Source organism: Bubalus bubalis, chromosome 21 (genome assembly GCF_019923935.1).
Source record: "Bubalus bubalis isolate 160015118507 breed Murrah chromosome 21, NDDB_SH_1, whole genome shotgun sequence".
Classification (NCBI taxonomy): Eukaryota; Metazoa; Chordata; class Mammalia; order Artiodactyla; family Bovidae; genus Bubalus; species Bubalus bubalis.
In genome coordinates, this window is record NC_059177.1 from 8,696,590 (window position 1) to 8,984,947 (window position 288,358).

At 40.1% G+C, this 288,358-nt stretch overlaps 1 long non-coding RNA gene across 3 annotated transcripts; it reads left to right on the forward strand.

Annotated features, from left to right (window-relative positions):
- Nucleotides 1-7,447: 7,447 nt before the first annotated feature.
- On the forward strand, nt 7,448-144,384 carry LOC123330980. 3 transcript variants are annotated; one of them, XR_006547347.2, is made up of 4 exons: nt 7,448-8,947; nt 75,069-75,198; nt 115,003-115,179; nt 141,755-144,384. It is a non-coding gene; the product is annotated as an uncharacterized LOC123330980 (long non-coding RNA). The 3 variants fall into 3 exon arrangements; XR_006547348.2 differs by lacking the exon at nt 75,069-75,198 and having other exon boundaries at nt 7,456-8,947; XR_006547349.2 differs by lacking the exons at nt 7,448-8,947; nt 75,069-75,198 and adding an exon at nt 109,037-109,148.
- Nucleotides 144,385-288,358: the final 143,974 nt, after the last annotated feature.

Consider the following 288,358-nt stretch of genomic DNA (forward strand, 5'->3'; position numbering starts at 1 on the left):
TCTTTTATGTACCCTTTCATTTGAAGGTTATAGCTCATTTAAATCATACTCACAGGCACATTACCCCCACATGTAGGTCAGAACAGGTTCCAATGTCTGCTCCATTCTGTATCCTTTCTCATGCTGATTGACTTGGTGAAGGAATGAGATCATTGATCTTTCAGCTCTCCTCGTAGTAAGTAATTATGTTGATCTTTTAAGGAATCAAGATAGTTTGACATAAGAGAAAAGGTATATAAATAAAATAGAAATTGAATAAACACCCTGTGACATAAACCTTGAAGCAGAACTATATATTATTTCATGATTGTTTTGTCTTAATAATACCAACTTATTAGTCTGTCCACTAATCTATCTAGACTTATAAAGTTCTAGAATCAAAGACAGCAAAATAGTAATAGACACCTTGAGAGCACACCTGTGGTATTTATTCCCCACTAATGGAACCAGAACTCCCTAGACATAGTTGATTCTTGGTTCAGAGAGAAAATATACTAAATGAAGCTTAGCATTTTGTTGTAATAGAAAGCTAGAAATGATAAACCAATTGTCTATAATTGTCTATAATTCCATTGTCTATAATTCTGAGTTAATTTTCACATGTGTTATGAAGTAGGGGAATGACAACTTTTTTGGGGGGAGGGCATGAAGAAATCTAATTGTTGTAGCACCATTTGTTTAAAAAGCATTTTACCTCATTGAATTATCTTTGAAAATTAATTGGTTATTAATGTCAAGGTTTATTTCTGGACTCTCAGTTCTATTCAGTTAGTCTGATGTCTATCCTTCTATCAGTACCATTCAGTCTTGATTTTTTTTTTTTGCCATTTTTTTTTTAATTGAAGGATAATTGCTTTACAGAACTTTGTAGTTTTCTGTCAGACATCAACCAGAATCAGCCATAGGTACACCCATGTCCCCTCCCTCCTGCAACTCTGTCCCATCTCTCTCTCCATCCCATCTCTCTCTCCATCCCACCCTTCTAGATTATTACAGAGCCCTTGTTTGAGTTCTCTGAGTCATACAGCAAACTCCCATTGGCTATCTATATTACATGTGGTATTGTATGTTTCCATGGTATTCTCTCCATACATCTTACCCTCTCTCTCTCCCTCTTCCTCTCCCCCCATGTCCATAGGTCTATTCTCTATGCCTGCTTCTGTTTTGCTGCCCTGAAAATAAATTCATCAGTACCATCTTTCTAGTAGCCACATACATGTGTCAGTATACGATATTTATATTTCTCTTTCTGACTCACTTCACTCTGTATAATAGGCTCTAGGTTCATCCACCTCATTAGAACTGACTCAAATGAGTTCCTTTTTTATGGCAGAGTAGTATTCCATTGTATATATGTACCACAGCCTCTTTATCCATTCATCTGTCCATGGACATCTAGGTTGCTTCTATGTTCTAGCTATTGTAAACAGTGCTGCAATGAACATTGAGGTACACGTGTCTTTTTCAATTTTCGTTTCCTCAGGGTATATACCTACTAGTGGGATTGGTAGGTCATATGGTGGTTTTATTCCTGGTTTTTGTAAGGAATCTCCATACCATCTTACATGGTGGCTGTATTAATTTACATTCCCGCCAGCAGTGCAAGAGTGTTCCCTTTTCTCCACACCCTCTCCAGCATTTATTTTTTGCAGACTTTTTGATGATGGCTATTCTGACTGGTGTGAGTTGGTATCTCATCGTACTTTTGATTTGCGTCTCTAATAATGAATGATGTTGAGCATCTTTTCATGTGTTTGGTAGCCATCTGTATGTCTTCTTTGGAGAAATGTCTGTTTAGGTCTTTTTCCCAATTCTTGACTGTGTTGATAAGTTTTGAAATCAGAAAGTGTGAGTCCTACAGCTTATTTTTCTTTACCAATACTGTTTTGTTATTCTGCTTTTTTCATATGAAATATCCATATGCACTACTTGAACCAATTTATTACATTATTTAAAACATTATAAGTTACATTATACACATATTTGCTGACTTTGAATTCATCTAAATTGACTTTTAAATAAAAAAAGAAAAGAGAAAGAAGAGAGATTCCCTCCACTCCATTTAGTGCCACCATGTGCTGAGTGCTGGGATGAGAGACAAGGACTTGGGATCCTAGCCGCTGTTCTCAAAGTTTGAACATTTTGCCAAGATAGGTGTCTCTAATGTTTAAGGTTGTATGATATATTTTCAGGATTAATTCTGAAGATGTAAAATTTGTACTACTTACTTTAGAACCTAACTCGTACTATCTAGCAGATCTTCCATAAACTTCTTAAGGATAAAGACTGTATCATCAATGCCACATATAGTTTCTGATAGTATCTTAGAGAGTTGTGGGTACCTGATTAGTCTTCTGCTTCTGCTCTACTGCTATTTATACAAGGTTACTGCTTTGAGATGAGTCCATTGCTGGAGCCCACTGTTCCATAGAGATATCTTAACTGGCCAAGAAGAATCTCAGTTGAAGTCCATGAAGTCAACAAAAGAAATAATGAGAAAAAGAGTGGATTAAATTATCAGTTACACCAGTGGGAATCCTCAGGACAATACTGGAGACATAGGAAGGGATAGGTGTTGGTTCTCTGACAGCCTAGGAGCTGGTTTCATAGGTACTTAGTTTAATGCATATTCCAGGACACATAATTTTGCTCCAAGCCATGAAGGCACCTGGAATTATATTATTTCTTAGTAAAAGCACAAAGTAGATTTAAAAATAATTTTTTGAAACTTTTTTATACTATAACTGATTTTCTGAAAGATTTTTAATATGGGCCATTTTAAAAGTCTTTATTGAATTTGTTATAATATTGCTTCTGTTTTATGGTGTTTTTTTTTTTGGTCTGGGAGGCTTGTGGGTTCTTAGATCCCTGACCAGGGATTGAACCTGCACCCCCTGCATTGAGGTGAAGTCTCTCAGCCACTGGACCTCCAGGGAAGACTTCCATGGCTGATTTTTATCTGAAGACAGATACAGTGGTGTATCTGCCCCCTCTCAACAGTAGCCTTATGCTTGTTGCCCATACTTGGAATCCTGGAATGGTAACTGTAGAACGATCTTGGACAAACCTCCTCAACATTAAAAATCTCTTGCAAGATGGTATCCAGCCTGTGCTTGACTACTTTTGTTAATGAGGAACTCATTAACTACCCAAACCATTTCACTTTTGAAGGGCTCTAAACAATGAGCAAAAATATACCTCAATGCAACTTTAAATCACTGGATTATTTCTACCCTCTAGACACATCTTCCAGATATTTAAGATAGCCATCATCTTCTTCCAGGGTCTCACTTCTATCCTAACTAAATGTCACTATTTTATCCAAGTGTTTGTTAAATTTTTTGAAACAAAATTTAGCCCCTTTTAAAGTGAAGTCCCTCAGTCGTGTCCGACTCTTTGCGACCCCATGGACGGTAGCCGACCAGGCTCCGGGTCCATGGGATTTTCCAGGCAAGAATACTGGAGTGGGCTGCCATTTCCTTCTCGAGGGGATCTTCCCAACCCAGGGATCGAACCGGGGTCTCCTGCATTGCAGACAGACGCTTTACCATCTGAGCCACTAGCGAAGTCCTTTTAACTGAAACCAAATTACATCTATTCTCATTAAAAATAGGAACACCCTAGTCACACAATTAATGATGCTAAAATTTTTTATCTAGTAAGGAAGAGTCAGATCTTTGGACAAATTCAAGCAAGTCATCCTCATTCCTTGTTCATACATTGCATAAGTGCCTTATTGATTTCATTTTCTGATGTGACAAAATATAATCTGCTCACTTAAACTTCACAGAATGGGAAGAACTGATTGTGCACTCAGAGTTGCAGAACCAGGAAGAGGGAATCCTGGCTTCTAGAACTTCAATCCTCACAAGGAGCAGAAAGCTATACTTTCACTTAAACTATGTTCCCAAATGTGGGGTGATTCCTCCAGTCCCACCCCAACCTTGGACAGAAAAGTGATGGATCTCAGAGATACACAATCCTGCACTTATCATCTAGGTAGATTAGGAGAAAGGCTGGGCCCATAAACTCTATTCTTCATTAACCACTTCTTTTGTTATGTTTCAGCCCATTTAACCTTCTAGTGTGTATGAACCTTGTCGTCAAATGATTGCAAGAACTAAAGCAACATAACAATTACAGAGCTAAATCTTGGCAAAGCAGCTCAAGAGCTCAGCAATTCCATTAAAATTTTAAAGGAGTTAATCCTCTGGGAAGTGTTCCTATTAATTAAACAAAGGTGAAAGAAAACAGGTTTTACATTTATTCTTTGCAAGGAGAAGGTGGGCCATGGTCTGAATGCAAAGGAGCTGTGTGTCAAAGGTCAGTGCACCTCCTCAAGCACTCGAAGGGTGATGATTTCAGGTCATTTGTCTGCAAAGCAATGGGGGCTGATTTTTGTTCGGAAGAGATTTTCAGGTCAGAAAAAGTTTCCAAAAGTCCGTAGGGATTGAATTCATACAGATCCACAATGTAGCTTAGGAGACAAGAGGCCAAGCCTCATTTGGTATTGAGCTCAGTATCATTGGATTAGAAACTGGAAACTTGTCTGGTGGAGTAGATCAATGGCCACAGCAAAATGAGAGACTCTGGGTCTCCTACTCTCTTCCCCCACTACATCGATCCCATCTGAGAATACGACTGCGGTGCATTTGACTTGGGCATGTATAGAGTAATGGAGGGTATACACAATGGAGGGATCTGGCTACACAGCTTCCTATAAATACCTGAAAACAGAATGCATTTGCCAAGGTGCCCCAGGCACAGATCAGATCCTGCATGGACCTCAGAGAGGTGCAAAGCAGAGCTACCAGGTAACAGTGGATCAGAGACTTGAGACAGTGAAGTCTGGGGGTTATCTATGCTGGAAGGAACAAAGATGATAGAGTCCTACACAGGCAGATTGTCTTTCCTCTAGGGCTCTTCTGAGTCGAGTTGGCGGTGGGAGGGGAGGGAGCAGGGCATGTGGATTTCCAGTATAAGGTTGGTGAGCACAAATCTGAAAAGCAATTTTGGAACTTAAATTAGTTCTATCAACTATATTGAGAGTTAAATTTTCTGTTTCTGGATTTGCTGGTCAAGTAGGGCTTAACTAGCTCTGTCAAGCCAATGCATTTTATTTGTTTTCTTTATATATTTATTAAAATATAGTTGACTTCCGATGTTTCAGGGGCACAGCAAGATGATTCAGTTATACATATACACATATATTATTTTGAGATTATTTTCCATTATAGGTTATTATAAGATATTGACTATAGTTCCCTGTGCTATACATTAAATATTTGTTGCTTGTTGCATATCCATTTTTTAAAATTAGAGGTCTAGCAATCTATTCATACTAAGTCACACAAGTGGAAACAAAATGTCATAAATTTTTTGGTTAGCAAAAATTCATGAGTTTTCTAAAATATATATATTATATACACTATATATGTATATAAAGCTTTTCTACTATGCTTGATAAAGGTTTGAGAAAGAACATCAAAAGGAAAGAAGATATGGAGAAATTGGAAAGCATAAACTAAATGAAATGGGAGCACTGAATATGAAATAGAAAAAGTTAAACAAACTACCTAAAAGTAAAAGATCATCATAGTAGTTCAGTTGTTTTTAAATATGGCTGCTCATTAGAAACATATCTGGAGCTCTGGAGAAAAAGCAATACTTGGGCATTTGTATTTTTCAAAAAATTCCAAGATAATTCTGATATGCATCTGTTTTAAAAACCAATACAATATTGTAAAGTTAAAAAATAAAATAAAATAAAAAATAAATAAAAAAAATGATTAGAGGTTTTTCTATTAAATGGTAGTTTTGGTGATCTAGATTTATTTTTCTGTTAACTGATTATGATACAGTGGTATTAAGTGAGTAATAGTTACAGTTGGGAAGATACCCTTGAGAGGGAATGGCAACCCACTGCAGTATTCTTGCCTGGAGAATTCCATGGACAGAGGAGCTTGGTCAGACATGACTGAGTGACTAACACTTTCACTTTCGATCACATAGTAAAAGATGCTTATCAGTTTTCACAATCAACAGCCTGGGGGATTGGGGGGGAAAAATAATTACAATTGCAAGCCATAATGGGAACATGATTAATCTAACAATATAAGATAATTACATACAATTTAGAGGGGTCAAGCAGAGTGAAGTGGTAAGTAGAAGTGCCTTCATGCACATGTTTTCATCCACCTAGCCAGTCTATGTCTTTTGGTTGGTGCATTTAATTCATTTACATTTAAGGTGATTATTGATATGCATGACCCTATTACCATTTTCTTAACTGTTTTGTGTTTATTTTGTGTAGGTCTTTTCTTTCTTTTGTGTTTCCTGACTAGGGAAGTTCCTTTAGCACTTGTTTTAAAGCTGGTTTGATGGTGTTAAATTCTCTTAACTTTTGCTTGTCTGGAAAGCTTTTGATTTCTCCAATAAATCTGAATGAGAGTCTTGCTGGGTAGAGTAGTCTTGGTTGTAGTTTTTTCCCTTTCATCACTTTAAATATATCATGCCATTCCCTTCTGGCTCGTAGAGTTTCTGTTGGGAAATCAGCTGATAACCTGATGGGAGTTCCCTTGCATGTTTTTGTCATTTTCCCCTTGTTGCTTTTAATATTTTATCTCTCTCTTTAATTTTTTGTCAGCTTGATTACTGTGTGTCTTGGTGTGTTCCTCCTTGGGTTTATCCTGCCTGGGACTCTCTGGGCTTCCTGGATTTGACTGAATATTTTCCTTTTCCATGTTCAGGAAATATTTGCATTATCTCTGCAAATATTTTCTCAGGTCCTTTTTCTCTTTCTTCTTCTTCTGCTGCTGCTGCTAAGTCACTTCAGTCGTGTCCGACTCTGTGCGACCCCATAGGCAGCAGCCCACCAGGCTCCCCCGTCCCTGGGATTCTCCAGACAAGAACACTGGAGTGGGTTGCCATTTCCTTCTCCAATGCAGGAAAGTGAAAAGTGAAAGTGAAGTCGCTCAGTCATCTCCGACTCTTCGTGACCCCATGGACTGCAGCCTACCAGGCTCCTCTGTCCATGGGATTTTCCAAGCAAGAGTACTGGAGTGGGGTGCCATTGCCTTCTCCACCTCTCCTTCTACGACCCCTATAATGTGAATGTTGGTGTGTTTGATGTTGTCCCAGAGGTCTCTTTGGAGAAGGAAATGGCAACCCACTCCAGTATTCTTGCCTGGAAAATTCCATGGACAGAGGAGTCTGGCAGGCTATGGTCCATGGGGTCCCAAAAAGACATGGCTGAGCGTCTGAGCATCAGTGGTCTCTTAGGCTGTCGTCATTTTCTCTTCATTCTTTTTTTGTATATTCTGTTCTGCAACAGTGATTTCCACCATTCTGTCCTCCAGGTCATTTATCCATTCTTCCCCCTTAGTTATTGTGCTATTGATTCCTTCTAGTGTATTATTCATCTCTGTTTGTTCTTTAGTTCTTCGGTAAACATTTCTTGCATCTTCTCCATTGTTTTCCCAAGGCACTGGATCGTCTTCACTAGCATTATTCTGAATTCTTTTTCTGGAAGGTTGCCCATCTCCACTTCATTTAATTGTTTTTCTAGGGTTTTATCTCATCCCTTCATCTGTGACATTTTGCTTCTTCATCCTGATTAACTTTCTGTAATATGCTTTTGTTCTAGCTACTGTGGTATTGTGGCTCTTCTTGCTTCTTCTGTCTACACTCTGTTGGAAGAGGCTAAGAGGCTTGTGTAAGCTTCCTGATGAGAGGGACTGGTGGTGGGAAAAACTGGGTCTTTCTCTAACGGGCAGGGCCTTGCTCAGTAAAGCTTTAATCCAATTATCTCTGATAGGTGGGGTTGCTGCTCCCTCCATTTTAGTTTTTTGGCTTGAGGTGACCCAGCCCTGGGCTGCAGGGTTAATGGTGAGCTCAAAGAGCGCTTACGCCAAGATGGACCTTTCAAGACCAGCTGCTGCCAGTGCCCTGATCTCTGTGGTGAGCCCTTCCTGACCCACGCCTCCGCAGGAGACCCTCCAACACTAGCAGGTCATTTTGGTTCAGTCTGCTGTGGGCTCATTGCTCCTTTCTTCTGGGTCTTTGTGTGCACAAGATTTTGTTTGTGTCCTCCAAGACTGGAGTCTCTGTTTCCCCCAGTCCTGTGGAAGTCCTATCATCAAATCCTGCTGGCTTCAAGGTCAGGTTCCCAGTTCCTTTGTCAGATCCCCAGGCTGGGAAGCCTGACATGGGGTTCAGAATCTTCACAACAGTGGGAGAACTACTTTGGTATTATTGTTCTCCAGTTTGTAGGTAACCCACCCGGCAGGTATGGGATTTGATTTTATTGTGGTTGTGGCCCTCCTACCATCTCACTGTGGCTTCTTATTTGCCTTTGGAGATGGGATATCTTATTTTGTAGGGTTCCTGCATCGTCCTGTTCATGGTTAGTCAACAGTTAGTTGCAATTTTGGTGCTGTTGCAGGAGGAGATGAGCATACAACCTTTTATTCCACAATCTTGAACCAGAACGACTCCAAAACTGGTATGTTTTAGAGCATCTTGAAATTGTAGAAAGATTTCAAGAGGCAAAGCTTCAGAAGAGATATAGTCTATTTCTCTATTTACCACTGGTGTCTAGAGAGAGAAAATGTGTGTTCTACCAGTTGCAAGATCAACAATAGAGGACCAAATGAAGAGGAATGGTTAATAAAAGACAAACATTGATGGAAATTGTTTCAGTTTAGGTTCCCTAAAAATAGCCTGAAGTGGGGATTCTTATAAAATTAGTTTAGTGAGGTAGTGATTTCAGGTGAAACTCATAAGCAAATGAGGGAAACAGGATGTGGTCAGGAGGAAGCTGGGCAAAGATGCAGGTATGACTGACGTGTAGCCCAACCCATCACAGAGTGTAGCCCATCACAGAGCTGGTTCACACTGAGGCAAGGATGCTGGCTTTGTGTTCCTCTGCATTACCCATCACTGACTGGTAAGACATAAAAGCTTTGGGAGAAAGTTCAGTACTTGCATGGTCATAAGGAGAGAAGGCAGAATGGTATTTTGGAAAATAAGTGTGTGTATAGTGGAGAGAAGAGAATTCTAGATTGAACTAACATTAAGAAAGAAACAACTACCTGCCAATTGCTTTCTGCTGCCATTACCACATTTTAGGGGAGGGAAAATTGAGGCTGGGGTAAGTTGCATAATATTGGTAAAGAATCCGCCTGCAATGTAGGAGACCCCGGGTTGATTCCTGAGTTGGGAAGATCCACTGGAGAAGGGAAAGGCTCCCCACTCCAGTATTCTGGCCTAGAAAATTCCATGGACTGTGTAGTCTATGGGGTCACAGAGTCGGACACGACTGAGCGACTTTCACTTTCACTTCAATTTCATACTGAAAAGAGTGGTGGAGTCAGAAAATGATGCTGGGTGCTTGCCCTGGCCCTTCCCACTCCCCCTTCCCCAAGCTCCTTGCTCTCCGCCCCATCAAAGGAACAGTAAGAACACCTGAGCAGTTAGAGGGCAACCTGTGTGAATTAAAGGTAAAGGATCTATAGGGAGAAGGGAGACCTAAGGACAATTGGCAGAAATGAGTGCAGAGTTGAAAGAGGCTGCAGGAGAGGGACTGTGTGGCCTCTAACAGAGGTGGAACTCACTTGTGAACTTCTGAATTATCATGTTGATATTTGTACTTTTGTAAACAAAGAGCTTTGTGTAACCTAAACTCTGGAAGATTGACCAGAATCCCCAAACCCATTCTTCTTTAAAAATAACAAAGCAATAACAGTAAAAATATAAAATATGGCCTAGCAAATTTTTTGTGTGTGGCTGACTTAGAGATATCCTTTAATCCTCATAATTACTCTGCAGACTGATATTATGCCTCCACTGAGAGCCACCCTCAAAGCTCTGTCTTTGACGTTCTCAAGCTCTCAAGTGCAGAGTAAATGATTCTCCACGTGGCCCGGGGAGATGTGCCTGAGAGAAGTGCTTTCCTCATGGACTATCTAAAACTGGACCCTTAACCTTTCAAGCAGTGCATTCTACACAAGAGAGATTACCTGTGACATTTATTAGTGTTCTGGTAGGGCAGGGGAGGGACAAGATAATCATGTGGTTCAGTAAGTTTGGGAGAAAAATAATTAAACAAATTTAACTGGTTTCTCTGACATGGTTACTAAGTGGGATTTAACTGTACACCCAGATGTGCTCTATGCATGAATATCCAGCAGAGAAACCTGGAGTTCAGGGTTTCCCAAATATACTTGCAAACAGAACTGTTTTGTAAAGATTTTTGATAGGGTTAATATTCTGCTAAACCAGAACTCTGAGACCTCTCTTCAGAGGTGACTGCTATGCTCCCTGCTCTTGGATTTAGAATTCTGATACTCTATTAAGTGAACATTTCACTGGGTAAGGGCAGCACCTTCAGCTGTTATTATTCATGTATGCCATTACACAAATATATTGAATTGAGTCCTTGAGAGGAAGTTTTGTTCAGGGTAGTAGGCAGCCCAAGGGCCAAGGGATGGGAGGCCCTAAGATGGCCAGTGAAGAAGACTGCATATACCTGTTCTCATTGCTCAGGGCTCTGAGAACAGAAAAAAAAAACCTTTGAGATTTTTTGCAACCATCTCAATTCCATTTTTCGACATGATGAAAAATCACAAAACACTGAATCGACACTCTTTCTTTCAGCTTTAAAAATCAAATGAAAACAAAGACATTAGAGTGGGTCATCAGACTAGTCCTCTGTTTCAGTCTCTGCCCCGTGGTATTAGGAGGTGGGTTGATTCCATACATTTGAATGAAGCAGAAGATCTTACTGGTTCCTATCAGGCAGCAGGGAAACCCAAACACTGTTTCTAGGGAAAAGATCTAATGGCTGAAATCAAATGATGGGATTGCAAAGCAATGACTGGTTGCTAATACTCCTGGGAAGCATTATGGGATAGAGAGTGGTCTATATAGTGGGAAGATTCAGGCACAAAAGGTCTTCAGCAAAAGTAGGTTATAGAAGCTCTATCTAAAATCTCTTGCTATCTGGAGTACATAAGCATAGCAAAGCCTTTCTAATATATGTTTAATGTACAGATTGAGAAGGATGCCTTCATTCAGGCTGTATGTGAGATGCCCAGTGAGGGGAGGGTGAGCCCTGTGCATTCCTTTGCTGTCAGTATTGTGCAGTTCTGTGTGGATTCTTAGCCGCTGCTTAGTTTCAACCAAACCAACACTCATGAAATAGACAACTGACTTTACAAGACTTCTACAAAGAAAAGTGTAGGTTAGAGAAGATTCTTATTTCAGAGATTTTTTTTTTCCCTTTCATATCCCCTTTTATTTTTTCAATCACTCAGTCATGTTCAACTCTTTCAACCCCATGGACTGAAGCATGCCAGGCTTCCCTGTCCTTCACCATCTCCCAGAGCTTGCTCAAACTCATGTCCATTTAGTCAGTGATCCCGTCTAACCATCTCATCCTCTGTTGTACCATTCTCTTCCTGCCTTCAATCTTTCCAAGTGTCAGGGTCTTATCTAATATCAGCTCTTTGCATCAGGTGGCCAAAGTATTGGAGCTTCAGTTTTAGCATCAGGCCTTCCAATGAATATTCAGGATTGATTTCCTTTAGGATTGACTGGTTTCATCTCCTTGCTTGCTCCAAGGGACTCGCAAGAGTCTTCTCCAACAGCACAGTTCAAAAGCATCAATTCTTCGGTGCTCAGCCTCTGTAAGGTCCAACTCTCACATCCATACGTGACTACTGCACACCCCTCATCCACTTATTTTTCAACTGGAAATTTGAACTTCTTAATCTCCTTCATCTATTTATTTCCTCCCCACCCTCCTCCCCTCTAGCAACCACCTGTTTGCTCTCTGGATCTATAACCCTGTTTTGTTATGTTTAACAAAACATTTGTTTTGTTTTTAAGTTCCACATACAAGTGAAATCATAGTGTTTGTTTTCTGTCTGACTTATTTTACTTAGCACATTACCCTCTAGATACAACCATGTTGTCATAAATGGCAATATATCATTTCCTTTTTATGGCTGAGTAATATGGTATTGTATTCAAATACCACATCTTCTTTATTCATTCATCTGTTGATAGGCATTTAGTTTGCTCCCATGTGAATAATGCTGCAATGAACATAGTGGGGCATGCATTTTTTCCAGTGAGTGTTTTCATTTTCTTTGGATGAATGCCAAAGAAGTAGAATTGATGGATCATATGGTAGGTCTATTTTTAATTTTTTGAGGACTCTCCATACTGTTATCCATAGTGTCTGCATCAATTTACATTCCCGCCAACAGTGCATATGCTGTGCTGGATTTAGTCGCTCAGTCGTGTCCGACTCTTTGAGATCCCATGGACTGTAGCCCACCAGGTTCCTCTGTCCATGGGGATTCTCCAGGTAAGAATACTGGAGTGGGTTGCCATGACCTCCTTCAGGGGATCTTCCCAACCCAGGGATTGGCCCCAGGTTTCCTGCATTGCAGGTGGATTCTTTACCATGTGAGCCACGAGGGAAGCCCAACAGTGCATGCTATGCTATGCTATGCTAAGTCACTTCAGTCATGTCTGACTCTGTATGACCCCATAGACAGCAGCCACCAGGCTCCCCCATCCCTGGGATTCTCCAGGCAAGAACACTGGCATGGGTTGCCATTTCCTTCTCCAATGCATGAAAGTGAAAAGTGAAAGCGAAGTCGCTCAGTCGTGTCCAACTCTTAGTGACCCCATGGACTGCAGCCTACCAGGCTCCTCCATCCATGGGATTTTCCAGGCAAGAGTACTGGAGTGGGGTGCCATTGCCTTCTCCGCAACAGTGCATGAGGGTTCCTTTTTTTCTACATCCTTGCCAACGCTTGTTTTCTTTCTGATCATAGCCGTATAGGTGTGAGGTTCTACTTCATTGTGGTTTTGATTTACATTTCTCTGATGATTAGTGATGTTGAGCATCTTTTCATGTGTCTGACGATCATCTGTATGTTTCTTGGAAAAATGTTCATTCAGAAGCTCTGCCCATGTTTTAAATCTGTTGTTTGTTTCTTTTGGTATTGAGTTGTATGAGTTCCTTGTACATTTTGGATATTAACCCCTTATTGGATATATCATTTGCAATTATTTTCTTTCATTCTGCAGGTGGCCTTTTCATTTTGTTGAAATAGTTTCCCTTGCTGTGCAAAGCTTTCCAGTTTGATGTAGTCCCAGTTTTTTATTTTTGGTTTTGTTTCCCTTGGCCGAGGAGACATATCCAAAAAAATACTGTTAAGACCATTGTCAGAGAGCGTATGTTTTCTTCTAGCAGTTTTATGGTTTCAGGTCTTACATTTAAGTCTTTAATTCATTTTGAATTTATTTTTGTGCATGATGTGAGAGAATAGTTCAGTTTAATTGTTTTGCATGTAACTGCCCTATTTTCTCATCACCATTTATCGAAGAGACTGTTTCTTCCCCATTGTGCATTCTTGCCTCCTTTGTTGGAGACTAATTGCTCTTGTAAGGGTGGGTTTATTTCTGGCCTCACTATTTCCATTGGTCTCTGTGTCTGGTTTTGTGCCAGTATTATACTGTTTAGATTACAATAGCTTTGTAGTATAGTTTGAAATCAGGGAATGTGATACCTCCAGCTTCATTCTTCTTTTTCAAGATTGTTTTAGCTATTTGGGGTCTTTTGTTTCCACACACATTTTAGAATTATTTATTCTAGTTCTGCAAAGAATGCTGCTGGCATTTTGACAGTAATTTTATTGAATCTGTAGCTTGCCTTTGATCGTATGGTCATTTTAACAATATTAATTCTTCCAACCCATGAACATGGTATACATTTTGGTCTAATTTCTTTCATCAATGTCTTATAATTTTCTAAGAATAGGTCTTTTACTTCCTAAGGTAGATTTATTCTTTGATATTTTATTCTTTTTGATGTGATGGTAAAGATTAGACTGTAAAGATTAGATTAAAGAGGATTCTAACCACATAAGCAGAGTAAACAAGGACAAAATGACACGATGATATGGCTTTTACTCATACTCTTTCACCAATATTATGATATTGAAAAAAATCTATTCGTATTCTAAAAATGTCCTAAAATAATTGGAATTTCATATATTAAGTATGGAGATTATTTATTAGAAATGATTTGACCTAAAACAAATAGACTGCCAATTTTTCTCCAGCAAAAGTAGGTTTACTTGGGATCAACCAAGAATTGCACTTCAGGGTCTGCAACAGGCAAACCACCTTGCAAGTCTTCTGCAAAAATGAAAAGGAGAACTCTTTTATAGAGGGAAAAAGGAAGTTGTGAGGGCTATAGTAAACAGAAGCCATGGTTTTTTTTATTGGCTGATTTGTGGCAGTGTCTCATTGGCTGAGTGCTTGCTAGGAAAGAAAAAGACATCTTTCTTCTTCCTTTTGGGATCTTTACTGGTTGTCAGGCTTCTGGTCTCCCAACTCTATTTAGTTGAGGCTTCTGTTTAATACTTTTTTACTGGGTGAACACTATGAAAAAATTCAAAATTACTGGTAGAGCAGAGAAACCATTCATTTTAGAGTTAGATTTGTGTTTGTACTAGGCCTGTATCTTTGTTGGATGGATGAACAGAACAAGTTACAGAGCATTGTTGCAACTCAGTTTTCTCATCTGTAAAATAGGGACAGTAGTCTCAGAGATTAAAGGAGATAGTTTTAAGGCATCTAGCTTCATTTGTGGCATAATTTGCGTGCAAAGAATGTATTCTCCTAAGTTGCTTCAGTCGTGTCCAACTCCGTGTGACCCCATAGATGGGGGCCCACCAGGCTCCCCCATCCCTGGGATTCTCCAGGCAAGAACACTGGAGTGGGTTGCCATTTCCTTCTCCAATGCAGGAAAGTGACAATTGAAATGGAAGTCACTCAGTTGTGTCCGACTCTTTGCGACCCCATGGACTGCAGCCTACCAGGCTCCTCTGTCCATGGGATTTTCCAGGCAAGAGTACTGGAGTGGGGTGCCATTGCCTTCTCCAAAAGAATGTATTAGCTTTCATAATTTTCCTGTTTAGTCAGTCCTGTTTTGAATTTATAATAGGTTTGTTTCTCTAATCCAGTATTAGGAAGGTGATTTTAAAATAAATCCCAGAAAGGTATTTGTAATTTTCTTTAATTTTTTCTTATTTCATTTGAAACCAGAATGGAGGCTGGCAGTCATCATGAAATGTATCTTTCATACTGGAGTTAGGCATAGAAAAAAGGGTTTTTGTCCTTGAAGCTATTTGTAGTTGCTAGTAGACAGTTGGGCTTCCCTTGTGGCTCAGCTGGTAAAGAATCTGCCTGCAATGCGGAAGGCCTGGTTTTGATCCCTGGGTTGGGAAGATCTCCTGGAGAAGGGAAAGGCTACCCCCTCCAGTATTCTGACCTGGAGAATTCCATACACTGTACAGTCCATGGGGTCACAAGAAGCCGGACACAACTGAGTGACTTTCACTTCCACTTTTTACTTTCAGTAGACAGTTGCTATCCCTGCCACATTGTTATTGGTACTAATACATGCATAACATTTACAGAATGTTAGAAACCTGTAGAAATACATTGTTTAAAAAATTGGGTCCTTGGTCACTGTTTTTTATGTGATTTATATATTTCTGATATATATTTGGTTTTCTTCCAAAGTTCCTGGTTCACAGGTCCCTAAACTCTGAGAATTTCCTGAGATAAGAGTGGTAAATATTTCTTTTGTTATGTTAATGAGCAACTTTGGGAAAGCCTTTAGGTAACCCATGGATGTGGCACTGTTAACCAGAAACAAACAAGTGATTAGAGGGATGCAACTTTCAGTCCTCCCATGGCCTCTGGGGAGGGGAGTGGTGCTGGAGGTTGAGTTCAATCACTAATGGCCAGAGTTTTAATCAGTTGTGCCTATGTATTGGAGCCTGCATAAAAAGCAATTACAGAGAACTTTCAACCTGGTAAACATGTGGAGGTGCTGGGAGAGTGGGTCACCTGGAGCAGACTTGGAAATTCTGCACCCCTGCCCCATACCCTGCCCTGCTACCCTGGACGTCTCTTCCATCTGACTGTTCCTAAGTTATATTCCTTTATAATAAACTGGCAATCTAGTAAGTAAAATATTTCTCTGAGTTCTGTGAGCCTAGGAAATTAATCAAACCCTAGGAGGGGGTCTTGGAAACATCTGATTGATAGCCAGTTGATCGGAAGCGCAGCTGACAACCTGCTCTTGTGATTGGCTGTGTTTTGACCCTTAAATCTAGCATGGGTCATTGGCTGCTCCTGTGTGGGTAGGGAGGTAAGGGAGATTTGTGGCTTCCCTGGCCAGGTGTCCCCTATCAGCCAGGGAGAATTTTCCAGAGAAAGGAGGTGCTGTGAACCTACCCACCATGAGGTGGATGAATTAACTTTTTGGAAAATGCGATGTCTTATGACATGTGCCAGCCACGCCATACTATGTCAGATGTTTTTCTGCCAGTGGCAAGCATTCTATTGATAGCCCAGTACAGCGCTGTCCATTAGAAACGTAAAATGGACCATGTATGTAATTTAAAATTTTCTAATAGCTTCATTAAAAAAGTCAAGCATCAGGATTTCCTGAGTTATCTATTGATTAAGATTTCACCTTCCACTACAGCGGGTGTAGGCTCGATCCCTGGTCTGGGAGCTAGGATCCCATATGCCTCTTGGCCAAAAAACCAAAACATAAAACAGAAACAATATTTGTAACAAATTCACTAAAGACTTTAAAAATGGTCCACATTAAAAAAAAATCTTATAAAAATCAAGTGAGGCAAAACAGGTAAAGTTAGGGTTATTAATATATTTCATTTTTCCTCAATATAGCCAAACATTGCCATGTTGACATGTAATTGATATAAAATTATTTATGATATTTTATATTCTTATTTTTGAAGTAGGCCTTTGAAATCTAAGGTGATTTTTCATGTGGATCAATTCAGTTCAGTTGCTCAGTTGTGTCTGACTCTTTGTGACCCCATGAATTGCAGCATGCCAGGCCTCCCTGTCCATCACAAACTCCCAGAGTTCACTCAAAGTCATGTCCATCGAGTCGGTGATGCCATCCAGCCATCTCATCCTCTGTCGTCCCCTTCTCCTCCTGCCCCCAGTCCCTCCCAGCATCAGGGTCTTTTCCAATGAGTCAACTCTTCGCATGAGTGGCTACCATATTGGACAGCACTGGACGTCAGAGTCTAAATGGGTGGTTGACTTCAAAGGCACCACCTTGTTGTCAGATCCTAATCAAACAACAAATCTTGCTTATATTTTTTCTGTATGGTATACACTTGAGGAATTAGCAAGAAGACATGGGTATATCTTTTAGGAGAAGTGGGGAAATAGTGGATGTTGTAGTGGGTAGACCTGGATTTAAATTCTCATTCTTCCACTTTAATGATCTTGGCTAATGTATTTAACCCCAATTTATTTGAATCTGTTTCCTCAAATGGGAAATGAGATAATGTTTACATGGTGTGGTTGAGGATTAAAGACTTGCCTGGACTGGAAGAGGCGTCAGTAAGCCAGTGGTTGGTGTAACATCATTGTGGTGGTTGAGTGTGACCTGACATGGAGAAGATACAGATGCCCATTTTCTCCATCTTCTGCATCTCCCCCACATCTCCCCCTCTCTCTTCTCTCCTTACTGAATTCTCAACTTTTTTCACTTTCTTTCCTATAGTACATCTTTTCACTCACAAATTTGAGTAAAACACTCTTGAAAGGATTGTTTTGAGGCTAATTTCCTTAAAAACAAAGAGTCCAAAGATTAAAGCTACCTTAGAGGTCCCGTTCAAGTCTCAACTATCTTTAACATGAACACACTGGTTTGACTGTTTCTTCCCTTCCTTCCTCCCTTTCTTCCTTCCTTCCTTCTTTCCTTCATCTGCTAGTTCCTCTCCATAAGCTCACAGTTCTCACACTGAAATTCTTCTTGGGTTTGGGGATTTGTTATTTTTATTTATCAAAACCCTTAAATTCATAGGTTAACCAAAAATAAGTTCAGCTCTGCTTATGCGTTTTACCAAAATAAGCCTTGTAAGCATTGGGAAAAAACAAACAGAAAAGATCAGTCCTATGACTAATGCAGTAGGAAGATTTTTTTTTTTTCTGTAGTGTGTTCCACATTGTCATTACTTAACAGATGGCATTGTGATTGTGTAATTGCTATAATGAATATTATTAATCATGCAACTGGCTATGATCTCAGCCTTCTTTCCTTTACCAACATTGAAAGGGTCCTGTGAAATGTTTCCAGTTGAGTTCACAGACTTCTTTTTAAATTAGTTTATCCACCACATGACTAAACACCCTTGGGAAGAGTAGCAGCTGAAGCTCTGAGTGGTGTACAGCCAGTAGCTGTCCTATATAAACAGAAGCCTTTATGTACTTTGCAAATGTGCCCACAGTTCACAGATCCTCTAAAATAATTATTCTCTCGATAGCCCAGAGAAGTGCTATCTCATAGAAATGTAATGTGAACCACATATGTAATTAAAATTTTTTTAGTAGCCACATTAAAAAGTACAAAGAAACAGGCAAAATTAATTTTAATAGTATATTTGATTTAATACAATAAAAACACCTTTTCTCAATACATCTCTAGCCATCTATAACCACCCTAAGTTTCCTCATGAACAAAATGAAAATCTCGTGCTGAATGAATTGCAAAAGTCCAGTCCCATGACACCTGATAGACAGTGTCTCAAGCTCTGAACACTAGATGATCACAGCCAGATTTGGCCTATGCTAATTAAGGTAGTCAGGTTCAGATAGGTCTCAGATCTGGAATTTGTGTAGGAGGGCAGAAAGTCATGCTTGGACAAGGAAAGAGCTACTTAATGATCATACTTAAAGGTCATTCATTTACTTTTCCAATAACCTAGTGACATATATCCTAAGTCACTTAAGAAATGTTATAAAATGTCACAGATTTATGGAGCATTGCCACACAGAGGGTTTAGATCCTAAGATTGGTCTGTACAGAACTGTGACTCTGTATTGTTATTGATAATATAATTAGAGGAAACTGTTTGGGCTAGAACAGGAGGTTGATATCAATATTTTGACAGCTCTGTTTTAGTCAAGTCACTAATCTTCAGGAGAGCCTATGGATCTCCACACTGATTCATTAGTAGAATCAGAAAATATTGATGTGGTCCATTAAAATACAGTGTAAGCTAGGATAGCCCAGAGTTGCCCTCTATGAGTCTTACACTAGAGAATGACATAGATACAAGTCAAGGGATGAATGTAGGGGACAAATTATTGGTGAATTCACCATCTTAATGTCTGCATTACTATAAAATAAAAAGTCAAGCTTGCCAATGTAGTAAATGAATTATATTACTTAATAGATAGGAGTACGTCAAGGCTGTATATTGTCACCCTGCTTATTTAACTTATATGCAGAGTACATCATGAGAAACGCTGGACTGGAAGAAACACAAGCTGGAATCAAGATTGCCAGGAGAAATATCAATAACCTCAGATATGCAGATGACACCACCCTTATGGCAGAAAGTGAAGAGGAACTCAAAAGCCTCTTGATAAAAGTGAAAATGGAGAGTGAAAAAGTTGGCTTAAAGCTCAACATTCAGAAAATAAAGATCATGGCATCTGGTCCCATCACTTCATGGCAAATAGATGGGGAAACAGTGGAAACAGTGTCAGACTTTATTTTTTGGGGCTCCAAAATCACTGCAGATGGTGACTGCAGCCATGAAATTAAAAGACGCTTACTCCTTGGAAGGAAAGTTATGACCAACCTAGATAGCATCTTGAAAAGCAGAGACATTACTTTGCCAACAAAGGTTCGTCTAGTCAAGGCTATGGTTTTTCCAGTGGTCATGTATGGATGTGAGAGTTGGATTGTGAAGAAGGCTGAGCGCTGAAGAATTGATGCTTTTGAACTGTGGTGTTGGAGAAGCTTCTTGAGAGTCCCTTGGACTGCAAGGAGATCCAACCAGTCCATTCTGAAGGAGATCAGCCCTGGGATTTCTTTGGAAGGAATGATGCTAAAGCTGAAACCCCAGTACTTTGGCCACCTCATGTGAAGAGTTGACTCATTGGAATAGACTCTGATGCTGGGAGGGATTGGGGGCAGGAGGAGAAGGGGACGACAGAGGATGAGATGGCTGGATGGCATCACTGACTTGATGGACATGAGTCTGGGTGAACTCCGGGAGTTGGTGATGGACAGGGAGGCCTGGCGTGCTGTGATTCATGGGGTCGCAAAGAGTCGAACATGACTGAGCGACTGAACTGAACTGAATAGATAAACTTCCTTAAGTACTAGTGAAAATGTTAAGGAAATTAAATAATAGGTTAAACTTGAGAAGGAAAAAATTAATGACCACACGGCCAGTTGTAAAACACAGCTATTAAGGTGGAACCAACAAAATATGGGAGATGAGCAAAACTGCAGACCAGTAAATGTGGTGGGCATTGTTTTGTGTGTTGGCCATTCATTATTCACTTTTTTTTTTTTTTTTTTTTTTTGCAGTATCACTCTGATTTCCATAGGGGAAATATTTCTTCCTCCATGGCATGTGATCTGTTGGGATTATCAGTCTAGGGTTGTTGCACTGCTCTTCCCTAGGTAAAAAGACCCATGACCCAAGCCATGATGATTGGTCTCTTCATCCTAGTTCTCTGAATCCTGAGTAAAAAGATTCAATGATAGAAAAATCAGTTGGAACAGATTAGTTCTAGTGGCATGCCCTGAAGAGACCATCCATCATTTTCTGCTTCCTAGAGCTTCATTCTTGCACCTTTATAATCCTACTTTTCTAAGTTCTCCATTGATTAAGAGTTGTAAAGTACCTTTCCAATTAATTCCTTTTTGTATATGTTACCTAGAGTTATTTTATTAGCCTGTTATCACAGGAGTAAGGCCAAGTTTGACCTACCACTTATTTTTTTTGAAATGAACATTTATTAGAAAGCATCAATGTTCATTCATTAAAATATTGCCTACAACTGCTTTAATGATACAACTGCAGAGTTGAGAAGTTGTGACAGAAACCATATGACCCTTAAGTCTAAAATATTTCTTATTTGGCCTTTTAAGAAAAAGTTTGCTGACTTTAAGCTTATCAAATATCTTAGATTGAGTCCTTTTGCAGGCGGCCTCTAAGACAAGGACTTTATTATAAGTAGCTTATTTGTGAGGTGATTCTGAAGAAAAAAGTGAGGAAGTGAGATAGGAGAGGGAAGGAAGCAATAGAGTTTCCCTTTGTGGGTGATGAGCTCAGTTCTAGTGGAGTACATGAGGAGACAGTGTAGAATATACTGCATTTTCCCCATCTATAGGTTGAGGAAGCCAGAGTACTTACATACCTGTAACCTACTTACAGGGTCAGTGACTCTTCTGTACTTCTGGTCTACCTGGTATCTAGCAACATGAGCTCCAACAGATAAGGAAAAATATCTGAGTTGCCATTTAATTTTGTTGTTAGTTTCTTTTGCTACTCGGGAGCTTTTGGTTTAATGTAGTCTTTAGTAATTTTTGCTTTGTTGCTTGTGCTTTGAGTGTCATATCCAAGAAATTTTAGCCATGACCCATGTTAAGGAGGTTTCTCTGTGTTTTCTTCTAGGAGTTTTTAGCTTCAGGTCTTACATTTAAGTCTTTAATCCACTGTGAGTTTATTTTTGCAAGTGGAAATATCATTCCCATTTCTTTATTCTGCATGTGTCTATCCGGTTTTCCCATTGCAATTTATTGGAGAGACTGTCCTTTCCCCATTGAGTATTCTTGGTTCCCTTGTCAAATATTAACTGAACCATAGGTGTGAGGGTCTATTTCTGGGCTTTCCATTCTGTTTCATTGGTCTATATGACTGCTTCCATGCCAATATTGTACTGTTGGGTTAATGTAGCTTTGTAGTATAGTTTGAAGTCAATAAGTGTGATGCCTCCAGCTTTGTTCTTTCTCAGGATTGCTCTGGTTATTTGAAACTTCACCTAGTGTTACGTGAAAACTATACTGAAGATGGAGATAAGACTCTGAGCAGAAGACAAGGTAAAAAGTTTCTGAAACTTTCCAAGTAGGGCATGGACTACACAGAGGTTTTTTTTTTCTTTTTTTTTTTTTTTGAAATGGGTAGAGGGGAAGAGACAGATTTGACAGATGTCCAATAGGAAGACTCAACAGGACTTATGTGTGTAGTGGCCAAGCTGGAGAAGGGAAATCCATCTCAGGCTTCCTGGCCCCCAAGTTGTTCACCAAGTTGGGAGTGTAAGAATGGGTGCCACTTTGGTAATGCTCAGTGTGGCACAGGGGTCCTGTGCATTCCTCAAAGCTCTTTATTTTTCTACATGGGCACAGCAAGACCATTTCTCATTTTCTCCTGCATTGGGAAGGATTATGGTGCTAATTTATGTCAGTGGAATTCTGTTAGAAGTGAAGTATGCCACTTCCAGATATGACTCCCCCAAGTACGACCTTCCATGCAGTTTGTCTTCTTCGTCAGCTCACCATATGCATCAGATTCAGCAGAAGACTTTGAGCCCAGGGCATAGTAAAGCCACAAAATGGAAGGACTTTGTCCTTAAATGAGAAGAGACTTCTCTTCCTTACCATCCCTGCATTGGACAATTGGACTGTGACATGAGTGAGGAAAAACAAAATAAAACAAAACTCATAATCTTAAGCTACTAAGGTTTGTAGGTTATTTGCTTTAGCAGTTAGCAGAACATGACTAATAAGCTTGGACTGAAGGATTCATGGAAGAACCAAGCAGCTGTAAAGTGTGGTTCTGGAGCTAAGACCCAAAGGTCATGAGATAAGAATGGGAATCAATAGCTGTCTTTCCTCTTCCCACCTCCCACCACCTGCAGGTCTGGTCTGCACCTCTGCTTGAATTACTTTTCTTGGAGAATTATACAACTTTCTTCTTCATCACTCAGGTCAGAGACCTGACTGTACTTCTGTACTTCTCCTTTATCATCCACATTCATGGTGATGGACTGTGCCAGTTTCTACTTTGCCTGTCTTTTCATTTCCATGCTCCTTCACCCACCAGTTCTTAGCTTGTCTTATGTGTACGAGGCTATTTAGCAGTATCACTTGCTTTGCTAGATGGCTGTAGTACATCCTCAGGAGTTGTGACAACCAAAAATGTCTCCAGATAATGCTTGACATCTTCTGGGGGGGCAAAATTGCTCCCTCAGTTAAGACTTCAAGGACTTAGAACTCTCAAGGACTTAAGGCTTATCTGGAGGATGAGAATGGAAGATTTTCATCTTTGATGGCATTCAATAGAATTCTCAGGCTCTAGAAGGAAACACCTTTCAACAACAAAATAAAAGACAAAGTTAGCACATTTGATCATGCAAACACCATTGGAGTAAGTAAGTGTATTCTTTTTGTAGCTCTCATGGAAATTATTTCCTTGGAGATAAAACTCATTAGGATCCCTGGATTCAGTTTTGTCAAAAATATTTCTCCTCTATACACATGCATTTCACATACCCACTCAGATTTGCTGGCAGTCTCAGCTATAGGAATCCCAGAGAGACTCCAATACTGGAATAATTACCTAGTTCAGACTAGGACAGTAGTGGCTGAGGCCTGAAATAGGGAACTGTGGTATCACAAGGTTTGCCTACATGCCTAATGCAAGTTGTCCTAGGTCTATTATGCCTCTGAGAAATCTCATTTTCTTGTGTTTCTGTTGACTAGTGGGGAGGTGATTACATTTAGACAAAGAAAGAAGCCACAACTCTATGGAGTTAATTAACTGACCCTGAATCCAAGGCTCAGTCTAGAGAAGTAATCCTACCCACCTTACTTCACCCAGGCTGCCCTCTAATTGTGTTGTCTGTGCTTACAATTTCCTCATTTAATTGAAGCTTGAGTCAGTTATTTGAGGCGCTCCAGTAAGGAAGTATTGCCAGGTGGAGCTGAAAGGGATCATTGATTGAACTGGACAAAGTAACTTCTGGAATAGAATCCCAGCAAGTTGAGGGCTCTAACTATCTTATGTTGTTTTTTTTAAAATTTTATTTTATTTTTAAACTTTACAATATTGTATTGGTTTTGCCAAATATCGAAATGAATCTGCCACAGGTATACATGTGTTCCCCATCCTGAACCCTCCTCCCTCCTCCTCCCTCCCCAAACATAGCTGTTGGTTGTCAGGCTTGTGAGTTGAGCACATGGGCCATGCCTTAAATGATGCCCTCACTAGGTGATGTAGATGTGCCTAGACCCACAGCAGTGTCTTCTGGCATCACCCTGCACCTTAGACACATCAGATTCCTTATATACCTTGGAATACACTGAACTATTTTTGTCCTGTGCCTTTTCTCTTGTGTGTTGTGGTTGTCTTCCCAGGGCATGCTTCTTCCTTGTCTGCCTGGTGAATTCCACTGATTATTAAGAAAACTTCCTGTGCTTCCTTCTTACTGAAGCACCACTGAGCACCCTAGGTGATTACTTCCTACCATAGTTTCTTATGCGCTTCCCAAGTAGCTCAAATGGTAAAGAATCTTCCTGCAATGACAGAGACCTAGGTTCGATCCCTGGGTTGGGAAGATCCCCTGGAGAAGGGCATGGCAACCCACTCCAGTATTCTTGCCTGGAGAATCCCATGGGCAGAGGAGCCTGGCAGGTCATAGTCCATGGGGCCACAAAGAGTCAGACATGACTGAGTGACTAACACACACACACACACACACACACACACACACACACACACAGTTTCTCATGTCACACAATCTGAAAACTCACTGTCTTGGGATTGCTGATTATCTATCTTTTTCCCAACACAATTGAAACTCTGAAGATGGACTTTGTTCTCCTTGATACTTCTGTCTAGCATTGTATCCTCATGTGGTACATTCACAGTGATAAACTGTATTTCTCCAGAGAGGACAGGTTTAAATGACCCAGTAGCAAAGACCAGGCAAGAGTCTATGCCCATCTTGAATTATAAAGAAGAAAGTTGTAGCCTATACCTGTACCAATACAACCATCATGCAGTGCAATTTTTGGCCCGTTTAACTAGTAATTTCCACCTGTTGAGCATCAAAACCAAACCAGTTCTACCACTGACCTCATCCAGCAGGTTAAATTTGCCCTTGGGGCTCTGTCAGTAACTCCCCCTGTGCAGAGTTGCTGGGGAACACGGAAGTACATAGGAAAAATGAGACACGGGCTTATACCTACTAGAAAAGAATGTTTAAGGAGAAATTTTGTTTCATCACTTTCTTTTGCTAAGAGAATCGTTCTGAGGCTGGCTGGTGAAAAAGGCATGCCACCCTGATGGTTGTGCTTGTGTGTGACTCTGTTCATACCGCCCAAGGTCCCCTTGACTCATTCCAGTAGCTGTTTTCCTCCCCCAGACTCAGGAGGACTTCTTCCAGTTATGAAGGAAAACTGATGCTAATAAATGCTACCCTGGGCCAGCAACCTTTAACCAGGAATCGTCTGTGACTAGGACATGAACCAGGACATGTGCAAAAGCCTGCACAGAAATGTGTCAGGGAGGATGGGACAGAGAGCTGACCAATCAGGAATGCAGTTGCGGTGGGATGTTGCTCCATGGATCTGGAATGTTTTCAGGCATGGATTTTCTGGAACAGGTGGAGGGGGAAAAAAGGGTCAGAAGGACCACATAGTCCTCCCCACTGGCTGGTCCATCAGTGGCCAGCCCAGTGTTCCCAGCACACGCCTTGGCTCTTTGTTGTAAACAAACTCTAAATCATCTGCTACTCAAGGCAGGAAGAGCAAAAAAAAAAAAAAAAAAAACAAAACAATTTAGTCTTCACTATTGTTAAAGAGTTTACCTCTCTGAGCTCACAGGTTTTGATTTTGTTGGACTGAATGCTTATATAAATAGTCTGTGTGTATGTATATGCACACGTGTGCAGGTCTCTCAAAGTGAATAACCTTTTAAATCCAAAATTAGGTATAGAAATAAATATTTCCTTTTATTAGGAAAGTAAGTTATACAGATGATAGCATTAAAATGCTGAAAAACATCACAAACACATAAAACCCAGAAAATATCAATTTTACTGACTACCTGCCAATTTTTATTTTTAATAATTTTAAGTGCAATTGCATATTTATATATGCATATTTTAAGATAATTCTATAAAATATACAAACTTTTCAGAAATTAAGGCATAAATGGATACAAATAAGTACATTAAAATTTTTGCCACATTTTACTGAGATCCATAATTAGGTTATCAAATAACTCATATTATATCTCTTGGCATATGGTTAGAGATGTGTAGGCGGTTTGTCATTGGAACACTATTTCTTCAGGTAGACTTGTGGTATCAGAGACCTTCTTGTGTGCCTGTTTGTCTGAGATCAGCAGACTTTGTTTGATGTATAAATATGCTAAGATCTGAATTGATTCATTGGGATATATACAACGTGCAACTGGACACAGTGCTATATCCATTGTTGTACAGCTTTAAGTTTGTACATACATACCAAGGGATCTGGTTTGCTCTATTTAATTTTGCATAAAGAATACATTTGTAATTGTTTAAGATACATTAGCAAGTATATCCCTGACAGGAGAACATTTTCATTTTGACATGGGTTTCATTAGAATGAAATCTTTTGCTTACAAATTTGCATGTCCACTAGCTGGAAGAAGTTTCCACTGACTAGTTTCTGACTTAGCACATTTTACATCCGTTTTTCTTTTCTCCATTGCCTACATACTTCTGGTGCCCAGAGCTTTGAGACATGAGAGTATTACATTTCCATCTTGAGCCCCATGTCTTGATTTCAGGTGGTTCAACACAGCAAAAGTATTCCTGGAAGTTCTTCCCACTTTGTTACAGCAATAACTTTACATGAAAAGGACTGAGAGCCACATAAATTGTGTCCTACTGAACCCAAACAAACTGTGTGCCTTTCCTTACTGGATTTAAAAATAAAGATGACCACCTTAAGGTCACTCTGCCTGAGAGAGCAGAGACTGAAGTTTTAAGCAATTGTGGGTGGGGGGGGAAGTTATCATTATCATATATTTATGTATTTATTTAAATTGTTTTTTACTGGATTATAGTTGATTGACAGTGTTGTGTTAGTTTCAGGTGTACAACAAAGTGAATCAGTTTTGCACACACATATTTCTACTTCTTTAGGTTCTTTTCCCATATAGGTCGCTACAGAAGTGTTGAGTTCCCTGTATTCTACAGTAGGTCCTTATCAGCTATCTGTTCTATGTATAGCAGTGTATATATGTCAATCCCAATCTCCCAATTTATCTCTCCCCTGCTTTCCCCATTGGTAACCATAGTGTGTTTTCTACATCTGTGACTCTATTTCTATTTTGTAAATAAGTTCATTTGTACCATTTTTTTTTTAGATTCCACATAGAAGCGATATCATATGATATTTGTCTCTGTCTGACTTAACTTCACTTAGTTTGATAATTTCTAAGTCCAGCCATGTTGCTGCAAATGGCATTATTTCATTCTTTATGGCTGAGTAACCTTTCGTTGTGTATGTGTACCACATCGTCTTTATTCAGCACTTGTGGTTTAACCATCTTTTGCAAATTTTGCAAAAGCTTAAGGTCTTGTGAACAAATTTCTGTAGGGCCTCCTAGGGCCTTGAAAGAGCCCTGTGCAAGTGAAGATTTCTGAAATTTAAGTTTCATTACCGTCATTATAGACCTTCCCTGGTTTTAGCTAAAAGTCTATGGATTATCTGACTTGCTGGTTATAGCTTTGGGCAAGTTTTCATTCATTCATTCACTTTTTGCATGAACTTTTTCATTCATATTTCAATCATTTGATTATCTAAGATTTATATACTGTTATAGTATACTGCCCACTGTGTGTTGGGACAGAGACCGACAGTCAAAAGCCTAAACCAAAGTCCAGAATCTCAGTCCCTTTCTCCAGGTCCTATCTCCATGGTTACTTTTGTAAGAAACAAAAACAGTATTTGCTGTTTTCTCTCTGGTTTGACAACTGATTTCAAAGAGGGTCACGGGGTGCAGGATACTGCCCAGCTCTCCTTGCTGTAGGGTCCAGAGAGCTTTCACTCAGTCTTTTTTCCTGCTGGTGACTCTGCTGAACCAGCCCATCCTTCTCCTCCAACCACCAAGAGAATCAGAAAATCTGATATCCTGGGCTGACACAAATACATTGCTTGAAAGAGAAATAGAACCCTGCATACATTGAGGATCTCCAAGTAAGCATTCTTAATCCCAAATGGTACTTCTAACCCTCCACTTCATGTCATGGGTGTATGAGTCTTCCCATGAGCGATTCAGTCTATACTTGAAGGCCTATCATCTCAGAAACAGAAGTAGGTTTTTTTTGTTGTTGTTTGTTTGTTTTAATCTCTTCTCCTGTGATCTTAGGCCAGTTCCTTATCTCAGTGAACCTCAGGCTCTGCATCTGTAAATCTGGGTATAATGAGGGGAAAATTATAGTGCATTTGTGGGATGCTTGGCAAGCAGAAAGTTGTGAACAAAGGTAATTTCCTTTCCATTAGGAACTGAGTGTTTGGGGCAGGTGTATTTTGGAAGAAGATGCAGAGCAAGCTTCCTCGTTGCACAGCTGTGTCTTCACGTGAGGGCATAGAAGCTGCATGTAGAAACCCCCATCCAGCTGGTGTCTCAGCATGTGACAAATCTTTTAATGACTCTGTTTATTTAAAATATATTACTGGATTGCCCAAAGGTATATATGGTGCAAATATATATGTATATACACATACACACACACACACACACATATATATATATTTGCTGGAAATTAAAAATTATTTGAAGAAATGAAAACTTGGGCAAATTAATAAAATTCTTTAGTTCATGTCCTTGCTCTTGGAACCAATACAGGCATATGAGATTGTCTACATCTTAGAAGCATAGAAAGGGCGTACAGCCATGTCCCATTATATATATATTTTTTGCAGTATACCCAGCCACCTATCATGCTGATATTAGAGCAGATAATATTTGGCCCATATTGTACCAAAGGGAGGGATATTAATTTTCATTTGGATTGAATCTGTAAACTGCAATGCTTACCCTGAGTGACATCTCATTTTTCCTGATAATGATGTTGATATGTCTCTGGAATACCCATATGTTCAGCATTTGCTGCTACAAACTTGTTCTTCATTAATTATGGCTCTACAGAAGCTGCCAAAAGTTAAGCTCTATGGAAGATTTAAATTTGGGCTCAGAAGTGGGTAAAATTCATATGTAGAGGGAGGAACAGACTCAAAGAGGTGAAGTTTGTACAAGAAGTAGTGGTGTTCGGAAATTAACCCTATTGATCTAAAGTTTGTTTGGAATTCCCATGACACCCATGTGGCTTCCAGTCCCAGAAAAACTGGTGAGGAGAGACAGGTTTCTTGGACTTTGCATGAAGAGAAACATGAATTTTGGAAGTTGCTACTTCACAATCAAAAGTGTGATTTCAGCTGCTCTAGAGTTTTGCATGGTCATGTAGCATGCATTTGCTTTTTAAAAAATTCATAGATAACCACGTATTTGCATTTCTGTCTGAATTGCCTAACATGTTGAGAAGGGCAAACAGGAAGGATTTAGGTGATACCTGTTCAGAGACATTACACTACCTTTCTTTGTAAGTATCATGCGCATTATCTTAGTGGTTGGCACACATTTTTTGTAAAAAGTCACATAGTAAGTATATTGTGTCAGAGTTCTTTTCACAGTGCTCTGACATAGATGAAAATCTCTTGAAATATTTTAACCCCCAGAAATGTCTAAGTTTAACTCCCCCTCCATTTCTTCCTCTTCCTTCTTCTTTTTCTCTTTACAGATAATGGTTAAGAGCGTTGGCTTTAGAGTTAAAGGCTGAATTCAGCCTTTTTACCTGAACTGTACTTCATGTGCAGTTCTAATTTTTCCCCCTAAACCAGAGGCCTTTGCCTCCTCAGGGAGGGTTGCAGGGTTACCCTGTTACAAGAATTACAGGGTTACTGCAATTCTTTCTCAAAGGGTAAATTTTCTCAATATCATTTTTGACGTACATGCTTATGGCCCATCTGTGCATAATGTCATATGGCTAAGTGCTCATTCATGGGTAGAAACCCCTGAAGGCTATATCTTGTAGGGCCCTGACACAATGATCTGCATAGAAGGTGCTTGGATGTTACCACTCAAACCTCTTTTGATTTATGAGCCAGGCCTTCTGATCATCCTCTGACCATACATACTGTCACCCTGGTTCAGTAAGGCTACACAAACAAACACACGTAAGATTACTCTATCTCTTTAAGATTGAAGACAGAATTCCTTAGGAGTTTTGCTTGGTGGTGGTGTGTTAGTGGTACAGCGAACAAGCCTGAGATGACAGTCCCAGTAAACCTCGAGTAGTCAGGAGTGCTTGTGAAAGACTCCCCATGAGCTTCCCAGGGGAAGACTTCAAGCTACTGGTCCTCTCAGGACCAGCCATGTCTCATCTCCATCAATGACACATGAAGACAGAAGGGCAAGCAGACGGGAATATTCACACACAAATAAGGGCACTGGGGAAGCTGGCAAGCTCATCCTTCCCCTCCTGCAGCTCCTGCTTCTGTCTTTAACACATCGATTGGATCAAGCTCGAGTCTTTCTTTGATTCTCCTGACATCCTGCTTACTATTGTTTATTTAGCTTATGATTCTTCTACCCCCAAGGCAAATCTTCATACTGCATGAATCAATAGGCTACAGGGACCTTAATTAAAGCTGCAGGATAAAATTGATACTGGAAACTAAATTCCTTCAGTGTCTGGAAGGAAAGGAAATGCTGTTTCTCTTAGAGACTTTTTCATTGTCTCACATTGTAACTTCTAAAATTTGTTGAAACATTTTGCAACCCGTGGTAGATTTCTGAGACACATATCAGAGAGATGGATAGACATGTGAAGAAAGGTAAAGTCCTTTGACAAGGCTTTTGGATATGTAAGTGTCTCACTAGAGAATCAATATCTGGTGTATTGCAGTAAAGTGAAGTGAAAGTCGCTTAGTCATGTCCAACTCTTTGCGACCCCTTGGACTGTATAGTCCATGAAATTCTCCAGGCCAGACTACTGGAGTGGGTAGCCTTTGCTTTCTCCAGGGGATCTTCCCAACCCAGGGATAGAATCCAGGTCTCCCACATTGCAGGCGGTTTCTTTATCAGCTGAGCCCACAAGGGAAGCCCATCTGGTGTATTGCCGCTGCTGCTGCTAAGTCACGTCAGTTGTGTCCGACTCTGTGCGACCCCATAGATGGCAGCCCACCAGGCTCCGCTGTCCCTGGGGTTCTCCAGGCAAGAACACTGGAGTGGATTGCCATTTCCTTCTCCAATGCATGAAAGTGAAAAGTGAAAGTGTAGTTGCTCAGTTTTGTCCGACTCTTTGTGACCCCGTGGACTGTAGCCCACCAGGCTCCTCCGTCCATGGGATTCTTCAGGCAAAAATACCGGAGTGGGTTGCCATTTCCTTTTCCAGGGGATCTTCCCGACCAGGGATCGAACCCCAGTCTCCTGCATTGCAGGCAGATGCTTTAACCTCTGAGCCACCAGGGAAGCTCATCATAGATTATATGAATCATTATTAAATTTGGTCAATATGGGTATCAAATGAATTTGTATGTGAGAATTCCTAGCACAGTATTTGTAATGTGTTTCATTTTTATGAGTCACAAGTTCCATTCCCAGACCTTTGGCTGTCTGATCCTGATATTTCCAGGAGCTGTTGCTTTTGCTGATGCTGATGAGGAATCAACCTTGATTTTGACTATACAAGAATGTCCAGTTCTTTCTGCCATTTTCATATACCTGTGGTATTCAGCATCATAGGGGGAAGGTACTATCCGTGGATGTTCTTTAGACATAATACACAAAGTAGGAGAGAATAATGGTATTACTCCATGAACCTGATGATATTTTTATTCTAGGCTCCAAAGATTGGGAACTAGAGATGTCAGAAGGGAAATGATAAAACCAGGAGACACACAAGCAGGGGAGTAGGAATTTACGTATCAGAAACTGAGAGGTTTTTTTGCACCTTGAAGTCTTTTTTTCTTTTAGGTTTATTTAAATATTTAAGTTTGCAATCAAGTTATTGGAGATAAGAGAATGTAAAAATGCTCTATGGAGCACATTTTAAATCCAGATATAAACCCAAGTCCTTGGGGGTATCAAGTAGGATCACATTGAAACATTTTGACCTCTGTTCTCTGCTGTATAGGATAGTTGATATACCCTTCTGAAAAGGCAAAATAAACATTATTTGTGAAAGAATACATAGTCTCTTGGTATGAGTTTCAATTTCAAAAAAGAGAAATGTCAGGCCCTATCAGAAATGGTTAGGGTATAAACATTAATTGCAGAATTTAAAGGCACTTAAGCTCTCATACAGATGTGAGTCTTGCACAGCTCACTGTATTGTCTGGCTCTCTGAAGGTACAGGAGGAGAAATCCTTCCAAAAGTAGGCCCCTCTATGACTGAACGACAGCTATTGTTTGATGTCCGACTTTTAATTTCCACTTTACCTTTGGCAGAAATAATACTTATTTCTTGTGACATTCAAACAAAATGAATGTGCTAACATTTACAATAATGTGATGTATATGTTGTAGTTATGGATGCAGGCTAATTGTTTCTCTGATGTGTGTGTGTGTGTGTGTGTGTGTGAAAATACAACAACATGAACACCAAACTAAAAAGCAGAATCCTGGGACGTCTCATCCTAACTTTTACCTATGAGCTATGTGACTTTGTGTAAGTTCTTTAATCTTTCTGACTTTCAGGCTCTTATCTATAAAATTGCTGTTAACCTATATACATATACATATAAATTGACCTACAAACTGTTTATCTTGAAGGGTTAATGTAAAGATAAAAAAGAATGGACACAAAAGAAAATTCTTTATAGACTATCAGTACCATACAAAATGAAAGTAGTTTAGGTAATGGATATATTTGTGCATATAAAAAATGTAAAACCACGTTAATCTTTGAACACAATACCTGACAATGTTCCTTAAACTTTGCAGCTCAGGGAGAGCATTTCGCTGACATTTTCCCATCCTCTAGTCTGGCTGTGATTCTCAGATCAAGGAATACCACTAGCCATAGTAATTGAGCAGAAATTTGGGAAGAACCAAGGCTAGTGTCATTCATAACTCATATTTACATGCAGATGCCTGCATCTCCATGCATCTCTCCTTACCCTGAACTGCACACATGGCATCACCTCAGTTTGTAATGGGGGCATCCAGGGAGGAGTGAAACCCCCAGATACAGTCAGGTCAAGACCGCAAGCCACTCAGAAGAAGAGCAGGCGAATGCTCACGTAGTCCCTTCCTCCCTCTTCTGAATTTGTTCATTGGTTTGGTCCATCTGCTCTTGGCTCATGAGGGTGCCTGGTTAATGAAGCTTTAAATAAACACAAACTGGGGGGAAGTAAATGAATCACACACCAGAAGAAAGCACTGAGGTATGACCTTATTTGCTGACTTCCAAATTAAAATGAGAAAATGATGCTTCTTTCTGTTAAGGAAGAAAAATATGATTACCAGTTAATTAGAATAGAATAGAATAGAATAAATGTAGATGCATAGGAGAACGTGTGCCTAGCTGTGACCCTTCTGGGGCCATAAAAAGTCATCTGTGCATTCTCGAGCCTCAGTCTCCTCACCTATAAACAGGGATATAAATTCCTGCCACATGGCAGACGCTGAACATAATGATGTATCTTTTAATTGTAGTGAAGTATGCATAACTTAAAATTCACCACTTAAGCATCCTTAACTGTCCAATTCAGTGGCTTTAAGTATATTCACATTGTTAGACAATCATAACCAGCATTCAACTCCGGAACTCTTTTTGTCTCCCCAAACTGAAACTCTGTACCCATTAAACAACAATTACTGATTCCTTCCTTCCTCCAGCCCCTGCCCACTACCAGTCCACTTTCCGTTTCTATGAATTTCACTTCATTAAGTGAAATCATATAGTATTTGTCCTTTGGTAGTTGATCTTTTTTAGCTTAGCATAATGTTTTCAAGGTTCACCCATTTGGAGCGTGTGTCAGAATTTCCTTTCTTTTAATATTCCATTGTGTGTACAACATGTTTGTCAACATTTTATTTTAATGCTTAGATATAGGCTTCATGGCTGGATGACTCATCAAAAATATCTTTTGCCCTCTGTTTCATGTTCCTTAAAAAAAGTTGTTAGGCATGGACATTTCTACGGTCCCTTCACACTTTAGTTTTGTGTGAGTATATGAGCAGTATCGGAGAAGGCAATGGCATCCCACTCCAGTACCCTTGCTTGGAAAATCCCATGGACGGAGGAGCCTGTTAGGCTGCAATCCATGGTGTTGCTAAGAGTCGGACACGACTGAGCAACTTCACTTTCACTTTTCACTTTCATGCATTGGAGAAGGAAATGGCAACCCACTCCAGTGTTCTTGCCTGGAGAATCCCAGGGACGGGGGAGCCTGGTGGGCTGCCGTCTGTGGGGTCACACAGAGTCGGACACAACTGAAGTGACTTAGCATGCCATAGCATAGCATGAGCAGTATAGAATTGCCAGGTCTCAGAGGTTACCAGGTCCATCATTCTCCCTTGGCAGATGAGGGACAAGTTATCAGTGCATCCCTTGATTAGTTTTTCCATCTTTGTCACTTGATGTTTCCTACAGTAGGGGGAGGAGTGAGGTCAATGAGAAGTAGAAGACTTTGCTGGAATCTAAGGAACATGGCCTGGCTTTTCAGGGAAGCAGTGATGAGCAGCTGCTCTTGAACTGTGTGAATTGTTTAAATATTCAGCCTGTGCATTCCATGCAGTGCTACAGGGAAAGGTTCACAGGGTTCCAGCCCCACTGACTGAGAGGAAGCTGAACTGGACAAAAAGTTATGAACCTTTTGTCTCATCAGGCACTTTCAATAGAGTTCGCAGAGTCAATAGGTGATGGGGACTTTAAAAATAAAAGGAGAAGTTGAAACTTGACTATAGAATCTGAAAGGAAAGCTGATTGTTTAGGGATCAAGAGAAATATTGTCAGAATCCAAGAAATATTGTCACAATCCCAGAAATATTGTCAACTCTCAGAAAGAGTTGTTTCTGTGGAAGTCAAGTATGTTAAATAAATAGGGCACAACAGCACCTGGGAGAAAAGTTCATATGTATGCTGACATACCCCCATGCAACTATCCTCTTCCTTCCATCTGGAAGAGATGGCTGGTATGTAAAGACACAGTGAGTGGGGAGATCACTGGTGTTTGATCACGGGGTGAGGTGTCCATGCCACAGCATGGACATCTAGAATTGAGTGAAAACAGGGTGTCTTCCCTCTAGGAGGCTACTCTTTAGTGGGGAAGGATGAAGGTAGGGGACTAATTAGGATGCAAGATAAAAGGAAATAAGCAGAGGCACACACATTATGCTGTAGAAATAGAGCAAAGGGCTATGGAGAAATAAACATCCTTTGAGCATTTGCTCTGTGCCTTGAACCATATCAGACACTTTATTTATAGCTTTCACAGTCATGGGCGATTCTGAACGGGAGATAAAATAGTTCTTATTTTACTGTTGAGTTGATCAAGGCTCAGGAGTTTAAGGAAGTTGCTCAAGGTCACACAAAGGAATTTAAAGCTGGGGTTGTAAGCTTTAAAGCTTATATAGCCTTGTGTTCTCTGTACCATTCCCCAGGGACCACATTGAAGCTAAGGTTGATCTGAGAGTTGATTTCAGTGAAGAGTGTTGCAAAAAGTGTGTATTGATTTCAGTTACAGTAGACTAGTAGCCTTGAGTGGATTTGAATCCCAAACTCTTTGAAATCCTAACTATCTACATCTTCCAAATGTTTGCTATCTTCCACATGATGATAAAGCGTCTGCCTACAATGTGGGAGACCCGGGTTCGATCCCTGGGTTGGGATGATCCCCTGGAGAAGGAAATGGCAACCCACTTTACTACTCTTGCCTGGAAAATCCCATGGACGGAGAAGCCTGGTAGGCTACAGTCTACAGGGTCGCAAAGAGTCAGACACGACTGAGCAACTTCACTTTCACATGATCCTGGAGGTGCTGTGCAGCAGAAAGCATGTGTGGCTGCAAAAGATAATTGGTATGCTGGCTTTGGATTCGTGGCCTCCCAAAATAGCCTGTCATCTGTACCTGTCAGTCATGGTCTGAAAAGTTTGGGAGGACAGGTGTTGGGGATCAGGTTAACACTTCTTTTCTAGGATGATCTGAACTCAGTGATCTAGATAACAACCCTTTTCTCAGTCAGCATTGGGGATCTGCATTGACATTCTTCCCTTATCCTCTCCTTGGTGCAAACACTGAATGTGCATTAAGGAGAATCTTTACCTTCTGTTTTCACAGCAATTTAGAAATGCATCTCTTTGGCTGCTTCTTTATTCTTATTACATCCTCCCTGAAACCTCTCTCTGGTGAAACACACAGATTTGTCTTCAACCTTGAGTTTCTATTAGTTTTATTCTTTGACAATAAGAATTGTCTTAAATAATTATTTTGGAATTGAAATTATCAATTTAAAATAATTTCAAGAACTCCCTGAAGTTAGCATACAGCAGAGCTCTCCACCCATCCCCTTCACTTCAGTAAAAGATGTCTTCACTTATCTACTTACTCTGATAAAAAAAATCTCAGGGTCATCCTAGACCCTGTTTTTCCCCCCTCATACCCCACATTCGATCTATCAGAAAATCTTGTCAACTTTACCTTCAAAATACATCCCTGGCTATACCCTTATGACACTTTCTAGCACATCCCATAAAAATTCAAAACACCATTATCTCTTAACAGTATTTTTACTAAAGCCTGCTAAAACTATATTGAAAAGCAATACAAGGTGTATTGCTTTCATCCTTGCCACTCTGAAATTCACTGGTTGCTAAAGAGATCTCTTACACTTCCCACCATTTATTAGGAAAGGACTAAAAAGTTGGCTTAAAGCTCAACATTCAGAAAATGAAGATCATGGCATCTGGTCTCATCACTTCGTGGGAAATAGATGGGAAACTGTGGAAACAGTGTCAGACTTTATTTTTGGGGTGCTCTAAAATCACTGCAGATGGTGACTTCAGCCATAAAATTAAAAGATGCTTACTCCTTGGAAGGAAAGTTATGACCCACCTAGAGAGCATATTCAAAAGCAGAGACATTACTTTGCCAACAAAGGTCTGCCTAGTCGAGGGTATGGTTTTTCCAGTGGTCATGTATGGATGTAAGAGTTGGACTGTGAAGAAGGCTGAGCGCTGAAGAATTGATGCTTTTGAACTGTGGTGTTGGAGAAGACTCTTGAGAGTCCCTTGGACTGCAAGGAGATCCAACCAGTCCATTCTAAAGGAGATCAGCCCTGGGATTTCTTTGGAAGGAATGATGCTAAAGCTGAAACTCCAGTACTTTGGCCACCTCATGCGATGAGTTGACTCATTGGAAAAGACTCTGATGCTGGGAGGGATTGAGGGCAGGAGGAGAAGGGGACGACAGAGGATGAGATGGCTGGATGGCATCACTGACTCGATGGAGGTGAGTCTGAGTGAACTCCGGGAGTTGGTGATGGACAGGGAGGCCTGGCGTGCTGCAGTTCATGGGGTCACAAAGAGTCAGACACGACTGAGCAACTGAACTGAACTGAAAAGTCTTTAACATAACAAACCCCTACTTGATCTGACTTCTGACTTCTTAAACATCATGTCCTCTGTCCTTTTTATGCAACCTTTGCGCCACACTGGACTTCCTTCTGAACATCCAACACTGAACTTATTCTTGACCCAGGTTCTTTGCAGTTTTGTTTGGAAAGGTCCTCCTCTGTTTTGTAACGGCTACCATTTAGTCTTTGATCTTAAGTGCTTCCTCTAAAAGTTCTTCCACAACCATCCAAACTAGAATGTCTTTCTCCTGTCCTCATCACACTCCTGTTTCTTTACAGCCTCAGATTATCTTCCTTATGTATTTGTTTGCATGGTTGTTTTGTATTTCTTCTGTTAGAATGTAGATTTCTTGAGAAAAGAGACAGTAACATACCAGGTTATCACTGAATTCCCTTACATAGGTCCAGCTTGTATATAATTGGTGGTCAGCAAACAGTCTGCTGGTAAGCTGTATGACTTTTATACCTTATATAATTTAAATATAACAGAGATCACTTTGATTAAGCATCTTGGATATGCTAGGCACTGTGCTAAGATCATTTCATTATCCTATTTAACTCTCAAAAATATATACAAGAGAGTTTTTATTACTTACACGTAATGGATTAGGTTTGTGGTGCTGAGAGTTTGCCTACCTTGTTTTAGGTGTAATCTAGATACTGCAAAGGTCTAGGGTGTGCCCAGAGGGCTAAATACAGAAGTAGGATGAAGAATAAGTTTACTGGGAGACAGGAGGTCAAGAAACTGAATTTATCTCTGAAAAATAAATGGCTCACCAAGAATTATGAGCTGTAGTGGAGCTAACAACTAAAAAGGTGGAAGAATGACACAAATCTGTAGGTGACTGTAGCCAGGAGGAACAGTTGCTTATAGTATGATGGCATGAACATCTTTTTTCAAAGTTGAATGTAAACTTAGCTCTGTCTCTGGACTTGGTTATCCTATAGATAACTCTGTTTTATGGTCTGGCAACTTACAATAGAAGTTTACTTTGCTCTGTCAACCTAATATGCCTCCCTAAGGGAAAAATAGTAGTTGTAACAAAATCTCCCATTTTGAAAAGAAAGAGGATGGAGAACAAAATCAGTGGAAAGTGGTGAGCAACAGATATGTCATGCTGGCGGGAATAACCAGGACTCACTGCCTTGGTTATGGAATGAGATCCCTGATCTTCCTTTCCTTTTCCCCACTTCTGTTCTCTTGCAGGTTCTTCCTCATCATTTGTTTTGTGTGGCCACACATGGGAAGGAATTAGAAGGATTGCCCTTCTGTGGGTATTATGTCTCTGAAGTTTAGGTATCTAGGGACTCCCTTCCATTTTGAGCAATACAAACTGTATTTTTTGGAAATTAAAAACTCTGAAAATAATGGTTGAAGTTTCATTTAATTCTATGAGTTTAGCTTCAAGAGCGGGTAACCAGAGATAGAGATCCCATTCATCTACCATCTTTGAGTCTGGAGTGGACCTGTGGTCTGCCCACTCCTCTTGCCTTCAGCTTAATGTCCTGCATCTCGGCCACTGTTTTGGAAAAAACTCAAAACAAAAGGATGCATTGGGAAGGCACTGTTCTGCTCCCAGGATGTAGAAGTTACCTGTTTTTTACAGTGGGGTTATATTTTCCTTTTCTTAGACTGCACCAACATACAGGATAAGGGGGAGGGCTCTGACGTGTGACCTCTCTGAGGTCTATTCTTGTGTTCACCTCCTATAGGCGACCCTAGACTTGGGCAGAGAATCCATCTTTTCCAATTTTACTAGACTCCAAATTATTAGAAGCATACCTATCTTGAATTGCGTTCACCTAGCCTAAAGATTCCTCATAGAAAAGCACTACTTACATACCCTGTCACCCCCGGCACCCTTCTGGCCCTTATTCTTTTAGAGAAGTCTGTTTCAACTCAAAACCTCACGATGTGAAGCCAACTTTTCAGGCTAGATCATGCTGTCTCACTGCCGTCATCCCCTCTCAGACTCAGTTCACGTCTCACCCCTCTCACAGTAGTGAGTCTGAACCCTAATTTAAATGTTCAAGACCTACAATCCCATAATAGCCTTCTCAGCACCTGAAAGCCCATCAGGACCTCACCAGTCTTGAGGGTCATTTTTACTCTTCTCTGCTTCTCTCTCTGGACACCTCTGTTGAGCAGAAATGAACTCTCATCCTCCACAGGACAAGTCTTGACATGACCTTCAGATGCTTCTTCTCTCTGCTGAAGTTCATGGTCTGTCTCCATCAGAGATTTCCTCCCTTACAAATCGTATCTGGACCCTTGCTCTGCTTAGCCTGCCTCAGAGCATGACAGAGGCCCCCAAGCACCCTTCCCTTCAGCCTTCCCCTTTGGTCTGTTCTGGACTTGCCCTTCAGAGCCAAGTTCATCATTTTGGTTTTTGTTCATTTCTTTGTTTTGGTTTTTGGCCACACTGCAGAGGATCTGGGACCATAGTTCCCCAACCAGGGGTTGAACTTGCTCCCCCTGCAGTGAAAACATGGAGTCTTAACCACTGGACTGCCAGGGAAATCCGTAGGTTGAAGCAAAGTTTATTTTATGAATCCTCTCTTTTGAAGGGTTGACACCTGTTTTTCAGCATCTGATTTGATCTGACTCCATTTCTTTCTATATATTAGGTACGAATAGATTAGGTCCAAATCCATTCCCCACAATTCTGTTTTTCATGGGAGGGTTTCTTCTTTCCCTCTGTAACCATGAAAGTTTCCATGTGTTTGTGCTTTCTTATGTATTCCATCTCATGCCCCCATTTTTTGCCTGCCAGAATTATACTTATCCAGACCTTTCCAAAATTTCTTATTTTTCAGAGCCTCTTAAAAGCCCTTCTTATCTAGGGTTATTCCCATTTATGCAAGTTCCTTTCTCCTTTAACCTTGGATTACTTCCCCTTTTCACGTCTGATTTCAATGATAAACAATATTATTTTAAGTAGAATTGGATTTAAAAAGTCTGTATTTTAAAAAATTCTTCATGGATCCAAGAGTTACCATTGTATTTGTGCATCCTTCTCTTTGCCAGATAAAAAGAAGCTTAATCTTTATACCATTCCTGCAAATAGTGTTCAGAACCACTTAAATCTGATCTTCAGTTTTTATGCACGTTATCTAATATGTATTCATCTCATGCCCAGGTACCTAAGTGTCTTCTTTCTTTGGTAGCTCCCCAATAAAAAAAAATTCTAATCAAATATTTAGCTGGAAAAGTGAAATTAGGGAATAAAGTTGGACAAGGAAATCTATTGCATCATTACTTAAAATAGCTCATGAGACCGAGCTTACTCAGATAGAAGCAGGACCCTTTCTTTGCCACAAATGCAAGAAGACATGCTGACAGTGTAATAACTATTCCCCCCTTATTTCTGTTTTATATATATCAGCAGAATTCCAAAAGTCACACATAGGAAGCAACCCCCAGAGTGGAGTTTGATTTCAGCAAATGCTCGTGAAGACCTTACTGGTTCCAGATCAATACAGCAATAAAATACCAGCAGGAGTATATTAGTGGTGTATTTAGAAGCCTTACTGAAGCTGGATAATGAGATCTTGAACTTATACCTGCCCCCTTAGTTTCACTAGGAAAGCAACATTGCAGCCTTGCTTGTAATTAGGTATAATTGTCTCCTTGTGAAAAAATATCAAAGTAATTTAACCAGTGACCTGCTTTAGTTTTTGATAATTCAATTGGCTACCGTGCTCACCTAGTGAGTCTGGCCAGGGTAGGGCTGAAAAGTTGATGCTGTGAGTTTCTTGAATGCCTAACTCCAAGTTTCTAGGGATCTCAGGCTTGTTTGCTCTTCTAGTTATATAACAACACCTGTACTGCAATTACTGGCAGCATAAGCACAAAGAAATTGCAAGGAGATTTTTCTTCTTCAGAAAAAAGCATATCTGGTTTATGGCTTAGCAGGGTTCAGCAGAGATGAGTGAGTCTAGTGGAGTTCAAGCAATCATTCTTTGACTGGGTGAACTCCACCTAGCATGGCAGTAACAGATGCTGATGCTGAAGAAGTGGTAGAACATTCTAGAAATGGACTGCATGCAAAAATAAGCTAATAGCCAGCTTTGAAATTGTCATATACTTAGGTATAATAGTAACTAATGCATGAACACGGCAGGTTACAGGAGGAGCAGGTTCTAGGACTAGGAGCCAAGAGACCTCGAATTCTATCTGAGCTCTGACCCTTTCAAGTTGTGGGATCCTAAAGAAATGTTTTAACCTCTCTGAGCCTCAGATTTTTCACTATTAATAAAGGGGTATGTAATTCTTAATGGAATTAAATAATTTGCTGACTATACAGCTAGGTGTGCAAATGCAAGTAAGCATTATTAATCAGTGAACTCCTGCACCGAGTGGAGTTATGCCAGGGCAGACAGCATAAAGGAGTATTTTCTCTTAGGGTGACCCAGTTCATACCGTGTGGACTTAGGATTATTTGTCAAATCCTTCACCCTGAAACATGGCTCCAAAAGGACATTCCGAAGTTTTATAAAATAGATCTCATAACAGCTCTTTCATTAATCAATTGAGATATGCTGAAGGAGAATTCAAATGTGGAAGGGAGAAAAAAAAAAGCTCATGTTTAGTGATAAGGATTCTAGGCACAGGGATAGATGTTTTACATATATTATCTTATATAATCCTTATAACTACCCAGAAAGTAATGTTAAAAATCTCCTTTAATTTCTTTGTGGATCAGAGAGATAAATCACTTTGCCCAAAGCCACACAGCTAAAACGGGACATAGGCATTCATTTACCCAGTTCTGTTGGATTTAAAACATTTTCTTTTCTTTTCACTAAACTATACTGCTATTACCTTCCAGAAATTTAGTATCTTACAAGTAGTCAAGTACATACCATAAATATTTAGTCAATAATAATGGGCAAGAATAATTCTATCTTAAATGGTAAATTGTCTATAATATATGTTATCATTATCAGAGATAAGAGAAAAATGAGACAGAATCAAAGTTTATATCAACAAGGTGAAGAAATATTTGATTTCAGTGTGGGCCAACAGTGGCTCTAACAGATTGTTTTGGAAACATGTAGGTATAGAAATTATTTTATTAGGCAGGATATTGTCAGACATAGCCAAGTTACCAGAGGATGCCAAGAAAGCATAAAGTATCTACCTACATTTTAAAGGTTTCCAACACAAAATCTGATTTAACTTAATGACCGACTCAGCAATTACACAGACCAAGTTGAGTGCTTTGAAACAAAATTTCAATTTAAGAACTGAGCTGTGCATCGATTTTTGTTAATGTGTTCTAGGCTTTCTTTGTTTTAATCAAAACACAATGGGAGAGATGATTGGGCTGTGAGTCAAAACAGTGATGTAACCTGTTGCTTGGATTTTGCTCCCCCTAGTCTAGTCAAGGCTATGGTTTTTCCTGTGGTCATGTATGGGTGTGAGAGTTGGACTGTGAAGAAAACTGAGCGCCAAAGAATTGATGCTTTTGAAACTGTGGTGTTGGAGAAGACTCTTGAGAGTCCCTTGGGCTGCAAGGAGATCCAACCAGTCCATTCTAAAGGAGATCAGCCCTGGGTGTTCTTTAGAAGGAATGATGCTAAAGCTGAAACTCCAGTGCTTTGGCCACCTCATGCGATGAGTTGACTCATTGGAAAAGACTCTGATGCTGGCAGGGATTGGGGACAGGAGGAGAAGGGGACGGCAGAGGATGAGATGGCTGGATGGCATCAGTGACTCAATGGACGTGAGTCTGAGTGAACTCTGGGAGTTGGTGATGGACAGGGAGGCCTGGTGTGCTGTGATTCATGGGGTCGCAAAGAGTCGGACACGACTGAGTGACTGAACTGAACTGAGGACAAAGTCATGAGAAAGAAAAACAATGTTGCCAGCATCATACAGAAGCTGGATGATAAATTAGGGAGAGACTGAGTCTGTATAAATGATCTCCTGTCTTCTTTATGGCAAAACTAATTCAGATCAGTCGAGCACAGAGTTACGTCTGAAAATAATGGCTTTAAACAGAGTATTCAATCTGTATGCCACTGTCAAAAATAATATTACTTGGAAAAGATAATGCATAATGTAAACATAATAATAATCTATATTCCCAAATTAAATAATGAAACTTGGGAAGCTAGGAAAAGCAGTTAGGAAAGAAATTGTGTGTTAAAATCTTCTTTTTGCATGGGTGAGTTCAATAGCTACCAGTTGATTCTTCATACAGTTATTAGAGAATTGTAGGTTCAATTACATTTTATAAACCTTAAAGGTAGTGAGGTGCTGAAGCTTGTGCTGGCTTTTGAGAGCCAATTGTGTGTATCTCTTCACACAATGACATTGTGCTGGTAGCTTAAAGTTGGCCACAGTGTTCATATTTATACCAATAAACTCACAGATGCTACAAGTCAGGGAGCCCGTTTTAATTCCCGAGAGCCTGTTAATGCACTGCTACTTAAGGGTACCATTAGGAGAAGCCTACCTTCCTAATCTCTAGACAAAATAATTAAAACTGTGCAAGCCTATGGCAAAAGGTGTAAACCAATGAAAAGTAAGGACACGAGAACAGAGAATAATAGGATAATAGAAGCAGCGAACCATATTAATACAACATGAATAGAAATAAGGAGAGAGGAGCGTTCCAGATGGAGGAGATGGCTTCCAAAAAGATCTGGAGGCAGAGACAGAGGCGGGTTGGAGACCCTGAAAGCAGCCTGGCGTTGACAGGGGTGAGAATTTGGACAGAGGCTGATTGGGTGAGTGGCCAGGTGAGAGATGGTCTTTTACGTCACATTGAGGAATTCAGACTTCTTCTTAAGGGTGAATGGAGGTCCCCGAATGCTTCAGGTAAGAGAGAAATGATCAGACTTGGGTCGAATGATGCTTTTCTTGCCTAGTGGTTGGAAAATAGAATGAAGGCAGATGTGGAAGAGTGGAGGGAGAGGCTGTTGTGTTCTTGAAGAGGCACGGTGAGGCAGGCTGGGGCCTGGGATCCTTTACTGCAGTGCTTGGACAAATGTCTCCTGGGGCAACAGAATACAAAGAGCCATAAGGGACTAGAGATAACTACATACATGTGCAGTTGGGACAGTAATGAACAGGAAGGACATGGCAGCCCACTCCAGTATTCTTGCCTGGGAAATCCCATGGGCAGAGGAGCCTGGCGGGCTGCAGACCACGGGACCCCAAAGAATCGGACATGACTGAGCAACAACAAACAACAGCAGCAAGGTACAAAGAGGCCACAGACCAACTTCTATTTCTGCGGTGCTGGGAGGAAAAGCAGGGTCCTGCACATGATACCTGCTCACAGCAGCCCTGAGGGGGTGGACAGACCACAAAGCTATTCCTCCTGTCCCACCCACAGGCCCACTGCTGTTGTTCCCCTTTTAAGGATCCAAGAAGGTCCTCTTGGCGGGCAAGCAAGAACACCTATTTCTTTTTTTTTAATTTAAATTTATTTATTTTAATTGGAGGCTAATTACTTTACAATCACACCGAGAACACCTATTTCTTGTTTTCACATCCTTGCGCTGCAACACAAGCCTTGCCTGACAGTCTCATCTGACCCCTTACTGCTTTCTGTTGATTAAAGGGAGGCCAAGAACCCAGGGCACTAACAGTGGTCGTCAGCTGAAGAGGAGGGTAGATTTTTGCGGCTGACTTGGTGATCTTACGTGGGCGACCATGGCACAGAGGAAGTTGGAAATGATGCCAAGGTTTAGGTTTGGCAAGTGGATGATGATGATTAAAAAAAAAGAGAGAGAGAGAAGTGAATTGCAACAGGCTTCAGATATGTTGACTATGACCTATCTGTGATAGACCAGTGGATATGTCCAGACAAGAGTAGACTATTGTGAGTCTCAAACTCAATTGGGAGAATCTGGATGGGATCTAGCAATTTGACAATCATTAGCAGAGAGATGGTATGTAGATTTGGACCAGAGACAAAGATTTGGAAGCCATCAGTGTAGAGTATATGGATAGTTTTGAATCAAATGAGATTTTGACCAAAACTGTAGAGTGTGGATAGAATACATGTAGGACAGAATCCTGAAGAACACCAAGGTTCAAAGGTTAAGTAGAGGGAAGGACTCCTTCAAAAAGGTCTTAGCACACTTAACACCAAGGAAAGTGCACGGCTCAGGGTAGGCACGCCATTAAGTATCTGATATTAGGTTGACTGTGTACATCACAACAAACTGTGGAAAATTCTTAAAGAGATGGGAATACCAGACCACCTTACCTGCCTCCTGAGAAACATCTATGCAGGTCAAAAAGCAACAGTTAGAACCGGACATGTAACAATGGGCTGGTTCCAAATTGGGGAAGGAGTACATCAAGGCTGTATATTGTCACCCTGCTTCTTTAACTTATATGCAGAGTACATCATGAGAAACGCTGGGCTGGAGGAAGCACAAGCTGGAATCAAGATTGCCAGGAGAAATGTCAGTAACCTCAGATATGCAGATGACACCACAACTAAAGAGCCCCTTGATGAAGGTGAAAGAGGAGAATGAAAAAGCTGGCTTAAAGCTCAACATTCAGAAAACGAAGATCATGGCATCTGGTCCCATCACTTCATGGCAAATAGATGGAGAAACAATGGGAACAGTGACATATTTTATTTTCTTGGGCTCCAAAATCACTATGGATGGTGACTGAAGCCATGAAATTAAAAGATGCTTGCTCTTTGGAAGGAAAGCTATGATAAATCTATATAGTGCATTAAAAAGCAGAGACATTACTTTGCCAACAAAGGTCCATATATTCAAAGCTATGTTTTTTCCAGTAGTCATGTATGAATGTGAGAGCTGGATGATAAAGAAGGCTGAGTGTTGAAGAATTGATGCTTTCAAACTGGTGTTGGAGAAGACTCTTCAGACTCCCTTGGACAGCAGGGTGATCAAACCAGTTATTCCTAAAGGAAATCAACCCTGAATATTCATTGGAAAGACTGATGCTGAAGTTCCAATATTTTGACCACTGGATGGGAAGAGCTGACTCATTGGAAAAGACCCTGATGCTGGAAAGATTGAAGGCAGGAGAAGGGGATGACAGGGACGGCTGGATGGCATCTCTGACTCAATGGACATGAGTGAGCAAGCTCCAGGACATGGTTAAAGACAGGGAGGCCTGGCATGCTGTAGTTCATGGGGTTGGAAAGAGGTGGACATGACTGAACAACTGAACGACAACAAAATTAGGTTGGTGCAAAAGTAATTTCAGTTTTGCATTGTTGAACTTTGCTATTTGATATTGGAATACATTCTTAAATAAATGTGGTGATGTGATACATGATTTTAATGCATTTCTTGCTTTATGGATTTTGCTAATGAGTTATTCCTTGCTGCTTGTTTTACATGTACTTTAGACTATGGAAATAATGTTAGACAAAAAGCAAATTTGAGCGATTTTCTTATTTGAGTTCAAAATAGCTCATAAAGCAGTGGAGATAACTCACAACATCAACAATGCATTGGCCCAGAAACTGCTAATGAACATTCAGTGCAGTGGTGGTTCAAGAAGTTTTGTAAGGAGATGAGAGCCTTAAAGGTGAGGAGCGTGGCGGCCGGCCATCAGAAGGTCACAATGACCAACTGAGAGCAATCATCGAAGCTGGTCCTCTTACAACTACATGAGAAGTTGCCCCAAAACCACCGTCAACCATTCAACAGTCACTTGGCATTTGAAGCAAATTAAAAAGGCGAAAAAGCTCGATAAGTGGGTACCTTGTGAGCCAACCACAAATCAAAAAAATCATCATTTTAAAGCATCATTTTCTCTTATTCTTTGAAATAACCATAAACTGTTTCTTGATTGTGGTTTGAATTGTGACATGGGATGAAAAGTGGGTTTTATACTACAACCAGCAGTGACTAGCTCAGTGGTGGGACCAAGGGGAAGCTTGAAAACACTTCCCAGAGCCAAAGTTGAATCAAAAAAAGAGTCATGGTCACTGTTTGGTGGTCTGCTGCCAGTCTGATCCACTGAAGCTTTCTGAGTCCCAGTGAAACCACTGCATTCTGAGAAGCATGCTCAGCAAATGAGATGCACCAAAAATTGCAGTGTCCACAGCTGGCTTTGGTCAACAGAAAGGACCCGATTTTTTTCCGTGACAATGCCCGACTGCACTTGGCACAACCAACACTTCAAAAGTTGAGTGAATTGGGCGACAAAGTTTTGCTTCATCTGCCATATTCACCTGACCTCTCACAAACAGACTATCACTTCTTCAAGCATCTTGACAACATTTTGAAGGGAAAATGCTTCCACAACCAGGAGAACACAGAAAATGCTTTCCAAGAGTTCATTGAATCCTGAAGCGTGGATTTTTATGCTGCAGGAATAAACAAACTTATTTCTCATTGGTAAATAATTACCGGGTCCGAAGCTGTAATTACTTTTGCACCAAGCTAATAAATGAAGGGGTAAAGAAGGAAGAATGGGGGAAATAAATTAGAAAACAAAAAAAGAGATTCAGAATATCCACATGACATTAAGCTGAAATTTCAGGGCCCCTCACTTCATAGGACTCTTCTAAGAATCTGTAATTAAACTTTTACTCAAAATTGAGTACATCAAAGAATATATATAAGAAAGAATGTATATATGTATATAACTGAATCACTTTGCTGTACAGCAGAAATTAACATTGTATTTCAACTATACTTCAATTAAAAACAAACAAAACATTACTTAGGTTTAAAGAACAATAAAAAATTTTTAAGTGCTTTTAAACATTTCCTAAGAAGGGTTCACAAAATAGCAAAAGCCTCAGGTCCTTCTAGACCTAGTTCCAACTCTGTATGGAATTCAAGGGGAAAAAATGTATAAAATGTATAAATGATAGGTGTTTTCAGAATATAGTCTCATGAATCTTCATGCACTGAGTTATTGAGCTTCAACAACCTAAAGTGTAATCTCTAGGAAATAGAGAAGAAACTGACAAAAACCCCATGGTGGGAGGAGAGTTCAGCAATTAGACCAGGACTAATAAAATACAGGGAAACAAAAGTAGAAAAGCTATAGAGGATCTGAGTAACATAATTAATAAGGTTGATCTAATAGAAACGTAATTTATCTAACAGAAACATAATCCCAATAAACACCATAATTGGGAATAGTTCAAACTCTTCTCTTTGACTGCAAGGCAAAAACAACTTGAAATTAGTTTGGAAACAAAAATAATTAAAACTATTATTTCAAAAAAATTTTAAATTCCTTCAAATAATTTTCACTGCAAAGGTAATAAAAGTGGGCATTTTAGACATGTAACCATAATAATAAAAAATAACAATAGTTGTAATAGTCATGATACTATGCATTAAAAGCCATGTAGAACAGCTAGAAGCTGCTATTAGGAAACAAGAATGAATGAAAACAAACGCACAAACATATCTATCAAAAAGTTAGCAAAAAGAAGACCAAATAACTTTGAGAAAACACGAGTAAGGAAATAATCAAATTAAAACACAGAAATTGGTTTCTTAAAAAATAGGCAAACAGCAGAATTAGTAAGTAAACCCTAGAGCTTATTTGGAAAACCAAGTGAAACAAAGTAGGTAACCCCAAGCTTGCCTAATCAAGTAAAGAGAGAAGTATACATACATAGACTTAGAAATTACCATCAATACAGAAGAGATTATGAGAATGCCATAGGAATATTTTACAAAACTCTCTTGAAATAAACTTGAATAGCTAGATGAAATGGATAATTTTCTAGGAAAATACAACTTACTAAAATTAAACCTGAGATATGCAGAAGACTCTGTATGGGCCAACATACAAGATATTGAGAAAGTTTTAAAGACTTCTTTCTCCCTCAAAACAGTGCCAGGCACAGATGGTTTCCTGGGTGAATTCTTTCAACCTTCAAGGAACAGAAACTTCAATACTGTTTAAATTGTTCCCAAGCAGAGAGGAAAAAGGAAAGTTTCCAAATTATTTTCAAAAGCCAACACAACCTTCATTCCAAGACCTTAGAATGGGAGCACAAGGAAAAAAACCAACTTGAGACAGATTATGAGCAGAAGAATTAAAGTTCCACAGGCAGGAAAGGGTCCTGAGACATTTCAGTTCAGTTTCTTCCAAAGGCTAGGGGAATTGCCCACATGTAATCACCACTGACATGTTCTTATATCCAAGTATTCTTGCCTGGAGACACCCATGAACAGAGGAACCTGGAGGGCTGCAGTCCATAGGGTTGCAAAGAGTTGGACACGACTGAATACAGCACACAGCACAGCACATAGATATTTATTTTAATTATTTGTTTTATTACTAAATATAATTTAATTTTTAAAGACTTTCCATGATAACAACAGCAACAATAGTAAAATAATAAAGTTCATTTAGTATTCATTTGTTGCTAGACCCTATGTTGGGCTCCTTACCAAGAGTTATTTTATTTGAATACTGCCATTTGCAGCAACATGGATGGACCTGGAGATGATCATACTAAGTGACATGTCAGACAGAGAAAGCCAAATACCATATGATAGCACTCATAGGTGAAATATTAAGAAAAAATACAAATGAACTTACTATTTTTTTTTTTGGCAAAACCAATACCATATTGTAAAGTAATTAACCTCCAATTAAATAAATTTATAAAAAAAAAAGAAAAAATACAAATGAACTTATTTACAAAACAGAAGTAGACTCAGACACAGAAAACAAACTTGTGGTTACCCAAAGGGAAAGGTCTCAAGCAGAGAGAGATAAATTAGAAGGTTGGGATAAACATATACACACTAATATATATGAAATAGATGATCAACGAGAACCTACTATAGAGCACAGGGAACTTGACTCAATATTTTGTCATAACCTATAAGGAAAAAGAATCTGAAAAAGGATATATGTATATATGTATAACTTAATCACTTTGCTATATACTTGAAACATTGTAAATCAACAATACTTCACTTTTTAACATTATTTCATTTAATCACAAAAATACAAGGTGAGAGCTATTGTTTATATAATGTGCATTTATAAATATAAATGCTGATATATTATTTATATATTTATATACATTTATATATACAGTATACATATATTCCCCCCCTTAAATATAAGGAATCTGAGCCATAGTGGGTATATATCCTAGCTGGAGAGTGGTAGTGCAAGATTTTAGACCAAGGCAGTCTGTCTCTAGAGACTCTTCTCATGTTTGAAATGAATTTCAGTTTGTAAAATCTCCATCATTTGGCACCCTGAAGGGAGTCTTGTGCTGTGCAGATCCCAAGTTCTGGAGAAAGCCCTTTTCCATAGGCTCTAGGGTGATGACATCCATGGCATTCATTGAACGATGACTGTGTGCTGTTCTTGGGCCAGAAGGTGCTTTTTTGTGCCATTGATTCATGGGATAACTGAAGTAGCAGGAAGACTTTTGGTGTCATATACTGTGTGTCTTCAGATCATGTCTATGACTTTCCAGAGAGTCTCCAAGAGTGTCGTGTGTTCATGACAGGTTGCAGTCCCCGCTGCAGATGGGAGTGAAGTGATGGAAGAGTATGGTGGGTTCAGGAAGCAAAGGAAGTGGCCTGGACAGCTGTCTGCTCCCAGGCCATGCTCACCTGGGAGAAGGCAGCCTCATGCTCCGTGTGCTTCTCTCTCCTCCCAAGCAGGGCCCTACTTCGGGTCTTTGCCTTCCTGCTCTCTCCCATCTATTCTGTGGATTTAGCAGAGGGGGTACCCTTCCCTATCAGTGTTTCAGGGCACGTGCACACGTGTGTTTGTGATGTTTGCCAAGGACCTGGGTTACAGCAGTATTCTGGTAGCTCTCATTCTGGTCTGGAGTCCCTATCAGTTAGATTAAGAACAAGTTAACAGCAGCAGGAGACAGATGCAGGGAAAGAGGTGGGATAGAAGATTGGTATGCATTTCTTCTTTCTACAGTTTTAAAATCACAGAGTTTTTCACAGTGACCTGTGTTTTACCAGGACTAATTATTCACTTAGTGCTTCCATGCTCTGACTCCGTGCCTTCACACAGAGGCAGCATCATTTGGGACTAAAAAAATCAATAAATAAATTGGAAAACTCATATTTCCAATTCTAATTTTAGGGAAAAAAAATTGAAAAAAAATTATGGCTGGATGCTCACAAGAGTCACCATGTAGGGGGAGTTATAAGGTAGAAAATTATCTCTCACCGAGGAAATTTTCTTTTCAAACCTCCTCAGTATGAACCCTAATAGGCACAGCCAGAAGAGATGGGCCACATTGCTAATACAGCTTGAATGAACTATTGGAGGTGGTGTGTGTTGTCTTTATTTTAACCAAAACCATATTCTACTTGGAAATAATGGAGCTGAGAGTGGAGAAAAGGTGGGGCCAAAATGACAGGAGGAAAGAATCCAAGAGAAAAAAACTAAATTGTCTTCAGCAAGAGAAGAAATAAAAAATGGCAGGGATTACTTATTGCTGGAGTCTCAAAGCCCTCATAAAAAGTAACTCTTTGATTTACCTTCCTTGTTTCCTGTAGTGGCTGCCAGACAAAATTAAAAGTGGGCCCATGAAACTACGGAGATTGAGACAGATGTAAAGCTTGCTTTAGAGGCTCAGCTCTTAAGTGTCTTTCCCCTGAATTGTTGCCAGCTATGGAGGGGAAGAGAAGGGGAAGAGGCAGGGCTGGCTGGAAATACCTGCAGAAGGTCTCAAGCCAGCATCGTGCTCTGTGCATGCTGGCGGCTGCCCTCCTGCAGCTGAGCTCTGCCCCAGCTCTGCACCCTCCTTCTGGTCAGGCTCAGGTCAATGCTCAGATATCATGGATTGCTAGAGCAGGGGATATTTGAGGGAATTCTATCAGTTAACTCTCTCCAGAAGTATCATTCAGTATCTCCCAGCCTTTTTGAGAGGCTTCAGTTGGGCATAGTTTTGGGGGTGGGAAGAGGAAATAAAAATCTCTCCTCTCTGCCTCAGCCCAGCTCTTCCATGATGGTGTAACATACTGATCCATATGCAATGAATGTTTATTGCCACCTACTGTGACCGTCAGCTCTTAATACAGTGATGTTTAGAAATAAGCGCAGATCGCAGTAGTATAGCAGAATAAGTGTCTGCTGTGTCTGGAGGACAGTTCAGGGACTGCTGATCTTGGCTGGGCTCACTCATGAGTCTTCAGGTTAGCTGGCTGACTCTTGACTGTTGGCTGATCTAGAATGGCACCAGCTGGGCCAGCTGGGTTGAGTTGACTTTCCTCCACATGTCTTTCATCCTGCACTGGTCTAGCCTGGCTATGTTGGTTCATCATTATGGTAGAGCTCAAGAGGGCAGGCAGAAACACACAGAGCCTCCTGAGATGCAGGTCTAGAACCAGAACACTGGTGCTTCTGTCACCTTTTTGCGGCCAGTGGGAGACACAGACTAGTCCACATTCAAAGGAGAGGAGAGGAAAGTAGACTTTCTCTTTTTAGTGAGAAGAACACATGGAATCTAACAAGGGCACAGGAAAGGAGTAAAAAGTTAGCATCATCATTGCAATCCACCACACTTACTCTATGCCGATTCTGCATACATGTTTGTAGAAACCCAAAGTTTCTTTAAGCTTAAGCCTCCTCTTCTACCATGTGATACACACGAATCTCTTCCTTTCACAGTCCTGGACTTGTCACTGTGTATGCCATTCTCAAGTGTTTCTTGGCCCCATAGCTCTGTGCAGAAAGAAGCAGTGGTCTAATGTATACAGGAAGTATGTGTTTGTGTGTTAGTTGCTCAGGCATGTTGCTCAGGCATGTCTGACTCTTTGTGACTCCATGGACTGTAGCCCATCAGGCTCCTTTGTCCATGGAATTCTCCAGGCAAGAATTCTGGGTTGGTTTGCCATTTCCTTCTCCTGGGGTTCTTCCTGAACCAGGGATTGAACCTGAGTCTCCTGTATTGCATTCCTTATACGAAGTATAAGTTTTTTCCTTAAATTGTGTTACCTGACTGCAAGCAGCATGGCACCAAAGCCCAGAGAGTGAAGACGCTGTTGGTGCCCCACTCAGATCCCAGTCCCCACATACGGTGAGTGTGGACTACTAGTGGCTTTGTGGCAGGCCTCTTCTCCAGAGGATCTTAGCCAAGCCAAGGCTGTCTTGCTTCAAGAGTTAGGCACGTACATGCACCTCCCACTTCAGCAGACTTTCGCCAAGGCTGGATGGATGAAATGAGAATATAAAAGACTGCCCTCTTTCCTGGAGGGGAAGTCAACTCTGTCATGTAACTGGAGATCCAGAACTCCCCATGGGATCAGCCTGAGTTTAGCCTTTGGCTGAAACTACATCCTTGGTCCTCATTTTCTCCTGCTGACCTCACTCGTGACCTCCTGAGAGCACACCATCAATAAATCATGTGCAATTAAACTGTCTCAGGCTCCGCTTCTAGCCCCAACTAAGATAGCCCTGTGGCTGAAGCAGAGTGAAAGTGGGGAAGGCATTCTCTTCTTCATCAAAGGCCCTGGCTGGAGGGTGGGTCCAGGGTAATAGATGGAGTTTCTAGCTGAGGGGCAGCAGCACCCACAGGCCATGGAAGGATGGCTGGCTGAGTAGTGGTGAGGCTGGAAATGTTTAGAATCATTAACCTTCCCTGTGAGGGGCACCCCAAAGACTCTCAGACATTACTGGCTGAGACTTGGAGAAAAGACAGGGGGAAGAAGGCTATGTGTAAGTAGGAGAAGAAGGAAACCAGCAACATTGGGATTATTTATTTATTTGGCTGCTCCAAGTCTTAATTGCAACATGTGGGACCTAGTTCCCTAACCAGGGATCCAACCTAGGCCCCCTTCACTGGGAGCTCAGAGTCTTAGCTACTGGACCTCCAGGGAAGTTCCTACATTGGGGTTATTAATGTTGATGTGAGCCCATCTGGACCAAAGATCTAATCCAGTGAGACCCCCTGAAACTTGGATGATGTTTACATCCTAGTAAGTCCAGGAATTTTTTTTGTCTGTGTGTGTGTGTGTACAATTGCTGTGCCAAAATATGTTTCTTTCTGTGAGATGTAATGATGAAGGCATATTGTAGGACCCATTGTTTCAAAAGAGCTGCTGCCTACCTCCATGTCTCCACTGGAGCCTCAGTAACCTTGGTGAAATGGAGGTCTGCTGTTAATGAGCATATAAACGTTCACATTCCCCATCAAACTCCTCACCAGCATCCTGCCTAAGTCTTTGCCCTCTAATCCAGGGGTGTCCAACCTCTGGGTCACAGATCCAACCTACTCTCAGATCAGTGGCAGCATTAGGTTAGAATTAAGGGGCACAAGAAGTGTGATGAGCTTGAGTCATCCCGGAACCACCCCTTTGGTGCTGTTCTTGGAAAAATTGTCTTCCACAAAGCCAGTCCCTGATGCCAAAATGTTTGGGGACCGCTGTTCTAATCCATTCTCCACATGATGGTCAGATTGACTTTGTAAAAGTTAATTCTTATCTTGTTACTGCTCTGATTAAATTCTTCCCTCCCCTATGATGACAAGTTAGAATTCAGACTACCTAGCTAGTCGCTCAGTCATGTCTGACTCTTTGCGACCCCATGGACAGTAGCCCAGCAGGCTCCTCTGTCCATGGGGATTCTCCAGGCAAGAATACTGGAGTGGGTTGCCATGCCCTCCTACAGGGGATTTTTCCAACCCAGGGATTGAATCCAGGTGGATTGCAGGTGGATTTTTTACCATCTGAGCCACCAGGGAAGCCCAAGAATATTGGAGGGAGTAGCCTATCCCTTCTCCAGGGAATCTTCCAGACCCAGGAATTGAACCAGGGTCTCCTGCATTGCAGGTGGATTCTTTACCAGCTGAACTACCAGGGAAGCCCTAGCATGACATAAAAGGCATCTTTTGGTACGGTCTCCAATGCCTTTCCAGCATGGTTCTTCCTCTGCTTTTTGCTGGGTCTGGACTGAGCTACAGGCTGTTTGCTGAGCAAGCCAGGAGTCTTGCCCTGATGGTCCTGAATACATGATTTTTCGCCACTTGGTGTGTCCTGTTTTATATTCTGTCACTGGTAAACTTCTAATCATCTTTCATGATTCACCTTCATCCTCACCTCTTTATGGAGTGAATCTTGACCATATTAATATCATTTCTACCTCAGGATATATTACATACTGATTGTATTCCTTCTGAGCAACCAGAACACTTTGAACCTACATCTATCATAGAAATTGTTTGATGGATGAATGAATTAGAATGCATAACTCTTCTAGAAAACCTGCCTAAACTCTGAAAGCACAGCAAACAAACAAACAAAAAATATACAAAATGGTTCAAAGGTAGTGGGCAAAACAGAATTTCCGTGAACTTGAGGTCACATTCACTTTTTTATTCAAGTCCACCTAGTATGACTCCTTGATGTTACTTATAAAGTCTGAATTGCAGAATTTGGGAATGTTTTCTTGCCTTTTGATAATAAGAACACTATAAGGGCAGACAAGGTATCATATCAAATCCAGCTCAAAGGAATAAGCCAGGCCCCTTTTCTTTGTTAATGTATATATTTTGTTCTGTTCTCTTTCCAATTTAGGTCAAATGTCTTTAGAACAACTCATATGTATTAAAAAGAAAAGTTAAAGACATTTTCACGAGAGATAAGATGTGGGATGCTTTAGTGGGGTTTTTTTAGGTTCTAGAATGGTTTGTGGTGGAGGAGGAGTGGAAGATGGAAGGGGAAAGCTCTTGTGAGATGCAGCCTATTTCCATCAATGCTGTATTATAATCCTCAAGTGGATCTGAAGCTTGGGTGTCTTAAAGCAAAGGATACTGCCCATGTGTGTCCTCCTTGATATCCAGCATCTAATCACCAAGTTGGATCATTACCAAAGAAACACAAAAACTCACTAAAAAGTAGAGAAAGGAGAAGGACCACAAATGAATCACATGGGGAACTTGATACAAATTCCTAAGCTTCACCCCTCAGAAAATTCTGATTGAGACTGTTGTTGTTTCGTGTCCGACTCTTTGCGACCCCATGGACTGCAGCACACCAGGCTTCCCTGTCCTCCACCATCTCCTGGAGCTTGCTCAAACTCATGTCCATTGAGTCAGTGATGCCATCCAACCGTCTCATCCTCTGTCGTCCCCTTCTCCTGCCTTCAATCTTTCCCAGCATCAGGGTCTTTTCCAATGAGTCAGTTCTTCGCATCAGGTGGCCAGAGTATTGGAGCTTCAGCTTTAGCATCAGTCCTTCCACTGAATATTCAGGGTTTATTTCTTTTAGGATTGACTGGTTTCATCTCCTTGCTATCCAAGGAACTCTCAAGAGTCTTCTTTAACACTACAGTTCAAAAGCATCAATTCTTCAGTGCTCAGCCTTCTTTATGGTCCAACTCTCACATCTGTACATGACTACTGGAAAAACCATAGTGTGGTAAAAAAAAATCTGCTTTTTACATAAATGCTGCAGATGATTCTCTTACAGGAGGAATGTTTACTACACTTTGAGCACTCATGACTCTATTCCCTGATTACAAAAGCTATTTTTGTCCTGAGGACAAAGATAATATAAAATATCTTTGTTACATAAGAGCTGGCCAGTTGCATGGTCTATAATTTTAGTCTCTCTCTTTAGATCTTCTCCTCACTTGTCCTCTGACTTGGTTATACTCAACTCACTTGGAAAAACCACAGCCTTGGTCAAACTCAATTCTGTGGTCACTTCACAACTGAATTCATGCAACAGAATGTGGCAGAGAAAGACAGACTGACAACCATGCTGACTGATCTCCCTTCTGGCTCTGATGATGACCATGGCTTTCACTGAACTAAGACTCCCCCTGAGAACAGTTCAGAAAGATGGATAACATAAATGAAAGGGACTGATACATAGTATGGTTTGAAAGCATTTGACTATAACCAACCCAGGCAGGACTTGAGGGACTACACTCACTGAGAGAGAGGAAGCAGATGAGATGAGGTTCTCACTCACTGCAGCTTTTTTTTTTCTTTTTTACTAAACATTTTCCAGTTTGCTATGGGGAGAAACAGAGCCCAGGAGAAAAAGAGGCAGCCGTATTGGGCTGATGAAGCATATGTTGGAGCTCAGAGCTTTCGACACTGTGGGAACTTGAACAGCAAAATCCCAGGGAGAAGTTTGTTGTTTTTCTTCTCAAAAAATCCCCTTGACTTGGAGGCGTGCTTCTTGGAACTTCCTTCAAGACAGAACTTGATGAGGAGTTCGTTTGGTTTACAACTTTCAGGGGCAGCACCGTCGGGGACATTCCTCGCTTTCGAGCCAAAGTTTTGTTCTTCCTATGCACAGCCCAGGCAGTGACTCAGCACGCTGGGCTCCTAAGGCTTCACACCACAGGCTTCCTGGATGGCAGTCATTGTACCACATCCCTAGGGTGGGCTCGCTGTGACTTTCTGAGAGCTGCGCTCTAGCCCAAGGCTCTTACTACCCAACCCTCTTTTCTTCCCCAATCTTTCATAGGTCTCAGACTTGCATCGTGAGCTGAGAGTTCTTTCTACTTCTACTAACTCTCCCCTTTGAATTTCATAGTTTCACTTTATTTTTTAAGTATTTATTTATTTGCTTGTTTCTTTATTTGTCTGTATTGGGTCTTAGTTGGGGCACACAGGATCTTCGACTTCATTGTGTCCCCTGAACTCTGAGTTGCGCCATGCAGGATCTAGTTCCCCAACCAGGGATTGAGCCCAGACCCCCTGCATTGGGAGTGCAGAGTCTTAGCCACTGGACCATCAGGGAAGTCGTCATAGTTTTGCTTTAAATTCTATCTTTGTATCTGTTTTATAGAGGCTCAACTGGCATGTTTCACCAAATACCACCTCAATTCTTTGCTCCTTTTAAGCAAAACTTCCTCAAGCAATTGTTAAACTCACTTTCTATAATTCCTCTCTTCTCATTGGCTTTTAACTCACTTCTATCACATCTCAGCAACCCCACCCTCACCACTTGACACACACATGCACGTATTCACATACTCCTCAGAAAGTTCTCTTATCAATATCACTAGTGACCATTTCCACATCCCTAAACCCATGGCTCAGTCTCAGCCATCCCTGATTTGTTACAATACATCACTCCTGCCTTGATGGTATACATTTTTCACTTGTTTTACAAGACACAGCTCTCCCTCTCCCCTCCCTCCTTTTTTTATTCACACATCTTAGTTGCAGTACTTTCTAAGACTTCACTGTGGTTCCTTCTCTTAGGTTCACAGTGCCCCAGAACTCAAGCCTTGGACAGCCTTTCTTCTCTACCTAATGATGTTGTCTAGGTAGTATCCCTGAGTCTAATACATTTAAATGCTGTTTAAATCTGACTACCTTCAAACAAAGTGTAAGTCAGCTTTCTCTCTCCTCACCTCCTGCCCTCGAACTCTGTCTGATCGTTCATTCACTTCCTCAGCTCTCCTGCTTGCAGTGTATGACGATTCCATCCTTCAGTCTGCGCCCGCTCCTTGAAACCACTTCCTCTGTCACTCTGCATCCAGTCCTGTTGGCACTAGCTTCAGAATATCTAGAATGGGATGAGTCTTCCCCTCCCCGACTATCAGTTTGCTGACCATTTCTCCCTGGATAATGACATCCACAGAGTCCTAGGTCCTCCTCTTGCCCCTGTCTGTGGTCTCTTCCCAACACAACAGCCAGTGAGAACTTGTAAAGTATAAATTAAATCATGTTACTTCTCTTCTCAGATTTTCCCAGTGGTACCCAGTTGTTCTCAGAGGTAAAGTCAGAGTCCTTGCGAAGACAACTGCCTTTCCCTCACCTCCCGCCCCTTCTCTGACCTCCTCCCCTGTCAGTCTCTCTCAGCCCACCAGCTTCCTTGCCTTTTTCTGGATGCACCAAGCACATTTCAGCCCTAGGACTTGTCCTTACCTGCTCTCTCTGACGCCATTGCTTTCCCCTGAGAACAATCCTGATCACCCTCTTCAATCATGCTGCCTAATGCTCCTCCACAGTCTTTTCTCATAACACTTACCCCTGTTTAGCCTGCTATAAAATTATCTCATTCATTGTGTTCACTCTTTATTATCTGTTTATTGTGTCTTGGTATGCATTGTGTATCCATGAATCAGATGGAATGACTTTTCTAGACATTCTGCTGAAAAATCTGAAAACAAGTTCCCCAGGTGAAATAATGCACAAAATGGTTCAATTGCAGGGAGGAGGAAGCGGCATGAGAGCCAAGGTGTCTGGCCCTCTTGTTCCCTTCTGTGCCTGGTGTTCAGCGTCCGGGGTACAGCAGACACTATGTGAATACTAAGGTGGCCAAAGAGTCGATGAACATTCACGGAAGTCTGACCAAGGACTCTCCCAAATACTGAGGTCCTGATCTTGTTTATTCCATTTAGCATCCAAGCACCCTGTTGAACCTCCTCTGCAGGCTGTATCTGTTTTTTTTTTTTTTTTTCCTAAAACTTTTTAAAGTACAGTTTCTGGGCATGTTCCCATCTGGCACTAAAACTACCTGAAGCTTCTCAATTGAGTCATATGAGATTTTTAGCCATAAGTATGCAAGAAATAATAACTTCCCCCCATTCCTGCCAGATACATGAAGCTTGCCAAGAGTAAAGATGTCACAAATGACAGGGAAGTAGATGCCTTTCTTCCATTGTTGAAATTTCACATCTTTTGAAATTCAGGGGACTGTAGCACAGTTTTGAAGGAATGTGTGTTTTTTTTAAAAAAACACAATTTTAAATGTTTTTCTTTTAATGTTTAAAAATTTAAAAAATAATTTATTTAAACTAATTTGTTTTTAAATTTATTTAAAAACTTTATTTTATTGAAGTAGAGTTGATTTACTATGTTGTATTATTTTCTGCTGCGTAGCAAAGTCATGCAGTTATACCTATATATACATTCTTTTCCATATTGGTTTATCACAGGATAGTGAATATAGCTCCCTGTGCTATGAAGTACCACCTTGTTTTTTTATCCATTCGATATGTTTGCATCCATTCTATATATAATCCCCACCTCCCAATCTATCCTGTCCCTTCCTCCCACTTGACAATCCCAAGTCTGTTCTCTATGTCTGTTAGTCTATTTCTGCTTTGTAAATAAGTTCAGTTGTCTTATATTTTAGATCCACATACAATTGATAGCATATGGTATTTGCCTTTCTTTCCAGTTTACTTCACTGAGTATGATAATCTCTAGGTCCATCCCTGTTGCTGGAAATGACATTATTTCATTCTTTTTTTTTCTGGCTGAGCAATAGTCAGTTGAATGCATGCTTCTTTATCCAGTCATCTCATGATGGACATTTAGGTGGTTTCCATGTCTTGGCTATTGTGAATAGTGCTGCTATAAACATAAGGGTGTGCGTATCTTTCTGAATTATCTACTCTGTGTTTTAATTGTGACCCTCCTCTGTGTCTGGCTCTTTGCTAACCTTCGGGATAAAAGAGGCACAGACGTGGTTCATGTCTTATAAGTTCTATAGGACTTTCTAGTCTAGGGAAGAAAAAAAGACCTGTGAACAGATATATGAACCATTAAAAGCATCATAACAGAATTTCAAAATGCAGTAGTATCTCAGAGGGTTTAAAACCAAGAAACCAAATCCCAGTTCTGTCTAGGGCAGTTCAGGAGTATTCACAGAGAAAGCTCAATCTGAACCACAACTTGAAGGACCAGCAGTAATCTGGCACATCGCTTAAGGATAAGAGTGTCAGAGGGAGGAGAGAGGAAAATGAGGACAAAGGTATGTTGCTATGAACAGATTGGTACAGGAGGAAAACTGCAAGTGAAGTCAGTATGGCAATAATTTATGGAACATGCAGGGTGACCAAGACCAGTCATGAGGCTCTGGAATGCCAGCTAGCACTTTGGCTTTTACCTCTTGGACACTCATTCTTGATTATTTCTATATGAAGATCTATGTATCTTTCAAAACATGTTTTAAAAATACAAATATCTCTATGAGGTATATAGTAAGGATGACGGTCAAAGGCTCATAAAGACAGGGAGGGAAAGGCAGTCATAATAAAGCTGCAGAAAATAACACAAGCACAGGCTGCACTCTCTGTTTCCTGGAGACACAGATGAGGGGCCAACGCCCAGCCAGATGGGTTACTTCTTTCTAACAAAGGACAGTTTGTCTCAACTTCGTGGAAGATGCATGCTTTCTCGGTTGTGGATATAGAAAGATTCCTCTCTTATGGGTCTTTGCATAAAGAGTCATTGAGTCATGGTAAGAGGTGTTGCCTTTGAACATGTGCTATAGAGGTTTGCACTTTGAACTACTTGTTTCTGTTCAGCTTCTCAAGTGAAAGATGAAGACCGTCAGACTGACAATTACTAATGGAGAAGCTCAGAGCTGTGAGGCGTGTTGAGAAGACAGGGGTTTGTGTCTTCCTGCTGTGCTTCTCATGGAGGGGGCACTGAGTTAGGGACACAGTAGACTCGTTAGGATGAGCATTCTTATGTGATTTTACTGCAACTAAACCAACTTTGAATGTGGCTTTGGTTTTCAGAGTGATTTGCATGGTAAAATGTTTCTTTGGTTGGCTCTTCGAGCATACTCAGAGATGAGAAATATAAACTGAAGCCGAAAATAGGAAAGACCAAATAACTGCCCAGGGTCCTACACAGACCTCTTAGTAGGGGTGGGTTTGGCAGCCTGTTAAGTTGTCTCACCACAGATTCAGGATTCACATGCCCCACATAGAATCGTGTTCCATGCTTAGTCACAGAATCAGAGTAGGACCACAGACAGAACGTTTATGGGGGACAATAGCTATTTTTAAATGATTGAGAGAATCCCTGTTGATTTCCTTGGATTTATATTGCAAAGATGAAGTACAGTGAGAGAAAAGCAGGAGCCCTCATCTTTGGCATTGGCAAAGCATATTTCACAGAGGTTATATAGTCTCCTTTATCATGTGTGACCCCCAATGCAGAGTTGTTGTTATTTCTCCTTCGCAGATGAGAAAAACCGAGGTGCAGAGAGATGAAGTGAGTGTGCCTCTTTTCACAGAACCCAAGACTTCTGAATCTAGTTCTCTGTATGTTTTACTAGGCCATCACTATTTTTTTTAAGTTGCCTCTCTACAGGAAATCTCCACTAGGGGTCTTCAAAATCGGGATTATGGCTTTCTGAAATGAGATTCTGTGTGGGCCAGAAGCCAGACTATGTTATTTCTTAATGTGTTTTTCTTCCCTGAAGTCACTTGGCTCTTCAGTATGACTTATGGGAGGCATTGGGTTAACTTCGGCAGGTTAGGAGATGGTGGATGGGTGGGAGGAGCGTGCAGCTTTGTTGCATATGGTCTCCAGCAGCTGCCTGGCTGCCTACCTTTTTCTTGTGTTTCCCAGGAGGATGTGAACATTTCATTTTCGAGAAACTGGACTCTCACCCAAAGTGACCCTGAAGTCTGAGCTGCATATTAATCTCTATCAATGAGAGAAAAGCACTTTGTTCTTAAAAATTCACTTGCTCCTTCTTCTTGTCCTTGAAGACTTCATATTTGAAGCAGCAGGGAACAGAGGAAAGCTAACAGTTTGTTCTTTGGATTTCTACCAGTCCAATTTTCTAACTGTTACTTGCCTAGAATAAGCGTTACCATAAAGGACCACAAAAGACCTCTGATTTTGTCATTCCATCAAAAAATGCAGGAGGGGTACACGTCCATAACGGCCAAACCACTTAAGGTGTGCTGACCACGAGTCTCTCACTTTGCTGTCATTTGAAAGTCACTGCAATCAGCAGCCACAAATCTTTAGTAAACTACACTCTGATTAGGAATTTTTTCTTAACAGTTCGGGGCTGTGAATCCTTTTTTTCTCCTTTCTGGTTTCTCTCTCGGGTCTGTCTCTTCCTTTGTGTTTCATTTCTCTTTTTTCTGACACATACCTTTTTTCCATCTCTGTATCTTCGTCTTCCATTAGTCTTCCACGAGCGTATTTGCTTGATGGAAAGAGCAAACAGATGTTGACTTCCTTATTGTGAAACACAGACACAAAAGGAACAATTAATTTATATCTATGAGAAGTCTGCTCTAACAATGGCAGCCCTTGAAAATGTATATTCCACTTGAGACCTGAGCCATATTTTGTTTTCATGTAGCTGCTCAACAGAATTTAACTTCAAGTTAGGTTCACATTCCCCCAAGTGAGAGTCTTTAATTATTCTCAGGAATACAACCAGTGAATATTTCCATTTTAAATATTTGAAAGGCCTTTTTTTCCCCTTAATATGCTCATATCTTTTGCTTGCATTTAAAAAATTGACTTAACCCTTGTCTATCCTCATTTTGCTTCATCAGAAAATGCAATTACAAATAGTTTCTGGTTACAGTTACTGAAAACGATTCCTAATCTAGGAATTAGGCAGGTATATGCAAGAGATAAGATCCCCATGAGGAGGGCATGGCAACCTACTCTAGTGTTCTTGCCTGGAGAATTCCCATGGACAGAGGAGCCTAGTGGGCTACAGTCCATGAAGTTGCAAAGAGTTGGACACGACTAAGTGACTAAGCATAGCACAGCACATATAGGAGCAAATGTGTTTTAGGATGTTCCTGTTGGATAAAGTTGCCTTTAATGAGAAACAGATTTCATGACTTATTTGCCCTTGGAACTGTCTGAGAATGGACATATAAATATACCACATACATACAACACTTTTCACACATCTGCTTCTCCTTTACAAATTCTAGTTCATCCTGTCCCATGTCTTGAGCTTATCCGGACCCAGCAGAAGGGCTTAGCAGTCTTCTAGTCATCAGACTTGAATTCCTTGTGCAGCTGTAGGTCTGCTGCCGGGTAGATTGAAAGTTAGCATCTGGTATCCAGCCAGCAACAATGTGATTCATCCTTTTTGGTCAATACAAAGGCTTAGTTTTAGCCTCATCTTTCTCTATGGCACTCCAATTTCCTCACTAGGTCTAGAGCCCTTCCCTGAGCAATAAGTCATTTGTTTTCTGCTGATATTCTGACTAGCTCATTCTAGAAGCTTCTGTCTTGAAACCAGAATCTGTCCTATGCTCTCTTCACTGAGGTTTTCTCCATGATTTAGACCTTTTGGTTAAAGATCTGCTTAGTCTTTCCTTCCCATAGCCAGTGTTGATCAGCTCCATCATTCCATCCTTATCTATATCACATTTCTTATCTTCAACGCACACCCATCTTCATCTCCATCTTTGCCTCCATCCATACTACCATCCTCAGCTCCATCTGCTAATACTGGTTGTGGGTTCCTGTACCCTACCTCCCCCAGGTGCTAACCTGTCCTGAAATTCCCAACCAAGCTCCTTGGCATTCAGTATTGTATATGCTGTGGAATCTGTCACCTGGTAGATCCAAGGTTAAGCTAGTTGAGCAGCAGATAATCAGAAAGCTGCTTTGGTGCTGCTCTGGCTTCCCAATATCCCTCCTCTGCTTACCACCCTGCCCCCATCCCTTTCTATTTCTTCTGTTTCCTGCCACTTGTGACTCTCAGCTCTGTCTCTGTTCACACATTTTTTAAACATAACTTTTCCATGCTTTTCTTTCACCTAAGACCTAAACCACTTTCCCTAGCTTGTGTTTCCATTATTCTTTTCCCAGGCATGAGGTTTCCCAAGAAACACAACTCCTATTGATGACCCTGTTCCAGGAATTTGACTCATTGAGCCTGAAAAAAAAAATTTAGAGATGATACTGAGAGCTCTTTCTGAAACCATGGGCTTGGGGACTTGTGAAGATTCAAAAGGTTCTTACATATATTCATCCCCAAGTGAGTACTTTATGCATCTTTCCTTACCATGTTGCAATGTGCTAGTTAGGGTTTACTATTAATAATAAAGTATCTGAGAGCAAAGTAGAAGATTGAAAAAAAAGTAATAAATTTTCACATAATAGAATCTGCTCATGATAGAACATTGAGATTAGCTGCCAGACATGGAGACAAAGAGATCCACTAAGAAAGTCATTTAGTAGATAATAAATCTAACCCAAACAAGGCCTCTGGGTCCCATGTCAATGCATCAGATACCCTAATTTCAGAAATGCAAATGTTACAGGATTAAAGCAAAATGAAATATTGAGAGAAGATTAAGCATAACCTGATGCACTATTAATCTCAGCCCTCCTCTGAGAGTCGTGTTTCAGGAAGAAGTGGGGAAGAATGCCCCAAAGGAAGAGTTTTTATCTGGGAGCCTATTCAGCAGGAGCAAACAAGCCTTGCTTAATGTGTAGACATTGTGGAAGGGAGACTTCCATCTTCCCTCTCTCTGGCTTTCTAGAAGAAACATTGACCTGTGCTGTGGTCAGAATATTCATGATCACACATTCGTGTTCGTAATCACAGCTCTTATCACACTACAGACAGTGCAGCACCAGTAAATTCAGCTTAGAAACAGAAGACAAAGTATATAGTTTGTGAGTGCACAGAGAACAGCTACCATGGAAGTTTCCACTTATAACAGCTTCATTATAAGTTTAGCTCCTTCTAAGTTACACAGAATCTTGACTTCCTTACCAATGTATTCTATCTTCTATTCTGAAGATTATTTTGAGTTAGTAGAAAAAGGGGCTTTTTTGGTAGCAGAAACATCAAAGCAAAAGGCAAAAAGAATGGTACTTTATAGAATCCCATGATTTGTCCAAATGCTTTATGCCAATAAAGAATCATCAATACTTGTCAAATTGACACTGAAATTTCCAATGACTGAAAATATAAATTCCAGCTGTCCAATTTCAAGTCAACACAAGCTTGTCTAAATTCAACCCTTTGACATAAAAACAACTTGAAATTTATTGAATGCCTTTAAGCAGGCAGTTTAGACTTGTCAGATACCCAGAGAGCACAATTGGACAGAGAAAATCCAACTTCCGTCATATACAAGGATTACAATCAAGCAAATTTTCGTTTTTAGCCTTTCCAATCAGGTTCCTATTCAATGCACTGTTTGATTTCTGACATTACTAAGATCCATAGGGCTCCATTTTCTTGCCACAGTGGGGTCTTTCTTTTCTTTTCTAGCACAACTTAGAATGGACTTTATTTGTAGACTTAATAAGGCCCCCTCAGAGTCAGAAAATAAGATTGTTTCAATCATTATTTGCTTCTTTGAGTATGAAAATATTCTATGTAGGTTAAAATACTTCTGGCAATGAGTTATTAAAAGAAGTCTGAATTTTCCTTTGTTTATCTGAAGTTCAAGACTTGCTATGTAAGGACACATACTCTCTAATTGTTTTGACTTTATTGATTCCTGTGTTCCTCCTGACTTCTGTCTCATCATCCACTGGAATAGGAACCTTTAGAAACAGCAATTTTATATTGTGATCATCTCCACAAACATATTCTAAGCACCTCCTCTGGATCAGACCTTGAATTAGGTCTTGACATTACAGAAATGGAGCAGTCCCTGCTATCACAGACCTCAAAGTCTGGCAAAAGAGCTGGAATAACAGCATCTAGCAACACAGAGTTCCTAGGAGAGACAAGAGAAGCTGCTAGACATGGGATCTGCTGCCTCCTGGCATAAGATTGCCTTAACCCCTTTATTTACTTGGGGCATGAAAACACCAGTCTTCCCTGAGGGATTTGAGGTGGGATGGGAGGCAGAATGGCTCCATCTTCTTCTGATGAGTAAGTGTTCCCAGGTCTCATCCTGCCTCCTTTCTTTCCATCTGCTTTGGTCAAGCCCCTGACATATATACACATATGACATACACTGCCTGTTAGCATGTCACTGATCTTCAGTGGCCATAACTATTCCCTGAATATGAACCATGAGCTGTGTGTCATGGCCTGTGTGTCATGGGCTGAGCACAGGCATGGTGCTTGCTCTCATAAAGCCAAACCTGTGGTAACAAAGACAAAAAATGAGCAAGTATAAGAAGGACAAATTAAATAGTCCCATGAAGAAAAGGGTCAAGGCACGGCAGTGGAGAAAAAAATGTATGAGTCCTGTTCCTTTGGGTGGTAACGTATGGTCTCTCTGAGATGGTGACATTTAATGTGAGATGACAGATGAGAAACAAGCCACACGAAGCTGTGCAGGGGAGAGAGTTTCTGATGATGGAAAGGAAGGCAGAGTGGGTGGAGGGGGCAAATGTGGCAGAGAGGGGTAAGAAATGAGGTTTGGTGTTTACTAGGAATAAGGACAGGTTTTAGATGAAATCATCACAAGGAGTTAGGATCTTATTCAAGTCCAGTGTGAAAGCATCAAAGTTTTAAGTGTTTTTAAACTTATCACATGGTCAAGTTTATGATTTGCATTTTTTTTTTAATTTGGGTGTGCCAGGTTGCAGCATGTGGTATCTAGTTCCCTAACCAGGGATCAGCCCGGCTCCTTGCATTAAGAGTGCATAGTCTTAACCACTGGGCCACCAGAAAAATCCCTGATTTGCATTTTGAAAAGAGGCTCTTGTGGCCACTCTGTGGAGAACGTGTGTGCCAGTGGGCTGGCAGAAGTAGTTGCGGCTGCGGCAGCAATCCGGGTAAAAGATATTGGCAACTTGATGTAGCAGAAGAGGCATCCAAATGCCAACACTAGGAAGCAAGAATTTGGAAGCTTGTTATCTATACTGTTCTTCACATGTCATACTGTATCCCAACTTTTCCAGCAAAATGGATCTCCACGAACCCATTGGTTCATTCAGCCAAATGGGAATGTATGCTTGGTCCTTTACTACCTATGGTAGCACAGAAGCCAAAGGGTCCCAGTCATTGTCCTGTGAAAAGGTGATAGTTCACTAACAAGCACAGCCATGGAAGCTCATGAAGAGTTAACCAGTTGCGAGAAGAAGGGGTATTCTGCCACCAAGAAATCATACTCTACATAGTGTGAGTAATCTCAATGTTTACTGCATGCCACATTCAAGGTCTAGTGGTTTTCCCTACTTTCTTCAATTTAAGTCTGAATTTGGCAATAGGAGTTCATGATCTGAGCCACAGTCAGCTCCCAATCTTGTTTTTGCTGATTGTATAGTGCTTCTCCATCTTTGGCTGCAAAAAATATAATCAATCTGATTTCGGTGTTGACCATCTGGTGACATCCATGTGTAGAGTCTTCTCTTGTGTTGTTGGAAGAGGGTGTTTGCTATGACCAGTGTGTTCTTTTGGCAAAACTCTATTAGCCTTTGCCCTGCTTCGTTCTGTACTCCAAGGCCAAATTTGCCTGTTACTCCAGGTGTTTCTTGACTTCCTACTTTTGCATTCCAGTCCCCTATAATGTAAAGGACATCTTTTTTGGGTGTTAGTTCTAACATGTCTTGTAGGACTTCATAGAACCGTTCAACTTCAGCTTCTTCAATGTTACTGGTTGGGGCATAGGCTTGGATTACCGTGATATTGAATGGTTTGCCTTGGAAATGAACAGAAATCATTCTGTCATTTTTGAGATTGCATCCAAGTACTGCATTTCGGACTCTTTTGTTGACCATGATGGCTACTCCATTTCTTCTGAGGGATTCCTGCCCACAGTACTAGATATAATGGTCATGAGTTAAATTCAACCATTCCAGTCCATTTTACTTCACTGATTCCTAGAATGTCGCTTATGGCAGAAAGTGAAGAGGAAATAAAAAGCCTCTTGATGAAAGTGAAAGAGGAGAGTGAAAAAGTTGGCTTAAAGCTCAACATTCAGAAAACGAAGATCATGGCATCTGGTCCCATCACTTCATGGGAAATAGATGGGGAAAAAGTGGAAACAGTGTCAGACTTTAGTTTTTGGGGGCTCAAAAATCACTGAAGATGGTGATTGCAGCCATGAAGTTAAAAGACACTTACTCCTTGGAAGGAAAGTTACGGTCAACCTAGATAGCATAGTAAAAAGCAGAGATACTACTTTGCCAACAAAGGTCCGTCTAGTCAAGGCTATGGTTTTTCCAGTGGTCATGTATGGATGTGAGAGTTGAACTGTGAAGAAAGCTGAGCACCGAAGAATTGATCTTTTGAACTGTGGTGTTGGAGAAGACTCTTGAGAGTCCCTTGGACTGCAAGGAGGCCCAACCAGTCCATCCTAAAGGAGATCAGTCCTGGGTGTTCATTGGAAGGACAGATGCTGAAGCTGAAACTCCAGTACTTTGGCCACCTCATGCGAAGAGTTGACTCATTGGAAAAGACTCTGATGCTGAGAGGGATTGGGGGCAGGAGGAGAAGGGGACGACAGAGGATGAGATGGCTGGATGGCATCACCCACTCAATGGACATGAGTTTGAGTCAACTCTGGGAGTTGGTGATGGACAGGGAGGCCTGGTGTGCTGTGATTCATGGGGTCACAAAGAGTAAGACATGACTGAGCGACTGAACTGAACTGAAGTACAAGGTTGTGTCTATTGGGAAGCTATTTATTAATGGAAATCCAAAAGATCACTTTGTGCAGGGTTGCACATTGATTAGAAACCTCAGAAGTCTCAAAGTGTTTACATTCCAAGAATATTAGGACTTGTTGGTATATGAACATTCTCATCGATCATCTCCTTCACTTCTTGTGCTTGGAATGCAAGTTGACATATGTGCTGATAAGATTATAAAATTGTGCCTTACTATAGTTATAGAAACTAAACAGTGCATAAAAGGTATTTATGGCAAAGGCTCAATGAAAATGTTTAGAATTTAAGAGGTTCTTGGCCAAATTATCCCATTAAAAGTTTTATCTTAAGAACAAATCAGAGACTTCCCTAGTGGTCCAGTGGTGAAAAATCCACCTTCCAATGCAGAGGATGCAGATTCAATTCCTGGTCAGGGAACTGAGATCCTACATGCTTTGGGGAAACTAAGCCCACATGCCACAACTGGAGAGCCTACATGTATAACAAAGACCCAGCAGAGCCAAAAATAAACAAAACAATAAATAAAATAAAATTTCAGTTCAGTTCAGTTGCTCAGTCGTGTCTGACTCTTTGCGACCCCATGAATTGCAGCACACCAGGCCTCCCTGTCCATCATCAACTCCTGGAGTTCACTCAAACTCACATCCATCGAGTCAGTGATGCCATCCAGCCATCTCATTCTCTGTCATCCCCTTCTCCTCCTGACCCCAATCCCTCCCAGCATCAGAGTCTTTTCCAATGAGTCAACTCTTCGCATGAGGTGGCCAAAGTACTGGAGTTTCAGCTTTAGCATCATTCCTTCCAAAGAACACCCAGGACTTATCTCCTTTAGAATGGACAAGTTGGATCTCCTTGCAGTCCAAGGGACTCTAAAGAGTCTTCTCCAACACCACAGTTCAAAAGCATCAATTCTTCGGCGCTCAGCTTTCTTCCCAGTCCAACTCTCACATCCATACATGACCACTGGAAAAACCATAGCCTTGACTAGACGGACCTTTGTTGGCAAAGTAATGTCTCTGCTTTTTAATATGCTGTCTAGGTTGGTCGTAACTTTCCTTCCAAGGAGTAAGTGTCTTTTAACTTCATGGCTGCAATCACCATCTGCAATGATTTTGGAGTCCAAAAACTAAAGTCTGACACAGTTTCCACTGTTTCCTCATCTATTTCCCATGAAGTGACGGGACCAGATGCCATGATCTTCGTTTTCTGAATGTTGAGCTTTAAGCCAACTTTTTCACTCTCCTCTTTCACTTTCATCAAGAGGCTTTTTAGTTCCTCTTCACTTTCTGCCATAAGGGTGGTGTCATCTGCATATCTGAGGTTATTGATATTTCTCCCAGCAATCTTGATTCCAGCTTGTGCTCTTTCCAGCCCAGCGTTTCTCATGATGCACTCTGCATATAAGTTAAATAAGCAAGGTGACAATATACAGCCTTGACGCACTCCTTTACTTATTTGGAACCAGTCTGTTTTTCCATGTCCAGTTCTAATTGTCGCTTCCTGACCTGCATACAGGTTTCTCAAGAGGCAGGTCAGGTGGTCTGGTATTCCCATCTCTTTCAGAATTTTCCATTTCCAAGCCTTCATATTTAAAAGAAAAATGGAAAGAGCAGCATTCAGTGATAAGGGATATATCTCAAGAAGTTGCTCGCTTGTCAGAGAAAGAGAAAAAGGTCTCAAGAGAATGTGTAGCTGTTAGTAAATTGGAGCTGCGCCTGGCATAGAGGCAATAACCTGACTCATTTCTAGAGTAGAAAGGGGAAGAGCTGATTTTGGCAACCCCCACTTTAGACTTCTAAAATACCATGGACAGTCTCAATCCATGGGGCACCCAGGTGCTTGATAAAGAGTACTAGAGCTTCAATATGCATTGAGAACCTATCGCTTTCCCCATAAAATGCCAAGGACCAGAATCTGGAATATTTACTGAAACCCTGGTAGCCAGAATCAATTATCTCCCCTACTCTCTCCATCTGTCTCTATCTCTTATATAATTAAGACTTAATTCATTCTCTTTCACTACTGAATCTAATGGAGAAGAGTTACTATTGATGTTAAATTAACAAGAAGCAATTAGCATGGGATTGAGAACTGGACAGATTTTAATTTGCATCCTACCTCAGCCTCTTCATGGTTGTGTAAGTTTGGTCGAGGTACTAAAATTCTACCAGCCTCAGTTTTTTTGTCTATCAGCAAAATATGGATAATGATTCTTTTGGGAAGAATCATGAAGATTGAGTTAAATAATGTACATGGAGTGCCTAGTTTGGCACATGGTAATATCCAACAAATACTCAGTAGAATAATGCAATTGGATTTGGCTTATTTCTGGATCAGGTTATGGCATCTGTTACTCTATATACTCCATCTTTCTAGATTTGTGATCCTCTTTGGACACTTTCTTGCTTAGACCTTGACTCCTATGAAAGTCATTCTTATTCTTCCACAACTCAGACTTTTATGCTGAATATTTTCTGACATTGAGAAAAGTTGCAAAATAAAACTATGGCCATTTTTATACCACCTATGGTCAACAATTAATATTTTGCCATATTTGTTCTAATTCTCCATATTTATAGCTTTTAAAAATATAAGCATCTAAACATTTAAGAGTTGTAGAAGCATAAGATCTCTGCATAAATTTTTTTTGGCATGCATTTTCTAAAAATAAGGACACTTTCCTTTATCAGCCTAAGGACATTATCACTTCTGAGAATATTAACATTAATGCCACATCCTAACTTAAAATCCAATCCATAATCAACATTTCTCAACTGGCTTTTTATAGTTATGTTTCTTTAGTCTTTGAACCAGTCTTCCAATCAAGGTATAAATGTTATATTCAGTTATGTCTTTTCAAAAAAATGTCTTTAACCTAAAACAATTGTCCCAATTTTCCCATGAGACTGACTTTTTTAAAGAGCACAAACCACTTTTCTTGTAGAATGATTTGACTCCTGAATCCACATCTTTTACTCACTGGCCCGGTGGTCTTTGAAGTGGCCACCTTGCTGATAAATTGCCTACTAAGACCCTGAATCCTTCTTCCAGCCTCCAGGAAAATTATGAATGAGTCTTTAATGCTGGCATTTTGATATCACATTGGAAGAATATCCAGAGGAAAGTTAACATTGGAAGTGATAACAAGGAGCTCTGTCCTCCTTCCATCAAGAGTACTGAAACCCAGGAGGGAGTCCCACCTGCCGAGCATAATGGAAATATCATCCAGGAAAGGAAAGGTGTTCAAAGTGTTCTCTGCAGATTCCCTTGCAAATTAAAGAATTGATTGAAAAATGGCTCCTTTATCAATGGCTCTCCATCTGGCAGCCCAGAGTCCTCCTTCGTGTTGTCTTGACTAAGGGCTGCAGAGTTTGTCACAAGTCAAGAGGATTTTACTTGCCAAGAATTCTGATTGAATTCTTTGTAGGCTTCTCATAGTTCCCAGACCACATGAGAACCAAGATTCTTGCAGAAGAAGTCAAGAAAATTTGCTTGGCTAGATATATTTAATAGTTTCTTTTGGTCTCTTCCCTATAGGTCAGCAAAGACCAATAACATTTTATGCAATGATGAAAATATTACTTTTCTTTTGCTGTGCTATCCAGCATGGTAGCCAGTAGCTACACGTAGCCATTGAACATTTGAAATGGGCTAGTATAATTGAGGAATGGATTTTTAAATTTAATTTAATATTAAGAAATTTAAATGCAGACATAAGTAGCCACATTGGCTAGTGTTGAACAGTACAGATACAGACTATGTTGTCACTTGAATCTAATTTCCAGATTTGGAGACCAAGGTCTTTTCTCATGAATTCCATTCTCCCCTCCTCCTCTTCCCTTCATTATAGTGGAGGAACATAACATCATTTTCAGCTCTTCAGATTCTCATTTCCCCTTTCTTAGACCAGCCACAGAATGTCTAGGAGCCAGCAGAGGGGTCAGCCACACTGCAGCTGATCTGCTAAGAAAGGAAGCCTGCTATCCTGAGTGGTACCCACCCGTGATTTTCCATCTGAGCCTTTCATCTTCCCATGTGACAACCTGCTCTGAATCTTCACCCCCTGGGTAGGTGAGCTGACTCCTGGGAAGTCAGGTCATAGGAACTCTGCCCTAGAGCTGACAGAGACTTGATTTTCAGGGTCACAGGTCTTTCAGAGGAGTTTACCAACACTGGCTTTGTCCAAGAGGCTGTGCTTTGTGATTCAGTTGCTGGATAGACAAGAAGAAAGTGGCGGTGACATTGGCGGTTACATTTCATTGTATGAAGAGCTTGGCCCTTGTATTAAGTACTATACATGCATTTAATCTTTATAACAACTCATATAATATATATTACAGGTTTTTATTTTACAGTTGAATAAACGATATTCAGAAAAGTATAAGATGTGCCCAAGTGCATATAACTAGGCAGGGAGGGGCTAGGAATTAAAATATAATTTGCCTATTTCTAGAGCTTCTGAGTATGACAGTAATTTTCTGCCTTGAATCTCTCGTCTCTGTGTCTTTCTGTCTTTTTCTCTGTACGCACACACACACACACACATTTGTGAATTTTCCAGGCATCTGAATTATACACTTTCCATTTCCAGACTCCTAAATGAAAAATAATTTGACCTGATCAAATTACTGGTATATTGTACTTGTCCTGCCCTACTAAACTGTTAATGCTTTCTGAATACACATACATTATAGAAACTGCACTGTGATATATCTAAGTTCTAGTGAGGCAAGTAGAATGATTTGCCTACACGAACCAGCTTCAAGTCACCAAGCTTCACTGTTGTTCTTGTTATAATCTACACAAAACACAGGAGTTGCCATTTTAACCATTTTTAAGTTTACAGTTTTGTGGCATTAAGTATATTCACATTGTTTTGTGTGGTTTGCTTTTTCACTTAGGATGGATAAATCCCTTTGTTTCAGTTTTACTGAGTTATAATTGACAAAATTTTAAGATATTTAAAGTACATTCACGTTGTTGCACAGCCATAGCCACTATGCGTCTCCAGAACGTTTTCATCATCCCAAGCTGAAATTCTGTACTCATTAAATAAAGACTCCCAATCCCCACTTCTCCCCAGCACCTGGTAAACACTAGTCTACTTTCAGTCTCTATTGTTGTCCAGTTGCTCATTCATGTCTGACTCTTTGTGACCCCATGGACAGCAGCACGCCAGGCTTCCCTGTCCTTCACCATCTCCCGGACCTTGCTCAAACTTATGTTCATTGAGTCGGAGATGCCAGCCAACCATCTCATTCCATTCTCCTGCCTTCAGTCTTTTCCAGCTGGATATGACTCTTCCAGGCACTAGAACTTGGAGCTTCATGGTCACTATTTTGCTGACATCACTGTTCAAGTCACTTACCTTTTCAGGCCAACATGCTTCTTGTCCACAAGCAGTGGAGGTGAGAGATTAGTTGGTGTGGGGGAGGGGGGAGGTGTATGTGTGGGGAGGAAACAAGCATGCAAGGTACAAGGTTAGGGGCAGAGTGATATTCAAGAGCCTTCATGCATTTAGTTCCCATTTTTCCAAGAAGCAAGTAGGGAACAGTTGGCAGCGACATATTTATCACCTCTCCATCTTTCCCTCCCTCAAAGAAAGACACATTTATTCCTAAATCTGGTGGCCTCATAGAAAAATACATTTATTTCTAAATTCTGGTAGCCCCAAGGAGTAGAAGCCCAGATAATTCAAGAGCCAGATGATTTTTATTAATGGGGGAAATCAATATTTGATCATCAGATTCATGAAATTCATTTCTACTTTAATGCCAGTGGGGAACTAGATTTTGGAGTCATCTGAGCACACTCAAAACCAACTAGGAGAACCAATTGAGTTCTGTTTCAACCGGAGACTCACTGTCCACTTCAGCATTGTCTGAATTCTGTTTCTTCCCTCTTCTCCTAAAAGATATAGAAGGTTAAGAACAGGGTCTCCCCTCTGAAGTAAGAAGTCAAATTTATGTATTTTTGACTTGGTATATTGTTGAATATTTCAAGATTTGATGTACTTTTAGTGAAAACAAGTCTTTTTTAAAGTAATAGAGAGATATATGAAATTCTCATTATCACAAGAGAAATGTTGATCCCTTTGAATTATGCATGGAAGAATAAATATCTAATTATTTTCACCTAATCATCATTATTCCTTTTCATCTCCCAATACTTTAGTCATTTCTTATTGTTTTTATTCTCTCTACCCCATCAGCTCTTTTAAAAAGAGATCTTTTTGCGTTCAGCTGAGATAAAAGAGGCTTAAAGATAAGAAATAACAGAAGTCCCTGCACTTCATGGGGATTACAAGTGGAATTAACGTGGCTGTATAAAATGATGCCACAGCTTGGGGCTTGGAAATGACAAGGTTATTTATTCTCCAAAATCCTAGACACTGGTTAGATTGTTATTAATCACAGGGACTCCAAGGCTGGGGTGGGGAAACTCCATTTGCAGATGGAGCACTGTTGGGTTATGAGCCTATCACAGTCCTCTTTTTAAAAACAATGCCTGAATTTGGGTGGGGGGAAGTCTAATTTTTGAAAACTGTCTAAAGTCAAGTATAAAAGAATTAATCTCTACTTGCTCCTTCCCCACCCCCCACACTCTAATGGCAAATATCTTTTAACCATTATCCTTTTTAGTACATTTGGAGGTTCCCATTAGAATTTTAGGTCTTCCCTTGTAGCTCAGCTGATAAAGAATCCACCTGCAATGCAGGAGACCCCAGTTCAATTCCTGGGTGTGGAAGATCCCCTGGAGAAGGGATAAGCTACCCACTCCAGTATTCTTGGGCTTCCCTGGTAACTCAGCTGGTAAAGAATTCGCCTGCAATGTGGAAGACCTGGGTTTGATCCCTGGGTTGGGAAAATCCCCCAGAGGAGGACATGGCAACCCACTCCATTACTCATGCCTGGAAAATCCCCATGGAAAGAGGAGCCTGGTGGGCTACAGTCTGGGATCACAAAGAGTGGGACACAACTAAGTGACTAAGCACATTAGAATTTTAAATGCTTTTTCTGCTTCTATTGCTTGAGATACCATCTTTAGATAACACCCACCTACTGTGTACAATGAATCAAGAGTTTGGAAACATTTTTACTATTCTGTACCTCATCTTCTTGATCCATAACTAAATTTTGTCATTTTATAATTATTTGAGTTCTTCTAATAATTCCCTCTGTAACTGAAAGTGATAAATATTCATCTTTGCATTTGTTGATTTATCAACTTTAGATAATACTTTTTGGGGTGTGTATATTTTGGTGTTCTATATTGTGGCTGTGCTGGGTCCTAGTTGTGGGACACAGGATCTTCATTGCTGCATGTGGGATCTTTGTTGCAGAATGTAGGATCCTTTTTTTTTTTTTTTTTTTTAGCTGCATCATGTGGGATCTAGTTCCCTGACCAGGGGTCAAACCTGAGCTCCCTGCATTGGGAGAGAAGAGTCTTAACCATGCGACCACCATGAAGTTCCAAAAATACTTTTGAAGGGAGAATAAATTCATACATTTATAATTGTTTTGGTTTCTTCTCTTCCCTTCACTTACTTTCATTGTTGTTGGTGATGGCAATTTAACTTGTATAATGTCAAAGTTCATAGCACTTATACTTATATTTTTCTTCAATATCTGTAAATTATTTTCTGCTATTTGTCTATAGGTTAATTGTCACAATTAAAATTCTCCCCAGATAGAAGATTAGTGAGTTAAAGATGTAAATATAAGACGTGAATCCATAAAATTTCTAGAAGAAAACATTGGTAGTACACTCTTCAACATTGGTCTTATATTTGGGGGCGGGGGCATATCTCTTCAGGCTAGGGAGAAAAAAGCAAAAATAAAGACATAGGACTACATCACGCTTTTGCACAGCAAAGAAAACTATCAACAAATTGAAAAGGCTACCTACTGAATGGCAGAAGATATTTGCAAATGACATATATGATAAGGGGTTAATATCCAGTATAAACAAAGAACTCAAACAACTCAGCATCAAAAAAAAAAAACAAAAAAAAAACCCAACCCAAACAACCTGATTGAAAAATGGACAGAGTACCTGAATAGACACTTTTACAAAGAAGGTGTCAGATAACTGATGGGCACATGAAAAGATGCTCAACATCACTACTCATCAGGGAAATGTAAATCAAAACCACAATGAGATTGTCTTTTGCTTGTTAGAATGACTGTCATTAAAAAGGAAACAAATAATACAAGTGTTGGCAAGGATGTGGAATAAAGGGAACCCTAGTGCATTGTTGGTGGGAATGTAAATTGGTGCAGACACTGTGGAAAACAGTATGGAAATTCCTCAAGAAATTAAAAATAGAATGACCATATGATTCAGCAATTCTACTCCTGGGTATTTATTCAAAGAAAATGAAACACCAACTAGAAAAGATATATGTGCCATTATGTACACTGCAGCATTATTTACAGTAGCCAAGATATGGATGCAACCTATGTGCCCATCAGTAGACGGAAGGATAAGGAAGATGTGGTATATATGCACAGTGGAGTCCTATTCAGCCATCAAAAAGAATGAAATTTTGTCATTGGTGAAAACATGGATGGATCTAGAGGGAATCGTGCTAAGTGAAATAAGTCAGACAAGAGAAAGGCAGACACTTTCACTTATATGTGGAATCTAAAAAGCAAACAAACAAGCATAACTAAACAGAAACAGAGAATAAATAGGTGGTTGCTGGAGGGGAGGATGTAGGAGGAAAGAAATAAGTGAGGGAGATTAGGAGGTACAGACTTTCAGTTACAGAAGAAATACGTTGATGGTATGGAATGTGCAGCCTAGGGAACAGAGTCAGTAATTACATCATCTTAGTTCGGTGACGGTCACCAGGCTTATCATTACTACTTACATGTTAGTCATTCTAGTGAAAAGATAAAAAGTTCTAGGGATGTAGTGTACAACCTAAATACAATTTACACTGTTATACATTATATGTGAAAGTTATTGAGAATAAATCCTGAGTTCTCATCAAATGGGAAAAAATGCCTTTTTTTTTCTACTTCTTTAATGTTTGTCTATATGACTTGATGGATGGTCACTAAACTTATAATGGTGATCATTTAGGATGTGTGTAAGTTAAATCATTGTGCTATGCGCCACAAACATTCCTAAAATGTCAAGATCTAGTAGATTCTGATTTTTTGTTTGTTTTTATTCATGTTTTCTAGGTACTACACAGTGCTGCTATTTCTGTATCTCACATTCTCCTCTTCCTTTTACATTTTCCCCTCCTAGAGTACCTCTTTGAGGATTTTCTATTTATTCATGTATATTTTGGCTGCATTGGGTCTTTGCTGCGGTTTGCCGGTTTCTCTAGTTGCAAAGCATGGGCTTGGTTGCCCCACAACACGTTGGATCTTAGTTTCTCAATCAGAGGTCAAACCCGTATCCCCTACATTAAAAGGCAGATTCTCAACCACTGGACCACCAGGGAAGTCCCGATGGGTTTCTTTTTAAAGACGAATTATCTGATTTTTATGTTTTATGAGATCAGGAAGGTCTGAAAAGCATTTTGTTCAATACTCGTTTAATGATTTGGTTGGATATAGATGTCAGGGTTTAAAAATTAGAAATTTGGAAAAAGTTGTAATGTTTTTCAGCATCCATTGCTGATGAGAGATTTGATGTTAGTTTGATTTTTTTTCCCCTCTGATTCTAGAAGTGTTGCAGGAAGGGGGACCATGTCCAGGGCCCGAAACTGGGCTCTTGTCTAACACTCAGAAATGAATTGTCTGAGGAGACACATGTGCTGACAAAGCAAGAGATTTTATTGGGAAAGGGCACCCGGGTGGAGAGCAGTAGGCTAAGGGAACCCAAGAGAACTGCTCTGCCACGTGGCTCGCAGTCTTGGGTTTTATGGTGATGGGATTAGTGTCCAGGTTGTCTTTGGCCAATCATTCTGACTCAGAGTCCTTCCTGGTGGTGCGCGCCTTGTTCAGCCAAGATGGATGCCAGAGAGGAGGATTCTGGGAGGTGGTCAGACAGGTGGTGTCTCCTTTTGACCTTTCCCGAACTCTTCTGGTTGGTGGAGGCTTATTAGTTCCCTGTTCCTCACCAGGACCTCCTACAACTCATGCAAATGGTTACTATGGTGCCTGGCCAGGGTGGGCGTTTTCAGTCAGTGTGCTTCACCTAACAGAAGCTTTTATGATTCCTCTTTGTTCTAGGAAATTTGAAGTTCCCCGAGTGGTTTCAGTGTGCGGATTTTCCCTCCACAGATTTTGATGGTCATTTGAATCAATTTGAAACTGTCTTTTTTTTTTTTTTTTTCCCCAGTTCAAGGAAATGTTCTTCTAGCTTCATCTTGGCATCTAGTCCTAGCTAGTCTATTATTCAGTCTAATTGCTGAATTTTTTTTCCCACTAATATGTTTACTTTCATAAAATTATTTTTTTCTTTGCTTCCTTTCCCCAGATCAGATGCCTATTTTTGTTTTTGGAAGACACAACTTTTGTTCTGTCTGAAGATACTTATTAGAATAATTTCAAAGTGCTCTTCCTTGATCAGCTCTAATTTCTGTGGAGTCAAATACTGTTTTTATTTTCCATTTGGGGCTTGCTTTCTTTGTGCTATAATTTTCCCCCAAATATCTCAGGATCCTTAGTTTTTGGTTCAATTTCATGAATGAACAGATACTTTTCTGGGCCCCCTACCACATCCTTTGCCTCCTGTAGATTTTAGCTTCTGCCCTGGTGGACAAGACCTTCACCCTGCCAATGGCTTGACAATTTTTTTAATCTTTATTGAATTTGTTACAGTATTGCTTCTGTTGTTTTCTGTTTCCTTTCTTTCTTTCTTTCTTTTTCTTTTCTGGCCAAGAGGCATGTGGGATCTTAGCTCTTTGACCAGGGATGGAACCCACACCCGCTGCATTGGAAGACAAAGTCTTAATCACTGGGCCACCAAGAAGTCCTGAAGGCCTGCCTCTTCTCTCCATAGTTCTGCCTCGGGGCTTTTGAAACCTGCTGGATAGCATGGAAACGTGGGTTGGGTATTGCCTCCAGGAGCATTCCTTATCAGTTGTATCAGTGGAGGGGGCAGAGGATAAATGCTTCAGCTTCTTCTTCAGGGGTGCAATTCTGTTCCCAAGAGGATCCTGGCAGGATGGATTCCCAATCACCTGCAGTAGCAACCCTCAAATTATACACTCTTTTTGAGTCTTCTCATTCCTGACTTATTCTGTCTGTTCATGCCTGCTGCCTAAAATCATCTCCTACATACATTCCTGCACCTATGTTCTTGTATCAAGTTCCACTTTGTGAGCATCTAAAGAAAGACAGTAATTAGTACACCCAGGAGGCTGGACATTTCCCTGGGGCTGTGTAGATCTCCCTCTCCCATACCCTCCTCTTCCTTGGTTGAGAGGACTGCCTTTGAGTTCTGTTATACCATGGGATGCGGTATCTTTGTAGGGTGCCTAGACAGAGAACAATTTGCTGGGGTACCACAGTGGCCTAATAGAAAGCTTTCCACTGGGGAGTAGGGGGCACATGTCCAATGCTATAAAGAACAATATTGCATAGGAACCTGGAATGTTAGGTCCATGAATCAAGATAAATTAGAAGTAGTCAAACAGGAGATGGCAAGAGTGAACATTGACATTTTAGGAATCAGTGAGATAAAATGGACTGGAATGGGCGAATTTAATTCAGATGACCATTATATCTACTACTGTGGACAAGAATCCCTTAAAAGAAATGGAGTACCCCTCACAGTCAACAAGAGAGTCCGAAAAACAGTACTTGGATACAATCTCGAAAATGACAGAATGACCTCTGTTTGTTTTCAAGGCAAACCATTCAATATCACAGTAATCCAAGTCTATGCCCCAACCACTAATGCCAAAGAAGCTAAACAGTTCTATGAAGACCTAAAAGACCTTCTAGAACTAACACCCCAAAAAGATGTCCTTTTCATCATGTGGGACTGAAATGCAAAAGTAGTAAGTCAAGAGGTAACTGGAGTAACTGGCAAATTTGGCCTTGGAGTACAAAATGAAGCAGGGAAAAGGCTAACCAAGATTTGCCAAGAGAACTCACTGGTCATAGCAAACACCCTCTTCCAACAGCACAAGAGAAGACTGTACACATGGACATCACCAGATGGTCAACACCGAAATCATATTGATTATATTCTTTGCAGCCAAAGATGGAGAAGCTCTATATAGTCAGCAAAAACAAGATCAGGCTCTGCCTGTGGCTCAGATCATGAACTCCTTATTGCCAAATTTAGACTTAAATTGAAGAAAGTAGGGAAAACCACTAGACCATTCAGGTATGACTTAAATCCCTTACGATTATACAATGAAAGTGACAAATGGATTCTAGGGATTAGATCTGATAGAGTTCCCGAAGAACTATGAATGGAGGCTCATGACATTGTGCAGGAGGCACTGATGAAGACCATCCCCAAGAAATGCAAAAAGGCAAAATGTTTGTTGAGGAGGCCTTACAAATAGCTGAGAAAAGAAGAGAAGCAAAAGACAAAGGAGAAAAGGAAAGATATACCCATTCAAAGGTAGAGTTCCAAAGAATAGCAAGAAGAGATTAAAAAAAACAAAAAAGCCTTCCTCAATGATCAATGCAAAGAAATAGAGGAAAGCAGTAGAATGAGAAAGACTAGAGATCTCTTCAAGAAAAAAAGAGATACCAAGAGAACATTTCATGGAAAAAATGGCACAATAAAGGACAGAAATGGTAGGGACCTAACAGAAGCAGAAAATATTTAGAAAAGGTGGCAAGAATATACAGAAGTACTATACAAAAAAGATCTTCATGACCTGGATAACCATGATGGTGTGATCACTCACCTAGAGCCAGACATCCTGGAATATGATATCAAGTGGGCCTTAGGAAGCATCACTATGAACAAAGCTAGTGGAGGTGATGGAATTCCAGTTGAGCTATTTCAAATCCTAAAAGATGATGCTGTGAAAGTGCTGCACTCAATATGCCAGCAAATTTGGAAAACCGAGCAGTGGACACAGGACTGGAAAAGGTCAGTTTTCATTCCAGTCCCAAAGAAAGGCAATGCCAAAGAATGCTCAAACTACTGCACAATTGCCCTCATCTTATACACTAGTAAAGTAATGCTCAAAATTCTCCAAGCGAGCTTCAACAGTATGTGAACTATGAAATTCCAGATGTTCAAGCTGGATTTAGAAAAGGCAGAGGAACCAAAGATCAAATTGCCAACATCTGCTGGATCATTGAAAAAGCAAGAGAGTTCCAGAAAAACATCTACTTCTGCTTCATTAACTATGCCAAAGCCTTTGACTCTGTAGATCACAACAAACTGTGGAAACTTCTTAAAGAGATGGGAATGTCAGACCACCTTACCCACCTCTGAGAAATCTGTATGTAGGTCAAGAAGCAACAGTTAGAACTGGACATGGAACAACAGACTGGCTCCAAATCGGGAAAGGAGTACATCAAGGCTGTATATCGTCACTCTACTTATTTAACTTACATGCAGAGTACATCATGAGAAATGCTGGGCTGGATGAAGCACAAGTTGGAATCAAGGTTGCTGGGAGAAATATCAATAACCTCATATATGCAGATGACACCACCCTTATGGCAGAAAGTGAAGAAGAACTAAAGAGCCTCTTGATGAAAGTGAAAGAGGAGAGTGAAAATTTTGGCTTAAAACTCAATGTTCAGAAAACTAAGATCATGGCATCTGGTCCCATCAATCAGTTCATGGCAGATAGATGGGGAAACAATGGAAACAGTGAGAGATTTCACTGGGGCCCAAAATCACTGTAGATGGTGACTGCAGCCATGAAATTAAAAGATGCTTGCTCCTTAGAAGAAAAGCTATGACCAACCTAGACAGCATATTAAAAGCAGATACATTACATTACCGACAAAGGTCCATCTAGTCAAAGGTATGGTTTTTCCTGTAGTCGTGTATGGATGTGAGAGTTGGACTATAAAGAAAGCAGAGTGCCAAAGAATTGATGCTTTTGAACTGTGGTGTTGGAGAAGACTTTTGAAAGGCTCTTGGACCACAACGAGATCAAACCAGTCCATCCTAAAGGAAATCAGTCCTGAATATTCATTGAAATGACTGATGCCGAAGCTGAAGCTCCAATACTTTGGCTGCCTGATGTGAAGAAAAGACCCTGATGCTGGGAAAGATTGAAGGCAGGAGGAGAAGGGGATGACAGAGCATGAGATGGTTGGATGGTATCACCGACTTGATGGACGTGAGTTTGATCAAGCTGTGGGTGTTGGTGATGGACAGGGAAGCCTAGCATGCTGCAGTCCATGGGGTTGCAAAGAGTCTGACAACTGATTGACTAAACTGAACTGAACTAGTGGGCATGTCCGTGCTTTTGCCTTTAGGAGGAGTTATTTATTTATTCATTTATGTAGTTTTCTCTTCATTGTTTGAAGTGTAAGTCCAGAGTTATCTCAGTCTCACCCTGCTTCTTTCAGGCTCCAGGATCCACGCACATTGCCTTCTTTTTTAGAGAGAAATCCACCCTGACATTCTAAATTACTGTTTGCTATACGTGCTCCTTAAACATGGAGAGGAGGAGGGACAGGAAGACAATTGTTTTTCTGACCAAGCACCTAATTATTTACCATGCTGAGTAGCCCAGGGCATAAGCCCTCCTCAGCATAAGTTGATAATGTTTGAAGCTTCTCTGAGACTCCATTTTGAAATAGATCTCTTGCTCCCAAAGCTGTGATGATACTTTAAGTTGTGATTTTCTGTTTCATTTATCCTGTCGATATCTTGTATTTGTTTTCTGTCTTCTAGACATTTCTCCAATTTTCTGGTCCATTGATGGCTCCCCTTCTTGTTTCCGGCATGAGTATGTATGTGCATCCTATTTAAATAGATCAGGTAGTGGGTACACATGTATTTATATGTTGGATCCATCATTCGGAATAATTTCTATCATTTAGATGATGCCGCAGACATAGAGCCTCAGAATCTAGACTTGAGCTCATTTCTTATTCTGTACGTTGTACCCTTCTGTTTCATCATTTCACTCAGCTCTGAGTGCAGTTGAGGCAAACTTCATATGGAAAGGGGGTCATATGTGGAAAGAAACCACAGGGAATCAAAGGGAACTCAAAGAGGAGAAATTATAGGAAAAACAAAACAAGATCTCTCATATCAGTGGTTTGATAGTAGTGGATAGCTTGCTTCCTATCCTTGCCACTTCTTTAAAATGAAATCTCTATTTAAAGGAAACACGCTTAATATGTCTGGCCTCACTGGTAGTTGAAATTCAAGAACCTTGAGTTGTGACAATTGACTGAGATAACGTTGTGGTACTGGAAGGGAATTATGAAATCAGAAATACTTCACCTTCTCCTAGTTGAATTGACTCTGGAGATTTAGGCAAATCATTCTGTCCTTGAACTGGCTTCAATTTCCTTATATATAAAATGAGTATAGAACCAATGGTTTTTAAAATTCTCTGGTTCAAAATCTAAGCCAACAGAGGGAGGCAAGTGCAGCTTAATTAACTGACAAGGTTACTGATAAATATGAGTATGACCCTTAATAAATGACGAAGATGAGAGTGTATCCCGGTCCAGTAATTGTTACAAGTTATCCTGAGTGCCAGACTGGATTTCAACTAAGGTTTGGTCTTCAGTAGTGTTAACCTGGGAAGGGCACATGCACACACAAACAGTTACTCCAAGACAGACTCTCCCACTTGAAGGTCGCCAGACGTTGTTCCTGAGTATAGATCTGTCTAATGTAGCAGTAGCTGATTTGTTGCTCATATGCTTATACTTCTACAGGGCTGTGTCTTTATAGAGAAGCTGTTAGCCTAATGTACCTAACTAGAACAGATAGAGCCTGAAAGTTTCATTCTTTATTATTATTATTTTCAAATATTTATTTTTTTGGCTGCATTGGGTCTTAGTTGTGACAGGTGGGATCCTTACTTGTGGCAGGCAGCGTTCTTAGTTTTGGCATGCAAACTCTTAGTTGTGCATGTGGGACCTAGTTCTCTAATCAGGCATTGAACCCAGCCACCTGCATTGGGAATGTGGTGTCTTTGCCACTGGACCACCAGGGATATCCTTATCCTTTATTATTTGCTGAAGACCCTGATCTAAGATTCTCAGGGCAGAGCATGGTGTTTGGGTTTAAGTTATTAAATCCCATCCTGATGGTTGGCTTAGATCTGGCTTCTGTCTCAGTTTTCTTGCACAGAGATCTTGCTTTTTATTCATCTGGAGAGTCCTGAGAAATCCATTCTGGAGGGCCTAGTGTTGGCTGTATGTTTAAAACGGGGAGCTGTGGGTCTTACTTTGAACCTGCATATGTATACCAAGTACCCTATTTCAATTTGCTAAAGCAGTTCAGCTACTTTGTCTTGCCCTTGTTGGCTTCATCCTCAGGAGACTGGATATGCATCTTCTCTGTGTTGAGTTCTTCTGAGACAGTGAGCTTCCAGGCTTCCAGGCTGTGATCAGCATCATGTACTCACTTATGTAGGGCCTGGTACATTTAATCTGGATACCTCTAAGCCTATTAATGCCAATGTATATCCTACTCACAGGCCACAACTGGCATGCCCAGCCTTTGTTCCACTCATTAATGGCTTCTGTTCAGTCCCCCTGACTTCACTGCAGTGTTTTGTATAACACCTGCCCATGTTCACCAGAGGGATCCTTGCCTTTGCAGACTATTTTGGGATGTATCACTTTGCACCCAGATAATGAACATCTCATGGGTTCTAGAAACTGGCAGGGCCATGTTTCTCTCATATTCAGAAGAGCCTTATTGGTATCGATCGGCAGTTCCAATTGGTTCTCAAGCAGAAACTTCCATCAGAGAAAGAAGCCGTCTCTGCCTCTCATGAATCATTGAGAGAAGGAAAGCAGAAGAGATGAAAGGTTGGCATCACAAAGACAGTAGGCTATTACAGACAGGTGAAGAGCCTTTTCTTGTTTTCTACCCCCAACTGCTGTTCAAGTAATCAAAAAGGGACCCTCCCTGAAACTGATTTAATTCTCAGGAGGAATGAAGAGACATTTAAAGGGCAAGCCAACTTCATAAAATGACATTAAAAAGTTTTAAAATAGTGTTTTGTTCTAAAGGGTGTTTGCAAATGTCAAAGGTAACATATTGATTACAGCCCTAGCTGTTCTTGCTCAGGGGCGCCTAGCTGCTTTTGGTTGAACTAATGTTATTGAACCGCACTCTTTATATGAATTATCTCAACTACCTCACTTTGTTTGCCTAAACTTCCCTGGCCCACTGAAATGTATCCACAAATGAACAAAGTGAAGTAAAGTGAAAGTTGCTCAGTCATGTCTGACTCTTTGCAACCCCATGGACTATACAGTCCATGGAATTCTCCAGGCCAGAATATTGGAGTGGGTAGCCTTTCCCTTCTCCAGGGGATCATCCCAATCCAGGGATTGAACTCAGGTCTCCCACTAGCAGGCAGATTCTTTACCAGCTTTTCCTGAGCCACAGGGAAGCTTAAGTCTACTGGAGCGGGTATCCTATCCCTTCTCTAGCGGATCTTCCTGACCTAGGAATTGAACTGGGGTCTCCTGCCATTGCAAGTGGATTCTTTACCAACTGAGCTATCAGGTAAACCCCACAAATGAACAAAAGATGGTATTAAATCTGTGATGTTTATACTTTTTGTACTACTTATCTTCTCTTGTAAACTGCATAAAGTCTTGAAAGTGGCAGTGGAAGTTAGTTGCCCTACACGTACCTGACATGTATTACAGGCTCCTGGACAATGTTGAAAGTTAGTTGCTTCATCTGAGGATGTGATTATGAGTACCTAAAAAATGAAAAAGCCACTTTGAAAGGAGACACATATTCCCCTTTAAGTTAAGCTGAGGACCAAACCTCTCTCATATTTCTTGGGCTCTGGCTTCCATGGTAAAAATATCTCTGATACTCTTGATGATACTTACCAACCATTAGTGGGAGCCAAGAATATTGTGGAGGAAGTTGATATCATCTTAACAAACACTGTCTTGAATAATTCTTGAATCTCTCTGAACTCATGTTCTCCATTTCCAAACAAGGGAGACCATAATAACTGCTTTGACTTCAGGGTCACACTAAAGCCCCAAGGAAATGAGAGCAGTGCATGTGTGGTATAATTTACAGTTTAAAGGGCTTTGCAATACCTGGGGAGGCTGAAGCTGACCACTTCCCTTCTTATTTTTAGGACCATTCAGAATCTAGACATGAGATGTGTTCACAGCCTTTAATTTAGCCAGGCAGCGCGTATGAGCACTAAATTATGTGTGTTTACTTATAGCAGTACATGCCAACTGTTTCTGTAGCTGTGGGCTGAACTCCCAGTGTGGCCAGAGACCAAAGACTGCCTAATTCATCAACAGAGCAAAACCACTAGCAAGTAAGAGAGAAGGTTTTGGTCACTATTTTAAAGATTTTATATAGAGTAATAAGATCTTGTTCATTTCAGGGGAAGGAGTAGCTACTTCTTTTTGTTATAAAAGTGATAATATGCTCATGGTAAACAAATTTATAATACTGATGAAGTGAGTAATGTGAAAATTAAAAATCCTTTCCCTGACCCTGATCTCACTCTCCAGGGAAAGTTGCTGTTAATGGGTTCATGTATATCCCACTAGATATTGTCTATTGTAATAGGGATGAACAGCTATTCACACTCTTCTGCACCTTTCCTTCCCCCCTTAAATATATATAAAAATATATATTTCATATATATATGGGATTGTACATACATGCAGATACAGAATCTACTTTATATTTTAATGGCTATATATCTTATCACATGCATATCATGTAATGTATTCAACTACTTTTCTGTTGAGGTACAGTAGGTTTTTAAAATTTTTTATTTATTGATTTATTGGCCATACAGTACAGCATGTGGGATCTTAGTTCCCTGATCAGGGATCAAATCTGTGCCCCCTGCAGCGGAAGCATGGAGTCTTAACCACTGGACCAGCAGGGAAATCCCTTTAAATTTTTTTATTTGTTACTAAATCTGTAAATACCCTTGAACACATAATTGACATTATTTTGTAAATTGAGTAAAAGCCATACTTTTTTTGCTGCTGATTTTTTATTTATAAATTTTCAAAGCTATAGTAGAGTTGAAAGAAAAGCATAATTTCCAGATTTCCTTTACCTAGAGTACCAAAGGTAAGCACTTTACCATTTTTGCTTCCTTTCTTTCTCTCTAACTATGTGTTGGTATTTATACATCCTGCAGAACTGTTTGAATGTAAGTTTAACACATTATGTCATGTCACTGCTCAATACTTCACCATGGCCTAAGAACTAGGCCACTCTCCTATATAACCATAATGCCATAGACATATCCAAGGAATTCAACATGAAATTATCAATATGATAATATTACCTAGTGTATGGCTCATATTCAGATTTTCTCATTATTTTAAAAAATGTTCTTTATAGCAATTATTATTGCTCTTCACATCAGATCCAGGCATTGCATTCAATTGGCATGTTTCTTAGTCTGTGTGTGTCAGTCACTCAGTCGTGTCCGACTCTCTGCAACCCCATGGACTGTAGCCCACCAGGCTCCTCTGTCCAGAATTCTCCAGGCAGGAATACTGGAGAGGGTAGTCTTTCCCTTTTCCAGCAGATCTTCCTGACCCAGAGATCCAACCCAGGACTCCTGCACTGCAGGCAGATTCTTTGCCATCTGAGCCACCAGGGAAGCCTCCTTCAATCTAGGACAGTTCTCTGGATATTTCATGTTGTTGCTATCATGATCATAACTTGCTTGAAATGTTTAGGCCAGTTATTTATAGAACATCCCACTGTCTGGACTTTTCTCTTTTTGTCCCCTCAGGGTTAGATTCAAGTTAAAAGTTTCTTGCAAGAATATCGCATAGACGATGTTGTTACTTCTCATTGCATCCCATCAGGAGGCAATGGGATTTCAGGTTCTAGGATTATTGAGGATGACTCACTTAAGAGGGTTTTCCCAGCTCACTTCATCATAGTTTATATCCTTTGTAATTGATGAGATATGTGTGTGATCATTTTGAGATATGTGACTGTCTTACTCCTCTACAACCTTTACTCATTTGTTTTCTGTTGATGATCACTACCAGAATTAATCATCATGTTCTAGCCACAAAATGGTGATTTTATTCTTCTGTCATAACTGTTTTGGTGCCTCTCATGGATGCTTATATTGTAATTCATTCACATGCTTAAGTTATACTAATTTTGCCAGTGGAAGCATTGTCTCTCTTTTTAAAATTTATTTATTTGTTTTTGGTTGCACTGGGTTTTTGTTGTTTTTGTTTTGCTCCATGAGGGCTTTCTCTAGTTGCAGTGAGCAGAAGGTACTCTCCACTGTGGTTCATGGGCTTCTCAGTGCAGTGGCCTTTCTTGTTGCAGAGCACAGGCTCTCGGGCACTTAGGCTTCAGTGGTTGAAGCACGGGGGCTCAGTTGTTGCAGCTCACAGGCTTTTAATTTCTTGATGGCATGTGGAATTTTTCCAGGCCAGGGATCGAACCTGTGTCCCCACATTGGCAGGTGGATTCTTATCCATTGGACCACCTGGTAAGTCCTGGAAGCACTGTCTCTTGTTTCCTATGTCCTGGCTATTTTTCCTTGCTATCTAGCACAAGCTGTCCCAGGATTACCTTGCCGTTTCCTGGTTCTAAACCTGGAACCTCTGGCTGCTCCACAGGGTCGTGGATCTCTTTACATGGGAACCATTTTTTGGAATCAATATCTGACTGCTTATGGTATGCTCATTGCCACTGTGGTATTCTTGTTTTTTGGCCCTGATTCAGAGAACTATAGCTTGTAAGCTATATCCTGCCTATGGCCTATTTTTGTGCAGCCTGTGAGCTAAGAATGATTTTAACATTCTTAAAGGGTTGCAAAAGCAAAGCAAAATGTAACAAAAACAAGCAAACATACAAAGAAATATTTTTTAAAAAAGAAGAGTGTGCAACAGATATTGTATATTGCCCTTGAAGCCTCAAGAATTCATTAAGTGTCTCTTTATATAAAAAAATAAAATGTTTTCCAATCAATGTTTCTCAGCATATAGAGCTAAGGAAATATATTTTGAAAGTAATATTGAGCATACTATTACCACCAATTCAATTTCAGCACCGTAAGTTTTTCATGACTTTCCCTCATTATGCATTTTTAACTCCCTTTTTGCAAAGAAAACCAGTTTTCCAACAAAAATTATATATTTACTCATTTGTTCTTTCCTGTAATACATACCAAGCGATTTCAAAAATACATCAATACTGTAGACTGGGTACTGAGTTCAAGTTATTTAATTAATTCCTTTTCCCCTGTAGTTATTTGATCAATGTGGCATATGCCAGGTTCCTTTGTTTTTGTTTATATTTGCTACGTCAACAAAGTGAGTCCCACAGATTCTTTTGGTTTCCCAGTTTTTCATGCTGTACTTCAGTCTATTAATGTGAAATAACATTATGTCTAAAAAATGTATTTATCTTCATTAAAAAAAATGCCTTATTGCTAAAAAATGCTACCCATCATCTGAGCCTTCAGTGAGTCGTTATCTTTTTGCTGGTGGAGGGTCTTGCTTGAATGTGGGTGGCTGCTGACTGAGCAGGGTAGTGGTTGCTGAAGTTTCGGGTGGCTGTCTTATTCTTAAAATAGGACAGCAATAAAGTTTGCTCCATTGATTGACTCTTCCTTTCATGAATAATTTCTCTAGAGCATTCAATGCTATTTGATAACATTTTACTCACAGTAGAACTTCTTTCAAATTGGAGTCAACTTTCTCAAACCCTAGCTCAGCTTTATCAACTAAGTTTACATAATATTCTAATCCTCTGTTGTCATTTCAACAAGCTTCACAGCAGCCTCACCATCTTGAATTTACATTTCAAGAAATCACTTGCATTTGTTCATGCATAAGAAGCCACTCCTCATCTGTTCAAGTTTTATCTTGAGATTGCAACAATTCAGTCACATCTTCAGGCTCCACTTCTAATTCTAGTTATCTTGCTATTTCCACCACATCTGCAGTTACTTCCCCCACTGAAGTCTTGAAACCTCTCAAAGTCATCTATGAGGGTTCTCCTAAACTCCTGTTAATGATGATATTTTGACCTTTGCCTGTGAATTACAGGTGTTCTTAACGCCGTCTAGAATGATGAATGCTTTCCAGAAGGTTTGTAGTTGACTTTGCTCAGACCCTTTAGAGGAATCACTATCTATGGCAGCTGTAGCTTCATGAAATGTATTTCTTAAGTAACAACTCTTGAATGTCAAAATGACTCCTTGATTCATGGGCTGCAGAATGGATATTATATTAGCAATCTCTTTGTACATCTCCATCAGAAGTCTTGTCAATAAGCAATTGACAATACATTGTCAATAAGCAGTCATATTTTGAACAGCTATAGGGGAAGGAGTGAGATGGAGGAATGGCTTGGTCCGTAGAGCAGCTGGAACACATACAAATCCTAGAGTAAGTTCACTGTTTTACATAGGCGTGGTTCACCTAGCCCTCAAACAATTATAATAGTATCATCAAAAATCACTGATCACAGATCACCATAACCAACATAGAAATAATGAAAAAGCTTGAAATATTGCAAGAATTACCAAAATGTGACACAGAGACACCACATAAAAAAAAAATGCTGTTAGAAAATGGTGCAAATAGACTTGCTGGACACAGGGTTGCCACAAATCTTCCTTTGTAAAAAAATGCAATATGTGCATGGTATATTAAAGCAAAGTGTGATAACACAGGTATGCCTGTATTATTTCTCACTGCGGAGGTGAAACTTGAAGGTACATTTCCAGAAGTGGGATAGCTCAAAGACTAAGTAATGAATATGCACTTTGGGCAAACATTGCCAATTCTCACCCCCATGGGTTTTTTCCCATTTCTTACTGCATCAGCAATCTGTGAATATGCCTTTCTCATCAGAGACTCATCAACAGAGTGAGTTGTGCTAGTCAATCTTTTGAATTTTTGCCAATTTGGTAGGTGAAAATGATGTCTCAGTTTAGTTTTAATTTGCGTTCCTTTTAATTATAAGTTGCACAAATTTTCATATGTTAAAGGACAATTTATCTCTTTTTCATGTAATGACTATTTCTGTGTTTTACTCATTTTTTAAAATCAGCTTTTAGGTAAAAGACCTTAGTTCTTAATTAATAGCACGTATAAAAGGAATCTTAATTGAATCTGGCTCCATGCACTAAAGTAAATAAAAGTTTTAATTTCTCTCGGGCACTGTGACTCAGATGAAGAACAAATATTTTTCCTAAAATAAACAAATAATTCCTCCAGCAGATAGAGCTTTGACCTTGAGTCCTTCTTTTAAGGCTCTTGCACAAGCAAATAAAAGATAATGCATTGACAATGACCATGAGTTGAGTGCACAGGTGCTGACTGGAGGCTTTATGACAATCTAGAGTGAGAAAATGTGGATCACCTCATGAAATGCAGAAAGTGAGAGAATAGAAATTACCTTTAAGGAACATTGAAGACTCAACACAGGTCCCTTGTAGACTCGAGCCAAAGCCGCCAAGTCCCTTGATGTTTGTTAATGTCCCAGTCCTATCAGAGATGCCAAAAGACCAGAGGCAAATGGCTGTAATTCATTCTAGAAAGGCCTTCCCTTCATTTCACAATGCAGTGGAGGAAATACACTTATCAGGCAAAGAATTCAAATCGAGGTGATAATAAGAAGACCTACAAGCTATGATGAAACAGACAAAAAATACAGTTAAAAAAATGGGAAAAAAATCGTAAGCTAACATTTCAACAGGATGGCTCCCAGGTCCCTGAGAGAGACATTTTGTTTTGGGGTTGTAAAATGAGAAGAGGCTGCGAGAAGAAATTCCATCTCAAAGGAATAGAAATTCTCTCAGGAAATGGAGGGAACGACCCTGTAGTCAGGAAGAAACCTATAAAGACTAGTCAAATTGAGATGAAGTTAAAGTCAACTTGGTCAGACATCAGAAAAATGAAAAGCTAAAACCATAGTGAGATTTAACTACAACGCCACTAGAAGGGTTAGCATTTTTATTTTTAAATAAGTAAAGTACAGGAAACGTTGTTTTGTTGGGAACGTGAAACAACTGGAATGTCCCTAAATTGTTGGTCAGAGTGTAGCACTTCAGGAAGGTGCTTGGATATATCTGCTAAAGCTGAATATTCATGTGTACCAAACCCAGCAATTCAGCCCCTAGGTATATATTCAAGAAACACATCATGTATGTGTGTACACGGAACATCGTGGAATATGTTCATAGTGAGTTTATTCATAGTAGTTGTTTACTTGAAAAACAACCCCAGTAGGAAAATGGAAAAACTGATGGTGTTATAGTCCTATAATACAGTAATGTAAGTGAATGAACACAAACATAATATCAAATGAAACAGAGCAAATCATGGATGAGTGTATACCATACGGTTGCAACCATATGAAATTCATAAACAGTCAGAACTAATATATAGGCATAGAAGTTGGGATTGTGGTTTGCTTTAATGAAGATAAAGCATATTTAAAAGCAGACACATTACCAACAAAGGTCTGTCTAGTCAAAGCTATGGTTTTTCTAGTAGTCCTGTATGGAGCAAGAGTTGGACCATAAAGATGAGCACTGAAGAATTGAAGCTTTTGAACTGTGGTGTTGGAGAAGACTCTTGAGAGTCCCTTGGACTTCAAGGAGAACAAACCAGTGCATCCTAAAGGAAATCAGTCCTGAATATTCATTGGAAGGACTGATGCTGAAGCTGAAACTCCAATACTTTGGCCACCTGATGCGAAGAACCGACTCATTTGAAAAGACTCTGATGCTGGAAAAGATTGAAGGTGGAAGGAGAAGGGGATGACAGAGGATGAGACAGTTGGATGGCATCACTGATTCAATGGACATGAGTTTGATCAAGCTGTGGAAGTTGGTGATGGAGAGGGAAGCCTGGCATGCTGCAGTCCATGGGGTCACAAAGAGTTGGACACCGCTGAGCAATTGAACTCAACTGAACTTAATGAAGATGATGAGTCATGATGGGAGTGAGCCTGAGGGAGGGCTTCGGGTGTTTTCCAATATTCTCTCCTTGATCTGACTGGTATTTATAATTGATATAAGTGGTTACCATTTGTGAAAATGTATCCTTAGGACTTGTCCATTTTTCTGTATGTATGTGATAGCCCAAAAATGAACTTGCTGAGTCTAATAATTCTTATTCCTACATTGGAAAAAAAAAAAATCACATGGCCTAAAAGTTAACTGTTGTTAACTCAGGACAATCTAGACCCAGATTTTAAGTGAAAAACAGCCAAAGACTGTCGGCTCATTTTTATCACAATCAGGCAGGCTACTTGTGTATAAAAAAAGTCCTGTTCTTGAGTAATCATCACTTTAACTTGTTTTACAAACAGGGAGCCGTCACTCCACCAGGGAAGGTGATGATCACTGTCACTTCTGTTGTTACTGTTGTTTTATTGTAGGCATTCTAAAATTAGAGGCAAAAAACTTCTGGAGCTTGGAGTTTATTGCATTTCCTCACTTTGCTTATTTTAAGCTATAACATTACAGTGGAAATAGAGCACTTCCTAGTTTTCCTTTCAGATGCTCCCAGTAAAACAACACTGAAATTCCCCCCATTCCCTGCCCCCTTTTTTTTCTTTTACTATCTTTAGAGAAAGAACATTGGCTCACATCAGAAAAGTACGGTTGAAATCCCACAACTTTAACTTTGTTACATGCGCTTTGTAAATAATAATAACATTTTGACTAATGGTTTCCTTACTAATATGTAGATAAAACAATCTCTGTTCAAGATGAATGTGAATTTTAAAATAATATTGTTTTAACCTTCCTGGCTGTGACTCCTTCTATACCTTAGAAGTAACGGTGTGGTTTGGGATGGTGAGAAGGGACGGGATTAAATATTTGTCTTTTAAAGGCAAGCTGTCAATTCCTGGTTGTCTTTTTTACGTGTGCCTTTCCAATACCCCAGTTAGTATTTACAATCCAGATGAAAATGCATCCTATGGCTTGAAGGAGGCAGTCCCAACTAGATCATCATCTTCCTCCAATTTTCCACTCTTTGATTAACTTTTATGTGGAGCACATTATTTCACGAATATTTAAGAAGTTGACTAACACATATTTATGTTACCTTATTCCCCCAAGTTAAATTCTGCTAATAACGTGTGTGTAAAAACTTACTAGTAACCCAATTATAATCCAATCATTCATTTGTTTTATTCAACATACATGCCTTAAGCTAGATACTGTGGTGGGCACTCAGATTTCTACCACCAACCTCAGAACTTCAACAGCAGCTTTGAGGTAAAACCAGACAAGTAAATTAAAAAAAAAAGTAAATAAGCCAAAGATTACTTATCAAGGTGGCCTTCAAGTTCCCTTCAGCTTGGCTAAACTTTACTGAGGTTTCTTCTTGACCATAACCCCTTTCCCTATGTTCTAGGTCCTTTAAGATGTAAACCTTCTTCCAATCTCCTCCAGTTTCACAGCCAGGAATGTCTCAATGACCTTTGAAATGTAATTAGGAAGATAGGGTCCCTGTTTCCTGGAATCCATGGGAAGGTACAAGCCTAAATGGATAAGTAACAAATGCTTATCTCTTATACAGAGAAAAATGTAATCTAAAAAGATACATGAACCCCAGTGTTCACTGCAGCATTATTTACAATAGCCAGGACATGCAAGAAACCTAAATGTCCATCAGTGGAGAAGTGGATAAAGAAGATATGATACATACAGTGGAATATTACTCAACCATAAAAATGAAATAATGTAATCTGCAGTGACATGGATGGACCTCAAGATTGTCAAACTGAATGAAATAAGACAGAGAAAGGCAAATATCATATGGTACTGCTTATATGTAGAATCTGTAAAAATGATACAAATGAACCTATTTACAAAACAGAATTAGTTACAGATGTAGAAAACAAACATTATTACCAACAGGGAAAGGGGAAGAGGGGTAAATTGGGAGATTGAGATTGATATATGAAGTCGGTAACCAGCAAGGACCTACTGTATAGCACAGGGAACACTACTCAGCCCTTGGTAATGATGTATGCAGGGATAGAGTCTAAAAAGGAGTGGATATATGTATATGAGTACTGATTCACTTTGCTGGACAGCAGACACCAACACAACATTGTACAGCAACTCTAATAAAATTTAATAATAATTGAAAAAACAAAGGCAGGTGGCCTCATCACCTTGACCAATCTCCCTCCTCAAGTCCTCCAGCACTTTTCCATCTCTGGCCCCAGCTACTTATAAACTCCTCTCCCTTTTGTTTCAGCAGAGTTGAGTCCAGTCTCTCTCCCCTATTGCAATTGTCTTGGCCTCTGTTACAGCAATCTTGCATGAAACCTTCCTTGCCTGTTTCACTCACATTGGTGCAGTTTTTCTTTGACATGGCTGAAGAGGGTGAGCACTTTTACATGAACATTTAGATACTCTTTTATTTGTGAAATGTCTGCTTAAGACTTTTCCCTATTTTTTAATTGTAGCTTTTGCCTTTTTTTAAATGACCCGCAGGTATTATTATCATCTGGATCTGCATGCTTTTTTGATATGTGTATTTCTCTCAATGCATTGCAGAGTCAATTTCACATAAATCAAGAGACCATATGTATATGGCCTGGGTCTGCAGTTTTGTTCTCTTCACCTTGTTGCTTAACCATATGCCAAAGCCATTCAACCTTTTATTTGTAACTGAAGTATATTTATTTACAATGTGTGTCAGTATTTATTCTTGATTATTGGAACTGTTGGAGAGGAAGTAATTTTCCTCAGCCCTTCTTCTGGCTGGTCTAGGAACTAAACTGACATAACACAGATTAACAGGAGAAAATCAAATGAAGTTTAATAACATGTATACCATGGGAGGCACAGTGGTAAAAAATCTGCCTGCCATTGCAGGAGATGCAGGTTTGATCCCTGGGTTGGGAAGATCCCCTGGAGAAGGAAATGGCAACCAGCTCCAGTATTCTGAGTACATCTGCATGTGTGAGCGTGCACACACACACACACACAATGGGAGAGGCCCAGGAGAACTGAATAACTCACCAAAAAAGAGGATATTGCGATGTTGTGGGTGGGGAAGAGTCTGTTATGGGAGGTGAGCAGGAAAGCACAGAGTCGATGACCGAAAATAAAGGTGTGGTTTTGCAGATTTAATCATTACCTTCCCACTTGAGAGAGTTTCTAGAGGTCTGGTCCTCCTCCTCTTCCCTTGGAGGGAGACCACCTTACAAATGGATTTCCCTTATAAATGTAAACGTTTCTTACAAAAGAATAGGGATAACCTACTTGGTTTTCAGAGTTTTCCCCATGTCTACTCTTTCATAGAAAATAACCAGCTTGAAATATGTTAGTATGCCAGAAAGACACATTTTGAGTTGGTGAATTTCACTTCCCTGCAGAACTTTATAATAAGACATGATGCTTGGTAGCGTGAGTGTTCTCCATTTGTTCCTCCACTCCAAGATTGTCTTGGCTGCTCTTGGTCCTTCGCATTTCCATATACATTTTAGAATCAACTTGTAAATTTATGCAAACACATCCATATGCTGGAATATTGATTGGGATTGCATTGCCTCTATTGGCTAATTTGGTGAGTTTTACATTTTTAAATATTCTTGTTTATGAACATAGCATAGCTCTCCTTTTATTTAAGATTTTTGATTTATCCTAAAGGTGTTTTGTTTTCTATGTAGAGATACTGCATGCATTTTGGTAGCTTGAGTCCTAAGGTATTTGATGTTTTTGAAAATAATTTAAGATTTTCATTTTTTTATATATTTACTGCTTTCAATTGAACTGTAGTGGATTTACAATTTTGTGTTAGTATCAGGCATATAGCATAGTGATTCAGCTATGTCTACACACATGTGTGCACACACACAAACACACATAATTTATCCCTTCCCCCCTGTTTCCCTTTGGTAACCATAAATTTGTTCTCTATGTCTATGGGTCCACTTGTATTTGTTAAATAATATAATTTGTATCTTTTTTTTTTTAAGATTCCACATATAATCAATATTTATTTATCTTTGGCTTACTTCATTTAAGATTTTTATTCTCTTACTGTCTCTTGCTGCTAAGTCACTTCAGTCATGTCTGACTCTGTGTGACCCCATAGACGGCAGCCCACCAGGCTCCCCCGTCCCTGGGATTCTCCAGGCAAGAACACTGGAGTGGGTTGCCATTTCCTTCTCCAATGCATGAAAGTGAAAAGTGAAAGTAAAGTCACTCAGTCAGGTCCGACTCTTAGTGACCCCATGGACTGCAGCCTACCACGTTCCTCCGTCCATGGGATTTTCCAGGCAAGAGTACTGGAGTGGGGTGCCATTGCCTTCTCCTTATTGTCTCTTACTGGTAGATAAAAACATACATTTTATATTGACTTTGAAAACAATGACCTTGCTAAATGCACTTATATATTTCTAAATTTATCTATATATATTTAAATATGTCCTATGCATATAACCATGTTGGTGGAAGTGAAAGTTTTATTTCTTCCTTTTCAATTCATTTCCAAACATATGTGTACATATATATGTAATTATTATATATATGTATATACAATGTGTGTGTGTGTTTTGCCTTTAGTATTGGCTAGGACCTTCAGTACAATATTGAATAGGAATAGTTGGAGGGGGCATTTTTGTTTCATTCTGGATCAGAAAGAAATCTCTAGATATTTTACCATTAAGCATGTTTGCTATATGTGTGGGCTTTTTGTTGTTGTTTTTTTGGTATATAACTTCTATCATGTTAACGAAGTTCCTTCTCTTGCATTAATAGTCTGCTAAGAGGTTTTTATAAGAACTAATCTAAGGCTTAATTCTTGGTAAGTGCTGGCCCCTTTTCAGTTTGTTTTGCTCTGGTGGCATAGAACATTAAATACTTGGGCTAAAATTTTGGGTGTACAGAAAGACTGGTCCTCTTTACCAGGCCTTGAACTCTATTTTCTAATAACATTCTCATTGTTTTGAGACTATTGAAAACTGTACATACAGTTACATTTAGCTGCAACTATCTTCTGGATGTCTTAGAATCATATTCTGTCACCAAGTAGAAATCACTGAAGGACATTTCTAGGGGAAGTGCTGAAAAGAATTTTAGGTTTTTATCAACCTGGCATTTTGACTCCCTCAATTCTTAGATGCCTTGTGTGTGTGTGTGTGTGTGTGTGGCGTGCGCATGCTCAGTCATGTCCAACTCTGCGGCCCACCAAGCTCCTCTATCCATGGGATTTCCCAAGTTAAGAAAACTGGAGTGGGTTGCCTTTTCCTGCTCTGGGGATCTTCCCAGCCTGGGGATAGAACCTGTGTCTCTTGTGTCTCCTGCATTGGCAGGTTGATTCTTTACTACTAGTGCTACCTAGGAAGCCCTCTAGATGCCTTGGTTATTCTTGAATCCCTTCCAGAGTCTTCAAAATTCAGCTCCCCTGTTGCCTGGAGGTTTAGAAGTAAAGGCTACTGTTTTATTTGACTGCTAATTGTATGCTTCTACTATAAATATATCATTGTCTTATATACTGTGAATGGGATGATGAACTGTCCCATTCTCTATAAAGAGAGTCCATCTGATGAGGTGTTAGAGACATAATAACATACATTATTACATTCAGATAGTGTTTCAATCAGAGATCAGAAGAGTCAGCCACTCCACTGAGAACCCATGTTGGGACACTTTATCAAAACATTTATATTTGTCTGCATGCTGGACAGGAATGGCTGCCTAACTTGATGATGCCAGGGGTTAGCAACACAAATACCCCAAGTTCTAATCTGAATTCTCACACAGCGTATTTGCATTCATGAACGAACGGGCCTAGTAGAAGCACCTGTTGAGAGTTGGAAGGGACCTGTTAGATCACACTGTTTAGTATTCTCCCTGAAGTCCAGAGAGGGTGCCCAACTCATACAGCTGGCAGGAGGGAACAAGTCTAGGATCCAAGGTTCAGCCTTCCTAGGTCATATTGTCTCAATATTTTAGGTGTGGAACACAGTGCTTTCACACGCATCAAAGGGGAAAAGCACGTTCATGTATGGATAAAGTTTCATTTCCTAGGCATATTGATCGATTCAGGGTAGAATTGCAAATTTCACCACTTTAAAGCTGGTGCTGGACTGCAAAAGAAACCAAAGTAAAACATTTCCTCTTATTTGATTAAAAAGCCCAAGATCTAACCACTTTTTCAGATTCTGATATGGTAAGCACTGTCTCTCTCCAGTCCATTCTCTTTTCCAGTCACTATGATTGATCTATATTAATAGATACATTTTACATGTCAATGAACCACCAACTGGTACACACACATACTTTTAATTTATATGCAGAAACAATATAGTCTATTCCTTTCCTTTTATTCTATTTTATTCAAGAATATGTCAATCAGGATCTGCTACATCGGTCCAGGTTCAGAGCTACCACTTTGAAAAAACATTGATCTACATACTGGTCAGTTGTCCTTCCAAATCATCTTAATGTACAGTCAGAATCTTCTAGTACATAAAGCTTTCTATCATCTGCTGTCGTCTCCCAGCAGTACTTGGGTACACATTCCTCCATCCTGAGTGAACTCTTTCAGTTTCCCATACAGCCTCTTCCTGTCATCCACTTCCACATAGTTTTCAGTATTTCCCTTATGCCACCTTCTTTGAGACACCTTCCATACCTTCCAATCTGATTTTAATTTCTCTCCATGGTTTGCTTATTTTATCATCAGGGAATATTACCGATGGTCATTCACCAAGCACTTAGTGTATGCCAGGAACTGTGTTACTGCAGAACTTTATGTTATAAATATTAATATAACCTCTCTGGATTAGATGGTAACTGTAGTTTGGAAAAGTGGTATAACTTACATAGGTAATGCTGTTAATGAACCGTAGATCAGTGGCTTGGACTCAAGCAAACCGATCCTAGAGTTGTTTTTTTAATAATTGATTTTTTAATTGGAGGAAAATTGCTTTTCAATGGTGTGTTGGCTTCTGCCATACAACAATGTGAATCAGCCATAATTATACATATAATAATTGAGCCTTGAGCCTCCCTTCCCTCCCCCCAGTCCTAGAGTTCTTGATTTTATTTATTTTTTAATATAAGTTGAGCACTGAAGAATTGATGCTTTTGAACTGTGGTATTGGAGAAGACTCTTGAGAGTTCCTTGGACTTCAAGGAGATCAAACCAGTCAATCCTACAGGAAATCAGTCTTGGATATTCATTGGAAGGACTGATGCTGAAGCTGAAGCTCCAATGGTTTGGCCACCTGATGTGAAGAGCTGACTCATTGGAAAAGACCCTGATGCTGGGAAAGATTGAAGGCAGGAGGAGAAGGGGACGACAGAGGGTGAGGTGGTTGGATGGCATCACCGACTCGATGGACATGAGTTTGAGCAAGCTCCAGGGGTTTGCGATGGACAGGGAAGCCTGGTGTGCTGCAGTCCATGGAGTCGCAAAGAGTCAGATACAACTGAGTGACTGAACTGAACCGAACTGAATATTTATTTTACTCGTTGCTTATTTATTTGGCTGTGTCGGGTCTTAGTTGTGGCACCTGGGATCTTTGGTCTTTATCGAGGCATGGGGAATCTCTTAGGTGCGTCATGCAGACTCTTAGTCGCAGCATGTGGGATCTAGTTCCCTAACCAGGGGTTGAACCCAGGCCCCTTACATTGAGAGCAGGGAATCTTAGCCATTGGACCACCAGAGAAGTCCCTAGGGTTCTTGGTTTTAAACTTTAACTTTGCTTGAGGATTCAAAGGGACAAAAACAACATTTCATTCACTCAGTAATCCTACTCCAATCCCACAATTTAAATTGATCTCTATGTGTATCTTAGACCCTGGTTAGATGACTCAGGATTTATTTTTTTTAATTGTATGAATTCCACACCCTTTTTGTACACTCCTTTAATATGCTGTTTACATGGATGTGGGATACATGGTCCAGGTGACATTAGAACCACATGATGTTGCCTTTTCCTCCTGACTTGTGCCTTGGAGACATAGTGTAGGCTGCTCACTGGACCTGTGGCTTATAAAGCAGGGCTGGTTCCATCCCTGGGTGTTCTCTTGGTATTTGTCACTGAAGCCTTTGAGTGATGTAACTCAGCTCAGTCAAGGATTCCTCTAATGAGCTCATCACCGCAGCAATCTCAAGGGTTGCAGAGTCCTAGGATCTTGACTGTATCCTCCACTTAGCTCCAGGCTCACCTCTGTTGTCTGATCAGCTCACCCTAATCACAGAGGGGGTGACTTGCTGCCACAATACTGTCCACTCTGTCAGGGGTCACACAGGAAATTCTGAGGCTCCCAAACCACATGGAAGTTAAGGGAGGCTCGGAGACCTAACAGATGTCCTTTCTGCATGACTACTTCATCAGTTTCTCAATTTCTCTGTTTCACTTAGTGCCTTATGAATTCTATCTTAGAAATCTTTGCCTACCCCAGGATTGAGAAGATAGTCTCTTTTCTTTTGTTGAAAAATCTATACTTTATATCAAAATCTATGATACATTCCTTTCCACCTGCATCCTACTCAATCCACCAAATAATTTTTCAAGCTAGAAAGGCCAGGTTTCCTCCACCACACACCCTTATCCTCCCTACCCCAGGCATAGAGTAAACACTATGATCTTATCCACCAAGACACTCTATAGATATGTTTGCAAGAGAGAAACAGAAATTCCTTCTTTCTTGCCATAAAACCTAGTTCTCAGCTACTCTTTTGCAGGCAACTCTCATGTCTGTTTTAGATAACCAAGATTATTTTTTTTAACTGTATGTTTTTATCTCTACCTCTTGCAGTCTGCCTCTTGCTTAGGGAAAAGACAATGTACACAAACATTTAAAAGAAAAAAAAAGTCATTCATATATTTGAAAAAGAACCATCTCCATCACACAAAGCTTTGAGCGATTGTGTAATGAATGGATTTTTCAGAAATGAAGGTACCTGAAGGAATATATGAAGACTACTGCACAGACTAGAGGCTTTGGTGGAAAATAAAAATATCAGAGTGGACAAAAACACGAGTGGGACATGCAGGCTATAGCTGCACTGAAAGGAGAAAAGGGAATCAGTGCCTGGGTGGATTGGGGTAAAAAAAAGCAAAATAATTGTTTGATACTGGAATGGAGACATGACTGTGATTATCAGCTAGAGAAACCTAGGGCAGGTTATAAGAGGCCAGAAGACTTATTTCTTCTCTGAAATCAGTCTAAATGAAGTTCTCATAGTCTTCCAACATTTCAAATGTTGATCATATTAAAGTTATACTTGTTTATACCTCTAGAAGATACTGTAGTGGTATAATATAGTGTCATTTATATGGAAACAAGCTAGAATGAGTAATATATTGTCATGAATTATATAGTTTATTATTCTTACCATCTGTAAACTCAGTTTCCTTAATTTATTACAGAATTAATTCTGTTTATATGTGCTACACTTGTGAGATACAAAGATCAATCAGAAGCTTATAACTCACTTCAAGAAGCTTACAGTTTAGTGAGTAGCCCTGTAACATAACTGGACATAACAATACAATACTATGGGTGGAAACTTCCACAGGCTATTATAGCAGATTTCTAAAGGAGGGTGTGGCTGAGTTCAGTATTAAATAACAAATGTGAGCTCATGGGGCTTCTCCATCCACTGAGGATGTGTGGCCCTGCTTTTCTTAGTATCAGTCTGCACTTTGAATTCAGAAGAAGCTATTTGTATGGGGTTCATCATTGGTCAGAGGTAGGCTCCTTACAGCAGGGGAGCTAGGGGAAAGGCTGATGAGAGAGGAACTTGTTTTGTTGGGGAAACAAAGAGAAAATACTGTGTTTGAAAGTGGATATTAGGTAACTAAATTTTTTCACCAAAATGGGTCAAGACAGTTACTGCCAAGTATAATCATATGATAACTCTTTGGGACAGGAAATGTTATGTGATCTATCTATCAACTGTCTCTCCTTCTATCTGTCATCTATCTGTCCATCTGTATGTCTGTACATACGTTACAAGTGTCCCAAGTCTTTGGAAGATTTTGAATCAGTGAGAGAGTGATGATTATAAGACAAGATGTTTTCCTCTGCCTGTCAATTACAATCAGATTGAGAATGAAATTTATTTCTGCTCTTCTAGAATCAAGACAACAGAATATCCCGGTGGTTCAGAAGTATTAAAAAAAAAAATGAGAAAAGAATGTGTTCCCCAACGCTTGCCTAGCAAGCACCATGCCAGTTAAGCACTGCTCTAGGGTCGCTGTGCAGCTCTCCAGCGGGCCAGATGGGAAACTTCTTAATTAGATTTCAATGATCCTTGTTTGCCAAGGTGCATTGTTCAAGGATATCTGGTGACTGGTTGGCTAAGCATTTGTTCCAATTTTTGCCTCTTCTCTGTAGTATTCTGCTGAGATGTGACTCTCTCTTGTAACTTTGCAGTTTCCTCTGACAATAGGTGAAATCTGTCTGCTCCTGTCATATGTGGAACCTGATGGATGTCGAGGGATGAGATCAAATTAATTCAACAGGTGGCAGAGACCCCTGGGGGAGAAACAGCCTGCTCCACCTGGTTATGCTAATATAGATTTCAGTGCATGGTTACCATTCTGCAGTTCAGGACTAATTGAATTTGCATATCCCCAATGTCTAAGAATTGATTTCCTAAATGAGGAAATCTGGGGCATAACGACCACGTGTCTATGCATCACTGTGCATTATTTCCGGATCCAGAGGAATCTGCAGAGAGTAAATTACTTAGTCCCCTTGGACAGATGGAATTTTCATGTTATCTTAGGAAAGCTGTGGGTATTTTTTCTCCTAATTGAATGGGATCATTCTGTGTTCCAAACATAGGATCGGAAGTGCCTTGAAGGCTGCTGGGAGGGTAAATAATTAGCTACCCTACTGCCTGGAGAAATAGCTTAGAGGTTTTTAGAGACACAAATGGACTGAGATATTATGCAAAATTAGTTTTTGTTAGACTCTAATTTATCTAATTTAATATAATTATTGAGAAAAGCAAAACGTGGACAGTTAAGAGCACGGAATCAAGAGCCTGGGCAAAGAGGTTCAACTTGAAAGTTCTTCTAAAGAGATAATGACAATTAAGCCTAGATTTATTGCTTCCTCTTAACACTGCACTTACAGAGTTTGCTGCATAATCTAACCCATTAGAACTTCAGTTGTGTCTTTAATATTCATAAAACTTTACATTTATCAGAATCAAAGCCCTGTGAATAAAGGTAAATAATTGTGTACTATCATCATACTTATCTAACTTTTCCAAATATGACTAAATCTGATTCTGAATCTTTTTTTTTTTTTTTTTGAGTCCCTGCACACAAGCAGAAAATAACAAAACCAGAACTCTGAAGCCAGATAATTTTATGCTGTAGGAGACAAACTAGAGGGGGATGGAAGTTTTTGAGGAATATCCATCACCAGCCTAGTTCTCCCTCAAGTCTGGGTCAGTGTACTCAAATAGTGATGTAAGGAAATGTTAGTAGGCATATCATGGGCTGCTGCAGGACCTTAGATCTATCCCATGTCTCTCGTGACTTTCTTTTTTTTTTTTAATTTTATTTTATTTTTAAACTTTACATAATTGTATTAGTTTTGCCAAATATCAAAATGAATCCGCCACAGGTATACATGTGTTCCCCATCCCGAACCCTCCTCCCTCCTCCCTCCCCATACCATCCCTCTGGGTCGTCCCAGTGCACCAGCCCCAAGCATCCAGTATCGTGCCTCGAACCTGACCAGCAACTCGTTTCATACATGATATTTTACATGTTTCAATGCCATTCTCCCAAATCTTCCCACCCTCTCCCTCTCCCACAGAGTCCATAAGACTGTTCTATACATCAGTGTCTCTTTTGCTGCCTCGTACACAGGGTTATTGTTACCATCTTTCTAAATTCCATATATATGCGTTAGTATACTGTATTGGTGTTTTTCTTTCTGGCTTACTTCACTCTGTATAATAGGCTCCAGTTTCATCCACCTCATTAGAACTGATTACTTGTTAGGGAAGTTGTGTTGTAAGCCTCTGTCATAGGAGCCATGAGCAGTAGGTTTGGAATGGGATTGGAGATGATAAGGGTTAAAGGAGAAGGAACATTTGATTAAGTCATAAATTAACAGAAAATGGCTCTGGAGACTCACTTACTAGAAAGTAGCTCAGGTTGGGTGGAGATCTAATGGAGTTCGGTAATTAATATTTCCATGGGGCTTCAGTTATATCAGCATTAGCACCAATCTTCTCGCTTATGAACCACACCAAAAAGATGTGTCAGAAGGGCCACAGAGCTATGTCATTTGGCTGAGAGAGAGAGAGATATTCAGTAGATCTTAGTGGCATATTTTTTTTCAAGGAGTTCAGACTGCCAGTTGAAAGCCTATCAAGTTGTCAAGCATAGGAACTACTGTAGAAGCTAAGATATTAGTATTAGGAAAGGTGGGAAGTGTAGAAACCCTGAATAAACACCCAGGGTCCCAGAACTCATTTTTCAAATGAGGAAATTAAAGATCTGGGAGTTTTTTAGCATCTTACAGAAGTCACATAAAGCTAAGTAATATTTAGAGGTTGAATCCAGCTCCATGAGACGTTAAAGCCTGACTCTTTCCTTTGACTACCTTTACTGAAATCATGAGGGTACTCCAGACCAGAGCTCTACCATCATCACTGAGGGCTTTTAGAACTTGTGAGCCTCTTAAACTGACAGCAACCCACTTCCCAGCAAGCATGGAGTAGGCTATGTTCCTTTGAACACTCTTCCTCAGACCTAGATTTATCTAAAGGAGCATATTTTCATCACTCAGCATCGATAACTACCATGTGTTAATTACTTCTTACTATATATCTGCAAGTAGCAAGGTTGAGGCTTTCCTATTTAATACATGAAAAAATAGTGACCTGCCTAAAGTCTGCATAATGTTCTTTGTTAACAAGAGGGAGATGTCAAGTTTTACACCAAGTATTAACATTCTTTGTCCTCAAATTCTAGCAGAGTGCCTCACTGACTATTCTAACAGTAAAAATTATAATACTTATCACTTAAAGATGAGTAAACTAAGTCCCAGAGAGTATAGTAACTCACCTAATGGAATATTACTCATCCATAGAATAATAAAATAATGTCATTTGCAGCACCATGGATGGCCCTAAAGATTGTCATCCTGAGTGAAGTCAAAGACATATCATAGATGTTGCTTACATGTGGAATAAAGAAAAAGGGTACAAATGAACTTACCTACAAAACGGATAGAGTTACAGATGTAAAAAAACAAATTGATGGTTACCAGGGGTAATTCGGGGGGAGGGATAAGTTGGAAAGTTGGGATTGACATATACACACTACTATATACAAAATAGATAGCTAATAAGGACCTACTGTATAGCACAGAACTCTATTCAGTACTCTGTAATGACCTATATGGGAAAAGAATCTTAAAAGAGTGGATATATGTATACGTTTAACTGATTCACTTTGCTGTATACTTAAAACCAACACAACATTGTAGATCAACTATGCTGTAATAAAAATTAAAAAAAGAAAGGACTTGCCTAATGGTAAGAAGTCAATCAGCAATTGACATAGCATTCCAACCTAGACAGTTTGACTCCAAGGTCAGTGCTCTTAACTCTCACCCTTCACTGCTTATGCTAATATTTGACTTGATGTTTAACAGATTTCAACTGCTTTCTCATTAGTTAGCACAATTTATCTTCCTAGTAATCATGGGAGTTAAATAGTATCATTATCCCCCCTTAACTATGAGAATATAGAAGCTCTGGGAGGTTAAGTAACTTCAAGGTCAATCATCTGGTCTCAGCAGAGTCTTCTTACTCTAAACTCCAGATTCTACCCATTAATTCATCAAGATGAGACTCTGTATGTCACTTGTTACCAATGGACCACGGTGCTCTATAAATCAGTCAGCCTTCTCTCAGAATCCTGGGACAGTAGATTGCAAAAATATGCAGTTTATTTCATGACTTTGCAGCTCCTCCCATAAAAGCCTGAAATGTATTTTTTCCTCCTCTTTAGCCTGAACTACGTGACTTGCTTTGACCAACAGAATGCAGCATAACGATGTTGTAACCTAGGTCTCAAGAGGCTTTGCAATCTTGTGATGGCTCTTTCAAGTTGCCCTGTGAGCAAGTCTGAGATAGTCTTCTGAAAGACTCCCAAGTCGTCCTGCAGAAGGCGTCCTAGGGTAGTTGGTAAGCAGCCATTCTGACAGCAGATTGCAGGTGCATGACAGCCCAGCCAAGACCAGAGGAACCATCGGGATAGACCCAACCCAAATTGCTGATCTGCTGAAGTATGAGCTAAGGAAAGCTTTAATTTTTAAACTATTAAGTTTGGGGATGGTTTACTGTGCATCAAAAGCTAAGTTTCTCACCAGGGTGCTGAATATTGTCACTTGACTGTTTAGGCACCTACGTTTTTGATCCCTCTCTCCTCCTTCACTGTGATTACTGAAGAACTTCTGTTATTTCAGAGGTATCCAGTAAAATTGGATTCTACTTCACATGTGTTCAAAGTATCTCGTTGAAAATAATTCTGGAGCAGGGGACTCTCCAAGTTTTGAGTCTCTCTCTTCTTTAAATTGAAAATTCTGCTCTGCCAAAGTTTAGGTAGAGTTCACTTTCCCTGTTTCGATTTGCCAATCATGTCACATTACAGTAACAAAGGGCTTCTTTGAAGGCAGAAAGGTCGTGGAGGAAGGAAAGAGTGCACTGAGTGTCACGGAAGAATGTGACTGGAAGTGATATTATGTGATTATTGCCTGCTCACTTCCATGCTGTTTGCTAACCAAAATGGACAGAAAGGTGACAGATAAACAGTGTAACTCCAGGTTTGATAAATTATATTCTAGTTGTATTAGGCCATTGGCATTCTGATTGTACTAAAATAATTCAGATTGAAGGACTTCCCTGGCGGTACAATGGTTAAGACTGCACACTTCCAATGCAGGGGACGTGAATTCACTCTCTGGTCTGAGAAGTAAGACCCCACATGCTAAATGGCAAAAAAAAAAAAATAAAAAAATAATAATAATTTATATTTATATGCAACCAAATCATAGTGAGAAGGTTATGTTATAAAAGCCTTCACACTGCATTTTTGCTTTTCATTTTGTTTCTCTAAAAGTGAAGAGTAAGATCAATGAACACAAGTGATTATATCCTTGACTTAATAATTCTTCTGGCTTGGGTAAGAACATTCACAAATGAAGGCAAATTTCCTCTGAGGTTATTTGAAAAAAATGGGAATATATGGTTTGGCTTTATTTATTATTTATAGACTCAGCTTTTTTTTTATCCATGCATTTATTAAATAAATATTTACTGAGTACTTCCACTCTACACTAAGTACTGTGAAAACAGGTAAGATATAGTACCTATAGAAAATTACTTATAGAACATTATAGGATACATTCATTATTAAATATGGTAATTACAACAAGAAAGAACCAAATAGAATATTGTTTGAGGAAGAGATTAATTTGGCTTGCAGAAAACAGAAATAAATACAAAGATAAAATAATACTAGATATAACATTTTGAATTGATGTTTCTTTTTGAAATTTCTGATTCATAGACTTGTTTATTCTGGCTTTGTGGAAAACAAAATCACCATATGTTTATCTTCAGCACAGAATATATACCATTTCCTCTGGAGCACTGCCCTGAAATTGCAAGGGGTCATTTTCCAGCTGGTATTGCAACTGACTTTTCAGTAGGCTGTATTCTCTGAGACAAGCTTTTTCTGGATAATAGGGTGCATGCAATTAAGTCCAATCCCACAGGCGGTTTTCCATTCACTTTGTTATGTTTTGGATTGGAAGCATCATTGTGTTTGTGATTGGAAGCACACATGTTAATGTTCTAACCCTTTTAAATGATGCTGACAGAAGCGTGTTTAGCAGGTAAAGAAAGCTTGGGTCCAATGTAAGTGTTGTAGAGAATGAGGATAAATCACTGGCTCTTCTATAATTGATGGGATCCAATGTAATCACCTTGCCACCAGGAGACTGGTTGATCTCAGAGTATGGTACCATGCTTGGGACCCCTAGTGGTCACTGCTGTGGATGAGTTGAGAGTGAATTTTGGTGTACAGATAAGCACCCCCTCCTTTTTTTTTTTTTTTAAAGCTTATGTATAGACATCATCTCTGTTACTATGGTCACATTTTTAGACCCACACTGGGGACCTTGGGCCAATTGGTCAGTTGAAATTGGTCAGTTGAAAGAGAATGGACTTGTGCACACAGTGAGGGAAGGAGAGGGTGGGATGAATTGAGAGGGTAGCATGACATATACACACTGCCATGTATAAACATCTAGCTAGCAGGAAGGTACTGTATAGCGCAGGGAGCTCAGCTTGATGCTCTCTGATGACCTGAAGGGGTGAGCTGGGGGGTGGAAGGGAGGCTCAAGAGGGACGTGACGTGTGTATACAAATGGTTGATTCATGTTGTTGTAGCAGACAGCAGAAACTAACACAACATTGTAAAGCAATTATATTCCAATAAAATAGATATTCAAAAAATAAATTATTTTACATACACACGCACACATGACTCAGAATAGGTGTTCCTGTTAATTAAGGGCCTCTTCTGCAGTAAGGTCTTAAGGCCCATTTACAAGTGGTCCATTAATCTATATCGCTCCCAAATTGCCTTACCAGCAGTCTTCCAGGCTTTTTATTTCCAAGGGATGGATGGACCCTGTGTTTACAGATCTATGTGGGTCATTACTTCTGCATGAAAGAAAAGTGAAAGTAAAGTCATTCAGTCATGTCCGACTCTTTGCGACCCCGTGGACTGTAGCCTACCAGGCTCCTCTGTCCATGGGATTCTCCAGGCAAGAACACTGGAGTGGGTTGCCATTTCCTTCTCCAGGGGATCTTCCCAATCCAGGGATTGAACCCAGCTCTCCCGAATTGTAAGCAGATGCTTTACCGTCTGAGCCACCAGGGAAGTCCTGGTGTTACTTCTGCATACCTCCTTGCATTGTAACCCTTACATTTCTGCCTCCTAGGGATAGTTCTCTTTCCTGAACTCTTTCACATGCAGTCCACCGCCGAGTGTGGTTATCATGCCACAGCTGTCCACGTTCTCTTGTGGTGAAACTTTCCATAAATCTTAATTGTTTAATACTTACAGACAAGTTTCTCAGTCTCAGCATTATTGTTTACTCTAGGTTGGCTCATTCTTTCTTGTGGGTGAGATGTTTCTGTGCGTTTTAGGATGTCTAGCAGCATCCCTGCGTTCTACTTGCTAGATGCCCACAGCACACCTTCCCCCGAGTCGTGACAACCAAAAGTGGAGCTGAACATTACCAAGTGTTCCTGTGGGAGGGCAAGATTGCCCCCAGTTAAAAATGACTAAAGTAGGGTGACAATGCAAAATCATTTGACTAGAACGGCCCCGTTTCAGGCCTGTTGCCCTGGCCTGTTTTTTAGCTCAGATGTGTCCCTGTTTATATGATAAATTATAGTTGCTCTAGTCATAAGAGACTCCCCATGAGATCAAACGTGTGGGTTGATGGAGGGGTGGTTGTGTGCCTAGAGAAGTCATGCTGTGGATGTGAGACATCTGCTCTTGGGACTTTCTCATGCTTCAGGATCTGCATGGGTCCAGTTGTGCACACACCTTCTCCATCTGATGAAGGTGTGTGCTGGTGTGTGAGTCTGACTTCACACCCCAGAGACTGTAGATAATGCACAGTCCAGGACATCTACCTGTTTGCACAGGCACACAGATTGTCAACCAGAGCATAATCTCAGGCAAGAGTATTTTTCCAGGTAATACTTTGTAAAGAACATAGGGGATTTTTATTCATAAAATCCCAAGAATTGTGCTTTTCCCATCAGGGTTGTCACAGACCCCAAAGAGCATCCCTGTCTACCACGGATTCAAGGTAGCCTGGGTTCAGCTGAGCTGGGAGCCAAGTGGCAGGGGTGCTCGCATTGCAACTTGGATCAGCTGGAAGCTTCCTCTTGCTCTTGCACTTAGTCAGCACTGAATGTTTTTAATAACCTGGCAAATAGATTGGAAAAGCACAACTAAATATAGTATATGTTGCCTATAAAACCCACAAGTCCACTTTGCCTCCTTTTTAGTGATGATAGGGAATGCAAGATTCAGGACCTTTTTTCCTAAGAAAGAATATCCTGCTTTGCCCCAGATCACTGCACCCCCAGAAATGAAAAGCATTCTGTGTTTGTAAGGAGTGTACCTTCTCAGAACGATTGTGCAAGTATTTCCAAGGCCTTTGCTGTAGTTGCTATTTTTATCTCCCTAGTCTGATTCACATGATGAGCCAGCATGATGTTTTCTGGGATGGCACAAAGATCATGGTCCCTGACAGTGCAATTGTGAAACAGACACAGAATAGCGAAACAATTTTAAGTCTGAAGGGTCAAGTTGTTTGGCTCTTCTTGCTAGATAAAAGCAATGGATCCTGGTGTCTCTTCTTTTGGGGGTAAGACTAAATAATTGATGAGATTAATAGCAGCATGCTGGCTACTATAGAATATTTCTTCCGGTAAGCAGACCATATCTAGCAAACCAGTCGTAAGATGAGTCTCATCTACTTAAACATGAGACTAGTGCTTGTAACCTTTAAGGACTCATCTGTCTTTTGTATCAACCAAATTGGTGAGTCAGATGACTCCATGAGAAGAATCAACCCTCTAAAATCTCATTGGTGGCACATACTTCTGAGGTCTCCCCAGGGATGTCATTATATTTGGGTTTAGTGTTTTCATATGGAAATGGAGTTCTAGAAACTTTCATTCAACTTCTACCAAAATAAACCTTCCTCCATGGGTCAGATTACAACTGTGATTATGCCAGTTGCTGACAATAACTAGTCTAAAATATACTTGGGAACCAAGGAAATACACATGACGGAGATGAAGACCCAGCTGGGACTACTTTGCTGCTGCTGCAGCTGCGTCGCTTCAGTTGTGTCCGACTCTGTGCGACCCCGTAGACGGCAGCCCACCAGGCTCCCCTGTCCCTGGGATTCTCCAGGCACAAACACTGGAGTGGGTTGCCATTTCCTTCTCCAGTGCATGAAAGTGAAAAGTGAAAGTGAAGTCGCTCAGTCATGTCCGACTCTTAGCGACCCCATGGACTGCAGCCTACCAGGCTCCTCCGTCCATGGGATTTTCCAGGCAAGAGTACTGGAGTGGGGTGCCATCGCCTTCTCCGGGAACTACTTTGAGGTACACTCAAGTCACAGTCTATTTAATACTTGACCTCTGTAAAGCTCTCATTAGTTCCTATGAATCACCATGACACTCTGGGTCCCTAAGGATAAGCTTTGATTTAAATCGAACTTCCACAACCTCCTCATCTGGGTGAAACTTTTTACTCAATGCCCACTTGGCATGGCTAATGGCTATAAGACCCTTTGAGGAAGGCAAGGAGGAACATTCAAGGTAACTACCTATTGTGTTATTACAGAATCCTCCCTCCTAGATATCTAGCCTTCTCTTAGAGGCCTGAATCTGGCAAGTAACTCGAGTGTAAAGGGGTTCTATGTTGGTGGCTCAGGTTTTGCTTCTGATGGACACAGAATATTGGGGGTAATGAATCTCAAGCAGAAGGTCAGCACGCTGCCTGCCTATCCTTTCCTGTCACACAGAACACCATTATCAATCAGCAATAGCCATATATTCCTATGGTTCAGACCGCTGTCATCCTCGTTTTACCGCACTGCTTTTTATTTTAGCCATGCACACCTTTCCCCTCAGGCAGTTACGCCTTCCGAAACAGTTATACCATCCAAGCAGCCTCCAGCCCTACTGAAAGTCAAGTGGTCCATTTCAAAATCAGCGTCTGCTACCAGCAACGTTAAGAATATATGTTAGCAATGCTGGTTTTCTCTCCTCCCATTTCTTGAATACTCGATGAGGGGAGTTCCTTCTGGTCCTTTTTATTGGATTTTGTAGGATACATTTAGGAGTGAGTGAACAGTTTGTATAAAATAAACCGACTCCCTCGTTTCTGTCTCCCAAGGCCTTTTTGATCACTAAGTGTTAATTCTGTTAAAGCTGTATCCATAAACTTTTTAATATCCACAGAGTATAAAACACTTATGACAAAAACTAGCCGTTCTTTTTCTCACCCTCCCTACCTTTTCTTCCTTCTCTTTTCAGACTGGAGAAGCAGGGCTGGGAAGTCATGGAGGCAGAGACCTACACCCATCCCCCTGCAGGAATCACTGCTTAGCAAGTTATGCTAGGGCATTCACCCCTGGAGCCACGTCACCACAGCTGAAAATATCACTGGAGCGGTGGCCACAGACCATGCACCATTGAGCTCTGCTGAAAAGGGTAATTGCTGCTTTGCTATTTGACTTTGAACTACATATGGAAGTCTAGGCGACTCATCTCCAACTGACCCTGTGCTTTTGCATCCTACCCTAGAGTTTCAGGTTCACAAGTGAGAGCTGTGGACAGACCAGGGTTAAGAAATGTGTCTATATTTCCTATGCTAGGGGTTGGTGAAGGGAATGTCTCTTTTCTGGAACTTATAGATGGAAGGACCCTGCCTTCAACTTATGTTGAGATTTACCAGCTGGGAAGCAATGATGTATGTGTGCATGAGTGCTAAGTTCCTTCAGTTGTATCTGACTCTGTGCGACCCTACAGACTGCTGCTCACAAGGCTCCTCTGCCCGTGGGATTCTCCAGGCAAAAATCCTGAAGTGGAGTATTTCCTTCTCCAGGCGATTGACCCAGGGATTGAACCCGAGTCTCTGACATCTACCTGCATTGACAGGTGGGTTCTTTACCACTAGCGCCACCTGAGAAGGCCCATGATGTTGTATATTCACAGTAAAAGGATAACTACGTTCCTTTTCTTTTCCCCCAGTTTTCCCTCTGGCTGGGTGGAAATGTGGACAATAATTAACGAGACTTCGTGGCTATTAACCCCCCTTCCTCATGCTGATGAATTAGTATGAACCCTGAGAAGATATGGAGTCCATCCCTCCAATCCAGACAGTGCTGCAATCTTAGACTGAGAAGGGTGGGTTTCAGCTGGTATTTGGCAACAATTGCATATTTCTTGCCTGGAAGAATTTGATAGTGACTCCAAACTTACACCTCCAGAGGAAATGGTTTCCTTTTAGTCATACACACCCTCGGGAGAAAGATGACTGGCCAGGGCAGGTCTGGATCCATGGCCCTGAACCTCCCACATAGGGTTTGGAAACAGTATTGGCCGTAAATCACCTTGTTCTCACCAAATAATTTAGATATCCTGCTTGTAGCTAAACCCAGAAAGGCAAGAGGCATCTGAATTGGCTTCAGCTTCTGGCTTCTCATATGCTCACCACTGAGGCATATAAAAACACAGAAAGAGCCTTAGAGAGTCTAAGGGCTGTTTGGCTTTAAACATCTTTTATTTTCTAATTGCATTAGGGTAAAAACAGTAGTTAAAATATACCCTTGGCTGTTGTCATGAAAATCACAATAACAAATTAGCCTAAAATAGCCAGTTTTCTGTGGTTTCCAAGGATACTACCACAGTTAGAATTGTTGCCTGCCAATCAATTTGTGTCTAATTTTGGGGGGACTTTAAAACAAAGCCATGGAAAGGGAAGGGCTAGAGGAAAAGTTGTTCTTGCTACATACATGTTAGAAGAGAAGGGGGAAGGTTTCTAAAGCAGATTGTGTTGATTCTTTTCAGATCAGTTTAAGGAAAATGGCTAAACCAACTCTGGTCCCACGGAAGTGGCTTAGTTGAAAGCAAAAGCTCACAGGTGCTGTTTTAAATAGTCAAAGTCGCTAAGTCCTCTAACTAACAGGACTGTAAAATCTGGCTCCTACTTTGTTTCAGTTCAGCTTTCATTTATTGGGTGCTCTGCCAACAATCTCTTATTAACTCTTACTAACTTATAGCTACCTGAGGAGGATGTTATGTTAGACCCTTGTTATTTAGCCCCTAAACATCCATGGAACAACAGACTGGTTCCAAATCGGAAAAGGGGTACATCAAGGCTGTATATTGTCACCCTGCTTATTTAACTTCTATGCAGAGTACATCATGAAAAACGCTGGGCTGGAAGAAGCACAAGTTGGAATCAAGATTGCCGGGAGAAATATCAATAACCTCAGATATGCAGATGACACCACCCTTATGGCAGAAAGTGAAGAGGAACTAAAAAGCCTCTTGATGAAAGTGAAAGAGGAGAGTGAAAAAGTTGGCTTAAAGCTCAACATTCAGAAAACTAAGATCATGGCATCTGGTCCCATCACTTCATGGCAAATAGATGGGGAAACAGTGGAAACAGTGTCAGACTTTATTTTTGGGGGCTCCAAAATCACTGCAAATGGTGATTGCAGCCATGAAACTAAAAGACGCTTACTCCTTGGAAGGAAAGTTATGACCAACCTAGATAGCATATTAAAAAGCAGAGACATTACTTTGCCAAAAAGGTCCATCTAGACAAGGCTATGGTTTTTCCAGTGGTCATGTGTGGATGTGAGAGTTGGACTGTGAAGAAAGCTGAGCGCCGAAGAATTGATGCTTGTGAACTGTGGTGTTGGAGAAGACTCTTGAGAGTCCCTTGGACTGCAAGGGGATCCAACCAGTCCATCCTAAAGAAGATCAGTCCTGGGTGTTCGTTGGAAGGACTGATGCTGAGGCTGAAACTCCAATACTTTGGCCACCTTTTGCAAAGAGTTGACTCATTGGAAAAGACCCTGATGCTGGGAGGGATTGGGGGCAGGAGGAGAAGGGGATGACAGAGGATGAGATGGCTGGATGGCATCACTGACTCAATGGACATGAGTTTGAGTGAACTCTGGGAGTTGGTGATGGACAGGGAGGCCTGGCGTGCTGTGATTCATGGGGTCACAAAGAGTCGGACACGACTGAGCGACTGAACCGAACTGAAACATCCATTCCACCCTTTTGGGGGCACTTACTTCCTTTTAGCAAATTACCTTTTCCCCATTTTACACTATCCAGTTAGACAGTAAATTAAGATGCCATAGCCATGTTAGCACTGTGAACCCAATCAGGCCACTCACAGTTAACCCTGGGTAGATCAATCTTCAGCTGAGCTTTGCAATTACTGAAAATTGTCAGTATTTGTTTCATAGCAGTTCTCACTGAGGCTGTCCTGTTCCTGCTAACTTGCCCACAACATCATCTTGTTCCCTGTGCTTCTTTATTCATTCTGTAAAGTATTAATATCCTTCTAACAAGTGTGCATTTCTGCTTACATTAGCCAGAACCCAAAAGTAATGTCATGTGTTATTATTCTCATTTTAATTTGAGAAAACTGATACTCAATTAAATTAAATCCTTTGTCCAAGGCTAGTCAGGTGATGATGGAGTCTGAATTCAAACTCATATGTACTTCTCTCTCCTACCCACTGCCCCCACCATCTATTTCCTCTTACGTGAATTAATAACTTATTTTCCCTGGCTCTCTCTCAAGTCAAGGACTTTCTTTTTCAACCGTGGAATCAAGGGTGATTCTTTTTGGGAGAAAATTTTCATTGTTCACACTTTCTCTTTCTTGATATGTTGCGTCTTTACGTGTATTTGACGGTTTTTCTCTGCCTGTTCTTTTCATCTGTGTAAGGGGGAGTGACAAGGATTGTCTGAAACACTGGGATCTCACATAGTTTCTTTCAGGCTGTGGGAGGATATCTCTTCCCTTCCTTTTTCTTCCCTTCTCATTTCTTTCTTTCTTCCAGAGTCCTTGGCCTTGAGCATCAGAATAGAAGAAGAAATAAGAATGTTTAAAGAGGAGAATATTGAAAAGAGCATGGGCTTAAGAATCAGGCAGAGCTGGGTTTACATTTCTAGCCCATGTATGTCTAGCATAGTATTGGGGAAATCACTGCATAGTTAGGAGCTGTTTAAATCCAGTATAATGTTTTGTTGCCAACTTAGAGATCCAGGATGATGGCTATGTTTGGAGGGAGGTGCCTCAGTGGTCTAACTGCTGCATCTGGTCTGCCTTGATAGCACCAAGCTCTTTGGAGTGTCACTGCCTTTCCAAAGGCCCTCTGTTACTTGGAAGAAGCCAGATTCAAAGCATAGCCTCTTCCCTGCACAGGTAGATCTGCTGAGGTGGGTTGCAAGCATAGGCTGTGAATATTATTACTCTCGAGCTTTTGAGCCAGGTGAATCTTGGTGACTAAGCTAGAGGCTCCAGGAACTCTGAGGTTTGCCCCTCGGCCACTTGCCCTTTGGCTTCTGGAACGCCGAACCCAGAGTGTTGGCTGGGCCTCCTTCAGGTCCCTTCCTGCCACCCCCCCATTTTTTTTTTTTTCCACTGTTCTGCTCCATACTGGGTTAGTGGCAGCTGGTAGGGATATTATTGTATCTTATGCTTTTCTTCCTGAAGTTCATTTAAGCTTCGGGTGAGTGGCTAACACCCTTCCCTAGTTCTGTAGTCATGTGCCATTAGATTGAATTTATTTCACTAAGGTTTTGGGAGCTGTGAGCTATAGATTTAGATTGAGGTCACTTGCATAGATGATATACCTCTTAATCCAGAGTTCTTTTGTTTTATTAAGCTTACTTCTGGAATTAGAGAAATGAATACAATTACATGCATGTGAAAAAGCCTAAGACATTCCTTAGCTCAATTAATCTTTCCTTCCTTACCACCCCACATTGTCCTCATCCAGGATGTAAGCATCGGGATAGAAGGAAAAATGCAAATACTTAAAATACACAGTATTTGAAGAGAGCATGACTGTGGGTGCCAAGCAGAGAGAGGTTTAAAGTCTAGCTCCACTTATTTCTAGCTTATTTTAGGGGGAAATTACTTCCCTTTTATGAACAGCAGTATTCTATTTTATTCTACTCTACATTGTGACAACACATACCTTTTGGTATTGTTTTGAGCCATAAATAATATTTATTATTGTATGTTGCACAGAGTAAGCAACTCTGTGCAACTCTATGTAAGTCAACAGTAGATATATAAGTCAAGCCAAAATTTGCCAGAAACTTACCCCCCCTTTGGGCTTCCCAGGTGGTGCTAGTGGTAAAGAGCCCACCTGCCAATGCAGGAGATATAAGAGACACAGTTTCAATCCCTGGGTTGGGAAGATCCCCTGGAGAAGGGCCTGGCAACCTGCTCCAGTATTCTTGCCTGAAGAATCCCACGGACAGAAGAACCTTACGGGCTGCAGTTCATGGGGTCACAAAGTGTCAGACACAACTGAAGCAACTTAGCATGCTCATGGGCTCTAGGGCATGCACACATGCTCATGGGCTCTAGAGCATGCCGCCTTAAGTGGTCGCAGTTCATGGCCTTTAGAGCGTGGACTCAGCAGCTGTGGCACAGAGCTGCCCCACGCCATGTGGGATCTTCTCAGACCAGGGATTTTAACTCGTGTCCCCTGCATTGACAGGTAGATTCTTAACCACTGGACCACCGGGGAAGTATTTAAGAATCTCTATCCTTACTTTTCCCTCTGAATGTGTACCAACTGCCTTATTTCTGTAAGGACCTCTGTGATTACGTTGGGCGCACCCAGGAAATTCAGGATGATCTTCTCATCTCAACATCTTCATCTGCAATGTCTTTGAAATGTAATGTAATCTATTCACAAAGTCCCAGGATTAGGACATAGACATCTTCCAGGGGTAGTATTATTTAGACTTCCACAGTGTGGTACCTTGTAGCAGTTTAATCCTTCTCTTGATAACGTTAACGTATTTTTGCCCCAGATTTACCTTGTTTAATATTAAGATCAAGCCCCAAGCTTTCTTGTTTTGGTTTGCAGTTGTCCTGCCTTGTCTACTTTTTGATTTTTAGACTGTCTGATCATTTGCTGTCGGTGTCTCTTACATATCGCACAGAGAATTGTGACTTATTCTGTAACTCTACCTAAAAATGTATTTTCTTTAAGAGCTCATTACATCATTGTCAATATTGTCTATTTTCTTTCTTGTTTTCTGTAATTGAGAAGTGTCTATTTGCATTTTATTTTGTAGTTCTTTGGCTTATTCCTAATTCTCTAGGTAGATAAATCCATTTAGTGTTCACCATTGGTCATCTAACTAAAGATTTTCTTATCATTTAACTCCACATTCCTCAAAGTAGCATGTAAGTACAATATTTCCTGAGACTTTGCAAAGCCAAATTGCCTGTAGCTATTACTACTTGGCAGAATATAAAGCTCTTGGCTCACACAGTCTCTTTTCTTTAGTTGGAAGGTGTTGTCCTAGTATCTCTCTAATATCTGATGGTTAGCTCAATTTTATTTCTTTCAGAATAATGTGATCTTTGTATCTCTGTGGTTTTTCTTTATCTTTCAGGTTTAATACATTTGAATTATTTTTGTGTTGAATTCTGAGACATCATTTTTTTTTAGACTACAGCATACTCTTATTATATATAGATTAGAAATCCCCTTTATTTTAGGAAAATTGTTTAGTTTAAATATTGGCTCTGTACCCTTGTTTTGACTTTGGTCCTTCAGGAATCTCAAGTCTCTGTGTTGCCTGCTTTGTATATTACTCTTCTGTCTCTTAAGCATTCTCCTCTTTCTTCAACTGACTCTTTCTCTGTTGCTGTCTCTGTTCTCCTTGTCTTTTTTGCAAGTGTATTTCTTTATTTTTTCTTTTCTATTTTTTTATTTATTGGAATATAGTTGCTTTACAATATTGTGTTAGTTTCTGCTGTACAATGAAGTGAATCAACCATGTTTATAGATGTATCCACTCCATCTTGGATTTCCCTCCCACTGCCCTGCCTTACCTCTCCGTCATCATGGAGCACAGAGCTGAGCTCCCTATGTTATGGGACACCTCCCCACTAGCTACCTGTTTCACACATGGTAGTGTCTGTATCTCAAACCTAATCTCCCAATTCATCCCCGCTCCCCCACCACTGTGTCTACATGTCCATTCTCTACATCTGTGTCTCCAGTCTAGCCTTGCGAATAGGTTCATCTGTCCCTTTTTTCTAGATTCCACATATATGTGTTAATATGTACTGTTTTTCTCTGACTTACTTCACTCTGTATGACAGATTCTAGGTCCAACCACGTCTTTACAAATGACCCAGTTTCATTCCTTTTATGGGTGAGTAAAATTCCCTTGTATACATATATATACACCACATCATCTTTATCCATTCATCTGTCAATGGACATTTAGGTAAACAGCGCTGCAATGAACATTGGGGCGCATGTGTCTTTTTAAATTATGTGGTTTTGGGGGGACAGCTTTCTTTTGTCCTTTGTTTTCTTTTAAATGTGGTTGTCATTCTTAATTTTGATTATTTTTTGTTTCCATTTCTCTTTTAAATTATTTAGCTTCCACTTTACCTCCTACTTTTGACTGGCCATCATCTCTTTTTACATGGTTATTATTTTCCAAAATTTTTATATTTCTGTTTTGTGGTCTCCTCATAGCTGAAATTCTTGATAAAGTCAATTGTTGCTATTGTTGTTTTTCATGTTAAAATGTTGAGTTACACATTTTCTCTACTATATAGTGAGAGTTCTCTAAAGAGATGTTTTCATGGTCATTTTTAGGTGGTTCTCTTATGGTGTCTTTAGATGTGTTGTACCTTAAAAAAACTTATATAGAATTATTAAATGTGTTGAATTTTCCTTACCTAGCTGTTATATTCAGGGAAGGCAATGGCACCCCACTCCAGTACTCTTGCCTGGAAAATCCCATGGATAGAGGGGCCTGGTGGGCTGCAGTCCATGGGGTCGCTAAGAGTCAGACATGAATGAGCGACTTCACTTTCACGTTTCACTTTCATGCATTGGAGAAGGAAATGGCAACCCGCTCCAGTGTTCTTGCCTGGAGAATCCCAGGGACAGGGGAGCCGTGGGCTGCCATCTATGGGGTCACACAGAATTGGACACGACTGAAGAGACTTAGCAGCGGCAGCAGCTGTTATATTAGAGAAGCTTACCTAAGTGGTTTTTTTTTTTTTTTTAAATTTTATTTTATTTTTAAACTTTACATAATTGTATTAGTTTTGCCAAATATCCTAAGTGGTTTCTTAATCAAAATTGCCTTTTTTTTTTCTTTTCTTTTCTGTATGGCACCTTCTGCCTTAGATCCTGGTTTGAGACGGCGTCTATCACCTTTCTTGAATTTTCTAAATTCCTTTTACCAGCAGCTATTTCCAAGGAAGACTCCCATTGCCTTCCAGAGTTTCCTTCTCTCTTTTAGAAGGTGATCATTGCTGAGAACTGGCACCTCTGGGCCTCCTGGAAACTTACTGTGTCATATCTCTCCCCAGATGCTCATGCTTTGTTCATTCACAGCCCAGTTCATGGCAGTTCTGAGTTAGGGTTTGTCCTCTCCTTCAGTAGATAAATGCTACCGAGTGATGTGTGGAACCTTCCATGACCAGGGCCCTACCTGTTATCCCTGTCCACTTGTGATCTAACTCTGTGGCTTCTTGTGCTGTTTCTCTTGAATTCAAGACTTTTTGAACTACTGGTCACCTAACCTGGAGGTTACAGAATTGCTCTGCCTCTTAACTTTTCCATCAATGTATTTTGGAGAAAAAATAGGAAATTGAAAATTAAGCTTCCACCACACTAAATTCTAAATGTATGTTCTCTAAATAATGCCTTGAACTTTCATTAGGGTCAATCCATTTGCTCAATATTAAAGTTGTTTTTATGAAAGTCTGTAATATTTAAGGGAAACATTACTTGCCTTCAGAGACAAACCATAAGATCTTGATGGCTTAACACAGTAGAAACTGATTTCTTACTCCTGTGAAGTTCACTGGCATGAGGGCGTGCCACAGCAGGGAAGCTTAGAGTCAGTTATCCAGGGGCTGACTTGATAGAGCCTTTGCCATATTGAACACCTAGATTCCAAGATCACCCCAGGTCTTGGTGTTTAGTTGGAAGATGGAGTAGAGATAAAAGCTGGAGGTTCTTGTAGGAGCTTTTCGTGGGCAAGGTATGAAAGTGCATATATGGCTTCTACTTTTTTCCAGTGGCCACATTCAAGCATAGAGCCACATCTAACTGAAAATGAGATTGAGAAATGGAATACTGTCCTCTCCCCAAGAAGAAAAGGATTTAAATCTAGTAAGGAGCTAACTTATCTTTACCATAAAGTATCTGTCTCTTTCCCCAGTTTACCAGCTTTGTCAAGACAGGGCTAGAGTTTTACTCATGATTATCCTCCACTTGTGTGCATATGTGCTCAGCTGATTCAGTCGTGTCTGACTCTTTGCGACCCCGTGGACTATAGCCCGCCTGGCTCCTCTGTCCATGGGATTATCCAGGCAAGCATACTGGAGTGGGTTGCCATGACCTCCTCCAGGGGATCCTCCCAACCCAGGGATCAAATCTGAGTCTCCTGTGTCTCCTGCACTGCAGGAGGATTCTTTACCACTCAGCCACTGGGGAAGCCTAGTCCTCCACTTAGCCTAGCTTAAATAACAGAGGTGCAATGAACATTTGTGCAATTTAATGAAATTGAATTTGCATACTTCAACTTTATCTGAATCATTTAAGAATTCTCTAATGTTGATCATAGGCAATTCATGGGTATGATCATAGCCAATTCATGGGTATGATACCTGGGACTTGCAATGGAAAGGGTGAAAATAAATCCAAAAAGAGATGACATATTGATAAAGTGAAGCTGGTATGGAACAAATCCTTCGTTAATCTCTAAAAACTGTTTCAAAATCCTGTTTTATTTTAATCTATCATGTAAAGGGACATATATGCTGAGTTAGATTAGATCAGATTGTAGTCTGTCATCTGACATGATCTTGGGCACCATCATGGAGGGAAAATTCATGGTGACATTAGAATCACGACTAGATTTATGCTTGGAAGAAGTTTTGGAGAGATAAAGCAGTGTGTGTGTGTGTTTAACATTAAAGGAACTTCTTGTCAACATCTCTAATATTTACAATTCTTTTTTGTTTTTGTGACATTATCATCTAAAATGGTGTGGCATGTCACAGAGTGTGTCATTATTTTTAATGTGTATATAACCTAACCATTTAACGTAGGCCCAATATGGGGCAACTTCAGCATGATAATCTCTCTCTTCAAAGACTAAATGTAAACCATAAAAGTATAGAACTTCTCAAAGAAATCTTCATGATCTTTGGTTAGAGAAAAAGTTCTTTTATCAGATACCAAAAAACACAATCTAGTAAAAAAATGATAAATTGGACATAATCAAAATGTAATGTTAGGCTTCCCAGATAGCTCACTGGTAAAGAATCCACCTGACAAGCAGAAGACCCAAGTTTGATCCCTGGGTCAGGAAGATCCCCTGGAGAAGGAAATAGCAACCCATTCCAATATTCTTGCCTGGAAAATCCCATGGACAGAGGGTTTTATATATTTATATATATATATCCACAAAAATGTACCCTTCATCATTATTTATTATGGATTCCAAATCAAAAGCACAATGAGATACCACTGCACAAATATTCAGCAGATTACAAGTTAATAGAAAAACCAAAAAAAATATGAAAAAACCAAATGCTTCCAAGAAAACAGAGCAACTGAAATTCTATATTTTGGGGGGAATGCAAAATGAGAACACCACAGGGGAAAACTGTTGGAAAGCTTTTTATAAAGTAAAACATGTATTTACCATATGATTCAGTGACACCACTTTTAGGTGTTTCTGTATGCTGATTGTGATGGTGGATTCATGGCTCTAAACATTTAGCAAAATTCACAGTGCTGCACAACAGTAATAAACTATGCTGTAGAATTTTTTGAAATATTTAAAAGCTTAAAAAATAGAATTTTTTCTTAAAAATAAAGAGCAAGCCCCTAATCCATGAGATGTTAGTTACCACAAGGTGACCTGTGCATTACTTCTAAAGTGATGGGGACCTCCAGCCATTCTAAGTCCCCTAAGATGTAGGTAAGATTCACAAATGTGATTATTAGAAAAAACAAACAAACAAACAAACAGACACATCTTCATCAGAGAAGGATCACACCCCCAAATGACCCAGAGCCTTCCCTTCTGGGCCATAAGCACAAGATAGGAAGAAGGAGGACAGCTTTTGTACCAAGAGATCAATTATGCTTAAATAATAGAGCTACACTCTAAGCCCACAAACATGTCATAATCAGAGAACATTCAAGGGGTAGTGGGAGTAGCTTGGTATTTGGAGCTGCTGGCAAGCAAGTATTAGGGCTATTAAATATAGCTTTCTAGCTCCCATGGAACCCATTAGTTGTATTTCTGGAGCTTTTTTTTTTTTTTTTCCTGTTTAGACCCAAAGCTAATATGTGCATTATGACTTTGCTGGGTTTCAAGCCTTTTTCTCATTAAAATACATTGATGTTGATTAAACATTTTCACCAAATATCACGTCCTGTTGCCATAGAATAATTTTTGGCTCCCCTAATGGTAACCAGGGATTCCAAGAAGATCATTCAAATTAATTTGAGTAATTTGGAATGGAAAAGTTGATGGAGGAAGCAGGTTGCTTGAGGTATCAAAATAGGCTACTACTGCCATTCTAACCTCCCCTTCCTCTTCCTCTCTCCCCAAAGGCAGTGACTACAAACAGAGGTGCTCAGCCCTTTCTTGCTCTGGCCAGTGCGGGGCTTATTTCCTGTGCCCCTCCCCTCCTCCTGTGAACAGCCCCAGCAGGAGATGGGATAAGCTCAGGCTGGTGCTACAGGTGAGGTCTTCAGTGTGTTGGCTCTTCTTTAGCCCAGACATTTGGCAGGATCTCTGCTGTCATGAACTTGAACTAGACTTGAGATATAGTCCTCCTGAGCTGAGTATTTTGGGGCTTCCCTGGTGGCTCAGTGGTAAAGAATCTGTCTGCCAGTGCAGGGGCCATGGGTTCAATACATGAATCGGGAAGATCCCTGGAGGAGGAAATGGCAACCCACTCCAGTATTCTTGCTTGGAAAAATCCCATGGACAGAGGAGCCTGGCGGGCTACAGTCCATGAGGTTGCAAAGATTCGGACACAACTTAGCGACTAAACAACAGCAAAGTCAAGTGTTTTAGACCCTTGTCCTTCTCTTTCATTGGCTTTGGGTTATCACCCATCTTGTGATTGGGGTATGACCCCACAATGCACCCTCTGCCTCTTCCTGCTGCTTGCATGCATGTTCAGTCATCAGTCGTGTCTGACTCTTTGTGACCACATGGACTATAGCCCTCCAGGCTCCTCTGTCCGTGGAATTTTCCAGGCAAGAATATTGGAGTGGGTTGCCATTTCCTGCTCCAAATCCTAGGCAACCTGCTCTCTGAATCACTTTCTTCTCTTAACTAGCAAAACTTTTCCTACCCTGTCTCAGGTACTATTTGAATTCTTTAGGAACAATGATTGATCTGGGCTCTAGTCTGATTGCTCACATGGAACTGAGTAGAGAGTTCTGCTCTAGACAGCACACTGTTAGGGGCAGCTTGAAAAATCTCTGTAAATATCCTTTTGGGGATGGATGGAGGGAAAGCTCTGAGTCCTAGTGTGAGCTCAACACTGTCCTGTAGGTTGCTTCATTGCAATAATGAGGGTGTAGCCAGGGACTTTCAAGGCCCTCAACAGAGAGGACGTCAACTTCTCATGTGAAACTGCATCTGGGAAGTGCTGATCCCCAAGGCCAGCGGCTGCTCCCATCGTCCAGCCGTGTGAATATGGGCTGCTGATGACCTCCAGCTGCCTCCCCTCTGTGGTCAAACTGGCCTCGACCAGTGGGAAACTGCCTTACTGCTGGAGGTGATGTCCTGCCTCCAAACATAGGGGCAACCAGGGGCCATGCATGAGTGATATGGAAGTTCACAACCCAAGCCCGCAGCCTTGTGATTTACACTTTATGACTTTATCTCAGATCACAAGCTTGCTTGGTTCTTTCTCCATGCAGTTCCTTTCCCCATCACTCTCAAAGGGTTGTCCTGAAGGACATTTCCGTCTGCAAATCTTGCGAACTCACATTTTTACATCAGGCTCTGCTTTCGCAGGAGCCCTGACAAATACCAGCTCCTTGCAGCTACTGCCAGCATCCACCTTCTCCAGCCTTGACGTTCATGCCTTTTCTGCTGCCATAGTTGTGAACAGCACGTTAGTCCTGGATGTGGTCTGTTTGTCTTTCCTCTGGGTCGGATCTAGTCCCCTCGAGAGGCATCTCACTCAGACCAACCCAGACTCAAAGACAAGCTAATCTTCAGAGACCACGTGGAGAAGTCTGAGGAAGAGGTAAAGGAAGCATTCTTCATTTTCAAGAGCAAGAAAAGAGAGGACATGAAACAAGTTTTTGTGGATAAACCCAGAGAATAATCAGCACATCAGGGAGCTATTCTGGAAGGTGTCAGTCCTGAGAGAAGATGATCTCAAAGCGACATATACAGAAAAGCTCCTGGTAGGCAAAGAAGATGCACAGTTCCTCACAAATAAAAATATATCACGATTCCTTTTACATAAGGCACAGCAGGCTGACATTGTCTTAGGGATCCCTTCGAATCTCCACAAATCACTACTGATCCTTTAAGCTAGGCAGCCCTTCCAGATGATATTTTTATTGATCTCTTTCCTTCATCTTTCTCTGCTCCCAAACAAAATGCTCTTTCTCACCCTGTGCATCTTGGTTGTTGTAATTTAAGCCTTTGCAAAAGTATTATATGGAAAAGACCCTGATGATGGGAGGGATTGGGGTCAGGAGGAGAAGGGGACGACAGAGGATGAGATGGCTGGATGGCATCACCAACTCGATGGACGTGAGTTTAAGTGAACTCCGAGAGTTGGTGATGGACAGGGAGGTCTGGCGTGCTGCAATTCATGGGGTTGCAAAGAGTCGAACATGACTGAAGGAGTGAACTGAACTGAAAGTATTATATGAGGTTTGTATTCCTTACCCTTACATTCATTTGGACTTTCCTGAGTATGTTGTACTGACATATTTAGTACAGTATGTGCTTAACTGTAACTTGATAGGTCATTGGGGAAACCTAATTAGTGTCTTGTACATATATTTAAGAGACCTCATTTACATCAGAATCCAGATAGCATTCTTCATGTTACCCTCACTATTAGAAAACAGGACAGTGAGAGAAAATCCAGCATAAAAAATAAAAACAGGAAAATATGTTAGTAGGTTGGAGACAGGTCTTCTCTGGAGGAAAGAAGATGTGTGGGAAAGAGAAAAGGAGTGGAGGTTCAAAATCTGGTGTATCAGCAAGCAAGAAGCAGGAAACCTCAGCCAATTATTACCCCAGTGACCAATACTCAAGAATTAAAACAAATATGGAGTTTCAGATTCCATTTTTCCAACTGCTAACATGTTGTCTAGACCACTTTAGCATCCATCCTTCAATGGCAAGAAGATTATGAGTTTATGAATATGTTTTTATGGTTGTCAACTCTTTATAATAATTGTCATAGAAGTATTTTCTTTTTCCTATATAAAAGGAACTAGTTCGTCAGTTTGCAGAAGATCAACAGAATTTGGAGAGATATTTCAACAAAACAGTTGCATTTTAATATCATTAATATATATTCTCATTACAGAAGCATAAATGTGCTTAATGAAATAATTACTCCAAGATGGACGTTGGTCAGGACCATAGATAGAAAAATCAGCACATATGCTTTGATTGACTGGTGAATGAAGGGGAAAAATATATATATATATGTATTTGTTGTTGTTCAGTTTCCTAGTCGTGTCTGACTCTTTGCAACCCCATAGACTGTGGCACGCCAGGCCTCTCTGTTCCTCACCATCTCCCAAAGTTTGCCCAAGTTCATGTCAATTACTCCAGTGGTGCCATCCAACTCTCTCATCCTCCGATGCCCTCTTCTCCTTCTGCCCTCAATCTTTCCCAACATCAGGGACTTTTCCAATGATTCAGCTGTTCACATCAGATGACCAAAATATTGGAGTTTCAGCATCAGTCCTTCCAACCAATATTCAGGGTTGATTTGCCTTAAGATCAACTGGCTTGATCTTGCTGTCCAAGGGACTCTCAGGAGTCTTCTCCAGCACCATAGTTGAAGGCATCAATTCTTTGGCTCTCAGGCTTCTTTACCGTCCAACTCTCACAACCATATGTGACCACGGGGAAGACCGTAGCCTTAACTACACAGACCTTTGTCGGCAGAGTGACGTCTCTGCTTTTCAACACACTGTCTAGGTTTTGTCATCACTTTCCTGCCAAGAAGTAAACATCTTCTGATTTCATGGCTGCAGTCACCATCTGCAGTGATTTTAGAGACCAAGAAGAGGAAATCTGTCACTGCTTCCATCTCTTCCCCTTCTATTTGCCATGAAGTAATGGAGCCAGATGCCATGATCTAAGTTTTTTTAGTATTTAGTTTTAAGCTGGCTCTTTTACTCTCCTCCTTTACCCGCATCAAGAGTCTCTTCAGTTCCTCTTCACTTTCTGCTCTTAGAGTGGTATCATCCACATGTCTGAGGTTGTTGATGTTTCTCCTGCCTATCTTGATTCCAGCTTGTAACTCATCCAGCCCAGCATTTCTCATGATGTGCTCAGCGTGAGGGTTAAACAAAGAGTGTGGCAGCAGATAGCCCTGTCGTACACCTTTCTCAATCTTGAACCAATTGGTTTTTCCATACAGGGTTATAACTGTTGCTTCTTGTGTCTCAGGAGGCAGGTAAGATGGTCTGGTATTCCTATCTCTTTAAGAGCTTTCCACAGTTTATTATGATCCACACAGTCAAAGGCTTTGGCATAGTTGATGAAACAGAGGTAGATAAATTGGAATTCCCTAGCTTTGTCTATGATCCAGCGAATGTTGGCAATTTGATTTCTGGTTCTTCTTCCTTTTCTAAATCCAGCTAGGACATCTGGAAGTTCTTGGTTCACATAATGCTAAAGCTCAGCATGCACGATTTAGGCATGACATTACTAGTGTGGGAGATGAGTGCAATTGTCCAGTGGTTAGCACATTCTTTAGTACTACCCTTCGTGGGAATTGGGATGGGGATTGACTGTTTCCAGTCCTGTGGCGACTGCTGGGTCTCCAGATTTGCTGACATATTGACTGCAACACATTGATGGCATCATCCTCTAGGGTTTTTCATAGTTCTCCTGGAATTCCATCGCATCCACTAGCTTTATTTACAGCAGTGCTTCCTAAGACCTACTTGATTTCATACTCCAGAATGTCTGGCTCTGGGTGGCTGACCACACCATTTCAGTCATCCAGTTCATCTGGATATTTTTTATACAGTTCTTCTGTGTATTCTTTTCATCCCTTCTTGATCTCATTAGCAACTACTAAGTCTCTACTTTTTATATCCTTTATTGTGCCCATCTTTGGGCAAAATGTTCCCTTCATAGCTCCAGTTTTCCTGAAGAGATCTTTACTTTTCCCCCTTCTATTGTTTTCTTCTAGTTTTACACACTGTTCATTGAAGAAGGCCTTCTTGTCTCTCCGTGCCGTTTTTTGGAAATCTGCATTTATTTGGCTATACCTTTCCTTTTCTCCCTTGCTTTTCACTTCTCTTCTTTCTTTAGCTATTTGTAAGGCCTCCTCAGATAACCATTTTGCCTTTTTGCTTTTCTTTTTCTTTGGGATTTTTTTTTTAACTGCCTCCTGTACAGTATTACGCACCTCCATCCATAGTTCTTCAGGCACACTGTTTACAAGTTCTAATCCCTTAAATCTGTTTGTTACCTCCACTTCATATTCATAGGGGATTTGGTTTAAGTCATACCTGGCTGGCCTAGTAGTTTTCCCATCTTTCTTTAGTTTAAACCTGAATTTTGCTATGAGAAGCTGGTGATCTGAGCCAGAGTCAGCTCCAGGTCTTGTTTTTGCTGACTGTGTACAGCTTCTGCACCTTCAGCTACAGAGAACATAGTCCATTTGATTTTGGTATTGGCCATTTGATGACATCCATGTGTAAAGTCATCTCTTGTGCTATTGAAAAAGGGTATTTGATGTGACCAATGTATTCTCTTGGCAGAATTCAGTTAGTCTTTGCCCTGCTTCATTTTGTTTTCCAAGGCCAACTTGCCTATTATTCCAGGTATCTCTTGACTTCCTTCTTTTAGAATACATACATATATATATATTTGGCCAAAAAGTTCATTTGGGTTTTTTTATACCATTTTATGGAAAAGTTGTGACCAGACCCAACTTAATTTTAGGTGTCCTCCAGCAGACATGTCTACCTCATGTGGACAGCATTCCACCTTCAGGCTAGGCCACCTGTGTTCCACTTCATATTCCAGATTTCTCTAACACTTAAGACACTGGCAGGGGTCTGTCAAATTTTTATCTGTGCACAGTCTGGAAATGCAAGGAGTTGATGACCCCAGGGTAACCTTTAATACATAGATAATGGTATAGGAGCTGATGGCTAAATTCTTCTGGACAGTCCTCAGGTGGACAATTCTGAGAAGTGTCCTGTGTGTTCTTTAGAGGGTTCCAGAAAGAATCAAGCCCCCGTTACCCTCCATGGTGACCTTCATATGGAGGTTTTTCTTTTTCCCTCTGTCTCTTGAGTCTTTTGCTCCTATCTCCTGGGAAAACTCCAAGTTAAATTACCTGCTCACAAATCCCTATGTCTGACGCTGCTTCTGGGAGAAACCCAATTAAGATAGTATCAAATGGATTTGAGCCTAGCATCCTGTGTGCGTGTGTGTATGTGCTTGTGCTCAGTCAGGTCTGACTCTTTGTGACCCCATGGACTGTAGCCCTCCACACACCTCTGTCCATGGGGTTTTCCTGGCAAGAATACTGGAGTGGGTAGCCATTTCCTTCTCCAGGGGATCTTCCCAGACCAGGGATTGAACTTGCGTCTCCTGCATTGGCAGGTGGATTCTTTCCCAAAGAGCCACCAGGGAAGCCCTCTAGGATCCCATAGCAGCAAACTAAGTCACATTTCCTTTTATTATCTTTCCCTCCTTACTCGACCCTCCCCTGTTACTTCTTTTCCCTGGGTCACTTCTGAGTAATCGTTGGACACAAGTTCTTGCTAACAGGGATTGAGCAGAAGTGATAAGAAAAGGAGAAAGTAATTTCACAAAAGCCAAAGGATGGACTGGGAAAGATTGAAGGCAGGAGGAGAAGGGGACGACAGAGGATGAGATGGCTGGATGGCATCACCAACCAACTCGATGGATGTGAGTTTGAGTGAACTCCGGGAGATGGTGATGGACAGGGAGGCCTGGTGTGCTGCAGCTCATGGGGTCTCAAAGAGTGGGACATGACTGAGCAACTGAACTGAAAGGATGGACAAATTCCAAGAAAGAGACAGTGATCAATAGCATCAAGAACTAGAGAGAGGTCAAGTAAAATGAGAATTGAAAAGAATCAAATTTAGTAATTGGCAGGTTACAGGTAACCTTGGAATAGAACTGTCAATGCAATGAAGAAGGTAGATTTTTCTTAAGTTGTTGAAATTTGCTCAAAACTGCTGTTCCTCTAGTTTTGAGCTACAAAATTCCTTATTATCTCCATCTACAGGCTATAAGCTTTAACATTTTTGATCCACTCAGAGAAGTCATCTGTTCAATATTTCAATAATTGTGAAACACAATTTAACCGTATTCTTTTTGTCTCCCACATTTTATTTTGCCCCTTTTATGATAAAAACATGCCACTTTCTCAGGAGTTGCTCACCAGCCCACTTCTCTGACCTTATCTTATATTCCCTTCCAGTTCCTTTTATTTATCTGTGAACCTCTAAATATTTGATTCCTCTGACTTTACACAGCAAAAAATGACTAACTTCCAGCCTCATTAAAATTGGTTTTCTTGCCTTTCTTTGAGCATATAAACCATGCTTTCTTCAAGGTATTATCAGTAAGCCTCCCTAAATTCTGGAGTTTGCCGTGCAAGTTAGATGGACATTAAAGGAAGGAAAGATACATTATTAATAATTTTGGTTCATTTTAAACAACAATGAAAGTAGTAAAAATCTTGTCATTCATTAAAGGAATGGCACACTCAATAAGAATAAAAATTATTTTGTGGGGATGGGAAAGGCAGCCTCTTCAGGATTTTATTTTAATCTTTAAGTTTATGTAATTTTTATCTTTACAGTGTCCCAGATGTTTTATATCAATGTTTGATTCATCCATAAATGCCTGCCATACCCTCTCCTCTGTGTGTACAAAGCCATTTCTATTGGCAATATGGGTAATTATTCTGATTATTGTAAGTGGTTCTGCTCAATAAACTATTATCCAGGGCTGAATAATTTTCTGGGCACTCAGAGTGTGAAGCGAGGGGAATTCTGTGAGGCATCTCAAGATTGTTTTCTCTAAAGTCAAGATGGTGTTTAACCTTGAGAGCTGGGTGTTTGTGACTGAGAGAGGTCTTGGGGGCTTCAGGCATCCTGTTACCGTGCTGATTCTTCATCTGAGTGCTGATCACATAGGTATGTTCCATTTTAAAAACTCAGTCAGCTTTATAATGATAGTTTATATACATTCACATATGTATCTTATTCTGCAATAGAAAGTTCAACAATTTAAACACAAAAATGAAAGCATAATGTTATCAGATGTAAACATAGACACATTCTTTTTAGAATGTAGGAGTCTTTTTAAACCGTCACTCATATAGCAGAAATCAGCTCAGAAATAATTGATTACATTGACTGTGGAAAGAAAACATACTAAACAATGTCAACAGATAAATGTCATTGGAAAATATGTTCACAACTCACATCACAACAAATGTCCAATCTCCTAGTTCATAAAGAACTTCTAGAAATCAGAGCGGGTGTGGGGTCTGCACTATTAATATTATCCTGGGGCCACAAAATACTTGTCTCCAGACCTACGGCCAGCTATTGTTACCAACTGCTTTGGAGTATTAACTTGGAAGATCTCAGAGAAGGCAGTCCACTTGTGCCCTCTTGGACTCCAGGCCAAGAATCAATCTACGTGCCCCACTGGACAGATGACAAAAAGGTTTTTCTGAAATAAAATCTTTAAACTTTTCTATATGTGAGAATCCTCAGCACTTAGGGACCCTTCAGAGCAGAACAAAGCTGTCCATCTAAAATGGATTATGTATTTACCCACAGGACACCAGCAGCACAGAACAACATCAGAATACCCTAATCACATCAGACACTAATGTATTGAATGTTATTTATTTTTTGTTCATTTTCTTGATTAGAAAGTAATATATGTTCAAGATGGAACATTTGAAAAAACTGAAAGGTAAATAAAAAAAAAGAAAATTCATTATCCTGTAACCAACTAGGGCTATTTGCTTTCAGAAAACCCCTACAAAATTTTACCGAAAATTGTAATTATCTGATATAAAAATTTCGTGTCTTCCTTAGTTGCTTAACAACATACATTGTAGAAAATTCTCCTATCTTTAAATAGTCTCAAAGAGTAGAATATTTTTCTGTGACTTTGCAGTATTTCATTATATGAATGCATGCTAATTTATTCTCAGTTTTTATTGGCTACTCATTTTTCAATGCTAATAGTCTGTTAATAAAAATACCAGTATAGATGATAGTGTTGTTCACAATATGGTTGGAGAGTTATAGTGGGAATGTACAGAAAAGACCCTCATGTTCTCTGGCTCACGGAGACACCATTCTGTGCCAGGCACTAATCTAAATGGGGTTACTTTTTTTTTAACACCCGTGGATGTATGGCAAAACCAATACAATATTGTAAAGTAATTAGCCTCCAATTAAAATAATAAATTTATATTTTTAAAAAAATATTCAGTTTTTTAATATCTTCCACATGCTTCCATTTTTTTAACCCTAATCTTAGAAGTTAGTTTTTATCTAAACTAAAAGAGTCAGTTTGAGGACTTTCCTGGTGATCCAGTGGTTAAGCCTTTGTGCTTCTACTGCAGGAGACATGGGTTTGATCCCTGGTTGGGGCCTGAATGCTATGCAGTGTGGTCAAAGAAAAAAAGACTAAAAGGGTCAACTTGGTTGCAAATTGGTCTATATTTATGGAGAAAAGTGAGAAGTAAAACTCAAAGTATGTGGTGACAGATAAGACATAATCTAGTAGCACTATATTAAAATACAAAAGATGATAATCAACTTAAATCGTGAAATGGCATTTGTGTCCCCAAAAAAAAGGAAAAGAAGATGGACTGAATATTAAAAAACTATTTGAAGAAATAATAACAAAAGTAGTTCTAGGAATAGACTACCAATTGACCCAACAATCCCACTATTGGGCATATATCCTGAGAAAACCATAATTGAAAGAGACACATGCACGCCAATGTTCATTGCAGCACTCTTTACAATAGCTAGGACATGGTAACCTAGGTGTCCATTGATAGATAAACCAATACAGAAATTGTGGTACATAGATACAATGGAATATTGTTGTTGTTCATTCACTCAGTCATGTCTGACTCTTTGTGACCCCCATGGACTGCAGCACACCAGGCTTCCCTGTCCTTCACCATCTCCCAGAGCTTGCTCAAACTCATGTCCATTGAGTCGGTGATGCCATCCAACCATCTTGTCCTCTGTCATCCCTTTCTCCTCTTGCCTTCAATCTTTCCCAGAATCAAGGTCTTTTCTAATGAGTTGGTTCTTCACATCAGATGGCCAAAGTACTAGAGCTTCAGCGTCAATCCTTCCAATGAATATTCAGGGTTGATTTCCTTTAGGATTGACTGGTTGGGTCTCCTTGCAGTCCAAGGGACTCTCAAGGGTCTTCTCCAGCACCACAGATCAAAGGCATCAATATTATTCAGCTATAAAAAAGAATGCATTTGAATCAGTGCTAATTAGGTGGATGAACCTAGAGCCTGTTATACAGAGTGAATTAAGTCAGAAAGAGAAAGACAAATATTGTATATTAACCCATGTGTATAGAATCTAGAAAGAAGGTACTGATGAACCTATTTGCAGAGCAGCAGTGGAGATGCAGGTATAGAGAAGAGACTTGTGGACACAGTGGGGGACATAGAGAGTGGGACAAATTGAGAGAATAGCATGGAAACATGTACATTACCAATATGTAAAACAGATAGCAAGTGATAATTTGCTGTGTAAGACAGGGAGCTGAACCCAGTGTTCTGTGATAGACGGGCAGCATGGGGAAGGAGATGGGTTCAGGAAGGAGGGCACATGTGTATACCTGTGGCTGATTCGTGTTGATGTGTGGCAGAGGCCAACACAACATTGTAGAGCAATTGTCCTCCAGTACTTGTATTTTGTTCTACACTTCTCAATCTTGCACAATTATAATCTTTGATGATTAAAAAAAAAGAACAAGGGTAAAAAAACTATTTGAAGAAATAATGGCTAAAATAGCCCACATTTTTGAGAGATATAAGCATACAAATTCAAGATGCTCAGCAAACTTCAAACAGGAAAAATGCAAAGAAATCAATACCAAGATATATTATTAAAAAAATGGTCAAAGATCAGAGGCAAAGAAAAATTCTAGAAATAAGCTAGAAAGAACATGCCTCAGTTATAAATGAATAATGATTCAAATGAGTACAGAATTCTCATAAAAAGGGATGGAGTCTGGAACAAAGTTAAATAACATTTTTAAGATGCTGAAAAAAAAAAAAGAATGGTTCGCCTATAATTTTATATGCAGAAAAAGTATCCTTCAGGAATAAAGCTGAAATAAATACATCTTAGATGAAGGAAATCTAAAAGAAGTCCTTGCCATAGATGTACTCTAAAAAAGATGACTAAAGGAATTTCTTTAGACAGCAGATAAATGACATCAGAAAATAGGAAACTAGGAACATCAGCAATAAAAGAAGAGAAATAAAAAAAAGATAAATTTCTAAATATATGTAATAGAACTCTTCTGGAGTAATTTAACATGTGGATGACAGTTGAGAACAAAACTAGAAGGCTTCTCCTGGAGCTTTTTCTGTTTGTGTGATGAGTATTTCTGCATTTGGGGCTGCTTTGAATGCAGGCCAAGGAATACCAGAGTCAAGGGAGGGATGATCACTCTAGGTTCAGGGATATTTTGGAATAAGTTTTCTTTTTCTATTTGGCTGTTATTATTTACTTTTCAGAATTCCCTGCCTTCTATCTAAGTATAGTGTCATTCCTAGAATTAAAACTGATGAAACTCAGTGTAGATTAGACTCTAAACTGGTGTCTTATCTTTTTCCCATCGTGCCATGATGCTTTTTTCCAAGGCTTACCATAGTTGAAGAGAGAAGCAACTGAAACTAGCCATAATCCTTTCGATCTTCTAAAGATTCAATTTTGAATTTCCTGAAGTTTGTCTAAATTAATCAATGGTATCAGCCTTTAGCTATTCTTATACATTCGTTTGAACTCCCTAAAACCGAAAGCCTCAGGACCTCACCACCTCTTTCTCTAATACAGTGAGATACAGGCAAAGGGCCGATGCTGTCTGAGCGATTGCTCACTCAGATGCCCTGTCTCACAAAACTATCCTCACCTGCTTCTCTGAGCTGTTTTGTGTCTGAATGAATACAAAAGGTTTATTAAGTGCTGTTAGGGAGAGAAACCCTTTATTCACACCTACTAAAGTTATCTATCACATTTTGGTACGTTAAAAATCTTATCAAAGAGCTTCCCAAACCAGTGAGCAAGATTAAGTTGGAAAAGTGAATGGTACATCAACCTACCCTGCTTCAGATTCCCACACAACCCTAACCCACCCTATTTGTTGATATAATAACTAAAGAACACATTTATTTTTTGTTTGTTTATCAAAATAACTAAAGTACATATAATTTGTTTCATCTTGAGATTTTGCTCATAACAAAGTTAGTAATCCCTTATGACTTTGGTAAATTCTCCATCTTTATCTCTATGCCCGTTTTTTCAGTGATTTGTAACTCCTCAAGAGCTGAAGTCATTTTCCCCACTGTTTAAATCCAGCCTGGCCCTGGGACTTGCATTGGCCCATGGAATGTGGTGGGTGGAATGTCTTGCCAGTTCCAAATCTGGGCCAAGAAGCCTAGCATGCTTTGGTTCACTCCCAGAGAAACCTGCCAAGCTGCCATCCTAATTAGCCCGAGCTAGCCTGTAGGAGGATGAAGTTCCATATGGACTAGAGATGAGCCATCCAAGCTGAGCCCTGTCTCCACTGGACCTAGTGGCGACTGCAAACTCATGATTGGCCAGCCTTGGTTAGCTGAGCCAGGCTCGGATCAGCAGAATTACCCCATCACCTTATAGACATCAAGCATTAATAAAGTGTTGTTGAGTCAAACCAGTTTGTTTGGGCTGGTGTGTTCACCACAAAACCAAACTGACACATGAAAAAAGAGCTACTTCTATCTATTGACAGGTCTCTCCCTTCCTTCTCACACACACACACACACACAGAGAGAGAAAGCAGGGTGTTTCTACCAGGGCTGCATCCAGAAATCCCACTCTGTGGTTCCTAAACACATGGATGGCCATCCCAGCACCTTTAAGAGCCTGTCAGCAACCATGAGCTCAGCTCGAGGAAGCTGAGAAGTGTTTTCATACGTTCTATGGCCCTCATTCTGCCTCTGCAGCCATCACTGACATCAGAATGCCACAGTGTATGGATGCCCATCTTCAGCGCACATTTACCTTTCAAGGGAAAAAAAAAAAGAAAAAGGAGATTGACTTTCACAGAATGACTCTTTTGATGTGAAGGAGAAAAAGAAGCCTGCAATTGAGATGATGCAAATGGTGCCATCCGGACTCCCATTTTGTATTCTCAGCCCTAATTAGCTCTTTTGGAGCAGATTGTTTGCAGTGAGCTCCAGAAAATTGAGTGATTTACTTGAGGCAAACAGGGTTCAGTTGTTAACCTTTCTGTCTTTAATGAGGCAGCATCTTAAGGATGAACAACAGTAAACAAGGAAGCTTGTCAATACGAATCAAGACTGTGCCAGGATGCAATTTTATACCAAAAACAAATCTCTGGAGAGAAGTAACTTTTCTGGCATGAAGTGACAGTGTGGGAAATGCTATAAGAGTATCATTCCAGCTCCCAAGTGGATCATTCAACTTTGGGATGTCTAATATTGAGAGACACATGGACACATGTGAAGCCAACAGTATCCGCATTCTGCAGAAGGTGAGGGATAAAATGGTAGACAGAACAATGTGGCAGCAGGGTACCTGCCTTCATGGAAACCTGAAGGTGTTCTGCTTGAATTGTGGGTTTTTCAATCGAGCTGACTCATTTGAAAAGACCCTGGTGCTGGGAAAGATTGAAGGCAGGAGGTGAAGTAGGCAACAGAGGATGAGATGGTTGGATAGCATCATTGACAAAATGGACATGATTGTGAGCCATCTCAGGGAGATGGTGAAGGACAGGGGAGCCTGGCATGCTGCAGTCCACAGCATAGCAAAGAGTCAAACATGACTTAGTGGCTGAACAATATAGTCTCAGACATGAACTATGCCATTAATAAAACAAGTGGTCAGAGTGAGGTGTGGGAGCCTGTGCAGACACTTTTGCATCTGGTGGGAGAGAGTCCTGTGTTCTGCACTTGGTAAAAGTCTATAGCCAGTCTTCACTGCTTCTTGGGCTCTTATAGCTGAGCCTTCTGCACTGAATCACTCACCCTTTGCTGAGTACAATGTACTTGGTTATCTCTTACTACACTCTCCTCTTTATTGGGACTACCTTTCCTGATTTTAATGGTCTGGCAAATTCTGCTAATCCTTAAACTTCTAATCAAATCATCACCTTATTGAAAGAGAATGGATCCTTATTTCATTTCTTTTTCCCAGGCACATTTTCCATCTGGGGTTCCCCAAAGACTCAAAACCACTAAAAGGCAACAACTGGGCATTCATTCTGTAGCTGTAGCTCCAAAATCATAGCTGTTTGGAATACATTCAGAGGAACATATGTGCCTTCCATAAATCCCAGACCACTATTTTTCTCCATAGGTATGCAGAGAAAAATCTGCACAGAGAACAGGCACTCACCAAAAAGCAATAAAAACCTATTTTTACTTTTTAAAAAATCATAGTTCCTGGGACAGTCTTATACACAGATAAATTCAGATTCTGCTTCTTGATTGTTTGAGGACATGAAGTCTTGTATTGATCACAAACATGGCTACAGTTATTCCTGTTCTGTATCAATACCCCTTTGCACTGTGACTTTGCACTTCTCTCAGTAAGATGTGAAGTCTGTTTCCCTGCTGTTTGAATCTGCGCTGAACTTGGAGCTTGCTTCACTAATAAAACACAGTGGAAGGACTTGAATTCTTGTGCTTGCTCTCTTGGGAAGTTGCCCAGCTGTTCTGTGAGTGATCTTGAGCGAGCCTTCTGGAAGATGAGGGACAATGTAGACCAGAAGACATCTTAGCTGGAGCTGTCTGAGTCTTACCCACTCATTAGCCCTGGAGATGATCCTGCAGCTGAACACATACGCATGATTAATGCAGATGAGACCAGAGAAACCATCCAGCTGAACCCAACCCAAATGGCTAATCCACGGATATATCAACTAAATGAATGTTGTTTAAAGTCACTGTGTGTGTTTTTATTTTTTAACTTTTTATTTTATATTAGAGTATAGATGATTAATAATAGTGAATAGTTGTGATATGGCACCCCACTCCAGTACTCTTGCCTGGAAAATCCCATGGACAGAGGAGCCTGGTAGGCTGCAGTCCATGGGGTTGCTGAGGGTCGGACACGACTGAGCGACTTCACTTTCACTTTTCACTTTCATGCATTGGAGAAGGAAATAGCGACCCACTGCACTGTTCCTGCCTGGAGAATCCCAGGGACGGCGGAGCCTGGCGGGCTGCCGTCTATGGGGTCGCATTGAGTCGGACACGACTGAAGTGACTTAGCATAGTGATAGTTTCAGATAGATAGCAAAGGGACTCAGCCATACACATACCTGTATCCATTCTCCCCCAAACTCCCCTCCTATTCAGGCTGCTGTGTAACTGAGCAGAGTTCCCAGTGCTATACAGTAGGTTGTTTTGAGATGGTTTGTACTCAGGAAAAAATTAACTGATGTAAGTAGTCAAATATAAAAATCTTGGTCTGTTCTTCCCTAGATGGGCCCTAAAGGTTTTTCTTGACTCTTGGGCTGATCAAGTATCTTCGCCTGACCCTGGGCTTCCTGAATTACTCCCTGTTTTCAGGACATCTGGCTTCGACTTCCCTGGTGGCTCAGCGGTTAAAGCGTCTGCTTGCAATGAGAAAGACCTGGGTTCGATCCCTGGGTAGGGAAGATCCCCTGGAGAAAGAAATGGCAACCCACTCCAGTATTCTTGCCTGGAGAATCCCATGGATGGAGGAGCTGCAAAGAATCCGACACGACTAAGCGACTTCACTTCCACTTTTCTTTCCCAGAGGACATTCAGTATCTTAAATCCCTCTGCTCCTTCCGTCTCTGACCCACAATTTAGCTTTCAGGTTCTGTTCTCGACTGTGTTTCAAATTGTGGTTTTTTCTTTCTCCCTGTACATTGTCACTGATGGTTTCCAATTTATTAGAATACAGGAGAGGGATAAATGAAAACTGACTATCCTGGGCCAAATAAATACAAGACGACTTTTCCTATTGCCAAGTATTTTATGTTAAAAAACAGAAGAGAAAACCAAAATAAAACAACAGCCTCAAACTCCCCAATTCTTGGCTTTCATTTGCATTGCAACTGTTATTCTGGCTGGTCTTGTATTTTGCCCCAGGAGGAGTTGGTAGAATATGGTCTTATTCCAGGAAGGCAATGAGGTAAGAGGTAAAATGCATACTTGCCACATTGTAACCATTTTGAGTCATTAGAAGAAAGTGATTTTCATTTAATATGATTCCCCTTTCCATGACACCCTTCACCCTAACCAGTAGGCAGAAAGAGGTTGTGGTGAATCATTGAACTTTACACTCAAGGCTGTGCTTTTCCAGAGTGGAAGTAACTTGGTATGTTTCAGGTCCTACAAATCTATCAAAAAAGAAAAATACATTGTGTCCATCCATAAATATTTTATATTTTGATAGTGACAAATTGTCCTCCAAGACATATCAAGAAGTACCTTCCTGTGTATTAATATTAATTTCTTCACTTTATAATAGCACTGATTTTTTCCTCAAATTTTTATTATGTGGAAATATATATAACATACAATTTGCCATTTTAAGCATTTTAAAGCTACAGTTTTGTGGCATTAGTTATATTTACAGTGCCCTACAACTATTGCCATTAAAACTTTTTCATCACCCCGAACAGAAGCTCTGTAACTATTAAATAATACTCCTCATTCTCACATTACCCTAACCCCTGACAATGTCCACCCTGCTTTCTCTCTGTATGAATTTACCCATTCTAGACATTTAAGTTGATCTTGTAATATTTGACCTGTAACTGGCTTATTTCACTGAGTATACATTTTCAGGATTCTTTGTTGTTGTAGCATGTATTACAACTTCTTTCCTTTTCATGGCTGTGCAACATTCCATTATATGTATGTACCATATTCTGTTTAGGCATCTGTTGATGGACACCTGGGTTGTTTCACATATTGACTGTAGTGAACAGAGCTGCAATCAATATTTGTGTACATTTTGAATCCCTGAATTCAATTCTTCGGTGTATTCTTAGGAGTGTGATTGTTGAGTCTTACGGTAATTCTATGTTTAAGAATTTAATGCTTTTTAAGGAACTACCAAACTCTTTTCCACAGTAGCTGCATTTAACATTCCTAACAGCAAGGGGTGGGGTCCTAAATTCTCCACATCCTCACCAACATTTACTTCCACTTTTTAAAATTATAGTTATTCTAGTAGGTTCGAAGTGGTGTTTCACTGTGTTTTCTTTGCATTTGTCAAAGTATTGATTTTTTTTTCATAATCAGCTTTTAATTTTGTGAGTTATCTCTTATTTTTCTACTTTCCATTAATTTGTTTCTAATGTTTATTACTTCCTTCTGCTAACTTTGAGTTTAGTTTCTTTTTCGATAAAGAAGACTGTGTATGCTCTGTGCACTTGAGACTGTGTATTCTACTGTAGTTGAAGGGAATATTCTATAAATGTCTGTTAGGTCTAATGATTTCTAACATAGTGTCAGGTTTTCTATTTCCTTATTGATTTTCTATCTAGAACATCAACCCATCATAGAAAGTACGGGCATCAAAGTCTCCAACTATTATTTTAGAAATGTTTATTTCCAAATTCTGTTGTAATTCTCTCAATATGTCCTTCATATATTTTGAGGCACAGTTATTTTGTACATGTATATATTTATAATTGTTGTATCTTCTTGAAGAATGGATTATTGGAGGCTGTCCTGATTCATTTACTAACTGGCTTTGCCAGACTATTTTTGCAAAGACTGTATTCCTTGTCATTTGAGGTCACTGATGTCTCTTTACTTTCTCTTGTATTTAAATAGTGTTTGACAGAAAATTTCTTAAATATCAGGAGCTACACAAAGAAAGAAATTTATGGTAGTCCTTATTGCCAGTCTAGAGGGTGAAAAAACTATCTCATTGTTTTCATTTTATTTCCTTGGTAATTTGTACAGTTGCATTTTCTTAAGTTTCCTAAGTAACTTTGCCAGGGACTTAGGTTTTTTTTAATTTTTTTCATTTATAGAATTTCTTCAAATAGCATTCATATAAATTATTTATTACATATATTGAGGTTATATTCTCAGACCTACCAATTTTATTTTAATATTATTTTACATATGATAAAATTCATAAAAGGATTTTATGACTTTTGTGAAATTAAACTTAAGAATATTTTTCTTAAGACCTTTCTTAGTAAGTCCTTTTCTATATTTTCTATAATAAATCTAATTTCTTATGCATTAGCTTATTAAATATTCCCAATTAAATAAATACTGTTTAAATAAACAAATTTTTATTAAAGTAGTAAGTGAAATATTATTTATTTACATTTTCATTCCTTTGTGTCATACTCTTGGTTTTGTTCAAAATATGCTTTTTAATATTTGTTCATCTTTTTTTCTGGAATTCCATTTCAGTTTAAACTAAAGCCTACGTACAGTGATTATGGGTTTGTTATGGGTTAAGTGTATCCGTGTGAGTCACCAGTAGCTGGAAACTGAAAAGAGCATGTTCTGTGTTCTTTCAGGATGTCACAGCCCATCTTGGCACTTTCTGGCTTCTCCCACACAAGTATCCACATCACTGCCCCAAACTGTCTGTTACAAAAGTAGGAAAGACCAACAGCTATAAATTTAGTTCCATGAAAAAAATACCTTGACAGTTGTCCTTAGCATACTTTTTTGCTTCTCATATCTTTTACCTCTGACATGACAAACCCTAGAAATACTCCTGCTTTAACAGCTGTCTTTTCTTTGTGTTCTTTGATCAGTGATCTTCACTATTAAGATCCTAAGTCGGTAAGATCCCCTGGAGTAAGAAATGACAACCCACTCCAGTATTCTTGCCTGGAAAGTTCGATGAACAGAGGAGCCTGGTGGTCTGCAGTCCATGGGGTTGCAAAGAATCAGATGCAATTGAGCACACACACACACTTCTTTGTCAAGCTAATTCTTCCTGCGTTTTACTTTCAAGGTTTCTTCAGCAAGTGTGATTCACTGAAGAGACTCTTTATTGTTTACTGCTACTGTTATAATTCTGCTTTCTCTAATAAAATTTTTTTATGTCTCCTCTAGGGAAGTAAATGATAGAGGCATGTATTCTCAGACTATTACCCTAATCTAATTTCCTATGGATATTTTTGTTCTTACTATATATTTTTATAATAAGATTTTGAGGACATTTGAAAGATTGCATTTAGTAAAAGATGATAAAAGTACATAAAGACATGGAAATAGGGGAATTAGTAAGAATAAGAAAAACAAAAAAGAACAGAAAGCAAGAAGGTTTGATATTTGTAGAAATTCAGATCTTTGGCAGGCTTAGGGAGCCAATTTTGACTTATTCAGAGGTTAAGTTTTTCAGGGTTGGTTTTCATAGTCACTAGAACCTGTTGATTTGGACAAGGCAATGGCAAGCCACTCCAGTACTCTTGCCTAGAAAATCCCATGGACGGAGGAGCCTGGTGGGCTGCAGTCCATGGGGTTGCTACAAGTCGGACAAGATGGAGCAACTTTACTTTCACTTTTCACTTTCATGCATTGGAGAAGGAAATGGCAACCCACTCCAGTGTTCTTGCCTGGAGAATCCCAGGGATGGGGGAGCCTGGTGGGCTGCCATCTATGGGGTCGCACAGAGTTGGACACGACTGAAGCGACTTAGCAGCAGCAGCAGAACCTGTTGATTAGAATGATGCTTAGCCAGATTTTTCAGATGATTATACATCTCCCTTCAGAATGGGAAAGTGGTGGTTCTCACTGTGGTCAGAACTTCATTCTACAAGTATGGAGTCACTGACAACTGGACATCTAAGGGAGAACTGTAGGAATCACTTCTGCCTGGAGATATACAGCAAGGTCTCCTCATTGGTGTAATCTGTGTGTGTCCTTTGTTTTTTCCATAACTGTCCATGATAAAACTATCTAAACCACTTAATATAAAACTCTCCTTTACAATAGAGGAAATAAAACTATGAATCTTATGTCCCCATTATTCAGAAAACTCAATTTCATGATAGAAACGTAAGCTAGAAATAAACTAATAATTCAGAATTTGACTCTTACTGAAAACAAAAACAAAATACTTGATGTTTTAGAAACAAATCCCAACCTTGCAGGTATTCTTTATAACTGCAATGGTAGATACCTTGACATCTTCTCCTATATTAGCTCTGAATCACACTCTGATATTTATGACACATTTAAATGCCTACTCTTACTAGTCTATGTTCATGGTTCTCTATATTCTCTGGGTAACAGTTTGTCTCCACACTAGATTAGAAGTTCTGTTAGAGAAGGCCATGTATCAAATTTTCCTTTACGTATTCTGGGCAAGATTATGCCTATGTCAGGGCTGGTGAAGTGATCAATAAGTAACCACTGCATTTCTTACCAGTAAATGAACGATTGATTATTTCACCCTTTTTCAGAGTGTAAAGGTGAGGTTCTCCAGCTGCCTATCGGCTGTTGTTGTTCAGTAGGTAAGCCGTGTCTGACTCTTTGTGGCCCCGTAGACATGGGCATGGGCTCCCTAGGTTGTGCTAGTGGTAAAGAACCTGCCTGCTAATGCAGGAGACATAAGGGGTGTGGGTTTGATCCCTGGGTCAGGAAGTTCTCCTGGAGGAGGGCATGGCAACCCACCCCAGAATTCTTGCCTGGAGAGTCTCACAGATAGAGGAGCCTGGTGGGCTATAGTCCAAATGGTCACAAAGAGCTGGACATGCCTGAAGCGACTTAGCAGGCATGCATGCACAGACTGCAGTTCACCATGCTTCCCTGTCCTTCACTATCTCCCAGAGTTTGCTCAAACTCATGTCCAATTAGTCGGTTATGCCATGCAACCATCTCATCCTCTGTTGCCCCCTTCTAATACTGTCCTCAATTTTCCCAGCATCAAGATATTTTCCAATGAGTTGGCTGTTCACATCTGGTGGTCAAAGTATTGGAGCTTCAGCTTCAGCATCAGTCCTTCCAATGAAAAATTCAAAGGCTTTTGACTTGACCTCTTCATGACCCAGATAATCACGATGGTGTGATCACTCACCTAGAGCCAGACATCCTGTGTGAAGTCAAGTGGGCCTTAGGAAGCATCACTACAAACAAAGCTAGTGGAGGTGATGGAATTCCAGTTGACCTATTTCAAATCCTGGAAGATGATACTGTGAAAGTGCTGCACTCAATATGCCAGCAAATTTGGAAAATGCAGCAGTGGCCACATAACTGGAAAAGGTCAGTTTTCATTCTAATCCCAAAGAAAGGCAATGCCAAGAATGCTTAAACTACTGCACAATTGCACTCATCTCACACACTAGTAAAGTAATGCTCAAAATTCTCCAAGCCAGGCTTCAGCAATATGCGAACCGTGAACTTTCAGGTGTTCAAACTGGTTCTAGAAAAGACAGAGGAACCAGAAATCAAATAGCCAACATCCAATGGATCATTGAAAAAGAAAGAGAGTTCCAGAAAAACATCTGTTTCTGCTTTATTGACTATGCCAAAGCCTTTGACTGTGTGGATCACAATAAACTGTGGAAAATTCTGAAAGAGATGAGAATACTAGACCACCTGACCTGCCTCTTGAGAAACCTGTATGCAGGTCAGGAAGCAACAGTTAGACCTGGACATGGAACAACAGACTGGTTCCAAATAGGAGAAGGAGTACGGCAAGGCTGTATATTGTCACCCTGCTTATTTAACTTATATGCAGAGTACATCATGAGAAATGCTGGGCTGGATGAAGCACAAGCTGGAATCAAGATTGCCGGGAGAAATATCAATAACCTCAGATATGCAGATGACACCACCCTTATGGCAGAAAGTGAAGAAAAACTAAAGAGCCTCTTGATGAAAATGAAAGAGGAGAGTGAAAAAGTTGGCTTAAAGCTCAATATTCAGAAAACTAAGATCATGGCATCTGGTCCCATCACTTCATGGCAAATAGATGGGGAAATAGTGGAAACAGTGACAGACTTTATATTTTGGGGCTCTAAAATCACTGCAGATGGTGACTGCAGCCATGAAATTAAAAGACACTTGCTCCTTGGAAGGAAAGCTATGACCAACCTAGACAGCCTATTCAAAAGCAGAGGCATTACTTTGCCAACAAAGGTCCATCTCGTCAAGGCTATTGTTTTTTTAGTAGTCATGTATGGATGTGAGAGTTGGACTATAAAGAAAGCTTAGCGCTGGAGAATTGATGCTTTGGAACTGTGGTGTTGGAGAAGACTTTTTAGAGTCCTTCAGACTGCAAGGAGATCCAACCAGTCCATCCTAAGGGAGATCAGTCCTGAATGTTCATTGGAAGGACTGATGTTGAAGCTGAAACTTCAATACTTTGGTCACCTGATGTGAACAACTGACTTATTGGAAAAGACCCTGATGCTTGGAAAGATAGAAGGCAGGAGGAGAAGGGGACGACAGAGGATGAAATGGTTGGATGGCATCACCGACTCAATGGACATGAGTTTGGGTAAACTCCGGGCTTTGGTGATGGACAGGGAGGCCTGGTGTGCTGCAGTCCATGGGGACACAAAGAGTCGCACACGACTGAGCAACTGAACTAAACTGAACTTGTAAAGCTAACTAAGCTCTGATTAGCTGCAGCTCTAGAGGCTGGATGTTATGAAAGAACAAGGAAAATGGCTATGATAAACTCCAGACTCCCAGGATCCTCTTCATAAGGCACGATAAATACAATCCTCAACCAATGAATTAAGGACCCTGTAATCAGGAATTATCCATTCTAATTAAAGACCTTTAGTTATCCCCTGAATAACTCCTAGAAATTCAATTATCCTTTTATTTATTCATCTATAAAAGAGAGTGAAAGGACATGCTAATGTTTCCTTTAATAGGGTTAAAAATACTTAAGAGAAAAATTAGAGGCTAAATAAAACTTCTCAAATTGGAAATGACTCATATAGTTCTTGACATACTCATGTTCATTTAACAATAGCTCACTGGTTCAAATCTCTGTCTAGTTTCAAATATGGCTGTGTTTTTAGGACTCAGTAGCTTTATGATTTATTATTTTTCCAGGTTCTAATCCACATCATATTCCTGAGTCACTTCTGAGCAGATGTCTTTTCTGTTCTTTAATAAATCCCACCACAGAATTGGGTTTGCAATAGGAGCTGCTTGAAAGAAGAAATGAGTTCAAAAGTTGAATTGAGTTTCCTTGGGAGAAAACAAGTATATTTTTTCTCCCTAAAGAACCTTGTTGAGCATGGGCCCACTCTTAGGACAAGTAAGCTTGGACTTGAAAATGATTGACCTTGCTTGAAAATGAGGAACTGCAGGGACCCCAGAGGGAAATCAGTCAAGGGCTGTTGTGAGATTGTGATGTGCTTACTTCTCTTGGAAGGCAGGGCTGGTGTTTTCTGAATCATGGAGGGAGATCAGGTTTTTGTTGTTCATCCTTTTCAGTGTCACTCTTTAGCAGAGGCATCACTTCTCCACCCTCCCTAAGCAGAACTGATCTCTCCTTCATTCACATTTACCCAGAACTTTGACCATCCCTTGTTTGGTCAAAGCCTTCTTGAGATGCAAGGACATGTAGCAGCAAGACTGGGGAGCTTGGAAACAGAGACATGTGTCTTCAAGTCCTGCTTCTGCTATTGATTAACCATATAACTAAGACAAGTTGTTTTCTAGGCTTCATCAGTAGGTTAGGGATCATAACCCTCTCTTAGGCTTGTTGTGATTGTTAAATGTGCCAATGAAGGATCTGTAGCTAATAAGCATACAGTCAAGATCAGGGTGGCATTTCTGCCTGAGGATGAATGAGAGAAGTTAGGTCACAACCTCCATCCATGTAGCCTAAAAGATCTAACAGAAATGGATACCCCCTGTTGTATGGGCCACAATCAAAGACAGGGAATGGCACAGCTCTGCACAAAGTCTTTGAAAAGTATAAGCCAGAGAAAGAAGAGTGAAAAAACGCCCAAAGCTTGAAGATGTTCCTAATCATGTTTCCACCCCGTAAGCACTGCAAAGGGAAAGCAGGTGAGTGGGACAAATTCTGAAAAACCTTGCCCATATGCTCTAACTTTAAAAAGTAATTTAAAGCCAGGTTGGCAAAGAGGTCAATATTATGACTATCAGAGCTCTAAAAGTGTTAGCTAGTGAAGTTACATGGGAGGAGAAGAACTATAAAAGTGAGAATAGAAGACATTAAATTATTGTTATTTGCAGACAATATGATTGCATACTATTAGAATTTATGAGAATTGTTTGAAAAAACTATTAGAAATAAAAAAGAGAATCCAGAAATTCCCTAGTTGCAAAATTTATATAAAAATCATTAGTTTTCTTATGTACCAACTATAAACAGAAAATTTAATGAAGGAAATAGCCCATTTACAATACCAAGAAAAACACATAAAAAAAAATCCTAAGAACAAGAAACATTCAGGGTTTATGTGAGGGAAACTTTAAAACTCTTGTGAGGATTATAAAAAAAGACTTAGAAAAATAGTCATAACTTATTTTTAGATAAATAATTTCAATATCATAAAGATATTATCTTCTAAAAGTAATCTGTGGAGCCTATGCCAACCAAATTAGAATACCAATGAGATGTTTTGTGGAAGACTTTGCAAAATGAAGTTTTTTTGAGCAATACATGTACAAAATTGCTACAGTGATTCTGAAAAAAGAAAAATTAGTTTCAGTGAAACAAAATCAGGAATCTAGAAAATATTCATCCATATGTACATGAATATGTTATATATACTAAAGATGGTATTTTATTCAGTGGGAAAGATGTATTGGCTAAAAATAATGGTTATTGTGAAAGTGGAATTGACATTTGTAGAAGATAAACCTGGGTGGCTGCTTTAGTACTAGTATGATATGAGATGTTTTAATTGTATAAATGTAAAAACAAAAATCTTAAAAATACCATGGGTGGTAAAAATATTAAGAACAGATGTGGGTGGTAAAAGAAAAAGTCACAGAATTTATAAAGAAATATTGATAAAAATGGTTACTTAAAATAATTAAAAGCTAGATCATGGCAAAGCATGGCTATATTGGAAAATCAAAGTAAAGTGCCTAAAATATTTGTATTTGTAATATATACAATAGCCTTGTAAGTGTGATTAAAATAATTAATACTATTTAATTATTGAATATTCTATTCATAAATTAATTCTTTTGCAGAAAGACAGACAGCTAATAAACATAAAAATACTTAGCCTCATTTATATTAAATGAGTAAAAATAAAATTATGCAGCATTTACACCTCTCTAATTGAAAAAACTGAATATAATTGATAATACAATTGATATAGATAATATAATTCTAACAAAGGTCTTGGAATATGGGCACTCTCATTTGACTAAAGTCCAAACTATATCATTTCAAAGAGTGATCTGGCAATATCTAAAACAATTTTAAATCTTTACATCCTTCCACCCAAGAATTTCATTACCAGAATTTGCCCCAGGGACTTTCTTTCAAAACTTCACCATGATATGGAATATAGAATATGGAGCCTATCATTTAAAAATCAATGTAATTATAATCTATAGGGTATTGGTTAAATAAAATATAATACATCCAAACAACAAAATTCTATACAGCTTTCAAAAGTGTGCTACATTGGTATCTAGTATTATTAATAGATTTTTCTAAATATATTAATAAATGATTAAAGCAAGGTACAGGTCACTTGAGTTGACTGATCTCATTTGTGTAGATAAACTGTGTGTGAGTGTGTGTATTTTGTACTTACATATTTTTAACTGGAAGAAAATTCAAGAAAAATTTGGAGCTCTCTTTATTTCAAGTGTTGGTGAGGGTCAGAAGAGCAAGACGCTAACTTCCAAAAAATATTTAGAATACAACAGTTTTAGGTTCACAGCAAAACTGAATGAAAATTCCCATTTACCCTCTTACCTCAAATACACACAGTCTCCTCCCCCATCATCATTTTGCATCAGAGTGATATGTTTGTTACAGTTAATGAGCCAGCACCGACACATTATTATCAATCAAAGCTTATAGTTCACATTAGGGTTCACTCTCAGTGTTGGATGTCATATGGATTTTATACAAATGTAAATGTCATCTGGGCTTCCCAGGTGGCGCTAATGGTAAAGAATGCCTGCCAGTGCAGGAGATGCAGGAGACAGGGGTTTGATCCCTGGGTGAGGAAGATCCCCTGGAGGAGGACATGGCAACCTACTCCAGTATTCCTGCCTGGAGAATCCTACAGACGAAGGAGCCTGGCGGGCTACAGTCCATAGGGTTGCGAAGAATTGGATACGACTGAAGAGACTTAGCACGCATGCACGCATAATGACGTGTGCGTGGTCTATGTCCACAACTTCAGTGTCATGGAGAATAATTTCACTACCATGAAACCCCGCCCCCCTGCATACAGTCTACCTATTCACCCCTCCCTGCCTGCCAAACCCCTGGCAATCACAGATCATTTTACCGTCTCTATAGTTTTACCTTCTCCAGAATCTTATGGTTAGAATCACATAGTCTGTACTCTGCTGAGGTTGTTTTCTTTCTGTTTAAAATTTTTGCTCATTTTAAAATCATGTACTTCATTTTCTTAGATTTGGATTTTAAGAGTTCTTTGACTATTTCAGGTAACAGTCCTTTATCAGGATCTCTTTTGCAAATATTTTCTCCCAGTCTGTGGCTGGTCTTCTTATTCTGACAGAGTATCTTTCACAGAGCTTAAGTTTTAAATTTTAATGAACTCCACTTATCAATTCTTCTTTCATGGCTCAAGCCTTCGGTACTGTATCTAAAAAGTCATCACCAAACCCGAGGTCGTCTAGATTTTTTTTTTCATATAATCTTCAAGGAGTTTCATCGTTTTGCACTTTACATTTAAGTCCATTTTGAGTTAATTTATGTGAAGAGTCTAAGGTTTGCGACTAGATTCTTCTATCTCTTTGTGTGTGGATATCAAGTTGTCCCAGTACCATTTGTTAGAGAGACTATCTTTCCTCCATTTATTTATCTTTGCTCTTTTGTCAAAGACCCATTTACTCTATCTGTGTTTATCAATTTGAGTGCTATTTTGTCCCATTGATCTATTTGTCCATTCCTTCACCAATATCACACTGTCTTCATTGCTGTAACTTCAGAGCATGTCTTGAAGTCCAGTAGTCAGTCCTCTGACTTTGTTTTACTTCTTCAGCGTTGTGTTGACTGTTGTATTATGTTACTAGGGCTCTCATAACAAAATACCAGACTGGGTGCCTTAGAATACAGAGGTTTATTATCTTGTGGTTCTGGAGGCCAGAAGTCCAAAGTCAAGGTGCCAGCCGCTTGGTCTCCTTTGAGACCTCTTGCCTTGGCTTGCCAATGGGCACCATTTTGCTGCCACTTCTTGTGATCTTTGATCTGTGAAGGAACAGCCTGGGTGTCTCTCCAGATGCCATGATCTCCTCTTATAAAGACACCAGTCACATTGGCTTAGGGCCAACTCTAAAGATTTCATTTTCACTTACTTATTTAATGGTCCTCGGAAGGAATCTGGACACACTGAGAGACATCAAGGACGCGTGTACGCAGAGGCGAGAATGTGGGGATGTAGCAAACGGGGCCGTAGGTAAGTTACAGAGAATAGACAGAATGAACCCTTCCTGCCAGCACCTTGGTCTTGGACGTCCAGGCTCCAGAAATGTAGAAAGTAAACGCTTGTTTTCTGAGTCACCAAGTCTGTGATTATTTTTTTATGGCAGCTAGAGCAAAATAATATACCTCATATCCTGCAAGCGTGCTATGGTTGCTTATTAGTTTCAGGAGGATTTTTTTTCCCTTTTGGTCAGTTTTCTTGGATTTTCTACTTTTGTTTTGAAGGCTTACTAATTTATAAAAAAAATTTTAAAAACGTAAAATATAAATTTTAAGGTAATAACAATATACATCATTCTTCTTGCCTGAATGAGATGTGTATGTCCTCCATAAAGAATGTATATATGTTTAAAAAAATAGCCCCAAAAGTGTATATATTACAAAGCATATGAAGTTCTAGATGTTCAAGCTGGATTTAGAAAAGGCAGAGGAACCAGAAATCAGATTGCCAACATTCGTTGGATCATTGAAAAAGCAAGAGAGTTCCAGAAAAACATTTGCTTCTGCTTTATTGACTATGCCAAAGCCTTTGACTGTGTGGATCACAATAAACTGTGGAAAATTCTTCAAGAGAAGGGAATACCAGACCACCTGACCTGCCTCTGGAGAAATCTATATGCAGGTCAGGAAGCAACAGTTAGAACTGGACAAGGAACAACAGACTGGTTCCAAATAGGAAAAGGAGTACGTCAAGGCTGTCTATTGTCACCCTGCTTATTTAACTTATATTCAGAGTACATCATGAGAAACGCTGGGCTGGAAGAAGCACAAGCTAGAATCAAGATTGCTGGGGGAAACATCAATAACCACAGAAATGCAAATGACACCACCCTTATGGCAGAAAGTGAAGAGGAACTAAAAAGCCTCTTGATGAAAGTGAAAGTGGAGAGTGAAAAAGTTGGCTTAAAGCTCAACATTCAGAAAACGAAGATCATGGCATCTGGTCCCATCACTTCATGTGAAATAGATAGGGAAACAGGGGAAACAGTGGCACACTTTACATTTTGGGGCTCCAAAATCACTGCAGATGGTGACTGCAGCCATGAAATTAAAATTATTACTCCTTGGAAGAAAAGCTATGACCCACCTAGATAGCATATTAAAAAGCAGAGACATTACTTTGTCAACAAGGGTCCATCTAGTCAAGGCTATGTTTTTTTCAGTAGTCATGTATGGATGTGAGAATTGGACTATAAACAAAGCTGAGCACTAGAGAATTGATGCTTTTGAACTGTGGTGTTGGAGAAGACTCTTAAGAGTACCTTAGACAGCAAGGAGATCCAACCAGTCCATCCAAAAGGAATTGATCCTGAATATTCATTACAAGACTGATGCTGAAACTGACACTCCAATACTTTGGCCACCTGATGTGAAGAACTGACTCATTTGAAAAGACCCTGATGCTGGGAAAGATTGAAGGTGGGAGGAGAAGGGGACGACAGAGGATGAGATGGTAGGATGGTGTCACTGACTCAATAGACATGAGTTTGAGAAAGCTCCACTAGGTGGTGATGGACAGGAAGCCTGGCATGATGCAGTCCATGGGGTCGCAAAGAGTCAGACATGACTGAACGACTGAACTGAACTGAACAAAGCATATAATTAAGTCCTAGAACAGTTCATGGGATGACACTTCATATGCACCTAATATGTGTTTAATGAATAAATCAGAGTACAACTAAACTGTTGGATACCAGTTTTTTGAGACGTTTTTATGGAAAATGACCCTTATGGAGATAAGAAACAATTGCTGAAATATGCAGAAAACAAGTGGAGACTGGAAGCTATTGCCTAAAGGTCTGTCTTTTGCCAACTGATCTTGGAGAGGAAACCCTTCCAGAAGCTTCACTCTACAGGTGAAGACTGCATTGTACAGAGCATGAAAAATAAAGATTCCACTTTATGACCTTTTCAGGTTTACTGTTCTAACCATCTGATTCTCCAGTCTTCTACCATATTCCTGGCAAGAAGACATGAGCTGAGGAGAGCCTGTGCCTAAGAAGCTTCTTCTGCTGTTAAACATCCAGGAAAATGGTACAGATGAACCTATTTGCAGGGCAGGAATAGATATATGGATGTATAGAGTGGACACAGTTGGAAAAGGAGAGGATGGGAGGAACTGAGAGAGTAGCATTGGCATATATATACTACCATGTATAAAATCTGAAAGAGGAAATGACAACCTACTCTAGTGTTCTTGCCTAGAGAATCCCATGGAGAGAGGAACCTGGTGGGCTATAGTTCTAGGGATAGCAAAGAATCAGAAACAATTTAATGCTGTGCATGACATGTCTAAAATAGATAACTAGATGGAAGTTGCTGCATAGCACAGGCAGCTCAGCTTGGTGCTCGTGATGACCTAGAGAGGTGGGATGCGGGGATGGAGAGGTGCCAGAGGGAGGAGATACATGTGCACATATAGCTGATTCATGTTGTACAGGAGAAACTAACCACAGCATTGTGAAGCAATTTGACTCCAACAAAGAAGAAAAAGATAAAAGGAGGCACATCTGGCACATAGAGAGGAAAGGCAATGGCAGAACTTCCGTGCACTGCATGCATCTTCCTTTTTCTCATTTGGGTAAATTGTTCCTTTAGAGTGAGATTGTTCATACCCTTATGTTCAAAGGTTAATGGTTCATTGGGAAGTAGTTCAGAACCTGACACACAGTTGGTGCTTAAATTTATGAATTGGTGTGTGAACAAATCCCCCAGTGTAAGAACAAGGCCTAATAAGTTCGGGTGTGATTTTAATTTTTTTAAGCTTTATTCTTTTAAAGACATTGATCTAGCTTTGTCACCTCTAGGAATGAACAAAGAAGCCTGTTTTTATGGGCTGATGAAGCAGACATCTCATAGTTTGTCACAGATGACTAAAATAAATGTCTATCTTAATAAAATGAGAAATTATTTATATGACTAAAAATAATCTAGAAGCCAAAAAATTATTTCCTGGTGAAGAAAGAGCTTATGAATTATTGTCAATGTGAAGCATCTTTACTATATAATCCCTTCCCTGCTTTTTGAGAGACCAAGAGAGTAAAAAGACTATGGCAGATTTAATGACTTTCTTTATCTACTAGACTGACAGATGTTATTTTCTGAAATATAATTCCCCAGATTTTGAAGTTAAAGCCCATTAAGAAAGAAGTGTGGTTTAAAGTTTTCTGGAGAAAGCAAATTGTACCCATAGAAAGGCAGCAGACATTGCCATGCTTTGAAAATGAAACCATTCACTCGCCCAGCCTCAGGCATCTACGTATGTCTTCTGCCTGAAAACTCAGCCCAACTAAATGCTTGAGGACCTTTTCTTCACAATTTATCCTCTTGTCCATCAGTGCAAAGCGAGTCCATATGTGAAATCTCTTCTCAGCAAAACTGAGTGCCAATGAGACACAAGCATTTGTATTAGATATTTTTCATGGAGATGCAGAGAAAAATCAAGATAAGATGAGGCCTCATCACCCCAAGAAGCTTATAATGTAGTTGGAGAGTCAGTGCTTCTAACATCTTTCTAATAGCAGGTTATGGGGGAAGAGCCTCCTCAAGGAGGCTGTGAACTTCTCTGATAGCATGCAGTGAGAAAATAGCCCACTTCTTCTTGGTATTTATTTTTATCTAATTTTTAACATTTCTATTTTTGTATCTATTTGAAAGCGTGCTCAGTCGCTAAGTCATGTCTGACTCTTTGCGACTCCCTGGACTGTGGCTCACCAGTCTCCTCTGTCCTTGGAATTTTCCAGGCAAGTATACTCGAGGGGGTTGCCACGCCCTCCTCCAGGGGATCTTCCTGACCCAGGGATAGAACCCTTGTCTCCTGCATCTCCTGCATTGGCAGGCAGATTCTTTACCACTGTGACATCTGGAAAGCCCGTTTATTTAAAAGTACAATGGCACCCCACTCCAGTACTTTTGCCTGGAAAATCCCATGGATGGAGGAGCCTGGTAGGCTGCAGTCCATGGGGTCGCTAAAGTTGGACACAACTGAGCGACTTCACTTTCACTTTTCATTTTCATGCATTGGAGAAGGAAATGGCAACCCACTCCAGTGTTCTTGCCTGGAGAATCCCAGAGACGGGGAAGCCTGGTGGGCTGCCATCTATGCGGTTGCACAGAGTCGGACACAACTGAAGCGACTTAGCAGCAGCACACATGTTATACTAGTACCCTAGCAAATGTTGGTAGCTTGTAATAAGCACGAATCAAGGAGGTGAACTTATTCTGTGGCGCTATTGCCTTACTGATAAAGACACATGTTACGGTCATTCTGGAGACCATTGAACATAACTGGCACTGTGCTTTATGAACTGCCTTTCTAAAAAACTCTGTCTATAGCAATGGGCCTGGGGCAGTGTGGCATTCTAGCAGGTATGTAGATAGAAAGGCCACATTTAGGGAAAGCAGTTACTGAGGTTTGTTTCCAGGTATTAGATAAACCATCATAAAATCTGATGCTAATAGACTACTTGTCATCAAATTTCCATCTGGTAACAGCAGAATTACATGCAAAGCAGAAGAGAGACATTATTTTTCTTGATATATAACCTGGCAACTGAAGTTTCTCTTCCCTTCTCATTTATTTGGTTTCTTTTTCAAAATTGGAAAAAGCTACAAGGTGGATGGATGGTATTTTTCTTTGAACTTTTGTGACCTTTATGCCAATTATATGATTCTGGGTGCAAACGTTAATAAGATTTATGTTTTGCAAAAGAGATTGGAAATTTTAGATACTAGCATAAGTGCTCCACTTGCTCATCCATGAAATATTGTCAAAGAAATGCCTTTAACAGTAACTTAATTTTATTTTATGTATTTACAGCTGCGCTGAGTCTTCATTGCTGTGCACGGGCTTTCTTTAGTTGCGGCAAGCAGGGGCTACACTCTGCTTCCAGTGCACAGGCTCCCTGCTGCGGTGGCTTCTCTTGTTGCCAGGCGCAGGCTCCAGGGCGCACCGGCTTCAGCAGCTGTGGCGAACAGGCTTGGTTGCTCTGCGGCATGTGGGATCTTCCTGGATCAGGGGTCAAACCTGGTTTCCTTGCATTGGCTAAGTCACTTCAGTTGTGTGCAACTCTGTGCGACCCTATGGACTGCAGCCTGTCAGACTTCTCTGTCCATGGGATTGCCATGCCCTCCTCCAGGGGATCTTCTTGGCCTAGGGATCAAACCTGCATCTCTTGCCTCTACCTGTTTGGCAGGTGGATTCTTAACCACTGGACCACAAAGGAAGTCCATAGCTGCAGCATTTTTGCTCAGACTGATAGCTTACGGTGAATGATGTTGGATTCATGATCTCCAAAGAAGAATATTTAGCTTCGGGACCAGGGACCAGGCTTAATCACTCATTTTGTGCAGCAGAGTTTTATTAAAGTAAGAAAAGGGACACAGAAGCTCCTACATAGACATCAGAGGGGGTATGGAGACTGTCCCCTTCCCTAGTCTTTCAGTTCAGTTAGTTCATCTCAGTAGCTCAGTCATATCCGACTACTTGCAGCCCCATGGACTGTAGCACACAAGGCCGTCCTATCCATCACCAACTCCTGGAGTACACTCAAACTCATCTCCATTGAGTTGGTGATGCCATCCAACCACCTCATCCTCTGTTTTCCCCTTCTCCTCCCACCTTCAATCTTTCCCAGCATCAGGGTCTTTTCAAATGAGTTAGTTCTTTGCATCAGGTGGCCAAAGGATTGGAGTTTCAGCTTCAGTGTCAGTCCTTCCAATGAATATTCAGGGCTTATTTCGTTTAGGATGAACTGGTTGGATCTCTTTGCAGTCCAAGGTACTCTCAAGAGTCTTCTCCAACACCACAGTTCAAAAGCATCAATTCTTCGGTGCTCAGCTTTACTTATAGTCCAACTCTCACATCCATACATGACTACTGGAAAAACCATAGCTTTGACTAGATGAACCTTTGCTGGCAAAGTAATGTCTCTGCTTTTTAATATGCTTGGCCATAACTTTTCTTCCAAGGAGCAAGTGTCTTTTAATTTCATGGCTGAAGTCACCATCTGCAGTGATTTTGGAGCCCCAAAATTTAAAGTCTCTCACTATTTCCACTTTTTTTTCCATCTATTTGTCATGAAGTGATGGGACCAGATGCCATGATCTTAATTTTCTGAATGTTGAGTTTCAAGCCAACTTTTCCACTCTCCTCTTTCACTTTCATCAAGAGGCTCTTTAGTTCTTCTTCTCTTTCTGCCATAAGGGTGGTGTCATCTGCATATCTAAGGTTGTTGATATTTATCCTGGCAATCTTGATTCCAGGTTGCACTTCACCCAGCCTGGCATTTCTCATGATGTACTCTGAATATAAGTTAAATAAGCAGGGTGACAATATACAGCCTTGCCGTACTCCTTTTCCTGTTTGGAACCAGTCTGTTGTTCCACGTCCAGTTCTAACTGTTACTTCCTGACCTGCATACAGATTTCTCAAGAGGCAGGTCAGGTGGTCTGGTATTCCCATCTCTTGGAGAATTTTCCAGTTTGTTGTGATCCACACATTCAAAGGCTTTGGCGTGTTCAATAAAGCAGAAATAGATGTTTTTCTGGAATTCTCTTGCTTTTTCAATGATCCAGTGGATGTTGGCAATTTGATCTCTAGTTCCTCTGCCTTTTCTAGAACCAGCTTGAACATCTGGAATTTCATGGTTCATGTATTGTTGAAGCCTGGCTTGGAGAATTTTGAGCATTACAACCCACTCCAGTACTCTTGCTTGAAAAATTCCATGGATGAAGAAGCCTGGCAGGCTACTCTGTCCACAGGATCACAGAGTTGGACACGACTGAACGACTTCACTTCACTTCATTTCATTTTGCTAGCGTGTGAGATGAGTGCAATTGTGTGGTAGTTTGAGCATTCCTTGGCATTTCCTTTCTTTGGGATTGGAATGAAAATTGGCCTTTTCCAGTCCTGTGGCCACTGCTGCATTTTCCAGATTTGCTGGCATATTGAGTGCAGCACTTTCACAGCATCATCTTTTAGAATTTGAAATAGCTCAACTGGAATTCTATCACTTCCACTAGCTTTGTTCATAGTGATGCTTTCTAAGGCCCACTTGACTTCACATTCCAGGATGTCTGGCTCTAGGTGAATGATCACACCATCATGATTATCTGGGTCATGAAGCTCTTTTTTTGTACAGTTCTGTGTATTCTTGCCACCTCTTCTTAATATCTTCTGCTTCTGTTAGGTCCATACCATTTCTGTCCTTTATCGAACCCATCTTTGCATGAAATGTTCCCTTGGTATCTCTAATTTTCTTGAAGAAATGTGTAGTCTTTCCCATTCTGTTGTTTTCCTCTATTTCTTTGCATTGATCGCTGAAGAAGGCTTTCTTATCTCTTCTTGCTATTCTTTGGAACTCTGCATTCAGATTCTTCTGTCTTTCTTTTTCTCCTTTGCTTTTCACTTCTCTTCTTTTCACAGCTATTTGTAAGGCCTCCCCAGACAGCCATTTTGCTTTTTTGCATTTCTTTTTCTTGGGGATGATCTTGATCCCTGTCTCCTGTACAATGTCACAAATCTCCGTCCATAGTTCTTCAGGCACTCTGTGTAGCAGATCTAGTTCCTTAAATCTATTTCTGACCCCCACTGTATAATCGTAAGGGATTTGATTTATGTGATACCTGAATGGTCTAGTGGTTTTTCCCTACTTTTTTCAATTTACATCTGAATTTGGCAATAAGGAGTTCATGATCTGAACCACAGTCAGCTCATGGTCTTGTTTTTGCTGACTGTATAGAGCTTCTCCATCTTCAGTGGCAAAGAGTATAATCAATTTGATTTTGGTGTTGACCATCTGGCATGTCCATGTGTAAAGTCTTCTCTTGTGTTGTTGGAAGAGGGTTTTTGCTATGACCAATGTGTTTTCTTGGCAAAACTCTGTTATCCTTTGCCCTACTTCATTTTGTACTCCAAGACCAAATTTGCCTGTTAGTCCTGGTGTTTCTTGACTTCCTACTTTTACATTCCAGTCACCTATATTGAAAAGAACATTTTTTGGGGTGTTAGTTCTAGAAGGTCTTGTAGGTCTTCATAGAACCATTCAACTTCAGCTTCTTCAGCACTACTGGTCGGGGTATAGACTTGGATTACCATGATATTGAATGGTTTGCCGTGGAAATGAACAGAGATCATTCTGCTGTTTTTGAGATTGTATTCAAGTACTAGTCTTTAGCAAGGGAATTATATACTTTTTAAATTAGTTCTTACATTAAATCAAAAGAATGTCTCGAGTTTGTAAAAATTTTGCCAGACCCACTCCCACAATTTACATTTTAAGATAACAAGGTTAGAACTTAACAATAGAAAGATTTTACCAGAACCACTGCCATACTCTACATTCTACGATATCAGGATTGGTCAGAAGATTTTCAGGAAGGAGAAACTATCCTCAAGCAGGATACTGAGTTGTTTGTTGTGTAATCATTAGTTTTGGGCTTAAAGAAAAAAAAATGTTTTATGTGACTAAGACTAAGGAATGTAGAGGAAAAAAAGATGTTTGTCCTTTTCTCCTCCTCAAGAATTCCAGACCCCTATCTCCTACTTAAGAGTCCCAGACCCCTTTTTCCTCCTGGGGGGCCCCAGACTTCTTATCAGCCTGCCTAGGAATTGACTCTCTCAGGACTACCATACAACATTTACAAAACTCTTCAAAGTGACACAAAGTGCATAGAAAAAGCAAAAGTCACCTGGATCTAATTTAAAATAGTTTATGAATGTGTATTTTCCTAGTTTTCTGTGTGGCTTAATTTTTGCACCTCTTATTTATTCTTTCTGTGTATTAGGGTCCTCTGATATAAAACAGAAAATTTGTTTGAGATAAACTCTTAAGTTCCTTTGCTCTGAAGTGTTATGGTTTTATGACAATGTGCTTAGGTATTTGTTTCAGATATGTAGGGAATATTCTGGGCAGTATTTCAACTTGTATCAGCTAAAGTTTTTATTGAAAATGTTTCTTTACCAAGTTTTTAGTCTCTCCAGATATTCGCTGTGTTCTACCATCATCCCCCAGCTCCTGGCACCATTTGGCTAACAACATTTTTACTTCCTCTACTATTTCTTCATAAGTCAGTTATCCCTCAGCAAACTAGTTTTTATTCATTCAACCAAAACTTAATCAATTTATCCCTCAATAAATATACATTGACAACCAGCACTGAGACTGGTCCATGCCTTCTGTAACATATGCACAGAGATGGCTCAGTCTTTCCCTTCTTCAGGCTCTCTTACTATTTTCTTCACATAACTTACATAGCAAATGCTTATTACATCATTTTATTGTTAAATGTATAGATATTTCTCTCTTTGAAAGGGAAGGTCTACTTAATTTATCTTGTGGCTGAGTAGTGTGGTAGCAGGTACTAGATGGAGATTTGTTAGGCTGAATCTCCATCTTCCATTACTACCCAACAATGATGCCATAACTCGGATTGACTCATAGCATTAATGGTAATTTTCAGAACTCAATGCAATTATTTTTAGAATACAAACCTTACCAATGCAGAGAAGTGACATAACTTTACAGTTACTTTTAATGGTAAATATTAGACACACTCTCTATTCCCCCAAGTTATAGCTATTTTTCACAGGTTAAATTTAGATTAATAATGACAGCCACAAATAATCTACATCTGATAATTATAGTCCAATAAGTTTTATTATTTGGAAAGGTTACCACTTGGAAATGGACCATTTGACATTTCTGAGGGACTAAGTCAGCCTCCTCACTATGTCTTAGAAGGAGTCTTTTAAATATAGTAGCAAAAGCTAAAGTGGGGGGAAAAAACCAAATACATGGTAATGAATCAACACTGTCAATTCTTACTGAAGATCTCAAATTTTAACCTCACTTGAGGTAAAGAAAGCTGAAAAGAAAAAGAAAAGTGATGATAGGGAAGGAAAAGTGGTAGGAAGAAGCTGGGTCTGTGAAAAGTCATAGTTATAAAAAGAGAACTTGGAGAACATCTGGCTCAGATCAGATCAGATCAGTTGCTCAGTCATGTCTGACTCTTTGCAACCCCATGAATCGTAGCACGCCAGGCCTCCCTTTCCATCACCAACTCCCGGAGTTCACTGAGACTCATGCCCATCGAGTCAGTGATGCCATCCAGCCATCTCATCCTCTGTCGTCCCCTTCTCCTCCTGCCCCCTATCCCTCCCAGCATCAGAGTCTTTTCCAATGAGTCAACTCTTCGCATGAGGTGGCCAAAGTACTGGAGTTTCAGCTTCAGCATCATTCCCTCCAAAGAAATCCCAGGGCTGATCTCCTTCAAAATGGACTGGTTGGATCTCCTTGCAGTCCAAGGGACTCTCAAGAGTCTTCTCCAACACCACAGTTCAAAAGCATCAATTCTTCCGCGCTCAGCCCCACAATATATTCAAGACGGCCAGTCTTCTTTCTCTATATGTGCTCTATCTTAAATATTTAAAAAAAATATCTTCGGTTTAAAATGTCCTCCAAGATGTTTCAGTTCTTCTTCTTGCAGACCCCTTCTTGGGGTCCATCAATGTGTAACTGTCCATCCGCAGAGTTCAGAACTCAAGTCCCCATCCAAAACAGCCAGGAGAACTGGCAAAGGGTAGTTCTGAAATTTGGAATGAATGGGGCTCCTTCTCAGAGGGTGACCCAGATGACAAGCCTGAAAGGTGCTGGAGCACTGATAACAGATTGACAAGTGGCCAAGGCAGCCTGCATCTGGATGAATGCTGGCACTGTATCCTCTATTCCAGGAGATGGAATAAAGCACAGCCCCGCTTTTGGCAGCAGACAGACCTCTCACCCTGGGCTGGTTTCATTAGGGAAGTGATGGGTTCTAAACATTATTCCTTTTCAGAAGAAAATCAAGTTTAACTTCCTTCCAAATTCCCTCTTTAAGGTTCTATCACCTGTACTTTCAAGTTCTTGACCTGTTAATGGGCAAAACCATCTACTTTCTCTGAAAAATAAAATATATCTTTCAGAGGACTCAACATTCATGACACAAAAAAATCTGGAAGAGGAAGTTTGGTTGGAAGTTCACTTTGCATCTTCTTAATTTCTCAGCTTAACCTGAAAGGCAAATTATTCCTCATTCTCTCTCCCATGGAACTCAGTTGCTTTAAAGGGGTTGTGGACTAATGGACTGAAGATATTTTTAAAAATATTTAAGATAGAGCACATATACAGAAAAAAATGTGTAACTTAAACAAACAGATCAATGATTTATGTCTCACTCACATGTCATGACCCATGTCAAGACACAAGACATATCTATAGCCCAGAAGCCCCCTCAATGCACTTCATAATCACAATTTGTTGTCTAAATTGCCCCTTTCAAGATTGGCAGGTGTCCCCAGAAGAAAGGCAGATCCCACAATTAAAACTATAATTCTCCGCTGTCATGTGAAAATGTTTTTAAGCCTATGTTTTCGGTCCAGGTCTTAAGTTGCCTGCAATGGGAAAGTCATTCCAAATGATCTGTCCAATGCTCCTTTATTGAAATGGAAACCACATGAGTCTCCCCAGTTGGTATTTATTCCTTTTGTGTCTCACAGTGATTCTTCCTCTCAACGATGATCAAGGTGTCTCTCTGACAGTCTTGCTGCTCAGCCAGTATCAATAACACACGTTTTTATCTAGGACAGGGCTTTCTATTACCTGGAGAAAAGAAAATTAATGTCCAAAGAGATGTGGTAAAGTGTCTGTTTTTGGAGGAACTCATATTTCCTGATTACTATGGACCTCCTGACACTGTTAAACTTGGTCAGAATTGGAAAAGTGAGTTAGTTACTGAAATAATTTAATGGTTATTTTCCTTCCAGCTCCAACTCCAGCTCTGTGGAAAAGTCTGAAAGTACAGTTAGTTAGGCATATCCAGAGTTTTCTATATTCCAATTGCTGTCCGTGATAGGAATTCAGAGAGGGGTTAGGGCAGAATGAAATATGGTAGGAGTTAGGTTGTATAGGATTCTCCTAAATAAAGCTGTAGTGAGTGACTCTATTTCATGAAAGAGATACAAAAGAATGTGTTTAATTGCCTCCATAATTAAACTCAGGCAGTGTGCAAAACTGGACATTTTTTCTAAGAAGACTGCTCAAGCGCTTTGGAACGTCTATAGAAAAATCTCCCCTAAAAGCTTAATACTGATCCTCAGATAATGGTTGGCACCCCTCTAGCTTCTTCCTGAAATCCCCCCAAAAGGAGAGGAGAAAATGACTTCCAATCCTACTGAGGAATTTTCCATTACAATTGTGAGGGGAAGAGATATGGATATGAAAAGGTATAAAAAGTATCCTGCAATTTCAGGATTACATACAGTATTTGTTCTTTGTGCACTGTGTCAGCAGACATCTTTTGTGTGTGAGAGCTGGGGCAGTGCCCCCTGACCCAGAGACAGACTGGTGATGGACCCCAGCATCACCCCTTTATAGATGCAAAATTAAGCCTCACTTTCTTTCTTCCAGGTTTCTCCTTTAGGGTTCCAGCTCCTTTTCTGGTGGCTCAGAGGGTCTCCCTGATGGCTCAGATGGTAAAGAATCTAACTGCAATACAGGAGACCTGGGTTCTATCCCTGGGTTGGGAAGACTTCCAGGAGAAGGGAATGGCATCCCACTCCAGTATGCTTGCCTGGAGAATTCTATGGACAGAGGAGCCTGGAGGGCTACAGTCCATGGGGTCGCAAAGAGTCAGACATAATTGAGTGACTAATACTCTACCACCTCTACTTTTAAGTCCTCAACCCTAGAATGGAGATTGTCACCTTCTTTCTCAGAATAAAAACATGAATGAAATCACTTTTTAATAGAGTCAATATACACAGTATAATATGTCTGGAGAAAGAAGGATGGCTGAGGGAACGACAACGTGGAGACTCAGTGACTGGTTCACTCCCAACAGCGCAAGACACCGTGGTGATGGGAGACAACCAGAGATTGCCTTTACTTTCACAAGGAAACCAAAGGATTCACCAAAGGATAAAGAAAACTGCAAGATTATCACATCTTTAAATTTGCTTTGTCACTAAAATAGCTTGGTGACAAAGTCTGATGACTTGAATATCTGTTTTATTTCCTCTCCCAAGTTACCTGATTTGGAAATTTAAAATGTCCCATTTTTTTAAAATGTATGTTTTCTACCATCTATCACCTGAAGAATTCTAGAATCAATTATAGTAGACTTCAGTAAACAACAAAAAAAGGCTAAAGTGAGTAACAGTGAGAGATGATAAAGGTACAAACACTGGAAAAGAACCTGAAGTCTAAAAGGAGCAGGTAGGCAGGAAAATCAGGCAATCGTAAGGTGGTCCTTGGGTGCCCCTTGGTACCTGAGCTGCTATCTCCTCAGAGCTGAGAGGAGAGAGAGGCATTGGTGCTCACACCCGTGTGGGGAGAACAGTTCTGTGTAGAGGAACCAGGAACATTAGCGCCTTGGTGGGAGAAAGGACCTGGTGGATTTGAGGAGTCCGTCGTACGGTGTAGAAGTAGGGCAGGAGAGGGTTTCTTAAAGAGTCGGATGAGAGAGGACCTGTGTTAGTCTTATAGAAGACATGGACTACTGAGCTACAGAAGGGATGAGATGTGGTCAGATGTATATGCTGCTATGGGTTCTGTAGCCAGATTGATTATCCAGCTCTATTGCAGCCTACATGATGATGGGAAAGTTAGTTAACTACTCTGCCTCAGTTTCCTCATTGGTAAAGTGGGAATGATAAAGAGTAACTAACTCAGGAGTAGGCTACGAGGATAAAAGGAATTAATATTACAAGGTACTTTGGACCCCTTGACCACGTAAAAGTGACTTGATACATATTGGTTCTTAATTTTGTTAGCAACAGTTCATGAAAGTCTGTTACTATTTTCTTCACCAACAATGTCTACATTTATACTTTTACCAACTGTTGATGAAAGACATAAACATCTGAAAAGCGTCCTTAGGATGGGATGGATATAATCAGGGACTTGTGAAGAAATCACTATCTGATGACACGGCAGAACTGTTCATTTATTTTTTAATTAATTTTTACTACAGTATAGCTGATTTACAGTGTTGTGTTAGTCTCTGCTGTGCAGCACAGTGAATCTGTTTTACATATACATTTACATATACATATGTAAATATACATATTTACATATACATGTATATATACATATATCCACTCTTTTTTAGAGTCTGTTCCCACATCGGTCATTACAGAGTATTGAGTAAACTTCCTGTGCTATACAGTAGCTTTTTAATAGTTATCTACTTTATATGTAATAGTGTGTGGCCAAGTCACTTCAGTCGTGTCTGACTCTGCAACCCTGTGGACTGTAGCCCACCAGACTCCTCTGTCCATGGGATTCTCCAGGCAAGAATACTGGAGTGGGTTGCTGTGCCCTCCTCCAGGGAATCTTCCAGACCCAGGGATCGAATCTGAGTCCCCTGTGTCTCCTGCATTGGCAGATGGGTTCTTTACTGCTAGCACTATGTGAGAAGCCCATGGAGTAGTGTGTATATGTCAATCCCAGTCTCTCAGTTTATCCTTCCCTCTTTCCCCCTTGGTAACCATCTGTGACTCTATTTTTGTTTTGTAAATAGGTTAATTTGTACATTTTTTAGATTCCATATTTAAGTGATATCATATGGCATTTGTCTTTGTCTGACTTACTTTACTCAGTATGACAGTGTCTAGGTCCATCCATGCCACTGCAAAATGACATCACTTAATTCATTTTTATGGCTGAGTAATGTTCCATTGTACACATGTACCACATCCATTTTTCTGTTAATGAACATTTAAGTTGTTTCCATGTCCTAGCTATCGTAAATAGTGCTGCAATGAACATTGGGGTCCATGTATCTTTAAAAATTATGATATTATACAAATATATGCTCAGGAATGGGGTTGCTAGATCATATCATAGTTCTATTTTTAGTTTTTTTAAGGAAGCATCATACTGTTTTCCTGTACCAGTTTACATTCCCACCAACAAGGTAGGAAGGTTCTCTTTTCTCCACATCCTGTCCAGCATTTGTTGGTCTAGACGTTTTGATGATGGCCACTCCAACTGGTGTGAGGTAATACCAATCATTGTAGTTCTGATTTACATTTATCTAATAATTAGTGATGTTGAGCATTTTTTCATATGTTTTCTGGTCATCCATATGTCTTCTTTGGAGAAATGTCTATTTAGACCTTCTGTCCTCTCTTTGATTAGGGTTTGTTTTTTTTTTTATATTGAGCTGCATGAGCTGTTTGTATGTTTTAGAGATTAATCCCTTGTCACTCATTCACTTCAGTTGCAAATATTTTCTTCCATTCTATGAAAGAAAATTTTCATTTTGAGAGAAGCACTGTTTAATGGCCACTTCTTATAAGATCATGTTATACAAGACCATGGAGAAGGCAGTGGCACCCCACTCCAGTACTCTTGCCTGGAAAATCCCATGGATGGAGGAGCCTGGTAGGTTGCAGTCCCTGGGGTCGCGAAGAGTCAGACATGACTGAGCGACTTCACTTTCACTTTTCACTTTCATGCATTGGAGAAGGAAATGGCAACCCACTCCAGTGTTCTTGCCTGGAGAATCCCAGGGTCGAGGGAGCCTGGTGGGCTGCTGTCTATGGAGTCGCACAGAATCAGACATGACTGAAGTGACTTAGCAGCAGCATACAACACCACTCATATGATATCATGCTTATATATTTTGTTCACTACAACTGAAAAATTGAAATAGAAGAGAGAGTTATTGGACTGCTCCAAATAAGGTCTCTTTGAGTGTATGCAAGAAAAGATAAAAAAAAAGATATTGAGGGAGAAAGAAATAGTGAAGGGGAACAGGGATGTCAATAATAATACTATAGATTAAAAGATTTATTGTGAAGTATATGCTGCATAGAAAACAAAACTGCTCTGACCCCAGTTTAACTTACTCTCTTCCTGGGGAACAATGATGCGACTGCAATGTAACACATGGTGTGATAAGTGTTGTACGAGGTACATGTGTGATATTTGGGGAACAAAATTGAGGGTGAATTAATGTTGTGCTTATAAAGTAACAAGAGAGGGGCAGGCAATGGTGGATAAAATTCAGAGACATCTTTGTGGTGCAGATGGTAGTCAGTCCCAAGACCACTCATGTTGAAGTTAGCCACAGATATGTTCACTTAATCATTCCTTCTCCAAAAAGTTATTGAGCATCTATTGTGCCAGATACTTTTCTAGATCTTTGGGGAGATTATAATGGACAAAAAAGTCCATTCGCATGGAGCTTACATTATAGTAAGATAAAATAGACGATAAACAAGGCAAAAAGTTAAAATATATTACATGTATCTGATACTTTGGCCACCTGATCGGAAGAGCAGAATCATTAGAAAAGACCTTGATGATGGGAAAGATTGAAGGCGGGAGAAGAAGGGGGAGACAGAGGATGAGATAGTTGGATGGCATCACTGACTCAATGGACATGAGTTTGAGTAAACTCAGGGAGTTGGTGAAGGGCAGGGAAGCCTGGCGTGCTGCAGTCCATGCGATTACAAAGAGTCAGACACAACTTAGTGACTGGACAATGGCACTGATATGTTTTGGAGTGCTAAAGAGAAAAAAGGATAAAGCCAGGAAGGAGGATATGGTGTTTGTGATGCGTGATATGGGTATATGTATCATTGAATAGATCACACGGATCTTCTCATGTCAGATGAACAGTCTCAGAAATATGGTTCTCGGGCCAGTGCAGATGCCCAGTCTTGATCACAACACTGTCCTGAAGGAGAGTTGTTAAATGGTAGAGTGCCATCAGTAACTCTACAGCCTAACAGACGCAATTCTGAAATGTCGAATATTCTGTGAATCTCTAACCTACTGAAATGGAGGAACCCCTAAATGCAGCTGTGGGATTCTTTTAACAGAGCTGAGGACTATTAAAGGTAAAAGAAATGCTACCCATGACCCAAGGCAACCTTCAAATTTCAGAGTGGTTTGTGGGGTTAAGTGGCTTGCTCAGGGGCACACAGAGACTTAGTGGCAAGTCTGATGCTCCAGTCTAGATCGGCTTCTCCTGGTTCCCTTCTGCTTCCATTTAACCAACTTTTCACTTTGCTTCGGCAGAACCACAGGTCTGAGAGAGAGGGAGTGTGACCTTGAAGAAACAGGACTGGATGGAGAGTCAGGGGAAGAACATTTAATTAGGCACAGTCAGGCACAGTCCCAAGTTTCCACTTTTATTGTCTTACAACCACTGAAGCAAAGTTTTATAATTCTCTGCCTTCTGATTTTCTTTTAAAGAATGAAAATATGACATATATTCTTTGAGGACTCCTGGTTACCTGTCCTCTATTCCATATGCCTTTTTTTCATGGAAAAATCCACCATCTTGAAGTTGATATTTCTTCAGCCCTTGCATAACTTCATATTATTACACTTCATAAGTGTACTTTAAAACAACAAATAATGTTCTCAATTTTCAAAATTTTATCATAATTCTGCTCTAAATGGAGGGTTCTGCAATATATTTTCCACTTGCAAAACAAACACTTTGGACATTTATCCAAATCCATACATGAATTCTATTTCATTCATTTCTCCCTTTTAAGTAGACTTTTATTAATATTTTTCAAAGCCCTCTCAGGTTCACAGAAAAATTGAGCTGAAAGTACCAGGGGTTCCTCTACACCTCCTGCCCCCATATGTACATAGCCTCCCCGACAATCAACATTAGTACCAGGGTGGTACATTTCTTACAAGTGATGAGCAAATATTGGTATATTATTGTTTCCTGAAGTCCATGGTTTACATTAGATTTGTTTTTTTTTGTTGGTTCTATGGGTTTTGAAAATGCATAGTATCATATACCCACCATGACAGTATAGTTATGATACAATAACTATACTATATACTTAACTGTAAAGGCTACCCACTCCAGTACTGTGGCCTGAAGAACTCCATGGACTGTATAGTCCATGAGGTTGTAAAGAGTCCAACACGACTGAGTGACTTTCACACACATACGATCCACCATAACTATATCATACAGAACAGTTTCACTCCCGTAAAAATCCTATTCATCCCACCTTCTCTCCCCACCAAACTCATAGCAACCACTGATCTTTTCACTGTCTCCATGGTTTTGCCTTTTCCAGAATGTCTTCTAGTTGGAATCCACACAGTATGTAGCATTTTCAGATTGGCTTCTTTCACTAGTCATATGAATTTAAGGTTCCTTCACATCTTTTCATGCCTTGACAGCTCATTTCTTTTTAGCACTGAATAATATTCCATTGTCTGGATGTACTACATTTTATTTATCCATTCACTTACTGAAGGACATCTTGGTTGTTTCCAAGTTTTGGCAATTATGAATAAAACTGTGATAAATATCCATGTGCAGATTTTTATGTAGACATAAGTTTTCAACATCTTTGGGTAAATACCAGGGAGTGGATTGCTGGATTGTATGGTAAGAGTATGTTTAGTTTTGTAAGAAACTGCCAAATTATCTTCCAAAGTGGGCTACACTGTATTTCATTTATTTTAATCATGATTGGGAGTTCTGTTATTTCAAAATTGATTTACCTATTCTCCCATTAATGAGCAACTAAGTGGTATGATTTTGTATCCATGTATATATCTTCTTCAGCACACTGTGAGATTTTCTATGTTATGAACCTAGACGTGGAACTTCTGGGTTATGAATAATGTACATATACAATTCCTTAATTATATATTTTCAAAGTCATTTCCAAAGACATTATGTCAATTAGCATTCAGTGCTGCCATACCTAAGTTTTTCATTCAATCTGAGAGCTATGCTCTGGAAATTCAATGTTCTTTCAACTTGTATTTGTCTGATTCTGGAGGCTTGAGGATATTCTTATGTATATTGGCCATTTGACTTTTACATTCTGTGAAGTGTATCTTCATATGCTTCCACCATGTTAAAGTTGAAATTGTTTATATTTTTCTTATTTATCTGTAGGAATTCTTTATATATATATTCTGGGCAACAACAATAATGACTAACCTCTATAGAGCTTTGCCTTTTGTGTTTCTGAGTATTTTGGATGTATCAGTACAGTAATTGTCTCAATAGCCTTATGAGGTAGGTAGTATCTCCATTAATGGATGAGGAAATTCAGGTATTGAAGAATTAAGTTATTTGCTTAAGATCCTACAGCTGTCAGTGATAAATACATAATATTTAACCAGTTCACCTGGCTCCAGAAAAGCTTATTTTGGAATATACCTTTGTCTTTCCTATGAATAGACAGAGTGGATAAGTTTCCATTTCACTTGGTTAATAGTGTGTCATATCATTAAAATATTTTAGTTGAGATTAATGGCAATACTTTTTAAAACTTGTGATTATTTTTTATGTTTTGTTAAATGAATCATGTGGGATGTCAAGATCACAAAGATATTGTCCTATATTGCCTTCTAAAGAAGGTATTCAATTTCAAATTGTGGAATTGGATGTACCTGGATTTCGCTTCTTTTTACCATGTGAAGTAGCTATTTTATTTTACATTTTTCCCCATGTAGATATGGAAATATATTAGCAAAGTATAGTAAAGTGTTTATTCTTTCTTCATAATTTGTGAAGTCAACTCTGGTTTATCTAGTTACCTTGAGTCTTCTTCTGGAATTTCTATCCTACTTACTGATTAGTTTACTTATTCTCCTTTCTTTTTTTTTTTTAATTTATTTTTTTTAATTTTATTTTATTTTTAAACTTTACATAATTGTATTAGTTTTGCCAAATATCAAAATGAATCCGCCACAGGTATACATATGTTCCCCATCCTGAACCCTCCTCCCTCCTCCCTCCCCACACCATCCCTCTGGGTCGTCCCAGTGCACCAGCCCCAAGCATCCAGTATCGTGCATCGAACCTGGACTGGCAACTCGTTTCATACATGATATTTTACATGTTTCAATGCCATTCTCCCAAATCTTCCCACCCTCTCCCTCTCTCTCAGAGTCCATAAGACTGTTCTATACATCAGTGTCTCTTTTGCTGTCTTGGTACACAGGGTTATTGTTACCATCTTTCTAAATTCCATATATATGCGTTAGTATACTGTATTGGTGTTTTTCTGTAAGACCAGAAACTATAAAACTCCTAGAGGAGAACATAGGCAAAACACTCTCTGACATACATCACAGCAGGATCCTCTATAACCCACCTCCCAGAATATTGGAAATAAAAGTAAAAATAAACAAATGGGACCTAATTAACCTTAAAAGCTTCTGCACATCAAAGAAAACTATTAGCAAGGTGAAAAGACAGCCTTCAGAATGGGAGAAGATAATAGCAAATGAAGCAACTGACAAACAACTAATCTTGAGAATATACAAGCAACTCCTACTGCTCAACTCCAGAAAAATAAATGACCCAATCAAAAAATGGGCCAAAGAACTAAATAGACATTTCTTCAAAGAAGACATACAGATGGCTAACAAACACATGAAAAGATGCTCAACATCACTCATTATCAGAGAAATGCAAATCAAAACCACTATGAGGTACCATTTCACACCAGTCAGAATGGCTGCAATCCAAAAGTCTACAAGTAATAAATGCTGGAGAGGGTGTGGAGAAAAGGGAACCCTCTTACACTGTTGGTGGGAATGCAAACTAGTACAGCCACTATGGAGAACTGTGTGGAGATTCCTTAAAAAACTGGAAATAGAACTGCCTTATGATCCAGCAATCCCACTGCTGGGCATACACACTGAGGAAACCAGAAGGGAAAGAGACACGTGTACCCCAATGTTCATCTCAGCACTGTTTATAATAGCCAGGACATGGAAGCAACCTAGATGTCCATCAGCAGATGAATGGATAAGAAAGCAGTGGTACATATACACAATGGAGTATTACTCAGCCATTAAAAAGAATACATTTGAATCAGTTCTAATGAGGTGGATGAAACTGGAGCCTATTATTCTCCTTTCTTTCTCTCTATGTCTGAGATAATAAATCACCTCCCCTCCTCCCTTAGGAGTGTCCTTGCCTGGAGAATCCCATGGACAGAGGAGCCTGGTGGGCTACAGTCCATAGGGTCACAAAGAGTTGAACATGACTGAAGTGACTTAGCACTCACGTATGCTCCTCCCTTATCTTCTTCCAAAATATCTTTGTTCTTCGTGGTCTTTTTTTATACATGAACTTTAGATTAAGCTTATTCAGTTCAGTTTAGTTGCTCAGTCGTGTCCGACTCTTCGCGACCCTATGTAAACTGCAGCACTCCAGGCCTCCCTGTCCATCACCAACTCCCGAAGTTTACCCAAACTCATATCCATTGAGTCGGTGATGCTATCCAACCATCTCATCCTCTGTCATCCCCTTCTCTTCCTTCCTTCAATCTTTCCCAGCATCAAGGTCTTTTCAAATGAGTCTAGCTCTCTGCATCAGGTGGCCAAAGTACTGGAGTTTCAGCTTCAGCATCAGTCCCTCCAGTGAACACCCAGGATTGATTTCCTTTAGGATGGACTGGTTGGATTTCCTTGCAGTCCAAGGGACTTTCAAGAGTCTTCTCCAACACCACAGTTCAAAAGCATCAATTCTTTGGTGCTCAGCTTTCTTCACAGCCTAACTCTCACATCCATACATGACCACTGGAAAAACCATAGCTTTGACTAGATGAGCCTTTGTTGGCAAAGTAATGCCTCTGCTTTTTAATATGCTGTCTAGTTTAGTCATAACTTTCCTTCCAAGGAGCAAGCGTCTTTTTTTTTTTTTTTTTTTTAAATTTCATGGCTTCAATCACCATCCACAGTGATATTAAATTTCATGAAAACCCCTGTGTGATTTTGAATGGAATTACATTGGTATTATATATTAAGGCTTGAAAATGTTGTGTTTTCAACCTATTATGTCTTCCCATAGAGTCAATTCCTAGGCAGTTGATAAGAAGTCTGGGGTCCCCATGGAGGAGAAAGGGGTCTGGGGCTCTCAAGGAGGAGACAGGGGTCTGGAATTCTCAAGGAGGAGGAAAGGACAAGTGTCTTTTTCTTTCTCTACATTCCTTGGTTTTAGTCACATAAAACTTTTACTTTAAGATGTTTAAGATGTTGATGTTTACACAGCAAACAATTCAGTTTAAACTCTGTACTAAGGATTATATAACAACAATGTATCCTGCTTGAGGACTGTTTCTCCTTCCTGGCTGACCAATCCTGTTATCTCAAAATGTATATTATGGGAGTGGGTCTGGTAAGATCTTTCTATTGTTAAATTCTAATCCTGTTACCTTAAAGTGTAAATTGTGGGAGTGGGTCTGGTAAAATTTTTACAACTTTGAGACATTTTTCTGATTTATTGTAATAACTAATTTAAAAAGTATATAACTCCCTTTGCTTAGACTAGTGAGGGGGGCATTCTCCGTCCCCCTTCTGATGTCTATGTCAGAAGCTTCTCTGTCCCTTTTCTTACTCCCTAGCTCAGGAAGATCCTCTGGAGAAGGAAATGGCAACCCACTCCAGTACTCTTGCCTGGAAAATTCCAGGGACAGAGGAGCCTTGTAGGCTACAGTCCACGGGGTCGCAAAGAGTCGGACATGACTGAGCGACTTCACTTGACTTTCTTACTTTAATAAAACTCTGCTGCACAAAAGCTCTCGAGTGATCAAGCCTGGTCTCTGGTCCCAAAGCTAAATCTTCTTCAGAGATCACCTATCCAACACCGTTCACTGTAAGCTATCACCATCCATGAGAACAGTATATTTATTCTTTTATTCGGGTTTGCTCATATTTTGTAACTGTCTCTAAGTGATTGTTCACACATAGAAATATATTCAGCCTTTGATTTTATACATCTTCTCCAATTTTTAAAAAACTCTTCAGAAAGTTCTGCTCTTTATTATTATTCTCTTTCCTCTACTCTATAGAAGTACCACATTTATTTTTAAAGCTTTCGAATTAAAATATTAACTCATTTTTTTTTACTTTTTTTGAGTCAATGCATTAAAAGCTAAACAACTATCCCAGTATAAGCAACTCTGTTATATACATCTTATAGATTTTTTAATGTAATATCTTCAGTATTATTTAACTCTGAATATTTTGTAATTTTTATTATGATTTCCTGTTTAACTCAGGACTTACTTAGATGGGTTATTTACAATTTTCCAACATATTATTTCCTACTTTTTATCAGCTATTTTTTTTTCTCGTTTAGCTTTATTTTGATTAGAAAATATGATCAGCGTGCTGTCAATTTTTCACAAAATTTTGGTACTCCTTTCGCTGCTTAGTACATGGTTAATACTTTCAATTGTTGCTGATAAGCTCGAAAATTGTGTGCGTTACTTTGTGGGGACAGAGATAGGGTCCATATGAACAATGTTACTTTTATCTGATTCCCATTTACTTCTCCTAATGTTTTGTTTGTTTGGGCTATGAGTTTCTCAGAGATGTATGGAAATATCCTAATATGATTATTGAATGGTGAATTGATCATTATAAATCCCTCAGCTCATGCTTTCTGTAGTTTTTAAAGTGTGAGGTGATAGTCCATGGCTCTTTTTTTCTTGGTGAGTCATTTCTATATTATGTAGTGTTTGTCTTCGTTAACACTGGCCTTTGTACTTAATACTGATATTTCAGAAGACTTTCTTAGTATTTGCATGATGCATCCTTTGTATTATTATACTTGAACTTTGTCTGTGGATTTCTTATAAATGTTTCTTCAGAACCTAGTATCCCTTGATTTATTACTCCCCCTGCCCATCAGTTTATCATTTCTAAAGTTTATTTGGTTTTACTTATTTATTTATTTGCAGTTTGAGAATCTCTGACTTTTATTAGATGATTGTGATTCATCTATATTGATTATAATCACAGATATATTTGGACTTATACTATTATAAAATATGTTTGCTTCTTTAATTCTCCAGCTGTAGCTTCCTTTTTAGTAACTTGTATGTTTAAATTTTTCTCCACTAATGTGGAATATATGTGTGCATCTCCATGATTTGTATACACTCACAGAGCTCTGCAGTCAGCAGTACAGTTTTAAATGCTTTCATCAATTATCCCAAATAAATTTCACACCAATTAGCAGTCAATCCTCGTTTCTCTAGGCCTTAGGCCACCACTCATCTCTATTTATTGTGTTTCTATAGATTTGCCTCTCCTGACATTTCCTGTAAGAGGAATCATGCAATGTGTGGTCCTTTGTGACTGGGTTCTTTCACTTAGCATAATGTTTTCGGGGATTGCTGATGCTGTCATGGTATCAGTAATTTATTCCTTTTTATTGCCAAATAATATTCCATTGTATAGGTATATCATATTTAATTTATATGTTTATCAGCTCATGGACATTTGGGTTGTTTCCACTTTGGGGCTCTTATAGCTATAACAATATATTATATGAATGTTCATCTAAAAGTTTTTGTATGAACATAGTTTTATTTCTCTTAGGTATATACTTGAGTAGAATTGATGGATCATATGATAACTCTGTGTTTAACATTTTGAGGACTTTCTACTGTTTTGCAAAGTACTGCAACATGTTACATTCACACAGGCAATGTGTCAGTGTTCCAATTTCTCCACATCCTTGCCAGCGTTTATTATTATCTGTATACTTGTCCTTTGAAATGGTATTTTATACTCATGATTTGCATTTCCTGATGGTTATTGATGTTGGTCATCTTGTGCCTGTTGGCCATTTTTGTATCTTCCTTGTATGAATGTCTGTTTAGCTCCTGTCTCATTTTAAAATGTTTTTGTATTTTTATTTTGCAGTTGTATTATTTCTTTATATATTCTAGATACAAATTTTGTATTACATATTTGAAAATGTTTCTCCCCATTCTATAGTCTTTTCACTTTTTTGATGGTATTTTTGAAACAAAATATTCTTAACCTTAATAAAATCCAATTTATCCTCTTTTAGTTTGTTGCTCCGGAGAAGGCAATGGCAGCCCACTCCAGTACTCTTGCCTGGAAAATCCCATGGATGGAGGGGCCTGGTGGGCTGCAGTCCATGGGGTCGCTAGGAGTCAGACACGACTGAGCAACTTCACTCTCACTTTTCACTTTCATGCATTGGAGAAGGAAATGGCAACCCACTCCAGTGTTCTTGCCTGGAGAATCCCAGGGACTGGGGAGCCTGGTGGGCTGCCATCTGTGGGGTCGTACAGAGTCGGACACGACTGAAGTGACTTAGCAGCAGCAGCGGCTGCAGTTTGTTGCTCTAGGTTTCATATATAATATGCCTTTTCACTGCTGCCTTCCAACAGCATTTGTCATTTGTGTCATTTGTGATATGACTTGCTGTTCCTACCTTCAAGAAGTGAAGTTTCTTTCCTCATGTCATGAATCTGGTCTTGCACTGTAACTTGCATGAAACACAAGAATGGAGTAGAATCGATGATGTGTCAGCCTAGGGTTGACTCTCTTGGGGCCCTTGCAATCACCAGATGAGCAATCCTTGGCTATCCTTCCAGAGGAGGACAGACTTGTAACCCTTCACCTGACCAAGAGCCAGCCACTCAGACATGTGAGTGAGGCCGCTCTAGACCAACTGCCCATCTGATGAACACAGACGTGTGAGTGAGCCCAGCTGAGATCAACTCAATTTGGCCCAGACCAAAAGAACCACCCATCCTACCCAGAGATTCATGAGCTAAAAATGTCCCTACTGCTGAAATCATTAAACTTGGAGTTAGAACTGGACATGGAACAACAAACTGGTTCCAAAGAGGGAAAGGAGTATGTCAAGGCTGTCTACTGTCACCCTGCTTATTTAACTTATATGCAGGCTACATCATGAGAAATGCTGGGCTGGAAGAAGCACAAGCTGGAATCAAGATTGCTGGGAGAAATATCAATAACCTCAGATATGCAGAGGTCACCAACCTTATGGCAGAAACCAAAGAAGAACTAAAGAGCCTCTTGATGAAAGTGAAAGAGGAGAGTGAAAAAGCTGGCTTAATACTCAACATTCAGAAAACTAAGACCATAGCATCTAGTCCCATCACTTCATTGCAAATAGATGGGGAAACAGTGGAAACAGTGGCAGACTTTATTTTCTTAGGCTCCAAAATCACTGCAGATGGTGACTGCAGCCATGAAATTAAAAGATGCTTGCTCCTTGAAAGGAAATAGATAGCATAGATGTATGGCAAAACCAATACAATATTGTAAAGTAAAAAATAATAATAATAATAATAAAATTAAAAAAAAAAAAGCAGAGACGTTACTTTGCCAACAAAGGTCTGTCTAGTCAAAGCCATGGATTTTCCAGTAGTCATGTATGGATGTGAGAGTTGGACTATAAAGAAAGCTGAGTGCCGAAGAATTGATGCTTTTGAACTGTGGTGTTGGAGAAGACTCTTGAGAGTCCCTTGGACTGCGTGGAGATCCAAGCAGTCCATCCTAAAGGAAATCAGTCCTGAATGTTCATTGGAAGGATTGATGCTGAAGCTGAAACTCCAATACTTTGGCCACCTGTGCAAAAGACCCTGATGCTGGGAGAGATTGAAGGCAGGAGGAGAAGGGGATGACAGACGATGAGGTGGTTGGATGGCATTGCCGACTCAATGGACATGAGTTTGAGTAAACTCCAGGAGTTGGTGATGGACAGGGAGGCCTGGCAATGGTGCAATCCATGGGGTCACAAAGAGCTGGACACGACTGAGCAACTAAACTGAATTATGTTGAAGCTTGGAGTGGTTTATGACACAGAAGCAGTTAAATGAAGCAGAATTTAAACTAGTGTGTTATGAACAAGGATAGTTAAAACACTTGTTCTGAGTAGTGACCCATATAAGTTATATTTTCCAAGAAAAATACCGCCTTTTTGTTATACAGTTCAAGGTAAAGGTGCTGGCCGGAACTTTCATTCCCTTTTGCTGAAGGGAAACTGCAGTCTGCTGCTCAAGGTCATCCTGATCAAATTCTCAAAGCCAAGAACACCCTAATACTATTTACAAGTACTAATATAGTTTTATTTAATTATATGAATTCATATCAGGAACAACTAAACACTTGGAAATGTTATAATTCTTAAGCTAATTATCTGCACTTTAAGCAACTTCCTGGTTTTAAAAATATAAGTTTTATTAAAGAACAAAGTGAAAAAAAAAGTGTAAAGAAGAAGCTTTTTAAAAAGATCCTATAATCCCATCAATCCAGAAAGAATTGTTTGACATTTAAGCTGACTTAGAGTTTCCCTAAATGGTTTTCCAAATTCAGACAGGGTCCAACTGGCCTCCTGCAGATAGAAATATACTCTATATGTAAATGAGAAAACTTCTGAGTATGGTCTGAAAATACAAATATGTGTTACACATACACACAATTACCTTATCACAGGACTTTCTTGCAGACTATTTTTTTTTTTTCATTTTGAGGGGGAGGGATGTATATATATATATATATATATATATATACACACATAAAATCAGAATGGAAAGCAGCAACAGTAAAAACAGGAGTTACATTGTCTTCTGACTGAGTGTGATGTGAATGCCAAATGTAATTGTCTCAATTCTTAGAGTAATCCACATGTTTGGAATTTTTGTCAAAAGCAGATCCTCGCATTATAGAATCAAATAACACCAAAAACAATGTTATTTTTTGAGTGATTACTATATGTTAGACTCTGAATTCTCTATATTTGTTGTTTCCTTTTTCCTGTTAATTAACGTTATTGAGATGGCTAATATTTATTATTACCTTTATCTTAAAGGAAATAGAGCTTTGGGAGATTGAAACACTGTCAAAGTCCTATCGTTGGTTAGTACTGGAGTTGGAATTTGATCCATCATTAGCCTTATTCTGGCAGCTGCTCTGGTTCAGAGAGCATCCAAGGTCCTGAGATCCAGAAGGAGTGTCATTGCTGAACTTTGAGTGATCCTCTATGACAAAGAATAGAGGGCTGATAGAGAATATTCCTTACCAATCTTAGTATGGAAGAACTTCTGCTTCTGTGCCTAATACATCAATTAAATCATAACATCACTTAATCATAACCATAGACCTTACATTTGGTATTCCTGTGAAATACGTTTTGATGCCTCCTTTTAATAGTAGTAGGAAAATCATTTTTCTATAGCCTAAGGCACAGCCAATGGTAGTGAAACTGTTACTGGCTATGGAGTTGCCCAAGCCTGAGTTTAATTGCTAAGGTATGAGCACAATTACTGAGGTACGAGCACATGTGTTTGTAAACTTCCATGGAGATTAGATGAAATGTCCAGACGCACCCCTTAAAGCCCAGAAGTCGATCCTCAGGTGTAGTGCCATCTGAACTAGAAGTCAAACCAGTTGAACAAAATTTGCAAAATTGCTTGGTTTTAGCATTTAACATGAAACTATTTGATGTTAAAGAAAAGGAAGGAAAGATGAAAGAAAGAAAAGAACAGAAATTGAGTTACTTGAACACACTTTAAAATTCTGGCAACTTCATTTTTTCTTTTTTAAATATTTATTTATTTGGCTCTGCCGCGTCATAGATGTCACCGGCGAGATTGTTGTTGCACCATGCAGAATCTTTTAGTCGTGGCCTGTGAACTCTCAGTTGCCTCTTAGTGGTAGCATGTGGGATCTCATTCCCTGACCAGGGATGGAACCCAGGCCCCCTGCATGGGGAGCAAGGAGTCTTAGCTACTGGACCACCAGGGAAGTGCCCTGGTGATTTCATTTAAATATCTGTATGCCCAGGTTCTCTTGATAAGCAGAATATCAGACAGCATAGAAACTCACAACGCATTAGGTAGAAATAGGTCCCCAGACTGGCTGTATGGTCTCTATTTTGCCACGTCATCTCCATCATTTCCTTTTATCTTCCAGGCCCTAAGGTTAAGTGTGAAGTGTCATGTATTGCCTGTGTGTATGTGTGTGTGTGTGTGCGCACACATGTGCATGCACACGTGCATGCAGGTCTCAGGATTTTAGGCCTAAATCCTTGAGTAAATTCATAGTGAAGAAGGAATGAGTTATTTCACTGCTTCAGAGTTAGTATCAATAGTTTCTGTTTTCCTTGGAATTATTAATTCCCATTATTATTCAGAGAGGTGATTAATCTTTTTTTCCTGCCCACCACCAACCTAGACCTGCTGGAATAAGAATTACAAATTTTGCTTTTAGGACTAGTTCTAGACTTCATAAGAGAAGCACTGTCTGTTTTAATAAAAATCTTCATTCAAAATACAATTTTTAAATTTTTTCCCCTAATTGATCTGATTTGTGTTACAAACCCGCATCCCACTGGAGCACAGGGATTGCTCTCTTTTACTCTAATCATTGAATCTAGTCTGATGAATGGGTTAGACTTATGAAATTTCATATTTTCAGAATTAGAATCCTCTCCACCTCTCTCCTCTGAGTGGTGGCATTTGGGCAGGTAGGTGAGGAGTGTGGACGGAAAAGATCTGCACTTTTTATCCTAGCTCCTCTGATCTTATCAACAGTATTCCTTGTCTTCCTGTTCCTCTAGGTTTTAGTCCCAATAAGTGCCTTCCCAGCTTAGTTTTCCAGATGGTGGTGAGCTTGAGCCTCCTTGAACTAGTTTATAGAGGCGATTGTGTACATCTCTTCCTAACTCCATGCTTTGTCATTTTGGTTTGTCACTTTGGTAAACTTTCATGGGCCAGTCGTGCTGCGTGCATGTGTGCTAAGTCACTTCACTCGTATCCGACTCTGTGCAACTCTGTGGACTGTACCCGCCAGGCTCCTCTGTCCATGGGATTCGCTAGGCAAAAATACTGGAGTGGGTTGCCATTCCCAACCCAGGGATCAAATACACATCTCTTATGTCTCCTGCTCTGGCAGGCAGGTTCTTTACCACTAGCACCACCTAGGAAGCCCTTCAAGGGCCACAGTAAGAGAAATTGTATTCTAGAAACTGGCAAATGTTGTAAGTCAGAGCTGTTTCTCTCAGAGAGCTGGTTGTTAAACTCTTACCAACATGCCACTGCCTCCAGGTGAGTCCCTTTCCATCTTTGGATGGTCTCTTCCCGCCTTGACAGAGTTGTGTAACTTGGCTACACTGACTGGTTGTATAACTTGGTTCATGCAGTTTGACACAAGCAGTATGACGCCAGCAAATTCTTAATAAGCCCTGTATCACGGGGCTAGTCCTCTTAGAACACTCCATTTTACCTTGTGAGCACTGTGATGTGGAGAAGTCCAGACTGTATGCAGAAGCCACTTGGAAGAGGAACAAGCTGGTTTAGAATGAGCCTCAGATACATATGAGCCCGTCTAGTAATCCTACCAGCCCTTCTATTTAAGCCACCTCTGCAGAAGTCCTTTGTTGTTGTTCTGTTGCTAAGTCTTGTCTGACTCTTTGCGGCCCCATGAACTGCAGCATGCTAGGCTTTCCTGTCCTTCTCCTGGGGTTTGCTCAAACTCATGTCCATTGAGTCGGTGATGCCATCCAAGTATCTCATCCTCTGTTATCCCCTTCTCCTGCCCTCAATCTTTCCCAGCATCAGGATCTTTTCTAATGAGTTGGCTCTTCTCATCAGGTGCCCAAAGTATTGGAGCTTCAGCTTCAGCATCAGTCTTTCCAATGAATATTCAGGGTTGATTTCCTTTAGGATTGACTGGTTTGATCTCCTTGCTCTCCAAGGGAGTCTCAAGAGTCTTCTCTAACACCACAGTTCAAAAGCATCAATTCTTCGGAATTCAGCCTTCTTCATTCATTAGAGATAAGATGTCCCCAGGACACCCTTCCTGAATTCCTAATCCACAGAAATTGCGAGCAAATAAACCACTAAGTTTTGGTATGGCTTATACAACAGTACATCCTTTGAAATGATTATTTTCTTCTAGTTTCTCAGCTTGTTGTCTTGTATTTCTTCCTAGCTTATTCAACCTCACCACCTCTTTTACTGACACTCCAAATGTCTCTGCCATGCCTTTCATTTGGTAGCCTTGGCAGGCGTTTTACTCATTTCTCCCTATCTGGATTACTGACACTCAATTTTGGAGTCATCCCATATTCTACAGAACCAAGAGCATCTCAGAGAAGCTAACCGCTGGGATTTTGAGATCTGACCACTCTTATCTCCAGGTTTCCTTAGTTATCTACATCTAGGTTGATGTGGGACAGACCATCAGGTAATCTTCTAAGATCCCAAAGCAATTTGGGTCAAAAGTTTCCTGTCTTGACTTTCATAAGGCACTATTTAATTTCTGGGCTGAGGTTTGAAGAGTATCATTTAATGACAAAATGTATGGAAAAAGACTAGGAAAGCTATTCTTTTCCAAATTAAAATGTTACTACACTACCTTCACACATTTTTAAGAACTTAACTGAGGTTGATCATCTAAATTGTTGGGCTAGTTATACTGAGAGGTGTGTTCTATAGTACTGTGCATTTGATATGCAGCTAATCTTCTGCTGACTTGATGATTAACTTAATAACAGGACAGTTGGATCCATTAACTCACTTTCATGCTAAGAATAAGATTTTAACTAATTGCATGGATAAAAATTAGTTTTGACATGGATTTTTATGATGCTATATTAAGTATAACATTATGAATTAAAATATTAGACATAATTCCTTTGTTGTAAAGATTCAAATAAAACCAAACTTTTCCACTCTTTAGGTTCATAATTTATAAGTATACTAAAAAAAAATAAAACTGAGAAGAAATACAAGGAAGTCCATTTTTTCTTAAGAAAACCTGAATCTTAGATGCCTTTGAGACATGATCTTTCTTTTTTGTTTTTATTTTGGCTTTTGGGTGGAATTTTAGTGATACCTCGCTGTGGGTTTCATAATAAAGTTATGCATATTTTCTTGTTTACTGAAAATTCAGATATCCTTTTTGTGAGGTTTCTATTTAAACCTTTGGCTCATTTTAACTACTCTTTTGAACTGATTTATAAAATTCTTTATACATTTTAGATGAGTCTTTTGTGAGATAAATGCAATCAAATATCTTCCCTCCATCTGCAGCCTACCCTTTTCCTCTCTTAATGGTACTTGATGATAAACTTGAACTGCGTTAATCTTAATAAAGTCAGATATATAAAATTTTATAATTTGCAGATCTTTGCTCTGTTTAAAAAATCTTTGCCTATTCCAAAGACACAAAGATATTCCCCTATGTGTTCTCCTACAATTTTTATTTCTTTGCCTTTCACATTTAAGTCTGCAATCTATGTGGAGTAACTTTTATTTGTGGAATGAAGGTAGGATGATTTTTCTTTTTGACTAGAATATCTGGGTCATTCAATATCACTTACTGGAAAAGACCATACTTATCTCACTTCACTGCAGTGGCCCCTTTGTAAGTCCATTGACCAGAGAAGTGTGGTTTTCTGGATTCTATTCTTTTCCAGAATCCTTTAATATACACACTTAAGCTGATATCCTGTTGTCATAATTACTGTAACTATATAATAGTCTTAATAGTGTGCTCCATTATTTTTGAAATATATATATTTTTATATATATTATATATATATATTTTAACTAACAGACCTGAATGGTTTTCCAGAGATGGGCAAATGACTCTTTCCCTAATGAATTGATTACTTGTTTCATTAAAAAAGTTCCTATTGCAGTATTTATATTTCTTACTAGTGCATAAAAGCTTTTGATTTAATACCTATATTATTCCTCTAGTTACTATACTTATGCACAGTTTGTATTTTTTCTTTTACTTTGGCTTATTGTATTTTGACCTGCAGTGGTCTCCAACTTTTATGTTGTAAGAATGATATATATTTTCCTTTTGTCTCATATGTAGAAATATATTTTATATCCGGAAAAGCCTTTTTTCCTTTGAAATAATGTGACACATCTTATCTAGATTTTTATGCCTTTTTAGCTCACATTCAACTTTAATCTATCTGGCAACTGTTTTATATACCATGTAAAGTGGAGAGAGAAATTCATAATTTTTTTTTCCAAATGAGAAATTATTTAATCCCATAGCTATTAATAAATACTTTTCTTCACTTATCATTTAACCAAAGTTAGATACCAAAATCAGAAATGTACCTAAGTGTATATTTTAGGTTTCCAATAAGGATTTGAATATACTTTTTAAGAGAAGAAGGAAAATGTATCCTTAAAGAGTAAAGGTGAAACAAAGTAGTTTTGGGAAGAGCAGACAGAAGACTGAGTGTCCAAGGGCATGGAGCCTGTAATAGAGAGCAGAAGTACCTTCTCAAAAGACTGGGTGGGGACCAAACACCTAGAGAAGTGCTTCTCAGACTTCCAGGTGCATGTGTATCATCTGGACACATCGTTACCTGTAGGTTCTGATTCACTAGCTGTTGAGTGGGCCGACGATTCTGCTTCTCCAACATGTCCCAGGTGAGAAGGAGTCTGTAGACTGAGTTCTGAGCTGTGAGAGACTACACTCCTGCTTTCTTCTACCTCCTTCCATCCTCTGGTGTGATCTGTTTCTGGCACCCGGCTTCCTCTCCTGAACTCACTTCCCTATGTCCTCCTGGTACCCTTCCCCTGTTTACTTCCCCTGTTTACGTACAACTGCTCTGCCTTTGCCCTCATCCTGTTTGCTGGGCCCACACGTGATAGACTTGTGTGTCTTTCCTGACCCAGGTGGAACTGTTTGGTCCTCCTGGTCAGGTTTTGTACCACATTCCTGGTCCTTTCTCCTGCTCTATTCCACATTGCCAGTCCTCTTCAATGAAACCAGACATCACTTTCTTATTATTTCCAATAATTTTGAGTTGCACTTAATGGAAAGCCTGACATCTAATTCTGCATTTTTAAAAAAAAGTTACATTCCCCCCCACCTTTGGGTGAAAACCTGTATATTATGTTGAATTTAGAGAATGCCGAAGTTCTTGGAACTTTTTTTTAATGCGAGATTCTCTCATAGAAATAAGCATCACTATTTCTTTAAAAACTAGCTTCCTAGCTTTCATATTATAGTTTAAGTTGTTGATGTGTAAGCTTTTCCTAACAGTGTAGTCATCTGTCAGTGAAACTTGCTTAAAGAATCTTTGTGCTAATATGCTATTTCACAAAGAAATATGGATTTAATTGAATTTAAATAAGATTGTTTTTTGAAATTAATACAGGTATTGATATGCATCATCAACTTTTTTGACATTTGAGTTTTGTTCTTTATTGATGAACAAGATGAAAATAGTAACTGTCTGATATTTAACTCACTAGTAATTATTGCTTTTATTTTTTGCATGAAACAGAGAATTAGTTTTGGCATCAAGTTACTTTCTCAGAGAGAATGTTTATTTGACTGTTACTTCAGGCTGTGCACGTGTGCTCAGTCCCTGAGTCGTGTCCGATGCTTTGTGACCCCATGGACTGTGGTCCTCCAGGCTCCTAGTCCATGGGATTCTCCAGGCAAGAATACTGGAGTGGGTTGCCATTCCCCTCTCCGGGGGATCTTCCCAACCCAGAGATCCAACCCAGGTCCCTGCATTGTAGGCAGATTTTTTACTGTCTGAGCCAGCAAGGAAGCCATGATACCCAGACATTCAGCCAAAAATAAGATATCTGGTTCAATCTGGTAACCTTCCTTTCAACTTGGGCAGAGTTGGATTGTGGTTAGGAGATCCAGTGAGGGAGTAGTGAATAGAATAAACCAGATATTTTTTTTCCTGATTCAGATCACAATCTCTGATCAGAACTGGAATCAAAACTCCATCAGCCTGCTGATATCTGAGTTGGAAGATGCAGAGTAATCACTGTTGGGATTAGTTGAAAAGTAGCCAATGAAGGGGTCACAGCAATTGTCCCCATTAGTTTCTTCTGAATTGTTTCTTGAACATGATGAATTACATAGGTGTGGAATACATAAGCAAAGTTGAGTGAATGGGCGTTTTTTTTTTTTTTTCCCCCTGTGAAGTCCTTCCTGAGCTAGAGTCAGAAGTCCAGCTGAATGCGTCCTTTGGGTGGTGTTGGAGTTGGGCAATCAACATAACTTTGCCAGTGCAAAATGAAAACATGGAGCTTCTCATTTAAAAAGCATTAAGAATCACAAGACAGTGATATCAGAGCATTATACCATGTGTGTGGCCCTTCTGACCAGGACACGGGTTGCTTGTCCATGTAGTCCTCAGTCTTTTTTATGGATCCTGCTTTTAATGTAAACTGTATGAAACTGATTTAAAAATTCTAATAATCAGTGAAGGGGCCTCAAGATGGCTGACTCAGTTTATACAGAATAATTCCTGGCTTCCCTAACGAATGGAGATGCCTTTTCTCAAGACTATACTTGAATTTGTAATCAGGTTCTTCTCTTGGCAAACACTTGCTGAAAAATTGCAAAACTTCAAGACATTTTGGTTCTGTGAGGATATTTTGCCTTTTTAATAATAATTTTTTTCATAAATTTTGCATTTTCCTGGGTCATGAGATACCTTACAGACTCTGAGATAGCTTGACCTTGGAAATCTCATAACCATACACTGATGAGAAAAGATTTCCAGTAATTCTTCTCTTTCTACTTTCAAAAAGAATTTCTCCTCTTTGACACAGAGGCTAAAGTGGCTTTCTCCAGTCTTTTTTTTTTTTTTTTTAATATACACATTGAGCTCGATGCGATATTTGCTTCTAACTGGCATTCAATGTTACATGTCAGTCTCCCTCCAATTATTATTATATATTAATTCTGATTAGACAGGAGGTGGCTCTGTGAGTCTTGACTTCCTGCCAGTACAATCAAATGTGAGCTCTGGGAACAGAAAACAAATGTTACTTTCAAAACCCTGGTGAGGAATGTATTACTTATAACTTATTTAAAAAGTGAGTTACTTCAGTTAAATGATTACAAAGGTCTTTAGTGGATATAGTTTCTGGAATGGGCATCTAATTAAGATTCTGCTCCTTCCTGGCCCAAGCATAAAACAATGTCAAAATTTCATCTTTCTGAACCTATTTGCAAGGCAGAGATAGAGATGCAGACATAGAGAATGAACTTGTGAACACAGGGAAGGAAGGAGAGGGTGGGATGAATTGAGAAAGTAGCACTGATATATATACACGGCCATACATAAAATAGCTAGCTAGTGAAAGGCTGCTACATAGCACAGGGAGCTCAGTTCAGTGAACCGAGGTGACCTAGAAGGGTAGGATGTGGAGGTGGAAGGGAGGTTCGGAACAGAGGGGATATATGTATACACACGGCTGAGTCATGTTGTTGTATGGCAGAAACTAACACAACATTGTGAAGCACCCCCAGAGGAAAGGAAAAGTGAGAATACAGTGAGAAGGCAGCTGTCCTCAAGCCAGGAACAGCCTTCACCAGAACCAACCCCCCCTCTCAAACCAGGGCACCTTGATCTTGGACTTCTCCCCTCTAGAACCTTGAAAAATAAATGCATGTTGTTTCAGGCACCTTTTCTGTGGTATTGTATTCTGGTGGTCCTAGCAGAGGAGTACTCATTTCCCACATTTTATAAGTTTTACAATGATTTGCCTTTTTAGAATCAACTATTATAAAAATTTAGGTGCAAGAGCAAATGCAAATGTAAAAAAAAACACTGAGTGAACTGGTTTGTTCTTAAGCTTTGACTTTTGTTCTTAAGCTTTGACTTGTGTTAATGTATAGTGTGCTGGACTGAGGATTGGTGCCCCAGCATTTGTACAGACTTAGCTGGGATTTATAGATAGAAGTTAGGCTGAATTCCCCTAGTATTTACTAATACTGTTCTTTAACTGATTTTCACATTGGAGTAATAGTTTTCTGACTTATTTGTTCATGTGCCTACCTGTCCTCTCCAGAGGAAGCATCCCTGAATATACATAAAGCCCTTTCATAACCAGAAATATGTTTTGTTTGTTTTAGTATCCATAATACTTACTCTAGCACCTGGCATACAGTAGCCTTCTAATGTATATTTGAATAATGAAGTGAGTAAATGAAGAAATTATTCTCCAATTAAATCTCTTAGAGATATTTCAATGTTACCTCTTTGAAAGAGATTGCTACAGTGCAGTACTGTATGTTGAGTTTCAATAATATAGTTACAAAAATGTATCGTATAGGGCTTCCCTCCATACTATTAAGTTGTACTCTGCATGAAGAAAAAAAAAAAAGATGTACTCTTTTTAGTTTTGTTTCAAACTAACAGTTTGAGTGATCAATGATCTTCAGATCAGATCAGTCGCTCAGTCATGTCTTACTCTTTGCAACCCCATGAATCGCAGCACGCCAGGCCTCCCTGTCCATCACCAACTCTCAGACTTCACTCAGACTCACGTCCATCGAGTCAGTGATGCCATCCAGCCATCTCATCCTCTGTCGTCCCCTTCTCCTCTTGCCCCCAATCCCTCCCAGCATCAGAGTCTTTTCCAATGAGTCAAGTCTTCGCATGAGGTGGCCAAAGTACTGGAGTTTCAGCTTTAGCATCATTCCTTCCAAAGAAATCCCAGGGCTGATCTCCCTCAGAATGGACTGGTTGGATCTCCTTGCAGTCCAAGGAACTCTCAAGAGTCTTCTCCAACACCACAGTTCAAAAGCATCAATTCTTTGGCGCTCAGCCTTCTTCACAGTCCAACTCTCATATCCATACATGACCACAGGAAAAACCATAGCCTTGACTAGACGAACCTTTGTTGGCAAAGTAATGTCTCTGCTTTTCAATATGCTATCTAGGTTGGTCATAACTTTCCTTCCAAGGAGTAAGCGTCTTTTAATTTCATGGCTACAGTCACCATCTGCAGTGATTTTGGAGCCCAGAAAACTAAAGTCTGACACTGTTTCCACTGTTTCCCCATCTATTTCCCATGAAGTGATGGGACCAGATGCCATGATCTTCATTTTCTGAATGTTGAGCTTTAAGCCAACTTTTTCACTCTCCACTTTCACTTTCATCAAGAGGCTTTTGAGTTCCTCTTCACTTTCTGCCATAAGGGTACTGTCATCTGCATATCTGAGGTTATTTATATTTCTCCCGGCAATCTTGATTCTAGCTTGTGTTTCTTCCAGTCCAGCGTTCCTCATGATGTACTCTGCATATAAGTTAAATAAACAGGGTGACAATATACAGCCTTGACGAACTCCTTTTCCTATTTGGAACCAGTCTGTTGTTTCATGTCCAGTTCTAACTGTTGCTTCCTGACCTGCATACAAATTTCTCAAGAGGCAGATCAGGTGGTCTGGTATTCCCATCTCTTTCAGAATTTTCCACAGTTTATTGTGATCCACACAGTCAAAGGCTTTGGCATAGTCAATAAAGCAGAAATAGATGTTTTTCTGGAACTCTCTTGCTTTTTCCATGATCCAGCGGATGTTGGCAATTTGATCTCTGGTTCCTCTGCCATTTCTAAAACCAGCTTGAACATCTGGAAGTTCACAGTTCATATATTGCTGAAGCCTGGCTTGGAGAATTTTGAGCATTACTTTACTAGCATGTGAGATGAGTGCAATTGTGTGGTAGTTTGAGCATTCTTTGACATTGCCTTTCTTTGGGATTGGAATGAAAACTGACCTTTTCCAGTCCTGTGGCCACTGCTGAGCTTTCCAAATTTGCTGGCATATTGAGTGCAGCACTTTCACAGCATCATCTTTCAGGATTTGGAATAGCTCAACTGGAATTCCATCACCTCCACTAGTGATGCTTTCTAAGGCCCACTTGACTTCACATTCCAGGATATCTGGCTCTAGGTCAGTGATCTTCAGTCCTTGACAAATGAGGAGTTAATCATAGGGTTGCTGCTGCTGCTGCTGCTAAGTCGCTTCAGTCGTGTCCAACTCTGTGCGACCCCATATACAGCAGCCCACCAGGCTCCCCCGTCCTTGGGATTCTCCAGGCAAGAACACTAGAGTGGGTTGCCATTTCCTTCTCCAATGCATGAAAGTGAAAAGTGAAAATGAAAGGGAAGTTGCTCAGTCGTGTTCGATTCTTCGCCACCCCATGGACTGCAGCCTACCAGGCTCCTCCGTCCATGGGATTTTCCAGGGAAGAGTACTGGAGTGGGGTGCCATCACCTTCTCAAAATTATAGGGTTAGAGGATATTAAATGGTTTTGTCTAACTGAAATCTTTTTCTCTGAACACAACAACAGGACAAGAAACCAGAAAATCCATCTCTTTTATAGAGCAACTTTTCTAGACAGAAGAGTAAGCTCTTCATGTGTGGTTAATAATTTAATCCTCACACCTACATGGCAAGTTGAGTATGATCGTCTCCACTCCAAAGAGACTCACTTGGAGGGTAATGCAAGCATACTCATTCAACTTGGAAATGCTAGATCTGGGATTGATTTCCAGGTCTTTCTGCCACCCTGTTAAACCCCAAATACACAACAGACATATTTCAAGGGGAGAAAAATGAAATATTATCGATCTATTAAGTGCGGTAATATTTGAGTTAAATGACTGAATTTAAATGAATTTTAAATTACTCTTCCCCTTCTTGCCAATTCCCATTAAAACTGAGGAGTTGGAGTAGACTATGGTCATAAACTTGCCTTTCACTAAGAAAATTTTTCTCATGTCAGACAATGAGCTAAGCACCTTAGATGCTTTAGTTTCTCCCGTCTGCAGAAGGAATGATGTGGGCCCTATTGTCCATATTCTACAGATGAGGTAAGTTGGACTCTGAAAAGTTCATCAACTTAGCTTTAGATGGAAAAGATAGGTTTCAAACCAGGTCTGTAATTCCAGAGCCACATCCTTAACCACCACTCTCTTCTGTAACACAAGCTCAGACTCCACTCCAAGACTAGCTTTTTGGGGTTTAATTAATGGCCTGGGAATGAAGATAAGGTGTACCTGGGTTGGGAGTAAGGTTGAGACAGGGCTGTATTTCTATTAAACATGAAAAATGGAAAGGGCCTCAGAATACAGACCTTAAAGCAATGCATATTCCACAATAAGGAGAAGCCCTCAAGTGTTACTCTCACACTGGGGAAATGACTATGGATTAGAAACCCTGTTTCAACAAGGGTATGCATACAACCTTTGGATTGCTTAAAGCTAAAGGACCGTGTTGCCTCTTACAAGCAGAGAAATTCATTCTGTGACTCTGGGTAACTACCAGAAATTCCAAGGTATCCCTTGTCTTCTTCTTGGTTTTAGAGAGACATGTTCTTGGTCTTCATTCCAAGTTTGCTTTACAGGGTCAATTTAACATTTTGCAATACCTCCTCAATGTTTCCCCCATGTTCTATAAACAACCAGCTACCTTGTAGACCTAACAGAAGCAGAAGAGTTTAAGAAGAGGTGGCAAGAATACACAGAAGAAGTATAGAAAAAAGGTCTTAACATGACCCAGATAACCACAATGGTGTGGTCATTTACCTAGAGCCAGACATCCTGGAGTGTGAAGTCAAGTGAGCCATAGGAAGCATCACTACAAACAAAGCTAGTTGAGGTGATGGAATTCCAGCTGAACTATTTTAAATCCAAAAGAAGATGCTGTTAAAATGCTTCACTCGATATGTCAGAAAATTTAGAAAACTCAGCAGTGGCTATAGAACTGGAAACGGTCAATTTTCATTCTAATCCCAAAGAAGGACAATGCCAATGCCAAAGAATGTTCAAACTATAGTACAGTTGCACTCATTTCACATGCTAATAAGGTTATGCTCAAAATCCTTCAAGCTAGGCTTCAGCAGTGTGTGAATCTAGAACTTCCAGATGTACAAGGGTTTGCAGAGAAAAGGAACCAGAGATCAAATTTATAACATTCACTGCATCGTAGAGAAAATGAAGGAATTCCAGAAAAACATCTGTTTCATTGACTACACCAAAGCCTTTGACTGTGTGGATCACAGAAAACTGTGGGAAATTCTTAAAGATATGGGAATACCAGCACACCTTACCTGCCTCCTGAGAAACCTGTATTCAAGACAAGAAGCAATAGTTAGAGCCAAACATGGGACAACTGACTGGTTCAGAGTTGGGAAAGGAGTATGACAAGCTGTATATTGTCATCCTGCTTATTTAACGTCTATGCAGAATACATGGTGTGAAATTCCAGGCTGGATGAATCACAAGCCGAAATCAAGATTGCTGGGAGAAATATCAACAACTTCAGATATGTAGATGATATTACTCTAATGACAGAAAGTGAAGAGGAACTAAAAAGCCTTCTGATGAGGGTGAAAGAGGAGAGTGAAAAGATGGCTTGCGACTCAACATTCAAAAAACTAAGATCATGGCATTCGGTTCCATCACTTCATGGCAAATAGATCGGGAAAAAGTGGAAGCAGTGACAGATTTTATTTTCTTGGGCTCCAAAATCACTGGAGATGGTGATTGCAGCCATGAAATTAAAAGACACTTGCTCCTTGGAAGGGAAGCTATGACAAACCTAGACAGCATATTCAAAAGCAGAGACATCAAGGTCTTTATAGTTAAAGCTATGATTTTTCTGGTAGTCATGTACAGATGTGAGACTTGGATATAAAGAAAGCTGAGTGCTGAAGAACTGATGCTTTCAAATTGTGGTGCTGGAGAAGATTCTTTAGAGTCCCTTGGAAAGCAAGGAGCTCAAACCAGTCTATCCTAAAAGATATCAACCCTGAATATTCACTGGAAGGCTTGATGCTGAAGCTCGAATACTTTGGACACCTGATGCAAAGAGCTGACATATGGGAAAAGACTCTGATGCTAGCAAAGATTGAAGGCAAAAGGAGAAGGGAGCAGCGGAGGCTGAGATGGTTAGATAGCATCACCCACTCAGTGTACATGAATTTGGGCAAACTCTGGGAAATAGTAGAGGACAGAGTAGCCTAACATGCTGCAGTTCATGGGGTCTCAAAGAGTCGGGCATGACTTAGGGACTGAACAACAATCATAACGACAACTTGTAGAGGCACTTGTCAAGAGCAAACTCTGCTTTGTCACTAAACTCTTATCATCCATGTGGAAACATTCTTGGGTGATTCCCTACCACTTCCTTCCATCCTATTTCCCTCAAGCATCGTTACGATGCTTATTTTATTTAAGGCCCTGATGTCATTGTGGTTCCTTTTTTCTAAATCTAAACTTTAGAGTAGGACCAACCAAAATAGTAATTGCTGTCTACATGTGGGTACTTAAATTTATAAAAATCACATAAAATTAAAACTTGGGTTTCTCAGTTCACTAGATACAATTGATACAGATGCCATATTGAACATTTCAGATGGTGGTGCTAGTGGTAAAGAACCCACTTGTCAATGCAGGAGACATAAGAGACATGAACTTGATCCTTGGTTCAAGAAGATCCCCTGGAGGAGGGTATGGCAATCCACCCCAGTATTCTTGCCTGTGCATGGACAGAGGAGCCTGGCGGGCTACAGTCCATATGGTTGCAAAGAGTCAGACATGACTGAGCAACTTAGCACGCATGCACACACCATATTGAACATTTCAGATGTAGAATACTTCCATCATCATTGAAAGTTTCACTGAGCAGCATTACCTTAGAGCTTTGATTTCCTAGAAAAGATATCCCGTAGTGAATGTTGTGGTAGATTATATTGCTTTACATGATATTCCTTGTCCCTCTGTTATATGTCTCTTCTTGGGGGTACGCTGCATATAGTGCTACTCTTTACAAGAAAATTATGTATACCTTTGCTCCACTGCCATCGACTTGCTTTGTCCGATGAGCTATGAACATAAGCAATGTGTGTTAACATCTAAGAGGGAACTTTAATAACCAGTGTGTACTTTACATGAGGTCTTTACCTTCAGTGGTGAGGTAAGCAGTATTTGAAAATGGGGCTGCTTCTGGGTCCTTGAGTGAAGGTGACCTAGAGCAGAGCTGAACACATCCATAATCAATATTTAATGTGGAGGAAAAATACCCTTTTAATATCTCCATTCTCTATTTTTAGTATCATTTATTATTCTACCCACTTGACTTAGACTGACTGATAGAAATATGGACTCTCAATATTTTAGAAATGAAACCAGGGTTGCTAAGTGATTTTCATCAGTGATTTTCTGTGTAGGACTGGGCTGGAAGCAAGTGTAACAGGAGCAGGCCAAACGATGCAGTTGACAACAGGTTCACGTATTATACAAAGAACAAAATGTTTGCCCCTGGCTGAATTAGGTAAGCCATGTGACAGAACAAGAGTATATTTTTGGAGTTCATTCTATTATCAAGTGCCCAGAACCTGAGTGATTTTTATCCCCAGGGTGTGAATAGCCCTCAGATGAACAGCCCTCTGTGTGAAAAGACATGCTTTCTGCAATCAAGTGACTGTTTTCATTTATTCTAATAACCTCTCTGGTGTCTGCATAGGGGAGACTTTTCTCTTTTTATTTTTAGAATTTTTTTTTTCCATTTCAATTCTACCTTTATATTTTGCAGTTAGATCAGTGGAGTAACAATAAATAGGAGTCACAGTAAGGCATTAAGGACTTGAGATACAATAGCCTGAGGAAGAGATGTAGAGGGAATGGAAGCTCAGGTTCTCAATTGGATATTTTATTCTATTATATTACTTTTATAGTTGGTTTCCTTGTTTTTTTTTTTAACATTCTGTAAACTTTATTTTTTAAAATTTTAATTAATTTTATTGGAGTATGGTTAATTTGCAATGTTGTGTTAGTTTCTGCTGTACACAAAAGTGAATCAGTTATACACATACAATATTTTAAAATTCTATTCCCATATCAGTCATTACAGAGTATTGAGTAGAGTTTCCTGTGCTATGTAGTAGTTCTTATTAGTTATCTATTTTATATACAGTAGTGTATATATGTCAATCTCAGTCTGCCAGTTTATCCTCCCTTCCCTCCCCCATCAGTTTTTCTACACCTATGACTTGATTTTTTTTTTCTTTTTCACATTTATTTTTTGATTTTTGTTTTTTAAATAGGCTCATTTGTAACATTATTTTAGATTCCACATGTAAGCCGTACCATATGATATTTCTCTTCCTCTGTCTGATTTATTTCACTCAGTATGTCAGTCTCTAGGTTCATCCATGTTGCTACAAATGGTTTTGTTCTTTGTAATGATTGAGTAATATTCCACTGTGGGCTTCCCTAGTGGCTCAGTGGTAAAGAATCCACTTACCAATGCAGGAGATGTGGGTTTGATCCCTGGGTCGGGAAGATCCCCTGGAGAAGGAATATGGCAACCCCACTCCAGTATTCTTGTCTGGAAAATCCCATGGACAAAGGAGTCTGGCAAGGTAGAGTCCAGGGGTCACAAAAGAGTCAGATGTGATTTAGCAACTTTATAACAGCAATAACAATATTCCATTGTCTTTCTCCATTCCTCTAATGATGGACATTTAGACTGCTTCTATGTCCTGGCTATTGTAAATAGTGCTGCAATGAACAATTGGGGGGCACATATATTTTTGAATTAAGGTTTTCTCTGAATATGTGCCCAGGTGTGGGATTGTTGGGTCTTATGGTAGTTCTACGTTTAGTTTTTTAAGGAATCTCAATACTGTTCTCCATAGCGGATGTACCAGTTGACATTCCCAGCAACAGAGGAGGAGGGTTCCCTTTTCTCCACCCTCTCTCCCCCATTTATTGTTTGTAGCTTTTTTGATAATGGCCGTTCTGACAGATGTGAGGTGATAACCTCCCTGTAGTTTGGTTTTCATTTCTCAAATAATTAATGATGTTGTTAGCATCTTTTCATATGCCTCTTGATTATCTGTATTTCTTCTTTGAAGAAGTGTCTATTTAGGTCTTCTGCTCATTTTTTATTTATTTATTTATTTTTTGTATATTTGTATATTTTGGATGTCAACCCCTTGTTGGTTGCTTTGTTTGAAAACATTTTCTCCCATTCTGAGGGTAATCTTTTTATTTTGTTTTACAATTTCCTTCATTGTGCAAAACGTTTTAAGTTTAATTAGGTCCCATTTGTTTATTTTTGTTTTTATTTTTATTACTTTTGGAGGTGGATCAAAAAAAGATCTTGCTGTGATTTATGTTAAGAGTGTTCTGCCTATGTTTTTCTGTAAGAGTTTTATAGTATCTGGTCTTACATTTAGGTCTTTAACCCATTTTGAGTTTATTTTTGTGTATGGTGTTAGGAAGTGTTCTAATTTCATTCTTTTACTTGTAGCTGACCAGGCTTCTCAGGACTGCTTATTGAAGAGATTGTCTTTTCTTCATTGTATTTTCTTGCTTCCTTGGTCATAAATTGGGTGACCACAAGTTCATGAGTTTATCTCTGGACGGTCTATCTTGTTCCATTGATTTTTATTTATATTTTTGTGCCAGTACCATACTGTTTTGATTACCATAACTTGATAGTATAGCATGAAGTCAGGGATCCTGATTCCTCCAGCTCCATTTTTCTTTATCAAGATTGCATTTGCTATCTGGGGGTCTTTTATGTCTCCATACAAATTTTAATATTTTTTTGTTCTAATTCTGTGAAAATTACTACTGGTAACTTAATAGAGATTGCATTGCATCTGTAGGTTACTTTGGGTAGTGTAGTCATTTTGACAATCTTGATTCTTCCAATCCAAGCACATGGTATATCTCTCCATTTGTTTGTGTCACCATTGATTTCTTTCATCTTATAGTTTTCTGAGTAGAGCTCTTTTGCCTCCTTACATGAGTTTATTCCTAGGCATTTTGTTCTTTTTAATGTGATGGTAAATTGGATTGTTTCCTTAATTTTTCTTTCTGATCTTTCCTTGCAAGAGGTTTCTGTGATTAATTTTGTATCCTACAACTTTACCAAATTCATTGATGAACTCTGATAGTTTTCCGATAGCATCTTTAGGATTTTCTATGTATAATAGTATCATGTTGTCAGCAAACAGTGACAGTTTCACTTCTTTTCCAATTTGGATTCCTTTTATTTCTTTTTCTTCTCTGATTACCATGGCTAGAACTTCCAAAATTATATATTGAATGAAAGTGGAGATAGTGGGCATCCTTGTCTTGTTCCTGATCTTAGAAGAAGTACTTTCAGTTTTTTGACATTGAAAATTATGCTTGCTGTGGGTCTTTTGTGAATGGCTTTTATTATATTAAGCTATGTTCCCTCTATGTCCACTTTCTGGAGAGTTTTTGTCATAAGTGGGTGTTGAATTTTGTAAAAAAGTTTTTCTATATCTTTTGAGATGGTTGTATAATTTTTATTCTTCAATGTGTTGATGGTGGTGTATCACATTTGATTGATTTATGTATGTTGAAGAATCCTTGCATCCCTGGGATAAATCCCACTTGAGTGTATGGTCCTTTTAAGGTACTATTGGATTCAATTTGCTAATATTTTGTTGAGGACTTTTGCATCTATGTTCATCAGTGATATTTTCCTATAATTTTATTGTGTGTGTGTGTGTGTGTATAATATCTTTGTCTGGTTTTGGTATCAGGGTGTTGGTGGTCTCACAGAATGAAATTGGGAGTGTTCCTTCCTGTGCAGTTTTTGGGGATAGTTTTAGAAGGATAAGTGTTAAGTCTTCTCTAAACGTTTGATAGGATTCTCCTGTAAAGCCTTCTGGTCCTGGACTTTTGTTTGTTGGAAGCTTTATCCTTGGTTCTTGTATTGACTAAAGGAAGATTAAACATCATCATTTCTTTGTGGGTTGGATCTCCTTTTTTTCTTTTTTTTTAAAGTCTTTATTGAATTTCTTACAACATTACTTCTGATTTATGTTTTAGTTTTTTGGCCTCGAGGTATGTGGGATCTTACCTTCCCAACCAGGGATTGAATCTGCAGCCCCTGCGATGGGAAGACAAAGTCTTAACCACCAGACTGCCAGGGAAGTCTCCTGCAGGTTGGATTCTTGCTTTTCATGAGGACTTAGGTAATGTTCCAGCTTCACTCGTGGCTCAGATAGTAAAGAACCTGCCTGCCATGCAGGAGACTCAGGTTCAATCCCTGGGTTGAGAAAATTCCCTGGAATAGGAAATGGCAACCCACTCCAGTATTCTTACCCAGAGAATTCTATGGACAGAGGAGCCTCACGGGCTACAGTCCATGGGGTCACAAAGAGCTGGACATGATTAAGCAACTAAGACTTTCACTTTTTTTTCAAGGTAATGTTCTAAAGGTATGTTTAAGGTAATGTTCAAGGTAATGTTTGAACTATCAAAAAGATAGTTCAAAAAAAGATAAGAAAATAAAAACAAGACTCCAAAGTGTATGTGCTTAACACAGAAAAAGGCAATGTTATAGTAATAGAGAAACAAAGATATAAAATAGATAGAAAAGAGATAACAAAATGGCAGATGTAAATACAACTTTATAATTAATTGCATTAAATGTAAATGTGAAAGTGGTAGTCACTTAGTCGTGTCTGACTCTTTGTAACCCATGGACAATAGCCCGCCAGGCTCCTCTGTCCATGGAATTCTCCAGGCAAGAATACTGGAGTGGGTTGTCCTTCCCTTCTCCAGGGGATCTTCCCAACTCAGGGATTGAACCCAAATCTCCCACATTGCAGGCAGATTCCTTACTGTCTGAATGTGAACGTGAAGTCGCTCAGTCGTGTCCAACTCTTTGCGACCCCATGGACTGTAGCCTACCAGGCTCCTCTGTCCATGGGATTTTCCAGGCAATAGTACTAGAGTGGATCGCCATTTCCTTCTCCAAGGGATCTTCCCAACCCAGGGATCGAACCCAGGTCTCCCGCATCGTAGACAGACGCTTTACCATCTGAGCCACTGGGAAATCCAACAAAATGTATAGATTGGCAGAATGGCTGCAGAAACATGATACAAATATCTTCTACCTGTAGAGTCATGATTTTTAGTCTAAGAAATAAACTGGTTGAAAGTGAAAGGATGAAAATGGCATACTATACGAACAGCTGCCTAAAGAAAGCTGGAGTCAACGTATTAACATTAAACAGAATCAACTTTAAAATAAAAGTATTTCATTAGAAAAAAAGGGAGGCTATTTATGATGATAAAAGAGGAAAAACAAAGGAAGATGAATCAATTATCAGCATACATGCCCTGGAAAACAGCCCAAAGTACATTATGCAAACCCTGACAGAACTGAAGAAAGAAAAAGCAGATTCAACAATAGTAGTTGGAGAGTTCAGCATACAACTTTCAGTAACAGATTGAACATCTAACCTGAAGACTAACAGGGAAATAGAAGACTTGAACAACACGATGAACAAACTAGACCTAACAGACATCTACAGAACACTCCACACAGCAATAGCACCATACATACGCGTCTGTGTAAGAGAAGATGAAATCAGTGGCTCATTAATTCTAGGGCACATGAAACTTTAGGCAGGCTAGTCCGTACCCTAGGCCATAAAAGAAAAAGAGGCCTAAAGGAATTTACAACACTGTTAAATGAAAGAATTATATCAAGTATTACCTATGACCACAATGAAATTAAGATAGATTTGAGACTTGAACCCAGATGAACTAATAAGGAAAACACTGCATTTGTTATCCTCACAGTTAACAGGCCCAATTCATGTCTAGAATTGTGCTCTGAGGCTGAACAATATCAACAGAAGGGAAATACCTACTGTCATATGAATATCTCTTCAAGTATTTGTTTTTGTTGTTTAGTCGCTAAGTTGTGTCTGACTCTTTGTGACCCTATGGACTGTAGCCGCCAGGCTCTTTGGTCCATGGGATTTTCCAGTCAAGAATACTGGAATAAAGAGTTGCCATCTTCTTCCCCAGAGGATCTTCCCAACCCAGGGGTTGAACCATTGGCATCTCCTCCATTGGCAGGCAGATTCTTTACCACTGAGTCACCAGGGAAACCCTCTCTCCTCTCTTCAAGTATATATACATACATACATATATATATATATATATATATATATATATTACAGTTTTTGACTGGCTTGACTAACAGCTCAGATTATCATAAGGTCTGCATTTAAGACATGAAAAAGAATTTCCTCACTTTTGTTTTTTCACTAGTTTTAAATGGCTTCTGGCTACTTCTACTTAATGTAAATTATTATCCATAAGAACCAGATGTCAAATAACTTCTAATACTCAGAGTCAGAAGGGGCAAAACTTATTCAAGACAGCTGGTTAAAGTTAGCAAAGTTGTACACTAAAGGAAAGAGAGAGAGGAGAGGTAAATCTCATGGTTAAAACAGTACTGAGTAATCATGCCTAATGTAAATTATTTCAGATTAGGGTCATAAGTATAATGGAACTAAATACCTTTGGAGGTGGAAGAGAAAGTGTTTAGAATTTCTTTTTTCCCAAAGGAAAGTAAGTAAACTCAGTGATTGTTATATTGTACAGAAAATTTGCTTTATCTACCTGAGTGATAAATGAACTGGATTAATCAGTTTACATCACTTTTCAGTATACTTTTCTCATTATCATTAATGAGAGAGCACACAGACTATGAGGGAAGATTTGTTCCTGAGCTTGTACTTCTGGCCTTATCCTCTTGATCCACTTACTATTACCCTGTGCAGTTAAAAGATTTCAAATTAGAAGTAAAAGGAATTGGATTTCTTCTGTGACCTTCTACATAATGATGTGTCCCTAAGTTTTGTGTCTCAGTCTTTTTAGTCCAAGAAGAATCCCATATCCTCTCTTGGCATTAATTCATCTGCCATCTTTTCTCAGAATATCATTAGAGAAGATATTCACTGGTTTCTCTAAAGAATTCACTTCCATCTTGTAATATTTCTTGGCACACTGAAGCCATGTAACTGAGTTACATCTTTCAAGTTTGTGAAGTAAACATTTCTTCTTCATCTTCTACATTCTTGGTGCTATTAAAATTATATAAAGTAGAATTTCACTTTAAGACAGAAATGGAAAAGATTGCTAATAAAGAAGAGAGAGGTTCAAGAGAGAGGGGACATATGTAATATGTACAATTCATGGTGATATATAGCAGAAATAAATAAAATACTATAAAGCAATTTTCCTCCAATTAAAAATAAATAAATTTAAATTGAAGAAACAGAATAATAGATCTTTAAGAAGTTTATTCATCTGTTTTCATTGTTTTATTTATAACACACAGAACCTGATCCAACTATCCTTGTCTCTTCATCATTCCCTAGATTTACCATTTGCCTCTTATAGCCTCTGTTTTCCAGTCCCACTCCTTAAATAATTATGATAGTTGTTACAAATTGAATGGCAATCATGTGGCTGAAATTTTTTGCATATTATCTTTAACCATGCCTAGATTCCTGCTATTCGTATACTGTGATGTCCACACAACAAATGAAAGAGTAGTGTTTCAGAAATGTCAGTCATTTGGTTGAAAGGCTATAGTGAAGTATTGAATAAAAACTTGGACTCAGACACAGGCCGAACCAAAGTCCTGGGCTTTTCCAAAACTCCTTGTTGAATGAAAGCTCTTCCAGCTTTCCTGAATGGTAATTGCCAATCTGATAATTGTGCTATTGAAATCTCCCTTCTCTGTGAACTTTTTCTTTATTTCTTTATTTGTTCCTTGAACTCCTTCCTTTGTATAGTCTTTTTTTTTTAAAGTATGCTTCCTCAACTGAAAACATCTTAAGTCAGGTGCCTTAGTTTGCGTTTCTTAGAACAGACTTTGAGATGAAATTTTGTGTGCATATGTTTGTTGCTGAGTGTTTTTGGGAAATGTGATAGAAAATAGGAAGGCGGGAGCTAAACTGAAGAAGCCCCAGGTGGACATTCAGAGTGGTATGTGATTGGTGCAAGCAACACAACTCTGATTATAAACTAGGAGTCACAAAGACAGAGGATGGGAACTTCCCTGGTGGTCCAGTGGTTAAGATTCTGTGCTTCCACTGCAGGGGGCATGGGTTGGGTACCTGGTGGGGGAACTAAGATCACGCATGATGCATGACATGGCCAAAAAGTAGATGATGAATGTGTCAATTTGCAGGAGCGATGTGGATGGAATAGGACAATATTCCATACAAAAAAGTTGCATATATTAATTACATAACCACTGAGAAAGGCTATTATGTACTGGAAACCTCTTTATATTTCAGATCTTGGCCATTGTCTCATGAAGCCTGCATTCTTAGAGGGAAAGAGACAGGGTACATAGGTACAATAGACTCACTGATTCCATAAGAGCAGTTTGCTCCAAGAGCAAAAGTAATCCCAGTCTGTGCAAAGAGGAAACCACCACCAAGATGCCTGAACTGAGTAAGAATTTGCTAAGCCAAAGTCCCTACATGATACCTGGAACAAGGTGGTGTGCAGGATAACTTTCTGAATATTTATATTTCCTACCCTTGTTCATTACTACATACACTGGTTTCTCAGGAAATAATTTATGTCATAGAGTAGATGTTCAGTTAATATTTGCAGAATAAGTAAGCAGAATTTAAATCAATGTGAGAATATCATGTGAACAAACAAGCCAAAACATTTTTTTTCAGTTTGAAGTGAGTAAGTTCAGTTCAGTTCAGACACTCAGTTGTGTCCGAATCTTTGTGACCCCATGAATCACAGCACGCCAGGCCTCCCTGTCCATCACCAACTACCGGAGTTCACTCAAACTTATGTCCACCGAGTCAGTGATGCCATCCAGCCATCTCATCCTCCATCGTCCCCTTCTCCTCCTGCCCCCAATCTCTCCCAGCATCAGGATCTTTTCCAATGAGTCAACTCTTTGCAAAAGGTGGCCAAAGTATTGGAGTTTCAGCTTTAGCATCAGTCCTTCCAATGAACACCCAAGACTGATCTTTAGGATGGACTGGTTGGATCTCCTTGCAGCCCAAGAGACTCTCAAGAGTCTTCTCCAACACCACAGTTCAAAATCGTCAATTCTTTGGTGTTGAGCTTTCTTCACAGTCCAACTCTCACATCCATACATGACCACTGGAAAAACCATAGTGTTGACTAGACGGACCTTTTTTTGGCAAAGTAGTATCTCTGCTTTTCAATACGCTATCTAGGTTGGTCATAACTTTCCTTCCAAGGAGTAAGCATCTTTTAATTTCATGGCTGCAGTCACCATCTGCAGTGATTTTGGAGCCCCAAAAATAAAGTCTGACACTGTTTCCACTGTTTCTCCATCTATTTCCCATGAAGTGATGGGACCAGATGCCATGATCCTAGTTTTCTGAATGTTGAGTTTTAAGCCAACTTTTTCACTCTCCTTTTTCACTTTCATCAAGAAGCTTTTCAGTTCCTCTTCACTTTATGCCATAAGGGTGGTGTCATCTGCATATCTGAGGTCATTGATATTTCTCCCGGCAATCTTGATTCCAGCTTGTGCTTCTTCCAGCCCAGCATTTCTCATGATGTACTCTGCATAGAAGTTAAATAAGCAGGGTGACAATATACAGCCTTGATATACTCCTTTTCCTATTTGGAACCAGTCTGTTGTTTCATGTTCAGTTCTAACTATTGCTTCCTGACCTGCATACAGGTTTCTCAGGAGGCAGGTCAGGCGGTCTGGTATTCCCATCTCTTTCAGAATTTTCCACAGTTTACTGTGATCTACATTGTCAAAGGCTTTGGCATAGTCAATAAAGCAGAAATAGATGTTTTTCTGGAACTCTCTTGCTTTTTCGATGATCCAGTGGATGTTGGCAATTTGATCTCTGGTTCCTCTGCCTTCTATAAAACCAGTTTGAACATCTGGAAGTTCACGGTTCACATATTGCTGAAGCCTGGCTTGGAGAATTTTGAGCATTACTTTACTAGCGTGTGAGATGAGTGCAATTGTGCGGTAGTTTGAGCATTCTTTGGCATTGCCTTTCTTTGGGATTGGAATGAAAACTGACCTTTTCCAGTCCTGTGGCCACCGCTGAGTTTTCCAAATTTGCTGGCATATTGAGTGAAGCACTTTCACAGCATCATCTTTTAGGATTTGAAATAGCTCAACTAGAATACCATCACCTCCACTAGCTTTGTTCATGTGATTCTTTCTAAGGCCCACTTGACTTCACATTCCAGGATGTCTGGCTCTAGGTGAGTGATCACACCATTGTGATTATCTGGGTCGTGAAGATCTTTTTTGTACAGTTCTTCTGTGTATTCTTGCCACCTTTTCTTAATATCTTCTGCTTCTGTTAGGTCCATACCATTTCTGTCCTTTATCAAGCCCATCTTTGCATGAAATGTTCCCTTGGTATCTCTAATTTTCTTGAAGAGATGTCTAGTCTTTCCCATTCTGTTGTTTTCCTCTATTCTTTGTATTGATCACTGAGGAAGGCTTTCTTATCTCTTCTTGCTATTCTTTGGAACTCTGCATTCAGATGCTTATATACTTCCTTTTCTCCTTTGCTTTTCACTTCTCTTCTTTTCACAGCTATTTGTAAGGCCTCCTTAGACAGCCATTTTGCTTCTTTGCATTTCTTTTCCATGGGGATGGTCTGATCCCTGTCTCCTGTACAATGTCACAAACCTCCATCCATAGTTCATCAGGCACTCTAACAGATCTTGTCACTTGAATCTATTTCTCACTTCCACTGTATAATCATGAGGGATTTGATTTAGGTCATACCTGAATGCTGCTAAGTCGCTTCAGTCATGTCTGACTCTGTGCGACCCCAGAGATGGCAGCCCACGAGGCTCCCCTGTCCCTGGGATTCTCCAGGCAAGAACACTGGAGTGGGTTGCCATTTCCTTCTCCAATGCATAAAAGTGAAAGTGAAGTTGCTCAGTCGTGTCCGACTCTTAGTGACCCCATGGACTGCAGCCCATTAGGCTCCTCTGCCCATGGGATTTTCCAGACAAGAGTACTGGAGTGGGTTGCCATTGCCTTGTCTAGTGGTTTTCTCCACTTTCTTCAATTTAAGTCTGAATTTGGCAATAAGGAGTTCATGATCTGAGCCACAGTCAGCTTCTGGTCTTGTTTTTGCTGACTGTATAGAGCTTCTCCATCTTTGGCTGCAGGGAATATAATCAACCTGATTTCGGTGTTGACCATCTGGTGATGTCCATGTGTAGAGTCTTCTCTTGTGTTGTTGGAAGAGAGTGTTTTTTATGACCAGTGCGTTCTTTTGGCAAAACTCTATTAGCCTTTGCCCTGCTCTATTCTGTACTCCAAGGCCAAATTTTCCTGTTACTCCAGGTGTTTCTTGACTTCCTACTTTTGCAGTCCAGTCCCCTATAATGAAAAGGACATCTTTTTGGGGTGTTAGTTCTAAAAGGTCTTTTAGGTCTTCATAGAACCGTTGAACTTCAGCTTCTTCAACATTACTGGTTGGGGCATAGGCTTGGATTACTGTGATATTGAATGGTTTGCCTTGAAAACGAACAAAGATCATTCTGTCATTTTTGAGATTGCCTCCAAGTACTGCATTTCAGACTCTTTCATTGACCATGATGGCTACTCTGTTTCTTCTAAGGGATTCCTGCCCACAGTAGTAGATATAATGGTCATCTGAGTTAAATTCATCCATTCCAGTCCATTTTAGTTTGCTGATTCCTAGAATGTCGACATTCACTCTTGCCATCTCCTGTTTGACCACTTCCAGTTTGCCTTGATTCATGGACCTGACATTCCAGGTTCCTGTGCAATATTGCTCTTTACAGCATTGGACCTTGCTTCTATCACCAGTCACGTCCACAGCTGGGTATTGTTTTCGCTTTGGCGCCATCCCTTCATTCTTTCTGGAGTTATTTCTCCACTGATCTCCAGTAGCATATTGGGCCCCCACTGACCCGGGGAGTTCCTCTTTCAGTATCCTATCATTTTGCCTTTTCACACTGTTCATGGCAAGAATACTGAAGTGGTTTGCCATTCCCTTCTCCAGTGGACCACATTCTGTCAGACCTCTCCACCATAACCCTCCTGTCTTGGGTGGCCCCACGGGCATGGCTTAGACAAGGCTGTGGTCCATGTGATCAGATTGGCTAGTTTTCTGTGATTATGGTTTCAGTGTGTCTGCCCTCTGATGTCGTCTCACTACACCTACCGTCTTACTTGGGTTTCTCTTACCTTGGACGTGGGGTATCTCTTCACAGCTGCTCCAGCAAAGTGCAGCCGCTGCTCCTTACCTTGGACGAGGGGTATCTCCTCACGGCCGCCCCTCCTGACCTTGGATGTGGAGTAGCTCCTCTCGGCCATCCTGCACCCGTGCAGCTGCCACTCCTTGGACGTGGGGTTGCTCCTCTTTGCTGCCTTCCTTGACCTCGGGTGTTGGGTAGCTCCTCTTGGCCGCTGCCCCTGGCCTCGGAGTTGTGGTGGCTTGTCTCGGCTGCTGCCCCTGACCTTGGACATAGGAATATAGAATTTGGGGGAAGTTAGTGGGAATCTGAAGAAAAGTTTGATCCTATCTTCTAGCAAATTACAGCATGTGTACTGTAACTCAGCTGGCTTTTTATTTTTAATTTAGCAACCTTTCTGTGAATTGTTCTTGTTGACTCGATTAAAGCTAGTGCATTTCAGTGCCATTCATGTCTCCTTTACTCAGTAAAATAATCAGTCCCAGGCTTTAAAAATAAAAAACCATTTTTAGGGAACGTCCATGGCAGTCCACTGCTTAAGACTTCGCCTTCCAATGCAGGAGGTGTAGGTTCAATCCCTGGTCAGGGAGTTAAGATCCCACATGGCTTGTGGCCAAAAAAACAAAAACAGAAAACAGAAACAATACAGTAACAATACAATAAGTACTTTAAAAAATGGTCCGTATAAAAATATTTTATAAAAAAGCATTTTGTTTAGATTTTAGTTTGTTGTTCGCTGACATCAGTTTTGTACAGTGTATGTGCCCTGCTCTTTGGGCATAAGAAAAGAATAAGCATTTTCTATTCTAGGGAACTTTTCCTTCTTAAATGGAGTAGAATGTAATGAAGAAAATCAGAAGGTAATGCATGGTAATGTTCATGTCTTATTGTTATTGTTATTGTTCAGTCACTCAGTTGTGTCTGACTCTTTGTTACCCCATGGACTGCAGCATGCCAGATTTCCCTGTCCTTCACCATCTCCTGGAATTTGTTCAAACTCATGTCCATTGAGTCAGCGATGCCATCCAGCAGTCTCATCCTCTCTTGTCCCCTTCTCCTCTTGCCTTCAGTTTTTCCCAGCATCACGATCTTCTCCAATGAGTTGGCTCTTCACATCAGGTGGCCAAAGTATTGGAGCTTCACCTTTATCATCAGTCTTTCTAATGGAATATTCAGGGTTGATTTCCTTTAGAAGTGATCGGTTTGATCTCCATGCAGTCCAAGGGACTCTCAAATAGTCTTCTCCAACACCACAGTTCGAAAGCATGAATGCTTTGATGCTCGGCCTTCTTTATAGTCCAGCTCTCACATCTGTACATGTCTTCTGGAAAAACCATCACTTTGAGTACGTGGACCTTTGTCAGCAGAGTAATGTCTATGCTTTTTAATATGCTCTCTAGGTTTGTCATAGCTTTTCTTCCAAGGAGCAAGGGTCTTTTAATTTCATGTCTTCAGTCATCATCTGCAGTGATTTTTGAAGCCCAAGAAAATAAAGTCTGTCACAGTTTCCCTTGTTTTCCCATCTATTTGCCATGAAATTGAGAGAGCTAATTCTTAGGTAGGTCAATAAGGAGACCAGGACCCTGGAGGAGGAGGAGGAGCAGGAGGTGGAGGAGGAGGAGGAAAAGACAAACATTTTTTCTATATTCTTTTCTCTTAGTCATATAAGACATTTTTTCTTAAGCTCTGAGTTGTCATGGCGACAATCTGTTTTGCCTAACACTAACTTTGTTCAAGCCCAGAGCTAATGATTACACAACAAAACAACACATCTTGCTCAAGGGTATGTTTTTCCTTAAGCTCTGTACTAATGATTATATAAGAACAATGCATGCTGCTCGAGGATATGTTTCTCCTTCTTAACAGGAAACTGTTCCTCTGGCTAATCTTGTTGTCTTAAGATGTATGTTGTGTGAGTGGGCCTGGCAAAACCTTTACAACCTTGAGATCTTCTTTTGACCTATTGTTGGTAACCAATTGAAAAATTATATAAAACTCCACCCAAACTAGTGAGTGGGGCACACTTCGCCCCCTTCTGATGTCTGTCAGAAGCTTTCTTGATCCCTTTTTCACTGTAATAAAACTTTTGCTGCACAAAGCTCTGAGTGACTGAATCTATGTCTTGGGTCCCAAAGCAAAATTCTCTTCTTTGGAGATCATGAACCTGACATCATTCACCATAAGCTATCAGAGTGATGGGACAGGATGCCACAATCTTAGTTTTTTACATTTTGAGTTTTAAGCCAGATTTTTCACTCCTATTTAACCTTCATCAAGAGGCTCTTTAGTTCTTCTTTGCTTTCTGCCCCAAGGGTAGTATCATCTGCCTATATAAGGTTATTGATATTTCTCCTGGCAATGTTGATTCCAGCTTGAGCTTCATCCATCCCAGCATTTTGCATGATGTACTCTGTGTATAAGTTAAATAAGCAGGATGACAATATACAGGCTTGAGGAGCTGCTTTCCTAATTTGGAACTAGTGCTTTGTTCCATGTTCATTCTAACTGTTTCTTCTTGACTTGCATACAGGTTGCTCAAGAGGCAGGTCAGGTGGTCTGGTATTCTCATTTCTTTCAGAATTTTCCACAGTTTGTTGTGATCCACACAGTCAAAGGCTTTACCATAGTCAGTGAAGCAGAAGTAGATGTTTTTCTGGAATTCTCTTGTTTTTTTCTATGATCTAATGGATGTTGGCAATTTGATCTCTGGTTCCTCTGCCTTTTCTAAATCCAGCTTGTACATCTGGAAGTTCTTGGTTCACATACTGTTGAAGCCTAGCTTGAAGGATTTTGAGCATTACCTTGCTAGCATGTGAAATGAGTACAACATTTCATGCAGTTTGAACATTCATTGACATTGCCCTTCTTTGGGATTGGAATGAAAACTGACCTTATACATGTCTTATACAAGCAATGAAATTGAGGGAAGGGGAATGAAAAGGCTGTATGTTGGTTTAGGAAAGAAGAACATTATTTAGTTGTTCAAGAGTCACTTCCATGCTTGGAAATATTGATATATATGGATAGAAAGTAAAAGTTGCTCAGTCCTGTCTGACTCCTTGTCACCCCATAGACTATTCAGTCCAGGGAGTTCTCCAGGCTAGAATACCGGAGTGGGTAGCTTTTTCCCTTCTCCAGCAGATCTCCCCAACGCAGGAATTGAATCAGGATCTTCTACATTGCAGGTGGATTCTTTACCAACTGAGCTATCTCAAAATTCTCCAAGCCAGGCTTCAGCAATACGTGAACCATGAACTTCCAGATGTTCAAGCTGGTTTTAGAAAAGGCAGAGGCACCAGAGATCAAATTGCCAACATCCACTGGATCATCGAAAAAGCAAGAGAGTTCCAGAAAAACATCTACTTCTGCTTTATTGACTATGCCAAAGCCTTTGACTGTGTGGATCACAATAAATTGTGGAAAATTCTGAAAGAGATGGGAATACCAGACCACCTGACCTGCCTCTTGAGAAACTTATATGCAGGTCAGGAAGCAATAGTTAGCACTGGACATGGAACAACAGACTGGTTCCAAATAGGAAAAGGAGTATGTCAAGGCTGTATATTGTCACCCTGTTTATGTAACTTATATGCAGAGTACATTATGAGAAACGCTGGGCTGGAAGAAGCACAAGCTGGAATCAAGACTGCCAGGAGAAATATCAATAACCTCAGGTATGCAGATGACACCACCCTTATGGCAGAAAGTGAAGAGGAACTAAAGAGCCTCTTGAGGAAAGTGAAAGAGGAGAGTGGAAAATGTTGGCTTAAAGCTCAACATTCAGAAAACAAAGATCATGGCATCTGGTCCCATCACTTCATGGGAAATAGATGGGAAACAGTGGAAACAGTGTCAGATGGCTTAAAGCTCAACATTCAGAGAATGAAGATCATGGCATCTGGTCCCATCATTTCATGGGAAATAGATGGGGAAACAATGGAAACAGTGTCAGACTTTATTTTTGGGGGCTCCAAAATCACTGCAGATGGTGATTGCAGCCATGAAATTAAAAGACACTTATTTTTTGGAAGAAAAGTTATGACCAATCTAGATAGCATATTCAAAAGCAGAGACATTACTTTGCAAACAAAGGTCCGTCTAGTCAAGGCTATGGTTTTTCCAGTGGTCATGTATGGATGTGAGAGTTGGACTGTGAAGAAAGCTGAGTGCCGAAGAATTGATGCTTTTGAACTGTGGTGTTGGAGAAGACCCTTGAGAGTCCCTTGGACTGCAAGGAGATCCAACCAGTCCATTCTAAAGGAGATCAGTCATGGGTGTTCTTTGGAAGGAATGATGCTAAAGCTGAAACTGCAGTACTTTGGCCACCTCATGCAAAGAGTTGACTCATTGGAAAAGACTCTGATGCTGAGAGGGTTTGGGGGCAGGAGGAGAAGGGGATGACAGAGGATGAGATGGCTGGATGGCATCACTGACTTGATGGACATGAGTTTGAGTGAACTCCGGGAGATGGTGATGGACTGGGAGGCCTGGCGTGCTGCGATTCATGGGGTCACAAAGAGTCGGACACGACTGAGTGACTGAACTGAATTGAACTGAAAATTACTTCAGATGGTGACTGCAGGCATGAAATTAAAAGATGCTTGCTCCTTGGGAGAAAAGCTATGATCAACCTAGACAGCATATTCAAAAGCAGAGACATTACTTTGCTGGCAAAGGTTCATCTAGTCAAAGCTATGGTTTTTCCAGTAGTCATGTATGCCTATGAGAGTTGGGCTATAAAGAAAGCTGAGTGCCAAATAATCGATGCTGTTAAGCTGGGGTGTTAGAGAAGACTTTTGAGAGTCCCTTGGAATGCAAGGAAATCCAACTAGTCAATCCTAAAGGAAAATCAATCCTGGATACTCACTGGAAGGACTGATGCTGAAGCTAAAGCTGAAGGTCCAACACTCTGGCCACCTCATACGAAGAACTGACTCACTAGAAAAGACCCTGATGCTGGGAAAGATTGAAGGTGGGAGGAGAAGGGGACAACAGAGGATGAGATTGTTGGATGGCATTACTGACTCGATGGACATGAGTCTGAGTAAGCTGTGGGATTGGTGATGGACAGGGAAGGTTGGCCTGCTGCAGACCATGCGATTGCAGAGTCGGACACAACTGAGCAACTCAACTGAACTGATGGATATAAAAGACAGGGTCAGTTTAGGATGCCTTCAAACATCTAGTCTAGAGGAATGGAGCTCTGTCTTTGAGGCAATATATCCTTCAGGTAAACAGTAATGATAACTGATTGGGAGGGTGACAGTGATAAGATTCAAGTGATGCCTGGGAGAGTTTTAGCAATAGTATGCATATTGGCAGCCCATTCCAGTACTCTTGCCTGGAAAATCCCATGGGTGGAGGAGCCTGGTGGGCTGCAGTCCATGGGGTTGCGAAGAGTCAGACACGACTGAGTGAGTTCACTTTCACTTTTCACTTTCATGGATTGGAGAAGAAAATGGCAACCCACTCCAGTGTTCTTGCCTGGAGAATCCCAGGGACGGGGGAGCCTGGTGGGCTGCCGTCTATGGGGTCACACAGAGTTGGACACGACTGAAGCGACTTAGCAGCAGCATGCATATTGGACTCATTTAGGACAAAAGAGAAGGCAAAGAGATAGGTTAACAGGATAAACCAGGAAATAGGTGGTGGGAGCTTAAACAAGCAATAAATAAATAAATAAATAAAGATTTTTAAAGAGATGATTTGGTTATAGAATAGTCAGAAAGAACTTTGAATCAAAAGATACTAAACTAACTAAAAAATATTAATTTGTCACTCAGCGAATTCATTTAATCATTTTAAAAAATACCCTGATTCTTTGTGTTCTCTTCTTATAGATAATCAGGATCCTGCATTTGATAATTTGTTTGTTTTCTGGTTATTGAATTTTAGTAGAGGCAAAGTAGAGTTAAATCACAGTCTATTGAGGTAAAATGGCCAAAGGGCCAACTGTTCTTCTTTCTTTCTTGTAGTATTTATTTGGCTGTACTGGGTCTTTGTTGTGACACACAGGATCTTTAGTTGTGGCATGTGAACTCTCCGTGGTGGCGTGTGGGATCTAGGTCGCTGACCAGGAATAGAACCTGGTCCCCATGCACTGGGAGCTCAGAGTCTTAGCCACCAGACCACCAGCAAAGTCCCTGTTCTTCTTTCTTAATGATTAATTCATTCATCTAGTTCTTTTGTCACTTTTTTTTACATGCCATATTCTAGATCAAAACCAAATAAACACTTATGATCAACTATAAATGAATGAAATGTCATAATTTATAGAGAAACATGACTGGAGAAATCGTATGGCATGGGGAGTCTAACCCAGGAGTCAGTGGAAAATTCAGTGATGTCTTCCTTGAGAAAGTGACATTGGACATAGAATGGATGAATGGTGGTTAAACATGTCAAGACATAGGAAGAGATTAAGATGTTCAAGTCACAGAGTCTGATAGGAATTTTGTACTGGCTTGAGTACTTTTGTGCAGCACCTTATGAGAAATATGAAGATAGTTTTACTCCAAGCTGGGGAGTTAGAATTTTATTTTCAGGTCTCAGGATTCCAACCAGGATAATGATAGGATCAGTTCAAACTTTGTAAGATCAGCGTTGTACCAACAAAGAGTAAAGCGTGGGCAACTGCAGCGTCATGGTAAGAGTTTTGAGAATCTTAAGAACTGGCAGTGTAGAATAGAAAATAGCAATGTCTTTAAGGTTTTACAGAGACATAATGCACAGGACCTGGTAAATGATTAGATATATGGTAAAGAAGGAGGAGAGAGCAAGATGGTATGGTAGACACTGGCTTGATGCTCACTAAGCCTGTTCGTCTTTCTTCCCATAGAGTTAATTGATGTTTTTAATTATCCTGCAGTAGGATGGAGCCTCATGAAAAATCCTTGGCAGTGGACTGTAAATGGAAGTGATTTGTGGGTAAAGGAGTTAAAGAGTGCACGCTTTCTCCAGGCTGTCTTTGATTCCCAGTTAGTTGACTGGATGATGTCAGGATGACCTTGGAACCACATTTAGAGAACAGCAGATCCAATAGATAAAAGCAGCCTGCATCCTCAAATAAATGCGTGGAACAGAGACTCTGCTGCTCTATATGAACTTTCATGTGAATGAGAAATAGCATGAGAGTGTATGTGCGTGTGTGTGTGTGCGCTGTGAACTTCAAAATTTTAACTTGTATAATTTTTATAGCAGTTATAATGTAATCACCCTGACTAATACAGCTGTCATTCAGATTTATGGCCTGAGAACATAAGTGGTTGAATAATATCTTTCACAAACTCTGGAACACAGTAGGATGAATTTTTTTGGATGGGAGATATTAATTTTTTTTTAATTTTATTGAAGCATAGTTGATTTGCAATGTTGTGTTAATTTCTGCTGTACAGCAAAGTAATTCAGCTTAAGTGTATATATATATATATATATATATAGTCTTTTCCATATGGTTTATCACAGGATACTGAATATAGTTCCCTGTGCTATACAGTAGGACCTTATTGTTTATCCATCCTATATATAGCGTTTGCCTCTGCTAATCCCAAACTCCCAATCCTTTCCTCCCTACTGTGCTTTCTCCTTCTTGGCAGCCACAAATCTATTCTCTTTGGAGATGACTTTAGATTTAATCAACTAATTTTGATATGACTGTGGGTCATCAAAAAGTAAATGCCAGTTGGGGATGTGGATGTGATTCTGGAACCCAGAGAAAAAGAGACACCTGGAAATAGATATAGGAGTTATTGACATACACTAAAATTGAAGCTGTGAGAGTGAATGAGGATACCCCAGAGTTTCTGCAGTAAGAGACTGAGAAATTTTCCAGGGCCAATACCTTAGGAGGGCTTCCCTGGTGGCTCAGACAGTAAAGAATCCACTCGCATTGTGGGAGACTTGAGTTAGATCCCTGGATTGGGAAGATCCCTGGAGAAGAGAATGGGTACCCACTTCAGTATTCTTACCTGGAGAATCCCATGGAGAGGAGCCTGGCGGGTTATAGTTCATGGGGTCACAAAGAGTCAGACATGACTGAGTGACTAGCACAATGCCTTAGGAACAGAAACACTGAAGAAATGGAAAGAAAAAAAAACGAATCCAAAACAATCCTGCAGGAAGGCAACAACACAGTTGGGAGGAAATCCAGAATACTGGATTGTCTCCTAAGATAAAGGGAGACAGAACTACAGAGGTGACAGCCAACAAATTCAGTATTTGCAGAGACCCGGTCCCACCACTTCATGGGAAATAGATGGGGAAACAGTGCAAACGGTGTCAGACTTTAGTTTTCTGGGCTCCAAAATCACTACAGATGGTGACTGCAGCCATGAAATTAAAAGACGCTTACTCCTTGGAAGGAAAGTTATGACCATCCTAGATAGCATATTCCAAAGCAGAGACATTACTTTGCCAACAAAGGTTCGTCTAGTCAAGGCTATGGTTTTTCCTGTGCTCATGTATGGATGTGAGAGTTGGACTGTGAAGAAAGCTGAGCGCTGAAGAATTGATGCTTTTGAACTGTGGTATTGGAGAAGACTCTTGAGAGTCCCTTGGACTGCAAGGAGATCCAACCAGTCCATTCTGAAGGAGATCAGCCCTGGGATTTCTTTGGAAGGAATGATGCTAAAGCTGAAAGTCCAGTACTTTGGCCACCTCATGCGAAGAGTTGACTCATTGGAAAACACTCTGATGCTGGGAGGGATTGTGGGCAGGAGGAGAAGGGGACAACAGAGGATGAGATGGCTGGATGGCATCACTGACTCGATGGACATGAGTCTGAGTGAACTCCGGGAGTTGATGATGGACAGGGAGGCCTGGCGTGTTGCGATACATGGGGTTGCAAAGAGTTGGACACGATTCATGTGCAACGGATCTGATCTGATCTGATCTGAATCAGTCCATCAGATTTTACTACTAGGAGGTGTGTCATGACCTTATGCCCTCTTTGTTCAGGGCAGTCCAAGTTGATGATTAATTATTAATAATTTCCCTTTTTACTCCCATCTGGGTTGAATGATAAGATATAATCACATGAGTCATAAACACAGTTGATAAGAATAGTTTCAGTGGTGACAAAATCTTTGCTGTAGCTTAGGTTCATGGGTAGGAGAGTGAGGAGCAAGGGTTTCTTAACATAGGCTTAACTGTGGAGGGAAAGACAGAGCTGAGGTAGGTGGGTGAGGAATCATTGGAGGGATTTTTGTTGTTTGTCAATTTAGTTATTCATTCTGAAGCTGTGCAGGGTCTTAGTTGCAGCACTCAGGTCTCTCTAATTGTGGCACGAGAGCTTAGTTGTCCTGTGTCCTGTGGGATCTTAATTCCCTGACCAGGGATTGAACCCATGTCCTCTGCATTGGAAGGCAGATTCTTAATCACTGGACCACCAAGGAAGTTCTTGTTGTTTGTTGTTTTGTTCTCAAGTTAGGAGAAGACTGAGCATTTTTGTGCTCAGGGGAAAGAAAATCATAAATAGGGAGGAATGTTAGCCTGCTTGGTAAGAAAGAAGAGGTTTTAGATGAGGTTCCAAGTGAGCCAAAATGGACCAAAGGTCAGTTCTTCATCTGCTTTATTACCCAGATATTGTTATTTTCTGTTTTCTCCTTTGGGACTCAGTGTTGCCCATTTTAGGCCTTAGTTGTGGGCCACATCTCCTGAGAGATGAGGCCTGTATTCTAGCAAAGGCAGCTGCATTTGTGGCTCTGCAAGTGATTATATCTTTAGCTTCAACACATATTCAGATGCTTTGTCATCATTTTTATCTGGTAATTCCTATAATCAAATCATGAGCTGTAAAACTAACACATTTTATTTACTATCTGAGGTATAAACAGGAGACTATTAACCAATACATTTTTCTCTTCTCTATTGGGAATCGTAATCACTATTCAGTCTTTCACTATATATTAATGTCCATTAGAAGTTCACCCTCCATAATATAGAGGTAAAAATTCATTTACCTATATTATGCTGCTAAATAATCAGTGTTAACTATACACATATGAGGAAAATGTAAGAATTAAAATCGATAAGATAGAGTCAGACTAACCATAATCAGGGGCTTCCCTGGTGGTTCAGTCAGTAAAGAATTCACCTGCAATGCAGGAGACCTGAGTTCAATCCCTGGGTTGGGAAGATCCTCTGGAGAAAGGAATGGCTACCCACTCCAGTATTCTGGCCTGGAGAATTCCATGGACAGAGGAGGCTGGCAGGCTACAGTTCCATGGGGTCACAAAGAGTCTGACACAACTGAGCGACTTTCATTTTCAACCATATTCAGGATTCATCCACTTAGGAGAATGAGAAAATGCAGCCTTCCGTATCATTGACTCATGCAAATCTAATGGGTTATGTTGTTTAGCAGACAATTTCATTGCAACAAGAACCATCGTTTCTAAAGAAAGAAATCCTTCTGTTATGGAAAAAAAATGAAACTACTTTAAAACAAATTAGATTTCAGGTTTGAGAAAGTAATGCTGCTTGCATTATGACAGGCTCATAGACCAGTAGGCACTAACTCAATGGATCATGTATAATAGCCAGCCAGGAGACTTGACTGAAAAGTGGAAGTCGAGATCTCATTATAAGAAGGGACTTACTGCTGTTGAAGATCTGTTCCACAGAATTAATATTTGGCCCAAGAGAAGCCGCTTTTCAGAGGGATGTCCATTGTAACTGTGATCTTCCTAAAGTAGCACCATTGTATATAAATGACCATGTCTCATTCCCACTAGGAAACTGCCATATTAAAAATATTTTTGTTAAAGGACAGTGTGACTCATTTACTTCAACAGTCAAACAATACTCGCATTAGACTTTGCTGACTCATATTTTCCCCTGGGTCTCTGGAAATGCAGACCTGTTGGAGAGCATTTATATGTATTTCCTCATGGAGATGACTGAAACCTTGAGAAAGGACAGATAGCCTGGGGAACGCTAAGGTTACTTAGTGTCAACAAAAAAAACTAGTTGATCAAAGAAATAATTGAAAAACTAGGTGTGCTGACTTTGAGGATTATAAACTGGGAAGAGCATCTCAGAAAACTCAGAATTCTTTTGCCAGTTAGAAATAATGGCACAGTTATGTAAGTTTATTATTGACCATTTACACAGTCCAGATGTAAGCATCACCCTAGAGGGTCCTCTGGCCCCGTACAAGATCTAGAAGGAATGTTATCTTTTAAGGAGTTGTCTTGTCGACACTGGGAGAATGTTGTTCTTTATGGTTGAGCAGATATTCCTGCCACTGGGGGAGATTTGGTCTACGTGTGATGTAGACACACAATGCAAGCTAGAGGGGGGAGAGGAGGCCAAAGGGCAGAGAAGTTTTATGTTTAGATTTTTTCTTGTCTGGCCATAAAACATGAATTATATTGCATAAGAGTATTGGAGGGAGAGGAAAAGATGGACTTAAGTGGACAGAAATATGCAGATCAACATAGGTGGCAGTCTTGGTTGTGCTAAGATGAGGGAAATCTACAGAAAGAAGACAAGAAGCATGCAGGTTCACCTACACAGGAGGAGTTACAGAGAGTCCCCGGAATGTGGGTGTGGAACACCATACTGAAGGAGAGGGGAATGGGTTACTGTTTTGGTGGTTGTTGTTGTTCAGTCACTAAGTCATGTCTGACTCTTTGCAATCCCATGAACTGCAGCATGTCAGGCCTCCCTGTCCCTCACTATCTCCTAGACTTTGCCCAAATTCATCTCAATTGAGTTGGTGATGCCATCCCCTGTCACCACCTTTTCCTTTTGCCCTCAATCTTTCCCAGCATCAAGGTCTTTTCCAATGAGTTGGCTGTTTGTATCAGGTTGCAAAAGTATTGGAGCTTCAGCTTCAGCATCAGTCCTTCCAATGAATATTCAGGACTGTTTTCCTTTAAGATTGATTGGTTTGATCTCCTTGCTGTCAAAGGAACTCTCAAGAGTCTTCTCCAGCACCATAGTTCGAAAACATCAATTCTTTGGTGCTCTGCCTTCCTTATGGCCCTACTTTCACATCTGTAAATGACTACTGGAAAGACCAAAGATTTGACTATATGGACCTTTGTCAGCAAAGCGATGTCTTTGCTTTTTAATACACTGTCTAGGTTTGTCATAGTTTTTCTTCCAAGAAGCAAGCGTCTTCTAAATTCGTGACTCTAGTCACCATCCACAGTGATTTTAGAACCCAAGAAGAGAAAATCTGTCACTGCTTCCATCAGGCTTTATTGTTAGTGGGTTGGTGGATAGCATCCTTATGAATCCTTTGTTTCTATAATTTGCACTTTAGCTACATTTGATATGTTTCTGCTCCTAAGAGCCACATTACTATTGACATTAAATTTGTCTCCTTCCAGTCTTATCTAATCTCACTGAATGAATCCACCCAATTCCAAGAAACCTGGAAATCATTCCTAATTTCTCTCTTCTGTTCTCTTTTCTGGGTATAGCAAGGCAATACCCAGGTCAGGTAAATCCCACTTTCTAGAGATATTTTAAATCCATAAACTTCTTACCTTCTCCATTGCTACTGCCATGATCTCTAATATATCCTATTGTATCTAAAAGGGACTTCAGTAACTATCTCTTCACACTCATTCTTTCCTTCTACAAAACACTCTGTAGATAGCATTTACTCTCCATACAACAGCCAGAGAAATGTTTGAACTGTGCAAACCTAATCATATCAACTCCCTTCCTAACAGTCCTTTAACTGTTTCCCATTTTCTTTACAATGTTTTCTAATACTCTTAACTGCATGACCTTTTCCTTTCTGTCTGATATTTCTCTCTGGAACATTTCTCCCTTTACTATGCAATCCTTTCAATCAGCCAACTTATACTTCCCCCATAGGCCTCAACTTAAATGCCTCTGTCATAAGGGAAGTTTTCTCTGATGTCATTCCAAATAGGTAAGAACCTGATCATTTGTACTCTTATAAAACCTTATCCATAGCATGCTTCACAGTGAATTAACTGTTTGTTACTTGTATAATAATTGGATTAGTTATTCTCTCCCATTAGACTTGTAAAATCCATGAGGGCCGAGTCTTTGCAATGTTGAATTCTCAACTGTGCCTGGCCCTTAGGAGATTTTTGTTCTTAAAAGAATAAATCAATGAATGTTTGGCTAGAGAAATTAATAGCAACAAATCTTTTTGTGATCTTGAAATTACTTTATTCGATGAGTCACTTTGACAGGGATTCAAGATTAATCTGATTTATATTTTAAAAATCCCTTTCTCTCATTCTCTTATGCTGGATTTCTTAACTTCTTAGGATGAAATTTTGTATATTTTCATATCCTAAATAGCTTCCCTTGTGGCTCAGACGGTAAAGAGTCTGCCTGCAATGCAGGAGACCCAGGTTTGATCCCTGGATTGGGAAAATCCCCTGGAGAAGGAAATGGCAACCCACTCCAGTAGTCTTGCCTGGAAAATCCCATGGATGGAGGAGCCTGACAGGTACAGTCCATGGGGTCACAAAGAGTCAGACAAGACTTACACTTTTTTCTTTCATATTCTAAGTAGTGTCTTGACTTTGGGTAAAACTGGGGGTTCATATACCCACTCCAGTGTTCTTGCCTGGAGAATCCCAGGGATAGGGGAGCCTGGTGGGGTCACACAGAGTCAGACACGACTGAAGTGACTTAGCAGCAGCAGAGGGTTCATATGCTAGTATATGGGTGTGAACGTTAAGAATGGTTTTGCTGGATTTTCCCAGGTTTTTATTTCTGGATATAAAGATATTTTAGAAGAAAAAGTCTGGAAGAGCATCTTTTTAAAGACAACATCTTTCCAGATGTTAAAAGACTTGCTCAAAAGGCAGTTGGTTATAGAGAGGGTTTCCTACTCCTAGCTCAGTGATTTTTTTTTTTTTTTCTTCTATTACAGCATCCTGGCTCTGTTGGTTCTGTCATATAAAATATAGCCACACAGAGACATTGTAGATAAATGGGATACTAATTCCCTAAGCCAAACAGGTGACAGTTTTAGGAACCATGGCACACTGTAAAATACTTCAGCAAATTGGCCTGTTAAAATGGAAAGATCATGGACTTGAAGTCTAGGACAAATTGGGCCCGCGTTTTGCATTGGCCCTATTCCTTCATGTTATATTTCTCTTTTGTGGGAACTCGGGTACAAAAGGGTGTTTCTCATTCTCCTCAGTTCCATTATTATTATTTGCTTAGTCAAGTTCCCTCTCTGTTTTTATTTACTTTCCTCCTGCCTTCATTCCTGATCCCCAGTCTAACTATGAGCATGAACTTTGATGTGTCTGACATGTGTTTGTAAATATGCATGCATGTCTTGAGTAAGAAGAATATTAGTTTGTGTTTGTTTCAAAAGTTTGTTTTGGTATTATGCTATAAATCGCCTTTGCTTATTTAGAAAAACTTCAACTGTATTTAACATCTATTCATCTTACTGTTTTCCTGGTCATATTTCTAACTACTGGTTTTCTGTGACATAAATTCATGACATTTTATTTTTTCATTCCTTAACTGATTTAAACTTGGGGGCTTCCAGTGTTCTGCTATGAAAAATTAACATTATTATATTAAACATCCATCTAAAAGCATTCTTATAGATCTCTTAGAGTATTTATTTAACTACATATCCAGATGAGAGATATCTGGGTTAATATATATGCACAAGTAAAGTCATTTGATTTTCCCAGAATTGTTTTCAGAATAGCTATGTTAGTTCACATTACTGCCAGTAGTACATAGGAGTTCTTGTTCACACCTTTGCCAGGTCTGAATATTATCTGCCTTTGTCATCTTTCATAAACTCAAAGGTTAAATATTATATCTTTTTTCTCATTTTTTAATCTAGGGATAATTTGCTAATAATATAAAGTACAGATTTCAAATGTGCATTCAATAAATTTATATTAAAAAAAGAAAAATGAATAAATCTGTGTAACTACCAACCTAGTCAAGACATCCAGCTTTGCTATCTTTGCAGAATTTTTCTTGATTCTCTCTCTTGTTTGTGCTTTTATGTGAATTTTCATGGTTTTTAATGAGATTCTGTATCTTTTCACATGTTATTATACTACTTCTTGATGGTTACAGCTTTTTTGTTAAATAATATCATATTTTCTATCTTGTCTTCTGAGTGAGTTTTGTTGGAATAGAGAATTGTTTATTCTATGTTGATTACATCTGGCAATAGTAATGAATTCTTCTATTAGTTTTGATACTGTTTATTCTATTGAGGTTTTTTTTATGTAGATCATATCATCAGCTAATAATGAGAATTTTACCCCTTACTTTCCAAATTTGACATTTCTGCTGTGTTTTCAGATATATAGCATTGACTACAAATGTTATAGTCAATATTGACTATATGAGATGTCATAATATGAGATATATTATGTTAAGCAACAGCAGTGTGAAAGGTTGCTCTTGTTTTGTTATCATAAATGAGAATGTATCCAAAATCTCTCTAGTAGGTCTTTTGCTTGATGTAGGGTGAAGTGTTTAAAGATGTTCACGTGTATTACTTGCTCTCTGGTGGTTTATATGGATTTAGGTTGTTAGGTCCTGTGCTTATCACATTTGTTCTGGGTCTCAATTTAGGATATGGAGGGGTGAACAAAGAATTGGTGTTACGAAAACTCACTGGGTCATTGGGAGCATGTGGAAGATGGAAAAGATAGAAATAGGGTAGCCCATTTTGGAGTAAAATTAAAGCAGCGGCATCAGATTCAGACAAAGGAGGCTCTAGTGAAGATGAGGCCTGTGATCCAGGTCACGGCACAGGTGGAGTCAGGACTGGCTTGGATGAGTTATGTAGTCTGTGCATAGAGTATATTACTTTCTTTATCAGGACAATGGATTGAATTGATAACAGATGGCCCTTACTGTGTTATATGTTGTGAGGTGATGGAAAATCCATCATATTCTAAGGATATTATATTGGATCGGCCAAATGTTCATTTTTTGTAAAATGGTATGGAAAACCCCCAGATGAACTTTCTGGCCAACCCAATATTTAGCAATTACTAATATAAAGAACATGACTTAATGACATAAATCAAATTTGCAACAGAAAATGGAATAAGAGGTGATTTTTTTTTTTTTTTTTTTTTTTTTACCTAGTATGGAGTATGACCATGCACCAAATTTAGAGGGAGACATGAGCCTATTGATTCCTCAAGTTTTTGGAGTCAATGTCAGAGTTATATTCATGAACTTACAAAGACGTGAGCTGTGTGTGTCATTGGTCCCAGGTAGATGCACAAGAGCAGGGGGAGAATGTAAGAACAATTTAATAAAATATACTTACTTTTTATGATAACCTACTAATATCTTCCCCTCCCCCAAACAGCCTCAATTCTGGCTGATCATGGGAACAAGAACACAGAACAGTGGAGTGTTAGGGACTGTCTACAAATTCCATGATGAGTCCAAAATCCTCCAATCCCTTTAGCCTACACACAGTAGAGGAGACTTGGTGAAGGTCAAGGCTGCAGGTGAAGCTGATCCATGCCTCGTGGGCGTGTGACCCATGAATGCAGGGCTTAAGGCTCTACTGCCACCATCTAGAGATCCTGAATCATTTTTGAACCAAGGGGCTTTGTGTTTTTGCTCTGCACTGGGCCCTGAAAATTATGTAGCTGGTCCTGAGCAGAACATGACAGGTGCACATCCCTTGTATCTAGAGGTGTTAGAAACTCCGAGGATTGCTTTGTTCCTTCTTTTTCACATACTTTTCACTGAAGGTCAGACTTTGGGGTTCTTCCTAATCTCATGAAGTTGGGGTGGCCAGAGACACCCCCTTACAATACAGAAATCTAATAAGAGGGGAGAGAAACTTAGGAAGAGAGATAGGACTGCCTAGATTTACACTTTATCAACAAATGAGAACCGATTGGAAATAATGAAGGTGAGACCCTATGACCCAGCCAATATAGTTTCTGAACAGTCATAAGAAGATAAGGAAATTAGTCTAAATGTTTAATGTTACTAAGTCTTTAGACCCAAACTCCAATACAGATCTCCAGCAATCTGGAAGAACACAAGTGGAAGCTCTATTTAACCATGTGTGCTATTTAAACAAGTGGCTTCAGTCATGTCATCTCTTTGAAGCCCTATGGGCTGTAGCCTGCCAGGCTCCTCTGTCCATCGGATTATCCAGGAAAGAATACTGGAGGGGGTTGCCATTCTCTCCTCCAGGGGATCGTCCTGACATAGGGATCGAACCCACGTCTCCTGCATTGGCAGGTGGATTCTTTGCCACTAGCACCACCTGGGAAGCCCCAGTTTAACCATTCCCCTCCCTAAATTAAGACACTTTGCAGATCCTACATGTTTTTAGCAGCAAGAAAAAAGTAACAGAATAGTTTTATTTATAACACAAGAATGTAGCCCAACCAATGTTTTGCATTCTGACCGATGAGATGAATACTCCTGGAGGTGAATTAATTAGGCATCTTGAAGGAAGAAAGAAAGTATGCTCTTGACTCTTTTCCCTGGAGGAAGAAATATCCTCTTATAATATACATAAATCTTTAAAATTTAGTTTTCAACAATGATAATCAGTTCAGTTCAGTCACTCAGTCGTGTCCGACTCTCTGCAACCCCATGGACCATAACACACCAGGCTTCCTTGTCCATCACCAACTCCTGGAGCTTACTCAAGCTCATGTCCATCAAGTTGGTGATGCCATCCAACCATTTCATCCTCTGTCATCCCCTTCTCCTCCTGCCTTCTATCTTTCCCAGCATCAGGGTCTTTTCCAATGAGTCCTATGGTGGTGGTGGTGGTTTAGTTGCTAAGTTGTGTCCGACTCTTGTGGCCCCATGGACTGTGGCCCGCCAGGCTCCTCTGTCCATGGGATTTTCCAGGAAAGAATACTGGAGTGGATTGCCATTGCATTCTCCAGGGTATCTTCCCAATCCAGGAATTGAACCTGGGTCTCCTGCAGTGCAGGCAGATTCATTACCAACTGAGCTATGAGGGAAGCCCCAATGAGTCTATAGGTGACTGCATTTCTCTCTTCTCCCCAGTCTAATAGCCATAGTCCAGAAGTTGAATGAGGTTTCCCCAAGGGCTAAAACTGTTAGGATTACCAAACAAGAATGTTCACTGTGAAATGCAGTGAGCTCAAACAATTTACAACCTTCATTCTTCCTTTCCATAAACGGCACTTCATTGCTCCTCCATAGGCTTGGGGGAAATGGGTTTATTGCATTGACTTTGAGAAATATCCCTGCACCACTTTTGAGGGCCTCCCTACAATTTCAGTTATATTTCATCTTCTAAGAAGTTTGCTAAATGTAGCTTCAAGCAGCTCACTCTGGTAGGTGTGCTTGAGCCATTATCATCCATTTTTCAATAAAGCTGTGGGTGAAAGTGTCATTGATTCTTTTTCACCAGGAGAGAATATTAGCTTTTTATCCTCATCATATTATCTCTCTGCTTGACTGATAAAACTGTCATGCTAAAGGAAAGGTCAGGAATTATCGAGTGGGTGTTCATTTAATTCATCTCTCACCCCCCTCTTCCAACAAATGTATTGGGAATGTAACAGAAAATTTGTGTTTATGAAATGAGAATAGAGCACAGAGATAAATGGATGAAGTCCTCATGGATTAATGACTTCATTTTGTTGCATAGAAATATGTGTGAGCTTTAAAGGGTCTTCATTTATAACTTACACTCACCTCTTATTTCATTTTCTTATATTGATAGAATGGAGAAGACAATGGCACCCCACTCCAGTACTCTTGCCTGGAAAATCCCATGGATGGAGGAGCCTGGTAGGCTGCAGTCCATGGGGTTGCTGAGGGTCAGACATGACTGAGTGACTTCCCTTACACTGTTCACTTTCATGCATTGGGGAAGGAAATGGCAACCCACTCCAGTGTTCTTGCCTGGAGAGTCCCAGGGACGGGGGAGCCTGGTGGGCTGCCGTCTATGGGGTCGCACGGAGTCGGACACGACTGAAGTGACTTAGCAGCAGCATTTTGATAGAAAGAATTCTCAAATGACATTTTGCTGAGCAGGAACACTTCTTTGATGGGTTAAACATTCCTGGACATGGAAAGGGAGGAGGGACAGGAGAGGACAGATGGTTCTCATGGCAGGAAAAAGATGATGCCACTCTTAATATTTAGTATAGCCAAAGCAGTTATAATTAGTGTGAGTTACTTCTAATTATATTTCATTTTCCATGTCACTGTGATGAGCATCAAAGGATGAAGAGGATCAAACCAGAAAAGATTTGTGAAGCCACTGGTGGGTAATTCCAAGAAACCCAAACTGTAAACATGGATAATAAAACTAATGGGCCAGCTCTGGGCACCTCTTCCCTTCCCATTTGACTCTTTGTGATTTTTATCTGCCCTATATTCTTCAAATGGTCTGATGAGCATGGATGTTTATGGTTTTTTCCTTCACTCTGTTCCTACTCACTAACTCCAGAGCAGCAATCTCACCAAACACCTGGGAGAGAGCATGATTCTGGTCAGTGAGACCTAGTTTGAATCCCAAGTTGTCCACTTAGTATGAATAATTATATGACATAAAGCAAAACAATTAGCTTCTCTCCATCTCACTGTTCTTGTTAAAAAAAAAAAAAGGAGGGGGAGAGAGGGGGAGAGGTGATTATAAAATAGTTTCACTTTGTCTCTATTTTCTTTTTTAAATATTTGTTTTAAGATTTATTTGGCTGTGCCAGAAATTAAAAGACACTTACTCCTTGGAAGGAAAGTTATGACCAACCTCAATAGCATATTCAAAAGCAGAGACATTACTTTGCCAACAAAGGTCCATCTAGTCAAGGCTATGGTTTTTCCAGTGGTCATGTATGGATGTGAGAGTTGGACTGTGAAGAAAGCTGAGTGCCGAAGAATTGATGCTTTTGAACTGTGGTATTGGAGAAGACTCTTGAGAGTCCCTTGGACTGCAAGGAGATCCAACCAGTCCATTTTGAAGGAGATCAGCCCTGGGATTTCTTTGGAAGGAATGATGCTAAAGTTGAAACTCCAATACTTCAGCCACCTCATGCGAAGAGTTGACTCATTGGAAAAGACTCTGATTCTGAGAGGGATTGGGGGCAGGAGGAGAAGGGGACAACAGAGGATGAGATGGCTGGATGGCATCACCAACTTGATGGACATGAGTTTGAGTGAACTCCGGGAGTTGATGATGGACAGGGAGGCCTGGTGTGCTGTGATTCATGGGGTCACAAAGAGTCGGACACGACTGAGCGACTGAACTGACTGACTGAACTGAGGTCTTAGATGGGACATGTGGCATCTAGTTCCCTGACCAAGGATAAAACAAGGACCCCTGATTTGGGAGCTTGGAGTTTAAGCCACCGGGCCAGCAGGGACATCCCTTTCTCTGTTTTCTGTCTCTCACACCCAACTGGTCAGTAAGACTTTTTCAATTCTATCCACTCAAATGCCTTCTAAATCTATGATCTACTCATCTTTCCTGGCCATTATTTTACACCAGACCTTCACCAAATCTTACCTGAACTGTTGACATGGCCTTTGAGTTGGTGTCCTCTCCTCTCATCTCGCACCCCTTTCCCACTTATTTTTCACCTGTTCAAGACTGTATTCTTCCCAGTTGCATATGATTCAATTCCTAGCCCATCAATATAGCTATCAAAGTTATATTAAAGTCTACATGGCTTTTCATGATATGTAAACTTTTTAAAAATCTGGCTCTTGCCTCCAACTCTAAGTTTTCCTGTCTTACTCTGCATTTAATGAACCTCATTGGGCTAACAAATTTCTTTGTCCATGCATATCCCCATATCTCTCCACATTTCATTTCTGTATTCCTCCTGGTAAAATCCAACCTAAATACCTTCCCTTCTTACTCTCTGTCATTCCTGTGAATAATCTTTATACTTTAAACATGTTTCTATTGTTATGTCTGTTATACTAAGTCAAATTGGTTTTATATGAACTAACTTTGTGGGACACTAATGTGTTAATAAAATTACAAGTATTTATAATTTTTTAAACTTTCAGGATCACAGTTCACATTCAGTTCAGTTCAGTTCAGTCATTCAGTGACTGCAGCACGCCAGGCTTCCCTGTCCATCACCATTTCCCAGAGCTCAAACTCATGTCCATTGCCATCAGTGATGCCATCCAACCATCTCATCCTCTGTCGTCCCCTTCTCCTCCCATCTTCAATCTTTTCCAGCATCAGGGCCTTTTCCAATGAGACAGTTCTTCACATCAGGTGGCCAAAGTATTGGAGATTCAGCTTCAGCATCAGTCCTTCCAATGAATATTCAGGACTGATTTCCTTTAGGATAGACTGGTTGGATCTCCTTGCAGTCCAAGGGACTCTCAAGAGTCTTCTCCAACACCACAGTTCTAAAGCATCAATTCTCCAGTGCTCAGCTTTCTTTATAGTCCAACTCTCACATCCATACATGACTACTGGAAAAACCATAGCTTTGACTAGACTGACCTTTGTTGGTAAAGTAATGTCTCTGCTTTTTAATATGCTGTCTAGGTTGATCATAACTTTTCTTCCAAGCTCTGAAGAAAAGAGCAAGCATCTTTTAATTTCATGGCTGCAGTCACCATCTGCAGTGATTTTGGAGCCCAAAAAGATAAAGTCTGTCACTGTTTCCATTGATTCCCAATCTATTTGCCATGAAGTGATGGGACCAGATGCCATGATCTTTGTTTTCTGAATGTTGAGTTTTAAGCCAGCTGTTTCACTCTCCTCTTTCACTTTCATCAAGAGGCTCTTTAGTTCCTCTTTGCTTTCTGCCATAAGGGTGGTGGTGTCTGCATATTTGAGGTTCTTGATATTTCTCCTGGCAGTCTTGCTTCCAGCTTGTGCTTAATCCAGTCCAGCAGTTCTCATGATGTACTCTGCATATAAGTCAAATAAGCAGGGTGACAATATACAGCCTTGATGTACTCCTTTCCTGATTTGAAACCAGTCTGTTGTTTCATGTCCAGTTCTAACTGTTGCTTCTTGACCTGCATACAGATTTCTGCATACAGTTCACATTAGATACCCAAAAAATGTTAGCCTCTCTGCATCTCTTTTTCTTTCTCTTTTCATCTTTCTTCATGTTGGTATTTTACTTAAACACACATACACACATGATTTTGTAGAAAACCCTATATAAGACATCCCTGAGAAATTATTGCTTTAGGGAAACCAAATAAATAACAATTTCCATAGGAAGCAGCAGCACATCAGGTATAAGGAATTCCTGAAAGGTGCAGTGAATGATATGGAGGCAATTCATTTAGATTACATTCTCACTGGTATGAATCTTGGTTGGAAACAAAATCCAGCCCTGCATTTTTATTAAGTTCCTGAAAGTTCCCTGAAAGTGCCTTTCTGCAATCTACTTTCTCTTTCCGGAATAGTTTCTGTCTTTCTTCAGCCAACTGTATCCAGCTTGAATGATGCATTAAGGCTCCCTCCCTGTGGGAAGGAACCCTACCTTGCCGAGGCTGGTTTTATCACCCCTTCTCTGTCCTGTCCTAACCCTTGAGTTTTCAATCTCCCACCATGTCTTGTGATTATCTGTTTACACATTGTTCTTCCCCATCTGGTTGGGAGCCTCCTGAAGACAAGGTTGGTGATTCATTGATCTGTGTTCCAGTGATCTGCACAATGCAGACATTCAATATATATTTGAATGAATTAGTGAGTGAACAAATGAATGAATCACAGAAGGGGGTCTTTGCCTGTCATTGTTTTATGTGTTCCTCTTTCCAGATACATCTCTCTGGATCAGAGACCATCCCCTGTATTCCAAGTCTGGAACAGTGCTTTGCCTGTTATTCAGACTGAGTGGAGGCAGAACTCTCAAAGCCAGGAGTACCTACCTCACGTCGTCCCATCGAAGAGAAGTGGTGGATGTAAGAGAATCAGTCTGGAATGCCTCAGAGATACAAGCCCACCCTCGCTTTTGACATCCACTTACAGACATTTGCAATGTCTTTCTCTTTTCGGCCTCTCATTAAACCTGCAGAAATCATGGGAAAGTTAAACAGCTCTTGGCTGGCACTTAACTTTTTCCTCTTTGAAATCTGCAAGTTCTCATTATTTCTTGCCCTCACGTGGGTCAGAGTTCCCTTCTCTGCTGGAAACAAGCCTGTCCACCCATGCCCTAGCATACCCCCACTCCTGTCTTTCTGCTTGCATTTTTAGAACACTATAACACTTAGGGAAACTTCTCCTGATTAAAAAGGTTTAAAATGAGTCAAGATGGCAGGTTAAAAATAACCAAAATGCGCCTGCTGTCCCAGTTATTAAAGGATGGCCTGGCAGCTAAAACCTCCAGGCAGTGCCTCGGGCGGACTGAGTCTGGCATCTCATCATTATCCAGAAGTCCTTGGGTCGATTGAATCTGCAACCATTAGCGAGAATGGAAAGGTTTTGACCTGTCATTTAAACAAGAAGAGTCAAGCAAGGGAAGTTCTTCATTACAGGGAAGATTTTTTAGTGTTATAAGACATCATGGCCTCTCTAATTTGTAGAGGAATAATAGGGGAGCACCTCACTGCTTTCTTGACTATCTGCCTTTCACGTGCATCAGTGACAGGCTGGCTTAGGCGTCCCTCCCATGCGTTCTGAAAACCTGTCCGTGAGCTCTGTATCATGGCTCTCACTGATGTGACAGGTACCTCGGAGTGGTGGCTAGGCAGGAAAGCATATGGAGTCGAAATGCCCATGCATGGATGTCGGCACTACCCCTTGTTAGCTGTGCTGTCTTGGGCAAGTTGCTTTACTGCTGTGTTTCAGTTTTAGGTGGAACAGGGAGGTGTTTAACTATCTTTGTGGTTGTAGAGTAACCTCAACTTCACTCTGTTTTAAGGATGGTCCCACCATGACTGTGTCTTATTATTGTTAATATGGCACGACCATCATGTGTGCCTGGTTGGGGAATTACGGTCAGTCCCAGGTTCTTCTGAACTGTTAATTCCACAGGAAACCAGAAGTCCCTTCTCTCTACTTGTCCAGAAATTTCACTTACATGGTCGTCTCAAGGAGCCTCTGGCACTCTCATTCCCATACCCAAATCAACCAGTAGCAAGTCCTGTCTCCCCACATCCTCATTCTGACCACTATTGCCTCAGTCAATTTGACAATTGAGATTTGACAATTATTTTTTCTTTAATGAAAATATATTTTAAACAGTGTTTTTATATCTACCTTTGCACTACAACACCCTTAATTTACCTGAACATTAGTAACATAATGTGCTGTGCTTAGTTACTCAGTCAGGTCTGACTCTTTGTGAGCCCATGGACTGTAGCCTGCCAGGCTCCTCTGTCCATGGGGATTCTCCAGGCAAGAATAATGGAGTGGGTTGCCTTGCCCTCCTCCAAGGGATCTTCCCAACTCAGGGATCGAACCCAGGTCTCCCACATTGCAGGCGGATTCTTTACCATTTGAGCCACTAGGGAAGCCCTCAAAATGCAAAAAGACTTCTAAATATAAATCTGATATGACACATTTGTTTAACAGGCCTGCCACTGCAGGAGACAGAAGAGATTCGTGTAGGATTCCTGGGTCAGGAATACCCTAGAGGAGGAAATGGCAACCCACTTCAGTGTTCTTGCCTGGAAAATTCTATGGACAGAGGAGCCTGGCAGGCTACAGTCCATGGGCTCACAAAGAGTCAGACACAACTGAATGACTTAGCACTCACATATTCACTCTAGCACTCCAGAAAGCCAACTCTTCTTGGGTTGGCTTATAAGATCTTCCTGATACAATCCTTGCCAATCTGCCTTGGAAATATAGAAATAATCAGACAAGGCTGTCCAACCCATGCCCTCAGGTAGCTACCAGTTTGCAGGACACAGAGATGGATCCTCTCCCCTCGTGCGAGCTTGTTTGAATCATATCCATTAGATCAGTAACATCCCACTGGCTGAAAATGAAATTGAGCAGGACCTTGCAGGGTCTTCTCAGGGACAAACATTCCAGTACCCCAACTTTGTTTGTAAAAGAGTTTTAGTCTCCTAGACCTTTGCCAAGTTCCAAAGAGCAAATTTAATCAGATAAATGAGAAAAAAAAAAATAATGCAGAAGCAAAGGAAAACAGCCAAGCAAGACAAAGTTATAGTTTAGCCATAAGACAAAGTCAGAAACCTTTAGTTCCTCCTCAAGGGCTCTAGATGATATCCTGAGCCATATGTTGAGTTGTTTTGCAGATACTAAAACCCCTAACCAGATGGAAGAAGTTAACTACATGGTGACCACCAGCACATAGAACCCAAATCAGTTAGAACCAGAAGGTTGATGATTTCAAGATTCCAGAAATATCATCCTGTTACCTCACCATCAGAGAACTGTGCACAAGCTGGTCACACACCCCATGATACTCTCCTTTTTACTGTCTTTAAAACTCTTCCCTGAAAGCCATCAGGGAGTTGAGTCTTCTGAGCTGCCTGTTCTCCTTGCCCTGTGCCTTGCAACAAACTGTATTTTCCTTCACAACAATCTGGGGTCAGTAGCTTGGCTTTGCTTGGGAAAGCAGACCCACGTTCGGTTCCATAACAAAAGAAAGCTTTGATAAAAAGTTAGATGGATGAAAAGATTAATGGTAAAATTTATACTTGGGGACAGACTTAGAGTATTAGGTGGGAAGGAAATAGGAAATAGAAAAATTAGGTTGAGAATTGAAAAGTGGATAAGGAAAAAAAAAGACTTGAGAAAGGCGTTAAAAAGATAAGGGAAAATAAGAAAAAAAATACCTGTATTGTGTGTTCCAAGCATGTGTGTTCTTTGATGCTGACCATCCTGTTGTGGCAGGTGGGTGTTTGTAATAATCTCACCAGATGATGCAAAGATCTGGCTGCAGGAAGGCATTGGTGATGACCACTGTGTCTGCTACACGGTCTGGGGCAGGCTTTCTTGACCAACAACCTTTTAAATATAAGTACATTAATCTTTCTGATTGTAAATTATTTGCAGTAATTTACACTGACTGAAAATTAAAAAGAAGGAAAGTGTTTTGTACTATGCTATGAAAGTCAACCAGCGGATATTTTCTATTAGATGACTGGCTTACAAAAATCATCCTCAAATGGTTCAGACATTATGCTGCAGTGTAGGTCAGGAAGAAGCTCTGAACAGAGCAATATTTTTCTCACCATCTCAAAAAAATCTTTTGGTCCACTAAAAAAAAAAAAAAAAAAAAAAACAATAAGAGTGAAGCAGTGAAATAGATTGGGTCACAACTGCTAAACATGTGTTAATCCCTTGACCATTTTGACATTCTATCAGATTCTGTGAAACAAGTTCAAAACACACTTCTGGGAAAGAGGAACATAATACCATCCAGATTTCCAAACCTGTGACGTGTTACTGGGCAGAGAAATCACTGAACTCTCTCAAAAATGTGTTTCTGACACTTAGTTTTGCATTCACACTGGAAATAGCAAGCGTGATATAACTAAATGTACAGAATTTGATGCCCTTTCAGTTACAATTACCATCAATAATCCAATTAATGTTGCAAACTAGAAAAGTTACTAATGATTAAAATTCATGTAGTACAATCTTCTTTAACTGAAAATTATAGCTCTTGGGAGGATGCTTTTATATTTACTATCAAATTTTAGTGAAATAAAATTGGTGGATAGAGGGTGCCATACCTGTAAGAGTCTGTTGTGGAAAAGTTGCATTCCATTAATTTTATCACTTACTGTCTGAATTTCATCATTTGTTGTCTTTTGTATGCAAGATGTAAAGTCAGAATTTTTGTGGAGGGATTCATATTGCCTATGAGGAATTTATTAACTATCAGTGCATGTGTGCTAGGTTGCTTTAGTCATTTCCGACACTTTGCAACCCCATGGAGCCTGCCAGGCTCCTCTGTCCCTGGGATTCTCCAGGCAAGAGCACTGGAGAGGGTTGCTATGCCCTCCTCTAGGGGATCTTCTGGACCCAGGGGTCAAACCCAAGTCTCTTAACATCTCCTGCACTGGCAGGTGGGTACTTTAGTACTTTAGCTCAGTGCCACCTGAGCCAGTTCTTTACCACTAGCATCATCAACTATCAGAGAGATGCGCAAACTTATAAAGAGTCATGGTTGAGTCAACAACAGGACACAGGAGGCACACAGCTGACATTGAGCTTCAGAAGCTATAGATTCTATTCCTTGGGTGTCAAAAATCACAAGAGATTGTGCACAGGCAGGGGCACAGAGCTGAGACAGGAAAGACAGAGACTAGGATGCAGGATATTTGAGAGGAAGGGAAGAGCATGGCCAAAACCAGCACTTTGGAATCATCTCCAGGCATCTTCAGATTTCTGCCCATCTTCAGACTGCCCATCTTGACTGCTTGCAGGGAATCACTCTGACCTTTTAAAATTGAACTTCTTGGATAAAAGCTCACAAATTAAGACAAAACTAACCCTACCCCATTCACAGCATGGCTGGTAAATCAAATGTTTAGATACAATGGCATTGTAGAAGGATTGTAGAATATGGAGTAGTGTGAGTTGTGAATGGCAGTTTGGAGATAAAAGATGCCAGATTGGTCCAAGATAATTTTAAGGATATGATTAATACTACATTACACATACAGAAAGTGTGAGTGAGTGCCCACCATGGCAATTCTAAAAGCCTAGGAAATTAAAATGATGAGATATAGTCCTTATCATTGAGAAGGAAAGAGCCTCTGTCTTTCCTGTGCTTCTCTTGTCTGTTTGCATACTAGATATTTCCTGTGAGTGGGTTGCCAATTCCACCTCCAGGGGATCTTCCTGACCCAGGGATCGAACCCACATCTCCTGCATCTCTGGCAGATTTCTTTAATGCTAGAGCCACCTTTGATCTATATCTCAGCTTCAACGGTGATTCTCTCAAGTCACCAGGAGTAGAGGCAGCATTCTGATTACAGGGTCGCTGCTAAGGTAATGTGATTCTGAAGCCAGCTGCAGGCTCAGAGGTTTTCAATTTCTCTTGCTGCCTGGAATGGCTAAGGCAGCAGCTGCTTTTGAGGGTCAGTTCTGCATAATTACTCTGAGAGGATCAGCAGACCAACTCAGACCTGGTCTCCTGGTTTTGAATATTTTTGCTTGAAATCACAACATTGGTTTCCATTATCTACAACTGTACTCTGATTGGTGAAGACAGTAATAAATATAATTCACCATATGAATGTGTCATAAAAGAAAAGAACATAATATTGTCTACATAAATGCTAAAAAAGCATTTTTTCAGACAGTGTCTATGTGAGCAATGTAGCAAAGATAAAATAAATACAAATTATGCACTTAGCAGTCACTTATATAAACAATAGCACAGCGGTAAAGAATCTGCCAGCCAATGCAGGAGATGCAGGTTTGATCCCTGGTCCAGAAAGATCCCCTGGAGGAAGAAATGACAACCCACTCCAGTAGTCTTGCCTGAAAATTCCATTGGCAGCGGTGCCTGTCAGGCTGCAGTCCATGGGGTCACAAAGAGTCAGACATGATGAGCTACTGAGCACTCATGCACACATATAAACAATGCTTTTTTATATATTTAACAAAAATAATTTATATGAAGAAAAAATTGTAATTCTGTTAAACACACACTTAATAGTTAAGTAAATAGAAAACCATTGTACTTGCTGAAGGCTTGTCATTATTTATAAATTTTATTACTTAAAAGTGCTCCCGGATTTTCTAATTGTTTGTGGTAGTATATTTTAAAGTTGAATTTCTAACTTTCTACCAAAATTATTTTCAGTTTGACACATTTTAACCTGAAAAATAGACCACAAAAATGCTAAAATTAAGGATGACTGAATTGATATATTACCTTGAAGTAGACTAAGTATTCTATATAAGACCCAGAATTCTTGGTTTAAATTCAAATAATAACAAAAGTAACCACATAAAATCTTTGAACTCTGCATGTTAAGAGCATCACAAAATCAAAATATAAATGAGAAACTAGAGAATAAATTTTGCAACATGTATTTTACTAAGACTCTCTAAAAGTACTATACAAATCTGGTACAATTAATAAATGGGAAAGTATCTTAAATGCTTTTCAACTAAATAAATTTAAAAAAATTAAAATATGCTAAAAATACTCCTAATTAAAGACATTGATACAAAAGCAAATGAGACAAACTTTTTCATTTATTCAACTGGAAAAACTTTTGAATTTTATAATATTGTTACTGAAAAGATGAGGAATTATTTCTCTTCAGAAGCAATTAAAAAGCTTAGTGCTTAGATTCAGCAATTCAAGTTTCTTTATTTGTTCCTGGAAGAGTTGGCCATGTTACTGGAACTAGAATGTTCACCATAGCTTTGTTTATGATATAATGAATAACAGAAAAGAAGAAATTGTCAAATAAAATAAATGTATTTTAAAATCTAAATAAATATTAAATAAATTATTTTATAGCCCTGAAAATATAGCAAGAGTATATATATATATATATATATATATATATATATACACACACACACACACATATGTGCAAGCTAAGTTGCTTCAGTTGTGTCCAACTTTGTGTAACCCTATGGAGTGAATCCCACCAGGCTTCTTTGTCCATGGGATTCTCTAAGCAAAAATACTGGAGTGGGTTGCTATGCCCACCTTCCCGACCCAGAGACTGAACCCATGCCTCTTATTTCTCCTGCGCTGGCAGGCAGGTTCTTTACTGCTAGCGCCACCCAGGAAGTATATATGTATATATGTTTTATGGAAAAAATCTTTAAAATGTATTGTTGAGTACAATAAACAAAGATGTACACTATTATCTGTTGCATATATGAACAATTATCTGTATATTCATAGTCAAATGTACATTGGTGCATGCACAAAAAAATTGTCTTGGAAGAACCACATGGGCCTGTTATCATGGTGACTTTAAACACTGGGATGTGGAATGTGGAGAAGGACACATTGTTTCACTACTTGTATTTTTCTACATTATTTGAATTTTCCAAACTTGACCATGACATGTTTTAATTAGAAAATGTATCCACATGGATTACATAAATTGTGTGATCACAGGCATTTTTACCTTTTCTGTTTTGTACATAGTTTAAAGAGTCTCAGTTCAGTCAGTTCAGTTGCTCAGTCGTGTCCGACTCTTTGCAACCCCATGAATCGCAGCACGCCAGGCCTCCCTCTCCATCACCAACACCTGGAGTTCACTCAGACTCACGTCCATCGAGTCAGTGATGCCATCCAGCCATCTCATCCTCTGTCGTCCCCTTCTCCTCCTGCCCCTAATCCCTCCCAGAATCAGAGTCTCTTCCAATGAGTCAAATCTTTGTATGAGGTGGCCAGAGTACTGGAGTTTCAGCTTCAGCATCATTCCTTTCAAAGAAATCCCAGGGCTGATCTCCTTCAGAATGGACTGCTTGGATCTCCTTGCAGTCCAAGGGACTCTCAAGAGTCTTCTCCAACACCACAGTTCAAAAGCATCAATTCTTCAGTGCTCAGCTTTCTTCACAGTCCAACTCTCACATCCATACATGACCACAGGAAAAACCATAGCCTTGACTAGACGGACCTTTGTTGGCAAAGTAATGTCTCTGCTTTTGAATATGCTATCTAGGTTGGTCATAACTTTTCTTCCAAGGAGTAAGCGTCTTTTAATTTCATGGCTGCAGTCACAATCTGCAGTGATTTTGGAGCCCAGAAAAATAAAGTCTGACACTGTTTCCACTGTTTCTCCATCTATTTCCCATGAAGTGATGGGACCAGATGCCATGATCTTCGTTTTCTGAATGTTGAGCTTTAAGCCAACTTTTTCACTCTCCTCTTTTACTTTCATCAAGAGGCTTTTTAGTTCCTCTTCACTTTCTGCCATAAGGGTGCTGTCATCCGCTTATCTGAGGTTATTGATATTTCTCCCAGAAATCTTGATTCCAGCTTGCACTTCTTCCAGCCCAGCGTTTCTCATGATGTACACAGCATATAAGTTAAATAAGCAGGGTGACAATATACAGCCTTGATGTACTCCTTTTCCTATTTGGACCCAGTCTGTTGTTCCATGTCCAGTGCTAACTATTGCTTCCTGACCTACATACAGATTTCTCAAGAGGCAGATCAGGTGGTCTAGTATTCCCATCTCTTTCAGAATTTTCCAGTTTATTGTGATCCACACAGTCAAAGGCTTTGGCATAGTCAATAAAGCAGAAATAGATGTTTTTCTGGAACTCTCTTGCTTTTTCCATGATCCAGTGGATGTTGACAATTTGATCTCTGGTTCCTCTGCCTTTTCTAAAACCAGCTTGAACATCTGGAAGTTCACGGTTCATGTATTGCTGAAGCATGGCTTGGAGAATTTTGAGCATTACTTTACTAGCGTGTGACATGAGTGCAATGGTGCGGTAGTTTGAGCATTCTTTGGCATTGCTTTTCTTTGGGATTGGAATGAAAACTGACCTTTTCCAGTCCTGTGGCCACTGCTGACTGGAAATCTTCCAAAGTTTCCAAATTTGCTGGCATATTGAGTGAAGCACTTTCACAGCATCATCTTTCAGGATTTGAAATAGCTCAACTGGAATTCCATCACCTCTACTAGCTCTGTTTGTAGTGATGCTTTCTAAGGCCCACTTGACTTCACATTCCAGGTCTAGGTAGTGGGTATAATGGATCAGATGTATCCCACTTTTCTTGAAAATCTACTAGGTGACTATGAAAGAGCTTTTCATGAAATTTCTCCTTAATCTGTTCCACAGTGAGTGAATCATGGGAGACAGATGATGCCTGTCCTTATGTGAGGCTTCAGAGACTCAGAAACGTCCCCAGGACTTGGCTAATGCCACCTGCAAGGTAGGAGATGGAGAAAGGATTTCAACACATATGTTCTCTCCTCATGTGCTCCTTGCACATAGATTTCGCTTCCTGTTGACCATGACGAAGATACATTTCCTTCATACAATACATTTCTTACATTAAAAAGTATTTTAATTTCAAATATGAATGTGTGCTTAACTTTTGCCCTTGAATAAAAATGGAAGCTAATATGCCGAGGTGACACCTCATCAGTAAAAAACGATAGTCTATTATTACGGTGTGAGTAGGTGTGATATCTTCTCGCTAATGACTTGCTAAGCATAAGCACCAGGAGATGAACTTGACATTTGATACTGATACAGCTGAAAAGGGAAGACCCTGGATTGTTCTTAAGGAACACTTTTAAACCTTTCTTAAAGTTTGAAGAGCTTTATTTTCCTAAAATGGAAATATAGAATTGGTCCTTGTCAGAAGGGAGCAACACAGGGCCCCAGTGATTCACACCTCCTGTACGTGGAACTAAAGTGATGCTTTAATTTGAACCTATATCTGAATTTTGTCATAGGAGTCATTGGTATTTTAAAACATTCTTTTATCTCCCACCAAAGAACTTTAAGGGAAAGGGTGACAGATTCTTGCTTGGATCCAAGGCATTTGAGTGGGCTGAGGGCTGGAGCCCCAGAGGCTGCTTCTGTCTCACAAGCAGTTATTTCCATTTTAGTGTGTTTATAGCCACAACTCCAATGTTGGAGGATTAACCTGGGCTTGACTGAAAGTTTACTGAAGAGAATGCAGACTAGGTATTTCTTGCCTTACTTGTCTCTGTTCTCCTTGATCTCATGTTTATCTTCTCTGCTCACCACAGTATCAGATCAAATGTCACCTCTTCCAAGAAAGAGGTCTTTTCCTCACTTGGCAGAAACAGGCAGAGGAATCAGAAACTGGTCTCTATAAATGCGATTTGGGTACCTTCCCAACACAGGCTTTTCCTATGCTCTGTTGATCAGAGGCCCTCAGTGCCTCCTGCAGCACCCCCTACATCTGGGCTTGAGTCCTCAGCCCGGCAACTCAAACTCTCTCCATGGAGGCCTGCTTTGTTGTTTATATGCCCTGTTCCTCTGATACCCACTCCCATCCTTGGCATTCAAACACCACGCTAGATCTCCTCACACCTAAGTGCATGGAAAAGCCTCCTTCACTCGTGTAACTCGCATATCCCTCAGGGCACCTTCCTTTTCCATTCCTTAAATTAATTACATTAAAATGATTTTTATAGGCTTATATTATGAGTCATCAGTCACCACTTAACAGTAACATATAATCTCTCCCCTTGGGAAGTTCTGGTCTAATTTCTCTGTGGCGGTTCACAACACATTCATCACTAGACCATGTCCTATGGTTACCTGCATCGGCATCACTTCTGTAATTTACTGCACATTCCTTTTATGTCTGAATCTCCCCCTCCTGAGAACTTACACATGGCTAAAAAAAAAAAAAAAACCTTCGCTCACTGGAAGTGACTGATTGGAAATACAGGAGCTCTTTGTGTTTGCTGAGGATTTCTGCATACAGAAGGCATTCCTATATGGCCCAGGTTTTCTGAGATTTTTTTTCTCAATTTCAAAAATTATGTCTCATTGCCACATCATATGTCTTGACTTCTAGATGCATATTAGAGTGACATGAGTGTCTTACATCTGTCTTCATGTAAAACATACTGTTCAGCATGGAAGTATTATTTCTACTCTGAACTCATAACAACTGTTGATTTATTTTTTTCCTAAATTGTTTTTGATTTGTAGCTGCTCCAACCTACATGCAGGCAAACACACAAATATACAATTTGGATGTCAGTGTTGTAACATCTGTGAAAAAGGCCAAAAGAAGTACAGCTTTTCTTTGTGACTGTCTCAAAGGTCTTTGCTGCCATCCCTTCTTATCTGCAGATATGTAGCTCTTTCTGTGATGCATGCCTCATGTACCTGGGAACACATCTTTCCAACTACTGGCACACAGTTCTCAGAACCAGGACAAGAAAAAAAAAGCCTAGATGACTAGAATTAAAATAACAGCTTCATTTAAAGCTTTTCTAAAGTCAAACATCTGAGCATCCTCCAGAACCCAAGAAGTGATGGAGATCAATTTCTTGTCCCATTCTGAGGGTTGTCTTTTCATTTTGTTTTTGCTTTCCTTTGCTGTGTAAAAGCTTTTAAGTTTAATTAGGTCCCATTTATTTTTGTTTTTATTTTCACTACTCTAGGAGGTGGGTCAAAAAATGTCTTGCTGCAATTTATGTCAGAAAGTGTTCTGCCTGTTTTCTTCTAAAAGATTTATAGTATCTGTCCTTACATGTAGGTATTTAATCCATTTTGAGTTTATTTTTGTGTATGGTGTTAGGAGGGTTCTAATTTCATTCTTTTACTTGTAGCTATCCAGTTTTCCCAGAAGCACTTGTTGAAGAGACTGTCTTTTCCTCATTGTATATTCTTGACTCCTTTGTCATAGATTAGGTGACCATAGGTACTTGGTTTTATCTCTGTTTTCTGTCCTGCTCTGTTGATCTATATTTCTGTTTTTTGGGCTAGTATCATACTGTTTTGTCTACTGTAGCTTTGCAGTATAGTCTGAAGTCATTGCAGCACTATGTACTGCAATAGCCAAGGATGGAAGTAACCGAAATGCCAGTCAATAGAAGAATGGATAAAGAAGTGTCACATATATACAATGGAACATTACTCAGTCACAGAAAGGAACAACATAGCCCCATTTTCAGAGACATGGATGGACCTAGAGATTGTCATATGGAGTGAAGTAAGTTGGAAAGAGAAACACAAATATCATATAATATTGCTTCTATGTGGAATCCAGAATAATGGTACAGATGAACTTTTTCAAAGCAGAAATAGAGACACAGAAGTAGAGAACAAACTTATGGTTACCAGGGCGTTAGGGGTGAGGCAGATGAATTGGAAGAATGGGATTGACATATATACACTATTGATACTATATAAAGTAGGTAACTAAAAAATAATAATAATAGAATGGATAACCAGTGAGAACCTACTTTATAGCACAGGGAACTCTGCTGAATGCTCTGTGGTGACCTAAATGGAAGGGAAATCTAAAAAAGAGGGAATATACGTATATGTATAACTGATTTACTTTGCTGGACAGCAGAAACTAACACAACATTGTAAAGCAACTATACTCTAATAATTTAAAAAAAAAAAAAACCATTATGCCATGAGGCAAAAAAAAAAAAGACGTGATAGAATTATTTTTCTCCCAAATCTCAAAATTATGTACTTGGTAAGGTTGAACACTTCCCACAAATTAGTGTCTTAAAACAACACATCTTCTGCTAAGTATGGGAGTGGGTGCATTTCAATATTTCTTTTTCCCTCTCCCAAGTGCTTTCCCGTGGTGCTTCCTGTCACTGCTATTCCTCCAGTCCCCACTGAAAGCTCTTTCTTTCCAACACTGCAGCACTGAAGCAGCACAATTTTAAAGTAGAATTTAGGACCTGACACAGAGGAAGGGATCTGGCTAACTCTGCAGAGAGAATCTAATTAGGGAGACGGGATTTGAAGAGCTGGAGTTTTTCTAGGACACCTGGCTCACCCTTCTGTGTAATGGAAGTTGTCACTGGCCCTTTGCTGGCAGCTGAGGCATCAGGATGTGGGTGTCACTTCTCATCTGAATTAAATGCTGCCTCCAGCATGACATTTCAGGCAAACAGGAACTGCTGGGTGCTCAGGCACTGGGATCTTTACCTGAAGCCCCTTTCAACTTGGAGACACTGCATTTTTGCAGAGGGAGAGAGCTGTCAGCACAGGATAAAGGAGAACTTTCTAAAACTCAGAACTACCAGTCACCAGACAGACTGTTTGGTTCCACTACTGGCCAAATTCAGCAGAGATATGACTTGCTGATCAGATGAATGGAGAGTCCACCTCAGAGCCACAGGACTTACTAAGTTAAAGCTTTCAGCCTCAGTCTCACACCCATAAAATGATGGATATGATATTGATTCATTTACATATTCATTCATTGTTGCTTTATTGGGAATCCATTGTGTGCCAGGCAATCTTCTAGGGATGGAGATACATGATTAACTAAAGAGGTGAAGTCTTTGTCCTTATGGAGCATCTATTTTAATGAGAAAAGAAAGAAAACAAGCCAATTAAGGACTGGCTATCACGTGATACTACAGTTATAAAGGGATGGAGAGTGATGCTGGAAATGTTGTCAAACCTGTGGAATCAAATAAAATTGAATGATTAAAAAAATTTATCTTGAATTAAACCATAGTTGATTTACAATGTTGTGTAAGTTTCAGGTGTACAGCAAAGTGATTCAGTTATACATATACATGTATCTATTCTTTTTCACATTCTTTTTCCATTTAGGTTACTACATAAGTTCATTCTTTAAGTCTGTGAGTCTTTTTCTGTCTTGTAAATAAGTTCACTTTTATTGTTTCTTTCTAGATTCCATATATAAGTGATATCATACGATATTTCTTTTTCTCTGACTTACTTTACTCAGTATGACAATCTGTGGGTCCATCCATGTTTTTGAGAATGGCATTATTTCATTCTTTTTAATGGCTGAGTACTATTCTATTGCATATATGTACCACTTCTTCATCATTTAGGTTATTATAAAATATTGAGCATCATTCTCTATGCTATACAATAGGTCCTTGTTGATTAAAAATTGAATGATATTAGTGAAAACTAAGAGAGATAATAAGGACTGCTATTTACTAAGTGTTTTCTGGGTTCCTGGCACTATGCAAAGCTGCTGCTGCTACTGCTAAGTCGCTTCAGTTGTGTCTGACTCTCTGCGACCCCATGGATTGCAGCCTACCAGGTTTCTCCATCTATGGGATTCTCCAGGCAAGAACACTGGAGTGGGTTGCCATTTCCTTCAGTAAACTATCTATCAATAAGGACTAATAGTCTCATTCTATAGGCACTATGGCTGAGACTCTGAGGAGCTGTGTAACTTGAGTAACATGCCAGGTAAACCTAGCTATTTGGAGGTGAAGCTGGCAATGGAATTCAGATATGAGCATTGGGCTTACAGGAGGCCCCTAATTAATTATATTGCTATTGATGAAATTCATTAATATTAATATGCTGTTGAGCTATTATGAAGGTTATGTGAAGTTAAAATTTTATGTGTTTAACAAATATTGCCTGTGGTGTAAAGCTAGAGGCTATGATGCTTGCGAGGAAACAGGACACTGCCTTTGCCTTGCTTGAGTTTTCTGTCTAGTTTGGGGAGCTCTGCCTCAGGAAACAATACCTTAACACAGAACATGACTCCAGTATATAATAGTTCTCAACAGCAGAAGTCACCATTATTATTGGCAGTAAGGGATGAAAGGAGGAAGGTAGCCATGGGGTTTCTTTGGGTCAGGAAAGATGTCCAGGTTTGAGTGAGGTCTTGAGAAAGATAAATATGCAAGGGGCTGAGGGAAAGGAAAGAATAAAACAGATGGGATGGCTTGTTTGCAAAAATTAATGAAGCTTTAAAAGAAAAACAACAACAACAATAACCAAGAGTCTATCAACAGGACAATGGCTAAACAAATAGTAGTATATTTGCCCAATGGGACCTTATTCAGTGATTTAAAAAATAGATATATAAGCTACTGACACAAGCAACAACATTCATGAATCTTGAATGCATTTTGATGAGTAAAAGAAGCTATCCACAAAGGGTATGAACTGTATGATTCCATCTGCATGAAATTCAGAATGAGGCAAACTAATCTATGGGGACAAAAGTTAGCAAAGTGATTCACTCTTGGGTTGTGGAGGGGATTAATTGGAAATGGGAATTAAAGAACATATTGGGATAATGGAAATGCTCTACATCTTGAACTGGGTGAGAGCTACATAGGTGTACGCACATATACAATGTCTTTGAGTTTCCATCTCAGATGGTACATTTTACTGTACATAAATTAAACCTTAATAAATCAAACACAATAGAGGAAAAAAAAGATAAGACTGGGGATACTCCAGAGAGCAGAGATGGGCTCATTTAATTAAGACAGAAATTGACAAAAAACATTTTGGAAGAAAAAAAGTTTGGAGTTAGTTTCCAGGAGGCCATGAGTAAAAACAAAAAAAAATACAGCAATTATGATCTGTTCTATGAACTATATTAATAAATTAGCCTCTGGAGGTTTTGAGTAAAAAACTAATAAATGATGTGTGTTAAAACATGAATTTCTAGGTCCCACCGCAGAGGTCTTGGTTAGGGTCTGGCAGTTTTCATCTCTTACCAGTTCCTAGGTTGATGCCTATACTCATTGTCTGGAAACCACATTGTAAGGACACTAGTCTGCTTCTCAGGCACCTCAGGGGTGGAGACTGAAAGAAAGACAAAGTAATGGAGTTAGAGGTTTCAGAGACAATGAGCTTGGAGCCAAGTTGTGTTTTGAAAGAGGCCATATGGAGGCTACATGAGAGGAGGGCTGGGCTAGAGGGAAGCCATCCGAGGAGGAGGAGGCTTTTGTTATAATTTAGGAGAGATGCGCAAAGTCTAAACCAGAGTGGTATTGAAGGAGGAGGAGATGAAAGGATTAATTCAGAGTGATTCAGGAGTGAGACGTTGATAGTTTGGGACGGCATGTTGGGAATCAAGGTAAGAGAGGAGTCTTAGATGTCTCAGAATTTGTAGTTTGGTAGTAAGGTGAATGACAGTATCATTTGTATCATGAAACAGGGGAGGAGAATGATAAGAATTGGTCAGGATGTGCATGAGCGCTGCAAAGGGGCTGTGTCATGGTCAGCCCCAAGTTCCTGCACACAGACCAGAGATCCACCGGAGCTGAGAGGACTGATGCCTGCAAGATTCATGTGGGCTCAATGGAGAATGATTTCTGCCAGAACTGAGACCAAATAGGAAGGTCAGGGTGGTGTGTTCTTAAAGTGGGATTGATTTTATTTTCAGAGTGTGTATAGTCTTCTGTAAGGAGTTTTAGAAAGATTTTTGAACTTAAGTAAATAAATAATAGCAAGGTGTGGAGCAGCTATAAAAGGGTGATAGAGAGGCAACTGTATCAGCAGCAGCTGAAAATTCACAAGGATAAAATAGCAAAGTCATGAATAAGTCAGGAGCACACACATGTACATGTAAGACAGAAATGGAGATGGAAGAAAGACGGTTCTTTAAATAGTCTTAAGTTATATCTCAGAAAAATAGTAGCAGTTTAAAATGTAAATATATATATATATATATCCACATATATGGGTATATATATAGATAGATAGATAGATAAAGACTGAAAAGAAATAGCTTAACAATACATAAACAGTGAATCCATGAGTTAGGTTTATGGGCTATATTTATTTTCTTATGTAAACCTTGATTTTTCTCAATTTTCTACAATCAATATGTTATACTTTGAAGTCATGAAAAAAAATTATTTAGTTGCTTTTTGAAAATCTTTTTCTGCCTGAATAATGGAAGAGGAAAGCATGATAGGATTCTCCAGAGAAAGGATTAGAGTCTGGCTTCCTGGTTCTCTTCTCTCTGCATCCCAAGACAGATCTTGGCAGTCCCACAAAGAAACGTCCAGATCTCAGTGCTCAGTGATTGGCAGCCAGCCGCCCCCTGAGTGTTGCAGCCTCACAGGCGATTTGATCCATTCTCATTGAGCAGCCTGGGGCAGGAGGCAATATTTAGAAAAACTTAACATTGAAACCAATTCGAAATACGAAGAAAAAATGGTTAGTGATGCATAACAGCCTCAGCTACTGCTCACCCCACCTACAGCTGCTGGGGAACCAAGATGCTCTGGTAAATTCCCTTGGGAGCTCTGGGCCTGCTTCACCCTGCCCAGGTCTCTGAGGATCCAGCAAAAAACGGCCCAGGGCAACAGTCATGGAAGCCAATAATAAGCAGAAAATTTAAACAAGAAGCAAGACATGTACCATGGCTTCTTTCTAAGATGTAAAAGAGGTCTGACTTTAAGATACATTCTTTGTATGAGACAGAGCTTTCACGGGAAAAGGAAAGCAAATGCAGATTTCACTCCCATGTCCCACCAATCCTTGTGCTTTTCTTTTCATCATGCCCTTTGCTGGTCCATTAGTTCTGATTCTATGGCTCTGAGAAAGGCAAACGTTGGAGCTCAAAGTTATAGGCAAGGCTTCCCTTAATGATCCATGCTCTCTGCCTCCCTGCTCTTTGGAAAGACTGAAGGCCTGACCCTGTCTCTTGGGAACCACTGGTCAATGGCTACCTACAAATATGCACATTCTAATCTTCTCCTTTCCTCTCTGTCTTCTACCATCTCCCAAAAATGACCCCACAGACTTTCTAAACCTTTATTCATCTGCATTGGATGATTCTCAGTTAGGTCAACGCAGAAATCACCTTCAGCCTCTATTTAAACTCTTATTCCTTTATATTGTACATTCTATAGAAAACACGCAGTGGCCCACTTGTTTCTCTCCATCAACACCATCATCATACCTGTGAACACACAACAACGGGGAACTGATGTAGGAAGTTTCTATCTGTTGCTCCAAGAATGTAACATCTTTCTAAATTCCTGTGGGGCTCAAGATCAGCTTTTTTATTCTAACAGGTTCTCTGTCACTGGGTAGGCTTAAAGGGGAGGTGTTGTTACTGAAAGAAAAAGGGAGCTGTATCTATAGCCTTTGATGGGAGGAACCCTGCTAATATCAATTCACAGAGCAGCAGGAAGGGAGCCATGGGAATAAATATTACTTCATCGCTTCTTCATCCTCCTTCTAAAGTCTAAGTGGTACTGCCCACTGGCCTAAACCAGGACCCGCAGAGATTGCACTGCATATTTGTACTCACACACATGAAAGTGTATGTGTAAATCTAAATAATTTTATTTTATGTGTATATGATTATTATTGGGCTTCCCTGGGGGCTCAGACAGTAAAGCACCTGTCTGCAATGTGGGAGACCTAGGTTCAGTCCCTGGGTTGGGAAGATCCCCTGGGGAAGGAAACTGAAGCTCACTCCAGTGTTCTTGTCTGGAAAATCCCATGGATGGAAGAGCTTGGTAGGCTACAGTCTATGGGGTCGCAAAGAGTTGGACACGACTGAGTGACTTCACTTTCACTTTCTTTCATGATCATTATTTTTTTCTTCAACTTGCTTTCTCCTCTTAATAGTATATAAGCCAAATCTCCATGATCTCCACTAAAATGAAAAGGGGCCGAGCAGTCAGTACTGATAATCAGTCTGTGAGCAAAGTTTTTATTTCTATAATATTACAAGAAATATTATTATTTCTATAATATTACAATATTAACCATCAGAGTAAAGATAGATCATTCCCTTTGTTAGGTCTGTGTTTTGTCTGATGTTATCAAATCAGATAAATAAAAGAAGGTTTTACAGTATCTTAAATCATAAGCATGTTGCAAAATATTAAAGTTATTCTGTAACAGACACCATTTTCCCAGGTGAAATAAGGAAAGGACACCTTTTCTGGCTAAAATGGTCATTGCTGCTGCTGCTGCTAAGTCACATCAGTCATGTCCGACTCTGTGCGACCCCATAGACGGCAGCCCACCAGGCTCCTCCGTCCCTGGGATTCTCCAGGCAAGAACACTGGAGTGGGTTGCCATTTCCTCCTCCAATGCAGGAAAGTGAAAAGTGAAAGTGAAGTCACTCAGTTGTGTCCAACTCATAGCGACCCCATGGACTGCAGCCCACCAGGCTCCTCTGTCCATGGGATTTTCCAGGCAAGAGCACTGGAGTCGGGTGCCATTGCCATTAGTTCATCTTATATAGGCACTTTACTGAAAACAAGGAAAAATAAGTATTTCTGAGCTGACTTACCTAGCGCCATCATTTCTGAAGAGGTTGCTGGAGGAGGTCATGGGCGGGACAAGACCACTGGTTGAGCTGAGAGGGGACTTGTGTCATCAGAGGGTCCTCACCCCATCCTCCATCCTTGGAATGTGCGTTCTGCCCACCCTGGTTCTCGTGGTTTATCCAGGATGAGCCTTGAGAGTCATCTGCTGCAGAGATCCTCTGGACTGGATAGCGACTGAACCCTGTTCTCCTCTTGCTGCCATCCAAGTCCAAGTGCCTCTGCTTGTTAAAAACACCAGCTACTCACCTGGAATGGCCTCTTCCTTAAATCTCTCCCTGCCGTCCTGGTACGGGGCCTGCAGGCTTCAGATTCCACCCTGGGGAATTTCTGAGTTTGAGTACCCCTACTCCAGTATTCTTGCCTGTAGAATCCCAGGGATGGGGGAGCCTGGTGGGCTGCCATCTATGGGGTTGCACTGAGTCGGACACGACTGAAGCGACTTAGCAGCAGTACTATACACGGAGAAGGCAATGGCACCCCACTCCAGTACTCTTGCCTGGAAAATTCCATGCATGGAGGAGCCTGGAAGGCTGCAGTCCATGGGGTTGCTAAGAGTCGGACACGACCGAGTGACTTCCCTTTCACTTTTCACTTTCATGCATTGGAGAAGGAAATGGCAACCCACCCCCAGGGACGGGGGTGCCTGGTGGGCTGCCGTCTATGGCGTCGCACAGAGTCGGACACGACTGAAGCGTCGCAGCAGCAGCAGCAGCAGCAAGGTGGCGCTAGTGGTAAAGAACCTGCTTGCCAATGCAAGAGATATGAGAGATATGGGTTCAATCGCTGGGTCGGGAAGATCCCTTGGAGGAGGGCATGGCAACCCACTCCAGTATTCTTGCCCAGAGAAACCCATAGACAGAGGAGACTGGTGGGCTACAGTCTATGGGGTCGCAAAGAGTCAGACATGACTAAAGTGACTTAGCATGGATGCACAAGGCTACTTAAGGTGGGAAAAGAAGTTACCTTTATTTATCCAAGAGTAATTTGAAAATGGGTTAGGATTTTAAATGTTTTTGGGGGGACAGTGAGGAATTACATTCTAAATACTTTACTTCTTATCGTATGTTCCACCTCAATGCCTTATCGTAGTATCACAGTATTTTAAATGACTGGATGTTATTCCATATAAGCTCTGCACCAAAAATTGATTCACCACTAATATATTGAAGGGAATTTACATTTGTTCCAATTTCTTTTTTCTTTTTTTAAATTGGAGTGTAGTTGATTTACAATGGTGTGTTAGTTACAGAAAAGTGAGTCAGTTATGCATATACATACGCACACTAAGTCGCTTCAGCCATGTCCGACTCTTTGCGACTCTATGGACTGTAGCCTGCCAGACTCCTCTTGTGCATGGAATTTCCCAGGCAAGAATACTGGAGTGGGTTGCCATGCCCTCCTCCAGGGGATCTTCTTGATCCAAGGATCGAACTCATGTCTCTTAAATCTCCTGCATTGTCAGGCAGTTTCTTTACCACTAGCACCCCCTGGGAAGCCCCTAAATATATATATATATATATATATATATATATATACACACATACTTTCTCTCTCTTTTTACGATTCTTTTTCCACGTAGTCTTTTACAAAATATTGAGTAGCATTCCCTGTTCTATACAGTAGGTCATTATCAAATTGTTTATTTTATGTATAGACGTGTGTATATGTCAATCCCGATCTCCCAGTTTAGGCCTTACCCATTCCCCCACTATAACCATAAGTTTTTTTTCTACATCTGGAACTCAGTTTCTTGTTCCAATTTCTAAACTGTGCCAAACATCATTTTAAAAGTTGCATTTTTCTCTGTATAGGCATATATAGAGGAAAATGCATAAAATATATATGGAGTTCAGTATATTGGGCTTCCCTGGTAACTCAGCTGGTAAAGAATCCACCTGCAATGCAGGAGACCCTGGTTTAATTCCTGGGCTGGGAAGATCCCCTGGAGAAGGGGTAGGATACCCACTCCAGTATCTGTGGGCTTCCCTGGTGACTCAGATGGTAAAGAATCCACCTATAATATGGAAGACCTGCATTTGATTCAGTCTAAGGAATAGAATATGGAGACTGGAAAGCTTTCATCACATTCCCTCCCAAACATTCATCTCTTTCTTCCCCAGAGTTTATAAGCACCATGGTTTCTAACACTGTATATTAGTTTTTCCGTTTTTAAATTCACATAAGTGAAGGGATCTTGGAAGTAATCTCTTAAATTTGTGTTATGTAGCCCATAATGTTGGATATATCTATCTTTTCACATGTACTTGTGGTTTTAGCATTTTTATTGTTCTGAAGTGTTCCATTGATTTATCATTTGGAATGAGTGGGTATTTGTGTGGTTACTGGTTTGTGGCTATTGTAATCAATAATACTATAGGTATTCTTATTCACATATATTCTTATATGTACTAATGCATTTCTACTAAACATTGCCAGTTTATATGTCATGTTCAAATTTAGTTGACAATGACATTATATTTTCTAAAAATGTTTGAAGCAAATTCTCAGTATTGAAAAGGATGCCATTGGTCCACATTCTCATCAAACTTAAATTATCAAAATTTTTATTTTTAGGTACTTTGGTGAAGGTGAAGTGGTATTTCTTTATTGTTTTATTTTTAACTTTATAGTTTCATATAATTGCTGTCCATTTGGTAAAGTACCTTTCTAAATTCCTTATCATGTTTTGTTAGATTATATCACTGATTTGTAATTGATCTTAAGTTAAACTTTTTAATTGATTTAGAAGTATTCCTTATATATCTTGATAGGAACACTTTTTGTGTATGTATATTGAAAATGTGTTTTCCCACTTTGTGATTTACTTTTAAATTGCTTTACTGGGATATCATGATGAACAAAAGTTGACAGTAAATAAAGGTAGTCCAGTTTTCCCCTGTGGTTGGGATTATTTTTAGGTTCCTTTAAAACTGTTCACATACAAGGTTGTGATTATATTGTTTTGTATTGTACTCCCCCAAATTTACTTTTTACATTTATATCTAAAATCCACTGGAAATATATTATTTGTGGGTTATAAAATAGGGAGCAAAACTTTTTCTAGCCACATGAATCATCCGTTTTCCAAGAACCATTGTTGAAAACTGTCCTTTCCTCTGTTGTTCTTGAATGCTGCTGAAATCAATCAAATCTGGGGGTCACATGTAAGTCTGTTTCGGTACTGCCATTCTATTCACAGGGTCTGTTTCTCTACCTGCTGCTAATAACATGTCTTCATTACTGTAACTGTATAATACATCTTGGATATTACTTTCACTTTCTTTTTTTGTCCACGTCTTCTTCAAGAATATCTTGACTACTTTTGGTCCAATAGAATGTTGAATAAAAATGGTGTTGGTAGGGACTTCCATGGTGATCCAGTAGTTGGGACACCATGCCTCCACTGCAGAGGGCAGGGTTGAATTCCTGATCCAGTTAACTATGATCAAGCCGGGAGGCACGGCAAAAAAAAAAAAAATGAATGGTGAGGATAAGTGGACATAGAAGACTTCTTTTTCTGTTATATTAAAAGAAATGTTTTAGACAATGCCCATTATATCTAAAGTTTCTCTTCACAGTTATCATTTTATAAATATGCTTTATCAGTTTTCTTCTATTTCTAACTTGCTAAGAGTGCTCTATGATGAATGGATGTTGACTTTTGTAACACTTTTTCTGCATCTCTTGAGCAGTCCTGTAATATTTTCCATCTATTCTGTTAACATGGAAAATTACACCGACATATTTTGGGATGTTTAACCAAACTTTCATTCCTGAAATAGTTTAAAAATGGTCATGATGTATCCCTAGATATAGATATGAATAAAGATAAGGATGCTTTTCAGGTGGCACAGTGGTAGAGAACCCACCTGCCAATGCAGGAGAGACAGGAGATGTGGGTTTGATCCCTGGATCGGGAAGATCTCCTGGAGAAGAAAATGGCAACCCACTCCAGTATTCTTGCCTGGAGAATCCCATGGACAGAGTAGCCTGGTGGGCTACAGTCCAGGGGTTAACAAAGAGTCAGACATGCCTGAGTGACACACGTGCACACACACACACATGGATAAGGATATAGATGTAGGTTGATACATACTCTTTCAGCTATCATTACCTGATGTTTTTAATATTCTTTGTATTTATGTTTATAAAGGAAAATTTTCCTTTGTGTAAAGGCCTTTGAGAACTTTGATATCAAGTTCAAGCAGGCCTCATATAACTCTCTGGAAAGTATTCCTTCTTTGTCTCTCTACTGGAAGAGTATGTATTAGACTGATTTTGGTTTCTTCCATATATATTTAGTAAAATTTACTAGTGAAATCACCAGTACCAGAAATATTTTATGAGAAGCTTTTTTTTAAAAATTATGGATTAATTTTCTTCAATAGTCAGAAGATTATTGCATTTTTCATCAGTTTTTGTTCATTTTAATAACTTGCACATTTCTATAAATTAGTTCATCTAATCTTGTCTCATTATTTTACGCTTTTCTTATCTTCTTGAACATATCATGATGATTTGTAATATTTGTTTTATTACTACTTTTATTCTACTTCCGTAATCTCAGAGACCTTTCTAAGTCTATTTGTACTGACTGTTTTTTTCTACTGTAGGTATGGGGATATATTGCTGTTTTTTTGTGCCCAGTAATTTGTTACTGAGTTCTGGACATTCTAAATTTTATATTTTGGGGGTGCTGGAATTTGTTATGTTCCTTTAAATACTTTCGAACTTTTCTTGGACAGTATATTCATTTCTAGACTTGCTTTCAAGCTTTGTTATGTGGTGTCCAGCCTTTATCCTGGGGCTAATTTAAGCCCACTATTGAGTGATTGTCTTCTGAAGACACTACTCAATGTCGTGTATTATGGTGTTTTTTTTTTCCCTCAGTATATTTGTCACAACTAGCGAATTGAAGTTGGTATATTACTATTGAGTAAACACAACACTTCCTTTGGATTTCACAAGTCTTCTACTCAGTGTCCATTCAGGAGACCACATTGTACTTAGTCATTATGTTCCCTTGGGCTCTCTAAACTAGTGACAACTTTTGCTCATTATGCCAGTTTTGAAGAGTATTGCTTAGGTATTTTAGATTATTTCTTATTTGGGGTTTATCTGTTGGTTTTTCCAAGGTGGAATATGGGTTCTGGGTTTGGGGGAAGGGGATTGGGCTTCCCAGGTGGCTCAGCCGTGAAGAATCCACCTGCAATGCAGGAGATGCAGGAGATGCAGGTTCCTTCCCTGGGTTGGGAACTCCCCTGAAGGGGGAAATGGCAACCCACTCCAGTATTCTTGCCTGGGCAATCCCATGGACAGAGGAGCCTGGTGGGCTGCAGTCCAAATGGTCACAAATGACCGAGCACACACACACGTAACAGATAGAGAGCCATTCTCATCATATCATGTCAAGGGTGCATCCTGTTGATGTGACTTATCAATGATGACATTAACTTTGATCAGATGACGTAGGGGATTCTTGCCGTGTTTCTCCACTATAAAGTCATGTGTCCACTCCTTTTAACCCTATGGATTTTTGAAGCAAATTATTAAGCCCAGCCTACATTTAAGGACAGAAGGAGTGCATTAAGAGGGAGGGGGTAGTACGTACATAAATTATTTGGAAGTTTGATTTTAGGATTGTTTCTCTTCCCTTCACCATATACAATGATTTTAAAAAAATCGTATTGAAAAAGCAGTTGATTTAAAATGTTGTGTTAACTTTTGCTACACAGTAAAGTAATTCAGTTATACACACATCTACATTCGTTTGCATATTCCTTTCCTTTATGGTTTGTTGCAAGATACTGAATATAGTTCCCTGTGCTATAAAGTAGGGCCTTATTGTTCATGCATCCTATATATACTAGTTTGCAGCTGCTAATCCTAAACTCCCAATCCATCCCTCCCCTCCCCCTGCTCCGCCATGGCAACCACAAGTCTGTTCTCTGTATCTGTGAGTCTATTTTTGTTTCATAGATATGTCCATTTGTGTCAGAGTTTAGATTCCACATATAAACGATATCATATGGTATTTGTCTTTGTCTGACTTACTTCAGTTACAATATTCTCTAGGTCCACCCATGTTGTTGCAAATGGCATTATTTCATTCTTTTTTATGGTTGAGCAGTATTCCATTGTGTATACGTGTATATTAAACATGCATCTGAATATTTGTCATGCAAGTTTTCTTGAGTTTTATCATGGCTTATTTGCATTGTTCATGATGTTTTGCTTCTCTGTGTGTTCTGTAATTTTATATAGCAAATGCATTGTCAAAGGGATCTCGTCTGTGGTAATCATGCATATGTTAATACGATACTTACACTCCACTTCAGGCTTTTCAGCCTAAACTACCTCTTATTCCCCCTGTCACTGTGGTCACTAGCTCTCCCTGGACTCCTACTGGCTTCAGGTAGATAGACACAGTCCACATCACTTAGCTGTATGCTCACACCATTTGCCTTTTGTCTCTTGTCCAGGGCTTCCTTTTGTGTCTGCATTTGGAACCTCAAAGACCAGGCTCAGCAAGCATTGGGACATTGGGATTGTTAACATGGGGAACTTGTTGACAAATGAAACATGAAAGCCAAGAAATAGAGCTGCCCTGGCTTCTTCTGGGAAGACTGGTGGGATATAGTTGTGTAGTTACTCAAAGAACAGTCCCCGAAGTATCAAGAAATCAGCTGCACTTCTCAGGGCATACTCCACGGCATGTCCTCCTGTTGGCAGCTCTGCTTTCTTCCCAAATTCACTCCCTGTTTCTCACTGATCCTAAAAAAAATAGTAGCCTAAAAAGTCCTTTGCCATAGGCTCTGCTTTCTAAAGAATCCAGGCTAAGGTTCAAAAAATGCCTTTGTCTGACCCTCCTGAGGTATAACCAGCCTAGGCCCACCTTTTGTCTGAATGTGTCTTACCTTGGGGTTTCTTGCACTATACAGACATTGCAAGTTTCAAACTTACACCCTTATGAACAGAGAATTATGTTTATAAATTCTTAGAGGACATTTTTTTTCTTTTCCTTTATTCAGAATTCATAGCAAATTAGATTCTGCTCCCCCTCCACCTACCTTTATGTCTGAGGTGCCATTAAAAAAATCCTAGTCTGTTTTATCACAGGAAGATGAAGCATTTTTAGCATCCCAGGCTTCTATGAGAATATAAGTATTTGCCCGTCCTTTTCTCCTAACCATATGTGGGTGTTAAAACCCTAATTCTCAGTTATTGGAATTTCAGTTACCTCCAAAGTAGCTGAAACGTCAGTGCCTACTCATGTCTGATTTCAAATTCTCCTTCACTTTTGGCCCTTCTATATTTCTCTTATATTCTTTAGAGACCTGTTATGCATTAAAATCTTATTTATCATTTTTCATCAAATTTTTTTCTAGGTGTTGTTATTGGTAGGACTTATATGATATATTGTCTTCCCAATTCCCAGGAACAGAACTCCTGAATATTTGCAATCCTGCCAAGCTTGGAGATCTGTTTTATACATGCATGTCAACTTGGAGGCAGAAATGCAATAAGAGAGTTTGCTGTGAGCAAACACATGCCTGAGACATAACATAGAAATAGAGAAGACAGGAAACATAGATGCGGACCAAAATAGAACACATCACAGCCCATGTTGTTGTTGATAAGTCACTAAATTGTGTCCAGTTCTTTGTGACCCCATGGACATGTAACCCGGAGAAGGAAATGGCAACCCACTCCAGTGTTTTTGCCTGGAAAATCCCAGGGACGGGGGAGCCTGGTGGGCTGCCCTCTATGGACTCGCACAGAGTCGGACACGACTGAAGCGACTTAGCAGCAGCAGCAGCAGCAGCAGGACATGTAGCCCACCAGGTTCCTCTGTCTATGAGATTTACCAGACAAGAATACTGGTGTGGGTTGCCTTTCCTTCTTCAGGGAATCTTCCCTATCCAGCAAATGAGCCTATGTCTCCTATATTGGCAAGCGTATTCTTTACCACTGAGCCAGCAGGGAAGCGCAACAACAATTAGTGCAGGACAATCATCTCTACATATTTCAATAAGCCTGAGGGTCATCTAGGTCCCACAGCTAAACTGTAACTCGTGCTAATAATGTTGACATCAAGGAAATTAAACATATACTTGTTTTTTCACTGTACTGACAATAGTAACATATGTGAAGTATTTTAAAATTTTTTCCTGAAATAATTTTCAATATTATGTTACTTAAAAGAGTAGATCATAATAGATCATAAAGATAAAAGTGAACATCATTTCCAATTATTGAGCTTCTACTAGGTGTATTATACTGGGCTCTTTTTTTTACTTAATTTTTAATACGTTATTTTAATTCCCACAATAAACCTGCAAGGTAGCTATTATAAAGGTTGCTTTGTAATAAGTACATTAAAGTTCCACTGTTAGTAAGTGGCCAAGACAGAACTACAGTTCCTCTGCTCTTTCTGTTTTCCATTCCTATTCTTTCTCATCCAGGAAAAACTCTTCTCCTATAGCCACATTCTAAGAATGTCCCGGATGGCTGAGACATTATCTGTCACGCTTCCTTGCCCAGAGGATCCCCTGACATTTCCGGAAGAGGAAACCCGTACTCAGTGTATCCCTGACCTCTGTTTATGACTGCTCCCGAGCAGGTCCCCCGGATGGTCAGAGCCTCTGAGCCTTTGATGGAAGTATTTTGCACACACGCCAAATGTGTGGCATTGAAACCAGTGGGGAGATGAAGAAGGGGACCTGAGTCGTGAGTCAAAAATGACAAAACCAGCAGCAAACAGAAGGGACAAGCTTTCCAAGATGATAATTGTGTCTGGACAGTTGACAGAGAACAAATGCTCCCTTGCTCCCTGTGGAAATGATCATTTCAAAAAGAAGGCTGGGGAACATTAGATAATTATTTAGTCCTTTTAAATATTTATGAGTTCCAGTGTGCTACATACATTTTAAAAGACAGTTGACAACTGCAGCATATATCATCTTGTTCCCTCTGCAGGCTAAAAATAGTTGGCTTTCTTCATGGGGAAACAATACTTTCAGTTTTGGTGTCCATGAAATAAGAGACTATAAAAATGGTAATTCACAGGCATGACGGCAAAGAATGTTTGAGGAAATTCTGCTTGTAAACTTTCAGATGAGTCATCTAGCATGTCTGTTCTGCCTGGAAGAGAGATTGCCGAGGGCACCTGTGGATAGTAGGCAGGACAGGGGATTAGGTTCCCCGGGCCTGAGTTTGAGGCTGCCATTCTCTATCCATGGGGCCCTGGAAGTGTAAGGAACCAGCCTGGCCATCCCCTGGAGGAGTAAACTTAGATTCGCTTCAGAAATGAGAACCAACTACTACGACTACTACTAAGTCACTTCAGTTGTGTCCGACTCTATGTGACCCCAAAGATGGCAGCCCACCAGGCTCCCCCGTCCCTGGGATTCTCCAGGCAAGAACACTGGAGTGGGTTGCCATTTCCTTCTTCAATGCATGAAAGTGAAAAGTGAAAGTGAAGATGCTCAGTCGTATCCGACTCTTCGCAACCCCATGGACTGCAGCCCACCAGGCTTCTCCATCCATGGGATTCTCCAGGCAAAAGTACTGGAGTGGGGTGCCATTGCCTTCCCCGAATGAGAACCAAGCTTGGGATCAAAAAGGCACAGTATTGGTAAGAACAGGAGAAAAAGAACAGACAGAATACAGATGCCAAGAAGCACCATTTTGACCATTGTTTCTAGGCGGGTTCATGTTTTCAATGCAGGTGTGTAGGAGAGCCTGGCTGGTTTAACAGGACAATTAGGCACCTCCAACTATTCTCTGTGTCTTCCTGGGGTAGAAGGTTTTCCTGGAAGCCATCAGAGCCCCATCCAGGTCCGCTTCGCCAGCAGGTACCCCCATACCATAATTACTGAGAGCACCAGCTGTTAGAATCCCATAACCACTCCTTTCTCTAAAGAATTACCTTTGCTCTAAAAGGAGTGACCTTATTCTATGGGACACTTCCTCCTTGAGTCAGAACTTGATCAATGATTGACGGACATTGGGTGCAAACTGCAATCCCCTTTGCTTCCACGCGAGAACTGACTGCGGTGCAGGTCATGCCCCAGAGGTCCCCACAGGACCAGGCTGAAGCGCCTCTTCTGTGAAGACTACATTCTTCCCCTGCGGTCTTTCCTTCCTCACATATTTTACCTAAGTGCACCCCCTCCATAAATTTTTTTGATGAGATTCTTTGACTCAGGTCCTTCTAGGGAAACGCACTAAGCCAGAAAGATAAGGGGAGCTAGTTGTTCTGTTAGTCAAATGGGGAAACTGAGTCTCTGACACAGAAGTGGCACCTCTTACACCATACTGTACAAAGTGCAATCAATTCCTTTGATTTTTTGCACAGGAATGATTGGGTGACCCCGAATACAGCAGGAGCTTAGTAAACTGAGCTGCTCTCCATGTGTAAAATGCCCTTCTCCTCCTGAACACTCTACTCAAGCTTTAGGACTCAGTTCTTATGTCACTCTCTTGGCAAATGTTTCCTGCTGGTCCTGACTCCCTCCTGAGCTGGCGCTGACCCTGATTCTTCTTGACTTAGGCTTCCATGCTGGCTTGTGTTGCTCTCTGTTATTGAGATACCATCATGTGCCATGAGTTGAGCTCTAACATTTGTTGAGTGTCCCATAAATGCCCTAACTTGCTTCAGTCAGAGGCAATGTTCTATTCCTGATGTCCTGCTTCTGAGGGTGGCCATTATTTTCACTTCCTCCCCACTGGTGAGAGCACCAAACTCCCTATACATCCCTATTTCATGGTCTGAGGGTAACAGGAAGGTGGTGTCTCCAAACGTTTGACTCACAGGTGGGTTTGGAGACAGAAGGACACTGGCATCATCCTGGGAACCAGTGTCTCCTCTATTGAGAGAAAACAGGAAGGTGGCCTATCTTCATGAACATTGGGTGTCTTTGCTGAGTGATATACTGAGTCACACCAACAAGCCATACATAGAAGCAAGGATGTTATCCCATCATGGAGCTGGCTATAAAAGTGCCAGGGTGCCAGGTTGTCTTGGTAACACATCATGGAGAAGCTTCCAAGCCTGAAAAGGCCTGAGCTGGGGGGATATATGCTGCAGCTGGGCTAGATGAGTGGACTGCTGAAAGCAAGCCAGCTCCTGTAGATTCTAGGGTAGGGAGCTCTGGAGCCAAATGCACAATACTTGGCACCTTTGTGCCCAGACAGAATCTACACAGATTGAAAGACAATTACATGAAATGCATGTGCGGGGATGTGTACACATGCAAGAGTGGGGAACTGTGCCTGCAAGTCCAAGCTGAGACCTTGGGACCATTCATCACAGCCCCTAGGGGAGGGGACACTATGAAGCTGGCTTGAGGGAGCTTCCTTGACCCACAGGCTGGAGACTCTGACCCTGTAGCTGCTCTTTCTTCTTACACCTAGACCTGGACTCTCAAGCTAAGTAGCCCTTATCCCAAGGTAGCTCAAGAGTTTTAGGTGCACACATGGTATTCTTGCTTAGAGAATCCCATGAACAAAGGAGCCTGGCAGGCTACAGTCCACTGGGTCACAGAAAGTCAGACACGACTAAGCAACTAACGCTTTCACTTTCGCCAGAGTCTAGTGGATGGACCAAAAGTGATAGAGAGGCCCAAGGTCACCCCAGGGACACCTCCTCAGACTAAGTATAGGGCTTGTTAGTGGAAAAGTGAAGACAAGCCTGTGAGAAGCCCAGATACACAGAGAGGTCAACCCAAGAGTGAGCAAATGGTCATACTCAGCCTCAGTCAGCTGGCAGTGGTCACAGTCCTCCTGCAACTGGCCAAAACCCAGGGACACATAGGAGAAGAGCTTGATGAGTGTATGAAAATGGTTGCAGAGAAAATATCCCTCCTGTGTTCAGGAAACAGTTTGTCCTGGTCAACATGACATGTGTGAGTACTGAAGTCTTCTGTCGCCATTCAGCCTAGAGTGGTCTCTTTCAGACCCAAAGTGCTTGGTCTGAGCCCCAGGCACATCAGTTCTGGTGGCAGACTAGCAACAAAGGGATTAGAACTCTCAGCCTCCTACTAATAAGACCATTTATTGGTTGTCAGATTTTTAAGACAGTAACATTAGCCTCTTTCCTCATTTGCAGAAAGGGTACAGCGATACCCCTGTCACAGGGTTATGGTGAACACTAAATGAGATCACTTCTGAAAAGGTACTGAGTATTCTGCCAACTACACAGTTCAAACATTGTAGATGTTTAATAAGCATCTATTATCTGTTAAATTCTTCTTTAAACTAAATAGTGGTGATACAGAGATGAATAAGACAAAATCTCGTCCTCCCAGTGGGCACACCGTAGCTGCAGGTGATCAGATCACAGGCAGATTAGGATGTATTACGAGATATTCAAGCCCCTGCAAGAGAAATCTCAAATATGCCTGGAGCACAGAGGCCTGACTCTGTTTCTCAGCTTTATAGAGTTGGAATTAAACTCAGTCCAAAGCTAGCCCTCCCCTCCTGCAGAGACATGTGGTTTCTTTAGTGCTGAAGCTGGAACAGAATTCAGACTTTCTTTCTGACTGCCAGCACAGAGGTATTTTCACTACATCACACTTTTTAAAAAATTTTCCATCAACACTAAAGACAGTAATTTTGGTTTCAGAGTCAAAATGAAAGTACTGGCATTGACCTTTTGGGAAGCTACTGTAGACCAAATACTTTTTTCCCAAAGCATCATTTTTTACAACCCTAATTAGAGCTATTTTATAGCAGCCTAATGCCAAAGCACAGATTCCTAATACATTTTTTCCTTTATGATCTAGTAATAAAGTCATCTGACGCTTAGTTAGGTTGACAATCTAGTTGTTTCTCTCAAGAGAGACAACAATGACATTGCATTTGAAAAGCCGGCTGTCTGGTTTGAGAAAATTTGATTTTTCATATCAGGCTGTTGAACAGCTGAATAGAGAAATATAATGGCTCCTTTTTTTTTTTTTTTTTTCCTTTCTTTTTTTTTTTGAAAGCTGAGGGCCTGCCCAGTGGAACTGTGCCATGGTGTTATCGTCCACCACAAATCGCTCTTGGAGACAGAAAGGTTATAGATTCAAAGCAAACCATAGTTGTGGTTGATTCCACTTGGAAAGTTGCCCAGGTCAGTGTTGTTTACCCAAAACAGGAAATCATCTGCTATATTCTTGATGCCCTCACCTATTCCTAAGAGAGAGAGAGAGAGCTCAGGACTAAGAAAGGAGTGGCATTATTATTCAAGCAAGAATAGGGATAGTATTTAAAACTGATAAGAACAATTCAGCTGAATGGAAGTTGCTTAACACTTTGACACTCAGGATCATTATTCAAAGGGTATCTGTTACTTATGTTAATTAAGAAAAATAAACACTGCTCCACGTTGCCCCATAACGTCAAAGCAGATACACAGTAGGAAGCATAATCCATTTACCTCCCTGCACGTCCTCACTGCTGAACCAAGCCATTCCGAGAAATTGTTTAGCTCAGCTCAGGGCAACCTTATCAACTGCTGATTCTAACCCCTGTGCCAACATTTATTAAGCTTCTATGCTGGGCCAAGAACTGTGAATGTGAGCAAAGAGATAACTTTTCATTTCTCAGTGTCTTGCATTGTAACTAGAAATTTTTATGATAGTTTATATTTATAGAGAGTATTTTTATGTTCATCCATCCACTCAACAAATATTTATTAAGCACGCAAGTTCTAAAAGCTGAAGGATCAATACTGAACCTAAAAGAGACAGTTACTGCTCAATTTCTTTTTAAAAAACTATGTATTTGTATTTATTTACTTGGCTGAGCCAGGTCTTAGTTGTAGCAGGCAGGATCTTGAGTTGTGGTATGGGAGCTCTTAGTTATGGCATATGGGTTCTAGTTCCCTGACCAGGGATTGAATCCTGGGCCCCTTGCTTTGGAAGCATGGAGTCTTAGCCACTGGACCACTAGGGAAGTCCCATGGCTCAATTTCTAATGCAGGAAGTCTGATGAACATAAAAAGTTAAATATGTGGTGTGATAGAAGCCAACCAGTGATCTGAAGAAGAACAAAGTAATTAAAAAAGGATCCAGGGTACTGAGGATGGGGTTGGGAGCATTATTCTGTATGGAGTAGTCTTAGGAAGACCTCTTTGTTAAAAGACATCTGAGAAATCAGAAGAAAAAGAGAAGGCCATGTGACTGTGGCACCCTACTCCAGTACTCTTGCCTCGAAAATCCCATGGACGGAGGAGCCTGATAGGCTGCAGTCCATGGGGTCACTAAGAGTCGGACATGACTGAGCGACTTCCCTTTCACTTTTCACTTTCATGCATTGGAGAAGGAAATGGCAACCCACTCCAGTGTTCTTGCCTGGAGAATGCCAGGGACGGCAGAGCCTGGTGGGCTGCCATCTATGGGGTCGCACCGAGTCGGACATGACTGAAGCAACTTAGCAGCAGCAGCAGCATGTGACTATGAGGGAAAAGGTATTGCAGGCAGAGAAAACAAGTGAATAGGGAATGAGCGGGGAGTGTGCTTGACCCCGGAGCCTTGGACCAACAAGGAAGTGGGTGTGACTGGAGGAGGGTGCTAGGAGAAAGGCTGGCTGGTGGGGAGGGTGCCCAGAGGGAGAGATGACAGAGGTGAAGCAGCCACATCAAGCTGGGCCTTGCAGAATCATTAAAATCTTAGCCTTTACTCTGAAGACAATGGCTTCATTGTCTTCAGTGAAGGAGTGGTTCAGCAGAAGCATGACATGATATGGCTAAATTTGAGAAGGAACGTTCTGGGTCCTTTTAAAGAATAAATGGTACCATAGCAGATAAGCAGAGTGACCAGATTAAAAACAGACAAAACTACGGCAGTAACCCAGGCAAGAGATGCTGGTGGCTAGGACCAGGGTGATAATAAGAGGCTAGATTTTGGATGTATTTTAAAGATGGAGACAAGAGGATTCGTTGATGGATTTTCTATTCAGTTTGGCTTCTGGATGTGGGGATAAGTATCATAGCTCCCTCACCTCTTGGCCATAATAACTATACAACATTCTGATGTGATTAAGTTTCCCTTGCTTACTGAACTTCCCTGGTAGCTCAGCTGGTTTAAGAATCCGCCTGCAATGTGGGAATCTTCGGTTTGATCCCTGAGTTGGAAAGATCCCCTGGAGAAAGGAACAGCAACCCACTCCAGTATTCTTGCCTGGAGAATCTCCATGGACAGAGGAACCTGGTGGGCTGCAGACCATGGGGTCGCAAAAAGTTGAACACGGCTAAGCAGGAAGTAACATTATAACTGGACATGGAACAACAGACTGGTTCCAAATAAGAAAAGGAGTACATCAAGGCTGCATATTGTCACCCTGCTTATTTAACTTATATGCAGAGTACATCATGAGAAATGCTGGACTGGAGGAAGCACAAGTTGGAATCAAGATTGCCGGGAGAAATGTCAATAACCTCAGATATGCAGATGACACCACCCTTATGGCAGAAAGTGAAGAGGAACTAAAAAGCCTCTTATGAAAGTGAAAGTGGAGAGTGAAAAAGTTGGCTTAAAGCTCATCATCCAGAAAATGAAGATCATGGCATCTGGTCCTATCACTTCATGGGAAATAGATGGAGAAACAGTGGAAACAGTGTCAGACTTAATTTTTTTAGGCTCCAAAATCACTGCAGATGGTGACTGCAGCCATGAAATTAAAAGACGCTTACTCCTTGGAAGGAAAGTTATGACCAACCTAGACAGCATATTCAAAAGCAGAGACATTACTTTGCCAACAAAGGTCCATCTAGTCAAGGCTATGGTTTTTCCAGTGGACATGTATGGATGTGAGAGTTGGACTGTGAAGAAGGCTGAGCGCCGAAGAATTGATGCTTTCGAACTGTGGTATTGAAGAAGACTCTTGAGAGTCCCTTGGACTGCAAGGACATCCAACCAGTCCATTCTGAAGGAGATCAGCCCTGGGATTTCTTTGGAAGGACTGATGCTAAAGCTAAAACTCCAGTACTTCGGCCACCTCATGAGAACAGTTGACTCATTGGAAAAGACTCTGATGATGGGAGAGATTGGGGGCAAGAGGAGAAGGGGACGACAGAGGATGAGATGGCTGGATGGCATCACTGACTCTATGGACGTGAGTCTGAGTGATTCCGGGAGTTGGTGATGGACAGAGAAGCCTGGCGTGCTGCAATTCATCAGGTCGCAGAGTCGGACACGACTGAGCGACTGATCTGATCTGATCTGAAGCAACTAAGCACAGCACGGCTCACTGTAGCAGCAGCTTTAATAATGTACCCTTTATGGGTTCCCTTTCCCTTCACTTTCTTTTCTCCCAACCAGTGTTACCTTCACATCCTAAGTACATTTTTGTACAAAAGTGGTCTCAGTAATTGTTTCTGGAGGAACGTAAAGCTAAGACAGCAGATACAATTTAAATGGAGATCAGACCATCTCTGTTGCCCTTTTATATTAATAAAAGTTATGGTTTTTTTTTTTTTTTTTTGCTGATGATTACAGAGTTAACCTGGTTGGTGGTGGAGAATGTGCGGCTCTAATTTTTAATTTGCATTTCGGGTCACCCAGGAGATGAACGCTGGTCTGGCCTCCCCCGCACACCTTCGGGGATAGTCACTGATTTGTGTCCCTTTACCATCTCATTTCAGCAACAAGGGCTCAGGTCCCTGGGCCTGATGGGGGCACAGGGATTGCTAGCAACGGACAGTTATATAATTCCACTTTCCTCTTCATTCAGCAGGGAGCACAGTGGAATAAGAAAGACAACTCTTTCCAGTTTTAATTTAAATTGAAGAGCATTTGTGTCTCTGGTCAAGCTTTTGCAGCCATTCTCTGTGAGTCAGTAATAGTGTGCTGGGCAAGAGGGGCTCTGATTTTCTGTGGTCCTCTCTTCTCCGTGTAAGGACCCTCTGTAGTCATTACTGATAATCTGATTTCTCAGAGATCGATCCAATATCAGTATGAAACACTGCTGTATGAGAAACACCCTCATTTAGAAAATGTAGTGAGCTGGTCTCCAAGACACTAATTACTGAAAGAGGTTTTAAGTAATTCCATCTCTGAGGGTTAGAGTTAATCAGGCACATGCCTGAGAAATAAATAAATTTCTGAGGGAGGGAATTCATGTTTCTAAAACACCAACCATAAATCATGTGTAGCTTCAGGTTCTTTCATATCTATTACATTCCTGAAGCCAAGTTGCTTCAGCGTGTCTGACTCTCTGCAACCCCGTGGACTGCAGCCTGCCAGGCTCCTCTGTCTATGGGATTCTCCAGGCAAGAATACTGGAGTGGGTTGACATTTCCTCCTCCAGGGGTTCTTCCCAACAAAGGGATCAAACCCGAGTCTTCCACATTGCAGGCAGATTCTTTACTATCTGAGCCACAGGGAAGCTCCATTGTATTACACAACTGCCCTTAAATTTTACAGATGAACAAGATGGACCTAAAAGAGGTTAAGTGGCTTGCCCAAAACAATATGTTATTTCACAGTGGGGCCGATATCTGAATAGGACCTGCTCTGATTTCAAAGCCTTGATTTTATAACAAGATCATCATCCTCGTGGGAAGATTTGGGAGAATGGCATTAAAACATGTATAATACCACGTATGAAATGAGTTTCCAGTCCAGGTTCGATGCACGATACTGGATGCTTGGGGCTAGTGCACTGGGATGACCCAGAGGGATGGTATGGGGAGGGAGGAGGGAGGAGGGTTCAGGATGGGGAACACATGTATACCTGGGGCGGATCCATTTTGATATTTGGCAAAACTAATACAATTTTGTAAAGTTTAAAAATAAAATAAAATTAAAAAAAAAAAGTGGAGGGTGAAGAAGAGCAATGTCTCAACATTTTTATTTTCTATTTTCCCTAAAATGAAGATATGCTGAGACAAGGTAACAAGGGATATTGGGCCCGATGAAAAAGGATGGAGGTTTTTGTGTTTCTCAGACTCAGAATGCATTCAGGGAGAGGAATGAGCATCCCAAATTTAACTCCAGTTTAAGGAGACACCAGAGACTGTCCCTCTGGCAAGGAGCTAAGAGTGACACAGGCCAGAAGACATGTGTGACCTGCATCCAAGGAGCATGATCCTGTCAGACCTGGTGTCTCTAGACAGCAAGAGGCTTCACAGTTTTCTGGATGCAGAAGCCATTCCCTGTAGCCTTGGGCATTCAGCCCAGAGGGAGGCTGGGTGATAAAGACTGTGGCAAATAGGAATGTGCTGCTTAGGTTCTATATTAGCCTATATTATGTTGCATAAGAAACTATTGCAAAATGTTGGAGCTTAAAACAAGCAGCATTTATTTAGCTCATAATTCTGTGGGTCAGTTGAGTGGCGTTCCAGGGCTAAGTTGGTTCAACTGATCTTTCCTGGGATCCCTCAAGCATTTGTCATCACCTGGCAGGTGAGCTAGTAGCTGAATAATGAAGGATAACTGTGCTCCCATGTCTGGCAGATGGCCAGCTGTTGTCCAGGTTGATAGAGGTGACTATACCTTATGTCATTCTTTATTCAGCAGGTTAGTCCAGGCTGCTTCTCCTGATGAATGAGCTAGGGTACTAGGAGCAGCAACAAAGGGCACGTTCCAGTGGACAAGTCTCCCCCCAAAGACACCATCTCGCAAAACTATAGCACAATATCACAACCAGGACATCAACACTGACACAATCAAGACAGGACTTTTCATCACCACGAGGGTGACTCTTATTGCTCTTTTCATAGCCATGTCTCCTGCTCTCCTGCACCTGATTCTTCCTTAACTCGTCACAGTTATTGGTCTGTTTTCCATTTTGATCATCTTGTCATTTCAAGGATGTTATATGAATGAAATCACAGAGTTTATAAACTTTGCTTGAGATTCATCCAGGTTGTTGCATGTAGCAAATAGACATTTCCTTTTATTGCTGAGTAGGATTTGTTATGCTGCTCCCCTGGTGGCTCAGTGGTTAAGAATCTGTCTGCAATGCGGGAGGTGTGGGTTCTATCCCTGGGGTGGGAAGATCCTCTGGAGGAGGAAACGGTTACCCACTCCAGTTTTCTTGCCTGGGAAATCCCATGGACTGAGGAGCCTGGTAGGCTACAGTCCATGGGGTCTCAAAAGAGTCTGATATAACTTAGTGACTGAACATACACACAAGCACACATGCAGCATTTATGATACTGCAGTTTAACTCTTTACCCATTAAAAGACCTCTAGGTTGATTCCAGATTTGGGATACTCTGAATAAGGCTGCCGTAAACTTTTGTGCATGGGTTTTCGTTTCTCTGGATTATATGCTAAAGAGTGTAATTGTCGAATCATATGTTATTTTCATGTTTTGTTTTTAAAGAACATTTCAAAATGTTTTCCAGAATGGATGTACCTTTTTACATTCCACCATCAATATATAAGAAGTCCCATTTCCCCACATCCTCATCAGCATTTCATGTTGTCTGCAAGGTCAGTAGTGATGTGTTATTTTGGTATTAACTTGCATTTTCCTAATAGTCAACAATATTGAATATCTTTTCACGTGCTTATTTTCCATTTGCATATCATCTTGGGGGAAATGTCTCTTCATGTCTTTTGTCAATATTCTAATTGGATTTTTTTAAACCTGCTGAATTTTGAGAGTTCCTTAGGTAGTCTATGTACTAGGCTTTGTCTGTTACATGTTTTGCAAATGTATTCTCCTAGTCTGAAGCTTATCTTTTCATCTTCTTCCCAAGATCTTATATAGAGAAAATGTTTTTAACTTTGATGATGTTAAGTTTATCAATTTTAAAAAGTATCTGTCTTTTGATATCATGCATAAGAACTCTTTACCAAGTGCTAGGTTCTGAAAATGCTTTTCTATGTTTCTTTCTAGATTGTTTCCTACTAAAAGTGTGGCTTTATATTTACATATATGATCCATTTTGAGTTGATCTTTGTATCAGTTGGGGATTTAGGTCAAGGTTTTATTTTTGGTCTATGGATATCCAATTGCATCATTTGTTGAAGAGATTATTTTTCCTCAATTAAATTAATTTTGCACCTCCTTTTTTTTTTTTTTCTTTAAGAAAGGCTGTTGGCTGTACTTGTGTTATGCTATTTCTGAGTTCTCTTATTTTATTGCAATGACATATTTATGTCTATCTCTCTGCCAATACCACATTCTTTATTACTGTAGCTGTATAATATAATAGGTCTAGAAGCCAGGTAGATTTCTTCCTCTATTTTTATTATCCTTTTCAGAATTGTTTTAATTATTCTATTTTTTTTTGCCTGTCCACATACATTTAAAAACATTTATTATTCTATTAAAAATCTTGCTGGGATTTTTATTATAATTTTTAAGACTATAATAACTTGGAGAAAATTAACATCTTTATTTTGTTGAATCTGTCAATCTATACACACAATGTGATTCTTCATTTGTTTAGAACTTCTTTGATCAACATTTTGTACTTTTCAGTATACATGTTTTGTTAGATTTACACTGAAGAAATTCATTTTATGAGCAATTATAAATTGCATTGTGTTTCTAATTTCAGTGTCCAAGTGTTCATTGCTAGTATATAAAAGTATAACTTCTTTCTGATTATTTATCTTCTGCCCTGTGATCTTGCTGAACTCAACTCACTTATTAGTTCTAGAAGATATTTTTGTGGGGAGATTTTTGGGGGTTTTCTATGTAGATAAGCATGTCATATACAAATAAGGACAATTATATTCCTTTTTTGCTCATTTGTCTTTCATTTCCTTTTCTTATGTTATTACACTGGCTAAAATGTTTAAAACCTGGTTGAACACATTCCCTTCTTCATTTTCTGAGAGTTTTTATTATGAGTTAGTGTTAATCTTTCATCAGATAGGTGCTTTTTCTTTACCAATTTACAGGGTCATGTGATTTTTCTTGTTTAGTCTGTTAATATGCTGATTACATTGAGTGCTTTTTAATTTTTTAAACAAATTTTTATTTATTTTTGGCTGTGCTGGGTCTTTGTTTCTGCGAGGGCTTTTCTCCAGTTGCAGCGAGCAGGGGATGCTCTTTGTTGTGGTCCTTGGGCTTCTCATTCCAGTGGCCTCCCTTGTTGCAGAGCACAGGCTCTCGGCACTTGGGCTTCAGGAGTTGTGGTGCATGGGCTGAACAGCTGTGGTGAAACACACTTAGTTGCTCATGGCATGTGGGATCTTCCCAGACCAGCGATCAAGCCCATGTCTCCTGCACTGGCAGGTAGATTTTCCACCACTGAGCCACCAGGGAAGCCTTGATTTTTAAATTTTGAAACAGTTTATCACCAAAATTCATCTCACATACAAATGATGTGAAATCCTTTTAATATATTTCTGAATTCTGCTTATAAATATTTGGTTAAAGATTTCTGTCTATATTTATGAGGGGAATTGGTCTACAGATGCTTTCTTATAAACTTTTGTTTGATTTTGGTGACAAAGTAATACTGATTTTTCTGTAAACAATAGTCCCACAAGCACCTTTTTTTTTTTTTAAGTGTAAAGAACAATTATTTATTTATTTATTAGGCTGTGTTAGGTCTTAGTTGCAGCATGCAGGATCTTCAGCTGTGGCTTTTGAACTCTTAGTTGTAGCGTATGGGATGTAGTTCCCTGACCAGGGCTAGAAACCAGGGCCCCTGCATTGGGAGCACGGAGGCTTAGCCACTGGACCACCAGGGAAGCCCCTGACAAGACTTTTAAGATCTCTGTTTATTTCAGTTTTCTACTGCCTCAGGGGTCACAGTTAGTCACAGGACCAATCCCAATGGTGGCGAAATTAACTCTACCATGTGATGCCATACATATGTAGATACAAGAAGGGACACAATTAGCTGTCACCTTTGTAACTTAGGCAAACCTCTCTGCTAGATAAGAGATGAGGAGATGAGAAGAGAGTTGTGGAGCAGAAGAGAAGGTAGCGAGAGGGGAGGAGGGAGAGAGAAAAAGAGATATCAACACATTTACTAGGACGAACAAAAGAGAAGCTATCATTGGTAACACAGTTGTCAAGAAAAAGTATTCCAATCAGTTAAATTGCATGTTGCACAAGTGGGTAATAAGAAAGTGTGTACCAAGCCATTAAATATGTGAAGTAAAGAATTTCATGGGAGGGGTAGGAAGAACCTGGGCGTAGAGATACGGTATGGCCAAAGTACCCCTTATGGTCTTGCCCAGTTTCTTATCCTCTGACATGATGAAAATGTTTCACTGCTTCTAGTGTTACAGAATGAATGGAACAGTAGCTAATTTCATGTACTTTTAGAATAGATTATGATGTTTTTTTTTTAAGTTTCTGAGATCTTAAGTTTTTTTCACTTACAGAACGTCCAAGTTCTCCCACATTATGTCTGTCAGTGACTGGGAGTAATTAGAGATGAAGTTTGAGATTCCTTGTAACTTTCCTCCTAAAAGCAAACCTCAAACTGTTCTGTTTCCTGTTGACTCATCTATTTTCCAAAACACTGTGTTCTTGGTTCAGTGGACAGCACAAACATTTCCAATGAAGCTGGGGAGGTTTCCTTCAAGTGAGAATTGACCGACCTCACCACCATGATGTAGCCCAGATTATCATGTCCAGGGGCATCTCTTTTTTTTCTAATTGCATTCATGCACATTTTTAAATTCAATTTTTGAAACACCCCAGTAGGTGAGTCAGTGACAATATTAACACGACATATTCAAAGACATTCAGAAGCCAGGAGTAGAAGTGAGCTGGAACGCTCCTTACCGTAGTGACCCCAGTTCTGTGACTAACCTCTGTTGGACACACGACCTCTGTTACAATTACCTCCAGCAAATGATTGTAAAGTGCTGAGTCACCTTCATTCTGCTTCTGGGTTTCAAAATACCACGTGTTAAGTGCTATCTCTTTGTGTTAAATACTATGCCATGTACTCTAGATAAAATGTCTTGCCTACTTTGATGTATGTATTATAATCATCTCACAGAGAAGGAAATGGATTTAAAGAAGCTGATGGCTATCCAAAGGCACATTAGTAGTGACATAGTTAGGAATAGACCTTGGTTCTCTCTGGTTCAAAGGTCAAGCCTTTCAACAATATGACGTAAGCACAATGTCACGTTGTCTCCTGCCAAGAATCTCAACTGGTGACAGCAGAAAGGCCAGGATCTAGGGCTGAAGAACTTGATCCCACAGTTTTGAGAACTTTAAGCATTAAAGTAAAATTTGCGATAGTGAAATTGAACATCAAAAATATGAAGAGGTTGGGAATTCCCTGGTGGGCCAGTGGTCAGGACTTCATGCTTCCAGGTTCAGGGGGCTGGGTTCAGTCCCTGATTGGAGAACTAAGATCCCAAGAACAAGTGAAAGTGAAAGTCACTCAGTTGTGTTCAACTCTTTGTGACCTCAGCACAGCCAAAAAACAAACAAAAAAACAAAATATGAAGAGATTAGAAAGGTTGCATATGTCCAAGGATGCTCAAACAGCATTTTAGTGATAGAAGTTTGAGAGGGAAACTTTATCAGAGTTTTCTGAAGATAGTCTTAGATACCTGTAAGTGCTGCAATAATTCTTATCCTGAGCTTAAATTAATAAATGCTGACATACTTCTCTGAGACATAAGAATCAGAGTAAACTTACAAATAAAAATCCTTCATCTTATTCCTCTTGACCACTTACTTGCCCTGTTCAGGCCAGTATTAGAGCAAAAACATCTTTTTCTAGAATCTCAAGTAATGGCAGATCTTTCATCCAACCAATAAATGCTAACATGTTTGAAATTAATAACTATAGAATGGCTGAAGCTTAGCCCTCTCTTTCTGAAGATAGATATTATTTACAACTCTTACAATTCTCCTACAGTTATGGGGATATCAAAATTGTGAGAAATACAATCATTAAATTCACTCATCATAAATGTGTGCAGACTGATTGCTATCACCTGGCTGCTGCTGCTGCTGCTATTTTGCTTCAGTCATGTCCGACTCGGTGCGACCCCATGGACGGCAGCCCACCAGGCTCCCCCATCTTGCCTGGGATTCTCCAGGCAAAAACACTGGAGTGGGTTGCCATTTTCTTCTCCAATGCATGAAAGTGAAAAGTGAAAGTGAAGTCGCTCAGTCATGTCCGACTCTTAGCAACCCCATGGACTGCAGCCTACCGGGCTCCTCCATCCATGGGATTTTCCAGGTAAGAGTACCGGAGTGGGCTGCCATTGCCTTCTCCAGCTACCACCTGGAATCATCTGTATATATGTGGGATGTGAGAACTGCCTCTTCTTTCAAAGACCCATTGGCAGTGGGGATCCTATGATGGAGGTGCCCTAGAAAGACATAGAAAAGAAAATGAACTCTCAGGACTGGGAAATGAAAGGGGCGCTAGAGATTACGTTTATTCATTGATTGCTTCATGTATTGGCATGTTCAGTCATAGTAGGCATCATGACACAGTGGACAGAATGGATGCTGGATTCATGCAGACAGTTTTCACATCTGATTCTTTGACTTCTTGTTTATATTGCTTATTCTCTCTGAACTTGGGTTTCCTCAATGCAAAATGGATTTTCTTAAAGGATGAGACTCTCATCATTATGAAATTATCTTCTTTTCCCTGGTTGTATTCTTTGTAATTCTTTGAATTCTACTTTGATATCAATACAGCCACATCTGCTTCCTTTCAGGCTTCAGGTTTGCGTCTCTATCAATCTCCATCATTCTACTTTCAATCTGTCTATGCCTTAGTTGAAGTGTGTCTTCTAAATAGCATATAGTTGAGTCTTGCTTTTTATTCGTTTTTAAAATTATGCATTGACTCGAGCATTCAGACTGTTTATATTTAATGTAACTACTGTATGGTTGGAGTTAAATCTGCCATCACCTACCATCATCTAGATACTCTACCATCATCGATCATTTTTTGCGTTCTGTTAGCCATGCTTTTCCCCCCCTTTCTTCTTCTTTTTTATACTTTTCTGTCTTCCGTTGGGTTAACCATTTATTTATTTAGAGTTTATTCTATCACCTTTACTTTTTTAAAGACTGAATAGGGTTTTGAGGTTTGTTTTATTATTTTTTCTTTTTTGAGTTGCTTAACCCAGTGGTTAGGATGTACCTTATGATATTAATAGCTATTTCTTAATCATAAACATTTCACACAACATAATGAATAATCTACTATTGCTGACATTGTTTATTGTTGATGAATGGAACACTGATTTTTGATTCATTGTTGAAAATGAATGGAACATTATTTTTGCACTAAAAGGGACTAATATTTTAATGGGGAAGCATAATATATAGACTACCTACAATGACGTGTGTCAGAATGGAAGTATATCTACAAGTATATTCAAGAAAGCATTGAAACACAGGGTAGGTAGGATTTGGAGAGGAAAGATAAGAAAGAAATTTTCCAGGTGACATATTGGAAAGAAGAATGGCTTATTTGCAACTGTTCATGTCCAGAAAGGAAAAGGTCATATTAGCAAACTCTGATTACTGTAACTAGACTTAAATATGACATAAATGTGCATGTGTGGAGAAGATGGGGCATAAAAATGGCAGATTACAGATCACAGAGTATTCTAAGATCAGTCTAAACTGATCTTAGAACATTATTTTAGTGGTGATGAGGAGTTACTGGAGGATTTTACATCATTTGGGTGCTATGACCTGATACACATTTACAAAAGTTACCCTGGGTTGGGAAGATCCCCTGGAGGAGGACATGGGAACCCACTCCAGTATTCTTGCCTAGAGAACCCCCATGGGCCGAGGAGTCTGGCGGGCTACAGTCCATGAGGTCGCAAAGAGTCAGATAGGACTGAGTGATTAAGCACAGCACACACACAGCATACTGGTGGTTGTTTAATGGATGTTGACTGGAAGGAAAGAAGCATGGAGGCAGAAAAGCCACACTCAATTTTGCACATAGAGAAAATGAGACTCAAAGAACTAATGTAATTTACTCAAGTCCCACATTATTAAAAGGTGAGCATGACATAGATAATCCTGCCCCAATACATTTTAATACAGTTACCTGGTAATTTTACAAATTACATATTATTACATGCTCACATAATAAATGCTTTTGGTAATGTTAAAGGTTGGAGAAGGCAATGGCACCCCACTCCAGTACTCTTGCTTGGAAAATCCCATGCACGGAGGAGCCTGGTAGGCTGCAGTCCATGGGGTCGCTAAGAGTCAGACACGACTGAGCGACTTCACTTTCACTTTTCACTTTCATGCATTGGAGAAGGAAATGGCAACCCACTCCAGTGTTCTTGCCTGGAGAATCCCAGGGACAGGGGAGCCTGGTGGGCTGCCGTCTATGGGGTCGCACAGAGTCGGACGCAACTGAAGTGATTTAGCATAGCATAGCATAGCAATGTTAAAGGTTATAATATAAAATGATTGCTTCACAATACAGGTGCATTGATATTTGCAGTCAAAACTACACTGACCTGAGTGGGAGAAATGTCTTATATATGTATTTATTAATACATAAGTCCTAAAGGGAAGAAGGAAAAATGATGGCGTCGTGAAAGTTATCCAGTGGCTGGTTTAAGAGGACAAACTTTCTGTCCCAAACTTAACTGTGTATAACAAATACATTTTTAACCTGTTCCCTGAATAGATCTCACACACACTGTGTCAGCCAAGTCATCTTAACAGCTTTTTGCCCCTCTTCCATCTTAAGCTAGATATATGACTGACTGGAGACATTTGATTGACAGATATAACAGTTTAAATATAAACACTTATTAAACCTGCAAGAGTATCTTAAGAAAAGAACATGATGGAGATAGACATACAATGTAGATGGCTGATTTCTAAGCCCATAGCCTTGTAGCTCAAAGTGGCAGAAGCAATGAATCAATTGGAAGGCTGTGAAAATGCTTCCAAAGATAGCTTCTCCACACTTTTTGAATCGGCAGCTCCCTGTAAGTAAGCAGTGCTAAAGGATTATGCAAAGGCTTAATGCTTTCTTGCCCCTTACAGTATTTTAACTTAGATTCCAAATTCTTTTTTTTTTTTTTTTACAGACCTTTGATGGCTTAAGGAGGCTGCTGTACTCTGTCCTATGACTCTGGCTGCACCCTGACCTTGTAGGATGACTCAAAAACCCGTCATTAATTTCTAAATGAGTCAGTGGGCAAACAGCAAGCAGTTCTGGCAGTGAGACCAAATGTCCCTGGTGTGAGCAGAAATCATGTGTGAGACAGGAACTCTCACACCAGCCCAGGACCACGTTAGAGATTTTTCTGATACTGGGAGGAGGACTCCTGGTCTCTTGCCCTGCTGCTCACTGACCGACACATCACCAGTGAATCCATACATCTCCTCCCCGTTGTCTTTTAGCACAAATTCCACTGTTTTAAAAACAAACAAAAACATTTTTAGGCTTGACCTTTCAAATGAAGTCAATATTTTTGGGCTGGGTGGTGGGGGATCATATTAAGAACTCTGGTCTATGGCCTGCTTCTTCCCTCAGGATATCTGTCTGACCCAGAGCTCACATGTTAACAGTGGGGAAAATGGAATATTATTCTCTAGGTAACCATCCTGCTTTAGGAGCTGAGACTCCATGGATGGGTGGTCTGCAGTCTGGGTCTCCTCAGCTTTCCTATTTGGGGGTGGCACCACCAGCCTAGGAGATGGAGAAAGGGACTTGTGTTTTCTTAGCTATGCCAGACCCAAGGAGCCCTGTCTTATAAGGGAGGTTTGGGCAGATGAAGGGAGGCCCCAGCTCTGGGCTGCACTCACCAGGACCTTCATCTCAACAACAGGTATCTGGGGCAGGCTGAGAACTGCTGACATTCTGCCCTTCCCAAGGAGGTGGCCTTCTGACTGGTAGCTGGAGGAAGGGCTCTCCCCACTTTTGGCTGCACCAATCTGGTTGTACCAGGCAAACTGCGATGGCTGTTTTGTCTTGCTTGCTGGACCAGTCCCTAGTCACCTGACTGATCTTCCTTTTAAGTCTTAAAGCCTAGTAAGTAAATGAGTAAATGCCTAGGTACTTGCCCCTGGCCCCAGCTAGTGATTGTTCTAAGAACTATTTCCACTATGATAGTTTATCAAAGGGACAATGAGGGACTTGCCCCTTTGCTTGGTTTCCCTGGCAACAGATGAGCCAACTGGATGTCAATTTCCCCTATAACTGGTAATCTCCCTCTTTTCCTGGGAGTCAAGACTATTACCATGTCCTACCCACTGTCTCCCCTTGGACCTTGTTTCAGATATATTTAAGATCCCCCCATCCATTAAACAATTGATGTCTCTGTTGCTCACTCAAGGCTCTTTCTTTAGTCTTGAGGCTGGGCAAGTACAGGATTTGCAGTCCAGTAGGATTGTTTTGGGAGAAGGCAATGGCAACCCACTCCAGTACTCTTGCCTGGAAAATCCCATGGAGAGGAGGCTCGTAGGCTGCAGTCCCTGGGGTTGCTTCGAGTCGGACATGACTGAGCAACTTCACTTTCACTTTTCACTTTCATGCACTGGAGAAGGAAATGGCAACCCACTCCAGTGTTCTTGCCTGGAGAATCCCAGGGATGGGGAGCCTGGTGGGCTGCCATCTATGGGGTCGCACAGATTCGGACACGACTGAAGTGATTCAGCAGCAGCAGCAGGATTGTTTTGCTGAAAATTTACTTTTGTTTTAGGTTTGAAGGATTCATTAACAAAAGAAACTACTTGTCACCCACAGAACAAACAGTTTCGGTGTTTAATAGATGACTATTTAACTTAATTTCAATATACAATCATTGAAAGAAAGGAGAAAGAGAAACAATAGAAAAGAGTCATAGCACATACATCACCAAACTGCGCTGACCAACATCCAGATTAAACAGCGCTAAGTCACTTGTTAACAGCAATCTGGTGCCCCAGTTTTGAAAAGACCATGGGCAATGCTTCCACTCCATGGATGAGACTTCAAATTGCAGTTTCGTGGGTCCCCATTTATAAGCCCAGGCTGCAAACTGATATCATCATCAGTTTGTGTTAAGAATTCAACTCTGGTTTCACTTTAACCTTTTTACAATGCTGTCTGCTTTATCTTGTGAGTCATAACATTTTGTTAAACCCTAAGCAGCTGCCCAGAATACTGGAGTGGTTTGCCATGCCCGCCTCCAGGGAATTTTCCCGACCCAGAGATGGAACATGCATCTCTTCTATCTCCTGCATTGGCAGGCGGGTTCTTTACCACTACCCTACCTGGTATAAAATATTATCGACTGAAATAAAAATGCACAATCTAAAAGTTGAGAATTGCGTTTTATTTGGCAGACAAAGCTGAGGACATAAGCCCAGAAGGCAGCCTCTCAGATGCCCTGAGGGACTGCTCCAGAGACAAGGGAGAAGCCAGGATATATGGGGGCATTTGCAACAAAAACCAGGTAGTTGGAAGATCAAAAGATTATGATAATTAAAGAAAATCAGACATCTCAAGTTAATGAATTTAGCGCTTTTCTGTGTATGGGAAGATGCAAGAGTCTGGGCTCTTTGAAATCCTTTGATAAGCACCTTAGCTATCTGGGGCTTGTATCCTGCTTTTCCCAGCCTAAGTCCCCTAAGGGTGCACCACTGGGGCGGTGGTGCTAATGGCTTGATGGCCACAGCTATCCTTTGTTTGCAGATATGGAAGACAATACTTTTTCATCTATGCTATATAAACATTTATGAAGCAATATAGCCGAACTGGCAGCTCTGAGGTGCTCCTTTCCCTTTGAGGAAACAAGTCCATGGCATTATTCAAAATTTCACATTTTGTTTTCTCACTCATTTGTTTAATAATGAGGCAACCCAGTCCAGTATTCTTGCCTGCAGAATTCCCATGGACAGAGGAGCCTGGCAGGCTGCGGTCCATAGGATCACAGAGAGTTGGACATAAAGTGACCTAGCACACAGTACTCAGTGAGCACTTTGCTAAGGCAGATAAGCCAAGCTCTGAGCTTAAGGCACTAATTACAGTTGGCTTCCCCAGTGGCTCAGCAGTAAAGAATGCACCTGCAGTGCAGGAGACATGGGTTCAATTCCTGGGCTGGGATGATCTGCTGGAAGAGGGCCTGGCAACCCACTCCAGTATTATTGCCTGGGAAATCCCATGGACGGAGGAGCCAGGCGAGCTACAGTCCATGACCCAAAGCTACTAAGCATGCGCACAGGGGAACCCTGAGGAAGAAGTCAGTGAATGCAGAAAGGTGTGGGAAGTGCAATGTTGAAGGTCAATCTCAAGAACACTAGACGGCTCAGGGGAGGGAGCTGTCACTTCCTGGCAGAGAACTTGCTCAAATCCTTTGATTTCTAATTCAGTGCTCTTTTACTAAACTACAAACAGAAACACTGGAGGGGAGAGGGTTCTTGAGGAATTCCCCAGAGTTTATATTAAATCATAATCTTGTTAAACACATCAGACATCACATTATGTAATGCTACAGTAAACTCACTATAAAAATTTACCGTGGTTATAAATAAAAAATGGTGTTGTTTTTACTTCTATAAATTTAACTCTGCCTTCTGAAATAAATATAATTACGTTTATTGGCACACTTAGAATGGGTAACCTTGTGAAAATTATTCCTAAGTGTTAAGAGAGACAGCAGGGGAAAGAAGCTAAGGGGAAGAACACACACGATATTATCATAACAATTGGAAAATGATTTTTATATTTACTAGTGAAACAGTATGAAAGCATGTTCTAAAAATCTTTCTTCACAGCATTTTGATCATTACCTATGTAGCTGAACCCCTCCTAAGTGTTACTGTCCTGTGAATTTGAATCAGAGAAATATTATAAAAATTAAAACACATTCAGTACGAAACAAGGACAATCTTTATGCTATTTTATAAATTTTTTCTATTTTATAAAATTTTGGTCTATAAATTGTTTTATTTCTATTGTATATCCATTAATCTTACTTGACCTTTTTCTTTTGAAATATATATATATATATATATATATAATATGTATATTAGTTCTGTGACATTTGAATTAATGCTTATAGTCATTGTAATTTTATTGTGATTTAGGAGCAAAAAATATATCCTTGATGATTACTCTTTTGAAGAAGACAAGAGTGTATCTTTTGTCACATTTTCTTTTTTCTTTATGAGAAATTGTCTATGGAGAAAAAAGTATGAGCATTCTGACTTTCAACTGTATCTAAGGATAAGTTCTAAAATCTATTGAAATAGAACTGTAGTTTATATTCTCGCTAACTGGTATAAGTAGACTGAATGTGGGCATTTCCTAGGGCTGCCATTAAAAAGTTTTGCAAACTATGTGCTTTGAAACAACAGAAGTAGGTTGTCTCAACATTCTGGAAGCTAGATTTACAAAACTCGAAGGGTCAGTAGAGTTGCTTTTTTTCTGAGGGATTTCAGAGAGATTCTGCTCCATGCCTGTCTCCTGTCATCTGACGGTGTCTCCTAATTCTTGGTGTTCCTTGACTGATAGATGCATTTCCACCTGCTTCATGTGGTATTCAGAAAACAAGATTCTGCTTCCAGGATACAGTGGTAGGCATGCATAGGATAGATAATCCCATTCTAAAAGGGAGAAATTCCAAGGGAAAAAGGCATCCCAGGTCTAAAGCAAGCCTGCAATTCAGCAGGGCAAAATTCCACTAGATTCCAAGACCTAAGAATAGTTCTGTGTGACTTGATGCTCTGTGCTCTGCCTTGGCTGGAATGGCCCCACTCCCCCTGGCTCTGGGTTGCCCTGCCCTCTAGAGACTAGGAGTTCCCCTTGGGCCAGGTCTTTGCATGGGTGACTCTGTCCCAGGAGTCATTCCTTCTTCATTTCATCTCATCTTCATCCTTCTCAGTCTAGACATGCAGTATTTCTGCTGGTAGAAAATTCTCAGAACCTTCTTGGTTTTCTTTGTATATTGAGGGGACCACAGCATAAAACAAGTGGTCCCTACCGAGACTTCTCAGAGAACCACACCTTTATTCCTAGTTACTGCTGAGATGGCTGATTGGAGGTTGATTGGATCAATGTACCTAATCTCTCTAGCAAATGGTTGTCCAGCTGCAACCTTGACCCTGTCTCCAGAGTAAGTATCTGGGTATTCCAAATCATTAAGTGCTGGTTCCTTTCTACGTTGCAATTCTCCTTTGATTTATCTCCTTTCTTTCACATATTATTATCATCAGCAAGGAGAAACATTTCTCCCACTCTTTGCTTGGAAATTGATAGGGCCCAGATGAGGTCTCATTGATAAGATGGCTTGTTATGTTGCCCTCACAAATGAAGAATAAAATCACAGTGATCTGTGAGACTGACCAAATTGCCCAAATGGCATCCTGTTATCTCACTGGCTCTTATCTTCTCAAAGCTGCGAGACCACCAGATTTCAGACCTCAGCTATGTGACCATCCCTTCAGAGAATTTTTCATTGGTGAGCTATAAGAAGGACTCCATCAGAAAGGGAGAACACTGGTTCTCCTTAAGAGCCACTCACCCTCTTTTTTCCCTCTGATAAATTTCCTTTTTCTTGCCTGACTACCCGGCTTGATCTCTTTTTCTCTGCACTCGCCTTACAGAAATATCTTCAGCTACATTTATAAGTTCATCACTTGCAAGTTTCATTTTTCAAAAAACAGTAGAGCAAAACTCATTCATGTTCTCTGTCACCAGAAAGACAAGAAGGATTCTGTCTCCCCCAGCACCCAATAGCATGTCCTTCATTTCCATCTTAGACCTCACCAGGGCCATCTTTATGTCCATATTTCTATCAGCAATATTTTCAAGCAATGTAGACTTTTTGTATCAAGCCCCTCAAAATTCCTCCAGTCTCTAACTATTACTGTATTTCAAAGCCACTTCCACATCTTCAGGTATTTGTTATAACGCCACCCTACTTCTTGATACCAAAATCTGTAAATTCAGTTCAGTTCAGTCTGAATTGAATGCAGTTCAGTCTCAGTTCAGTCGCTTAGTCATGTCCAACTCTCTGTGACCCCATGGACTGCAGCATGTCAGGCTTCCCTGTCCATCACCAACTCCTGGAACTTACTCTAAGTCACATCCGTAGAGTCGGTGATACCATCCAACCATCTCATCCTCTGTCGTCCCCTTCTTCTCCTGCCTTCGATCTTTCCCAGCATCAAGTTCTTCTCCAATGAGTCGGTTCTTCACATCAGGTGGCCAAATTATTGGAGGTTCAGCTTCAGCATCAGTCCTTCCAATGAATATTCAGGACTGATTTCCTTTAGGATGGACTGGTTGGATCTCCTTGCAGTCCAAGGGACTCTCAAGAGTCTTCTCCAACACCACAGTTCAAAAGCATCAATTCTTCGGCGCTCAGCTTTCTTTATAGTCCAACTCTCACATCCATACATGACCACTGGAAAAACCATAGCTTTGACTAGACGGACCTTTGTTGGCAAAGTAATGTCTCTGCTTTTTAATATGCTGTCTAGTTTGGTCATAGCTTTTCTTCCAAGGAGTAAGCGTCTTTTAATTTCATGGCTGCAGTCACCATCTGCAGTGATTTTGGAGCCCAAGAAAATAAAGCCTGTCACTGTTTCCATTGTTTCCCCATCTATTTGCCATGAAGTGACGGGACCAGATGCCATGATCTTAGTTTTCTAAATGTCGAGTTTTAAGCCAACGTTTTCACTCTCTTCTTTCACTTTCATCAGGAGGCTCTTTAGTTCCTCTTCACTTTCTGCCATAAGGGTGGTGTCATCTGCTTGTCTGAGGTTCTTGATATTTCTCCCAGCCATCTGGATTCCAGCTTGTGCTTCATCCAGCCCAGCATTTTGCATGATGTACTCTGCATATAAGTCAAATAAGCAGGGTGACAATATACAGCCTTGAAGTACTTGTTTTCCAATTTGGAACCAGTCTGTTGTTCCATGTCCAGTTCTAACTGTTGCTTCTTGACCTGCATGCAGATTTCTCAGGAGGCAGGTCAGGTGATCTGGTATTCCCATCTATTTTAGAATTTTCCACAGTTTGTTGTGATCCATACACTCAAAGGCTTTGGTAGAGTCAATAAAGCAGAAGCAGATATCTTCTGAAACTCTCTCGCTTTTTTGATGATCCAATGGATGTTGGAAATTTGATCTCTGGTTCCTCTGCCTTTTCTAAATCCAGCTTGAACATCTGGAAGTTCTTGGTTCAAGTACTGTTGAAGCCTGGCTTGGAGAATTTTGAGCATTAGTTTGCTAGCATGTGAGATGAGTGCAATTGTGTGGTAGTTTGAGCATTTTTTGGCATTGCCTTTCTTTGGGATTGGAATGAAAACTGACCTTTTCCCAAAATCTGCAAATTGGGTGTATTAAAATAACAGAAATATATCATCTCACAGTTTTGGATGCTAGAAGTCTGAGATTAAGGTGTCAGTGAAGGTTGGTTCCTTTGGAGGACTCTGAGGGGAAATTGGTTCCAGGACTGTCTCCCAGTTTCTGATGATGCCTGGCAGTCCTTGGTACCCTTGACTTATAGCTAGGCCATTCTAGTCTCTAACTGCATCTTCACAGCATTCTTCTGTATCTCGGTCTTCACATGGCCATCTTCTTATGAGGTCAGTCCTATTAGATTAGGGCCCCACCTTATTGCCACACAACTATTCATCTAGTTACATATGCAACAACCCTATTTCCAAATAATATCACGTCCTTAATTACTGGGGGTTAGGACTTCAACTCGGAGAAGGCAATGGCCACTCACTCCAGTACTCTTGCCTGGAAAATCCCATGGACAGAGAAGCCTGGTAGGCTGCAGTCCATGGAGTCGCTAGGAGTTGGACACGACTGAGCGACTTCACTTTCACTTTTCACTTTCATGCATTGGAGAAGGAAATGGCAACCCACTCCAGTGTTCTTGCCTGGAGAATCCCAGGGACGGGGCAGCCTGGTGGGCTGCTGTCTATGGGGTCGCACTGAGTCGGACACGACTGAAGTGACTTGGCAGCAGCAGCAGCAACAGGACTTCAACTTCATTTTTTTTTAAAGACATTGAAGTATTTATTTGGGTGTGTCGGGTCTTGGCTGCCCCATGTGGGCTTCTCTCTAGTTGTAGCTCGTGGATTTCTCTCTCTAGTTGTGGTGCACAGGGTTAGTTGCCCTGCAGTATGTGGGATCTTAGTTTTCCAATCAGGGATCAAACTCATGTTCTCTGCATTGGAAAGTGGATTCTTAACCACTGGACCACCAGGAAGTCTCTAGTAGCATACATTTTGGGGTACAAACTCAACAGTTTTAGATAAGAACATATATTTTTTATCACCATCTTTTCTTTTTTCACTAATAAAAACTGTCCATAGAGAAAGAGTGACAGGCAAAGTGACCTTGTACTATTTCAAGAATGTATTGTAAAATCTGTTAACAAAACAGAACAAAACAACAACTGCAGTTCTTTTCTTGCTAAACGATAGAAGTGGATTCACATGGGCATTTATTTCAATAGCTTTCTGAAATCTTACAGAAATGATAGGAAAGGGATAAAATAAAATAGAAATAATGTGTGATAAAGATACAGGAGAGGAAGCAAGAGCCATAAAATTCAGAAGCATGGAGAGGAGATAGAGGAGGAATCATGGACTTAACAGGCCTGGGAAAGCTGAGGCCTAACTTCACAGTGTAGACATCCAGAGGCGAGTCTGTTTATAGTTCAAAGCCTGCCCTACTGCATATACACACAGACCCTACTTACTGGAAGTTTCAAGAAGGCCTAAGAGTCCAGGAGCAGGCAGATTGACCACGGGAGGACTGACTGAAAGTCTACATAAAAACAGGCACCCGGGTCCCTTCCCTGATTGTGCTCACCTGGACACCCACTTCCCAATCTCAGCTGAGGGCTGGGGGCTTATTGGCTGGAAAGCTGAAAGAAGAGGGACTGTGGTCTTGGGGAATGCAACATGTACTTGAGTGTCAAGGGATAGAATAAAATCATGGGGTTGAAATGATAGAAAAAATACTGGAAAGCCAACTTATATCCCTTACCAAGAGAGAATTTCCCTCTGGAGAAACTAAAATGTCCAAGAAAACAGAGGTACAGAAAGTTGTGGAGTCCTCCCCAAATGGAGGAGTCGAACTACCATCCAGTGAAGCTCCCCATGGAAAGTCATATCCCCATACACAAGTGGCCAAGAGAGTTCTTACGTTGTAAATACTAAAGCGAGGACCACCACACAGTTGAGGAAAGCCCAGCATCTCAGTCAGAGGCCAAAACAAACAATGAAAATAAGAAAAAGGAACTGGAGATAACGCAGAAGGCAAGTTTAAAAACACTTTTGTGCTCTGTTGGTAGGAATGTAAATCAGTATAGTCATTATTCAAAACAGTGTGAAGGACCCTCAAAAAATTAAAAGTAGAACTACTATATGATCCAGCAATCCCATTTCTGGGCATATGTTCAAAAGGAAATGAAAACACTAACTCACTAAGGTATCTGCACTCCCCCAATGTTCATAGCAGCATTATTTATGATAGCCAAGACATGGAAACAACATATATGTTCATTGGTGGATAAGAAGTTGTACATATATATGTTCAATAGTGGAATATTATTTAGCCATGAAAATGAGACTATCGTGATATTTGAGACAACACTGATAGAACTTTGGGGCTTCCCTGGTGGTTCAGACAGTAAAGAATCTGACTGCAATGTGGGAAACCTGGGTTCAGTCCCTGGGTTGGGAAGATCCCCTGTAGAAGGGAATGGCAACCCACTCCAGAATTCTTGCCTGGAGAATCCCATGGACAGAGGAGCCTGGCGGCCTACAGTTCATAGTGTCACAAAGAGTCAGATGCAACTGATGGAACTTTAAGGCATTCAGTTCAGTTCAGTTGCTCAGTCATGTCCAACTCTTTGCAACCCCATAGACTGCAGCATGCCAGGCTTCCCTGTCCATCACCAACTCCCGGAGCTTACTCTAACTCATCTCCATCAAGTCGGTGACGCCATCCAACCATCTCATCCTCTGTCCCCTTCTCCTGCCTTCAATCTTTCCCAGCATAAGGGTTTTTTTTTCCAACGAGTCAGTTCTTCACATCAGGTGGCCTAAGTATTGGAGCTTCAGCTTCAACATCAGTCCTTCCAGTGAATATTCAGGTTTTATTTCCTTTAGGATTGACTGGTTTGATCTCCCTGCAGTCCAAGGGACTCTCCAACACAACAATACAAAAGCATCAGTTCTTTAGCACTCATTCTAATTGAAATAAGCTAGACACAGAAAAACGAATATTGAATGATCTCATATGTGAAACCTAAAATAAAAGCAAACTCACTGAAAAAGAAATCAAACTTTTGGTTACCAGAGGTGGAGGGTAGGGGGATGAAGAATTGGAGGAAGGTGGTGAAAAGATGCTATCTTCCAGGTATAAGATAAATAGTGCTAGACATGCAGGCACACATTAGAGATAGTGTGTGTTCAGTTCTGGAGTACCACAATATAGCAAATATCTCAATAAATCAGATCACACAAATTTTTTATTTCCAAGTGCATATAAAAATTATGTTTATACTATGCTGTAGTCTATCATCAATGTACAGTAGCATTATGTCTTAAAAAAAAACAATGTGTATACTTTAATCAAAAACACTTTATTACTAAAAAATGCTAATCATCATCTGAGACTTCAGGACATCACAGTAGTAAAATAAAGGTCACTAATCACAGATCACCATAACAAATATGTCATAATAATAAATGAAAAAATTGAAATATTGTAAGAATGACCAAAATGTGCTACAAGGACATAAAGTGAGCAAATACTGTTGGAAAAATAGCATTGATGGACTTGCTCAATGCAGGGTTGCCTTAAACATACAGTTTGTAAAAAACACAAAATAGGTGAAGTTCAATAAAGGAAAGCACAACAAATTAAGTATGTCTGTTATGTAAATGATGGCTATAGTTAACACTGATGTATGATATTAGGAAAGTTAAATATATATTAGGAAAGTTGAGAGTAAATCCTAAGAGTTCTCATCACAAGGAGAACTTTTTTTTTTTATTTAATTTTTGTTGTATCTATATGAGATTATGGATACTAACCAAACTTATTTTGGAAGTATTTTCAAAATATTTGTAAATCAAAGCCTCGGGCTATATACCTTAAACTTATACAGGGATACCTGTCTATTCTCAATAAAACTAGAAAAAATTCTTAAGTATTTTGTAAAATATAGAGGTCACTATATCCTAAAGTAAAAACCAGAGAAAAAGGAACATTTAAAGAACAAAAAAACTGCCTAACAAATGGAAGTCACTTATTTTAGGTAACATCATCCCAATATATATTTGTTCTCCAGAACACCAGAAACGAATATAAGAT